Below are 288,358 nucleotides of genomic sequence, written 5' to 3'. Positions count from 1 at the left end.
TCTGTTCTCAGATTCCAGAGAAATAAGGCTAGCAAAGAGATCCACGAAATACAGATGTAACTCTGTGAGGTGAATTAACAGAACACTAAGCAGTATCTCAGAAAGCTTCTTTCCAGATTTCATCTGAGGATATTTCCTTTTTCAACATAGGCCTGTGTGGGCTCCCAAATATCACTTTGCCAATTCCACAAGAACTGTCTTAGCGAAAGGCTTCTTGAGGGGAAAGCTGTAACTCTGTGAGATGATTTCACAGAACACGAAGAAGTTTCTCAGAAAGCTTCTTTCTCTTTGTTATCGGAGGATATTTCCTTTGGCCCTATAGTCTTCAAAGGGATCCGAAATATCTGTTCTCAGATTCCACAGAAATAAGGCTAGCAAAGAGATCCACGAAATACAGATGTAACTCTGTGAGTGGAAGTCACACATAACAGAGCATTTTCTCAGAAAGCTTCTTTCCTGATTTCATCTGCGGATATTTCCTTTTTCACCATAGCCCTCTATGGGCTTCCAAATATCCCTTTGCCAATTCCACAAGAACTGTCTTAGCGAAAGGCTTCTTGAGGGGAAAGCTGTAACTCTGTGAGATGATTTCACAGAACACAAAGAAGTTTCTCAGAAAGCTTCTTTCTCTTTGTTATCGGAGGATATTTCCTTTGGCCCTATAGTCTTCAAAGGGATCCGAAATATCTGTTCTCAGATTGCACAGAAATAAGGCTAGCAAAGAGATACACGAAATACAGATGTAACTCTGTGAGGTGAATTGACAGAACACTAAGAAGTTTCTTCGAAAGCTTCTTTCCAGATTTCATCTGAGGATATTTCCTTTTTCACCATAGGCCTCTATGGGCTCCCAAATATCCCTTTGCCAATTCCACAAGAACCGTCTCAGCGAAAGGCTTCTTGAGTGGAAAGCTGTAACTCTGTGAGATGATTTCACAGAACACAAAGAAGTTTCTCAGAAAGCTTCTTTCTCTTTGTTATCGGAGGACATTTCCTTTGGCCCTATAGTCTTCAAAGGGATCCGAAATATCTGTTCTCGGATTCCACAGAAATAAGGCTAGCAAAGAGATCCACGAAATACAGATGTAACTCTGTGAGATGAATTAACAGAACACTAAGCAGTTTCTCAGAAAGCTTCTTTCCAGATTTCATCTGAGGATATTTCCTTTTTCACCATAGTCCTCTAGGGGCTCCCAAATGTCACTTTGCCAATTCCACAAGAACTGTCTCAGCGAAAGGCTTCTTGAGTGGAAAGCTGTAACTCTGTGAGATGATTTCACAGAACACAAAGAAGTTTCTCAGAAAGCTTCTTTCTCTTTGTTATCGGAGGATATTTCCTTTGGCCCTATAGTCTTCAAAGGGATCCGAAATATCTGTTCTCAGATTCCACAGAAATAAGGCTAGCAAAGAGATCCACGAAATACAGATGTAACTCTGTGAGTGGAAGTCACACATCACAGGGCAGTTTCTCAGAAAGCTTCTTTCCAGATTTCATCTAAGGGTATTTCCTTTTTCACCATAGCCCTCTATGGGCTTCGAAATATCCCTTTGCCAATTCCACAAGAACTGTCTTAGCGAAAGGCTTCTTGAAGGGAAAGCTGTAACTCTGTGAGATGATTTCACAGAACACAAAGAAGTTTCTCAGAAAACTTCTTTCTCTTTGTTATCGGAGGATATTTCCTTTGACCCTATAGTCTTCAAAGGGATCCGAAATATCTGTTCTCAGATTCCACAGCAATAAGGCTAGCAAAGAGATCCACGAAATACAGATGTACCTCGGTGAGTGGAAGTCACACATCACAGAGCAGTTTCTCAGAAAGCTTCTTTCCAGATTTCATCTGAGGATATTTCCTTTTTCACCATAGCCCTCTATGGGCTTCCAAATATCACTTTGCCAATTCCACAAGAACTGTCTAAGGGAAAGGCTTCTTGAAGGGAAAGCTGTAACTCTGTGAGATGATTTCACAGAACACAAAGAAGTTTCTCAGAAAACATCTTTCTCTTTGTTATCGGAGGATATTTCCTTTGGCCCTATAGTCTTCAAAGGGATCCGAAATATCTGTTCTCAGATTCCACAGAAATAAGGCTAGTAAAGAGATCCACGAAATACAGATGTAACTCTGTGAGATGAATTAAGAGAACACTAAGCAGTTTCTCAGAAAGCTTCTTTCCAGATTTCATCTGAGGATATTTCCTTTTTCATCATAGGCCTCTATGGGCTCTGAAATATCCCTTTGCCAATTCCACAAGAACTGTCTTAGCGAAAGGCTTCTTGAGGGGAAAGCTATAACTCTGTGAGATGATTTCACAGAACAGAAAGAAGTTTCTCAGAAAGCTTCTTTCTCTTTGTTATCGGAGGATATTTCCTTTGGCCCTATAGTCTTCAAAGGGATCCGAAATATCTGTTCTCAGAATCCACAGAAATAAGGCTAGCAAAGAGATCCACGAAATACAGATGTAACTCTGTGAGTGGAAGTCAGCATCACAGAGCAGTTTCTCAGAAAGCTTCTTTCCAGATTTCATCTGAGGATATTTCCTTTTTCAACATAGCCCTCTATGGGCTTTCAAATATCACTTTGCCAATTCCACAAGAACTGTCTTAGCGAAAGGCTTCTTGAGTGGAAAGCTGTAACTCTGTGAGATGATTTCACAGAACAGAAAGAAGTTTCTCAGAAAGCTTCTTTCTCATTGTTATCGGAGGATATTTCCTTTGGCCCTATAGTCTTCAAAGGGATCCGAAATATCTGTTCTCAGATTCCACAGAAATAAGGCTAGCAAAGAGATCCACGAAATACAGATGTAACTCTGTGAGATGATTAACAGAACACTAAGCAGTTTCTCAGAAAGCTTCTTTCCAGATTCCATCTGAGGATATTTCCTTTTTCACCATAGGCCTCTATGGGCTCTGAAATATCCCTTTGCCAATTCCACAAGAACTGTCTTAGCGAAAGGCTCCTTGAGGGGAAAGCTGTAACTCTGTGAGATGATTTCACAGAACAGAAAGAAGTTTCTCAGAAAGCTTCTTTCTTTTTGTTATCGGAGGATATTTCCTTTGGCCCTATAGTCTTCAAAGGGATCCGAAATATGTGTTCTCAGAATCCACAGAAATAAGGCTAGCAAAGAGATCCACGAAATACAGATGTAACTCTGTGAGTGGAAGTCACACATCACAAAGCAGTTTCTCAGAAAGCTTCTTTCCAGATTTCATCTGAGGATATTTCCTTTTTCACCATAGCCCTCTATGGGCTTCCAAATATCACTTTGCCAATTCCACAAGAACTGTCTTAGGGAAAGGCTTCTTGAGGGGAAAGCTGTAACTCTGTGAGATGATTTCACAGAACAGAAAGAAGTTTCTCAGAAAGCTTCTTTCTCTTTGTTATCGGAGGATATTTCCTTTGGCCCTATAGTCTTCAAAGGGATCCGAAATATCTGTTCTCAGATTCCACAGAAATAAGGCTAGCAAAGAGATCCACGAAATACTGATGTAACTCTGTGAGGTGAATTAACAGAACACTAAGCAGTTTCTCAGAAAGCTTCTTTCCAGGTTTCATCTGAGGATATTTTCTTTTTCAACATAGGCCTGTGTGGGCTCCCAAATATCACTTTGCCAATTCCACAAGAACTGTCTTAGCGAAAGGCTTCTTGAGGGGAAAGCTGTAGCTCTGTGAGATGATTTCACAGAACACGAAGAAGTTTCTCAGAAAGCTTCTTTCTCTTTGTTATCGGAGGATATTTCCTTTGGCCCTATAGTCTTCAAAGGGATCCGAAATATCTGTTCTCAGATTCCACAGAAATAAGGCTAGCAAAGAGATCCACGAAATACAGATGTAACTCTGTTAGTGGAAGTCACACATAACAGAGCAGTTTCTCAGGAAGCTTCTTTCCTGATTTCATCTGAGGATATTTCCTTTTTCACCATAGCCCTCTATGGGCTTCCAAATATCCCTTTGCCAATTCCACAAGAACTGTCTTAGCGAAAGGCTTCTTGAGGGGAAAGCTGTAACTCTGTGAGATGATTTCACAGAACACAAAGAAGTTTCTCAGAAAGCTTCTTTCTCTTTGTTATCGGAGGATATTTCCTTTGGCCCTATAGTCTTCAAAGGGATCCGAAATATCTGTTCTCAGATTCCACAGCAATAAGGCTAGCAAAGAGATCCACGAAATACAGATGTAATTCTGTGAGATGAATTAACAGAACACTAAGCAGTTTCTCAGAAAGCTTCTTTCGAGATTTCATCTGAGGATATTTCCTTTTTCACCATAGTCCTGTAGGGGCTCCCAAATATCACTTTGCCAATTCCACAAGAACTGTCTCAGCGAAAGGCTTCTTGAGTGGAAAGCTGTAACTCTGTGAGATGATTTCACAGAACACAAAGAAGTTTCTCAGAAAGCTTCTTTCTCTTTGTTATCGGAGGACATTCCCTTTGGCCCTATAGTCTTCAAAGGGATCCGAAATATCTGTTCTCGGATTCCACAGAAATAAGGCTAGCAAAGAGATCCACGAAATACAGATGTAACTCTGTGAGATGAATTAACAGAACACTAAGCAGTTTCTCAGAAAGCTTCTTTCCAGATTTCATCTGAGGATATTTCCTTTTTCACCATAGGCCTCTAGGGCTTCCAAATATCCCTTTGCCAATTCCACAAGAACTGTCTTAACGAACGGCTTTTTGTGTGGAAAGCTGTAACTCTGTGAGATGATTTCACAGAACACAAAGAAGTTTCTCAGAAAGCTTCTTTCTCTTTGTTATCGGAGGATATTTCCTTTGGCCCTATAGTCTTCAAAGGGATCCGAAATATCTGTTCTCAGATTCCACAGAAATAAGGCTAGCAAAGAGATCCACGAAATACAGATGTAACTCTGTGAGTGGAAGTCACACATAACAGAGCAGTTTCTCAGAAAGCTTCTCTCCTGATTTCATCTGAGGATATTTCCTTTTTCACCATAGCCCTCTAGGGGCTTCCAAATATCCCTTTGCCAATTCCACAAGAACTGTCTTAGCGAAAGGCTTCTTGAGGGGAAAGCTGTAACTTTGTGAGATGATTTCACAGAACACAAAGAAGTTTCTCAGAAAGCTTCTTTCTCTTTGTTATCGGAGGATATTTCCTTTGGCCCTATAGTCTTCAAAGGGATCCGAAATATCTGTTCTCAGATTCCACAGAAATAAGGCTAGCAAAGAGATCCACGAAATACAGATGTAACTCTATGAGTGGAAGTCACACATCACAGAGCAGTTTCTCAGAAAGCTTCTTTCCAGATTTCATCTGAGGATATTTCCTTTTTCACCATAGTCCTGTAGGGGCTCCCAAATATCACTTTGCCAATTCCACAAGAACTGTCTCAGAGAAAGGCTTCTTGAGTGGAAAGCTGTAACTCTGTGAGATGATTTCACAGAACACAAAGAAGTTTCTCAGAAAGCTTCTTTCTCTTTGTTATCGGAGGATATTTCCTTTGGCCCTATAGTCTTCAAAGGGATCCGAAATATCTGTTCTCGGATTCCACAGAAATAAGGATAGCAAAGAGATCCACGAAATACAGATGTAACTCTGTGAGATGAATTAACAGAACACTAAGCAGTTTCTCAGAAAGCTTCTTTCCAGATTTCATCTCAGGATATTTCCTTTTTCACCATAGGCCTCTATGGGCTTCCAAATCTCCCTTTGCCAATTCCACAAGAACTGTCTTAACGAAAGGCTTCTTGAGTGGAAAGCTGTAACTCTGTGAGATGATTTCACAGAACACAAAGAAGTTTCTCAGAAAGCTTCTTTCTCTTTGTTATCGGAGGATATTTCCTTTGGCCCTATAGTCTTCAAAGGGATCCGAAATATCTGTTCTCAGATTCCACAGAAATAAGGCTAGCAAAGAGATCCACGAAATACAGATGTAACTCTGTGAGTGGAAGTCACACATCACAGAGCAGTTTCTCAGAAAGCTTCTTTCCAGATTTCATCTGAGGATATTTCCTTTTTCACCATAGCCCTCTATGGGCTTCCAAATATCACTTTGCCAATTCCACAAGAACTGTCTAAGAGAAAGGCTTCTTGAAGGGAAAGCTGTAACTCTGTAAGATGATTTCACAGAACACAAAGAAGTTTCTCAGAAAGCTTCTTTCTCTTTGTTATCGGAGGATATTTCCTTTGGCCCTATAGTCTTCAAAGGGATCCGAAATATCTGTTCTCAGATTCCACAGAAATAAGGCTAGCAAAGAGATCCACGAAATACAGATGTAACTCTGTGAGATGAATTTACAGAACACTAAGAAGTTTCTCAGAAAGCTTCTTTCCAGATTTCATCTGAGGATATTTCCTTTTTCACCATAGCCCTCTATGGGCTTCCAAATATCCCTTTGCCAATTCCACAAGAACTGTCTTAACGAAAGGCTTCTTGAGTGGAAAGCTGTAACTCTGTGAGATGATTTCACAGAACACAAAGAAGTTTCTCAGAAAGCTTCTTTCTCTTTGTTATCGGAGGATATTTCCTTTGGCCCTATAGTCTTCAAAGGGATCCGAAATATCTGTTCTCAGATTCCAGAGAAATAAGGCTAGCAAAGAGATCCACGAAATACAGATGTAACTCTGTGAGTGGAAGTCACACATCACAGGGCCGTTTCTGAGAAAGCTTCTTTCCAGATTTCATCTGAGGATATTTCCTTTTTCACCATAGCCCTCTATGGGCTTCCAAATATCCCTTTGCCAATTCCACAAGAACTGTCTTAGCGAAAGGCTTCTTGAGGGGAAAGCTGTAACTCTGTGAGATGATTTCACAGAACACAAAGAAGTTTCTCAGAAAGCTTCTTTCTCTTTGTTATCGGAGGATATTTCCTTTGGCCCTATAGTCTTCAAAGGGATCCGAAATATCTGTTCTCAGATTCCACAGAAATAAGGCTAGCAAAGAGATCCACGAAATACAGATGTAACTCTGTGAGATGAATTAACAGAACACTAAGCAGTTTCTCAGAAAGCTTCTTTCCGGATTCCATCTGAGGATATTTCCTTTTTCATCATAGGCCTCTATGGGATCTGAAATATCCCTTTGCCAATTCCACAAGAACTGTCTTAGCGAAAGGCTTCTTGAGGGGAAAGCTGTAACTCTGTGAGATGATTTCACAGAACAGAAAGAAGTTTCTCAGAAATCTTCTTTCTCTTTGTTATCGGAGGATATTTCCTTTGGCCCTATAGTCTTCAAAGGGATCCGAAATATCTGTTCTCAGAATCCACAGAAATAAGGCTAGCAAAGAGATCCACGAAATACAGATGTAACTCTGTGAGTGGAAGTCACACATCACAGAGCAGTTTCTCAGAAAGCTTCTTTCCAGATTTCATCTGAGGATATTTCCTTTTTCACCGTAGCCCTCTATGGGCTTCCAAATATCACTTTGCCAATTCCACAAGAACTGTCTTAGGGAAAGGCTTCTTGAGGGGAAAGCTGTAACTCTGTGAGATGATTTCACAGAACAGAAAGAAGTTTCTCAGAAAGCTTCTTTCTCTTTGTTATCGGAGGATATTTCCTTTGGCCCTATAGTCTTCAAGGGATCCGAAATATCTGTTCTCAGATTCCACAGAAATAAGGCTAGCAAAGAGATCCACGAAATACAGATGTAACACTGTGAGATGAATTAACAGAACACTAAGCAGTTTCTCAGAAAGCTTCTTTCCAGATTTCATTTGAGGATATTTCCTTCTTCAACATAGGCCTGTGTGGGCTCCCAAATATCACTTTGCCAATTCCACAAGAACTGTCTTAGCGAAAGTCTTCTTGAGGGGAAAGCTGTAACTCTGTGAGATGATTTCAAAGAACACAAAGAAGTTTCTCAGAAAGCTTCTTTCTCTTTGTTATCGGAGGATATTTCCTTTGGTCCTATTGTCTTCAAAGGGATCCGAAATATCTGTTCTCAGATTCCACAGAAATAAGGCTAGCAAAGAGATCCACGAAATACAGATGTAACTCCGTGAGTGGAAGTCACACATAACAGAGCAGTTTCTCAGAAAGCTTCTTTCCTGATTTCATCTGAGGATATTTCCTTTTTCACCATAGCCCTCTATGGGCTTCCAAATATCCCTTTGCCAATTCCACAAGAACTGTCTTAGCGAAAGGCTTCTTGAGGGGAAAGCTGTAACTCTGTGAGATGATTTCACAGAACACAAAGAAGTTTCTCAGAAAGCTTCTTTCTCTTTGTTATCGGAGGATATTTCCTTTGGCCCTATAGTCTTCAAAGGGATCCGAAATATATGTTCTCAGATTCCACAGAAATAATGCTAGCAAAGAGATCCACGAAATACAGATGTAATTCTGTGAGATGAATTAACAGAACACTAAGCAGTTTCTCAGAAAGCTTCTTTCCAGATTTCATCTGAGGATATTTCCTTTTTCACCATAGTCCTGTAGGAGCTCCCAAATATCACTTTGCCAATTCCACAAGAACTGTCTCAGCGAAAGGCTTCTTGAGTGGAAAGCTGTGACTCTGTGAGATGATTTCACAGAACACAAAGAAGTTTCTCAGAAAGCTTCTTTCTCTTTGTTATCGGAGGATATTTCCTTTGGCCCTATAGTCTTCAAAGGGATCCGAAATATCTGTTCTCAGATTCCACAGAAATAAGGCTAGCAAAGAGATCCACGAAATACAGATGTAACTCTGTGAGTGGAAGTCACACATCACAGGGCAGTTTCTCAGAAAGCTTCTTTCCAGATTTCATCTGAGGATATTTCCTTTTTCACCATAGCCCTCTATGGGCTTCCAAATATCCCTTTGCCAATTCCACAAGAAATGTCTTAGCGAAAGGCGTCTTGAAGGGAAAGCTGTAACTCTGTGAGATGATTTCACAGAACACAAAGAAGTTTCTCAGAAATCTTCTTTCTCTTTGTTATCGGAGGATATTTCCTTTGACCCTATAGTCTTCAAAGGGATCCGAAATATCTGTTCTCAGATTCCACAGAAATAAGGCTAGCAAAGAGATCCACGAAATACAGATGTAACTCTGTGAGTGGAAGTCACACATCACAGAGCAGTTTCTCAGAAAGCTTCTTTCCAGATTTCATCTGAGGATATTCCCTTTTTCACCATAGCCCTCTATGGGCTTCCAAATATCACTGTGCCAATTCCACAAGAACTGTCTAAGAGAAAGGCTTCTTGAAGGGAAAGCTGTAACTCTGTGAGATGATTTCACAGAACACAAAGAAGTTTCTCAGAAAGCTTCTTTCTCTTTGTTATCGGAGGATATTTCCTTTGGCCCTATAGTCTTCAAAGGGATCCGAAATATCTGTTATCAGATTCCACAGAAATAAGGCTAGCAAAGAGATCCACGAAATACAGATGTAACTCTGTGAGATGATTAACAGAACACTAAGCAGTTTCTCAGAAAGCTTCTTTCCAGATTCCATCTGAGTATATTTCCTTTTTCACCATAGGCCTCTATGGGCTCTGAAATATCCCTTTGCCAATTCCACAAGAACTGTCTTAGCGAAAGGCTTCTTGAGGGGAAAGCTGTAACTCTGTGAGATGATTTCACAGAACAGAAAGAAGTTTCTCAGAAAGCTTCTTTCTCCTTGTTATCGGAGGATATTTCCTTTGGCCCTATAGTCTTCAAAGGGATCCGAAATATCTGTTCTCAGAATCCACAGAAATAAGGCTAGCAAAGAGATCCACGAAATACAGATGTAACTCTGTGAGTGGAAGTCACACATCACAAAGCAGTTTCTCAGAAAGCTTCTTTCCAGATTTCATCTGAGGATATTTCCTTTTTCAACATAGGCCTGTGTCGGCTCCCAAAAGCACTTTGCCAATTCCACAAGAACTGTCTTAGCGAAAGGCTTCTTGAGGGGAAAGCTGTAACTCTGTGAGATGATTTCACAGAACACGAAGAAGTTTCTCAGAAAGCTTCTTTCTCTTTGTTATCGGAGGATATTTCCTTTGGCCCTATAGTCTTCAAAGGGATCCGAAATATCTGTTCTCAGATTCCACAGAAATAAGGCTAGCAAAGAGATCCACGAAATACAGATGTTATTTTGTGAGATGAATTAACAGAACACTAAGCAGTTTCTCAGAAAGCTTCTTTCCAGATTTCATCTGAGGATATTTCCTTTTTCACCATAGTCCTGTAGGGGCTCCCAAATATCACTTTGCCAATTCCACAAGAACTGTCTCAGCGAAAGGCTTCTTGAGTGGAAAGCTGTAACTCTGTGAGATGATTTCACAGAACACAAAGAAGTTTCTCAGAAAGCTTCTTTCTCTTTGTTATCGGAGGACATTCCCTTTGGCCCTATAGTCTTCAAAGGGATCCGAAATATCTGTTCTCGGATTCCACAGAAATAAGGCTAGCAAAGAGATCCACGAAATACAGATGTAACTCTGTGAGATGAATTAACAGAACACTAAGCAGTTTCTCAGAAAGCTTCTTTCCAGATTTCATCTGAGGATATTTTCTTTTTCACCATAGGCCTCTAGGGCTTCCAAATATCCCTTTGCCAATTCCACAAGAACTGTCTTAACGAAAGGCTTCTTGAGTGGAAAGCTGTAACTCTGTGAGATGATTTCACAGAACACAAAGAAGTTTCTCAGAAAGCTTCTTTCTCTTTGTTATCGGAGGATATTTCCTTTGGCCCTATAGTCTTCAAAGGGATCCGAAATATCTGTTCTCAGATTCCACAGAAATAAGGCTAGCAAAGAGATCCACGAAGTGCAGATGTAACTCTGTGAGTGGAAGTCACACATAACATAGCAGTTTCTCAGAAAGCTTCTTTCCTGATTTCATCTGAGGATATTTCCTTTTTCACCATAGCCCTCTATGGGCTTCCAAATATCCCTTTGCCAATTCCACAAGAACTGTCTTAGCGAAAGGCTTCTTGAGGGGAAAGCTGTAACTTTGTGAGATGATTTCACAGAACACAAAGAAGTTCCTCAGAAAGCTTCTTTCTCTTCGCTATCGGAGGATATTTCCTTTGGCCCTATAGTCTTCAAAGGGATCCGAAATATCTGTTCTCAGATTGCACAGAAATAAGGCTAGCAAAGAGATCCACGAAATGCAGATGTAACTCTATGAGTGGAAGTCACACATCACAGAGCAGTTTCTCAGAAAGCTTCTTTCCAGATTTCATCTGAGGATATTTCCTTTTTCACCATAGTCCTCTAGGCGCTCCCAAATATCACTTTGCCAATTCCACAAGAACTGTCTCAGCGAAAGGCTTCTTGAGTGGAAAGCTGTAACTCTGTGAGATGATTTCACAGAACACAAAGAAGTTTCTCAGAAAGCTTCTTTCTCTTTGTTATCGGAGGATATTTCCTTTGGCCCTATAGTCTTCAAAGGGATCCGAAATATCTGTTCTCGGATTCCACAGAAATAAGGATAGGAAAGAGATCCACGAAATACAGATGTAACTCTGTGAGATGAATTAACAGAACACTAAGCAGTTTCTCAGAAAGCTTCTTTCCAGATTTCATCTGAGGATATTTCCTTTTTCACCATAGGCCTCTATGGGCTTCCAAATCTCCCTTTGCCAATTCCACAAGAACTGTATTAACGAAAGGCTTCTTGAGTGGCAAGCTGTAACTCTGTGAGATGATTTCACAGAACACAAAGAAGTTTCTCAGAAAGCTTCTTTCTCTTTGTTATCGGAGGATATTTCCTTTGGCCCTATAGTCTTCAAAGGGATCCGAAATATCTGTTCTCAGATTCCACAGAAATAAGGCTAGCAAAGAGATCCACGAAATACAGATGTAACTCTGTGAGTGGAAGTCACACATCACAGGGCAGTTTCTCAGAAAGCTTCTTTCCAGATTTCATCTAAGGGTATTTCCTTTTTCACCATAGCCCTCTATGGGCTTCGAAATATCCCTTTGCCAATTCCACAAGAACTGTCTTAGCGAAAGGCTTCTTGAAGGGAAAGCTGTAACTCTGTGAGATGATTTCACAGAACACAAAGAAGTTTCTCAGAAAACTTCTTTCTCTTTGTTATCGGAGGATATTTCCTTTGACCCTATAGTCTTCAAAGGGATCCGAAATATCTGTTCTCAGATTCCACAGCAATAAGGCTAGCAAAGAGATCCACGAAATACAGATGTAACTCGGTGAGTGGAAGTCACACATCACAGAGCAGTTTCTCAGAAAGCTTCTTTCCAGATTTCATCTGAGGATATTTCCTTTTTCACCATAGCCCTCTATGGGCTTCCAAATATCACTTTGCCAATTCCACAAGAACTGTCTAAGGGAAAGGCTTCTTGAAGGGAAAGCTGTAACTCTGTGAGATGATTTCACAGAACACAAAGAAGTTTCTCAGAAAACTTCTTTCTCTTTGTTATCGGAGGATATTTCCTTTGGCCCTATAGTCTTCAAAGGGATCCGAAATATCTGTTCTCAGATTCCACAGAAATAAGGCTAGTAAAGAGATCCACGAAATACAGATGTAACTCTGTGAGATGAATTAAGAGAACACTAAGCAGTTTCTCAGAAAGCTTCTTTCCAGATTTCATCTGAGGATATTTCCTTTTTCATCATAGGCCTCTATGGGCTCTGAAATATCCCTTTGCCAATTCCACAAGAACTGTCTTAGCGAAAGGCTTCTTGAGGGGAAAGCTATAACTCTGTGAGATGATTTCACAGAACAGAAAGAAGTTTCTCAGAAAGCTTCTTTCTCTTTGTTATCGGAGGATATTTCCTTTGGCCCTATAGTCTTCAAAGGGATCCGAAATATCTGTTCTCAGAATCCACAGAAATAAGGCTAGCAAAGAGATCCACGAAATACAGATGTAACTCTGTGAGTGGAAGTCAGCATCACAGAGCAGTTTCTCAGAAAGCTTCTTTCCAGATTTCATCTGAGGATATTTCCTTTTTCAACATAGCCCTCTATGGGCTTTCAAATATCACTTTGCCAATTCCACAAGAACTGTCTTAGCGAAAGGCTTCTTGAGGGGAAAGCTGTAACTCTGTGAGATGATTTCACAGAACACAAAGAAGTTTCTCAGAAAGCTTCTTTCTCTTTGTTATCGGAGGATATTTCCTTTGGCCCTATAGTCTTCAAAGGGATCCGAAATATCTCTTCTCAGATTCCACAGAAATAAGGCTAGCAAAGAGATCCACGAAATACAGATGTAACTCTGTGAGATGAATTAACAGAACACTAAGCAGTTTCTCAGAAAGCTTCTTTCCAGATTTCATCTGAGGATATTTCCTTTTTCACCATAGCCCTCTATGGGCTTCCAAATATCCCTTTGCCAATTCCACAAGAACTGTCTTAGCGAAAGGCGTCTTGAAGGGAAAGCTGTAACTCTGTGAGATGATTTCACAGAACACAAAGAAGTTTCTCAGAAGGCTTCTTTCTCTTTGTTATCGGAGGATATTTCCTTTGACCCTATAGTCTTCAAAGGGATCCGAAATATCTGTTCTCAGAATCCACAGAAATAAGGCTAGCAAAGAGATCCACGAAATACAGATGTAACTCTGTGAGTGGAAGTCACACATCACAAAGCAGTTTCTCAGAAAGCTTCTTTCCAGATTTCATCTGAGGATATTTCCTTTTTCACCATAGCCCTCTATGGGCTTCCAAATATCACTTTGCCAATTCCACAAGAACTGTCTTAGGGAAAGGCTTCTTGAGGGGAAAGCTGTAACTCTGTGAGATGATTTCACAGAACAGAAAGAAGTTTCTCAGAAAGCTTCTTTCTCTTTGTTATCGGAGGATATTTCCTTTGGCCCTATAGTCTTCAAAGGGATCCGAAATATCTGTTCTCAGATTCCACAGAAATAAGGCTAGCAAAGAGATCCACGAAATACAGATGTAACTCTGTGAGGTGAATTAACAGAACACTAAGCAGTTTCTCAGAAAGCTTCTTTCCAGATTTCATCTGAGGATATTTTCTTTTTCAACATAGGCCTGTGTGGGCTCCCAAATATCACTTTGCCAATTCCACAAGAACTGTCTTAGCGAAAGGCTTCTTGAGGGGAAAGCTGTAACTCTGTGAGATGATTTCACAGAACACGAAGAAGTTTCTCAGAAAGCTTCTTTCTCTTTGTTATCGGAGGATATTTCCTTTGGCCCTATAGTCTTCAAAGGGATCCGAAATATCTGTTCTCAGATTCCACAGAAATAAGGCTAGCAAAGAGATCCACGAAATACAGATGTAACTCTGTTAGTGGAAGTCACACATAACAGAGCAGTTTCTCAGGAAGCTTCTTTCCTGATTTCATCTGAGGATATTTCCTTTTTCACCATAGCCCTCTATGGGCTTCCAAATATCCCTTTGCCAATTCCACAAGAACTGTCTTAGCGAAAGGCTTCTTGAGGGGAAAGCTGTAACTCTGTGAGATGATTTCACAGAACACAAAGAAGTTTCTCAGAAAGCTTCTTTCTCTTTGTTATCGGAGGATATTTCCTTTGGCCCTATAGTCTTCAAAGGGATCCGAAATATCTGTTCTCAGATTCCACAGCAATAAGGCTAGCAAAGAGATCCACGAAATACAGATGTAATTCTGTGAGATGAATTAACAGAACACTAAGCAGTTTCTCAGAAAGCTTCTTTCGAGATTTCATCTGAGGATATTTCCTTTTTCACCATAGTCCTGTAGGGGCTCCCAAATATCACTTTGCCAATTCCACAAGAACTGTCTCAGCGAAAGGCTTCTTGAGTGGAAAGCTGTAACTCTGTGAGATGATTTCACAGAACACAAAGAAGTTTCTCAGAAAGCTTCTTTCTCTTTGTTATCGGAGGACATTCCCTTTGGCCCTATAGTCTTCAAAGGGATCCGAAATATCTGTTCTCGGATTCCACAGAAATAAGGCTAGCAAAGAGATCCACGAAATACAGATGTAACTCTGTGAGATGAATTAACAGAACACTAAGCAGTTTCTCAGAAAGCATCTTTCCAGATTTCATCTGAGGATATTTCCTTTTTCACCATAGGCCTCTAGGGCTTCCAAATATCCCTTTGCCAATTCCACAAGAACTGTCTTAACGAAAGGCTTTTTGTGTGGAAAGCTGTAACTCTGTGAGATGATTTCACAGAACACAAAGAAGTTTCTCAGAAAGCTTCTTTCTCTTTGTTATCGGAGGATATTTCCTTTGGCCCTATAGTCTTCAAAGGGATCCGAAATATCTGTTCTCAGATTCCACAGAAATAAGGCTAGCAAAGAGATCCACGAGATACAGATGTAACTCTGTGAGTGGAAGTCACACATAACAGAGCAGTTTCTCAGAAAGCTTCTCTCCTGATTTCATCTGAGGATATTTCCTTTTTCACCATAGCCCTCTAGGGGCTTCCAAATATCCCTTTGCCAATTCCACAAGAACTGTCTTAGCGAAAGGCTTCTTGAGGGGAAAGCTGTAACTTTGTGAGATGATTTCACAGAACACAAAGAAGTTTCTCAGAAAGCTTCTTTCTCTTTGTTATCGGAGGATATTTCCTTTGGCCCTATAGTCTTCAAAGGGATCCGAAATATCTGTTCTCAGATTCCACAGAAATAAGGCTAGCAAAGAGATCCACGAAATACAGATGTAACTCTATGAGTGGAAGTCACACATCACAGAGCAGTTTCTCAGAAAGCTTCTTTCCAGATTTCATCTGAGGATATTTCCTTTTTCACCATAGTCCTGTAGGGGCTCCCAAATATCACTTTGCCAATTCCACAAGAACTGTCTCAGAGAAAGGCTTCTTGAGTGGAAAGCTGTAACTCTGTGAGATGATTTCACAGAACACAAAGAAGTTTCTCAGAAAGCTTCTTTCTCTTTGTTATCGGAGGATATTTCCTTTGGCCCTATAGTCTTCAAAGGGATCCGAAATATCTGTTCTCGGATTCCACAGAAATAAGGATAGCAAAGAGATCCACGAAATACAGATGTAACTCTGTGAGATGAATTAACAGAACACTAAGCAGTTTCTCAGAAAGCTTCTTTCCAGATTTCATCTCAGGATATTTCCTTTTTCACCATAGGCCTCTATGGGCTTCCAAATCTCCCTTTGCCAATTCCACAAGAACTGTCTTAACGAAAGGCTTCTTGAGTGGAAAGCTGTAACTCTGTGAGATGATTTCACAGAACACAAAGAAGTTTCTCAGAAAGCTTCTTTCTCTTTGTTATCGGAGGATATTTCCTTTGGCCCTATAGTCTTCAAAGGGATCCGAAATATCTGTTCTCAGATTCCAGAGAAATAAGGCTAGCAAAGAGATCCACGAAATACAGATGTAACTCTGTGAGTGGAAGTCACACATCACAGGGCAGTTTCTCAGAAAGCTTCTTTTCAGATTTCATCTGAGGATATTTCCTTTTTCACCATAGCCCTCTATGGGCTTCCAAATATCCCTTTGCCAATTCCACAAGAACTGTCTTAGCGAAAGGCGTCTTGAAGGGAAAGCTGTAACTCTGTGAGATGATTTCACAGAATAAAAAGAAGTTTCTCAGAAAGCTTCTTTCTCTTTGTTATCGGAGGATATTTCCTTTGACCCTATAGTCTTCAAAGGGATCCGAAATATCTGTTCTCAGATTCCACAGAAATAAGGCTAGCAAAGAGATCCACGAAATACAGATGTAACTCTGTGAGTGGAAGTCACACATCACAGAGCAGTTTCTCAGAAAGCTTCTTTCCAGATTTCATCTGAGGATATTTCCTTTTTCACCATAGCCCTCTACGGGCTTCCAAATATCACTTTGCCAATTCCACAAGAACTGTTTAAGAGAAAGGCTTCTTGAAGGGAAAGCTGTAACTCTGTGAGATGATTTCACAGAACACAAAGAAGTTTCTCAGAAAGCTTCTTTCTCTTTGTTATCGGAGGATATTTCCTTTGGCCCTATAGTCTTCAAAGGGATCCGAAATATCTGTTCTCAGATTCCACAGAAATAAGGCTAGCAAAGAGATCCAGGAAATACAGATGTAACTCTGTGAGATGAATTAACAGAACACTAAGAAGTTTCTCAGAAAGCTTCTTTCCAGATTTCATCTGAGGATATTTCCTTTTTCACCATAGGCCTCTATGGGCTCCCAAATATCCCTTTGCCAATTCCACAAGAACTGTCTTAGCGAAAGGCTTCTTGAGTGGAAATCTGTAACTCTGTGAGATGATTTCACAGAACACAAAGAAGTTTCTCAGAAAGCTTCTTTCTCTTTGTTATCGGAGGATATTTCCTTTGGCCCTATAGTCTTCAAAGGGATCCGAAATATCTGTTCTGAGATTCCACAGAAATAAGGCTAGCAAAGAGATCCACGAAATACAGATGTAACTCTGTGAGGTGAATTAACAGAACACTAAGCAGTTTCTCAGAAAGCTTCTTTCCAGATTTCATCAGAGGATATTTCCTTTTTCAACATAGGCCTGTAGGGGCTCCCAAATATCACTTTGCCAATTCCACAAGAACTGTCTCAGCGAAAGGCTTCTTTAGTGGAAAGCTGTAACTCTGTGAGATGATTTCACAGAACACGAAGAAGTTTCTCAGAAAGCTTCTTTCTCTGTGTTATCGGAGGATATTTCCTTTGGCCCTATAGTCTTCAAAGGGATCCGAAATATCTGTTCTCAGATTCCACAGAAATAAGGCTAGCAAAGAGATCCACGAAATACAGATGTAACTCTGTGAGTGGAAGTCACACATCACAGGGCAGTTTCTCAGAAAGCTTCTTTCCAGATTTCATCTAAAGGTATTTCCTTATTCAACATAGCCCTCTATGGGCTTCGAAATATCCCTTTGCCAATTCCACAAGAACTGTCTTAGCGAAAGGCGTCTTGAAGGGAAAGCTGTAACTCTGTGAGATGATTTCACAGAACACAAAGAAGTTTCTCAGAAAGCTTCTTTCTCTTTGTTATCGGAGGATATTTCCTTTGACCCTATAGTCTTCAAAGGGATCCGAAATATCTGTTCTCAGATTCCACAGAAATAAGGCTAGCAAAGAGATCCACGAAATACAGATGTAACTCTGTGAGTGGAAGTCACACATCACAGAGCAGTTTCTCAGAAAGCTTCTTTCCAGATTTCATCTGAGGATATTTCCTTTTTCACCATAGCCCTCTATGGGCTTCCAAATATCACTTTGCCAATTCCACAAGAACTGTCTAAGGGAAAGGCTTCTTGAAGGGAAAGCTGTAACTCTGTGAGATGATTTCACAGAACACAAAGAAGTTTCTCAGAAAACTTCTTTCTCTTTGTTATCGGAGGATATTTCCTTTGGCCCTATAGTCTTCAAAGGGATCCGAAATATCTGTTCTCAGATTCCACAGAAATAAGGCTAGCAAAGAGATCCACGAAATACAGATGTAATTCTGTGGATGAATTAGCAGAACACTAAGCAGTTTCTCAGAAAGCTTCTTTCCAGATTTCATCTGAGGATATTTCCTTTTTCACCATAGTCCTGTAGGGGCTCCCAAATATCACTTTGCCAATTCCACAAGAACTGTATCAGCGAAAGGCTTCTTGAGTGGAAAGCTGTAACTCTGTGAGATGATTTCACAGAACAGAAAGAAGTTTCTCAGAAAGCTTCTTTCTCTTTGTTATCGGAGGACATTTCCTTTGGCCCTATAGTCTTCAAAGAGATCCGAAATATCTGTTCTCGGATTCCACAGAAATAAGGCTAGCAAAGAGATCCACGAAATACAGATGTAACTCTGTGAGATGAATTAACAGAACACTAAGCAGTTTCTCAGAAAGCTTCTTTCCAGGTTTCATCCGAGGATATTTCCTTTTTCACCATAGGCCTCCATGGGCTCCCAAATATCACTTTGCCAATTCCACAAGAACTGTCTCAGCGAAAGGCTTCTTGAGTGGAAAGCTGTAACTCTGTGAGATGATTTCACAGAACACAAAGAAGTTTCTCAGAAAGCTTCTTTCTCTTTGTTATCGGAGGACATTTCCTTTGGCCCTATAGTCTTCAAAGGGATCCGAAATATCTCTTCTCGGATTCCACAGAAATAAGGCTAGCAAAGAGATCCACGAAATACAGATGTAACTCTGTGAGATGAATTAACAGAACACTAAGCAGTTTCTCAGAAAGCTTCTTTCCAGTTTTCATCTGAGGATATTTCCTTTTTCACCATAGTCCTGTAGGGGCTCCCAAATATCACTTTGCCAATTCCACAAGAACTGTCTCAGCCAAAGGCTTCTTGAGTGGAAAGCTGTAACTCTGTGAGATGATTTCACAGAACACAAAGAAGTTTCTCAGAAAGCTTCTTTCTCTTTGTTATCGGAGGATATTTCCTTTGGCCCTATAGTCTTCAAAGGGATCCGAAATATCTGTTCTCAGATTCCACAGCAATAAGGCTAGCAAAGAGATCCACGAAATACAGATGTAACTCTGTGAGTGGAAGTCACACATCACAGGGCAGTTTCTCAGAAAGCTTCTTTCCAGATTTCATCTAAGGGTATTTCCTTTTTCACCGTAGCCCTCTATGGGCTTCGAAATATCCCTTTGCCAATTCCACAAGAACTGTCTTAGCGAAAGGCGTCTTGAAGGGAAAGCTGTAACTCTGTGAGATGATTTCACAGAACACAAAGAAGTTTCTCAGAAAGCTTCTTTCTCTTTGTTATCGGAGGATATTTCCTTTGACCCTATAGTCTTCAAAGGGATCCGAAATATCTGTTCTCAGATTCCACAGAAATAAGGCTAGCAAAGAGATCCACGAAATACAGATGTAACTCTTTGAGTGGAAGTCACATATCACAGAGCAGTTTCTCAGAAAGCTTCTTTCCAGATTTCATCTGAGGATATTTCCTTTTTCACCATAGCCCTCTAAGGGCTTCCAAATATCACTTTGCCAATTCCACAAGAACTGTCTAAGGGAAAGGCTTCTTGAAGGGAAAGCTGTAACTCTGTGAGATGATTTCACAGAACACAAAGAAGTTTCTCAGAGAACTTCTTTCTCTTTGTTATCGGAGGATATTTCCTTTGGCCCTATAGTCTTCAAAGGGATCCGAAATATCTGTTCTCAGATTCCACAGAAATAAGGCTAGCAAAGAGATCCACGAAATACAGATGTAACTCTGTGAGATGAATTAACAGAACACTAAGCAGTTTCTCAGAAAGCTTCTTTCCAGATTCCATCTGAAAGATATTTCCTTTTTCATCATAGGCCTCTATGGGCTCTGAAATATCCCTTTGCAAATTCCACAAGAACTGTCTTAGCGAAAGGCTTCTTGAGGGGAAAGCTATAACTCTGTGAGATGATTTCACAGAACAGAAAGAAGTTTCTCAGAATGCTTCTTTCTCTTTGTTATCGGAGGATATTTCCTTTGGCCCTATAGTCTTCAAAGGGATCCGAAATATCTGTTCTCAGAATCCACAGAAATAAGGCTAGCAAAGAGATCCACGAAATACAGATGTAACTCTGTGAGTGGAAGTCAACATCACAGAGCAGTTTCTAAGAAAGCTTCTTTCCAGATTTCATCTGAGGATATTTCCTTTTTCAACATAGCCCTCTAAGGGCTTTCAAATATCACTTTGCCAATTCCACAAGAACTGTCTTAGCGAAAGGCTTCTTGAAGGGAAAGCTGTAACTCTGTGAGATGATTTCACAGAACACAAAGAAGTTTCTCAGAAAGCTTCTTTCTCTTTGTTATCGGAGGATATTTCCTTTGGCCCTATAATCTTCAAAGGCAGATGTAATTCTGTGGATGAATTAACAGAACACTAAGCAGTTTCTCAGAAAGCTTCTTTCCAGATTTCATCTGAGGATATTTCCTTTTTCACCATAGTCCTGTAGGGGCTCCCAAATATCACTTTGCCAATTCCACAAGAACTGTCTCAGCGAAAGGCTTCTTGAGTGGAAAGCTGTACCTCTGTGAGATTATTTCACAGAACACAAAGAAGTTTCTCAGAAAGCTTCTTTCTCTTTGTTATCGGAGGACATTTCCTTTGGCCCTATAGTCTTCAAAGGGATCCGAAATATCTGTTCTCGGATTCCACAGAAATAAGGCTAGCAAAGAGATCCACGAAATACAGATGTAACTCTGTGAGATGAATTAACAGAACACTAAGCAGTTTCTCAGAAAGCTTCTTTCCAGATTTCATCTGAGGATATTTCCTTTTTCACCATAGTCCTGTAGGGGCTCCCAAATATCACTTTGCCAATTCCACAAGAACTGTCTCAGCGAAAGGCTTCTTGAGTGGAAAGCTGTAACTCTGTGAGATGATTTCACAGAACACAAAGAAGTTTCTCAGAAAGCTTCTTTCTCTTTGTTATCGGAGGATATTTCCTTTGGCCCTATAGTCTTCAAAGGGATCCGAAATATCTGTTCTCAGATTCCACAGAAATAAGGCTAGCAAAGAGATCCACGAAATACAGATGTAACTCTGTGAGTGGAAGTCACACATCACAGGGCAGTTTCTCAGAAAGCTTCTTTCCAGATTTCATCTAAGGGTATTTCCTTTTTCACCATAGCCCTCTATGGGCTTCCAAATATCCCTTTGACAATTCCACAAGAACTGTCTTAGCGAAAGGCGTCTTGAAGGGAAAGGTGTAACTCTGTGAGATGATTTCACAGAACACAAAGAAGTTTCTCAGAAAGCTTCTTTCTCTTTGTTACCGGAGGATATTTCCTTTGGCCCTATAGTCTTCAAAGGGATCCGAAATATCTGTTCTCAGATTCCACAGAAATAAGGCTAGCAAAGAGATCCACGAAATACAGATGTAACTCTGTGAGTGGAAGTCACACATCACAGAGCAGTTTCTCAGAAAGCTTCTTTCCAGATTTCATCTGAGGATATTTCCTTTTTCACCATAGCCCTCTATGGGCTTCCAAATATCACTTTGCCAATTCCACAAGAAATGTCTAAGGGAAAGGCGTCTTGAAGGGAAAGCTGTAACTCTGTGAGATGATTTCACAGAACACAAAGAAGTTTCTCAGAAAACTTCTTTCTCTTTGTTATCGGAGGATATTTCCTTTGGCCCTATAGTCTTCAAAGGGATCCGAAATATCTGTTCTCAGATTCCACAGAAATAAGGCTAGCAAAGAGATCCACGAAATACAGATGTAACTCTGTGATATGAATTAACAGAACACTAAGCAGTTTCTCAGAAAGCCTCTTTCCAGATTCCATCTGAGGATATTTCCTTTTTCATCATAGGCCTCTATGGGCTCTGAAATATCCCTTTGCCAATTCCACAAGAACTGTCTTAGCGAAAGGCTTCTTGAGGGGAAAGCTATAACTCTGTGAGATGATTTCACAGAACAGAAAGAAGTTTCTCAGAAAGCTTCTTTCTCTTTGTTATCGGAGGATATTTCCTTTGGCCCTATAGTCTTCAAAGGGATCCGAAATATCTGTTCTCAGAATCCACAGCAATAAGGCTAGCAAAGAGATCCACGAAATACAGATGTAATTCTGTGAGATGAATTAACAGAACACTAAGCAGTTTCTCAGAAAGCTTCTTTCGAGATTTCATCTGAGGATATTTCCTTTTTCACCATAGTCCTGTAGGGGCTCCCAAATATCACTTTGCCAATTCCACAAGAACTGTCTCAGCGAAAGGCTTCTTGAGTGGAAAGCTGTAACTCTGTGAGATGATTTCACAGAACACAAAGAAGTTTCTCAGAAAGCTTCTTTCTCTTTGTTATCGGAGGACATTCCCTTTGGCCCTATAGTCTTCAAAGGGATCCGAAATATCTGTTCTCGGATTCCACAGAAATAAGGCTAGCAAAGAGATCCACGAAATACAGATGTAACTCTGTGAGATGAATTAACAGAACACTAAGCAGTTTCTCAGAAAGCATCTTTCCAGATTTCATCTGAGGATATTTCCTTTTTCACCATAGGCCTCTAGGGCTTCCAAATATCCCTTTGCCAATTCCACAAGAACTGTCTTAACGAAAGGCTTTTTGTGTGGAAAGCTGTAACTCTGTGAGATGATTTCACAGAACACAAAGAAGTTTCTCAGAAAGCTTCTTTCTCTTTGTTATCGGAGGATATTTCCTTTGGCCCTATAGTCTTCAAAGGGATCCGAAATATCTGTTCTCAGATTCCACAGAAATAAGGCTAGCAAAGAGATCCACGAAATACAGATGTAACTCTGTGAGTGGAAGTCACACATAACAGAGCAGTTTCTCAGAAAGCTTCTCTCCTGATTTCATCTGAGGATATTTCCTTTTTCACCATAGCCCTCTAGGGGCTTCCAAATATCCCTTTGCCAATTCCACAAGAACTGTCTTAGCGAAAGGCTTCTTGAGGGGAAAGCTGTAACTTTGTGAGATGATTTCACAGAACACAAAGAAGTTTCTCAGAAAGCTTCTTTCTCTTTGTTATCGGAGGATATTTCCTTTGGCCCTATAGTCTTCAAAGGGATCCGAAATATCTGTTCTCAGATTCCACAGAAATAAGGCTAGCAAAGAGATCCACGAAATACAGATATAACTCTATGAGTGGAAGTCACACATCACAGAGCAGTTTCTCAGAAAGCTTCTTTCCAGATTTCATCTGAGGATATTTCCTTTTTCACCATAGTCCTGTAGGGGCTCCCAAATATCACTTTGCCAATTCCACAAGAACTGTCTCAGAGAAAGGCTTCTTGAGTGGAAAGCTGTAACTCTGTGAGATGATTTCACAGAACACAAAGAAGTTTCTCAGAAAGCTTCTTTCTCTTTGTTATCGGAGGATATTTCCTTTGGCCCTATAGTCTTCAAAGGGATCCGAAATATCTGTTCTCGGATTCCACAGAAATAAGGATAGCAAAGAGATCCACGAAATACAGATGTAACTCTGTGAGATGAATTAACAGAACACTAAGCAGTTTCTCAGAAAGCTTCTTTCCAGATTTCATCTCAGGATATTTCCTTTTTCACCATAGGCCTCTATGGGCTTCCAAATCTCCCTTTGCCAATTCCACAAGAACTGTCTTAACGAAAGGCTTCTTGAGTGGAAAGCTGTAACTCTGTGAGATGATTTCACAGAACACAAAGAAGTTTCTCAGAAAGCTTCTTTCTCTTTGTTATCGGAGGATATTTCCTTTGGCCCTATAGTCTTCAAAGGGATCCGAAATATCTGTTCTCAGATTCCAGAGAAATAAGGCTAGCAAAGAGATCCACGAAATACAGATGTAACTCTGTGAGTGGAAGTCACACATCACAGGGCAGTTTCTCAGAAAGCTTCTTTTCATATTTCATCTGAGGATATTTCCTTTTTCACCATAGCCCTCTATGGGCTTCCAAATATCCCTTTGCCAATTCCACAAGAACTGTCTTAGCGAAAGGCGTCTTGAAGGGAAAGCTGTAACTCTGTGAGATGATTTCACAGAATAAAAAGAAGTTTCTCAGAAAGCTTCTTTCTCTTTGTTATCGGAGGATATTTCCTTTGACCCTATAGTCTTCAAAGGGATCCGAAATATCTGTTCTCAGATTCCACAGAAATAAGGCTAGCAAAGAGATCCACGAAATACAGATGTAACTCTGTGAGTGGAAGTCACACATCACAGAGCAGTTTCTCAGAAAGCTTCTTTCCAGATTTCATCTGAGGATATTTCCTTTTTCACCATAGCCCTCTACGGGCTTCCAAATATCACTTTGCCAATTCCACAAGAACTGTTTAAAAGAAAGGCTTCTTGAAGGGAAAGCTGTAACTCTGTGAGATGATTTCACAGAACACAAAGAAGTTTCTCAGAAAGCTTCTTTCTCTTTGTTATCGGAGGATATTTCCTTTGGCCCTATAGTCTTCAAAGGGATCCGAAATATCTGTTCTCAGATTCCACAGAAATAAGGCTAGCAAAGAGATCCAGGAAATACAGATGTAACTCTGTGAGATGAATTAACAGAACACTAAGAAGTTTCTCAGAAAGCTTCTTTCCAGATTTCATCTGAGGATATTTCCTTTTTCACCATAGGCCTCTATGGGCTCCCAAATATCCCTTTGCCAATTCCACAAGAACTGTCTTAGCGAAAGGCTTCTTGAGTGGAAATCTGTAACTCTGTGAGATGATTTCACAGAACACAAAGAAGTTTCTCAGAAAGCTTCTTTCTCTTTGTTATCGGAGGATATTTCCTTTGGCCCTATAGTCTTCAAAGGGATCCGAAATATCTGTTCTGAGATTCCACAGAAATAAGGCTAGCAAAGAGATCCACGAAATACAGATGTAACTCTGTGAGGTGAATTAACAGAACACTAAGCAGTTTCTCAGAAAGCTTCTTTCCAGATTTCATCAGAGGATATTTCCTTTTTCAACATAGGCCTGTAGGGGCTCCCAAATATCACTTTGCCAATTCCACAAGAACTGTCTCAGCGAAAGGCTTCTTTAGTGGAAAGCTGTAACTCTGTGAGATGATTTCACAGAACACGAAGAAGTTTCTCAGAAAGCTTCTTTCTCTTTGTTATCGGAGGATATTTCCTTTGGCCCTATAGTCTTCAAAGGGATCCGAAATATCTGTTCTCAGATTCCACAGAAATAAGGCTAGCAAAGAGATCCACGAAATACAGATGTAACTCTGTGAGTGGAAGTCACACATCACAGGGCAGTTTCTCAGAAAGCTTCTTTCCAGATTTCATCTAAAGGTATTTCCTTATTCAACATAGCCCTCTATGGGCTTCGAAATATCCCTTTGCCAATTCCACAAGAACTGTCTTAGCGAAAGGCGTCTTGAAGGGAAAGCTGTAACTCTGTGAGATGATTTCACAGAACACAAAGAAGTTTCTCAGAAAGCTTCTTTCTCTTTGTTATCGGAGGATATTTCCTTTGACCCTATAGTCTTCAAAGGGATCCGAAATATCTGTTCTCAGATTCCACAGAAATAAGGCTAGCAAAGAGATCCACGAAATACAGATGTAACTCTGTGAGTGGAAGTCACACATCACAGAGCAGTTTCTCAGAAAGCTTCTTTCCAGATTTCATCTGAGGATATTTCCTTTTTCACCATAGCCCTCTATGGGCTTCCAAATATCACTTTGCCAATTCCACAAGAACTGTCTAAGGGAAAGGCTTCTTGAAGGGAAAGCTGTAACTCTGTGAGATGATTTCACAGAACACAAAGAAGTTTCTCAGAAAACTTCTTTCTCTTTGTTATCGGAGGATATTTCCTTTGGCCCTATAGTCTTCAAAGGGATCCGAAATATCTGTTCTCAGATTCCACAGAAATAAGGCTAGCAAAGAGATCCACGAAATACAGATGTAATTCTGTGGATGAATTAACAGAACACTAAGCAGTTTCTCAGAAAGCTTCTTTCCAGATTTCATCTGAGGATATTTCCTTTTTCACCATAGTCCTGTAGGGGCTCCCAAATATCACTTTGCCAATTCCACAAGAACTGTATCAGCGAAAGGCTTCTTGAGTGGAAAGCTGTAACTCTGTGAGATGATGTCACAGAACAGAAAGAAGTTTCTCAGAAAGCTTCTTTCTCTTTGTTATCGGAGGACATTTCCTTTGGCCCTATAGTCTTCAAAGGGATCCGAAATATCTGTTCTCGGATTCCACAGAAATAAGGCTAGCAAAGAGATCCACGAAATACAGATGTAACTCTGTGAGATGAATTAACAGAACACTAAGCAGTTTCTCAGAAAGCTTCTTTCCAGGTTTCATCTGAGGATATTTCCTTTTTCACCATAGGCCTCCATGGGCTCCCAAATATCACTTTGCCAATTCCACAAGAACTGTCTCAGCGAAAGGCTTCTTGAGTGGAAAGCTGTAACTCTGTGAGATGATTTCACAGAACACAAAGAAGTTTCTCAGAAAGCTTCTTTCTCTTTGTTATCGGAGGACATTTCCTTTGGCCCTATAGTCTTCAAAGGGATCCGAAATATCTCTTCTCGGATTCCACAGAAATAAGGCTAGCAAAGAGATCCACGAAATACAGATGTAACTCTGTGAGATGAATTAACAGAACACTAAGCAGTTTGTCAGAAAGCTTCTTTCCAGATTTCATCTGAGGATATTTCCTTTTTCACCATAGTCCTGTAGGGGCTCCCAAATATCACTTTGCCAATTCCACAAGAACTGTCTCAGCCAAAGGCTTCTTGAGTGGAAAGCTGTAACTCTGTGAGATGATTTCACAGAACACAAAGAAGTTTCTCAGAAAGCTTCTTTCTCTTTGTTATCGGAGGATATTTCCTTTGGCCCTATAGTCTTCAAAGGGATCCGAAATATCTGTTCTCAGATTCCACAGCAATAAGGCTAGCAAAGAGATCCACGAAATACAGATGTAACTCTGTGAGTGGAAGTCACACATCACAGGGCAGTTTCTCAGAAAGCTTCTTTCCAGATTTCATCTAAGGGTATTTCCTTTTTCACCGTAGCCCTCTATGGGCTTCGAAATATCCCTTTGCCAATTCCACAAGAACTGTCTTAGCGAAAGGCGTCTTGAAGGGAAAGCTGTAACTCTGTGAGATGATTTCACAGAACACAAAGAAGTTTCTCAGAAAGCTTCTTTCTCTTTGTTATCGGAGGATATTTCCTTTGACCCTATAGTCTTCAAAGGGATCCGAAATATCTGTTCTCAGATTCCACAGAAATAAGGCTAGCAAAGAGATCCACGAAATACAGATGTAACTCTTTGAGTGGAAGTCACATATCACAGAGCAGTTTCTCAGAAAGCTTCTTTCCAGATTTCATCTGAGGATATTTCCTTTTTCACCATAGCCCTCTAAGGGCTTCCAAATATCACTTTGCCAATTCCACAAGAACTGTCTAAGGGAAAGGCTTCTTGAAGGGAAAGCTGTAACTCTGTGAGATGATTTCACAGAACACAAAGAAGTTTCTCAGAGAACTTCTTTCTCTTTGTTATCGGAGGATATTTCCTTTGGCCCTATAGTCTTCAAAGGGATCCGAAATATCTGTTCTCGGATTCCACAGAAATAAGGCTAGCAAAGAGATCCACGAAATACAGATGTAACTCTGTGAGATGAATTAACAGAACACTAAGCCGTTTCTCAGAAAGCTTCTTTCCAGATTTCATCTGAGGATATTTCCTTTTTCACCATAGTCCTGTAGGGGCTCCCAAATATCACTTTGCCAATTCCACAAGAACTGTCTCAGCGAAAGGCTTCTTGAGTGGAAAGCTGTAACTCTGTGAGATGATTTCACAGAACACAAAGAAGTTTCTCAGAAAGCTTCTTTCTCTTTGTTATCGGAGGATATTTCCTTTGGCCCTATAGTCTTCAAAGGGATCCGAAATATCTGTTCTCAGAATCCACAGAAATAAGGCTAGCAAAGAGATCCACGAAATACAGATGTAACTCTGTGAGTGGAAGTCAACATCACAGAGCAGTTTCTAAGAAAGCTTCTTTCCAGATTTCATCTGAGGATATTTCCTTTTTCAACATAGCCCTCTAAGGGCTTTCAAATATCACTTTGCCAATTCCACAAGAACTGTCTTAGCGAAAGGCTTCTTGAAGGGAAAGCTGTAACTCTGTGAGATGATTTCACAGAACACAAAGAAGTTTCTCAGAAAGCTTCTTTCTCTTTGTTATCGGAGGATATTTCCTTTGGCCCTATAATCTTCAAAGGCAGATGTAATTCTGTGGATGAATTAACAGAACACTAAGCAGTTTCTCAGAAAGCTTCTTTCCAGATTTCATCTGAGGATATTTCCTTTTTCACCATAGTCCTGTAGGGGCTCCCAAATATCACTTTGCCAATTCCACAAGAACTGTCTCAGCGAAAGGCTTCTTGAGTGGAAAGCTGTAACTCTGTGAGATTATTTCACAGAACACAAAGAAGTTTCTCAGAAAGCTTCTTTCTCTTTGTTATCGGAGGACATTTCCTTTGGCCCTATAGTCTTCAAAGGGATCCGAAATATCTGTTCTCGGATTCCACAGAAATAAGGCTAGCAAAGAGATCCACGAAATACAGATGTAACTCTGTGAGATGAATTAACAGAACACTAAGCAGTTTCTCAGAAAGCTTCTTTCCAGATTTCATCTGAGGATATTTCCTTTTTCACCATAGTCCTGTAGGGGCTCCCAAATATCACTTTGCCAATTCCACAAGAACTGTCTCAGCGAAAGGCTTCTTGAGTGGAAAGCTGTAACTCTGTGAGATGATTTCACAGAACACAAAGAAGTTTCTCAGAAAGCTTCTTTCTCTTTGTTATCGGAGGATATTTCCTTTGGCCCTATAGTCTTCAAAGGGATCCGAAATATCTGTTCTCAGATTCCACAGAAATAAGGCTAGCAAAGAGATCCACGAAATACAGATGTAACTCTGTGAGTGGAAGTCACACATCACAGGGCAGTTTCTCAGAAAGCTTCTTTCCAGATTTCATCTAAGGGTATTTCCTTTTTCACCATAGCCCTCTATGGGCTTCCAAATATCCCTTTGACAATTCCACAAGAACTGTCTTAGCGAAAGGCGTCTTGAAGGGAAAGGTGTAACTCTGTGAGATGATTTCACAGAACACAAAGAAGTTTCTCAGAAAGCTTCTTTCTCTTTGTTACCGGAGGATATTTCCTTTGGCCCTATAGTCTTCAAAGGGATCCGAAATATCTGTTCTCAGATTCCACAGAAATAAGGCTAGCAAAGAGATCCACGAAATACAGATGTAACTCTGTGAGTGGAAGTCACACATCACAGAGCAGTTTCTCAGAAAGCTTCTTTCCAGATTTCATCTGAGGATATTTCCTTTTTCACTATAGCCCTCTATGGGCTTCCAAATATCACTTTGCCAATTCCACAAGAAATGTCTAAGGGAAAGGCTTCTTGAAGGGAAAGCTGTAACTCTGTGAGATGATTTCACAGAACACAAAGAAGTTTCTCAGAAAACTTCTTTCTCTTTGTTATCGGAGGATATTTCCTTTGGCCCTATAGTCTTCAAAGGGATCCGAAATATCTGTTCTCAGATTCCACAGAAATAAGGCTAGCAAAGAGATCCACGAAATACAGATGTAACTCTGTGATATGAATTAACAGAACACTAAGCAGTTTCTCAGAAAGCCTCTTTCCAGATTCCATCTGAGGATATTTCCTTTTTCATCATAGGCCTCTATGGGCTCTGAAATATCCCTTTGCCAATTCCACAAGAACTGTCTTAGCGAAAGGCTTCTTGAGGGGAAAGCTATAACTCTGTGAGATGATTTCACAGAACAGAAAGAAGTTTCTCAGAAAGCTTCTTTCTCTTTGTTATCGGAGGATATTTCCTTTGGCCCTATAGTCTTCAAAGGGATCCGAAATATCTGTTCTCAGAATCCACAGAAATAAGGCTAGCAAAGAGATCCACGAAATACAGATGTAACTCTGTGAGTGGAAGTCAACATCACAGAGCAGTTTCTCAGAAAGCTTCTTTCCAGATTTCATCTGAGGATATTTCCTTTTTCAACATAGCCCTCTATGGGCTTTCAAATATCACTTTGCCAATTCCACAAGAACTGTCTTAGCGAAAGGCTTCTTGAGGGGAAAGCTGTAACTCTGTGAGATGATTTCACAGAACACAAAGAAGTTTCTCAGAAAGCTTCTTTCTCTTTGTTATCGGAGGATATTTCCTTTGGCCCTATAGTCTTCAAAGGCATCCGAAATATCTGTTCTCGGATTCCACAAAAATAAGGCTAGCAAAGAGATCCAAGAAATACAGATGTAACTCTGTGAGATGAATTAACAGAACACTAAGCAGTTTCCCAGAAAGCTTCTTTCCAGATTTCATCTGAGGATATTTCCTTTTTCACCATAGGCCTCTATGGGCTTCCAAATATCCCTTTGCCAATTCCACAAGAACTGTCTTAGCGAAAGGCTTCTTGAGTGGAAAGCTGTAACTCTGTGAGATGATTTCACAGAACACAAAGAAGTTTCTCAGAAAGCTTCTTTCTCATTGTTATCGGAGGATATTTCCTTTGGCCCTATAGTCTTCAAAGGGATCCGAAATAGCTGTTCTCAGATTCCACAGAAATAAGGCTAGCAAAGAGATCCACGAAATACAGATGTAACTCTGTGAGTGGAAGTCACACATCACAGAGAAGTTTCTCAGAAAGCTTCTTTCCAGATTTCATCTGAGGATATTTCCTTTTTCACCATAGCCCTCTATGGGCTTCCAAATATCACTTTGCCAATTCCACAAGAACTGTCTAAGAGAAAGGCTTCTTGAAGGGAAAGCTGTAACTCTGTGAGATGATTTCACAGAACACAAAGAAGTTTCTCAGAAAGCTTCTTTCTCTTTGTTATCGGAGGATATTTCCTTTGGCCCTATAGTCTTCAAAGGGATCCGAAATATCTGTTCTCAGATTCCACAGAAATAAGGCTAGCAAAGAGATCCACGAAATACAGATGTAACTCTGTGAGATGATTAGCAGAACACTAAGCAGTTTCTCAGAAAGCTTCTTTCCAGATTCCATCTGAGGATATTTCCTTTTTCACCATAGGCCTCTATGGGCTCTGAAATATCCCTTTGCCAATTCCACAAGAACTGTCTTAGCGAAAGGCTTCTTGAGGGGAAAGCTGTAACTCTGTGAGATGATTTCACAGAACAGAAAGAAGTTTCTCAGAATGCTTCTTTCTCTTTGTTATCGGAGGATATTTCCTTTGGCCCTATAGTCTTCAAAGGGATCCGAAATATATGTTCTAAGAATCCACAGAAATAAGGCTAGCAAAGAGATCCACAAAATACAGATGTAACTCTGTGAGTGGAAGTCACACATCACAAAGCAGTTTCTCAGAAAGCTTCTTTCCAGATTTCATCTGAGGATATTTCCTTTTTCACCATAGCCCTCTATGGGCTTCCAAATATCACTTTGCCTATTCCACAAGAACTGTCTTAGCGAAAGGCTTCTTGAGGGGAAAGCTGTAACTCTGTGAGATGATTTCACAGAACAGAAAGAAGTTTCTCAGAAAGCTTCTTTCTCTTTGTTATCGGAGGATATTTCCTTTGGCCCTATAGTCTTCAAAGGGATCCGAAATATCTGTTCTCAGATTCCACAGAAATAAGGCTAGCAAAGAGATCCACGAAATACAGATGTAACTCTGTTAGTGGAAGTCACACATAACAGAGTAGTTTCTCAGAAAGCTTCTTTCCTGATTTCATCTGAGGATATTTCCTTTTTCACCATAGCCCTCTATGGGCTTCCTAATATCCCTTTGCCAATTCCACAAGAACTGTCTTAGCGAAAGGCTTCTTGAGGGGAAAGCTGTAACTCTGTGAGATGATTTCACAGAACACAAAGAAGTTTCTCAGAAAGCTTCGTTCTCTTTCTTATCGGAGGATATTTCCTTTGGCCCTATAGTCTTCAAAGGGATCCGAAATATCTGTTCTCAGATTCCACAGCAATAAGGCTAGCAAAGAGATCCACGAAATACAGATGTAATTCTGTGAGATGAATTAACAGTACACTAAGCAGTTTCTCAGAAAGCTTCTTTCCAGATTTCATCTGAGGATATTTCCTTTTTCACCATAGTCCTGTAGGGGCTCCCAAATATCACTTTGCCAATTCCACAAGAACTGTCTCAGCGAAAGGCTTCTTGAGTGGAAAGCTGTAACTCTGTGAGATGATTTCACAGAACACAAAGAAGTTTCTCAGAAGGCTTCTTTCTCTTTGTTATCGGAGGACATTCCCTTTGGCCCTATAGTCTTCAAAGGGATCCGAAATATCTGTTCTCGGATTCCACAGAAATAAGGCTAGCAAAGAGATCCACGAAATACAGATATAACTCTGTGAGATGAATTAACAGAACACTAAGCAGTTTCTCAGAAGGCTTCTTTCCAGATTTCATCTGAGGATATTTCCTTTTTCACCATAGGCCTCTACGGGCTTCCAAATATCCCTTTGCCAATTCCACAAGAACTGTCTTAGCGAAAGGCTTCTTGAGTGGAAAGCTGTAACTCTGTGAGATGATTTCACAGAACACAAAGATGTTTCTCAGAAAGCTTCTTTCTCATTGTTATCGGAGGATATTTCCTTTGGCCCTATAGTCTTCAAAGGGATCCGAAATATCTGTTCTCAGATTCCACAGAAATAAGGCTAGCAAAGAGATCCACGAAATACAGATGTAACTCTGTGAGTGGAAGTCACACATCACAGAGAAGTTTCTCAGAAAGCTTCTTTCCAGATTTCATCTGAGGATATTTCCTTTTTCACCATAGCCCTCTATGGGCTTCCAAATATCACTTTGCCAATTCCACAAGAACTGTCTAAGAGAAAGGCTTCTTGAAGGGAAAGCTGTAACTCTGTGAGATGATTTCACAGAACACAAAGAAGTTTCTCAGAAAGCTTCTTTCTCTTTGTTATCGGAGGATATTTCCTTTGGCCCTATAGTCTTCAAAGGGATCCGAAATATCTGTTCTCAGATTCCACAGAAATAAGGCTAGCAAAGAGATCCACGAAATACAGATGTAACTCTGTGAGATGATTAACAGAACACTAAGCAGTTTCTCAGAAAGCTTCTTTCCAGATTCCATCTGAGGATATTTCCTTTTTCACCATAGGCCTCTATGGGCTCTGAAATATCCCTTTGCCAATTCCACAAGAACTGTCTTAGCGAAAGGCTTCTTGAGGGGAAAGCTGTAACTCTGTGAGATGATTTCACAGAACAGAAAGAAGTTTCTCAGAATGCTTCTTTCTCTTTGTTATCGGAGGATATTTCCTTTGGCCCTATAGTCTTCAAAGGGATCCGAAATATCTGTTCTCAGAATCCACAGAAATAAGGCTAGCAAAGAGATCCACGAAATACAGATGTAACTCTGTGAGTGGAAGTCACACATCACAAAGCAGTTTCTCAGAAAGCTTCTTTCCAGATTTCATCTGAGGATATTTCCTTTTTCACCATAGCCCTCTATGGGCTTCCAAATATCACTTTGCCTATTCCACAAGAACTGTCTTAGCGAAAGGCTTCTAGAGGGGAAAGCTGTAACTCTGTGAGATGATTTCACAGAACAGAAAGAAGTTTCTCAGAAAGCTTCTTTCTCTTTGTTATCGGAGGATATTTCCTTTGGCCCTATAGTCTTCAAAGGGATCCGAAATATCTGTTCTCAGATTCCACAGAAATAAGGCTAGCAAAGAGATCCACGAAATACAGATGTAACTCTGTTAGTGGAAGTCACACATAACAGAGTAGTTTCTCAGAAAGCTTCTTTCCTGATTTCATCTGAGGATATTTCCTTTTTCACCATAGCCCTCTATGGGCTTCCTAATATCCCTTTGCCAATTCCACAAGAACTGTCTTAGCGAAAGGCTTCTTGAGGGGAAAGCTGTAACTCTGTGAGATGATTTCACAGAACACAAAGAAGTTTCTCAGAAAGCTTCGTTCTCTTTGTTATCGGAGGATATTTCCTTTGGCCCTGTAGTCTTCAAAGGGATCCGAAATATCTGTTCTCAGATTCCACAGCAATAAGGCTAGCAAAGAGATCCACGAAATACAGATGTAATTCTGTGAGATGAATTAACAGAACACTAAGCAGTTTCTCAGAAAGCTTCTTTCCAGATTTCATCTGAGGATATTTCCTTTTTCACCATAGTCCTGTAGGGGCTCCCAAATATCACTTTGCCAATTCCACAAGAACTGTCTCAGCGAAAGGCTTCTTGAGTGGAAAGCTGTAACTCTGTGAGATGATTTCACAGAACACAAAGAAGTTTCTCAGAAGGCTTCTTTCTCTTTGTTATCGGAGGACATTCCCTTTGGCCCTATAGTCTTCAAAGGGATCCGAAATATCTGTTCTCGGATTCCACAGAAATAAGGCTAGCAAAGAGATCCACGAAATACAGATGTAACTCTGTGAGATGAATTAACAGAACACTAAGCAGTTTCTCAGAAAGCTTCTTTCCAGATTTCATCTGAGGATATTTCCTTTTTCACCATAGGCTTCTAGGGCTTCCAAATATCCCTTTGCCAATTCCACAAGAACTGTCTTAACGAAAGGCTTCTTGAGTGGAAAGCTGTAACTCTGTGAGATGATTTCACAGAACACAAAGAAGTTTCTCAGAAAGCTTCTTTCTCTTTGTTATCGGAGGATATTTCCTTTGGCCCTATAGTCTTCAAAGGGATCCGAAATATCTGTTCTCAGATTCCACAGAAATAAGGCTAGCAAAGAGATCCACGAAATACAGATGTAACTCTGTGAGTGGAAGTCACACATCACAGAGCAGTTTCTCAGAAAGCTTCTTTCCTGATTTCATCTGAGGATATTTCCTTTTTCACCATAGCCCTCTATGGGCTTCCAAATATCCCTTTGCCAATTCCACAAGAACTGTCTTAGCCAAAGGCTTCTTGAGGGGAAAGCTGTAACTTTGTGAGATGATTTCATAGAACACAAAGAAGTTTCTCAGAAAGCTTCTTTCTCTTTGTTATCGGAGGATATTTCCTTTGGCCCTATAGTCTTCAAAGGGATCCGAAATATCTGTTCTCAGATTGCACAGAAATAAGGCTAGCAAAGAGATCCACGAAATACAGATGTAACTCTATGAGTGGAAGTCACACATCACAGAGGAGTTTCTCAGAAAGCTTCTTTCCAGATTTCATCTGAGGATATTTCCTTTTTCACCGTAGTCCTGTAGGGGCTCCCAAATATCACTTTGCCAATTCCACAAGAACTGTCTCAGCGAAAGGCTTCTTGAGTGGAAAGCTGTAACTCTGTGAGATGATTTCACAGAACACAAAGAAGTTTCTCAGAAAGCTTCTTTCTCTTTGTTATCGGAGGATATTTCCTTTGGCCCTATAGTCTTCAAAGGGATCCGAAATATGTGTTCTCGGATTCCACAGAAATAAGGCTAGCAAGGAGATCCACGAAATACAGATGTAACTCTGTGAGATGAATTAACAGAACACTAAGCAGTTTTTCAGAAAGCGTCTTTCCAGATTTCATCTCAGGATATTTCCTTTTTCACCATAGGCCTCTATGGGCTTCCAAATCTCCCTTTGCCAATTCCACAAGAACTGTCTTAACGAAAGGCTTCTTGAGTGGAAAGCTGTAACTCTGTGAGATGATTTCACAGAACACAAAGAAGTTTCTCAGAAAGCTTCTTTCTCTTTGTTATCGGAGGATATTTCCTTTGACCCTATAGTCTTCAAAGGGATCCGAAATATCTGTTCTCAGATTCCACAGAAATAAGGCTAGCAAAGAGATCCACGAAATACAGATGTAACTCTGTGAGTGGAAGTCACACATCACAGAGCAGTTTCTCAGAAAGCTTCTTTCCAGATTTCATCTGAGGATATTTCCTTTTTCACCATAGGCCTCTATGGGCTCCCAAATATCCCTTTGCCAATTCCACAAGAACTGTCTTAGCGAAAGGCTTCTTGAGTGGAAATCTGTAACTCTGTGAGATGATTTCACAGAACACAAAGAAGTTTCTCAGAAAGCTTCTTTCTCTTTGTTATCGGAGGATATTTCCTTTGGCCCTATAGTCTTCAAAGGGATCCGAAATATCTGTTCTCAGATTCCACAGAAATAAGGCTAGCAAAGAGATCCACGAAATACAGATGTAACTCTGTGAGGTGAATTAACAGAACACTAAGCAGTTTCTCAGAAAGCTTCTTTCCAGATTTCATCTGAGGATATTTCCTTTTTCAACATAGGCCTGTGTGGGCTCCCAAATATCACTTTGCCAATTCCACAAGAACTGTCTTAGCGAAAGGCTTCTTGAGGGGAAAGCTGTAACTCTGTGAGATGATTTCACAGAACACGAAGAAGTTTCTCAGAAAGCTTCTTTCTCTTTGTTATCGGAGGATATTTCCTTTGGCCCTACAGTCTTCAAAGGGATCCGAAATATCTGTTCTCAGATTCCACAGAAATAAGGCTAGCAAAGAGATCCACGAAATACAGATGTAACTCTGTGAGTGGAAGTCACACATAACAGAGCAGTTTCTCAGAAAGCTTCTTTCCTGATTTCATCTGAGGATATTTCCTTTTTCACCATAGCCCTCTATGGGCTTCCAAATATCCCTTTGCCAATTCCACAAGAACTGTCTTAGCGAAAGGCTTCTTGAGGGGAAAGCTGTAACTCTGTGAGATGATTTCACAGAACACAAAGAAGTTTCTCAGAAAGCTTCTTTCTCTTTGTTATCGGAGGATATTTCCTTTGGCCCTATAGTCTTCAAAGGGATCCGAAATATCTGTTCTCAGATTCCACAGAAATAAGGCTAGCAAAGAGATCCACGAAATACAGATGTAATTCTGTGAGATGAATTAACAGAACACTAAGCAGTTTCTCAGAAAGCTTCTTTCCAGATTTCATCTGAGGATATTTCCTTTTTCACCATAGTCCTGTAGGGGCTCCCAAATATCACTTTGCCAATTCCACAAGAACTGTCTCAGCGAAAGGCTTCTTGAGTGGAAAGCTGTAACTCTGTGAGATGATTTCACAGAACACAAAGAAGTTTCTCAGAAAGCTTCTTTCTCTTTGTTATCGGAGGACATTTCCTTTGGCCCTATAGTCTTCAAAGGGATCCGAAATATCTGTTCTCGGATTCCACAGAAATAAGGCTAGCAAAGAGATCCACGAAATACAGATGTAACTCTGTGCGATGAATTAACAGAACACTAAGCAGTTTCTCAGAAAGCTTCTTTCCAGATTTCATCTGTGGATATTTCCTTTTTCACCATAGGCCTCTATGGGCTTCCAAATATCCCTTTGCCAATTCCACAAGAACTGTCTTAACGAAAGGCTTCTAGAGTGGAAAGCTGTAACTCTGCGAGATGATTTCACAGAACACAAAGAAGTTTCTCAGAAAGCTTCTTTCTCTTTGTTATCGGACGATATTTCCTTTGGCCCTATAGTCTTCAAAGGGATCCGAAATATCTGTTCTCAGATTCCACAGAAATAAGGCTAGCAAAGAGATCCACGAAATACAGATGTAACTCTGTGAGTGGAAGTCACACATAACAGAGCAGTTTCTCAGAAAGCTTCTTTCCTGATTTCATCTGAGGATATTTCCTTTTTCACCAGGCCCTCTATGGGCTTCCAAATATCCCTTTGCCAATTCCACAAGAACTGTCTCAGCGAAAGGCTTCTTGAGGGGAAAGCTGTAACTCTGTGAGATGATTTCACAGAACACAAAGAAGTTTCTCAGAAAGCTTCTTTCTCTTTGTTATCGGAGGATATTTCCTTTGGCCCTATAGTCTTCAAAGGGATCCGAAATATCTGTTCTCGGATTCCACAGAAATAAGGCTAGCAAGGAGATCCACGAAATACAGATGTAACTCTGTGAGATGAATTAACAGAACACTAAGCAGTTTTTCAGAAAGCGTCTTTCCAGATTTCATCTCAGGATATTTCCTTTTTCACCATAGGCCTCTATGGGCTTCCAAATCTCCCTTTGCCAATTCCACAAGAACTGTCTTAACGAAAGGCTTCTTGAGTGGAAAGCTGTAACTCTGTGAGATGATTTCACAGAACACAAAGAAGTTTCTCAGAAAGCTTCTTTCTCTTTGTTATCGGAGGATATTTCCTTTGACCCTATAGTCTTCAAAGGGATCCGAAATATCTGTTCTCAGATTCCACAGAAATAAGGCTAGCAAAGAGATCCACGAAATACAGATGTAACTCTGTGAGTGGAAGTCACACATCACAGAGCAGTTTCTCAGAAAGCTTCTTTCCAGATTTCATCTGAGGATATTTCCTTTTTCACCATAGGCCTCTATGGGCTCCCAAATATCCCTTTGCCAATTCCACAAGAACTGTCTTAGCGAAAGGCTTCTTGAGTGGAAATCTGTAACTCTGTGAGATGATTTCACAGAACACAAAGAAGTTTCTCAGAAAGCTTCTTTCTCTTTGTTATCGGAGGATATTTCCTTTGGCCCTATAGTCTTCAAAGGGATCCGAAATATCTGTTCTCAGATTCCACAGAAATAAGGCTAGCAAAGAGATCCACGAAATACAGATGTAACTCTGTGAGGTGAATTAACAGAACACTAAGCAGTTTCTCAGAAAGCTTCTTTCCAGATTTCATCTGAGGATATTTCCTTTTTCAACATAGGCCTGTGTGGGCTCCCAAATATCACTTTGCCAATTCCACAAGAACTGTCTTAGCGAAAGGCTTCTTGAGGGGAAAGCTGTAACTCTGTGAGATGATTTCACAGAACACGAAGAAGTTTCTCAGAAAGCTTCTTTCTCTTTGTTATCGGAGGATATTTCCTTTGGCCCTACAGTCTTCAAAGGGATCCGAAATATCTGTTCTCAGATTCCACAGAAATAAGGCTAGCAAAGAGATCCACGAAATACATATGTAACTCTGTGAGTGGAAGTCACACATAACAGAGCAGTTTCTCAGAAAGCTTCTTTCCTGATTTCATCTGAGGATATTTCCTTTTTCACCATAGCCCTCTATGGGCTTCCAAATATCCCTTTGCCAATTCCACAAGAACTGTCTTAGCGAAAGGCTTCTTGAGGGGAAAGCTGTAACTCTGTGAGATGATTTCACAGAACACAAAGAAGTTTCTCAGAAAGCTTCTTTCTCTTTGTTATCGGAGGATATTTCCTTTGGCCCTATAGTCTTCAAAGGGATCCGAAATATCTGTTCTCAGATTCCACAGAAATAAGGCTAGCAAAGAGATCCACGAAATACAGATGTAATTCTGTGAGATGAATTAACAGAACACTAAGCAGTTTCTCAGAAAGCTTCTTTCCAGATTTCATCTGAGGATATTTCCTTTTTCACCATAGTCCTGTAGGGGCTCCCAAATATCACTTTGCCAATTCCACAAGAACTGTCTCAGCGAAAGGCTTCTTGAGTGGAAAGCTGTAACTCTGTGAGATGATTTCACAGAACACAAAGAAGTTTCTCAGAAAGCTTCTTTCTCTTTGTTATCGGAGGACATTTCCTTTGGCCCTATAGTCTTCAAAGGGATCCGAAATATCTGTTCTCGGATTCCACAGAAATAAGGCTAGCAAAGAGATCCACGAAATACAGATGTAACTCTGTGCGATGAATTAACAGAACACTAAGCAGTTTCTCAGAAAGCTTCTTTCCAGATTTCATCTGTGGATATTTCCTTTTTCACCATAGGCCTCTATGGGCTTCCAAATATCCCTTTGCCAATTCCACAAGAACTGTCTTAACGAAAGGCTTCTAGAGTGGAAAGCTGTAACTCTGCGAGATGATTTCACAGAACACAAAGAAGTTTCTCAGAAAGCTTCTTTCTCTTTGTTATCGGACGATATTTCCTTTGGCCCTATAGTCTTCAAAGGGATCCGAAATATCTGTTCTCAGATTCCACAGAAATAAGGCTAGCAAAGAGATCCACGAAATACAGATGTAACTCTGTGAGTGGAAGTCACACATAACAGAGCAGTTTCTCAGAAAGCTTCTTTCCTGATTTCATCTGAGGATATTTCCTTTTTCACCAGGCCCTCTATGGGCTTCCAAATATCCCTTTGCCAATTCCACAAGAACTGTCTCAGCGAAAGGCTTCTTGAGGGGAAAGCTGTAACTCTGTGAGATGATTTCACAGAACACAAAGAAGTTTCTCAGAAAGCTTCTTTCTCTTTGTTATCGGAGGATATTTCCTTTGGCCCTATAGTCTTCAAAGGGATCCGAAATATCTGTTCTCAGATTCCACAGAAATAAGGCTAGCAAAGAGATCCACGAAATACAGATGTAACTCTATGAGTGGAAGTCACACATCACAGAGCAGTTTCTCAGAAAGCTTCTTTCCAGATTTCATCTGAGGATATTTCCTTTTTCACCATAGTCCTGTAGGGGCTCCCAAATATCCCTTTGCCAATTCCACAAGAACTGTCTTAGCGAAAGGCTTCTTGAGTGGAAAGCTGTAACTCTGTGAGATGATTTCACAGAACACAAAGAAGTTTCTCAGAAAGCTTCTTTCTCTTTGTTATCGGAGGATATTTCCTTTGGCCCTATAGTCTTCAAAGGGATCCGAAATATCTGTTCTCAGATTCCACAGAAATAAGGCTAGCAAAGAGATCCACGAAATACAGATGTAACTCTGTGAGATGAATTAACAGAACACTAAGCAGTTTCTCAGAAAGCTTCTTTCCAGATTTCATCTGAGGATATTTCCTTTTTCACCATAGGCCTCTATGGGCTCTGAAATATCCCTTTGCCAATTCCACAAGAACTGTCTTAGCGAAAGGCTTCTTGAGTGGAAAGCTGTAACCCTGTGAGATGATTTCACAGAACACAAAGAAGTTTCTCAGAAAGCTTCTTTCTCTTTGTTATCGGAGGATATTTCCTTTGGCCCTATAGTCTTCAAAGGGATCCGAAATATCTGTTCTCAGATTCCACAGAAATAAGGCTAGCAAAGAGATCCACGAAATACAGATGTAACTCTGTGAGTGGAAGTCACACATCACAGAGCAGTTTCTCAGAAAGCTTCTTTCCAGATTTCATCTGAGGATATTTCCTTTTTCACCATAGCCCTCTAAGGGCTTCCAAATATCCCTTTGCCAATTCCTCAAGAACTGTCTTAGCGAAATGCTTCTTGAAGGGAAAGCTGTAACTCTGTGAGATGATTTCACAGAACACAAAGAAGTTTCTCAGAAAGCTTCTTTCTCTTTGTTATCGGATGATATTTCCTTTGACCCTATAGTCTTCAAAGGGATCCGAAATATCTGTTCTCAGATTCCACAGAAATAAGGCTAGCAAAGAGATCCACGAAATACAGATGTAACTCTGTGAGGTGGATTAACAGAATACTAAGCACTTTCTGAGAAAGCTTCTTTCCAGATTTCATCTGAGGATATTTCCTTTTTCACCATAGCCCTCTATGGGCTTCCAAATATCACTTTGCCAATTCCACAAGAACTGTCTAAGGGAAAGGCTTCTTGAAGGGAAAGCTGTAACTCTGTGAGATGATTTCACACTACACAAAGATGTTTCTCAGAAAGCTTCTTTCTCTTTGTTATCGGAGGATATTTCCTTTGGTCCTATACTCTTCAAAGGGATCCGAAATATCTCTTCTCAGATTCCACAGAAATAAGGCTAGCAAAGAGATCCACGAAATACAGATGTAACTCTGTGAGATGAATTAACAGAACACTAAGCAGTTTCTCAGAAAGCTTCTTTCCAGATTTCTTCTGAGGATATTTCCTTTTTCACCATAGGCCTCTATGGGCTCTGAAATATCCCTTTCCCAGTTCCACAAGAACTGTCTTAGCGAAAGGCTTCTTGAGGAGAAAGCTGTAACTCTGTGAGATGATTTCACAGAACACAAAGAAGTTTCTCAGAAAGCTTCTTTCTCTTTGTTATCGGAGGATATTTCCTTTGGCCCTATAGTCTTCAAAGGGATCCGAAATATCTGTTCTCAGATTCCACAGAAATAAGGCTAGCAAAGAGATCCACGAAATACAGATGTAACTCTGTGAGTGGAAGTCACACATCACAGAGCAGTTTCTCAGAAAGCTTCTTTCCAGATTTCATCTGAGGATAATTCCTTTTTCACCATAGGCCTCTATGGGCTCTGAAATATCCCTTTCCCAATTCCACAAGAACTGTCTTAGCGAAAGGCTTCTTGAGGGGAAAGCTGTAACTCTGTGAGATGATTTCACAGAAGAGAAAGAAGTTTCTCAGAAAGCTTCTTTCTCTTTGTTATCGGAGGATATTTCCTTTGGCCCTATAGTCTTCAAAGGGATCCGAAATATCTGTTCTCAGATTCCACAGAAATAAGGCTAGCAAAGAGATCCACGAAATACAGATGTAACTCTGTGAGATGAATTAACAGAACACTAAGAAGTTTCTTCGAAAGCTTCTTTCCAGATTTCATCTGAGGATATTTCCTTTTTCACCATAGGCCTCTACGGGCTCCCAAATATCCCTTTGCCAATTCCACAAGAACTGTCTTAGCGAAAGGCTTCTTGAGTGGAAATCTGTAACTCTGTGAGATGATTTCACAGAACACAAAGAAGTTTCTCAGAAAGCTTCTTTCTCTTTGTTATCGGAGGATATTTCCTTTGGCCCTATAGTCTTCAAAGGGATCCGAAATATCTGTTCTCAGATTCCACAGAAATAAGGCTAGCAAAGAGATCCACGAAATACAGATGTAACTCTGTGAGATGAATTAACAGAACACTAAGCAGTTTCTCAGAAAGCTTCTTTCCTGATTTCATCTGAGGATATTTCCTTTTTCACCATAGGCCTCTATGGGCTCTGAAATATCCCTTTGCCAATTCCACAAGAACTGTCTTAGTGAAAGGCTTCTTGAGGGGAAAGCTGTAACTCTGTGAGATGATTTCATAGAACACAAAGAAGTTTCTCAGAAAGCTTCTTTCTCTTTGTTATCGGAGGATATTTCCTTTGGCCCTATAGACTTCAAAGGGATTCGAAATATCTGTTCTCAGATTCCACAGAAATAAGGCTAGCAAAGAGATCCACGAAATACAGATGTAACTCTGTGAGATGAATTAACAGAACAATAAGAAGATTCTCAGAAAGCTTCTTTCCAGATTTCATCGGAGGATATTTCCTTTTTCACCATAGTCCTGTATGGGCTCCCAAATATCACTTTGCCAATTCCACAAGAACTGTCTTAGCGAAAGGCTTCTTGAGTGGAAAGCTGTAACTCTGTGAGATGATTTCACAGAACACAAAGAAGTTTCTCAGAAAGCTTCTTTCTCTTTGTTATCGGAGGATATTTCCTTTGGCCCTATAGTCTTCAAAGGGATCCGAAATATCTGTTCTCAGATTCCACAGAAATAAGGCTAGCAAAGAGATCCACGAAATACAGATGTAACTCTGTGAGTGGAAGTCACACATCACAGAGCAGTTTCTCAGAAAGCTTCTTTCCAGATTTCATCTGAGGATATTTCCTTTTTCACCATAGCCCTCTACGGGCTTCCAAATATCACTTTGCCAATTCCACAAGAACTGTCTAAGGGAAAGGCTTCTTGAGTGGAAAGCTGTAACTCTGTGAGATGATTTCACAGAACACAAAGAAGTTTCTCAGAAAGCTTCTTTCTCTTTGTTATCGGAGGATATTTCCTTTGGCCCTATAGTCTTCAAAGGGATCCGAAATATCTGTTCTCAGATTCCACAGAAATAAGGCTAGCAAAGAGATCCACGAAATACAGATGTAACTCTGTGAGATGAATTAACAGAACACTAAGAAGTTTCTTCGAAAGCTTCTTTCCAGATTTCATCTGAGGATATTTCCTTTTTCACCATAGGCCTCTAAGGGCTCCCAAATATCCCTTTGCCAATTCCACAAAAACTGTCTTAGCGAAAGGCTTCTTGAGTGGAAAGCTGTAACTCTGTGAGATGATTTCACAGAACACAAAGAAGTTTCTCAGAAAGCTTCTTTCTCTTTGTTATCGGAGGATATTTCCTTTGGCCCTATAGTCTTCAAAGGGATCCGAAATATCTGTTCTCAGATTCCACAGAAATAAGGCTAGCAAAGAGATCCACGAAATACAGATGTAACTCTGTGAGATGAATTAACAGAACACTAAGCAGTTTCTCAGAAAGCTTCTTTCCAGATTTCATCTGAGGATATTTCCTTTTTCACCATAGGCCTCTATGGGCTCTGAAATATCCCTTTGCCAATTCCACAAGAACTGTCTTAGCGAAAGGCTTCTTGAGTGGAAAGCTGTAACCCTGTGAGATGATTTCACAGAACACAAAGAAGTTTCTCAGAAAGCTTCTTTCTCTTTGTTATCGGAGGATATTTCCTTTGGCCCTATAGTCTTCAAAGGGATCCGAAATATCTGTTCTCAGATTCCACAGAAATAAGGCTAGCAAAGAGATCCACGAAATACAGATGTAACTCTGTGAGTGGAAGTCACACATCACAGAGCAGTTTCTCAGAAAGCTTCTTTCCAGATTTCATCTGAGGATATTTCCTTTTTCGCCATAGCCCTCTAAGGGCTTCCAAATATCCCTTTGCCAATTCCTCAAGAACTGTCTTAGCGAAATGCTTCTTGAAGGGAAAGCTGTAACTCTGTGAGATGATTTCACAGAACACAAAGAAGTTTCTCAGAAAGCTTCTTTCTCTTTGTTATCGGATGATATTTCCTTTGACCCTATAGTCTTCAAAGGGATCCGAAATATCTGTTCTCAGATTCCACAGAAATAAGGCTAGCAAAGAGATCCACGAAATACAGATGTAACTCTGTGAGGTGGATTAACAGAATACTAAGCACTTTCTGAGAAAGCTTCTTTCCAGATTTCATCTGAGGATATTTCCTTTTTCACCATAGCCCTCTATGGGCTTCCAAATATCACTTTGCCAATTCCACAAGAACTGTCTAAGGGAAAGGCTTCTTGAAGGGAAAGCTGTAACTCTGTGAGATGATTTCACACTACACAAAGATGTTTCTCAGAAAGCTTCTTTCTCTTTGTTATCGGAGGATATTTCCTTTGGTCCTATACTCTTCAAAGGGATCCGAAATATCTCTTCTCAGATTCCACAGAAATAAGGCTAGCAAAGAGATCCACGAAATACAGATGTAACTCTGTGAGATGAATTAACAGAACACTAAGCAGTTTCTCAGAAAGCTTCTTTCCAGATTTCTTCTGAGGATATTTCCTTTTTCACCATAGGCCTCTATGGGCTCTGAAATATCCCTTTCCCAGTTCCACAAGAACTGTCTTAGCGAAAGGCTTCTTGAGGAGAAAGCTGTAACTCTGTGAGATGATTTCACAGAACACAAAGAAGTTTCTCAGAAAGCTTCTTTCTCTTTGTTATCGGAGGATATTTCCTTTGGCCCTATAGTCTTCAAAGGGATCCGAAATATCTGTTCTCAGATTCCACAGAAATAAGGCTAGCAAAGAGATCCACGAAATACAGATGTAACTCTGTGAGTGGAAGTCACACATCACAGAGCAGTTTCTCAGAAAGCTTCTTTCCAGATTTCATCTGAGGATAATTCCTTTTTCACCATAGGCCTCTATGGGCTCTGAAATATCCCTTTCCCAATTCCACAAGAACTGTCTTAGCGAAAGGCTTCTTGAGGGGAAAGCTGTAACTCTGTGAGATGATTTCACAGAAGAGAAAGAAGTTTGTCAGAAAGCTTCTTTCTCTTTGTTATCGGAGGATATTTCCTTTGGCCCTATAGTCTTCAAAGGGATCCGAAATATCTGTTCTCAGATTCCACAGAAATAAGGCTAGCAAAGAGATCCACGAAATACAGATGTAACTCTGTGAGATGAATTAACAGAACACTAAGAAGTTTCTTCGAAAGCTTCTTTCCAGATTTCATCTGAGGATATTTCCTTTTTCACCATAGGCCTCTACGGGCTCCCAAATATCCCTTTGCCAATTCCACAAGAACTGTCTTAGCGAAAGGCTTCTTGAGTGGAAATCTGTAACTCTGTGAGATGATTTCACAGAACACAAAGAAGTTTCTCAGAAAGCTTCTTTCTCTTTGTTATCGGAGGATATTTCCTTTGGCCCTATAGTCTTCAAAGGGATCCGAAATATCTGTTCTCAGATTCCACAGAAATAAGGCTAGCAAAGAGATCCACGAAATACAGATGTAACTCTGTGAGATGAATTAACAGAACACTAAGCAGTTTCTCAGAAAGCTTCTTTCCTGATTTCATCTGAGGATATTTCCTTTTTCACCATAGGCCTCTATGGGCTCTGAAATATCCCTTTGCCAATTCCACAAGAACTGTCTTAGTGAAAGGCTTCTTGAGGGGAAAGCTGTAACTCTGTGAGATGATTTCACAGAACACAAAGAAGTTTCTCAGAAAGCTTCTTTCTCTTTGTTATCGGAGGATATTTCCTTTGGCCCTATAGACTTCAAAGGGATTCGAAATATCTGTTCTCAGATTCCACAGAAATAAGGCTAGCAAAGAGATCCAGGAAATACAGATGTAACTCTGTGAGTGGAAGTCACACATCACAGAGCAGTTTCTCAGAAAGCTTCTTTCCAGATTTCATCTGAGGATATTTCCTTTTTCACCATAGCCCTCTATGGGCTTCCAAATATCACTTTGCCAATTCCACAAGAACTGTCTAAGGGAAAGGCTTCTTGAGTGGAAAGCTGTAACTCTGTGAGATGATTTCACAGAACACAAAGAAGTTTCTCAGAAAGCTTCTTTCTCTTTGTTATCGGAGGATATTTCCTTTGGCCCTATAGTCTTCAAAGGGATCCGAAATATCTGTTCTCAGATTCCACAGAAATAAGGCTAGCAAAGAGATCCACGAAATACAGATGTAACTCTGTGAGATGAATTAACAGAACACTAAGAAGTTTCTTCGAAAGCTTCTTTCCAGATTTCATCTGAGGATATTTCCTTTTTCACCATAGGCCTCTAAGGGCTCCCAAATATCCCTTTGCCAATTCCACAAAAACTGTCTTAGCGAAAGGCTTCTTGAGTGGAAAGCTGTAACTCTGTGAGATGATTTCACAGAACACAAAGAAGTTTCTCAGAAAGCTTCTTTCTCTTTGTTATCGGAGGATATTTCCTTTGGCCCTATAGTCTTCAAAGGGATCCGAATTATCTGTTCTCAGATTCCACAGAAATAAGGCTAGCAAAGAGATCCACGAAATACAGATGTAACTCTGTGAGATGAATTAACAGAACACTAAGCAGTTTCTCAGAAAGCTTCTTTCCAGATTTCATCTGAGGATATTTCCTTTTTCACCATAGGCCTCTATGGGCTCTGAAATATCCCTTTGCCAATTCCACAAGAACTGTCTTAGCGAAAGGCTTCTTGAGTGGAAAGCTGTAACCCTGTGAGATGATTTCACAGAACACAAAGAAGTTTCTCAGAAAGCTTCTTTCTCTTTGTTATCGGAGGATATTTCCTTTGGCCCTATAGTCTTCAAAGGGATCCGAAATATCTGTTCTCAGATTCCACAGAAATAAGGCTAGCAAAGAGATCCACGAAATACAGATGTAACTCTGTGAGTGGAAGTCACACATCACAGAGCAGTTTCTCAGAAAGCTTCTTTCCAGATTTCATCTGAGGATATTTCCTTTTTCACCATAGCCCTCTAAGGGCTTCCAAATATCCCTTTGCCAATTCCTCAAGAACTGTCTTAGCGAAATGCTTCTTGAAGGGAAAGCTGTAACTCTGTGAGATGATTTCACAGAACACAAAGAAGTTTCTCAGAAAGCTTCTTTCTCTTTGTTATCGGAGGATATTTCCTTTGACCCTATAGTCTTCAAAGGGATCCGAAATATCTGTTCTCAGATTCCACAGAAATAAGGCTAGCAAAGAGATCCACGAAATACAGATGTAACTCTGTGAGGTGGATTAACAGAATACTAAGCACTTTCTCAGAAAGCTTCTTTCCAGATTTCATCTGAGGATATTTCCTTTTTCACCATAGCCCTCTATGGGCTTCCAAATATCACTTTGCCAATTCCACAAGAACTGTCTAAGGGAAAGGCTTCTTGAAGGGAAAGCTGTAACTCTGTGAGATGATTTCACACTACACAAAGATGTTTCTCAGAAAGCTTCTTTCTCTTTGTTATCGGAGGATATTTCCTTTGGTCCTATACTCTTCAAAGGGATCCGAAATATCTCTTCTCAGATTCCACAGAAATAAGGCTAGCAAAGAGATCCACGAAATACAGATGTAACTCTGTGAGATGAATTAACAGAACACTAAGCAGTTTCTCAGAAAGCTTCTTTCCAGATTTCTTCTGAGGATATTTCCTTTTTCACCATAGGCCTCTATGGGCTCTGAAATATCCCTTTCCCAGTTCCACAAGAACTGTCTTAGCGAAAGGCTTCTTGAGGAGAAAGCTGTAACTCTGTGAGATGATTTCACAGAACACAAAGAAGTTTCTCAGAAAGCTTCTTTCTCTTTGTTATCGGAGGATATTTCCTTTGGCCCTATAGTCTTCAAAGGGATCCGAAATATCTGTTCTCAGATTCCACAGAAATAAGGCTAGCAAAGAGATCCACGAAATACAGATGTAACTCTGTGAGTGGAAGTCACACATCACAGAGCAGTTTCTCAGAAAGCTTCTTTCCAGATTTCATCTGAGGATATTTCCTTTTTCACCATAGCCCTCTATGGGCTTCCAAATATCCCTTTGCCAATTCCTCAAGAACTGTCTTAGCGAAATGCTTCTTGAAGGGAAAGCTGTAACTCTGCGAGATCATTTCACAGAACACAAAGAAGTTTCTCAGAAAGCTTCTTTCTCTTTGTTATCGGAGGATATTTTCTTTGACCCTATAGTCTTCAAAGGGATCCGAAATATCTGTTCTCAGATTCCACAGAAATAAGGCTAGCAAAGAGATCCACGAAATACAGATGTAACTCTGTGAGTGGAAGTCACACATCACAGAGCAGTTTCTCAGAAAGCTTCTTTCCAGATTTCATCTGAGGATATTTCCTTTTTCACCATAGGCCTCTATGGGCTCTGAAATATCCCTTTCCAAATTCCACAAGAACTGTCTTAGCGAAAGGCTTCTTGAGGGGAAAGCTGTAACTCTGTGAGATGATTTCACAGAAGAGAAAGAAGTTTCTCAGAAAGCTTCTTTCTCTTTGTTATCGGAGGATATTTCCTTTGGCCCTATAGTCTTCAAAGGGATCCGAAATATCTGTTCTCAGATTCCACAGAAATAAGGCTAGCAAAGAGATCCACGAAATACAGATGTACCACTGTGAGATGAATTAACAGAACACTAAGAAGTTTCTCAGAAAGCTTCTTTCCAGATTTCATCTGAGGATATTTCCTTTTTCACCATAGGCCTCAATGGGCTCCCAAATATCCCTTTGCCAATTCCACAATAACTGTCTTAGCGAAAGGCTTCTTGAGGGGAAAGCTGTAACTCTGTGAGATGATTTCACGGAACACAAAGAAGTTTCTCAGAAAGCTTCTTTCTGTTTGTTATCGGATGATATTTCCTTTGACCCTATAGTCTTGAAAGGGATCCGAAATATCTGTTCTCAGATTCCACAGAAATAAGGCTAGCAAAGAGATCCACGAAATACAGATGTAACTCTGTGAGATGAATTAACAAAACACTAAGCAGTTTCTCAGAAAGCTTCTTTCCAGATTTCATCTGAGGATATTTCCTTTTTCACCATAGGCCTCTATGGGCTTCCAAATATCCCTTTGCCAATTCCACAAGAACTGCCTTAGCGAAAGGCTTCTTGAGTGGAAAGCTGTAACTCTGTGAGATGATTTCACAGAACACAAAGAAGTTTCTCAGAAAGCTTCTTTCTCTTTGTTATCGGAGGATATTTCCTTTGGCCCTATAGTCTTCAAAGGGATCCGAAATATCTGTTCTCAGATTCCACAGAAATAAGGCTAGCAAAGAGATCCACGAAATACAGATGTAACTCTGTGAGATGAATTAACAGAACACTAAGCAGTTTCTCAGAAAGCTTCTTTCCTGATTTCATCTGAGGATATTTCCTTTTTCACCATAGCCCTCTATGGGCTTCCAAATATCCCTTTGCCAATTCCACAAGAACTGTCTTAGCGAAAGGCTTCTTGAGGGGAAAGCTGTAACTCTGTGAGATGATTTCACAGAACACAAAAAGTTTCTGAGAAAGCTTCTTTCTCTTTGTTATCGGAGGATATTTCCTTTGGCCCTATAGTCTTCAAAGGGATCCGAAATATCTGTTCTCAGATTCCACAGAAATAAGGCTAGCAAAGAGATCCACGAAATACAGATGTAATTCTGTGAGATGAATAAACAGAACACTAAGCAGTTTCTGAGAAAGCTTCTTTCCTGATTTCATCTGAGGATATTTCCTTTTTCACCATAGTCCTGTATGGGCTCCCAAATATCACTTTGACAATTCCACAAGAACTGTCTCAGCCAAAGGCTTCTTGAGTGGAAAGCTGTAACTCTGTGAGATGATTTCACAGAACACAAAGAAGTTTCTCAGAAAGCTTCTTTCTCTTTGTTATCGGAGGATATTTCCTTTGGCCCTATAGTCTTCAAAGGGATCCGAAATATCTGTTCTCAGATTCCACAGACATAAGGCTTGCAAAGAGATCCACGAAATACAGATGTAACTCTGTGAGATGAATTAACAGAACACTAAGCAGTTTCTCAGAAAGCTTCTTTCCAGATTTCATCTGAGGATATTTCCTTTTTCACCATAGCCCTCTATGGGCTTCCAAATATCCCTTTGCCAATTCCACAAGAACTGCCTTAGCGAAAGGCTTCTTGAGTGGAAAGCTGTAACTCTGTGAGATGATTTCACAGAACACAAAGAAGTTTCTCAGAAAGCTTCTTTCTCTTTGTTATCGGAGGATATTTCCTTTGTCCCTATAGTCTTCAAAGGGATCCGAAATATCTGTTCTCAGATTCCACAGAAATAAGGCTAGCAAAGAGATCCACGAAATACAGATGTAACTCTGTGAGTGGAAGTCACACATCACAGGGCAGTTTCTCAGAAAGCTTCTTTCCAGATTTCATCTGTGGATATTTCCTTTTTCACCATAGCCCTCTATGTGCTTCCAAATATCCCTTTGCCAATTCCACAAGAACTGTCTTAGCGAAAGGCGTCTTGAAGGGAAGGCTGTAACTCTGTGAGATGATTTCACAGAACACAAAGAAGTTTCTCAGAAAGCTTCTTTCTCTTTGTTATCGGAGGATATTTCCTTTGACCCTATAGTCTTCAAAGGGATCCGAAATATCTGTTCTCAGATTCCACAGAAATAAGGCTAGCAAAGAGATCCACGAAATACAGATGTAACTCTGTGAGTGGAAGTCACACATCACAGAGCAGTTTCTCAGAAAGCTTCTTTCCAGATTTCATCTGAGGATATTTCCTTTTTCACCATAGCCCTCTATGGGCTTCCAAATATCACTTTGCCAATTCCACAAGAACTGTCTAAGAGAAAGGCTTCTTGAAGGGAAAGCTGTAACTCTGTGAGATGATTTCACAGAACACAAAGAAGTTTCTCAGAAAGCTTCTTTCTCTTTGTTATCGGAGGATATTTCCTTTGGCCCTATAGTCTTCAAAGGGATCCGGAATATCTGTTCTCAGATTCCACAGAAATAAGGCTAGCAAAGAGATCCACGAAATACAGATGTAACTCTGTGAGTGGAAGTCACACATAACAGAGCAGTTTCTCAGAAAGCTTCTTTCCTGATTTCATCTGAGGATATTTCCTTTTTCACCATAGCCCTCTATGGGCTTCCAAATATCCCTTTGCCAATTCCACAAGAACTGTCTTAGCGAAAGGCTTCTTGAGGGGAAAGCTGTAACTCTGTGAGATGATTTCACAGAACACAAAGAAGTTTCTGAGAAAGCTTCTTTCTCTTTGTTATCGGAGGATATTTCCTTTGGCCCTATAGTCTTCAAAGGGATCCGAAATATCTGTTCTCAGATTCCACAGAAATAAGGCTAGCAAAGAGATCCACGAAATACAGATGTAATTCTGTGAGATGAATAAACAGAACACTAAGCAGTTTCTGAGAAAGCTTCTTTCCTGATTTCATCTGAGGATATTTCCTTTTTCACCATAGTCCTGTATGGGCTCCCAAATATCACTTTGACAATTCCACAAGAACTGTCTCAGCCAAAGGCTTCTTGAGTGGAAAGCTGTAACTCTGTGAGATGATTTCACAGAACACAAAGAAGTTTCTCAGAAAGCTTCTTTCTCTTTGTTATCGGAGGATATTTCCTTTGGCCCTATAGTCTTCAAAGGGATCCGAAATATCTGTTCTCAGATTCCACAGACATAAGGCTTGCAAAGAGATCCACGAAATACAGATGTAACTCTGTGAGATGAATTAACAGAACACTAAGCAGTTTCTCAGAAAGCTTCTTTCCAGATTTCATCTGAGGATATTTCCTTTTTCACCATAGCCCTCTATGGGCTTCCAAATATCCCTTTGCCAATTCCACAAGAACTGCCTTAGCGAAAGGCTTCTTGAGTGGAAAGCTGTAACTCTGTGAGATGATTTCACAGAACACAAAGAAGTTTCTCAGAAAGCTTCTTTCTCTTTGTTATCGGAGGATATTTCCTTTGTCCCTATAGTCTTCAAAGGGATCCGAAATATCTGTTCTCAGATTCCACAGAAATAAGGCTAGCAAAGAGATCCACGAAATACAGATGTAACTCTGTGAGTGGAAGTCACACATCACAGGGCAGTTTCTCAGAAAGCTTCTTTCCAGATTTCATCTGAGGATATTTCCTTTTTCACCATAGCCCTCTATGTGCTTCCAAATATCCCTTTGCCAATTCCACAAGAACTGTCTTAGCGAAAGGCGTCTTGAAGGGAAGGCTGTAACTCTGTGAGATGATTTCACAGAACACAAAGAAGTTTCTCAGAAAGCTTCTTTCTCTTTGTTATCGGAGGATATTTCCTTTGACCCTATAGTCTTCAAAGGGATCCGAAATATCTGTTCTCAGATTCCACAGAAATAAGGCTAGCAAAGAGATCCACGAAATACAGATGTAACTCTGTGAGTGGAAGTCACACATCACAGAGCAGTTTCTCAGAAAGCTTCTTTCCAGATTTCATCTGAGGATATTTCCTTTTTCACCATAGCCCTCTATGGGCTTCCAAATATCACTTTGCCAATTCCACAAGAACTGTCTAAGAGAAAGGCTTCTTGAAGGGAAAGATGTAACTCTGTGAGATGATTTCACAGAACACAAAGAAGTTTCTCAGAAAGCTTCTTTCTCTTTGTTATCGGAGGATATTTCCTTTGGCCCTATAGTCTTCAAAGGGATCCGGAATATCTGTTCTCAGATTCCACAGAAATAAGGCTAGCAAAGAGATCCACGAAATACAGATGTAACTCTGTGAGATGAATTAACAGAACACTAAGAAGTTTCTCAGAAAGCTTCTTTCCAGATTTCATCGGAGGATATTTCCTTTTTCACCGTAGGCTTCTATGGGCTCCCAAATATCCCTTTGCCAATTCCACAAGAACTGTCTTAGCGAAAGCCTTCTTGAGTGGAAAGCTGTAACTCTGTGAGATGATTTCCCAGAACACAAAGAAGTTTCTCAGAAAGCTTCTTTCTCATTGTTATCGGAGGATATTTCCTTGGGCCCTATAGTCTTCAAAGGGATCCGAAATATCTGTTCTCAGATTCCACAGAAATAAGGCTAGCAAAGAGATCCACGAAATACAGATGTAACTCTGTGAGGTGAATTAACAGAATATTAAGCAGTTTCTCAGAAAGCTTCTTTCCAGATTTCATCTGAGGATATTTCCTTTTTCACCATAGCCCTATAAGGGCTTCCAAATATCACTTTGCCAATTCCACAAGAACTGTCTAAGGGAAAGGCTTCTTGAAGGGAAAGCTGTAACTCTGTGAGATGATTTCACAGAACACAAAGAAGTTTCTCAGAAAGCTTCTTTCTCTTTGTTATCGGAGGATATTTCCTTTGGCCCTATAGTCTTCAAAGGGATCCGAAATATCTGTTCTCATTTTCCACAGAAATAAGGCTAGCAAAGAGATCCACGAAATACAGATGTAATTCTGTGAGATGAATTACAGAACACTAAGAAGTTTCTTCGAAAACTTCTTTCCAGATTTCATCTGAGGATATTTCCTTTTTCACCATTGGCCTCTATGGGCTCTGAAATATCCCTTTGCCAATTCCTCAAGAACTGTCTTAGCGAAAGTCTTCTTGAAGGGAAAGCTGTAACTCTGTGAGATGATTTCACAGAACACAAAGAAGTTTCTCAGAAAGCTTCTTTCTCTTTGTTATCAGAGGATATTTCCTTTGACCCTATAGTCTTCAAAGGGATCCGAAATATCTGTTCTCAGATTCCACAGAAATAAGGCTAGCAAAGAGATCCACGAAATACAGATGTAACTCTGTGAGTGGAAGTCACACATAACAGAGCAGTTTCTCAGAAAGCTTCTTTCCTGATTTCATCTGAGGATATTTCCTTTTTCACCATAGCTCTCTATGGGCTTCCAAATATCCCTTTGCCAATTCCACAAGAACTGTCTTAGCGAAAGGCTTCTTGAGGGGAAAGCTGTAACTCTGTGAGATGATTTCACAGAACACAAAGAAGTTTCTCAGAAAGCTTCTTTCTCTTTGTTATCGGAGGATATTTCCTTTGGCCCTATAGTCTTCAAAGGGATCCGAAATATCTGTTCTCAGATTCCACAGAAATAAGGCTAGCAAAGAGATCCACGAAATACAGATGTAATTCTGTGAGATGAATAAACAGAACACTAAGCAGTTTCTGAGAAACCTTCTTTCCTGATTTCATCTGAGGATATTTCCTTTTTCACCATAGTCCTGTATGGGCTCCCAAATATCACTTTGACAATTCCACAAGAACTGTCTCAGCCAAAGGCTTCTTGAGTGGAAAGCTGTAACTCTGTGAGATGATTTCACAGAACACAAAGAAGTTTCTCAGAAAGCTTCTTTCTCTTTGTTATCGGAGGATATTTCCTTTGGCCCTATAGTCTTCAAAGGGATCCGAAATATCTGTTCTCAGATTCCACAGACATAAGGCTTGCAAAGAGATCCACGAAATACAGATATAACTCTGTGAGATGAATTAACAGAACACTAAGCAGTTTCTCAGAAAGCTTCTTTCCAGATTTCATCTGAGGATATTTCCTTTTTCACCATAGCCCTCTATGGGCTTCCAAATATCCCTTTGCCAATTCCACAAGAACTGCCTTAGCGAAAGGCTTCTTGAGTGGAAAGCTGTAACTCTGTGAGATGATTTCACAGAACACAAAGAAGTTTCTCAGAAAGCTTCTTTCTCTTTGTTATCGGAGGATATTTCCTTTGGCCCTATAGTCTTCAAAGGGATCCGAAATATCTGTTCTCAGATTCCACAGAAATAAGGCTAGCAAAGAGATCCACGAAATACAGATGTAACTCTGTTAGTGGAAGTCACACATCACAGAGCAGTTTCTCAGAAAGCTTCTTTCCAGATTTCATCTGAGGATATTTCCTTTTTCACCATAGGCCTCTATGGGCTCTGAAATATCCCTTTCCCAATTCCACAAGAACTGTCTTAGCGAAAGGCTTCTTGAGGGGAAAGCTGTAACTCTGTGTGATGATTTCACAGAATAGAAAGAAGTTTCTCAGAAAGCTTCCTTCTCTTTGTTATCGGAGGATATTTCCTTTGGCCCTATAGTCTTCAAATGGATCCGAAATATCTGTTCTCAGATTCCACAGAAATAAGGCTAGCAAAGAGATCCACGAAATACAGATGTAACTCTGTGAGATGAATTAACAGAACACTGAGAAGTTTCTCCGAAAGCTTCTTTCCAGATTCCATCTGAGGATATTTCCTTTTTCACCATAGGCCTCTATGGGTTCCCAAATATCCCTTTGCCAATTCCACAAGAACGGTCTTAGCGAAAGGCTTCTTGAGTGGAAAGCTGTAACTCTGTGAGATGATTTCACAGAACACAAAGAAGTTTCTCAGAAAGCTTGTTTCTCTTTTTTATCGGAGGATATTTCCTTTGGCCCTATAGTCTTCAAAGGGATCCGAAATATCTGTTCTCAGATTCCACAGAAATAAGGCTAGCAAAGAGATCCACGAAATACAGATGTAACTCTGTGAGTGGAAGTCACACATCACAGAGCAGTTTCTCAGAAAGCTTCTTTCCAGATTTCATCGGAGGATATTTCCTTTTTCACCATAGCCCTCTATGGGCTTCCAAATATCACTTTGCCAATTCCACAAGAACTGTCTAAGAGAAAGGCTTCTTGAAGGGAAAGATGTAACTCTGTGAGATGATTTCACAGAACACAAAGAAGTTTCTCAGAAAGCTTCTTTCTCTTTGTTATCGGAGGATATTTCCTTTGGCCCTATAGTCTTCAAAGGGATCCGGAATATCTTTTCTCAGATTCCACAGAAATAAGGCTAGCAAAGAGATCCACGAAATACAGATGTAACTCTGTGAGATGAATTAACAGAACACTAAGAAGTTTCTCAGAAAGCTTCTTTCCAGATTTCATCGGAGGATATTTCCTTTTTCACCGTAGGCCTCTATGGGCTCCCAAATATCCCTTTGCCAATTCCACAAGAACTGTCTTAGCGAAAGCCTTCTTGAGTGGAAAGCTGTAACTCTGTGAGATGATTTCCCAGAACACAAAGAAGTTTCTCAGAAAGCTTCTTTCTCATTGTTATCGGAGGATATTTCCTTTGGCCCTATAGTCTTCAAAGGGATCCGAAATATCTGTTCTCAGATTCCACAGAAATAAGGCTAGCAAAGAGATCCACGAAATACAGATGTAACTCTGTGAGGTGAATTAACAGAATATTAAGCAGTTTCTCAGAAAGCTTCTTTCCAGATTTCATCTGAGGATATTTCCTTTTTCACCATAGCCCTATAAGGGCTTCCAAATATCACTTTGCCAATTCCACAAGAACTGTCTAAGGGAAAGGCTTCTTGAAGGGAAAGCTGTAACTCTGTGAGATGATTTCACAGAACACAAAGAAGTTTCTCAGAAAGCTTCTTTCTCTTTGTTATCGGAGGATATTTCCTTTGGCCCTATAGTCTTCAAAGGGATCCGAAATATCTGTTCTCATTTTCCACAGAAATAAGGCTAGCAAAGAGATCCACGAAATACAGATGTAATTCTGTGAGATGAATTACAGAACACTAAGAAGTTTCTTCGAAAGCTTCTTTCCAGATTTCATCTGAGGATATTTCCTTTTTCACCATTGGCCTCTATGGGCTCTGAAATATCCCTTTGCCAATTCCTCAGGAACTGTCTTAGCGAAAGTCTTCTTGAGGGGAAAGCTGTAACTCTGTGAGATGATTTCACAGAACACAAAGAAGTTTCTCAGAAAGCTTCTTTCTCTTTGTTATCAGAGGATATTTCCTTTGACCCTATAGTCTTCAAAGGGATCCGAAATATCTGTTCTCAGATTCCACAGAAATAAGGCTAGCAAAGAGATCCACGAAATACAGATGTAACTCTGTGAGGTGGATTAACAGAACACTAAGCACTTCTCAGAAAGCTTCTTTCCAGATTTCATCTGAGGATATTTCCTTTTTCACCATAGCCCTCTATGGGCTTCCAAATATCACTTTGCCAGTTCCACAAGAACTGTCTAAGGGAAAGGCTTCTTGAAGGGAAAGCTGTAACTCTGTGAGATGATTTCACAGTACACAAAGAAGTTTCTCAGAAAGCTTCTTTCTCTTTGTTATCGGAGGATATTTCCTTTGGCCCTATACTCTTCAAAGGGATCCGAAATATCTCTTCTCAGATTCCACAGAAATAAGGCTAGCAAAGAGATCCACGAAATATAGATGTAACTCTGTGAGATGAATTAACAGAACACTAAGCAGTTTCTCAGAAAGCTTCTTTCCAGATTTCATCTGAGGATATTTCCTTTTTCACCATAGGCCTCTATGGGCTCTGAAATATCCCTTTCCCAGTTCCACAAGAACTGTCTTAGCGAAAGGCTTCTTGAGGAGAAAGCTGTAACTCTGTGAGATGATTTCACAGAACACAAAGAAGTTTCTCAGAAAGCTTCTTTCTCTTTGTTATCGGAGGATATTTCCTTTGGCCCTATAGTCTTCAAAGGGATCCGAAATATCTGTTCTCAGATTCCACAGAAATAAGGCTAGCAAAGAGATCCACGAAATACAGATGTAACTCTGTTAGTGGAAGTCACACATCACAGAGCAGTTTCTCAGAAAGCTTCTTTCCAGATTTCATCTGAGGATATTTCCTTTTTCACCATAGGCCTCTATGGGCTCTGAAATATCCCTTTCCCAATTCCACAAGAACTGTCTTAGCGAAAGGCTTCTTGAGGGGAAAGCTGTAACTCTGTGTGATGATTTCACAGAATAGAAAGAAGTTTCTCAGAAAGCTTCCTTCTCTTTGTTATCGGAGGATATTTCCTTTGGCCCTATAGTCTTCAAATGGATCCGAAATATCTGTTCTCAGATTCCACAGAAATAAGGCTAGCAAAGAGATCCACGAAATACAGATGTAACTCTGTGAGATGAATTAACAGAACACTGAGAAGTTTCTCCGAAAGCTTCTTTCCAGATTCCATCTGAGGATATTTCCTTTTTCACCATAGGCCTCTATGGGCTCCCAAATATCCCTTTGCCAATTCCACAAGAACGGTCTTAGCGAAAGGCTTCTTGAGTGGAAAGCTGTAACTCTGTGAGATGATTTCACAGAACACAAAGAAGTTTCTCAGAAAGCTTGTTTCTCTTTTTTATCGGAGGATATTTCCTTTGGCCCTATAGTCTTCAAAGGGATCCGAAATATCTGTTCTCAGATTCCACAGAAATAAGGCTAGCAAAGAGATTCACGAAATACAGATGTAACTCTGTGAGTGGAAGTCACACATCACAGAGCAGTTTCTCAGAAAGCTTCTTTCCAGATTTCATCTGAGGATATTTCCTTTTTCACCATAGCCCTCTATGGGCTTCCAATTATCACTTTGCCAATTCCACAAGAACTGTCTAAGAGAAAGGCTTCTTGAAGGGAAAGCTGTAACTCTGTGAGATGATTTCACAGAACACAAAGAAGTTTCTCAGAAAGCTTCTTTCTCTTTGTATCGGAGGATATTTCCTTTGGCCCTATAGTCTTCAAAGGGATCCGAAATATCTGTTCTCAGATTCCACAGAAATAAGGCTAGCAAAGAGATCCACGAAATACAGATGTAACTCTGTGAGATGAATTAACAGAACACTAAGAAGTTTCTCAGAAAGCTTCTTTCCAGATTTCATCTGAGGATATTTCCTTTTTCACCATAGGCCTCTATGGGCACTGAAATATACCTTTGCCAATTCCACAAGAACTGTCTTAGCGAAAGACTTCTTCAGTGGAAAGCTGTAACTCTGTGAGATGATTTCACAGAACACAAAGAAGTTTCTCAGAAAGCTTCTTTCTCTTTGTTATCGGAGGATATTTCCTTTGGCCCTATAGTCTTCAAAGGGATCTGAAATATCTGTTCTCAGATTCCACAGAAATAAGGCTTGCAAAGAGATCCACGAAATACAGATGTAACTCTGTGAGATGAATAAACAGAACACTAAGCAGTTTCTCAGAAAGCTTCTTTCCTGATTTCATCTGAGGATATTGCCTTTTTCACCATAGTCCTCTATGGGCTCTGAAATATCCCTTTGCCAATTCCACAAGAACTGTTCAGTGAAAGGCTTCTTGAGTGGAAAGCTGTAACTCTGTGAGATGATTTCACAGAACACAAAGAAGTTTCTCAGAAAGCTTCTTTCTCTTTGTTATCGGAGGATATTTCCTTTGGCCCTATAGTCTTCAAAGGGATCCGAAATATCTGTTCTCAGATTCCACAGAAATAAGGCTAGCAAAGAGATCCACGAAACACAGATGTAACTCTGTGAGTGGAAGTCACACATCACAGGGCAGTTTCTCAGAAAGCTTCTTTCCAGATTTCATCTGAGGATATTTCCTTTTTCACCATAGCCCTCTATGGGCTTCCAAATATCCCTTTGCCAATTCCACAAGAACTGTCTTAGCGAAAGGCGTCTTGAAGGGAAAGCTGTAACTCTGTGAGATGATTTCACAGAACACAAAGAAGTTTCTCAGAAAGCTTCTTTCTCTTTGTTTTCGGAGGATATTTCCTTTGGCCCTATAGTCTTCAAAGGGATCCGAAATATCTGTTCTCAGATTCCACAGAAATAAGGCTAGCAAAGAGATCCACGAAATACAGATGTAACTCTGTGAGTGGATGTCACACATCACAGAGCAGTTTCTCAGAAAGCTTCTTTCCAGATTTCATCTGAGGATATTTCCTTTTTCACCATAGCTCTCTATGGGCTTCCAAATATCACTTTGCCAATTCCACAAGAACTGTCTAAGAGAAAGGCTTATTGGAGGGAAAGCTGTAACTCTGTGAGATGATTTCACAGAACACAAAGAAGTTTCTCCTAAACCTTCTTTCTCTTTGTTATCGGAGGATATTTCCTTTGGCCCTATAGTCTTCAAAGGGATCCGAAATATCTGTTCTCAGATTCCACAGAAATAAGGCAATAAAGAGATCCACGAAATACAGATGTAACTCTGTGAGATGAATTAACAAAACACTAAGAAGTTTCTCAGAAAGCTTCCTTCAAGATTTCATCTGAGGATATTTCCTTTTTCACCGTAGGCCTCTATGGGCTCTGAAATATCCCTTTGCCAATTCCACAAGAACTGTCTTAGCGAAAGGCTTCTTGAGGGGAAAGCTGTAACTCTGTGACATGATTTCACAGAACACAAAGAAGTTTCTCAGAAAGCTTCTTTCTCTGTGTTATCGGAGGATATTTCCTTTGGCCCTATAGTCTTCAAAGGGATCCGAAATATCTGTACTCACATTCCACAGAAATAAGGCTAGCAAAGAGATCCACGAAATACAGATGTAACTCTGTGAGATGAATTAACAGAACACTAAGAAGATTCTCAGAAAGCTTCTTTCCAGATTTCATCTGAGGATATTTCCTTTTTCACCATAGGCCTCTATGGGCTCTGAAATATCCCTTTGCCAATTCCACAAGAACTGTCTTAGTGAAAGGCTTCTTGAGTGGAAAGCTGTAACTCTGTGAGATGATTTCACAGAACACAAAGAAGTTTCTCAGAAAGCTTCTTTCTCTTTGTTATCGGAGGATATTTCCTTTGGCCCTATAGTCTTCAAAGGGATCCGAAATATCTGTTCTCAGATTCCACAGAAATAAGGCTAGCAAAGAGATCCACGAAACACAGATGTAACTCTGTGAGTGGAAGTCACACATCACAGGGCAGTTTCTCAGAAAGCTTCTTTCCAGATTTCATCTGTGGATATTTCCTTTTTCACCATAGCCCTCTATGGGCTTCCAAATATCCCTTTGCCAATTCCACAAGAACTGTCTTAGCGAAAGGCGTCTTGAGGGCAAAGCTGTAACTCTGTGAGATGATTTCACAGAACACAAAGAAGTTTCTCAGAAAGCTTCTTTCTCTTTGTTATCGGAGGATATTTCCTTTGACCCTATAGTCTTCAAAGGGATCCGAAATATCTGTTCTCAGATTCCACAGAAATAAGGCTAGCAAAGAGATCCACGAAATACAGATGTAACTCTGTGAGATGAATTAACAGAACACTAAGCAGTTTCTCAGAAAGCTTCTTTCCAGATTTCATCTGAGGATATTTCCTTTTTCACCATAGGCCTCTATGGGCTTCCAAATATCCCTTTGCCAATTCCACAAGAACTGCCTTAGCGAAAGGCTTCTTGAGTGGAAAGCTGTAACTCTGTGAGATGATTTCACAGAACACAAAGAAGTTTCTCAGAAAGCTTCTTTCTCTTTGTTATCGGAGGATATTTCCTTTGGCCCTATAGTCTTCAAAGGGATCCGAAATATCTGTTCTCAGATTCCACAGAAATAAGGCTAGCAAAGAGATCCACGAAATACAGATGTAATCTGTGAGTGGAAGTCACACATAACAGAGCAGTTTCTCAGAAAGCTTCTTTCCTGATTTCATCTGAGGATATTTCCTTTTTCACCATAGCTCTCTATGGGCTTCCAAATATCCCTTTGCCAATTCCACAAGAACTGTCTTAGCGAAAGGCTTCTTGAGGGGAAAGCTGTAACTCTGTGAGATGATTTCACAGAACACAAAGAAGTTTCTCAGAAAGCTTCTTTCTCTTTGTTATCGGAGGATATTTCCTTTGGCCCTATAGTCTTCAAAGGGATCCGAAATATCTGTTCTCAGATTCCACAGAAATAAGGCTAGCAAAGAGATCCACGAAATACAGATGTAATTCTGTGAGATGAATAAACAGAACACTAAGCAGTTTCTGAGAAAGCTTCTTTCCTGATTTCATCTGAGGATATTTCCTTTTTCACCATAGTTCTGTATGGGCTCCCATATATCACTTTGACAATTCCACAAGAACTGTCTCAGCCAAAGGCTTCTTGAGTGGAAAGCTGTAACTCTGTGAGATGATTTCACAGAACACAAAGAAGTTTCTCAGAAAGCTTCTTTCTCTTTGTTATCGGAGGATATTTCCTTTGGCCCTATAGTCTTCAAAGGGATCCGAAATATCTGTTCTCAGATTCCACAGAAATAAGGCTTGCAAAGAGATCCAGGAAATACAGATGTAACTCTGTGAGATGAATTAACAGAACACTAAGCAGTTTCTCAGAAAGCTTCTTTCCAGATTTCATCTGAGGATATTTCCTTTTTCACCATAGCCCTCTATGGGCTTCCAAATATCCCTTTCCCAATTCCACAAGAACTGCCTTAGCGAAAGGCTTCTTGAGTGGAAAGCTGTAACTCTGTGAGATGATTTCACAGAACACAAAGAAGTTTCTCAGAAAGCTTCTTTCTCTTTGTTATCGGAGGATATTTCCTTTGGCCCTATAGTCTTCAAAGGGATCCGAAATATCTGTTCTCAGATTCCACAGAAATAAGGCTAGCAAAGAGATCCACGAAATACAGATGTAACTCTGTGAGTGGAAGTCACACATCACAGGGCAGTTTCTCAGAAAGCTTCTTTCCAGATTTCATCTGAGGATATTTCCTTTTTCACCATAGCCCTCTATGGGCTTCCAAATATCCCTTTGCCAATTCCACAAGAACTGTCTTAGCGAAAGGCGTCTTGAAGGGAAAGCTGTAACTCTGTGAGATGATTTCACAGAACACAAAGAAGTTTCTCAGAAAGCTTCTTTCTCTTTGTTATCGGAGGATATTTCCTTTGACCCTATAGTCTTCAAAGGGATCCGAAATATCTGTTCTCAGATTCCACAGAAATAAGGCGAGCAAAGAGATCCACGAAATACAGATGTAACTCTGTGAGTGGAAGTCACACATCACAGAGCAGTTTCTCAGAAAGCTTCTTTCCAGATTTCATCTGAGGATATTTCCTTTTTCACCATAGCCCTCTATGGGCTTCCAAATATCACTTTGCCAATTCCACAAGAACTGTCTAAGAGAAAGGCTTCTTGAAGGGAAAGATGTAACTCTGTGAGATGATTTCACAGAACACAAAGAAGTTTCTCAGAAAGCTTCTTTCTCTTTGTTATCGGAGGATATTTCCTTTGGCCCTATAGTCTTCAAAGGGATCCGGAATATCTGTTCTCAGATTCCACAGAAATAAGGCTAGCAAAGAGATCCACGAAATACAGATGTAACTCTGTGAGATGAATTAACAGAACACTAAGAAGTTTCTCAGAAAGCTTCTTTCCAGATTTCATCGGAGGATATTTCCTTTTTCACCGTAGGCCTCTATGGGCTCCCAAATATCCCTTTGCCAATTCCACAAGAACTGTCTTAGCGAAAGCCTTCTTGAGTGGAAAGCTGTAACTCTGTGAGATGATTTCCCAGAACACAAAGAAGTTTCTCAGAAAGCTTCTTTCTCATTGTTATCGGAGGATATTTCCTTTGGCCCTATAGTCTTCAAAGGGATCCGAAATATCTGTTCTCAGATTCCACAGAAATAAGGCTAGCAAAGAGATCCACGAAATACAGATGTAACTCTGTGAGGTGAATTAACAGAACACTAAGCAGTTTCTCAGAAAGCTTCTTTCCAGATTTCATCTGAGGATATTTCCTTTTTCACCATAGCCCTATAAGGGCTTCCAAATATCACTTTGCCAATTCCACAAGAACTGTCTAAGGGAAAGGCTTCTTGAAGGGAAAGCTGTAACTCTTTGAGATGATTTCACAGAACACAAAGAAGTTTCTCAGAAAGCTTCTTTCTCTTTGTTATCGGAGGATATTTCCTTTGGCCCTATAGTCTTCAAAGGGATCCGAAATATCTGTTCTCATTTTCCACAGAAATAAGGCTAGCAAAGAGATCCACGAAATACAGATGTAATTCTGTGAGATGAATTACAGAACACTAAGAAGTTTCTTCGAAAGCTTCTTTCCAGATTTCATCTGAGGATATTTCCTTTTTCACCATTGGCCTCTATGGGCTCTGAAATATCCCTTTGCCAATTCCTCAAGAACTGTCTTAGCGAAAGTCTTCTTGAGGGGAAAGCTGTAACTCTGTGAGATGATTTCACAGAACACAAAGAAGTTTCTCAGAAAGCTTCTTTCTCTTTGTTATCAGAGGATATTTCCTTTGGCCTTATAGTCTTCAAAGGGATCCGAAATATCTGTTCTCAGATTCCACAGAAATAAGGCTAGCAAAGAGATCCACGAAATACAGATGTAACTCTGTGAGGTGGATTAACAGAACACTAAGCACTTCTCAGAAAGCTTCTTTCCAGATTTCATCTGAGGATATTTCCTTTTTCACCATAGCCCTCTATGGGCTCTGAAATATCCCTTTCCCAGTTCCACAAGAACTGTCTTAGCGAAAGGCTTCTTGAGGAGAAAGCTGTAACTCTGTGAGATGATTTCACAGAACACAAAGAAGTTTCTCAGAAAGCTTCTTTCTCTTTGTTATCGGAGGATATTTCCTTTGGCCCTATAGTCTTCAAAGGGATCCGAAATATCTGTTCTCAGATTCCACAGAAATAAGGCTAGCAAAGAGATCCACGAAATACAGATGTAACTCTGTGAGTGGAAGTCACACATCACAGGGCAGTTTCTCAGTAAGCTTCTTTCCAGATTTCATCTGAGGATATTTCCTTTTTCACCATAGCCCTCTATGGGCTTCCAAATATCCCTTTGCCAATTCCACAAGAACTGTCTTAGCGAAAGGCGTCTTGAAGGGAAAGCTGTAACTCTGTGAGATGATTTCACAGAACAGAAAGAAGTTTCTCAGAAAGCTTCTTTCTCTTTGTTATCGGAGGATATTTCCTTTGACCCTATAGTCTTCAAAGGGATCCGAAATATCTGTTCTCAGATTCCACAGAAATAAGGCTAGCAAAGAGATCCACGAAACACAGATGTAACTCTGTGAGTGGATGTCACACATCACAGAGCAGTTTCTCAGAAAGCTTCTTTCCAGATTTCATCTGAGGATATTTCCTTTTTCACCATAGCTCTCTATGGGCTTCCAAATATCACTTTGCCAATTCCACAAGAACTGTCTAAGAGAAAGGCTTCTTGGAGGGAAAGCTGTAACTTTGTGAGATAATTTCACAGAACACAAAGAAGTTTCTCAGAAAGCTTCTTTCTCTTTGTTATCGGAGGATATTTCCTTTGGCCCTATAGTCTTCAAAGGGATCCGAAATATCTGTTCTCAGATTCCACAGAAATAAGGCTAGCAAAGAGATCCACGAAATACAGATGTAACTCTGTGAGATGAATTAACAAAACACTAAGAAGTTTCTCAGAAAGCTTCCTTCCAGATTTCATCGGAGGATATTTCCTTTTTCACCATAGGCCTCTATGGGCTCTGAAATATCCCTTTGCCAATTCCACAAGAACTGTCTTAGCGAAAGGCTTCTTGAGGGGAAAGCTGTAACTCTGTGAGATGATTTCACAGAACACAAAGAAGTTTCTCAGAAAGCTTCTTTCTCTTTGTTATCGGAGGATATTTCCTTTGGCCCTATAGTCTTCAAAGGGATCCGAAATATCTGTTCTCACATTCCACAGAAATAAGGCTAGCAAAGAGATCCACGAAATACAGATGTAACTCTGTGAGATGAATTAACAGAACACTAAGCAGTTTCTCAGTAAGCTTCTTTCCTGATTTCATCTGAGGATATTTCCTTTTTCACCATAGGCCTCTATGGGCTCTGAAATATCCCTTTGCCAATTCCACAAGAACTGTCTTAGTGAAAGGCTTCTTGAGTGGAAAGCTGTAACTCTGTGAGATGATTTCACAGAACACAAAGAAGTTTCTCAGAAAGCTTCTTTCTCTTTGTTTTCGGAGGATATTTCCTTTGGCCCTATAGTCTTCAAAGGGATCCGAAATATCTGTTCTCAGATTCCACAGAAATAAGGCTAGCAAAGAGATCCACGAAATAAAGATGTAACTCTGTGAGATGAATTAACAGAACAGTAAGCAGTTTCTCAGAAAGCTTCTTTCCTGATTTCATCTGAGGATATTTCCTTTTTCACCATAGGCCTCTATGGGCTCTGAAATAACCCTTTGCCAATTCCAGAAGAACTGTCTTAGCGAAAGGCTTCTTGAGGGGAAAGCTGTAACTCTGTGAGATGATTTCACAGAACACAAAGAAGTTTCTCAGAAAGCTTCTTTCTCTTTGTTATCGGAGGATATTTCCTTTGGCCCTATAGTCTTCAAAGGGATCCGAAATATCTGTTCTCAGATTCCACAGAAATAAGGCTAGCAAAGAGATCCACGAAATACAGATGTAACTCTATGAGTGGAAGTCACACATCACAGAGCAGTTTCTCAGAAAGCTTCTTTCCAGATTTCATCTGAGGATATTTCCTTTTTCACCATAGTCCTGTAGGGGCTCCAAATATCACTTTGCCAGTTCCACAAGAACTGTCTCAGCGAAAGGCTTCTTGAGTGGAAAGCTGTAACTCTGTGAGATGATTTTACAGAACACAAAGAAGTTTCTCAGAAAGCTTCTTTCTCTTTGTTATCGGAGGATATTTCCTTTGGCCCTATAGTCTTCAAAGGGATCCGAAATATCTGTTCTCGGATTCCACAGAAATAAGGATGGCAAAGAGATCCACGAAATACAGATGTAACTCTGTGAGATGAATTAACAGAACACTAAGCAGTTTCTCAGAAAGCTTCTTTCCAGATTTCATCTGAGGATATTTCCTTTTTCACCATAGGCCTCTATGGGCTTCCAAATCTCCCTTTGCCAATTCCATAAGAACTGTATTAACGAAAGGCTTCTTCAGTGGAAAGCTGTAACTCTGTGAGATGATTTCACAGAACACAAAGAAGTTTCTCAGAAAGCTTCTTTCTCTTTGTTATCGGAGGATATTTCCTTTGGCCCTATAGTCTTCAAAGGGATCCGAAATATCTCTTCTCAGATTCCAGAGAAATAAGGCTAGCAAAGAGATCCACGAAATACAGATGTAACTCTGGGAGTGGAAGTCACACATCACAGAGCAGTTTCTCAGAAAGCTTCTTTCCAGATTTCATCTGAGGATATTTCCTTTTTCACCATAGCCCTCTATGGGCTTCCAAATATCACTTTGCCAATTCCACAAGAACTGTCTAAGAGAAAGGCTTCTTGAAGGGAAAGCTGTAACTCTGTGAGATGATTTCACAGAACACAAAGAAGTTTCTCAGAAAGCTTCTTTCTCTTTGTTATCGGAGGATATTTCCTTTGGCCCTATGGTCTTCAAAGGGATCCGAAATATCTGTTCTCAGATTCCACAGAAATAAGGCTAGCAAAGAGATCCACGAAATACAGATGTAACTCTGTGAGATGAATTAACAGAACACTAAGAAGTTTCTCAGAAATCTTCTTTCCAGATTTCATCTGAGGATATTTCCTTTTTCACCATAGGCCTCTGTGGGCTCCCAAATATCCCTTTGCCAATTCCACAAGAACTGTCTTAGCGACAGGCTTCTTGAGTGGAAATCTGTAACTCTGTGAGATGATTTCACAGAACACAAAGAAGTTTCTCAGAAAGCTTCTTTCTCTTTGTTATCGGAGGATATTTCCTTTGGCCCTATAGTCTTCAAAGGGATCCGAAATATCTGTTCTCAGATTCCACAGAAATAAGGCTAGCAAAGAGATCCACGAAATACAGATGTAACTCTGTGAGATGAATTAACAGAACACTAAGCAGTTTCTCAGAAAGCTTCTTTCCTGATTTCATCTGAGGATATTTCCTTTTTCACCATAGGCCTCTATGGGCTCTGAAATATCCCTTTGCCAATTCCACAAGAACTGTCTTAGTGAAAGGCTTCTTGAGGGGAAAGCTGTAACTCTGTGAGATGATTTCACAGAACACAAAGAAGTTTCTCAGAAAGCTTTTTTCTCTTTGTTATCGGAGGATATTTCCTTTGGCCCTATAGACTTCAAAGGGATTCGAAATATCTGTTCTCAGATTCCACAGAAATAAGGCTAGCAAAGAGATCCAGGAAATACAGATGTAACTCTGTGAGTGGAAGTCACACATCACAGAGCAGTTTCTCAGAAATCTTCTTTCCAGATTTCATCTGAGGATATTTCCTTTTTCACCATTGCCCTCTATGGGCTCCCAAATATCCCTTTGCCAATTCCACAAGAACTGTCTTAGCGAAAGGCTTCTTGAGTGGAAAGCTGTAACTCTGTGAGATGATTTCACAGAACACAAAGAAGTTTCTCAGAAAGCTTCTTTCTCTTTGTTATCGGAGGATATTTCCTTTGGCCCTATAGTCTTCAAAGGGATTCGAAATATCTGTTCTCAGATTCCACAGAAATAAGGGTAGCAAAGAGATCCAGGAAATACAGATGTAACTCTGTGAGTGGAAGTCACACATCACAGAGCAGTTTCTCAGAAAGCTTCTTTCCAGATTTCATTTGAGGATATTTCCTTTTTCACCATAGGCCTCTATGGGCACTGAAATATACCTTTGCCAATTCCACAAGAACTGTCTTAGCGAAAGACTTCTACAGTGGAAAGCTGTAACTCTGTGAGATGATTTCACAGAACACAAAGAAGTTTCTCAGAAAGCTTCTTTCTCTTTGTTATCGGAGGATATTTCCTTTGGCCCTATAGTCTTCAAAGGGATCCGAAATATCTGTTCTCAGATTCCACAGAAATAAGGCTAGCAAAGAGATCCACGAAATACAGATGTAACTCTGTGAGATGAATAAACAGAACACTAAGCAGTTTCTCAGAAAGCTTCTTTCCTGATTTCATCTGAGGATATTTCCTTTTTCACCATAGTCCTCTACGGGCTCTGAAATATCCCTTTGGCAATTCCACAAGAACTGTCTTAGTGAAAGGCTTCTTGAGTGGAAAGCTGTAACTCTGTGAGATGATTTCACAGAACACAAAGAAGTTTCTCAGAAAGCTTCTTTCTCTTTGTTATCGGAGGATATTTCCTTTGGCCCTATAGTCTTCAAAGGGATCCGAAATATCTGTTCTCAGATTCCACAGAAATAAGGCTAGCAAAGAGATCCACGAAACACAGATGTAACTCTGTGAGTGGAAGTCACACATCACAGGGCAGTTTCTCAGAAAGCTTCTTTCCAGATTTCATCTGAGGATATTTCCTTTTTCACCATAGCTCTCTATGGGCTTCCAAATATCACTTTGCCAATTCCACAAGAACTCTCTAAGAGAAAGGCTTCTTGGAGGGACAGATGTAACTCTGTGAGATGATTTCACAGAACACAAAGAAGTTTCTCAGAAAGCTTCTTTCTCTTTGTTATCGGAGGATATTTCCTTTGGCCCTATAGTCTTCAAAGGGATCCGAAATATCTGTTCTCAGATTCCACAGAAATAAGGCTAGCAAAGAGATCCACGAAATACAGATGTAACTCTGTGAGATGAATTAACAGAACACTAAGAAGTTTCTCAGAAAGCTTCCTTCCAGATTTCATCTGTGGATATTTCCTTTTTCACCATAGCCCTCTATGGGCTTCCAAATATCCCTTTGCCAATTCCACAAGAACTGTCTTAGCGAAAGGCGTCTTGAGGGCAAAGCTGTAACTCTGTGAGATGATTTCACAGAACACAAAGAAGTTTCTCAGAAAGCTTCTTTCTCTTTGTTATCGGAGGATATTTCCTTTGACCCTATAGTCTTCAAAGGGATCCGAAATATCTGTTCTCAGATTTCACAGAAATAAGGCTAGCAAAGAGATCCACGAAATACAGATGTAACTCTGTGAGATGAATTAACAGAACACTAAGCAGTTTCTCAGAAAGCTTCTTTCCAGATTTCATCTGAGGATATTTCCTTTTTCACCATAGGCCTCTATGGGCTTCCAAATATCCCTTTGCCAATTCCACAAGAACTGCCTTAGCAAAAGTCTTCTTGAGTGGAAAGCTGTAACTCTGTGAGATGATTTCACAGAACACAAAGAAGTTTCTCAGAAAGCTTCTTTCTCATTGTTATCGGAGGATATTTCCTTTGGCCCTATAGTCTTCAAAGGGATCCGAAATATCTGTTCTCAGATTCCACAGAAATAAGGCTAGCAAAGAGATCCACGAAATACAGATGTAACTCTGTGAGTGGAAGTCACACATAACAGAGCAGTTTCTCAGAAAGCTTCTTTCCTGATTTCATCTGAGGATATTTCCTTTTTCACCATAGCTCTCTATGGGCTTCCAAATATCCCTTTGCCAATTCCACAAGAACTGTCTTAGCGAAAGGCTTCTTGAGGGGAAAGCTGTAACTCTGTGAGATGATTTCACAGAACACAAAGAAGTTTCTCAGAAAGCTTCTTTCTCTTTGTTATCGGAGGATATTTCCTTTGGCCCTATAGTCTTCAAAGGGATCCGAAATATCTGTTCTCAGATTCCACTGAAATAAGGCTAGCAAAGAGATCCACGAAATACAGATGTAACTCTGTGAGGTGAATTAACAGAACACTAAGCAGTTTCTCAGAAAGCTTCTTTCCAGATTTCATCTGAGGATATTTCCTTTTTCACCATAGGCCTCTATGGGCTCTGAAATATCCCTTTGCCAATTCCACAAGAACTGTCTTAGCGAAAGGCTTCTTGAGTGGAAAGCTGTAACTCTGTGAGATGATTTCACAGATCCCCAAGAAGTTTCTCAGAAAGCTTCTTTATCTTTGTTATCGGAGGATATTTCCTTTGGCCCTATAGTCTTCAAAGGGATCCGAAATATCTGTTCTCAGATTCCACAGAAATAAGTTTAGCAAAGAGATCCACGAAATACAGATGTAACTCTGTGAGTGGAAGTCACACATCACAGAGCAGTTTCTCAGAAAGCTTCTTTCCAGATTTCATCAGAGGATATTTCCTTTTTCACCATAGCCCTCTATGGGCTTCCAAATATCCCTTTGCCAATTCCTCAAGAACTGTCTTAGCGAAATGCTTCTTGAAGGGAAAGCTGTAACTCTGTGAGATGATTTCACAGAACACAAAGAAGTTTCTCAGAAAGCTTCTTTCTCTTTGTTATCGGAGGATATTTTCTTTGACCCTATAGTCTTCAAAGGGATCCTAAATATCTGTTCTCAGATTCCACAGAAATAAGGCTAACAAAGAGATCCACGAAATACAGATGTAACTCTGTGAGTGGAAGTCACACATCATAGAGCAGTTTCTCAGAAAGCTTCTTTCCAGATTTCATCTGAGGATACTTCCTTTTTCATCATAGGCCTCTATGGGCTCTGAAATATCCCTTTGCCAATTCCACAAGAACTGTCTTAGCAAAAGGCTTCTTGAGTGGAAAGCTGTAACTCTGTGAGATAATTTCACAGAACACCAAGAAGTTTCTCAGAAAGCTTCTTTATCTTTGTTATCGGAGAATATTTCCTTTGGCCCTATAGTCTTCAAAGGGATCCGAAATATCTGTTCTCAGATTCCACAGAAATAAGTTTAGCAAAGAGATCCACGAAATACAGATGTAACTCTGTGAGTGGAAGTCACACATCACAGAGCAGTTTCTCAGAAAGCTTCTTTCCAGATTTCATCAGAGGATATTTCCTTTTTCACCGTAGCCCTCTATGGGCTTCCTAATATCCCTTTGCCAATTCCACAAGAACTGTCTTAGCGAAAGGCTTCTTGAGGGGAAAGCTGTAACTCTCTGAGATGATTTCACAGAACAGAAAGAAGTTTCTCAGAAAGCTTCTTTCTCTTTGTTATCGGAGGATATTTCCTTTGGCCCTACAGTCTTCAAAGGGATCCGAAATATCTGTTCTCAGATTCCACAGAAATAAGGCTAGCAAAGAGATCCAGGAAATACAGATGTAACTCTGTGAGATGAATTAACAGAACACTAAGCAGTTTCTCAGAAAGCTTCTTTCCAGATTTCATCTGAGGATATTTCCTTTTTCACCCTAGGCCTCTATGGGCTCCCAAATATCCCTTTGCCAATTCCACAAGAACTGTCTTAGCGAAAGGCTTCTTGAGGGGAAAGCTGTAACTCTGTGAGATGATTTCACAGAACACAAAGAAGTTTCTCAGAAAGCTTCTTTCTCTTTGTTATCGGAGGATATTTCCTTTGGCCCTATAGTCTTCAAAGGGATCCGAAATATCTGTTCTCAGATTCCACAGAAATAAGGCTAGCAATGTGATCCACGAAATACAGATATAACTCGGTGAGATGAATTAACAGAACACTAAGAAGTTTCTCAGAAAGCTTCCTTCCAGATTTCATCGGAGGATATTTCCTTTTTCACCATAGTCCTGTATCGGCTCCCAAATATCCCTTTGCCAATTCCACAAGAACTGTCTTAGCGAAAGGCTTCTTGAGTGGAAAGCTGTAACTCTGTGAGATGATTTCACAGAACACAAAGAAGTTTCTCAGAAAGCTTCTATCTCTTTGTTATCGGAGGATATTTCCTTTGGCCCTATAGTCTTCAAAGGGATCCGAAATATCTGTTCTCAGATTCCACTGAAATAAGGCTAGCAAAGAGATCCACGAAATACAGATGTAACTCTGTGAGGTGAATTAACAGAACACTAAGCAGTTTCTCAGAAAGCTTCTTTCCAGATTTCATCTGAGGATATTTCCTTTTTCACCATAGGCCTCTATGGGCTCTGAAATATCCCTTTGCCAATTCCACAAGAACTGTCTTAGCGAAAGGCTTCTTGAGTGGAAAGCTGTAACTCTGTGAGATGATTTCACAGATCCCCAAGAAGTTTCTCAGAAAGCTTCTTTATCTTTGTTATCGGAGGATATTTCCTTTGGCCCTATAGTCTTCAAAGGGATCCGAAATATCTGTTCTCAGATTCCACAGAAATAAGTTTAGCAAAGAGATCCACGAAATACAGATGTAACTCTGTGAGTGGAAGTCACACATCACAGAGCAGTTTCTCAGAAAGCTTCTTTCCAGATTTCATCAGAGGATATTTCCTTTTTCACCATAGCCCTCTATGGGCTTCCAAATATCCCTTTGCCAATTCCTCAAGAACTGTCTTAGCGAAATGCTTCTTGAAGGGAAAGCTGTAACTCTGTGAGATGATTTCACAGAACACAAAGAAGTTTCTCAGAAAGCTTCTTTCTCTTTGTTATCGGAGGATATTTTCTTTGACCCTATAGTCTTCAAAGGGATCCGAAATATCTGTTCTCAGATTCCACAGAAATAAGGCTAGCAAAGAGATCCACGAAATACAGATGTAACTCTGTGAGTGGAAGTCACACATCATAGAGCAGTTTCTCAGAAAGCTTCTTTCCAGATTTCATCTGAGGATACTTCCTTTTTCATCATAGGCCTCTATGGGCTCTGAAATATCCCTTTGCCAATTCCACAAGAACTGTCTTAGCAAAAGGCTTCTTGAGTGGAAAGCTGTAACTCTGTGAGATGATTTCACAGAACACCAAGAAGTTTCTCAGAAAGCTTCTTTATCTTTGTTATCGGAGAATATTTCCTTTGGCCCTATAGTCTTCAAAGGGATCCGAAATATCTGTTCTCAGATTCCACAGAAATAAGTTTAGCAAAGAGATCCACGAAATACAGATGTAACTCTGTGAGTGGAAGTCACACATCACAGAGCAGTTTCTCAGAAAGCTTCTTTCCAGATTTCATCAGAGGATATTTCCTTTTTCACCGTAGCCCTCTATGGGCTTCCAAATATCACTTTGCCAATTCCACAAGAACTGTCTTAGCGAAAGGCTTCTTGAGGGGAAAGCTGTAACTCTCTGAGATGATTTCACAGAACAGAAAGAAGTTTCTCAGAAAGCTTCTTTCTCTTTGTTATCGGAGGATATTTCCTTTGGCCCTACAGTCTTCAAAGGGATCCGAAATATCTGTTCTCAGATTCCACAGAAATAAGGCTAGCAAAGAGATCCAGGAAATACAGATGTAACTCTGTGAGATGAATTAACAGAACACTAAGCAGTTTCTCAGAAAGCTTCTTTCCAGATTTCATCTGAGGATATTTACTTTTTCACCCTAGGCCTCTATGGGCTCCCAAATATCCCTTTGCCAATTCCACAAGAACTGTCTTAGCGAAAGGCTTCTTGAGGGGAAAGCTGTAACTCTGTGAGATGATTTCACAGAACACAAAGAAGTTTCTCAGAAAGCTTCTTTCTCTTTGTTATCGGAGGATATTTCCTTTGGCCCTATAGTCTTCAAAGGGATCCGAAATATCTGTTCTCAGATTCCACAGAAATAAGGCTAGCAATGTGATCCACGAAATACAGATATAACTCGGTGAGATGAATTAACAGAACACTAAGAAGTTTCTCAGAAAGCTTCTTTCCAGATTTCATCGGAGGATATTTCCTTTTTCACCATAGTCCTGTATCGGCTCCCAAATATCACTTTGCCAATTCCACAAGAACTGTCTTAGCGAAAGGCTTCTTGAGTGGAAAGCTGTAACTCTGTGAGATGATTTCACAGAACACAAAGAAGTTTCTCAGAAAGCTTCTATCTCTTTGTTATCGGAGGATATTTCCTTTGGCCCTATAGTCTTCAAAGGGATCCGACATATCTGTTCTCAGATTGCACAGAAATAAGGCTAGCAAAGAGATCCACGAAATACAGATGTAACTCTGTGAGGTGAATTAACAGAACACTAAGAAGTTTCTTCGAAAGCTTCTTTCCAGATTTCATCTGAGGATATTTCCTTTTTCAACATAGGCCTCTATGGGCTCCCAAATATCCCTTTGCCAATTCCACAAGAACTGTCTTAGCGAAAGGCTTCTTGAGGAGATAGCTGTAACTCTGTGAGATGATTTCACAGAACACAAAGAAGTTTCTCAGAAAGCTTCTTTCTCTTTGTTATCGGAGGATATTTCCTTTGGCCCTATAGTCTTCAAAGGGATCCGAAATATCTGTTCTCATATTCCACAGAAATAAGGCTAGCAAAGAGATCCATGAAATACAGATGTAACTCTGTGGGATGAATTAACAGAACATTAAGCAGTTTCTCAGAAAGCTTCTTTCCAGATTTCATCTGAGGATATTTCCTTTCTCACCATAGGCCTCTAGGGGCTCTGAAATATCCCTTTGCCAATTCCACAAGAACTGTCTTAGCGAAAGGCTTCTTGAGGGGAAAGCTGTAACTCTGTGAGATGATTTCACAGAACAGAAAGAAGTTTCTCAGAAAGCTTCTTTCTCTTTGTTTTCGGAGGATATTTCCTTTGGCCCTATAGTCTTCAAAGGGATCCGAAATATCTGTTCTCAGATTCCACAGAAATAAGGCTAGCAAAGAGATCCACGAAATACAGATGTAACTCTGTGAGATGAATTAACAGAACACTAAGCAGTTTCTCAGAAAGCTTCTTTCCTGATTTCATCTGAGGATATTTCCTTTTTCATCATAGGCCTCTATGGGCTCTGAAATATCCCTTTGCCAATTCCACAAGAACTGTCTTAGTGAAAGGCTTCTTGAGTGGAAAGCTGTAACTCTGTGAGATGATTTCACAGAACACAAAGAAGTTTCTCAGAAAGCTTCTTTCTCTTTGTTATCGGAGGATATTTCCTTTGGCCCTATAGTCTTCAAAGGGATCCGAAATATCTGTTCTCAGATTGCACAGAAATAAGGCTAGCAAAGAGATCCACGAAATACAGATGTAACTCTGTGAGGTGAATTAACAGAACACTAAGAAGTTTCTTCGAAAGCTTCTTTCCAGATTTCATCTGAGGATATTTCCTTTTTCAACATAGGCCTCTATGGGCTCCCAAATATCCCTTTGCCAATTCCACAAGAACTGTCTTAGCGAAAGGCTTCTTGAGGAGAAAGCTGTAACTCTGTGAGATGATTTCACAGAACACAAAGAAGTTTCTCAGAAAGCTTCTTTCTCTTTGTTATCGGAGGATATTTCCTTTGGCCCTATAGTCTTCAAAGGGATCCGAAATATCTGTTCTCAGATTCCACAGAAATAAGGCTAGCAAAGAGATCCATGAAATACAGATGTAACTCTGTGGGATGAATTAACAGAACATTAAGCAGTTTCTCAGAAAGCTTCTTTCCAGATTTCATCTGAGGATATTTCCTTTTTCAACATAGGCCTCTATGGGCTCTGAAATATCCCTTTGCCAATTCCACAAGAACTGTCTTAGCGAAAGGCTTCTTGAGTGGAAAGCTGCAACTCTGTGAGATGATTTCACAGAACAGAAAGAAGTTTCTCAGAAAGCTTCTTTCTCTTTGTTATCGGAGGATATTTCCTTTGGCCCTATAGTCTTCAAAGGGATCCGAAATATCTGTTCTCAGATTCCACAGAAATAAGGCTAGCAAAGAGATCGACGAAATACAGATGTAACTCTGTGAGATGAATTAACAGAACACTAAGCAGTTTCTCAGAAAGCTTCTTTCCTGATTTCATCTGAGGATATTTCCTTTTTCATCATAGGCCTCTATGGGCTCTGAAATATCCCTTTGCCAATTACACAAGAACTGTCTTAGTGAAAGGCTTCTTGAGTGGAAAGCTGTAACTCTGTGAGATGATTTCACAGAACACAAAGAAGTTTCTCAGAAAGCTTCTTTCTCTTTGTTATCGGAGGATATTTCCTTTGGCCCTATAGTCTTCATAGGGATCCGAAATATCTGTTCTCAGATTCCACAGAAATAAGGCTAGCAAAGAGATCCACGAAACACAGATGTAACTCTGTGAGTGGAAGTCACACATCACAGGGCAGTTTCTCAGAAAGCTTCTTTCCAGACTTCATCTGAGGATATTTCCTTTTTCACCAGAGCCCTCTATGGGCTTCCAAATATCCCTTTGCCAATTCCACAAGAACTGTCTTAGCGAAAGGCGTCTTGAAGGGAAAGCTGTAACTCTGTGAGATGATTTCACAGAACACAAAGAAGTTTCTCAGAAAGCTTCTTTGTCTTTGTTATCGGAGGATATTTCCTTTGACCCTATAGTCTTCAAAGGGATCCGAAATATCTGTTCTCAGATTCCACAGAAATAAGGCTAGCAAAGAGATCCACGAAATACAGATGTAACTCTGTGAGTGGAAGTCACACATCACAGAGCAGTTTCGCAGAAAGCTTCTTTCAAGATTTCATCAGAGGATATTTCCTTTTTCACCATAGCCCTCTATGGGCTTCCAAATATCCCTTTGCCAATTCCACAAGAACTGTCTAAGAGAAAGGCTTCTTGAAGGGAAAGCTGTAACTCTGTGAGATGATTTCACAGAACACAAAGAAGTTTCTCAGAAAGCTTCTTTCTCTTTGTATCGGAGGATATTTCCTTTGGCCCTATAGTCTTCAAAGGGATCCGAAATATCCGTTCTAAGATTCCACAGAAATAAGGCTAGCAAAGAGATCCACGAAATACAGATGTAACTCTGTGAGATGAATTAACAGAACACTAAGAAGTTTCTCAGAAAGCTTCTTTCCAGATTTCATCTGAGGATATTTCCTTTTTCACCATAGGCCTCTATGGGCACTGAAATATACCTTTGCCAATTCCACAAGAACTGTCTTAGCGAAAGACTTCTACAGTGGAAAGCTGTAACTCTGTGAGATGATTTCACAGAACACAAAGAAGTTTCTCAGAAAGCTTCTTTCTCTTTGTTATCGGAGGATATTTCCTTTGGCCCTATAGTCTTCAAAGGGATCCGAAATATCTGTTCTCAGATTCCACAGAAATAAGGCTAGCAAAGAGATCCACGAAATACAGATGTAACTCTGTGAGATGAATAAACAGAACACTAAGCAGTTTCTCAGAAAGCTTCTTTCCTGATTTCATCTGAGGATATTTCCTTTTTCACCATAGTCCTCTACGGGCTCTGAAATATCCCTTTGGCAATTCCACAAGAACTGTCTTAGTGAAAGGCTTCTTGAGTGGAAAGCTGTAACTCTGTGAGATGATTTCACAGAACACAAAGAAGTTTCTCAGAAAGCTTCTTTCTCTTTGTTATCGGAGGATATTTCCTTTGGCCCTATAGTCTTCAAAGGGATCCGAAATATCTGTTCTCAGATTCCACAGAAATAAGGCTAGCAAAGAGATCCACGAAACACAGATGTAACTCTGTGAGTGGAAGTCACACATCACAGGGCAGTTTCTCAGAAAGCTTCTTTCCAGATTTCATCTGAGGATATTTCCTTTTTCACCATAGCTCTCTATGGGCTTCCAAATATCACTTTGCCAATTCCACAAGAACTCTCTAAGAGAAAGGCTTCTTGGAGGGACAGATGTAACTCTGTGAGATGATTTCACAGAACACAAAGAAGTTTCTCAGAAAGCTTCTTTCTCTTTGTTATCGGAGGATATTTCCTTTGGCCCTATAGTCTTCAAAGGGATCCGAAATATCTGTTCTCAGATTCCACAGAAATAAGGCTAGCAAAGAGATCCACGAAATACAGATGTAACTCTGTGAGATGAATTAACAGAACACTAAGAAGTTTCTCAGAAAGCTTCCTTCCAGATTTCATCTGTGGATATTTCCTTTTTCACCATAGCCCTCTATGGGCTTCCAAATATCCCTTTGCCAATTCCACAAGAACTGTCTTAGCGAAAGGCGTCTTGAGGGCAAAGCTGTAACTCTGTGAGATGATTTCACAGAACACAAAGAAGTTTCTCAGAAAGCTTCTTTCTCTTTGTTATCGGAGGATATTTCCTTTGACCCTATAGTCTTCAAAGGGATCCGAAATATCTGTTCTCAGATTTCACAGAAATAAGGCTAGCAAAGAGATCCACGAAATACAGATGTAACTCTGTGAGATGAATTAACAGAACACTAAGCAGTTTCTCAGAAAGCTTCTTTCCAGATTTCATCTGAGGATATTTCCTTTTTCACCATAGGCCTCTATGGGCTTCCAAATATCCCTTTGCCAATTCCACAAGAACTGCCTTAGCAAAAGTCTTCTTGAGTGGAAAGCTGTAACTCTGTGAGATGATTTCACAGAACACAAAGAAGTTTCTCAGAAAGCTTCTTTCTCATTGTTATCGGAGGATATTTCCTTTGGCCCTATAGTCTTCAAAGGGATCCGAAATATCTGTTCTCAGATTCCACAGAAATAAGGCTAGCAAAAAGATCCACGAAATACAGATGTAACTCTGTGAGTGGAAGTCACACATAACAGAGCAGTTTCTCAGAAAGCTTCTTTCCTGATTTCATCTGAGGATATTTCCTTTTTCACCATAGCTCTCTATGGGCTTCCAAATATCCCTTTGCCAATTCCACAAGAACTGTCTTAGCGAAAGGCTTCTTGAGGGGAAAGCTGTAACTCTGTGAGATGATTTCACAGAACACAAAGAAGTTTCTCAGAAAGCTTCTTTCTCTTTGTTATCGGAGGATATTTCCTTTGGCCCTATAGTCTTCAAAGGGATCCGAAATATCTGTTCTCAGATTCCACTGAAATAAGGCTAGCAAAGAGATCCACGAAATACAGATGTAACTCTGTGAGGTGAATTAACAGAACACTAAGCAGTTTCTCAGAAAGCTTCTTTCCAGATTTCATCTGAGGATATTTCCTTTTTCACCATAGGCCTCTATGGGCTCTGAAATATCCCTTTGCCAATTCCACAAGAACTGTCTTAGCGAAAGGCTTCTTGAGTGGAAAGCTGTAACTCTGTGAGATGATTTCACAGATCCCCAAGAAGTTTCTCAGAAAGCTTCTTTATCTTTGTTATCGGAGGATATTTCCTTTGGCCGTATAGTCTTCAAAGGGATCCGAAATATCTGTTCTCAGATTCCACAGAAATAAGTTTAGCAAAGAGATCCACGAAATACAGATGTAACTCTGTGAGTGGAAGTCACACATCACAGAGCAGTTTCTCAGAAAGCTTCTTTCCAGATTTCATCAGAGGATATTTCCTTTTTCACCATAGCCCTCTATGGGCTTCCAAATATCCCTTTGCCAATTCCTCAAGAACTGTCTTAGCGAAATGCTTCTTGAAGGGAAAGCTGTAACTCTGTGAGATGATTTCACAGAACACAAAGAAGTTTCTCAGAAAGCTTCTTTCTCTTTGTTATCGGAGGATATTTTCTTTGACCCTATAGTCTTCAAAGGGATCCGAAATATCTGTTCTCAGATTCCACAGAAATAAGGCTAACAAAGAGATCCACGAAATACAGATGTAACTCTGTGAGTGGAAGTCACACATCATAGAGCAGTTTCTCAGAAAGCTTCTTTCCAGATTTCATCTGAGGATACTTCCTTTTTCATCATAGGCCTCTATGGGCTCTGAAATATCCCTTTGCCAATTCCACAAGAACTGTCTTAGCAAAAGGCTTCTTGAGTGGAAAGCTGTAACTCTGTGAGATAATTTCACAGAACACCAAGAAGTTTCTCAGAAAGCTTCTTTATCTTTGTTATCGGAGAATATTTCCTTTGGCCCTATAGTCTTCAAAGGGATCCGAAATATCTGTTCTCAGATTCCACAGAAATAAGTTTAGCAAAGAGATCCACGAAATACAGATGTAACTCTATGAGTGGAAGTCACACATCACAGAGCAGTTTCTCAGAAAGCTTCTTTCCAGATTTCATCAGAGGATATTTCCTTTTTCACCGTAGCCCTCTATGGGCTTCCTAATATCCCTTTGCCAATTCCACAAGAACTGTCTTAGCGAAAGGCTTCTTGAGGGGAAAGCTGTAACTCTCTGAGATGATTTCACAGAACAGAAAGAAGTTTCTCAGAAAGCTTCTTTCTCTTTGTTATCGGAGGATATTTCCTTTGGCCCTACAGTCTTCAAAGGGATCCGAAATATCTGTTCTCAGATTCCACAGAAATAAGGCTAGCAAAGAGATCCAGGAAATACAGATGTAACTCTGTGAGATGAATTAACAGAACACTAAGCAGTTTCTCAGAAAGCTTCTTTCCAGATTTCATCTGAGGATATTTCCTTTTTCACCCTAGGCCTCTATGGGCTCCCAAATATCCCTTTGCCAATTCCACAAGAACTGTCTTAGCGAAAGGCTTCTTGAGGGGAAAGCTGTAACTCTGTGAGATGATTTCACAGAACACAAAGAAGTTTCTCAGAAAGCTTCTTTCTCTTTGTTATCGGAGGATATTTCCTTTGGCCCTATAGTCTTCAAAGGGATCCGAAATATCTGTTCTCAGATTCCACAGAAATAAGGCTAGCAATGTGACCCACGAAATACAGATATAACTCGGTGAGATGAATTAACAGAACACTAAGAAGTTTCTCAGAAAGCTTCTTTCCAGATTTCATCGGAGGATATTTCCTTTTTCACCATAGTCCTGTATCGGCTCCCAAATATCACTTTGCCAATTCCACAAGAACTGTCTTAGCGAAAGGCTTCTTGAGTGGAAAGCTGTAACTCTGTGAGATGATTTCACAGAACACAAAGAAGTTTCTCAGAAAGCTTCTATCTCTTTGTTATCGGAGGATATTTCCTTTGGCCCTATAGTCTTCAAAGGGATCCGAAATATCTGTTCTCAGATTCCACTGAAATAAGGCTAGCAAAGAGATCCACGAAATACAGATGTAACTCTGTGAGGTGAATTAACAGAACACTAAGCAGTTTCTCAGAAAGCTTCTTTCCAGATTTCATCTGAGGATATTTCCTTTTTCACCATAGGCCTCTATGGGCTCTGAAATATCCCTTTGCCAATTCCACAAGAACTGTCTTAGCGAAAGGCTTCTTGAGTGGAAAGCTGTAACTCTGTGAGATGATTTCACAGATCCCCAAGAAGTTTCTCAGAAAGCTTCTTTATCTTTGTTATCGGAGGATATTTCCTTTGGCCCTATAGTCTTCAAAGGGATCCGAAATATCTGTTCTCAGATTCCACAGAAATAAGTTTAGCAAAGAGATCCACGAAATACAGATGTAACTCTGTGAGTGGAAGTCACACATCACAGAGCAGTTTCTCAGAAAGCTTCTTTCCAGATTTCATCAGAGGATATTTCCTTTTTCACCATAGCCCTCTATGGGCTTCCAAATATCCCTTTGCCAATTCCTCAAGAACTGTCTTAGCGAAATGCTTCTTGAAGGGAAAGCTGTAACTCTGTGAGATGATTTCACAGAACACAAAGAAGTTTCTCAGAAAGCTTCTTTCTCTTTGTTATCGGAGGATATTTTCTTTGACCCTATAGTCTTCAAAGGGATCCGAAATATCTGTTCTCAGATTCCACAGAAATAAGGCTAGCAAGGAGATCCACGAAATACAGATGTAACTCTGTGAGTGGAAGTCACACATCATAGAGCAGTTTCTCAGAAAGCTTCTTTCCAGATTTCATCTGAGGATACTTCCTTTTTCATCATAGGCCTCTATGGGCTCTGAAATATCCCTTTGCCAATTCCACAAGAACTGTCTTAGCAAAAGGCTTCTTGAGTGGAAAGCTGTAACTCTGTGAGATGATTTCACAGAACACCAAGAAGTTTCTCAGAAAGCTTCTTTATCTTTGTTATCGGAGAATATTTCCTTTGGCCCTATAGTCTTCAAAGGGATCCGAAATATCTGTTCTCAGATTCCACAGAAATAAGTTTAGCAAAGAGATGCACGAAATACAGATGTAACTCTGTGAGTGGAAGTCACACATCACAGAGCAGTTTCTCAGAAAGCTTCTTTCCAGATTTCATCAGAGGATATTTCCTTTTTCACCGTAGCCCTCTATGGGCTTCCTAATATCACTTTGCCAATTCCACAAGAACTGTCTTAGCGAAAGGCTTCTTGAGGGGAAAGCTGTAACTCTCTGAGATGATTTCACAGAACAGAAAGAAGTTTCTCAGAAAGCTTCTTTCTCTTTGTTATCGGAGGATATTTCCTTTGGCCCTACAGTCTTCAAAGGGATCCGAAATATCTGTTCTCAGATTGCACAGAAATAAGGCTAGCAAAGAGATCCACGAAATACAGATGTAACTCTGTGAGGTGAATTAACAGAACACTAAGAAGTTTCTTCGAAAGCTTCTTTCCAGATTTCATCTGAGGATATTTCCTTTTTCAACAAAGGCCTCTATGGGCTCCCAAATATCCCTTTGCCAATTCCACAAGAACTGTCTTAGCGAAAGGCTTCTTGAGGAGAAAGCTGTAACTCTGTGAGATGATTTCACAGAACACAAAGAAGTTTCTCAGAAAGCTTCTTTCTCTTTGTTATCGGAGGATATTTCCTTTGGCCCTATAGTCTTCAAAGGGATCCGAAATATCTGTTCTCAGATTCCACAGAAATAAGGCTAGCAAAGAGATCCATGAAATAAAGATGTAACTCTGTGGGATGAATTAACAGAACATTAAGCAGTTTCTCAGAAAGCTTCTTTCCAGATTTCATCTGAGGATATTTCCTTTTTCACCATAGGCCGCTATGGGCTCTGAAATATCCCTTTGCCAATTCCACAAGAACTGTCTTAGCGAAAGGCTTCTTGAGGGGAAAGCTGTAACTCTGTGAGATGATTTCACAGAACACAAAGAAGTTTCTCAGAAAGCTTCTTTCTCTTTGTTATCGGAGGATATTTCCTTTGGCCCTATAGTCTTCAAAGGGATCCGAAATATCTGTTCTCAGATTCCACAGAAATAAGGCTAGCAAAGAGATCGACGAAATACAGATGTAACTCTGTGAGATGAATTAACAGAACACTAAGCAGTTTCTCAGAAAGCTTCTTTCCTGATTTCATCTGAGGATATTTCCTTTTTCATCATAGGCCTCTATGGGCTCTGAAATATCCCTTTGCCAATTACACAAGAACTGTCTTAGTGAAAGGCTTCTTGAGTGGAAAGCTGTAACTCTGTGAGATGATTTCACAGAACACAAAGAAGTTTCTCAGAAAGCTTCTTTCTCTTTGTTATCGGAGGATATTTCCTTTGGCCCTATAGTCTTCATAGGGATCCGAAATATCTGTTCTCAGATTCCACAGAAATAAGGCTAGCAAAGAGATCCACGAAACACAGATGTAACTCTGTGAGTGGAAGTCACACATCACAGGGCAGTTTCTCAGAAAGCTTCTTTCCAGACTTCATCTGAGGATATTTCCTTTTTCACCAGAGCCCTCTATGGGCTTCCAAATATCCCTTTGCCAATTCCACAAGAACTGTCTTAGCGAAAGGCGTCTTGAAGGGAAAGCTGTAACTCTGTGAGATGATTTCACAGAACACAAAGAAGTTTCTCAGAAAGCTTCTTTGTCTTTGTTATCGGAGGATATTTCCTTTGACCCTATAGTCTTCAAAGGGATCCGAAATATCTGTTCTCAGATTCCACAGAAATAAGGCTAGCAAAGAGATCCACGAAATACAGATGTAACTCTGTGAGTGGAAGTCACACATCACAGAGCAGTTTCTCAGAAAGCTTCTTTCAAGATTTCATCAGAGGATATTTCCTTTTTCACCATAGCCCTCTATGGGCTTCCAAATATCCCTTTGCCAATTCCACAAGAACTGTCTAAGAGAAAGGCTTCTTGAAGGGAAAGCTGTAACTCTGTGAGATGATTTCACAGAACACAAAGAAGTTTCTCAGAAAGCTTCTTTCTCTTTGTATCGGAGGATATTTCCTTTGGCCCTATAGTCTTCAAAGGGATCCGAAATATCCGTTCTAAGATTCCACAGAAATAAGGCTAGCAAAGAGATCCAGGAAATACAGATGTAACTCTGTGAGATGAATTAACAGTACACTAAGAAGTTTCTCAGAAAGCTTCTTTCCAGATTTCATCTGAGGATATTTCCTTTTTCACCATAGGCCTCTATGGGCACTGAAATATACCTTTGCCAATTCCACAAGAACTGTCTTAGCGAAAGACTTCTACAGTGGAAAGCTGTAACTCTGTGAGATGATTTCACAGAACAAAAAGAAGTTTCTCAGAAAGCTTCTTTCTCTTTGTTATCGGAGGATATTTCCTTTGGCCCTATAGTCTTCAAAGGGATCCGAAATATCTGTTCTCAGATTCCACAGAAATAAGGCTAGCAAAGAGATCCACGAAATACAGATGTAACTCTGTGAGATGAATAAACAGAACACTAAGCAGTTTCTCAGAAAGCTTCTTTCCTGATTTCATCTGAGGATATTTCCTTTTTCACCATAGTCCTCTACGGGCTCTGAAATATCCCTTTGGCAATTCCACAAGAACTGTCTTAGTGAAAGGCTTCTTGAGTGGAAAGCTGTAACTCTGTGAGATGATTTCACAGAACACAAAGAAGTTTCTCAGAAAGCTTCTTTCTCTTTGTTATCGGAGGATATTTCCTTTGGCCCTATAGTCTTCAAAGGGATCCGAAATATCTGTTCTCAGATTCCACAGAAATAAGGCTAGCAAAGAGATCCACGAAACACAGATGTAACTCTGTGAGTGGAAGTCACACATCACAGGGCAGTTTCTCAGAAAGCTTCTTTCCAGATTTCATCTGAGGATATTTCCTTTTTCACCATAGCTCTCTATGGGCTTCCAAATATCACTTTGCCAATTCCACAAGAACTCTCTAAGAGAAAGGCTTCTTGGAGGGACAGATGTAACTCTGTGAGATGATTTCACAGAACACAAAGAAGTTTCTCAGAAAGCTTCTTTCTCTTTGTTATCGGAGGATATTTCCTTTGGCCCTATAGTCTTCAAAGGGATCCGAAATATCTGTTCTCAGATTCCACAGAAATAAGGCTAGCAAAGAGATCCACGAAATACAGATGTAACTCTGTGAGATGAATTAACAGAACACTAAGAAGTTTCTCAGAAAGCTTCCTTCCAGATTTCATCTGTGGATATTTCCTTTTTCACCATAGCCCTCTATGGGCTTCCAAATATCCCTTTGCCAATTCCACAAGAACTGTCTTAGCGAAAGGCGTCTTGAGGGCAAAGCTGTAACTCTGTGAGATGATTTCACAGAACACAAAGAAGTTTCTCAGAAAGCTTCTTTCTCTTTGTTATCGGAGGATATTTCCTTTGACCCTATAGTCTTCAAAGGGATCCGAAATATCTGTTCTCAGATTTCACAGAAATAAGGCTAGCAAAGAGATCCACGAAATACAGATGTAACTCTGTGAGATGAATTAACAGAACACTAAGCAGTTTCTCAGAAAGCTTCTTTCCAGATTTCATCTGAGGATATTTCCTTTTTCACCATAGGCCTCTATGGGCTTCCAAATATCCCTTTGCCAATTCCACAAGAACTGCCTTAGCAAAAGTCTTCTTGAGTGGAAAGCTGTAACTCTGTGAGATGATTTCACAGAACACAAAGAAGTTTCTCAGAAAGCTTCTTTCTCATTGTTATCGGAGGATATTTCCTTTGGCCCTATAGTCTTCAAAGGGATCCGAAATATCTGTTCTCAGATTCCACAGAAATAAGGCTAGCAAAGAGATCCACGAAATACAGATGTAACTCTGTGAGTGGAAGTCACACATAACAGAGCAGTTTCTCAGAAAGCTTCTTTCCTGATTTCATCTGAGGATATTTCCTTTTTCACCATAGCTCTCTATGGGCTTCCAAATATCCCTTTGCCAATTCCACAAGAACTGTCTTAGCGAAAGGCTTCTTGAGGGGAAAGCTGTAACTCTGTGAGATGATTTCACAGAACACAAAGAAGTTTCTCAGAAAGCTTCTTTCTCTTTGTTATCGGAGGATATTTCCTTTGGCCCTATAGTCTTCAAAGGGATCCGAAATATCTGTTCTCAGATTCCACAGAAATAAGGCTAGCAAAGAGATCCACGAAATACAGATGTAATTCTGTGAGATGAATAAACAGAACACTAAGCAGTTTCTCAGAAAGCTTCTTTCCTGATTTCATCTGAGGATATTTCCTTTTTCACCATAGTCCTGTATGGGCTCCCAAATATCACTTTGCCAATTCCACAAGAACTGTCTCAGCGAAAGGCTTCTTGAGTGGAAAGCTGTAACTCTGTGAGATGATTTCACAGAACAGAAAGAAGTTTCTCAGAAAGCTTCTTTCTCTTTGTTATCGGAGGATATTTCCTTTGGCCCTATAGTCTTCAAAGGGATCCGAAATATCTGTTCTCAGATTCCACAGAAATAAGGCTAGCAAAGAGATCCACGAAATACAGATGTAACTCTGTGAGATGAATTAACAGAACACTAAGCAGTTTCTCAGAAAGCTTCTTTCCAGATTTCATCTGAGGATATTTCCTTTTTCACCATAGCCCTCTATGGGCTTCCAAATATCCCTTTGAAAATTCCACAAGAACTGCCTTAGCGAAAGGCTTCTTGAGTGGAAAGCTGTAACTCTGTGAGATGATGTCACAGAACACAAAGAAGTTTCTCAGAAAGCTTCTTTCTCTTTGTTATCGGAGGATATTTCCTTTGACCCTATAGTCTTCAAAGGGATCCGAAATATCTGTTCTCAGATTCCACAGAAATAAGGCTAGCAAAGAGATCCACGAAATACAGATGTAACTCTGTGACTGGAAGTCACACATCACAGGGCAGTTTCTCAGAAAGCTTCTTTCCAGATTTCATCTGAGGATATTTCCTTTTTCACCATAGTCCTGTATGGGCTCCCAAATATCACTTTGCCAATTCCACAAGAACTGTCTCAGCGAAAGGCTTCTTGAGTGGAAAGCTGTAACTCTGTGAGATGATTTCACAGAACACAAAGAAGTTTCTCAGATAGCTTCTTTCTCTTTGTTATCGGAGGATATTTCCTTAGGCCCTATAGTCTTCAAAAGGATCCGAAATATCTGTTCTCAGATTCCACAGAAATAAGGCTAGCAAAGAGATCCACGAAATACAGATGTAACTCTGTGAGTGGAAGTCACACATAACAGAGCAGTTTCTCAGAAAGCTTCTTTCCTGATTTCATCTGAGGATATTTCCTTTTTCACCATAGCTCTCTATGGGCTTCCAAATATCCCTTTGCCAATTCCACAAGAACTGTCTTAGCGAAAGGCTTCTTGAGGGGAAAGCTGTAACTCTGTGAGATGATTTCACAGAACACAAAGAAGTTTCTCAGAAAGCTTCTTTCTCTTTGTTATCGGAGGATATTTCCTTTGGCCCTATAGTCTTCAAAGGGATCCGAAATATCTGTTCTCAGATTCCACAGAAATAAGGCTAGCAAAGAGATCCACGAAATACAGATGTAATTCTGTGAGATGAATAAACAGAACACTAAGCAGTTTCTCAGAAAGCTTCTTTCCTGATTTCATCTGAGGATATTTCCTTTTTCACCATAGTCCTGTATGGGCTCCCAAATATCACTTTGCCAATTCCACAAGAACTGTCTCAGCGAAAGGCTTCTTGAGTGGAAAGCTGTAACTCTGTGAGATGATTTCACAGAACAGAAAGAAGTTTCTCAGAAAGCTTCTTTCTCTTTGTTATCGGAGGATATTTCCTTTGGCCCTATAGTCTTCAAAGGGATCCGAAATATCTGTTCTCAGATTCCACAGAAATAAGGCTAGCAAAGAGATCCACGAAATACAGATGTAACTCTGTGAGATGAATTAACAGAACACTAAGCAGTTTCTCAGAAAGCTTCTTTCCAGATTTCATCTGAGGATATTTCCTTTTTCACCATAGCCCTCTATGGGCTTCCAAATATCCCTTTGCCAATTCCACAAGAACTGCCTTAGCGAAAGGCTTCTTGAGTGGAAAGCTGTAACTCTGTGAGATGATGTCACAGAACACAAAGAAGTTTCTCAGAAAGCTTCTTTCTCTTTGTTATCGGAGGATATTTCCTTTGACCCTATAGTCTTCAAAGGGATCCGAAATATCTGTTCTCAGATTCCACAGAAATAAGGCTAGCAAAGAGATCCACGAAATACAGATGTAACTCTGTGAGTGGAAGTCACACATCACAGAGCATTTTCTCAGAAAGCTTCTTTCCAGATTTCATCTGAGGATATTTCCTTTTTCACCATAGCCCTCTACGGGCTTCCAAATATCACTTTGCCAATTCCACAAGAACTGTCTAAGAGAAAGGCTTCTTGAAGGGAAAGCTGTAACTCTGTGAGATGATTTCACAGAACACAAAGAAGTTTCTCAGAAACTTCTTTCTCTTTGTTATCGGAGGATATTTCCTTTGGCCCTATAGTCTTCAAAGGGATCCGAAATATCTGTTCTCAGATTCCACAGAAATAAGGCTAGCAAAGAGATCCACGAAACACAGATGTAACTCTGTGAGTGGAAGTCACACATCACAGGGAAGTTTCTCAGAAAGCTTCTTTCCAGATTTCATCTGAGGATATTTCCTTTTTCACCATAGCCCTCTATGGGCTTCCAAATATCCCTTTGCCAATTCCACAAGAACTGTCTTAGCGAAAGGCGTCTTGAAGGGAAAGCTGTAACTCTGTGAGATGATTTCACAGAACAGAAAGAAGTTTCTCAGAAAGCTTCTTTCTCTTTGTTATCGGAGGATATTTCCTTTGACGCTATAGTCTTCAAAGGGATCCGAAATATCTGTTCTCAGATTCCACAGAAATAAGGCAAGCAAAGAGATCCACGAAATACAGATGTAACTCTGTGAGATGAATTAACAGAACACTAAGCAGTTTCTCAGAAAGCTTCTTTCAAGATTTCATCTGAGGATATTTCCTTTTTCAACATAGGCCTGTGTGGGCTCCCAAATATCACTTTGCCAATTCCACAAGAACTGTCTTAGCGAAAGGCTTCTTGAGGGGAAAGCTGTAACTCTGTGAGATGATTTCACAGAACACAAAGAAGTTTCTCAGAAAGCTTCTTTCTCTTTGTTATCGGAGGATATTTCCTTTGGCCCTATAGTCTTCAAAGGGATCCGAAATATCTGTTCTCAGATTCCACAGAAATAAGGCTAGCAAAGAGATCCACGAAATACAGATGTAACTCTGTGACTGGAAGTCACACATCACAGGGCAGTTTCTCAGAAAGCTTCTTTCCAGATTTCATCTGAGGATATTTCCTTTTTCACCATAGTCCTGTATGGGCTCCCAAATATCACTTTGCCAATTCCACAAGAACTGTCTCAGCGAAAGGCTTCTTGAGTGGAAAGCTGTAACTCTGTGAGATGATTTCACAGAACACAAAGAAGTTTCTCAGATAGCTTCTTTCTCTTTGTTATCGGAGGATATTTCCTTAGGCCCTATAGTCTTCAAAAGGATCCGAAATATCTGTTCTCAGATTCCACAGAAATAAGGCTAGCAAAGAGATCCACGAAATACAGATGTAACTCTGTGAGATGAATTAACAGAACACTAAGCAGTTTCTCAGAAAGCTTCTTTCCAGATTTCATCTGAGGATATTTCCTTTTTCACCATAGGCCTCTATGGGCTTCCAAATATCCCTTTGCCAATTCCACAAGAACTGCCTTAGCGAAAGGCTTCTTGAGTGGAAAGCTGTAACTCTGTGAGATGATTTCACAGATCACAAAGAAGTTTCTCAGAAAGCTTCTTTCTCTTTGTTATCGGAGGATATTTCCTTTGGCCCTATAGTCTTCAAAGGGATCCGAAATATCTGTTCTCAGATTCCACAGAAATAAGGCTAGCAAAGAGATCCACGAAATACAGATGTAACTCTGTGAGATGAATTAACAGAACACTAAGCAGTTTCTCAGAAAGCTTCTTTCCAGATTTCATCTGAGGATATTTCCTTTTTCAACATAGGCCTGTGTGGGCTCCCAAATATCACTTTGCCAATTCCACAAGAACTGTCTTAGCGAAAGGCTTCTTGAGGGGAAAGCTGTAACTCTGTGAGATGATTTCACAGAACACAAAGAAGTTTCTCAGAAAGCTTCTTTCTCTTTGTTATCGGAGGATATTTCCTAAGGCCCTATAGTCTTCCAAGGGATCCGAAATATCTGTTCTCAGATTCCACAGAAATAAGGCTAGCAAAGAGATCCACGAAATACAGATGTAACTCTGTGAGTGGAAGTCACACATAACAGAGCAGTTTCTCAGAAAGCTTTTTCCTGATTTCATCAGAGGATATTTCCTTTTTTTACCATAGCTCTCTATGGGCTTCCAAATATCCCTTTGCCAATTCCACAAGAACTGTCTTCGCGAAAGGCTTCTTGAGGGGAAAGCTGTAACTCTGTGAGATGATTTCACAGAACACAAAGAAGTTTCTCAGAAAGCTTCTTTCTCTTTGTTATCGGAGGATATTTCCTTTGGCCCGATAATCTTCAAAGGGATCCGAAATATCTGTTCTCAGATTCCACAGAAATAAGGCTAGCAAAGAGATCCACGAAATACAGATGTAATTCTGTGAGATGAATTAACAGAACACTAAGCAGTTTCTCAGAAAGCTTCTTTCCTGATTTCATCTGAGGATATTTCCTTTTTCAACATAGGCCTCTATGGGATCTGAAATATCCCTTTTTCCAATTCCAGAAGTACTGTCTTAGTGAAAGGCTTCTTGAATGGAAAGCTGTAACTCTGTGAGATGATTTCACAGAACACAAAGAAGTTTCTCAGAAAGCTTCTTTCTCTTTGTTATCGGAGGATATTTCCTTTGGCCCTATAGTATTCAAAGGGATCCGAAATATCTGTTCTCAGATTCCACAGAAATAAGGCTAGCAAAGAGATCCACGAAACACAGATGTAACTCTGTGAGTGGAAGTCACACATCACAGGGCAGTTTCTCAGAAAGCTTCTTTCCAGATTTCATCTGAGGATATTTCCTTTTTCACCATAGCCCTCTATGGGCTTCCAAATATCCCTTTGCCAATTCCACAAGAACTGTCTTAGCGAAAGGCGTCTTGAAGGGAAAGCTGTAACTCTGTGAGATGATTTCACAGAACACAAAGAAGTTTCTCAGAAAGCTTCTTTCTCTTTGTTATCGGAGGATATTTCCTTTCACCCTATAGTCTTCAAAGGGATCCGAAATATCTGTTCTCAGATTCCACAGAAATAAGGCAAGCAAAGAGATCCACGAAATACAGATGTAACTAGGTGAGATGAATTAACAGAACACTAAGCAGTTTCTCAGCTTCTTTCAAGATTTCATCTGAGGATATTTCCTTTTTCAACATAGGCCTGTGTGGGCTCCCAAATATCACTTTGCCAATTCCACAAGAACTGTCTTAGCGAAAGGCTTCTTGAGGGGAAAGCTGTAACTCTGTGAGATGATTTCACAGAACACAGAGAAGTTTCTCAGAAAGCTTCTTTCTCTTTGTTATCGGAGGATATTTCCTTTGGCCCTATAGTCTTCAAAGGGATCCGAAATATCTGTTCTCAGATTCCACAGAAATAAGGCTAGCAAGGAGATCCACGAAATACAGATGTAACTCTGTGAGTGGAAGTCACACATAACAGAGCAGTTTCTCAGAAAGCTTCTTTCCTGATTTCATCTGAGGATATTTCCTTTTTCACCATAGCTCTCTTTGGGCTTCCAAATATCCCTTTGCCAATTCCACAAGAACTGTCTTAGCGAAAGGCTTCTTGAGGGGAGAGCTGTAACTTTGTGAGATGATTTCACAGAACACAAAGAAGTTTCTCAGAAAGCTTCTTTCTCTTTGTTATTGGAGGATATTTCCTTTGGCCCTATAATCTTCAAAGGGATCCGAAATATCTGTTCTCAGATTCCACACAAATAAGGCTAGCAAAGAGATCCACGAAATACAGATGTAATTCTGTGAGATGAATTAACAGAACACTAAGCAGTTTCTCAGAAAGCTTCTTTCCTGATTTCATCTGAGGATATTTCCTTTTTCACCATAGTCCTGTATGGGCTCCCAAATATCACTTTGCCAATTCCACAAGAACTGTCTCAGCGAAAGGCTTCTTGAGTGGAAAGCTGTAACTCTGTGAGATGATTTCACAGAACACAAAGAAGTTTCTCAGAAAGCTTCTTTCTCTTTGTTATCGGAGGATATTTCCTTTGGCCCTATAGTCTTCAAAGGGATCCGAAATATCTGTTCTCAGATTCCACAGAAATAAGGCTAGCAAAGAGATCCACGAAATACAGATGTAACTCTGTGAGATGAATTAACAGAACACTAAGCAGTTTCTCAGAAAGCTTCTTTCCACATTTCATCTCAGGATATTTCCTTTTTCACCATAGGCCTCTATGGGCTTCCAAATATCCCTTTGCCAATTCCACAAGAACTGCCTTAGCGAAAGGCTTCTTGAGTGGAAAGCTGTAACTCTGTGAGATGATTTCACAGAACACAAAGAAGTTTCTCAGAAAGCTTCTTTCTGTTTGTTATCGGAGGATACTTCCTTTGGCCCTATAGTCTTCAAAGGGATCCGAAATATCTGTTCTCAGATTCCACAGAAATAAGGCTTGCAAAGAGATCCACGACATACAGATGTAACTCTGTGAGTGGAAGTCACACATCACAGGGCAGTTTCTCAGAAAGCTTCTTTCCAGATTTCATCTGAGGATATTTCCTTTTTCACCATAGCCCTCTATGGGCTTCCAAATATCCCTTTGCCAATTCCACAAGAACTGTCTTAGCGAAAGGCGTCTTGAAGGGAAAGCTGTAACTCTGTGAGATGATTTCACAGAACACAAAGAAGTTTCTCAGAAAGCTTCTTTCTCTTTGTTATCGGAGGATATTTCCTTTGACCCTATAGTCTTCAAAGGGATCCGAAATATCTGTTCTCAGATTCCACAGAAATAAGGCTAGCAAAGAGATCCACGAAATACAGATGTAACTCTGTGAATGGAAGTCACACATCACAGAGCAGTTTCTCAGAAAGCTTCTTTCCAGATTTCATCTGAGGATATTTCCTTTTTCACCATAGCCCTCTATGGGCTTCCAAATATCACTTTGCCAATTCCACAAGAACTGTCTAAGAGAAAGGCTTCTTGAAGGGAAAGCTGTAACTCTGTGAGATGATTTCACAGAACACAAAGAAGTTTCTCAGAAAGCTTCTTTCTCTTTGTTATCGGAGGATATTTCCTTTGGCCCTATAGTCTTCAAAGGGATCCGAAATATCTGTTCTCAGATTCCACAGAAATAAGGCTAGCAAAGAGATCCACGAAATACATATGTAACTCTGTGAGATGAATTAACAGAACACTAAGAAGTTTCTCAGAAAGCTTCTTTCCAGATTTCATCGGAGGATATTTCCTTTTTCACCGTAGGCCTCTATGGGCTCCCAAATATCCCTTTGCCAATTCCACAAGAACTGTCTTAGCGAAAGGCTTCTTGAGGGGAAAGCTGTAACTCTGTGAGATGATTTCCCAGAACCCAAAGAAGTTTCTCAGAAAGCTTCTTTCTCATTGTTATCGGAGGATATTTCCTTTGGCCCTATAGTCTTCAAAGGGATCCGAAATATCTGTTCTCAGATTCCACAGAAATAAGGCTAGCAAAGAGATCCACGAAATACAGATGTAACTCTGTGAGATGAATTAACAGAACACTAAGCAGTTTCTCAGAAAGCTTCTTTCCTGATTTCATCTGAGGATATTTCCTTTTTCACAATAGGCCTCTATGGGCTCTGAAATATCCCTTTGCCAATTCCACAAGAACTGTCTTTGTGAAAGGCTTCTTGAGAGGAAAGCTGTAACTCTGTGAGATGATTTCACAGAACACAAAGAAGTTTCTCAGAAAGCTTCTTTCTCTTTGTTATCGGAGGATATTTCCTTTGGCCCTATAGTCTTCAAAGGGATCCGAAATATCTGTTCTCAGATTCCACAGAAATAAGGCCAGCAAAGAGATCCACGAAACACAGATGTAACTCTGTGAGTGGAAGTCACACATCACAGGGCAGTTTCTCAGAAAGCTTCTTTCCAGATTTCATATGAGGATATTTCCTTTTTCACCATAGCCCTCTATGGGCTTCCAAATATCCCTTTGCCAATTCCACAAGAACTGTCTTAGCGAAAGGCGTCTTGAAGGGAAAGCTGTAACTCTGTGAGATGATTTCACAGAACACAAACAAGTTTCTCAGAAAGCTTCTTTCTCTTTGTTATCGGAGGATATTTCCTTTGGCCCTATAGTCTTCAAAGGGATCCGAAATATCTGTTCTCAGATTCCACAGAAATAAGGCTAGCAAAGAGATCCACGAAATACAGATGTAACTCTGTGAGTGGAAGTCACACATCACAGAGCAGTTTCTCAGAAAGCTTCTCTCCAGATTTCATCTGAGGATATTTCCTTTTTCACCGTAGGCCTCTATGGGCTCCCAAATATCCCTTTGCCAATTCCACAAGAACTGTCTTAGCGAAAGGCTTCTTGAGTGGAAAGCTGTAACTCTGTGAGATGATTTCACAGAACACAAAGAAGTTTCTCAGAAAGCTTCTTTCTCATTGTTATCGGAGGATATTTCCTTTGGCCCTATAGTCTTCAAAGGGATCCGAAATATCTGTTCTCAGATTCCACAGAAATAAGGCTAGCAAAGAGATCCACGAAACACAGATGTAACTCTGTGAGTGGAAGTCACACATCACAGGGCAGTTTCTCAGAAAGCTTCTTTCCAGATTTCATCTGAGGATATTTCCTTTTTCACCATAGCCCTCTATGGGCTTCCAAATATCCCTTTGCCAATTCCACAAGAACTGTCTTAGCGAAAGGCGTCTTGAAGGGAAAGCTGTAACTCTGTGAGATGATTTCACAGAACACAAAGAAGTTTCTCAGAAAGCTTCTTTCTCTTTGTTATCGGAGGATATTTCCTTTCACCCTATAGTCTTCAAAGGGATCCGAAATATCTGTTCTCAGATTCCACAGAAATAAGGCAAGCAAAGAGATCCACGAAATACAGATGTAACTAGGTGAGATGAATTAACAGAACACTAAGCAGTTTCTCAGCTTCTTTCAAGATTTCATCTGAGGATATTTCCTTTTTCAACATAGGCCTGTGTGGGCTCCCAAATATCACTTTGCCAATTCCACAAGAACTGTCTTAGCGAAAGGCTTCTTGAGGGGAAAGCTGTAACTCTGTGAGATGATTTCACAGAACACAGAGAAGTTTCTCAGAAAGCTTCTTTCTCTTTGTTATCGGAGGATATTTCCTTTGGCCCTATAGTCTTCAAAGGGATCCGAAATATCTGTTCTCAGATTCCACAGAAATAAGGCTAGCAAAGAGATCCACGAAATACAGATGTAACTCTGTGAGTGGAAGTCACACATAACAGAGCAGTTTCTCAGAAAGCTTCTTTCCTGATTTCATCTGAGGATATTTCCTTTTTCACCATAGCTCTCTATGGGCTTCCAAATATCCCTTTGCCAATTCCACAAGAACTGTCTTAGCGAAAGGCTTCTTGAGGGGAGAGCTGTAACTTTGTGAGATGATTTCACAGAACACAAAGAAGTTTCTCAGAAAGCTTCTTTCTCTTTGTTATTGGAGGATATTTCCTTTGGCCCTATAATCTTCAAAGGGATCCGAAATATCTGTTCTCAGATTCCACACAAATAAGGCTAGCAAAGAGATCCACGAAATACAGATGTAATTCTGTGAGATGAATTAACAGAACACTAAGCAGTTTCTCAGAAAGCTTCTTTCCTGATTTCATCTGAGGATATTTCCTTTTTCACCATAGTCCTGTATGGGCTCCCAAATATCACTTTGCCAATTCCACAAGAACTGTCTCAGCGAAAGGCTTCTTGAGTGGAAAGCTGTAACTCTGTGAGATGATTTCACAGAACACAAAGAAGTTTCTCAGAAAGCTTCTTTCTCTTTGTTATCGGAGGATATTTCCTTTGGCCCTATAGTCTTCAAAGGGATCCGAAATATCTGTTCTCAGATTCCACAGAAATAAGGCTAGCAAAGAGATCCACGAAATACAGATGTAACTCTGTGAGATGAATTAACAGAACACTAAGCAGTTTCTCAGAAAGCTTCTTTCCACATTTCATCTCAGGATATTTCCTTTTTCACCATAGGCCTCTATGGGCTTCCAAATATCCCTTTGCCAATTCCACAAGAACTGCCTTAGCGAAAGGCTTCTTGAGTGGAAAGCTGTAACTCTGTGAGATGATTTCACAGAACACAAAGAAGTTTCTCAGAAAGCTTCTTTCTCTTTGTTATCGGAGGATACTTCCTTTGGCCCTATAGTCTTCAAAGGGATCCGAAATATCTGTTCTCAGATTCCACAGAAATAAGGCTAGCAAAGAGATCCACGACATACAGATGTAACTCTGTGAGTGGAAGTCACACATCACAGGGCAGTTTCTCAGAAAGCTTCTTTCCAGATTTCATCTGAGGATATTTCCTTTTTCACCATAGCCCTCTATGGGCTTCCAAATATCCCTTTGCCAATTCCACAAGAACTGTCTTAGCGAAAGGCGTCTTGAAGGGAAAGCTGTAACTCTGTGAGATGATTTCACAGAACACAAAGAAGTTTCTCAGAAAGCTTCTTTCTCTTTGTTATCGGAGGATATTTCCTTTGACCCTATAGTCTTCAAAGGGATCCGAAATATCTGTTCTCAGATTCCACAGAAATAAGGCTAGCAAAGAGATCCACGAAATACAGATGTAACTCTGTGAATGGAAGTCACACATCACAGAGCAGTTTCTCAGAAAGCTTCTTTCCAGATTTCATCTGAGGATATTTCCTTTTTCACCATAGCCCTCTATGGGCTTCCAAATATCACTTTGTCAATTCCACAAGAACTGTCTAAGAGAAAGGCTTCTTGAAGGGAAAGCTGTAACTCTGTGAGATGATTTCACAGAACACAAAGAAGTTTCTCAGAAAGCTTCTTTCTCTTTGTTATCGGAGGATATTTCCTTTGGCCCTATAGTCTTCAAAGGGATCCGAAATATCTGTTCTCAGATTCCACAGAAATAAGGCTAGCAAAGAGATCCACGAAATACATATGTAACTCTGTGAGATGAATTAACAGAACACTAAGAAGTTTCTCAGAAAGCTTCTTTCCAGATTTCATCGGAGGATATTTCCTTTTTCACCGTAGGCCTCTATGGGCTCCCAAATATCCCTTTGCCAATTCCACAAGAACTGTCTTAGCGAAAGGCTTCTTGAGGGGAAAGCTGTAACTCTGTGAGATGATTTCCCAGAACACAAAGAAGTTTCTCAGAAAGCTTCTTTCTCATTGTTATCGGAGGATATTTCCTTTGGCCCTATAGTCTTCAAAGGGATCCGAAATATCTGTTCTCAGATTCCACAGAAATAAGGCTAGCAAAGAGATCCACGAAATACAGATGTAACTCTGTGAGATGAATTAACAGAACACTAAGCAGTTTCTCAGAAAGCTTCTTTCCTGATTTCATCTGAGGATATTTCCTTTTTCACAATAGGCCTCTATGGGCTCTGAAATATCCCTTTGCCAATTCCACAAGAACTGTCTTTGTGAAAGGCTTCTTGAGTGGAAAGCTGTAACTCTGTGAGATGATTTCACAGAACACAAAGAAGTTTCTCAGAAAGCTTCTTTCTCTTTGTTATCGGAGGATATTTCCTTTGGCCCTATAGTCTTCAAAGGGATCCGAAATATCTGTTCTCAGATTCCACAGAAATAAGGCCAGCAAAGAGATCCACGAAACACAGATGTAACTCTGTGAGTGGAAGTCACACATCACAGGGCAGTTTCTCAGAAAGCTTCTTTCCAGATTTCATATGAGGATATTTCCTTTTTCACCATAGCCCTCTATGGGCTTCCAAATATCCCTTTGCCAATTCCACAAGAACTGTCTTAGCGAAAGGCGTCTTGAAGGGAAAGCTGTAACTCTGTGAGATGATTTCACAGAACACAAACAAGTTTCTCAGAAAGCTTCTTTCTCTTTGTTATCGGAGGATATTTCCTTTGGCCCTATAGTCTTCAAAGGGATCCGAAATATCTGTTCTCAGATTCCACAGAAATAAGGCTAGCAAAGAGATCCACGAAATACAGATGTAACTCTGTGAGTGGAAGTCACACATCACAGAGCAGTTTCTCAGAAAGCTTCTTTCCAGATTTCATCTGAGGATATTTCCTTTTTCACCGTAGGCCTCTATGGGCTCCCAAATATCCCTTTGCCAATTCCACAAGAACTGTCTTAGCGAAAGGCTTCTTGAGTGGAAAGCTGTAACTCTGTGAGATGATTTCCCAGAACACAAAGAAGTTTCTCAGAAAGCTTCTTTCTCATTGTTATCGGAGGATATTTCCTTTGGCCCTATAGTCTTCAAAGGGATCCGAAATATCTGTTCTCAGATTCCACAGAAATAAGGCTAGCAAAGAGATCCACGAAATACAGATGTAACTCTGTGAGATGAATTAACAGAACACTAAGCAGTTTCTCAGAAAGCTTCTTTCCTGATTTCATCTGAGGATATTTCCTTTTTCAACATAGGCCTGTGTGGGCTCCCAAATATCACTTTGCCAATTCCACAAGAACTGTCTTAGCGAAAGGCTTCTTGAGGGGAAAGCTGTAACTCTGTGAGATGATTTCACAGAACACAAATAAGTTTATCAGAAAGCTTCTTTCTCTTTGTTATCGGAGGATATTTCCTTTGGCCCTATAGTCTTCAAAGGGATCCGAAATATCTGTTCTCAGATTCCACAGAAATAAGGCTAGCAAAGAGATCCACGAAATACAGATGTAACTCTGTGAGTGGAAGTCACACATAACAGAGCAGTTTCTCAGAAAGCTTCTTTCCTGATTTCATCTGAGGATATTTCCTTTTTCACCATAGCTCTCTATGGGCTTCCAAATATCCCTTTGCCAATTCCACAAGAACTATCTTAGCGAAAGGCTTCTTGAGGGGAAAGCTGTAACTCTGTGAGATGATTTCACAGAACACAAAGAAGTTTCTCAGAAAGCTTCTTTCTCTTTGTTATCGGAGGATATTTCCTTTGGCCCTATAATCTTCAAAGTAATCCGAAATATCTGTTCTCAGATTCCACAGAAATAAGGCTAGCAAAGAGATCCACGAAATACAGATGTAATTCTGTGAGATGAATTAACAGAACACTAAGCAGTTTCTCAGAAAGCTTCTTTCCTGATTTCATCTGAGGATATTTCCTTTTTCACCATAGTCCTGTATGGGCTCCCAAATATCACTTTGCCAATTCCACAAGAACTGTCTCAGCGAAAGGCTTCTTGAGGGGAAAGCTGTAACTCTGTGAGATGATTTCACAGAACACAAAGAAGTTTCTCAGAAAGCTTCTTTCTCTTTGTTATCGGAGGATATTTCCTTTGGCCCTATAGTCTTCAAAGGGATCCGAAATATCTGTTCTCAGATTCCACAGAAATAAGGCTAGCAAAGAGATCCACGAAATACAGATGTAACTCTGTGAGATGAATTAACAGAACACTAAGCAGTTTCTCAGAAAGCTTCTTTCCAGATTTCATCTGAGGATATTTCCTTTTTCACCATAGGCCTCTATGGGCTTCCAAATATCCCTTTGCCAATTCCACAAGAACTGCCTTAGCGAAAGGTTTCTTGAGTGGAAAGCTGTAACTCTGTGAGATGATTTCACAGAACACAAAGAAGTTTCTCAGAAAGCTTCTTTCTCTTTGTTATCGGAGGATATTTCCTTTGGCCCTATAGTCTTCAAAGGGATCCGAAATATCTGTTCTCAGATTCCACAGAAATAAGGCTAGCAAAGAGATCCACGAAATACAGATGTAACTCTGTGAGTGGAAGTCACACATCACAGAGCAGTTTCTCAGAAAGCTTCTTTCCAGATTTCATCTGAGGATATTTCCTTTTTCACCGTAGGCCTCTATGGGCTCCCAAATATCCCTTTGCCAATTCCACAAGAACTGTCTTAGCGAAAGGCTTCTTGAGTGGAAAGCTGTAACTCTGTGAGATGATTTCCCAGAACACAAAGAAGTTTCTCAGAAAGCTTCTTTCTCGTTGTTATCGGAGGATATTTCCTTTGGCCCTATAGTCTTCAAAGGGATCCGAAATATCTGTTCTCAGATTCCACAGAAATAAGGCTAGCAAAGAGATCCACGAAATACAGATGTAAATCTGTGAGATGAATTAACAGAACACTAAGCAGTTTCTCAGAAAGCTTCTTTCCTGATTTCATCTGAGGATATTTCCTTTTTCAACATAGGCCTGTGTGGGCTCCCAAATATCACTTTGCCAATTCCACAAGAACTGTCTTAGCGAAAGGCTTCTTGAGGGGAAAGCTGTAACTCTGTGAGATGATTTCACAGAACACAAAGAAGTTTATCAGAAAGCTTCTTTCTCTTTGTTATCGGAGGATATTTCCTTTGGCCCTATAGTCTTCAAAGGGATCCGAAATATCTGTTCTCAGATTCCACAGAAATAAGGTTAGCAAAGAGATCCACGAAATACAGATGTAACTCTGTGAGTGGAAGTCACACATAACAGAGAAGTTTCTCAGAAAGCTTCTTTCCTGATTTCATCTGAGGATATTTCCTTTTTCACCATAGCTCTCTATGGGCTTCCAAATATCCCTTTGCCAATTCCACAAGAACTATCTTAGCGAAAGGCTTCTTGAGGGGAAAGCTGTAACTCTGTGAGATGATTTCACAGAACACAAAGAAGTTTCTCAGAAAGCTTCTTTCTCTTTGTTATCGGAGGATATTTCCTTTGGCCCTATAATCTTCAAAGGGATCCGAAATATCTGTTCTCAGATTCCACAGAAATAAGGCTAGCAAAGAGATCCACGAAATACAGATGTAATTCTGTGAGATGAATTAACAGAACACTAAGCAGTTTCTCAGAAAGCTTCTTTCCTGATTTCATCTGAGGATATTTCCTTTTTCACCATAGTCCTGTATGGGCTCCCAAATATCACTTTGCCAATTCCACAAGAACTGTCTCAGCGAAAGGCTTCTTGAGGGGAAAGCTGTAACTCTGTGAGATGATTTCACAGAACAGAAAGAAGTTTCTCAGAAAGCTTCTTTCTCTTTGTTATCGGAGATTATTTCCTTTGGCCCTATAGTCTTCAAAGGGATCCGAAATATCTGTTCTCAGATTCCACAGAAATAAGGCTAGCAAAGAGATCCACGAAATACAGATGTAACTCTGTGAGATGAATTAACAGAACACTAAGCAGTTTCTCAGAAAGCTTCTTTCCAGATTTCATCTGAGGATATTTCCTTTTTCACCATAGGCCTCTATGGGCTTCCAAATATTTCTTTGCCAATTCCACAAGAACTGCCTTAGCGAAAGGCTTCTTGAGTGGAAAGCTGTAACTCTGTGAGATGATTTCACAGAACACAAAGAAGTTTCTCAGAAAGCTTCTTTCTCTTTGTTATCGGAGGATATTTCCTTTGGCCCTATAGTCTTCAAAGGGATCCGAAATATCTGTTCTCAGATTCCACAGAAATAAGGCTAGCAAAGAGATCCACGAAATACAGATGTAACTCTGTGAGTGGAAGTCACACATCACAGAGCAGTTTCTCAGAAAGCTTCTTTCCAGATTTCATCTGAGGATATTTCCTTTTTCACCATAGCCCTCTATGGGCTTCCAAATATCCCTTTGCCAATTCCACATGAACTGTCTTAGCGAAAGGCGTCTTGAAGGGAAAGCTGTAACTCTGTGAGATGATTTCACAGAACACAAAGAAGTTTCTCAGAAAGCTTCTTTCTCTTTGTTATCGGAGGATATTTCCTTTGACCCTATAGTCTTCAAAGGGATCCGAAATATCTGTTCTCAGATTCCACAGAAATAAGGCTAGCAAAGAGATCCACGAAATACAGATGTAACTCTGCGAGTGGAAGTCACACATCACAGAGCAGTTTCTCAGAAAGCTTCTTTCCAGATTTCATCTGAGGATATTTCCTTTTTCACCATAGCCCTCTATGGGCTTCCAAATATCCCTTTGCCAATTCCATAAGAACTGTCTTAGCGAAAGGCGTCTTGAAGGGAAAGCTGTAACTCTGTGAGATGATTTCACAGAACACAAAGAAGTTTCTCAGAAAGCTTCTTTCTCTTTGTTATCGGAGGATATTTCCTTTGACCCTATAGTCTTCAAAGGGATCCGAAATATCTGTTCTCAGATTCCACAGAAATAAGGCTAGCAAAGAGATCCACGAAACACAGATGTAACTCTGTGAGTCAACGTCACACATCACAGGGCAGTTTCTCAGAAAGCTTCTTTCCAGATTTCATCTGAGGATATTTACTTTTTCACCATAGCCCTCTATGGGCTTCCAAATATCCCTTTGCCAATTCCACAAGAACTGTCTTAGCGAAAGGCGTGTTGAAGGGAAAGCTGTAACTCTGTGAGATGATTTCACAGAACACAAAGAAGTTTCTCAGAAACCTTCTTTCTCTCTGTTATCGGAGGATATTTCCTTTGACCCTATAGTCTTCAAAGGGATCCGAAATATCTGTTCTTAGATTCCACAGAAATAAGGCTAGCAAAGAGATCCACGAAATACAGATGTAACTCTGTGAGTGGAAGTCACACATCACAGAGTAGTTTCTCAGAAAGCTTCTTTCCAGATTTCATCTGAGGATATTTCCTTTTTCACAATAGCCCTCTATGAGCTTCCAAATATCACTTTGCCAATTCCACAAGAACTGTCTTAGCGAAAGGCTTCTTGAAGGGAAAACTGTAACTGTGTGAGATGATTTCACAGAACACCAAGAAGTTTCTCAGAAAGCTTCTTTCTCTTTGTTATCGGAGGATATTTCCTTTGGCCCTATAGTCTTCAAAGGGATCCGAAATATCTGTTCTGAGTTTCCACAGAAATAAGGCTAGCAAAGAGATCCACGAAATACAGATGTAACTCTGTGAGATGAATTAACAGAACACTAAGAAGTTTCTCAGAAAGCTTCTTTCCAGATTTCATCTGAGGATATTTCCTTTTTCACCATAGGCCTCTATGGGCTACCAAATATCCCTTTGCCAATTCCACAGGAACTGTCTTAGCGAAAGGCTTCTTGAGTGGAAAGCTGTAACTCTGTGAGATGATTTCACAGAACACAAAGAAGTTTCTCAGAAAGCTTCTTTCTCTTTGTTATCGGAGGATATTTCCTTTGGCCCTATAGTCTTCAAAGGGATCCGAAATATCTGTTCTCAGATTCCACAGAAATAAGGCTAGCAAAGAGATCCACGAAATACAGATGTAACTCTGTGAGTGGAATTCACACATCACAGGGCAGTTTCTCAGAAAGCTTCTTTCCAGATTTCATCTTAGGATATTTCCTTTTTCATCATAGCCCTCTATGGGCTTCCAAATATCCCTTTGCCAATTCCACAAGAACTGTCTTAGCGAAAGGCGGCTTGAAGGGAAAGCTGTAACTCTGTGAGATGATTTCACAGAACACAAAGAAGTTTCTCAGAAAGCTTCTTTCTCTTTGTTATCGGAGGATATTTCCTTTGACCCTATAGTCTTCAAAGGGATCCGAAATATCTGTTCTCAGATTCCACAGAAATAAGGCTAGCAAAGAGATCCACGAAATACAGATGTAACTCTCTGAGTGGAAGTCACACATCACAGAGCAGTTTCTCAGAAAGCTTCTTTCCAGATTTCATCTGAGGATATTTCCTTTTTCACCATAGCCCTCTATGGGCTTCCAAATATCACTTTGCCAATTCCACAAGAACTGTCTAAGAGAAAGGCTTCTTGAAGGGAAAGCTGTAACTCTGTGAGATGATTTCACAGAACACAAAGAAGTTTCTCAGAAAGCTTCTTTCTCTTTGTTATCGGAGGATATTTCCTTTGGCCCTATAGTCTTCAAAGGGATCCGAAATATCTGTTCTCAGATTCCACAGAAATAAGGCTAGCGAAGAGATCCACGAAATACAGATGTAACTCTGTGAGATGAATTAACAGAACACTAAGAAGTTTCTCAGAAAGCTTCTTTCCAGATTTCATCTGAGGATATTTCCTTTTTCACCATAGGCCTCTAGGGGCTCCCAAATATCCCTTTGCCAATTCCACAAGAACTGTCTTAGCGAAAGGCTTCTTGAGTGGAAAGCTGTAACTCTGTGAGATGATTTCACAGAACACAAAGAAGATTCTCAGAAAGCTTCTTTCTCTTTGTTATCGGAGGATATTTCCTTTGGCCCTATAGTATTCAAAGGGATCCGAAATATCTGTTCTCAGATTCCACAGAAAAATGGCTATCAAAGAGATCCACGAAATACAGATGCAACTCTGTGAGATGAATTAACAGAACACTAAGCAGTTTCTCAGAAAGCTTCTTTCCTGATTTCATCTGAGAATATTTCCTTTTTCACCATAGGCCTCTATAGGCTCTGAAATATGCCTTTGCCAATTCCACAAGAACTCTCTTAGTGAAAGGCTTCTTGAGTGGAAAGCTGTAACTCTGTGAGATGATTTCACAGAACACAAAGAAGTTTCTCAGAAAGCTTCTTTCTCTTTGTTATCGGAGGATATTTCCTTTGGCCCTATAGTCTTCAAAGGGATCCGAAATATCTGTTCTCAGATTCCACAGAAATAAGGCTAGCAAAGAGATCCAGGAAATACAGATGTAACTCTGTGAGTGGAAGTCACACATCACAGGGCAGTTTCTCAGAAAGCTTCTTTCCAGATTTCATCTGAGGATATTTCCTTTTTCACCATAGCCCTCTATGGGCTTCCAAATATCACTTTGCCAATTCCACAAGAACTGTCTAAGAGAAAGGCTTCTCGAAGGGAAAGCTGTAACTCTGTGAGATGATTTCACAGAACACAAAGAAGTTTCTCAGAAAGCTTCTTTCTCTTTGTTATCGGAGGATATTTCCTTTGGCCCTATAGTCTTCAAAGGGATCCGAAATATCTGTTCTCAGATTCCACAGAAATAAGGCTAGCAAAGAGATCCACGAAGTACAGATGTAACTCTGTGAGATGAATTAACAGAACACTAAGAAGTTTCTCAGAAAGCTCCTTTCCAGATTTCATCTGAGGATATTTCCTTTTTCAACATAGGCCTCTATGTGCTCCCAAATATCCCTTTGCCAATTCCACAAGAACTGTCTTAGCGAAAGGCTTCTTGAGTGGAAAGCTGTAACTCTGGAGATGATTTCACAGAACACAAAGAAGATTCTCAGAAAGCTTCTTTCTCTTTGTTATCGGAGGATATTTCCTTTGGCCCTATAGTATTCAAAGGGATCCGAAATATCTGTTCTCAGATTCCACAGAAATAAGGCTAGCAAAGAGATCCACGAAATACAGATGCAACTCTGTGAGATGAATTAACAGAACACTAAGCAGTTTCTCAGAAAGCTTCTTTCCTGATTTCATCTGAGGATATTTCCTTTTTCACCATAGGCCTCTATAGGCTCTGAAATATCCCTTTGCCAATTCCACAAGAACTCTCTTAGTGAAAGGCTTCTTGAGTGGAAAGCTGTAACTCTGTGAGATGATTTCACAGAACACAAAGAAGTTTCTCAGAAAGCTTCTTTCTCTTTGTTATCGGAGGATATTTCCTTTGGCCCTATAGTCTTCAAAGGGATCCGAAATATCTGTTCTCAGATTCCACAGAAATAAGGCTAGCAAAGAGATCCACGAAACACAGATGTAACTCTGTGAGTGGAAGTCACACATCACAGGGCAGTTTCTCAGAAAGCTTCTTTCCAGATTTCATCTGAGGATATTTCCTTTTTCACCATAGGCCTCTATGGGCTCTGAAATATCCCTTTGCCGATTCCACAAGAACTGACTTAGTGAAAGGCTTCTTGAGTGGAAAGCTGTAACTCTGTGAGATGATTTCACAGAACACAAAGAAGTTTCTCAGAAAGCTTCTTTCTCTTTGTTATCGGAGGATATTTCCTTTGACCCTATAGTCTTCAAAGGGATCCGAAATATCTGTTCTCAGATTCCACAGAAATAAGGCTAGCAAAGAGATCCACGAAATACAGATGTAACTCTGTGAGTGGAAGTCACACATCACAGAGCAGTTTCTCAGAAAGCTTCTTTCCAGATTTCATCTGAGGATATTTCCTTTTTCACCATAGCCCTCTATGGGCTTCCAAATATCACTTTGCCAATTCCACAAGAACTGTCTAAGAGAAAGGCTTCTTGAAGGGAAAGCTGTAACTCTGTGAGATGATTTCACAGAACACAAAGAAGTTTCTCAGAAAGCTTGTTTCTCTTTGTTATCGGAGGATATTTCCTTTGGCCCTATAGTCTTCAAAGGGATCCGAAATATCTGTTCTCAGATTCCACAGAAATAAGGCTAGCAAAGAGATCCACGAAATACAGATGTAACTCTGTGAGATGAATTAACAGAACACTAAGAAGTTTCTCAGAAAGCTTCCTTCCAGATTTCATCTGAGGATATTTCCTTTTTCACCATAGGCCTCTATGGGCTCTGAAATATCCCTTTGCCAATTCCACAAGAACTGTCTTAGCGAAAGGCTTCTTGAGTGGAAAGCTGTAACTCTGTGAGATGATTTCACAGAACACAAAGAAGTTTCTCAGAAAGCTTCTTTCTCTTTGTTATCGGAGGATATTTCCTTTGGCCCTATAGTCTTCAAAGGGATCCGAAATATCTGTTCTCAGATTCCACAGAAATAAGGCTAGCAAAGAGATCCACGAAATACAGATGTAACTCTGTGAGATAAATTAACAGAACACTAAGAAGTTTCTCAGAAAGCTTCTTTCCAGATTTCATCTGAGGATATTTCCTTTTTCACCATAGCCCTCTATGGGCTTCCAAATATCACTTTGCCAATTCCACAAGAACTGTCTCAGCGAAAGGCGTCTTGAAGGGAAAGCTGTAACTCTGTGAGATGATTTCACAGAACACAAAGAAGGTTCTCATAAAGCTTCTTTCTCTTTGTTATCGGAGGATATTTCCTTTGACCCTATAGTCTTCAAAGGGATCCGAAATATCTGTTCTCAGATTCCACAGAAATAAGGCTAGCAAAGAGATCCACGAAATACAGATGTAACTCTGTGAGTGGAAGTCACACATAACAGAGCAGTTTCTCATAAAGCTTCTTTCCAGATTTCATCTGAGGATGTTTCCTTTTTCACCGTAGCCCTCTCTGGGCTTCCAAATATCCCTTTGCCAATTCCACAAGAACTGTCTTAGCGAAAGGCTTCTTGAGAGGAAAGCTGTAACTCTGTGAGATGATTTCACAGAACACAAAGAAGTTTCTCAGAAAGCTTCTTTCTCTTTGTTATCGGAGGATATTTCCTTTGGCCCTATAGTCTTCAAAGGGATCCGAAATATCTGTTCTCAGATTCCACAGAAATAAGGCTAGCAAAGAGATCCACGAAATACAGATGTAACTCTGTGAGATAAATTAACAGAACACTAAGAAGTTTCTCAGAAAGCTTCTTTCCAGATTTCATCTGAGGATATTTCCTTTTTCACCATAGCCCTCTATGGGCTTCCAAATATCACTTTGCCAATTCCACAAGAACTGTCTCAGCGAAAGGCGTCTTGAAGGGAAGGCTGTAACTCTGTGAGATGATTTCACAGAACACAAAGAAGTTTCTCATAAAGCTTCTTTCTCTTTGTTATCGGAGGATATTTCCTTTGACCCTATAGTGTTCAAAGGGATCCGAAATATCTGTTCTCAGATCCACAGAAAAAAGGCTAGCAAAGAGATCCACGAAATACAGATGTAACTCTGTGAGTGGAAGTCACACATAACAGAGCAGTTTCTCATAAAGCTTCTTTCCAGATTTCATCTGAGGATGTTTCCTTTTTCACCGTAGCCCTCTCTGGGCTTCCAAATATCCCTTTGCCAATTCCACAAGAACTGTCTTAGCGAAAGGCTTCTTGAGGGGAAAGCTGTAACTCTGTGAGATGATTTCACAGAACACAAAGAATTTTCTCAGAAAGCTTCTTTCTCTTTGTTATCGGAGGATATTTCCTTTGGCCCTATAGTCTTCAAAGGGATCCGAAATATCTGTTCTCAGATTCCACAGAAATAAGGCTAGCAAAGAGATCCACGAAATACAGATGTAACTCTGTGAGATGAATTAACAGAACACAAAGAAGTTTCTCAGAAAGCTTCTTTTCAGATTTCATCTGACCATATTTCCTTTTTCACCATAGGCCTCTAAGGGCTCCCAAATATCCCTTTGCCAATTCCACAAGAACTGTCTTAGCGAAAGGCTTCTTGAGTGGAAAGCTGTAACTCTGTGAGATGATTTCACAGAACACAAAGAAGTTTCTCAGAAAGCTTCTTTCTCTTTGTTATCAGAGGATATTTCCTTTGGCCCTATAGTCTTCAAAGGGATCCGAAATATCTGTTCTCAGATTCCACAGAAATAAGGCTAGCAAAGAGATCCACGAAATACAGATGTAACTCTGTGAGATGAATTAACAGAACACAAGCAGTTTCTCAGAAAGCTTCTTTCCTGATTTCATCTGAGGATATTTCCTTTTTCACCATAGGCCTCTATGGGCTCTGAAATATCCCTTTGCCAATTCCACAAGAACTCTCTTAGTGAAAGGCTTCTTGAGTGGAAAGCTGTAACTCTGTTAGATGATTTCACAGAACACAAAGAAGTTTCTCAGAAAGCTTCATTCTCTTTGTTATCGGAGGATATTTCCTTTGGCCCTATAGTCTTCAAAGGGATCCGAAATATCTGTTCTCAGATTCCACAGAAATAAGGCTAGCAAAGAGATCCACGAAACACAGATGTAACTCTGTGAGTCGACGTCACACATCACAGGGCAGTTTCTCAGAAAGCTTCTTTCCAGGTTTCATCTGAGGATATTTCCTTTTACACCATAGAACTCTATGGGCTTCCAAATATCCCTTTGCCAATTCCACAAGAACTGTCTTAGAGAAAGGCGTCTTGAAGGGAAAGCTGTAACTCTGTGAGATGATTTCACAGAACACAAAGAAGTTTCTCAGAAACCTTCTTTCTCTTTGTTATCGGAGGATATTTCCTTTGACCCTATAGTCTTCAAAGGGATCCGAAATATCTGTTCTTAGATTCCACAGAAATAAGGCTAGCAAAGAGATCCACGAAATACCGATGTAACTCTGTGAGTGGAAGTCACACATCACAGAGCATTTTCTCAGAAAGCTTCTTTCCAGATTTCATCTGAGGATATTTCCTTTTTCACCATAGGCCTCTATGGGCTCCCAAATATCCCTTTGCCAATTCCACAAGAACTGTCTAAGAGAAAGGCTTCTTGAAGGGAAAGCTGTAACTCTGTGAGATGATTTCACAGAACACAAAGAAGTTTCTCAGAAAGCTTCATCTCTTTGTTATCGGAGGATATTTCCTTTGGCCCTATAGTCTTCAAAGGGATCCGAAATATCTGTTCTGAGATTGCACAGAAATAAGGCTAGCAAAGAGATCCACGAAATACAGATGTAACTCTGTGAGATGAATTAAGAGAACACTAAGAAGTTTCTCAGAAAGCTTCTTTCCAGATTTCATCTGAGGATATTTCCTTTTTCACCATAGGCCTCTATGGGCTACCAAATATCCCTTTGCCAATTCCACAAGAACTGTCTTAGCGAAAGGCTTCTTGAGTGGAAAGCTGTAACTCTGTGAGATGATTTCACAGAACACAAAGAAGTTTCTCAGAAAGCTTCTTTCTCTTTGTTATCGGAGGATATTTCCTTTGGCCCTATAGTGTTCAAAGGGATCCGAAATATCTGTTCTCAGATTCCACAGAAATAAGGCTAGCAAAGAGATCCACGAAATACAGATGTAACTCTGTGAGATGAATTAACAGAACACTAAGCAGTTTCTCCGAAAGCTTCTTTCCTGATTTCATCTGAGGATATTTCCTTTTTCACCATAGGCCTCTAAGGGCTCTGAAATATCCCTTTGCCAATTCCACAAGAACTGTCTTAGTGAAAGGCTTCTTGAGTGGAAAGCTGTAACTCTGTGAGATGATTTCACAGAACACAAAGAAGTTTCTCAGAAAGCTTCTTTCTCTTTGTTATCGGAGGATATTTCCTTTGGCCCTATAGTGTTCAAAGGGATCCGAAATATCTGTTCTCAGATTCCACAGAAATAAGGCTAGCGAAGAGATCCACGAAACACAGATGTAACTCTGTGAGTGGAAGTCACACATCACAGGGCAGTTTCTCAGAAAGCTTCTTTCCAGATTTCATCAGAGGATATTTCCTTTTTCACCATAGCCCTCTATGGGCTTCCAAATATCCCTTTGCCAATTCCACAAGAACTGTCTTAGTGAAAGGCGTCTTGAAGGGAAAGCTGTAACTCTGTGAGATGATTTCACAGAACACAAAGAAGTTTCTCAGAAAGCTTCTTTCTCCTTGTTATCGGAGGATATTGCCTTTGACCCTATAGTCTTCAAAGGGATCCGAAATATCTGTTCTCAGATTCCACAGAAATAAGACTAGCAAAGAGATCCACGAAATACAGATATAACTCTGTGAGTGGAAGTCACACATCACAGAGCGGCTTCTCAGAAAGCTTCTTTCCAGATTTCATCTGAGGATATTTCCTTTTTCACCATATCCCTCTATGGGCTTCCAAATATCCCTTTGCCAATTCCACAAGAACTGTCTTAGCGAAAGGCGTCTTGTAGGGAAAGCTGTAACTCTGTGAGATGATTTCACAGAACACAAAGAAGTTTCTCAGAAAGCTTCTTTCTCTTTGTTATCGGAGGATATTTCTTTGACCCTATAGTCTTCAAAGGGATCCGAAATATCTGTTCTCAGATTCCACAGAAATAAGGCTAGCAAAGAGATCCACGAAATACAGATGTAACTCTGTGAGTGGAAGTCACACATCACAGAGCAGTTTCTCAGAAAGCTTCTTTCCAGATTTCATCTGAGGATATTTCCTTTTTCACAATGGCCCTCTATGGGCTTCCAAATATCACTTTGCCAATTACACAAGAACTCTCTAAGAGAAAGGCTTCTTGAAGGGAAAGCTGTAACTCTGTGAGATGATTTCACAGAACACAAAGAAGTTTCTCAGAAAGCTTCTTTCTCTTTGTTATCGGAGGATATTTCCTTTGGCCCTATAGTCTTCAAAGGGATCCGAAATATCTGTTCTCTGATTCCACAGAAATAAGGCTAGCAAAGAGATCCACGAAATACAGATATAACTCTGTGAGTGCAAGTCACACATCACAGAGCAGTTTCTCAGAAAGCTTCTTTCCAGATTTCATCTGCGGATATTTCCTTTTTCACCATAGCCCTCTATGAGCTTCCAAATATCACTTTGCCAATTCCACAAGAACTGTCTAAGAGAAGGGCTTCTTGAAGGGAAAGCTGTAACTCTGTGAGATGATTTCACAGAACACAAAGAAGTTTCTCAGAAAGCTTCTTTCTCTTTGTTTTCGGAGGATATTTCCTTTGGCCCTATAGTCTTCAAAGGGATCCGAAATATCTGTTCTGAGATTCCACAGAAATAAGGCTAGCAAAGAGATCCACGAAATACAGATGTAACTCTGTGAGATGAATTAACAGAACACTAAGAAGTTTCTCAGAAAGCTTCTTTCCAGATTTCATCTGAGGATATTTCCTTTTTCACCATAGGCCTCTAAGGGCTCCCAAATATCCCTTTGCCAATTCCACAAGAACTGTCTTAGCGAAAGGCTTCTTGAGTGGAAAGCTGTAACTCTGTGAGATGATTTCACAGAACACAAAGAAGTTTCTCAGAAAGCTTCTTTCTCTTTGTTATCGGAGGATATTTCCTTTGGCCCTATAGTCTTCAAAGGGATCCGAAATATCTGTTCTCAGATTCCACAGAAATAAGGCTAGCAAAGAGATCCACGAAATACAGATGTAACTCTGTGAGATGAATTAACAGAACACTAAGCAGTTTCTCAGAAAGCTTCTTTCCTGATTTCATCTGAGGATATATCCTTTTTCACCATAGGCCTCTATGGGCTCTGAAATATCCCTTTGCCAATTCCACAAGAACTGTCTTAGTGAAAGGCTTCTTGAGTGGAAAGCTGTAACTCTGTGAGATGATTTCACAGAACACAAAGAAGTTTCTCAGAAAGCTTCTTTCTCTTTGTTATCGGAGGATATTTCCTTTGGCCCTATAGTCTTCAAAGGGATCCGAAATATCTGTTCTCAGATTCCACAGAAATAAGGCTAGCAAAGAGATCCACGAAACACAGATGTAACTCTGTGAGTGGAAGTCACACATCACAGGACAGTTTCTCAGAAAGCTTCTTTCCAGATTTCATCTGAGGATATTTCCTTTTTCACCATAGCCCTCTATGGGCTTCCAAATATTTCTTTGCCAATTCCCCAAGAACTGTCTTAGCGAAAGGCCTCTTGAAGGGAAAGCTGTAACTCTGTGAGATGATTTCACAGAACACAAAGAAGTTTCTCAGAAAGCTTCTTTCTCTTTGTTATCGGAGGATATTTCCTTTGACCCTATAGTCTTCAAAGGGATCCGAAATATCTGTTCTCAGATTCCACAGAAATAAGGCTAGCAAAGAGATCCACGAAATACAGATGTAACTCTGTGAGTGGAAGTCACACATCACAGAGAAGTTTCTCAGAAAGCTTCTTTCCAGATTTCATCTGAGGATATTTCCTTTTTCACCATAGCCCTCTATGGGCTTCCAAATATCACTTTGCCAATTCCACAAGAACTGTCTAAGAGAAAGGCTTCTTGAAGGGAAACCTGTAACTCTGTGAGATGATTTCACAGAACACAAAGAAGTTTCTCAGAAAGCTTCTTTCTCTTTGTTATCGGAGGATATTTCCTTTGGCCCTATAGTCTTCAAAGGGATCCTAAATATCTGTTCTCAGTTTCCACAGAAATAAGGCTAGCAAAGAGATCCACGAAATACAGATGTAACTCTGTGAGATGAATTAACAGAACACTAAGCAGTTTCTCAGAAAGCTTCTTTCCTGATTTCATCTGAGGATATTTCCTTTTTCACCATAGGCCTCTATGGGCTCTGAAATATCCCTTTGCCAATTCCACAAGAACTGTCTTAGCGAAAGGCTTCTTGAGGGGAAAGCTGTAACTCTGTGAGATGATTTCACAGAACACAAAGAAGTTTCTCAGAAAGCTTCTTTCTCTTTGTTATCGGAGGATATTTCCTTTGGCCCTATAGTCTTCAAAGGGATTCGAAATATCTGTTCTCAGATTCCACAGAAATAAGGCTAGCAAAGAGATCCAGGAAATACAGATGTAACTCTGTGAGTGGAAGTCACACATCACAGAGCAGTTTCTCAGAAAGCTTCTTTCCAGATTTCATCTGAGGATATTTCCTTTTTCACCCTAGGCCTCTATGGGCTCGCAAATATCCCTTTGCCAATTCCACAAGAACTGTCTTAGCGAAAGGCTTCTTGAGGGGAAAGCTGTAACTCTGTGAGATGATTTCACAGAACACAAAGAAGTTTCTCAGAAAGCTTCTTTCTCTTTGTTATCGGAGGATATTTCCTTTGGCCCTATAGTCTTCAAAGGGTTTCTAAATATCTGTTCTCAGATTCCACAGAAATAAGGCTAGCAAAGAGATCCACGAAATACAGATGTAACTCTGTGAGTGGAAGTCACACATCACAGAGCAGTTTCTCAGAAAGCTTCTTTCCAGATTTTACCTGAGGATAGTTCCTTTATCACCATAGCCCTCTATGGGCTTACAAATATCCCTTTGCCAATTCCACAAGAACTGTCTTAGCGAAAGTTTTCTTGAGGGGAAAGCTGTAACTCTGTGAGATGATTTCACAGAACACAAAGAAGTTTCTCAGAAAGCTTCTTTCTCTTTGTTATCGGAGGATATTTCCTTTGGCCCTATAGTCTTCAAAGGGATCCGAAATATCTGTTCTCAGACACCACAGAAATAAGGCTAGCAAAGAGATCCACGAAATACAGAAGTAACTCTGTGAGTGGAAGTCACACATCACAGAGCAGTTTCTCAGAAAGCTTCTTTCCAGATTTCATCTGAGGATATTTCCTTTTTCACCATAGCCCTCTATGGGCTTCCAAATATCAGTTTGCCAATTCCACAAGAACTGTCTAAGAGGAAGGCTTCTTGAAGGGAAAGCTGTAACTCTGTGAGATGATTTCACAGAACACAAAGAAGGTTCTCAGAAAGCTTCTTCCTCTTTGTTATCGGAGGATATTTCCTTTGGCCCTATAGTCTTCAAAGGGATCCGAAATATCTGTTCTCAGATTCCACAGAAATAAGGCTAGCAAAGAGATCCACGAAATACAGATGTAACTCTGTGAGATGAATTAACAGAACAGTAAGCAGTTTCTCAGAAAGCTTCTTTCCTGATTTCATCTGAGGATATTTCCTTTTTCACCATAGGCCTCTATGGGCTCTGAAATATCCCTTTGCCAATTCCATAAGAACTGTCTTAGTGAAAGGCTTCTTGAGGGGTAAGCTGTAACTCTGTGAGATGATTTCACAGAACACAAAGAAGTTTCTCAGAAAGCTTCTTTCTCTTTGTTATCGGAGGATATTTCCTTTGGCCCTATAATCTTCAAAGGGATCCGAAATATCTGTTCTCAGATTCCACAGAAATAAGGCTAGCAAAGAGATCCACGAAACACAGATGTAACTCTGTGAGTGGAAGTCACACATCACAGGGCAGTTTCTCAGAAAGCTTCTTTCCAGATTTCATCTGAGGATATTTCCTTTTTCACCATAGCCCTCTATGGGCTTCCAAATATCCCTTTGCCAATTCCACAAGAACTGTCTTAGCGAAAGGCGTCTTGAAGGGAAAGATGTAACTCTGTGAGATGATTTCACAGAACACAAAGAAGTTTCTCAGAAAGTTTCTTTCTCTTTGTTATCGGAGGATATTTCCTTTGACCCTATAGTCTTCAAAGGGATCCGAAATATCTGTTCTCAGATTCCACAGAAATAAGGCTAGCAAAGAGATCCACGAAATACAGATGTAACTCTGTGAGTGGAAGTCACACATCACAGAGCAGTTTCTCAGAAAGCTTCTTTCCAGATTTCATCTGAGGATATTTCCTTTTTCACCATAGCCCTCTATGGGCTTCCAAATATCACTTTGCCAATTCCACAAGAACTGTCTAAGAGAAAGGCTTCTTGAAGGGAAAGCTGTAACTCTGTGAGATGATTTCACAGAACAGAAAGAAGTTTCTCAGAAATCTTCTTTCTCTTTGTTATCGGAGGATATTTCCTTTGGCCCTATAGTCTTCAAAGGGATCCGAAATATCTGTTCTCAGTTTCCACAGAAATAAGGCTGGCAAAGAGATCCACGAAAAACAGATGTAACTCTGTGAGATGAATTAACAGAACACTAAGCAGTTTTTCAGAAAGCTTCTTTCCTGATTTCATCTGAGGATATTTCCTTTTTCACCATAGGCCTCTATGGGCTCTGAAATATCCCTTTGCCAATTCCACAAGAACTGTCTTAGTGAAAGGCTTCTGGAGGGGAAAGCTGTAACTCTGTGAGATGATTTCACAGAACACAAAGAAGTTTCTCAGAAAGCTTGTTTCTCTTTGTTATCGGAGGATATTTCCTTTGGCCCTATAGTCATCAAATGGATTCGAAATATCTGTTCTCAGATTCCACAGAAATAAGGCTAGCAAGGAGATCCAGGAATTACAGATGTAACTCTGTGAGTGGAAGTCACACATCACAGAGCAGTTTCTCAGAAAGCTTCTTTCCAGATTTCATCTGAGGATATTTCCTTTTTCACCATAGGCCTCTATGGGCTCCCAAATATCCCTTTGCCAATTCCACAAGAACTGTCTTAGCGAAAGGCTTCTTGAGGGGAAAGCTGTAACTCTGTGAGATGATTTCACAGAACACAAAGAAGTTTCTCAGAAAGCTTCTTTCTCTTTGTTATCGGAGGATATTTCCTTTGGCCCTATAGTCTTCAAAGGGATCCGAAATATCTGTTCTCAGATTCCACAGAAATAAGGCTAGCAAAGAGATCCACGAAATACAGATGTAACTCTGTGAGATGAATTAACAGAACACTAAGCAGTTTCTCAGAAAGCTTCTTTCCAGATTTCATCTGAGGATATTTCCTTTTTCACCATAGACCTCTATGGGTTTCCAAATATCCCTTTGCCAATTCCACAAGAACTGTCTTAGCGAAAGGCTTCTTGAGTGGAAAGCTGTAACTCTGTGAGATGATTTCACAGAACACAAAGAAGTTTCTCAGAAAGCTTCTTTCTCTTTGTTATTGGAGGATATTTCCTTTGGCCCTATAGTCTTCAAAGGGATCCGAAATATCTGTTCTCAGATTCCACAGAAATAAGGCAACCAAAGAGATCCACGAAATACAGATGTAACTCTGTGAGTGGAAGTCACACATCACAGGGCAGTTTTTCAGAAAGCTTCTTTCCAGATTTCATCTGAGGATATTTCCTTTTTCACCATAGCCCTCTACGGGCTTCCAAATATCCCTTTGCCAATTCCACAAGAACTGTCTTAGCGAAAGGCTTCTTGAGTGGAAAGCTGTAACTCTGTGAGATGATTTCACAGAACACAAAGAAGTTTCTCAGAAAGCTTCTTTCTCTTAGTTATCGGAGGATATTTCCTTTGACCCTATAGTCTTCAAAGGGATCCGAAATATCTGTTCTCAGATTCCACAGAAATAAGGCTAGCAAAGAGATTCACGAAATACAGATGTAACTCTGTGAGTGGAAGTCACACATCACAGAGTAGTTTCTCAGAAAGCTTCTTTCCAGATTTCATCTGAGGATATTTCCTTTTTCACCATAGCCCTGTATGGTCTTCCAAATATCAGTTTGCCAATTCCACAAGAACTGTCTAAGAGAAAGGCTTCTTGAAGGGAAAGCTGTAACTCTGTGAGATGATTTCACAGAACACAAAGAAGTTTCTCAGAAAGCTTCTTTCTGTTTGTTATCGGAGGATATTTCCTTTGGCACAATAGACTTCAAAGGGATCCGAAATATCTGTTCTCAGATTCCACAGAAATAAGGCTAGCAAAGAGATTCACGAAATACAGATGTAACTCTGTGAGATGAATTAACAGAACAGTAAGCAGTTTCTCAGAAAGCTTCTTTCCTGATTTCATCTTAGGATATTTCCTTTTTCACCATAGGCCTCTATGGGCTCTGAAATATCCCTTTGCCAATTCCACAAGAACTGTCTTAGTGAAAGGCTTCTTGAGTGGAAAGCTGTAACTCTGTGAGATGATTTCACAGAACACAAAGAAGTTTCTCAGAAAGCTTCTTTCTCTTTGTTATCGGAGGATATTTCCTTTGGCCCTATAGTCTTCAAAGGGATCCGAAATATCTGTTCTCAGATTCCACAGAAATAAGGCTAGCAAAGAGATCCACGAAACACAGATGTAACTCTGTGAGTGGAAGTCACACATCACAGGGCAGTTTCTCAGAAAGCTTCTTTCCAGATTTCATCTGAGGATATTTCCTTTTTCACCATAGCCCTCTATGGGCTTCCAAATATTTCTTTGACAATTCCACAAGAACTGTCTTAGCGAAAGGCCTCTTGAAGGGAAAGCTGTAACTCTGTGAGATGATTTCACAGAACACAAAGAAGTTTCTCAGAAAGCTTCTTTCTCTTTGTTATCGGAGGATATTTCCTTTGACCCTATAGTCTTCAAAGGGATCCGAAATATCTGTTCTCAGATTCCACAGAAATAAGGCTAGCAAAGAGATCCACGAAATACAGATGTAACTCTGTGAGTGGAAGTCACACATCACAGAGAAGTTTCTCAGAAAGCTTCTTTCCAGATTTCATCTGAGGATATTTCCTTTTTCACCATAGCCCTCTATGGGCTTCCAAATATCACTTTGCCAATTCCACAAGAACTGTCTAAGAGAAAGGCTTCTTGAAGGGAAACCTGTATCTCTGTGAGATGATTTCACAGAACACAAAGAAGTTTCTCAGAAAGCTTCTTTCTCTTTGTTATCGGAGGATATTTCCTTTGGCCCTATAGTCTTCAAAGGGATCCTAAATATCTGTTCTCAGTTTCCACAGAAATAAGGCTAGCAAAGAGATCCACGAAATACAGATGTAACTCTGTGAGATGAATTAACAGAACAGTAAGCAGTTTCTCAGAAAGCTTCTTTCCTGATTTCATCTTAGGATATTTCCTTTTTCACCATAGGCCTCTATGGGCTCTGAAATATCCCTTTGCCAATTCCACAAGAACTGTCTTAGCGAAAGGCTTCTTGAGGGGAAAGCTGTAACTCTGTGAGATGATTTCACAGAACACAAAGAAGTTTCTCAGAAAGCTTCTTTCTCTTTGTTATCGGAGGATATTTCCTTTGGCCCTATAGTCTTCAAAGGGATTCGAAATATCTGTTCTCAGATTCCACAGAAATAAGGCTAGCAAAGAGATCCAGGAAATACAGATGTAACTCTGTGAGTGGAAGTCACACATCACAGAGCAGTTTCTCAGAAAGCTTCTTTCCAGATTTCATCTGAGGATATTTCCTTTTTCACCATAGGCCTCTATGGGCTCGCAAATATCCCTTTGCCAATTCCACAAGAACTGTCTTAGCGAAAGGCTTCTTCAGGGGAAAGCTGTAACTCTGTGAGATGATTTCACAGAACACAAAGAAGTTTCTCAGAAAGCTTCTTTCTCTTTGTTATCGGAGGATATTTCCTTTGGCCCTATAGTCTTCAAAGGGTTTCTAAATATCTGTTCTCAGATTCCACAGAAATAAGGCTAGCAAAGAGATCCACGAAATACAGATGTAACTCTGTGAGTGGAAGTCACACATCACAGAGCAGTTTCTCAGAAAGCTTCTTTCCAGATTTTACCTGAGGATAGTTCCTTTATCACCATAGCCCTCTATGGGCTTACAAATATCCCTTTGCCAATTCCACAAGAACTGTCTTAGCGAAAGTTTTCTTGAGGGGAAAGCTGTAACTCTGTGAGATGATTTCACAGAACACAAAGAAGTTTCTCAGAAAGCTTCTTTCTCTTTGTTATCGGAGGATATTTCCTTTGGCCCTATAGTCTTCAAAGGGATCCGAAATATCTGTTCTCAGACACCACAGAAATAAGGCTAGCAAAGAGATCCACGAAATACAGAAGTAACTCTGTGAGTGGAAGTCACACATCACAGAGCAGTTTCTCAGAAAGCTTCTTTCCAGATTTCATCTGAGGATATTTCCTTTTTCACCATAGCCCTCTATGGGCTTCCAAATATCAGTTTGCCAATTCCACAAGAACTGTCTAAGAGGAAGGCTTCTTGAAGGGAAAGCTGTAACTCTGTGAGATGATTTCACAGAACACAAAGAAGGTTCTCAGAAAGCTTCTTCCTCTTTGTTATCGGAGGATATTTCCTTTGGCCCTATAGTCTTCAAAGGGATCCGAAATATCTGTTCTCAGATTCCACAGAAATAAGGCTAGCAAAGAGATCCACGAAATACAGATGTAACTCTGTGAGATGAATTAACAGAACAGTAAGCAGTTTCTCAGAAAGCTTCTTTCCTGATTTCATCTGAGGATATTTCCTTTTTCACCATAGGCCTCTATGGGCTCTGAAATATCCCTTTGCCAATTCCATAAGAACTGTCTTAGTGAAAGGCTTCTTGAGGGGTAAGCTGTAACTCTGTGAGATGATTTCACAGAACACAAAGAAGTTTCTCAGAAAGCTTCTTTCTCTTTGTTATCGGAGGATATTTCCTTTGGCCCTATAATCTTCAAAGGGATCCGAAATATCTGTTCTCAGATTCCACAGAAATAAGGCTAGCAAAGAGATCCACGAAACACAGATGTAACTCTGTGAGTGGAAGTCACACATCACAGGGCAGTTTCTCAGAAAGCTTCTTTCCAGATTTCATCTGAGGATATTTCCTTTTTCACCATAGCCCTCTATGGGCTTCCAAATATCCCTTTGCCAATTCCACAAGAACTGTCTTAGCGAAAGGCGTCTTGAAGGGAAAGATGTAACTCTGTGAGATGATTTCACAGAACACAAAGAAGTTTCTCAGAAAGTTTCTTTCTCTTTGTTATCGGAGGATATTTCCTTTGACCCTATAGTCTTCAAAGGGATCCGAAATATCTGTTCTCAGATTCCACAGAAATAAGGCTAGCAAAGAGATCCACGAAATACAGATGTAACTCTGTGAGTGGAAGTCACACATCACAGAGCAGTTTCTCAGAAAGCTTCTTTCCAGATTTCATCTGAGGATATTTCCTTTTTCACCATAGCCCTCTATGGGCTTCCAAATATCACTTTGCCAATTCCACAAGAACTGTCTAAGAGAAAGGCTTCTTGAAGGGAAAGCTGTAACTCTGTGAGATGATTTCACAGAACAGAAAGAAGTTTCTCAGAAATCTTCTTTCTCTTTGTTATCGGAGGATATTTCCTTTGGCCCTATAGTCTTCAAAGGGATCCGAAATATCTGTTCTCAGTTTCCACAGAAATAAGGCTGGCAAAGAGATCCACGAAAAACAGATGTAACTCTGTGAGATGAATTAACAGAACACTAAGCAGTTTTTCAGAAAGCTTCTTTCCTGATTTCATCTGAGGATATTTCCTTTTTCACCATAGGCCTCTATGGGCTCTGAAATATCCCTTTGCCAATTCCACAAGAACTGTCTTAGTGAAAGGCTTCTGGAGGGGAAAGCTGTAACTCTGTGAGATGATTTCACAGAACACAAAGAAGTTTCTCAGAAAGCTTGTTTCTCTTTGTTATCGGAGGATATTTCCTTTGGCCCTATAGTCATCAAATGGATTCGAAATATCTGTTCTCAGATTCCACAGAAATAAGGCTAGCAAGGAGATCCAGGAAATACAGATGTAACTCTGTGAGTGGAAGTCACACATCACAGAGCAGTTTCTCAGAAAGCTTCTTTCCAGATTTCATCTGAGGATATTTCCTTTTTCACCATAGGCCTCTATGGGCTCCCAAATATCCCTTTGCCAATTCCACAAGAACTGTCTTAGCGAAAGGCTTCTTGAGCGGAAAGCTGTAACTCTGTGAGATGATTTCACAGAACACAAAGAAGTTTCTCAGAAAGCTTCTTTCTCTTTGTTATCGGAGGATATTTCCTTTGGCCCTATAGTCTTCAAAGGGATTCGAAATATCTGTTCTCAGATTCCACAGAAATAAGGCTAGCAAAGAGATCCACGAAATACAGATGTAACTCTGTGAGTGGAAGTCACACATCACAGAGCAGTTTCTCAGAAAGCTTCTTTCCAGATTTCATCTGAGGATAGTTCCTTTTTCACCATAGCCCTCTATGGGCTTCCAAATATCCCTTTGCCAGTTCCACAAGAACTGTCCTAGCGAAAGGTTTCTTGAGGGGAAAGCTGTAACTCTGTGAGATGATTTCACAGAACACAAAGAAGTTTCTCAGAAAGCTTCTTTCTCTTTGTTATCGGAGGATATTTCCTTTGGCCCTATAGTCTTCAAAGGGATCCGAAATATCTGTTCTCAGACTCCACAGAAATAAGGCTAGCAAAGAGATCCACGAAATACAGATGTAACTCTGTGAGTGGAAGTCACACATCACAGAGCAGTTTCTCAGAAAGCTTCTTTCCAGATTTCATCTGAGGATATTTCCTTTTTCACCATAGCCCTCTATGGGCTTCCAAATATCACTTTGCCAATTCCACAAGAACTGTCTTAGCGAAATGCTTCTTGAAGGGAAAGCTGTAACTCTGTGAGATGATTTCACAGAACACAAAGAAGTTTCTCAGAAAGCTTCTTTCTCTTTGTTATCGGAGGATATTTCCTTTGGCCCTATAGTCTTCAAAGGGATCCGAAATATCTGTTCTCAGATTCCACAGAAATAAGGCTAGCAAAGAGATCCACGAAATACAGATATAACTCTGTGAGATGAATTAACAGAACACTAAGAAGATTCTCAGAAAGCTTCTTTCCAGATTTCATCGGAGGATATTTCCTTTTTCACCATAGTCCTGTATGGGCTCCAAAATATCACTTTGCCATTTCCACAAGAACTGTCTTAGCGAAAGGCTTCTTGAGTGGAAAGCTGTAACTCTGTGAGATGATTTCACAGAACACAAAGAAGTTTCTCAGAAAGCTTCTTTCTCTTTGTTATCGGAGGATATTTCCTTTGGCCCTATAGTCTTCAAAGGGATCCGAAATATCTGTTCTCAGATTCCACAGAAATAAGGCTAGCAAAGAGATCCACGAAATACAGATGTAACTCTGTGAGTGGAAGTCACACATCACAGAGCAGTTTCTCAGAAAGCTTCTTTCCAGATTTCATCTGAGGATATTTCCTTTTTCACCATAGCCCTCTATGGGCTTCCAAATATCACTTTGCCAATTCCACAAGAACTGTCTAAGGGAAAGGCTTCTTGAAGGGAAAGCTGTAACTCTGTGAGATGATTTCACAGAACACAAAGAAGTTTCTCAGAAAGCTTCTTTCTCTTTGTTATCGGAGGATATTTCCTTTGGCCCTATAGTCTTCAAAGGGATCCGAAATATCTGTTCTCAGATTTCACAGAAATAAGGCTAGCCAAGAGATCCACGAAATACAGATGTAACACTGTGAGATGAATTAACAGAACACTAAGAAGTTTCTTCGAAAGCTTCTTTCCAGATTTCATCTGAGGATATTTCCTTTTTCACCATAGTCCTCTATGGGCTCCCAAATATCCCTTTGCCAATTCCACAAGAACTGTCTTAGCGAAAGGTTTCTTGAGTGGATAGCTGTAACTCTGTGAGATGATTTCACAGAACACAAAGAAGTTTCTCTGAAAGCTTCTTTCTCTTTGTTATCGGAGGATATTTCCTTTGGCCCTATAGTCTTCAAAGGGATCCGAAATATCTGTTCTCAGATTCCACAGAAATAAGGCTTGCAAAGAGATCCACGAAATACAGATGTAACTCTGTGAGTGGAAGTCACACATGACAGAGCAGTTTCTCAGAAAGATCTTTCCAGATTTCATCTGAGGATATTTCCTTTTTCACCCTAGCCCTCTATGGGCTTCCAAATATCACTTTGCCAATTCCACAAGAACTGTCTTAGCGAAAGGCTTCTTGAGTGGAAAGCTGTAACTCTGTGAGACGATTTCACAGAACACAAAGAAGTTACTCAGAAAGCTTCTTTCTCTTTGTTATCGGAGGATATTTCCTTTGACCCTATAGTCTTCAAAGGGATCCGAAATATCTGTTCTCAGATTCCACCGAAATAAGGCTAGCAAAGAGATCCACGAAATACAGATGTAACTCTGTGAGGTGAATTAACAGAACACTAAGCAGTTTCTCAGAAAGCTTCTTTCCAGATTTCATGTGAGGATATTTCATTTTTCACCACAGCCCTCTATGGGCTTCCAAATATCTCTTTGCCAATTCCACAAGAACTGTCTAAGGGAAAGGCTTCTTGAAGGGAAAGCTGTAACTCTGTGAGATGATTTCACAGAACACAAAGAAGTTTCTCAGAAAGCTTCTTTCTCTTTGTTATCGGAGGATATTTCCTTTGGCCCTATAGTCTTCAAAGGGATCCGAAATATCTGTTCTCAGATTTCACAGAAATAAGGCTAGCAAAGAGATCCACGAAATACAGATGTAACACTGTGATATGAATTAACAGAACACTAAGAAGTTTCTTCGAAAGCTTCTTTCCAGATTTCATCTGAGGATATTTCCTTTTTCACCATAGGCCTCTATGGGCTCCCAAATATCCCTTTGCCAATTCCACAAGAACTGTCTTAGCGAAAGGCTTCTTGAGTGGAAAGCTGTAACTCTGTGAGATGATTTCACAGAACACAAAGAAGTTTCTCTGAAAGCTTCTTTCTCTTTGTTATCGGAGGATATTTCCTTTGGCCCTATAGTCTTCAGAGGGATCCGAAATATCTGTTCTCAGATTCCACAGAAATAAGGCTAGCAAAGAGATCCACGAAATACAGATGTAACTCTGTGAGATGAAGTAACAGAACACTAAGCAGTTTCTCAGAAAGCTTCTTTCCAGATTTCATCTGAGGATATTTCCTTTCTCACCATAGGCCTCTATGGGCTCTGAAATATACCTTTGCCAACTCCACAAGAACTGTCTTAGCGAAAGGCTTCTTGAGGGGAAAGCTGTAACTCTGTGAGATGATTTCACAGAACACAAAGAAGTTTCTCAGAAAGCTTCTTTCTCTTTGTTATCGGAGGATATTTCCTTTGGCCCTATAGTCTTCAAAGGGATCCGAAATATCTGTTTTCAGATTCCACAGAAATAAGGCTAGCAAAGAGATCCATGAAATACAGATGTAACTTTGTGAGTGGAAGTCACACATCACGGAGCAGTTTCTCAGAAAGCTTCTTTCCAGATTTCATCTGAGGATATTTCCTTTTTCACCATAGCCCTCTATGGGCTTCCAAATATCACTTTGCCAATTCCACAAGAACTGTCTTAGCGAAAGGCTTCTTGAGGGGAAAGCTGTAACTCTGTGAGATGATTTCACAGAACAGAAAGAAGTTTCTCAGAAAGCTTCTTTCTCTTTGTTATCGGAGGATATTTCCTTTGGCCCTATAGTCTTCAAAGGGATCCGAAATATCTGTTCTCAGATTCCACAGAAATAAGGCTAGCAAAGTGATCCCCGAAATACAGATGTAACTCTGTGAGATGAATTAACAGAACACTAAGCAGTTTCTCAGAAAGCTTCTTTCCAGATTTCATCTGAGGATATTTCCTTTTTCACCATAGCCCTCTAAGGGCTTCCAAATATCATTTTGCCAATTCCACAAGAACTGTCTTAGCGAAAGGCTTCTTGAGGGGAAAGCTGTAACTCTGTGAGATGATTTCACAGAACACAAGGAAGTTTCTCAGAAAGCTTCTTTCTCTTTGTTATCGGAGGATATTTCCTTTGGCCCTATAGTCTTCAAAGGGATCCGAAATATCTGTTCTCAGATTCCACAGAAATAAGGCTAGCAAAGAGATCCACGAAATACAGATGTAACTCTGTGAGTGGAAGTCACACATCACAGAGCAGTTTCTTAGAAAGCTTCTTTCCAGATTTCATCTGAGGATATTTCCTTTTTCACTATAGCCCTCTATGGGCTTCCAAATATCACTTTGCCAATTCCACAAGAACTGTCTAAGGGAAAGGCTTCTTGAAGGGATGGCTGTAACTCTGTGAGATGATTTCACAGTACCCAAAGAAGTTTCTCAGAAAGCTTCTTTCTCTTTGTTATCGGAGGATATTTCCTTTGGCCCTATACTCTTCAAAGGGATCCGAAATATCTCTTCTCAGATTGCACAGAAATAAGGCTAGCAAAGAGATCCACGAAATACAGATGTAACTCTGTGAGTGGAAGTCACACATCACAGAGCAGTTTCTCAGAAAGCTTCTTTCCAGATTTCATCTGAGGATATTTCCTTTTTCACCATAGGCCTCTATGGGCTCTGAAATATCACTTTGCCAATTCCACAAGAACTGTCTTAGCGAAAGGCTTCTTGAGGGGAAAGCTGTAACTCTGTGAGATGATTTCACAGAACACAAAGAAGTTTCTCAGAAAGCTTCTTTCTCTTTGTTATCGGAGGATATTTCCTTTGGCCCTATAGTCTTCAAAGGGATCCGAAATATCTGTTCTCAGATTCCACAGAAATAAGGCTAGCAAAGAGATCCACGAAATACAGATGTAACTCTGTGAGATGAATTAACAGAACACTAAGCAGTTTCTCAGAAAGCTTCTTTCCAAATTTCATCTGAGGATATTTCCTTTTTCACGATAGGCCTCCATGGACTGCCAAATATCCCTTTGCCTATTCCACAAGAACTGTCTTAGCGAAAGGCTTCTTGAGTGGAAAGCTGTAACTCTGTGAGATGATTTCACAGAACACAAAGAAGTTTCTCAGAAAGCTTCCTTCTCTTTGTTATCGGAGGATATTTCCTTTGGCCCTATAGTCTTCAAAGGGATCCGAAATATCTGTTCTCAGTTTCCACAGAAATAAGGCTAGCAAAGAGATCCACGAAATACAGATGTAACTCTGTGAGATGAATTAACAGAACACTAAGCAGTTTCTCAGAAAGCTTCTTTCCTGATTTCATCTGAGGATATTTCCTTTTTCACCATAGGCCTCTATTGGCTTCCAAATAACACTTTGCCAATTCCACAAGAACTGTCTTAGCGAAAGGCTTCTTGAGGGGAAAGCTGTAACTCTGTGAGATGATTTCACAGAACACAAAGAAGTTTCTCAGAAAGCTTCTTTCTCTTTGTTATCGGAGGATATTTCCTTTGGCCCTATAATCTTCAAAGCGATCCGAAATATCTGTTCTCAGATTCCACAGAAATAAGGCTAGCAAAGAGATCCACGAAATACAGATGTAACTCTGTGAGATGAATTAACAGAACACTAAGAAGTTTCTCAGAAAGCTTCTTTCCAGATTTCATCTGTGGATATTTCCGTTTTCACCATAGGCCTCTATGGGCTCCCAAATATCCCTTTGCTAATTCCACAAGAACTGTCTTAGCGAAAGGCTTCTTGAGTGGAAAGCTGTGACTCTGTGAGATGATTTCACAGAACACAAAGAAGTTTCTCGGAAAGCTTCTTTCTCTTTGTTCTCGGAGGATATTTCCTTTGGCCCTATAGTCTTCAAAGGGATCCGAAATATCTGTTCTCAGATTCCACAGAAATAAGGCTAGCAAAGAGAACCACGAAATACAGATGTAACTCTGTGAGATGAATTAACAGAACACTAAGCAGTTTCTCAGAAAGCTTCTTTCCAGATTTCATCTGAGGATATTTCCTTTTTCACCATAGGCCTCTATGGACTCTCATATATCCCTATGCCAATTCCACATGAACTGTCTTAGCGAAAGGCTTCTTGAGGGGAAAGCTGTAACTCTGTGATATGATTTCACAGAACACAAAGAAGTTTCTCAGAAAGCTTCTTTCTCTTTGTTATCGGAGGATATTTCCTTTGACCCTATAGTCTTCAAAGGGATCCGAAATATCTGTTCTCAGATTCCACAGAAATAAGGCTAGCAAAGAGATCCACGAAATACAGATGTAACTCTGTGAGTGGAAGTCACACATCACAGAGCAGTTTCTCAGAAAGCTTCTTTCCAGATTTCATCTGAGGATATTTCCTTTTTCACCATAGGCCTCTATGGGCTTCCAAATATCACTTTGCCAATTCCACAAGAACTGTCTTAGCGAAAGGCTTCTTGAGTGGAAAGCTGTAACTCTGTGAGATGATTTCAGAGAACACAAAGAAGTTTCCAGAAAGCTTCTTTCTCTTTGTTATCGGAGGATATTTCCTTTGGCCCTATAGTCTTCAAAGGGATCCGAAATATCTGTTCTCAGATTCCACAGAAATAAGGCTAGCAAAGAGATCCACGAAATACAGATGTAACTCTGTGAGATGATTTAACAGAACACTAAGCAGTTTCTCAGAAAGCTTCTTTCCAGATTTCATCTGAGGATATTTCCTTTTTCACCATAGCCCTCTAAGGGCTTCCAAATATCATTTTGCCAATTCCACAAGAACTGTCTTAGCGAAAGGCTTCTTGAGGGGAAAGCTGTAACTCTGTGAGATGATTACACAGAACACAAGGAAGTTTCTCAGAAAGCTTCTTTCTCTTTGTTATCGGAGGATATTTCCTTTGGCCCTATAGTCTTCAAAGGGATCCGAAATATCTGTTCTCAGATTCCACAGAAATAAGGCTAGCAAAGAGATCCACGAAATACTGATGTAACTCTGTGAGTGGAAGTCACCCATCACAGAGCAGTTTCTTAGAAAGCTTCTTTCCAGATTTCATCTGAGGATATTTCCTTTTTCACCATAGCCCTCTATGAGCTTCCAAATATCACTTTGCCAATTCCACAAGAACTGTCTTAGTGAAAGGCTTCTTGAAGGGAAAGCTGTTACTCTGTGAGATGATTTCACGGAACACAAAGAAGTTTCTCAGAAAGCTTCTTTCTCTTTGTTATCGGAGGATATTTCCTTTGACCCTATAGTCTTCAAAGGGATCCGAAATATCTGTTCTCAGATTCCACAGAAATAAGGCTAGCAAAGAGATCCACGAAATACAGATGTAACTCTGTGAGGTGGATTAACAGAACACTAAGCAGTTTCTCAGAAAGCTTCTTTCCAGATTTCATCTGAGGATATTTCCTTTTTCACCATAGCCCTCTATGGGCTTCCAAATATCACTTTGCCAATTCCACAAGAACTGTCTAAGGGAAAGGCTTCTGGAAGGGATGGCTGTAACTCTGTGAGATGATTTCACAGTACACAAAGAAGTTTCTCAGAAAGCTTCTTTCTCTTTGTTATCGGAGGATATTTCCTTTGGCCCTATACTCTTCAAAGGGATCCGAAATATCTCTTCTCAGATTCCACAGAAATAAGGCTAGCAAAGATATCCACGAAATACAGATGTAACTCTGTGAGTGGAAGTCACACATCACAGAGCAGTTTCTCAGAAAGCTTCTTTCCAGATTTCATCTGAGGATATTTCCTTTTTCACCATAGGCCTCTATGGGCTCTGAAATATCACTTTCCCAATTCCACAAGAACTGTCTTAGCGAAAGGCTTCTTGAGGGGAAAGCTGTAACTCTGTGAGATGATTTCACAGAACAGAAAGAAGTTTCTCAGAAAGCTTCTTTCTCTTTGTTATCGGAGGATATTTCCTTTGGCCCTATAGTCTTCAAAGGGATCCGAAATATCTGTTCTCAGATTCCACAGAAATAAGGCTAGCAAAGAGATCCACGAAATACAGATGTAACTCTGTGAGATGAATTAACAGAACACTAAGCAGTTTCTCAGAAAGCTTCTTTCCAGATTTCATCTGAGGATATTTCCTTTTTCACCATTGGCCCCTATGGGCTCTCAAATATCCCATTGCCAATTCCACAAGAACTGTCTTAGCGAAAGGCTTCTTGAGGGGAAAGCTGTAACTCTGTGAGATGATATCACAGAACACAAAGAAGTTTCTCAGAAAGCTTCTTTCTCTTTGTTATCGGAGGATATTTCCTTTGGCCCTATAGTCTTCAAAGGGATCCGAAATATCTGTTCTCAGATTCCACAGAAATAAGGCTAGCAAAGAGATCCAGGAAATACAGTTGTAACTCTGTGAGTGGAAGGCACACATCACAGAGCAGCTTCTCAGAAAGCTTCTTTCCAGATTTCATCTGAGGATATTTCCTTTTTCACCATAGCCCTCTATGGGCTTCCAAATATCACTTTGCAAATTCCACAAGAACTGTCTTAGCGAAAGGCTTCTTGAGGGGAAAGCTGTAACTCTGTGAGATGATTTCACAGAACACAAAGAAGTTTCTCAGAAAGCTTCTTTCTCTTTGTTATCGGAGGATATTTCCTTTGGCCCTATAGTCTTCAAAGGGATCCGAAATATCTGTTCTCAGATTCCACAGAAATAAGGCTAGCAAAGAGATCCACGAAATACAGATGTAACTCTGTGAGATGAATTAACAGAACACTAAGCAGTTTCTCAGAAAGCTTCTTTCCAAATTTCATCTGAGGATATTTCCTTTTTCACGATAGGCCTCCATGGACTGCCAAATATCCCTTTGCCTATTCCACAAGAACTGTCTTAGCGAAAGGCTTCTTGAGTGGAAAGCTGTAACTCTGTGAGATGATTTCACAGAACACAAAGAAGTTTCTCAGAAAGCTTCCTTCTCTTTGTTATCGGAGGATATTTCCTTTGGCGCTATAGTCTTCAAAGGGATCCGAAATATCTGTTCTCAGTTTCCACAGAAATAAGGCTAGCAAAGAGATCCACGAAATACAGATGTAACTCTGTGAGATGAATTAACAGAACACTAAGCAGTTTCTCAGAAAGCTTCTTTCCTGATTTCATCTGAGGATATTTCCTTTTTCACCATAGGCCTCTATGGGCTTCCAAATAACACTTTGCCAATTCCACAAGAACTGTCTTAGCGAAAGGCTTCTTGAGGGGAAAGCTGTAACTCTGTGAGATGATTTCACAGAACACAAAGAAGTTTCTCAGAAAGCTTCTTTCTCTTTGTTATCGGAGGATATTTCCTTTGGCCCTATAATCTTCAAAGCGATCCGAAATATCTGTTCTCAGATTCCACAGAAATAAGGCTAGCAAAGAGATCCACGAAATACAGATGTAACTCTGTGAGATGAATTAACAGAACACTAAGAAGTTTCTCAGAAAGCTTCTTTCCAGATTTCATCTGTGGATATTTCCGTTTTCACCATAGGCCTCTATGGGCTCCCAAATATCCCTTTGCTAATTCCACAAGAACTGTCTTAGCGAAAGGCTTCTTGAGTGGAAAGCTGTGACTCTGTGAGATGATTTCACAGAACACAAAGAAGTTTCTCGGAAAGCTTCTTTCTCTTTGTTATCGGAGGATATTTCCTTTGGCCCTATAGTCTTCAAAGGGATCCGAAATATCTGTTCTCAGATTCCACAGAAATAAGGCTAGCAAAGAGATCCACGAAATACAGATGTAACTCTGTGAGATGAATTAACAGAACACTAAGCAGTTTCTCAGAAAGCTTCTTTCCAGATTTCATCTGAGGATATTTCCTTTTTCACCATAGGCCTCTATGGACTCTCATATATCCCTATGCCAATTCCACATGAACTGTCTTAGCGAAAGGCTTCTTGAGGGGAAAGCTGTAACTCTGTGATATGATTTCACAGAACACAAAGAAGTTTCTCAGAAAGCTTCTTTCTCTTTGTTATCGGAGGATATTTCCTTTGGCCCTATAGTCTTCAAAGGGATCCGAAATATCTGTTCTCAGATTCCACAGAAATAAGGCTAGCAAAGAGATCCACGAAATACAGATGTAACTCTGTGAGTGGAAGTCACTCATCACAGAGCAGTTTCTCAGAAAGCTTCTTTCCAGATTTCATCTGAGGATATTTCCTTTTTCACCATAGGCCTCTATGGGCTTCCAAATATCACTTTGCCAATTCCACAAGAACTGTCTTAGCGAAAGGCTTCTTGAGTGGAAAGCTGTAACTCTGTGAGATGATTTCAGAGAACACAAAGAAGTTTCCAGAAAGCTTCTTTCTCTTTGTTATCGGAGGATATTTCCTTTGGCCCTATAGTCTTCAAAGGGATCCGAAATATCTGTTCTCAGAGTCCACAGAAATAAGGCTAACAAAGAGATCCACGAAATACAGATGTAACTCTGTGAGATGAATTAACAGAACACTAAGCAGTTTCTCAGAAAGCTTCTTTCCAGATTTCATCTGAGGATATTTCCTTTTTCACCATAGGCCTCTATGGGCTCCCAAATATCCCTTTGCCAATTCCACAAGAACTGTCTTAGCGAAAGGCTTCTTGAGCGGAAAGCTGTAACTCTGTGAGATGATTTCACAGAACACAAAGAAGTTTCTCAGAAAGCTTCTTTCTCTTTGTTATCGGAGGATATTTCCCTTGGCCCTATAGTCTTCAAAGGGATCCGAAATATCTGTTCTCAGATTCCACAGAAATAAGGCTAGCAAAGAGATCCAGGAAATACAGATGTAACTCTGTGAGTGGAAGTCACACATCACAGAGCAGTTTCTCAGAAAGCTTCTTTCCAGATTTCATCTGAGGATATTTCCTTTTTCACCATAGGCCTCTATGGGCTCTCAAATATCCCTTTGCCAATTCCACAAGAACTGTCTTAGCGAAAGGCTTCTTGAGGGGAAAGCTGTAACTCTGTGATATGATTTCACAGAACACAAAGAAGTTTCTCAGAAAGCTTCTTTCTCTTTGTTATCGGAGGATATTTCCTTTGGCCCTATAGTCTTCAAAGGGATCCGAAATATCTGTTCTCAGATTCCACAGAAATAAGGCTAGCAAAGAGATCCACGAAATACAGATGTAACTCTGTGAGTGAAAGTCACACATGACAGAGCAGTTTCTCAGAAAGCTTCTTTCCAGATTTCATCTGAGGATATTTCCTTTTTCACCATAGCCCTCTATGGGCTTCCAAATATCACTTTGCCAATTCCACAAGAACTGTCTTAGCGAAAGGCTTCTTGAGTGGAAAGCTGTAACTCTGTGAGATGATTTCACAGAACACAAAGAAGTTTCTCAGAAAGTTTCTTTCTCTTTGTTATCGGAGGATATTTCCTTTGGCCCTATAGTCTTCAAAGGGATCCGAAATATCTGTTCTCAGATTCCACAGAAATAAGGCTAGCAAAGAGATACACGAAATACAGATGTAATTCTGTGAGATGAATTAACAGAACACTAAGCAGTTTCTCAGAAAGCTTCTTTCCAGATTTCATCTGAGGATATTTCCTTTTTCACCATAGTCCTGTATGGGCTCCCAAATATCACTTTGCCAATTCCACAAGAACTGTCTCACCGAAAGGCTTCTTGAGTGGAAAGCTGTAACTCTGTGAGATGATTTCACAGAACACAAAGAAGTTTCTCAGAAAGCTTCTTTCTCTTTGTTATCGGAGGATATTTCCTTTGACCCTATAGTCTTCAAAGGGATCCGAAATATCTGTTCTCAGATTCCACAGAAATAAGGCTAGCAAAGAGATCCACGAAATACAGATGTAACTCTGTGAGTGGAAGTCACACATCACAGAGCAGTTTCTCAGAAAGCTTCTTTCCAGATTTCATCTGAGGATATTTCCTTTTTCACCATAGCCCTCTATGGGCTTCCAAATATCAGTTTGCCAATTCCACAAGAACTGTCTAAGAGAAAGGCTTCTTGAAGGGAAAGCTGTAACTCTGTGAGATGATTTCACAGAACACAAAGAAGTTTCTCAGAAATCTTCTTTCTCTTTGTTATCGGAGGATATTTCCTTTGGCCCTATAGACTTCAAAGGGATACGAAATATCTTTTCTCAGATTCCACAGAAATAAGGCTAGCAAAGAGATCCACGAAATACAGATGTAACTCTGTGAGATGAATTAACAGAACAGTAAGCAGTTTCTCAGAAAGCTTCTTTCCTGATTTCATCTGAGGATATTTCCTTTTTCACCATTGGCCTCTATGGGCTCTGAAATATCCCTTTGCCAATTCCACAAGAACTGTCTTAGTGAAAGGCTTCTTGAGTGGAAAGCTGTAACTCTGTGAGATGATTTCACAGAACACAAAGAAGTTTCTCAGAAAGCTTCTTTCTCTTTGTTATCGGAGGATATTTCCTTTGGCCCTATAGTCTTCAAAGGGATCCGAAATATCTGTTCTCAGATTCCACAGAAATAAGGCTAGCAAAGAGATCCACGAAATACAGATGTAACTCTGTGAGATGAATTAACAGAACACTAAGAAGTTTCTCAGAAAGTTTCTTTCCAGATTTCATCTGAGGATATTTCCTTTTCCACCATAGGCCTCTATGGGCTCCCAAATATCCCTTTGCCAATTCCACAAGAACTGTCTTAGCGAATGGCTTCTTGAGTGGAAAGCTGTAACTCTGTGAGATGATTTCACAGAACACAAAGAAGTTTCTCAGAAAGCTTCTTTCTCTTTGTTATCGGAGGATATTTCCTTTGGCCCTATAGTCTTCAAAGGGATCCGAATATCTGTTCTCAGATTCCAGAGAAATAAGGCTAGCAAAGAGATCCACGAAATACAGATGTAACTCTGTGAGATGAATTAACAGAACACTAAGCAGTTTCTCAGAAAGCTTCTTTCCAGATTTCATCTGAGGATATTTCCTTTTTCACCTTTGGCCCCTATGGGCTCTCAAATATCCCTTTGCCAATTCCACAAGAACTGTCTTATCGAAAGGCTTCTTGAGGGGAAAGCTGTAACTCTGTGAGATGATTTCACAGAACACAAAGAAGTTTCTCAGAAAGCTTCTTTCTCTTTGTTATCGGAGGATATTTCCTTTGGCCCTATAGTCTTCAAAGGGATCCAAAATATCTGTTCTCAGATTCCACAGAAATAAGGCTAGCAAAGAGATCCAGGAAATACAGATGTATCTCTGTGAGTGGAAGTCACACATCACAGAGCAGTTTCTCAGAAAGCTTCTTTCCAGATTTCATCTGAGGATATTTCCTTTTTCACCATAGGCCTCTATGGGCTTCCAAATATCACTTTGCCAATTCCACAAGAATTGTCTTAGCGAAATGCTTCTTGAAGGGAAAGCTGTAACTCTGTGAGATGATTTCACAGAAGACAAAGAAGTTTCTCAGAAAGCTTCTTTCTCTTTGTTATCGGAGGATATTTCCTTTGGCCCTATAGTCTTCAAAGGGATCCGAAATATCTGTTCTCAGATTCCACAGAAATAAGGCTAGCAAAGAGATCCACGAAATACAGATGTAACTCTGTGAGATGAATTAACAGAACACTAAGAAGATTCTCAGAAAGCTTCTTTCCAGATTTCATCGGAGGATATTTCCTTTTTCACCATAGTCCTGTATGGGCTCCCAAATATAACTTTGCCAATTCCACAAGAACTGTCTTAGCGAAAGGCTTCTTCAGTGGAAAGCTGTAACTCTGTGAGATGATTTCACAGAACACAAAGAAGTTTCTCAGAAAGCTTCTTTCTCTTTGTTATCGGAGGATATTTCCTTTGGCCCTATAGTCTTCAAAGGGATCCGAAATATCTGTTCTCAGATTTCACAGAAATAAGGCTAGCAAAGAGATCCACGAAATACAGAGGTAACTTTGTGAGTGGAAGTCACACATCACGGAGGAGTTTCTCAGAAAGCTTCTTTCCAGATTTCATCTGAGGATATTTCCTTTTTCACCATAGGCCTCTATGGGCTTCCAAATATCACTTTGCCAATTCCACAAGAACTGTCTTAGCGAAAGGCTTCTTGAGGGGAAAGCTGTAACTCTGTGAGATGATTTCACAGAACAGAAAGAAGTTTCTCAGAAAGCTTCTTTCTCTTTGTTATCGAGGATATTTCCTTTGGCCCTATAGTCTTCAAAGGGATCCGAAATATCTGTTCTCAGATTCCACAGAAATAAGGCTAGCAAAGAGATCCACGAAATACAGATGTAACTCTGTGAGTGGAAGTCACACATCACAGAGCAGTTTCTCAGAAAGCTTCTTTCCAGATTTCATCTGAGGATATTTCCTTTTTCACCATAGCCCTCTATGGGCTTCCAAATATCAGTTTGCCAATTCCACAAGAACTGTCTAAGAGAAAGGCTTCTTGAAGGGAAAGCTGTAACTCTGTGAGATGATTTCACAGAACACAAAGAAGTTTCTCAGAAATCTTCTTTCTCTTTGTTATCGGAGGATATTTCCTTTGGCCCTATAGACTTCAAAGGGATACGAAATATCTTTTCTCAGATTCCACAGAAATAAGGCTAGCAAAGAGATCCACGAAATACAGATGTAACTCTGTGAGATGAATTAACAGAACAGTAAGCAGTTTCTCAGAAAGCTTCTTTCCTGATTTCATCTGAGGATATTTCCTTTTTCACCATTGGCCTCTATGGGCTCTGAAATATCCCTTTGCCAATTCCACAAGAACTGTCTTAGTGAAAGGCTTCTTGAGTGGAAAGCTGTAACTCTGTGAGATGATTTCACAGAACACAAAGAAGTTTCTCAGAAAGCTTCTTTCTCTTTGTTATCGGAGGATATTTCCTTTGGCCCTATAGTCTTCAAAGGGATCCGAAATATCTGTTCTCAGATTCCACAGAAATAAGGCTAGCAAAGAGATCCACGAAATACAGATGTAACTCTGTGAGATGAATTAACAGAACACTAAGAAGTTTCTCAGAAAGTTTCTTTCCAGATTTCATCTGAGGATATTTCCTTTTCCACCATAGGCCTCTATGGGCTCCCAAATATCCCTTTGCCAATTCCACAAGAACTGTCTTAGCGAATGGCTTCTTGAGTGGAAAGCTGTAACTCTGTGAGATGATTTCACAGAACACAAAGAAGTTTCTCAGAAAGCTTCTTTCTCTTTGTTATCGGAGGATATTTCCTTTGGCCCTATAGTCTTCAAAGGGATCCGAATATCTGTTCTCAGATTCCAGAGAAATAAGGCTAGCAAAGAGATCCACGAAATACAGATGTAACTCTGTGAGATGAATTAACAGAACACTAAGCAGTTTCTCAGAAAGCTTCTTTCCAGATTTCATCTGAGGATATTTCCTTTTTCACCTTTGGCCCCTATGGGCTCTCAAATATCCCTTTGCCAATTCCACAAGAACTGTCTTATCGAAAGGCTTCTTGAGGGGAAAGCTGTAACTCTGTGAGATGATTTCACAGAACACAAAGAAGTTTCTCAGAAAGCTTCTTTCTCTTTGTTATCGGAGGATATTTCCTTTGGCCCTATAGTCTTCAAAGGGATCCAAAATATCTGTTCTCAGATTCCACAGAAATAAGGCTAGCAAAGAGATCCAGGAAATACAGATGTAACTCTGTGAGTGGAAGTCACACATCACAGAGCAGTTTCTCAGAAAGCTTCTTTCCAGATTTCATCTGAGAATATTTCCTTTTTCACCATAGGCCTCTATGGGCTTCCAAATATCACTTTGCCAATTCCACAAGAATTGTCTTAGCGAAATGCTTCTTGAAGGGAAAGCTGTAACTCTGTGAGATGATTTCACAGAAGACAAAGAAGTTTCTCAGAAAGCTTCTTTCTCTTTGTTATCGGAGGATATTTCCTTTGGCCCTATAGTCTTCAAAGGGATCCGAAATATCTGTTCTCAGATTCCACAGAAATAAGGCTAGCAAAGAGATCCACGAAATACAGATGTAACTCTGTGACTGGAAGTCACACATCACAGGGCAGTTTCTCAGAAAGCTTCTTTCCAGATTTCATCTGAGGATATTTCCTTTTTCACCATAGTCCTGTATGGGCTCCCAAATATCACTTTGCCAATTCCACAAGAACTGTCTTAGCGAAAGGCTTCTTGAGTGGAAAGCTGTAACTCTGTGAGATGATTTCACAGAACACAAAGAAGTTTCTCAGAAAGCTTCTTTCTCTTTGTTATCGGAGGATATTTCCTTTGGCCCTATAGTCTTCAAAGGGATCCGAAATATCTGTTCTCAGATTTCACAGAAATAAGGCTAGCAAAGAGATCCACGAAATACAGAGGTAACTTTGTGAGTGGAAGTCACACATCACGGAGGAGTTTCTCAGAAAGCTTCTTTCCAGATTTCATCTGAGGATATTTCCTTTTTCACCATAGGCCTCTATGGGCTTCCAAATATCACTTTGCCAATTCCACAAGAACTGTCTTAGCGAAAGGCTTCTTGAGGGGAAAGCTGTAACTCTGTGAGATGATTTCACAGAACAGAAAGAAGTTTCTCAGAAAGCTTCTTTCTCTTTGTTATCGAGGATATTTCCTTTGGCCCTATAGTCTTCAAAGGGATCCGAAATATCTGTTCTCAGATTCCAAAGAAATAAGGCTAGCAAAGAGATCCACGAAATACAGATGTAACTCTGTGAGTGGAAGTCACACATCACAGAGCAGTTTGTCAGAAAGCTTCTTTCCAGATTTCATCTGAGGATATTTCCTTTTTCACCATAGGCCTCTAAGGGCTCCCAAATATCACTTTCCCAATTCCACAAGAACTGTCTTAGCGAAAGGCTCCTTGAGGGGAAAGCTGCAACTCTGTGAGATGATTTCACAGAACACAAAGAAGTTTCTCAGAAAGCTTCTTTCTCTTTGTTATCGGAGGATATTTCCTTTGGCCCTATAGTCTTCAAAGGGATTCGAAATATCTGTTCTCAGATTCCACAGAAATAAGGCTAGCAAAGAGATCCACGAAATACAGATGTAACTCTGTGAGATGAATTAACAGAACACTAAGAAGTTTCTCAGAAAGCTTCTTTCCAGATTTCATCTGAGGATATTTCCTTTTCCACCATAGGCCTCTATGGGCTCCCAAATATCCCTTTGCCAATTCCACAAGAACTGTCTTAGGGAATGGCTTCTTGAGTGGAAAGCTGTAACTCTGTGAGATGATTTCACAGAACACAAAGAAGTTTCTCAGAAAGCTTCTTTCTCTTTGTTATCGGAGGATATTTCCTTTGGCCCTATAGTCTTCAAAGGGATCCGAATATCTGTTCTCAGATTCCACAGAAATAAGGCTAGCAAAGAGATCCACGAAATACAGATGTAACTCTGTGAGATGAATTAACAGAACACTAAGCAGTTTCTCAGAAAGCTTCTTTCCAGATTTCATCTGAGGATATTTCCTTTTTCACCTTTGGCCCCTATGGGCTCTCAAATATCCCTTTGCCAATTCCACAAGAACTGTCTTAGCGAAAGGCTTCTTGAGGGGAAAGCTGTAACTCTGTGAGATGATTTCACAGAACACAAAGAAGTTTCTCAGAAAGCTTCTTTCTCTTTGTTATCGGAGGATATTTCCTTTGGCCCTATAGTCTTCAAAGGGATCCGAAATATCTGTTCTCAGATTCCACAGAAATAAGGCTAGCAAAGAGATCCAGGAAATACAGATGTAACTCTGTGAGTGGAAGTCACACATCACAGAGCAGTTTCTCAGAAAGCTTCTTTCCAGATTTCATCTGAGGATATTTCCTTTTTCACCATAGCCCTCTATGGGCTTCCAAATATCACTTTGCCAATTCCACAAGAACTGTCTTAGCGAAAGGCTTCTTGAGGGGAAAGCTGTAACTCTGTGAGATGATTTCACAGAACACAAAGAAGTTTCTCAGAAAGCTTCTTTCTCTTTGTTATCGGAGGATATTTCCTTTGGCCCTATAGTCTTCAAAGGGATCCGAAATATCTGTTCTCAGATTCCACAGAAATAAGGCTAGCCAAGAGATCCACGAAATACAGATGTAACTCTGTGAGATGAATTAACGGAACACTAAGCAGTTTCTCAGAAAGCTTCTTTCCAGATTTCATCTGAGGATATTTCCTTTTTCACCATAGGCCTCCATGGGCTCCCAAATATCCCTTTGCCTATTCCACAAGAACTGTCTTAGCGAAAGGCTTCTTGAGTGGAAAGCTGTAACTCTGTGAGATGATTTCACAGAACACACAGAAGTTTCTCAGAAAGCTTCCTTCTCTTTGTTATCGGAGGATATTTCCTTTGGGCCTATAGTCTTCAAAGGGATCCGAAATATCTGTTCTCAGTTTCCACAGAAATAAGGCTAGCAAAGAGATCCACGAAATACAGATGTAACTCTGTGAGATGAATTAACAGAACACTAAGCAGTTTCTCAGAAAGCTTCTTTCCTGATTTCATCTGAGGATATTTCCTTTTTCACCATAGGCCTCTATGGGCTCTGAAATATCCCTTTGCCAACTCCACAAGAACTGTCTTAGCGAAAGGCTTCTTGAGGGGAAAGCTGTAACTCTGTGAGATGATTTCACAGAACACAAAGAAGTTTCTCAGAAAGCTTCTTTCTCTTTGTTATCAGAGGATATTTCCTTTGGCCCTTTAGTCTTCAAAGGGATCCGAAATATCTGTTCTCAGATTCCACAGATATAAGGCTAGCAAAGAGATCCACGAAATACAGATGTAACTATGTGAGTGGAAGTCACACATCACAGAGAAGTTTCTCAGAAAGCTTCTTTCCAGATTTCATCTGAGGATATTTCCTTTTTCACCATAGGCCTCTATGGGCTCCCAAATATCCCTTTGCCAATTCCACAAGAACTGTCTTAGCGAAAGGCTTCTTGAGTGGAAAGCTGTAACTCTGTGAGATGATTTCACAGAACACAAAGAAGTTTCTCAGAAAGCTTCTTTCTCTTTGTTATCGGAGGATATTTCCTTTGGCCCTATAGTCTTCAAAGGGATCCGAAATATCTGTTCTCAGATTCCACAGAAATAAGGCTAGCAAAGAGATCCACGAAATACAGATGTAACTTTGTGAGTGGAAGTCACACATCACGGAGCAGTTTCTCAGAAAGCTTCTTTCCAGATTTCATCTGAGGATATTTCCTTTTTCACCATAGCCCTCTATGGGCTTCCAAATATCACTTTGCCAATTCCACAAGAACTGTCTTAGCGAAAGGCTTCTTGAGGGGAAAGCTGTAACTCTGTGAGATGATTTCACAGAACAGAAAGAAGTTTCTCAGAAAGCTTCTTTCTCTTTGTTATCGGAGGATATTTCCTATGGCCCTATAGTCTTCAAAGGGATCCGAAATATCTGTTCTTAGATTCCACAGAAATAAGTCCACCAAAGAGATCCACGAAATACAGATGTAACTCTGTGAGATGAATTAACAGAACACTAAGCAGTTTCTCAGAAAGCTTCTTTCCAGATTCCATCTGAGGATATTTCCTTTTTCACCATAGCCCTCTATGGGCTTCCAAATATCATTTTGCCAATTCCACAAGAACTGTCTTAGCGAAAGGCTTCTGGAGGGGAAAGCTGTAACTCTGTGAGATGATTTCACAGAACACAAAGAAGTTTCTCAGAAAGCTTCTTTCTCTTTGTTATCGGAGGATATTTCCTTTGGCCCTATAATCTTCAAAGGGATCCGAAATATCTGTTCTCAGATTCCACAGAAATAAGGCAAGCAAAGAGATCCACGAAACACAGATGTAACTCTGTGAGTGGAAGTCACACATCACAGGGCAGTTTCTCAGAAAGCTTCTTTCCAGATTTCATCTGAGGATATTTCCTTTTTCACCATAGCCCTCTATGGGCTTCCAAATATCACTTTGCCAATTCCACAAGAATTGCCTTAGCGAAATGCTTCTTGAAGGGAAAGCTGTAACTCTGTGAGATGATTTCACAGAAGACAAAGAAGTTTCTCAGAAAGCTTCTTTCTCTTTGTTATCGGAGGATATTTCCTTTGGCCCTATAGTCTTCAAAGGGATCCGAAATATCTGTTCTCAGATTCCACAGAAATAAGGCTAGCAAAGAGATCCACGAAATACAGATGTAACTCTGTGAGATGAATTAACAGAACACTAAGAAGATTCTCAGAAAGCTTCTTTCCAGATTTCATCGGAGGATATTTCCTTTTTCACCATAGGCCTCTATGGGCTCTGAAATATCCCTTTCCCAATTCCACAAGAACTGTCTTAGCGAAAGGCTTCTTGAGGGGAAAGCTGTAACTCTGTGAGATGATTTCATAGAACACAAAGAAGTTTCTCAGAAAGCTTCTTTCTCTTTGTTATCGGAGGATATTTCCTTTGGCTCTATAGTCTTCCAAGGGATCCGAAATATCTGTTCTCAGATTCCACAGAAATAAGGCTAGCAAAGAGATCCACGAAATACAGATGTAACTCTGTGAGATGAATTAACAGAACACTAAGAAGTTTCTCAGAAAGCTTCTTTCCAGATTTCATCTGAGGATATTTCCTTTTTCACCATAGGCCTCTATGGGCTTCCAAATATCCCTTTGCCAATTCCACAAGAACTGTCTTAGCGAAAGGCTTCTTGAGTGGAAAGCTGTAACTCTGTGAGATGATTTCACAGAACACAAAGAAGTTTCTCAGAAAGCTTCTTTCTCTTTGTTATCGGAGGATATTTCCTTTGGCCCTATAGTCTTCAAAGGGATCCGAAATATCTGTTCTCAGATTCCACAGAAATAAGGCTAGCAAAGAGATCCACGAAATACAGATGTAACTCTGTGAGATGAATTAACAGAACACTAAGCAGTTTCTCAGAAAGCTTCTTTCCAGATTTCATCTGAGGATATTTCCTTTTTCACCATAGGCCTCTATGGGCTCTGAAATATCCCTTTGCCAACTGCACAAGAACTGTCTTAGCGAAAGGCTTCTTGAGGGGAAAGCTGTATCTCTGTGAGATGATTTCACAGAACACAAAGAAGTTTCTCAGAAAGCTTCTTTCTCTTTGATATCAGAGGATATTTCCTTTGGCCCTATAGTCTTCAAAGGGATCCGAAATATCTGTTCTCAGATTCCACAGATATAAGGCTAGCAAAGAGATCCACGAAATACAGATGTAACTCTGTGAGTGGAAGTCACACATCACAGAGAAGTTTCTCAGAAAGCTTCTTTCCAGATTTCATCTGAGGATATTTCCTTTTTCACCATAGGCCTCTATGGGCTCCCAAATATCCCTTTGCCAATTCCACAAGAACTGTCTTAGCGAAAGGCTTCTTGAGTGGAAAGCTGTAACTCTGTGAGATGATTTCACAGAACACCAAGAAGTTTCTTAGAAAGCTTCTTTCTCTTTGTTATCGGAGGATATTTCCTTTGGCCCTATAGTCTTCAAAGGGATCCGAAATATCTGTTCTCAGATTCCACAGAAATAAGGCTAGCAAAGACATCCACGAGATACAGATGTAACTTTGTGAGTGGAAGTCACACATCACGGAGCAGTTTCTCAGAAAGCTTCTTTCCAGATTTCATCTGAGGATATTTCCTTTTTCACCATAGCCCTCTACGGGCTTCCAAATATCACTTTGCCAATTCCACAAGAACTGTCTTAGCGAAAGGCTTCTTGAGGGGAAAGCTGTACCTCTGTGAGATGATTTCACAGAACAGAAAGAAGTTTCTCAGAAAGCTTCTTTCTCTTTGTTATCGGAGGATATTTCCTATGGCCCTATAGTCTTCAAAGGGATCCGAAATATCTGTTCTCAGATTCCAAAGAAATAAGGCTAGCAAAGAGATCCACGAAATACAGATGTAACTCTGTGAGATGAATTAACAGAACACTAAGCAGTTTCTCAGAAAGCTTCTTTCCAGATTTCATCTGAGGATATTTCCTTTTTCACCGTAGCCCTCTATGGGCTTCCAAATATCATTTTGCCAATTCCACAAGAACTGTCTTAGCGAAAGGCTTCTGGAGGGGAAAGCTGTAACTCTGTGAGATGATTTCACAGAACACAAAGAAGTTTCTCAGAAAGCTTCTTTCTCTTTGTTATCGGAGGATATTTCCTTTGGCCCTATAATCTTCAAAGGGATCCGAAATATCTGTACTCAGATTCCACAGAAATAAGGCTAGCAAAGAGATCCACGAAACACAGATGTACTTCTGTGAGTGGAAGTCACACATCAAAGAGCAGTTTCTCAGAAAGCTTCTTTCCAGATTTCATCTGAGGATATTTCCTTTTTCACCATAGCCCTTTATGGGCTTCCAAATATCCCTTTGCCAATTCCACAAGAACTGTCTTAGCGAAATGCTTCTTGAAGGGAAAGCTGTAACTCTGTGAGATGATTTCACAGAACACAAATAAGTTTCTCAGAAAGTTTCTTTCTCTTTGTTATCGGAGGATATTTCCTTTGACCCTATAGTCTTCAAAGGGATCCGAAATATCTGTTCTCAGATTCCACAGAAATAAGGCTAGCAAAGAGATCCACGAAATACAGACGTAACTCTGAGAGGTGAATTAACAGAACACTAAGCAGTTTCTCAGAAAGCTTCTTTCCAGATTTCATCTGAGGATATTTCCTTTTTCACCATAGCCCTCTATGGGCTTCCAAATATCACTTTGCCAATTCCACAAGAACTGTCTAAGGGAAAGGCTTCTTGAAGGGAAAGCTGTAACTCTGTGAGATGATTTCACAGAACACAAAGAAGTTTCTCAGAAAGCTTCTTTCTCTTTGTTATCGGAGGATATTTCCTTTGGCCCTATACTCTTCAAAGGGATCCGAAATATCTGTTCTCAGATTTCACAGAAATAAGGCTAGCAAAGAGATCCACGAAATACAGATGTAACTCTGTGAGATGAATTAACAGAACACTAAGAAGTTTCTTCGAAAGCTTCTTTCCAGATTTCATCTGAGGATATTTCCTTTTTCACCATAGGCCTCTATGGGCTCCCAAATATCCCTTTGCCATTTCCACAAGAACTGTCTTAGCGAAAGGCTTCTTGAGTGGAAAGCTGTAACTCTGTGAGATGATTTCACAGAATACAAAGAAGTTTCTCAGAAAGCTTCTTTCTCTTTGTTATCGGAGGATATTTCCTTTGGCCCTATAGTCTTCAAAGGGATCCGAAATATCTGTTCTCAGATTCCACAGAAATAAGGCTAGCAAAGAGATCCACGAAATACAGATGTAACTCTGTGAGATGAATTAACAGAACACTAAGCAGTTTCTCAGAAAGCTTCTTTCCAGATTTCATCTGAGGATATTTCCTTTTTCACCATAGGCCTCTATGGGCTCTGAAATCTCCCTTTGCCAACTGCACAAGAACTGTCTTAGCGAAAGGCTTCTTGAGGGGAAAGCTGTATCTCTGTGAGATGATTTCACAGAACACAAAGAAGTTTCTCAGAAAGCTTCTTTCTCTTTGATATCAGAGGATATTTCCTTTGGCCCTATAGTCTTCAAAGGGATCCGAAATATCTGTTCTCAGATTCCACAGATATAAGGCTAGCAAAGAGATCCACGAAATACAGATGTAACTCTGTGAGTGGAAGTCACACATCACAGAGAAGTTTCTCAGAAAGCTTCTTTCCAGATTTCATCTGAGGATATTTCCTTTTTCACCATAGGCCTCTATGGGCTCCCAAATATCCCTTTGCCAATTCCACAAGAACTGTCTTAGCGAAAGGCTTCTTGAGTGGAAAGCTGTAACTCTGTGAGATGATTTCACAGAACACCAAGAAGTTTCTTAGAAAGCTTCTTTCTCTTTGTTATCGGAGGATATTTCCTTTGGCCCTATAGTCTTCAAAGGGATCCGAAATATCTGTTCTCAGATTCCACAGAAATAAGGCTAGCAAAGACATCCACGAGATACAGATGTAACTTTGTGAGTGGAAGTCACACATCACGGAGCAGTTTCTCAGAAAGCTTCTTTCCAGATTTCATCTGAGGATATTTCCTTTTTCACCATAGCCCTCTACGGGCTTCCAAATATCACTTTGCCAATTCCACAAGAACTGTCTTAGCGAAAGGCTTCTTGAGGGGAAAGCTGTACCTCTGTGAGATGATTTCACAGAACAGAAAGAAGTTTCTCAGAAAGCTTCTTTCTCTTTGTTATCGGAGGATATTTCCTATGGCCCTATAGTCTTCAAAGGGATCCGAAATATCTGTTCTCAGATTCCAAAGAAATAAGGCTAGCAAAGAGATCCACGAAATACAGATGTAACTCTGTGAGATGAATTAACAGAACACTAAGCAGTTTCTCAGAAAGCTTCTTTCCAGATTTCATCTGAGGATATTTCCTTTTTCACCGTAGCCCTCTATGGGCTTCCAAATATCATTTTGCCAATTCCACAAGAACTGTCTTAGCGAAAGGCTTCTGGAGGGGAAAGCTGTAACTCTGTGAGATGATTTCACAGAACACAAAGAAGTTTCTCAGAAAGCTTCTTTCTCTTTGTTATCGGAGGATATTTCCTTTGGCCCTATAATCTTCAAAGGGATCCGAAATATCTGTACTCAGATTCCACAGAAATAAGGCTAGCAAAGAGATCCACGAAACACAGATGTACTTCTGTGAGTGGAAGTCACACATCAAAGAGCAGTTTCTCAGAAAGCTTCTTTCCAGATTTCATCTGAGGATATTTCCTTTTTCACCATAGCCCTTTATGGGCTTCCAAATATCCCTTTGCCAATTCCACAAGAACTGTCTTAGCGAAATGCTTCTTGAAGGGAAAGCTGTAACTCTGTGAGATGATTTCACAGAACACAAATAAGTTTCTCAGAAAGTTTCTTTCTCTTTGTTATCGGAGGATATTTCCTTTGACCCTATAGTCTTCAAAGGGATCCGAAATATCTGTTCTCAGATTCCACAGAAATAAGGCTAGCAAAGAGATCCACGAAATACAGACGTAACTCTGAGAGGTGAATTAACAGAACACTAAGCAGTTTCTCAGAAAGCTTCTTTCCAGATTTCATCTGAGGATATTTCCTTTTTCACCATAGCCCTCTATGGGCTTCCAAATATCACTTTGCCAATTCCACAAGAACTGTCTAAGGGAAAGGCTTCTTGAAGGGAAAGCTGTAACTCTGTGAGATGATTTCACAGAACACAAAGAAGTTTCTCAGAAAGCTTCTTTCTCTTTGTTATCGGAGGATATTTCCTTTGGCCCTATACTCTTCAAAGGGATCCGAAATATCTGTTCTCAGATTTCACAGAAATAAGGCTAGCAAAGAGATCCACGAAATACAGATGTAACTCTGTGAGATGAATTAACAGAACACTAAGAAGTTTCTTCGAAAGCTTCTTTCCAGATTTCATCTGAGGATATTTCCTTTTTCACCATAGGCCTCTATGGGCTCCCAAATATCCCTTTGCCATTTCCACAAGAACTGTCTTAGCGAAAGGCTTCTTGAGTGGAAAGCTGTAACTCTGTGAGATGATTTCACAGAATACAAAGAAGTTTCTCTGAAAGCTTCTTTCTCTTTGTTATCGGAGGATATTTCCTTTGGCCCTATAGTCTTCAAAGGGATCCGAAATATCTGTTCTCAGATTCCACAGAAATAAGGCTAGCAAAGAGATCCACGAAATACAGATGTAACTCTGTGAGATGAATTAACAGAACACTAAGCAGTTTCTCAGAAAGCTTCTTTCCAGATTTCATCTGAGGATATTTCCTTTTTCACCATAGGCCTCTATGGGCTCTGAAATATCCCTTTGCGAACTCCACAAGAACTGTCTTAGCGAAAGGCTTCTTGAGGGGAAAGCTGTAACTCTGTGAGATGATTTCACAGAACACAAAGGAGTTTCTCAGAAAGCTTCTTTCTCTTTGTTATCAGAGGATATTTCCTTTGGCCCTATAGTCTTCAAAGGGATCCGAAATATCTGTTCTCAGATTCCACAGATATAAGGCTAGCAAAGAGATCCACGAAATACAGATGTAACTCTGTGAGTGGAAGTCTCACATCACAGAGAAGTTTCTCAGAAAGCTTCTTTCCAGATTTCATCTGAGGATATTTCCTTTTTCACCATAGGCCTCTATGGGCTCCCAAATATCCCTTTGCCAATTCCACAAGAACTGTCTAAGCGAAAGGCTTCTTGAGTGGAAAGCTGTAACTCTGTGAGATGATTTCACAGAACACAAAGAAGTTTCTCAGAAAGCTTCTTTCTCTTTGTTATCGGAGGATATTTCCTTTGGCCCTATAGTCTTCAAAGGGATCCGAAATATCTGTTCTCAGATTCCACAGAAATAAGGCTAGCAAAGAGATCCACGAAATACAGATGTAACTCTGTGAGATGAATTAACAGAACACTAAGCAGTTTCTCAGAAAGCTTCTTTCCAGATTTCATCTGAGGATATTTCCTTTTTCACCGTAGCCCTCTATCGGCTTCCAAATATCATTTTGCCAATTCCACAAGAACTGTCTTAGCGAAAGGCTTCTGGAGGGGAAAGCTGTAACTCTGTGAGATGATTTCACAGAACACAAAGAAGTTTCTCAGAAAGCTTCTTTCTCTTTGTTATCGGAGGATATTTCCTTTGGCCCTATAATCTTCAAAGGGATCCGAAATATCTGTACTCAGATTCCACAGAAATAAGGCTAGCAAAGAGATCCACGAAACACAGATGTAACTCTGTGAGTGGAAGTCACACATCACAGGGCAGTTTCTCAGAAAGCTTCTTTCCAGATTTCATCTGAGGATATTTCCTTTTTCACCATAGCCCTCTATGGGCTTCCAAATATCACTTTGCCAATTCCACAAGAATTGTCTTAGCGAAATGCTTCTTGAAGGGAAAGCTGTAACTCTGTGAGATGATTTCACAGAAGACAAAGAAGTTTCTCAGAAAGCTTCTTTCTCTTTGTTATCTGAGGATATTTCCTTTGGCCCTATAGTCTTCAAAGGGATCCGAAATATCTGTTCTCAGATTCCACAGAAATAAGGCTAGCAAAGAGATCCACGAAATACAGATGTAACTCTGTGAGATGAATTAACAGAACACTAAGAAGAGTCTCAGAAAGCTTCTTTCCAGATTTCATCGGAGGATATTTCCTTTTTCACCATAGTCCTGTATGGGCTCCCAAATATCACTTTGCCAATTCCACAAGAACTGTCTTAGCGAAAGGCTTCTTGAGTGGAAAGCTGTAACTCTGTGAGATGATTTCACAGAACACAAAGAAGTTTCTCAGAAAGCTTCTTTCTCTTTGTTATCGGAGGATATTTCCTTTGGCCCTATAGTCTTCAAAGGGATCCGAAATATCTGTTCTCAGATTCCACAGAAATAAGGCTAACAAAGAGATCCACGAAATACATATGTAACTCTGTGAGATGAATTAACAGAACACTAAGCAGTTTCTCAGAAAGCTTCTTTCCAGATTTCATCTGAGGATATTTCCTTTTTCACCATAGCCCTTTATGGGCTTCCAAATATCCGTTTGCCAATTCCACAAGAACTGTCTTAGCGAAATGCTTCTTGAAGGGAAAGCTGTAACTCTGTGAGATGATTTCACAGAACACAAAGAAGTTTCTCAGAAAGTTTCTTTCTCTTTGTTATCGGAGGATATTTCCTTTGACCCTATAGTCTTCAAAGGGATCCGAAATATCTGTTCTCAGATTCCACAGAAATAAGGCTAGCAAAGAGATCCACGAAATACAGACGTAACTCTGTGAGGTGAATTAAAAGAACACTAAGCAGTTTCTCAGAAAGCTTCTTTCCAGATTTCATCTGAGGATATTTCCTTTTTCACCATAGCCCTCTATGGGCTTCCAAATATCACTTTGCCAATTCCACAAGAACTGTCTAAGGGAAAGGCTTCTTGAAGGGAAAGCTGTAACTCTGTGAGATGATTTCACAGAACACAAAGAAGTTTCTCAGAAAGCTTCTTTCTCTTTGTTATCGGAGGATATTTCCTTTGGCCCTATACTCTTCAAAGGGATCCGAAATATCTGTTCTCAGATTTCACAGAAATAAGGCTAGCAAAGAGATCCACGAAATACAGATGTAACTCTGTGAGATGAATTAACAGAACACTAAGAAGTTTCTTCGAAAGCTTCTTTCCAGATTTCATCTGAGGATATTTCCTTTTTCACCATAGGCCTCTATGGGCTCCCAAATATCCCTTTGCCAATTCCACAAGAACTGTCTTAGCGAAAGGCTTCTTGAGTGGAAAGCTGTAACTCTGTGAGATGATTTCACAGAATACAAAGAAGTTTCTCTGAAAGCTTCTTTCTCTTTGTTATCGGAGGATATTTCCTTTGGCCCTATAGTCTTCAAAGGGATCCGAAATATCTGTTCTCAGATTCCACAGAAATAAGGCTAGCAAAGAGATCCACGAAATACAGATGTAACTCTGTGAGATGAATTAACAGAACACTAAGCAGTTTCTCAGAAAGCTTCTTTCCAGATTTCATCTGAGGATATTTCCTTTTTCACCATAGGCCTCTATGGGCTCTGAAATATCCCTTTGCGAACTCCACAAGAACTGTCTTAGCGAAAGGCTTCTTGAGGGGAAAGCTGTAACTCTGTGAGATGATTTCACAGAACACAAAGGAGTTTCTCAGAAAGCTTCTTTCTCTTTGTTATCAGAGGATATTTCCTTTGGCCCTATAGTCTTCATAGGGATCCGAAATATCTGTTCTCAGATTCCACAGATATAAGGCTAGCAAAGAGATCCACGAAATACAGATGTAACTCTGTGAGTGGAAGTCTCACATCACAGAGAAGTTTCTCAGAAAGCTTCTTTCCAGATTTCATCTGAGGATATTTCCTTTTTCACCATAGGCCTCTATGGGCTCCCAAATATCCCTTTGCCAATTCCACAAGAACTGTCTTAGCGAAAGGCTTCTTGAGTGGAAAGCTGTAACTCTGTGAGATGATTTCACAGAACACACAGAAGTTTCTCAGAAAGCTTCTTTCTCTTTGTAATCGGAGGATATTTCCCATGGCCCTATAGTCTTTAAAGGGATCCGAAATATCTGTTCTCAGATTCCACAGAAATAAGGCTAGCAAAGAGATCCACGAAATACAGATGTAACTTTGTGAGTGGAAGTCACACATCACGGAGCAGTTTCTCAGAAAGCTTCTTTCCAGATTTCATCTGAGGATATTTCCTTTTTCACCGTAGGCCTCTATGGGCTTCCAAATATCACTTTGCCAATTCCACAAGAACTGTCTTAGCGAAAGGCTTCTTGAGGGGAAAGCTGTAACTCTGTGAGATGATTTCACAGAACAGAAAGAAGTTTCTCAGAAAGCTTCTTTCTCTTTGTTATTGGAGGATATTTCCTTTGGCCCTATAGTCTTCAAAGGGATCCGAAATATCTGTTCTCAGATTCCACAGAAATAAGGCTAGCAAAGAGATCCACGAAATACAGATGTAACTCTGTGAGATGAATTAACAGAACACTAAGCAGTTTCTCAGAAAGCTTCTTTCCAGATTTCATCTGAGGATATTTCCTTTTTCACCGTAGCCCTCTATGGGCTTCCAAATATCATTTTGCCAATTCCACAAGAACTGTCTTAGCGAAAGGCTTCTGGAGGGGAAAGCTGTAACTCTGTGAGATGATTTCACAGAACACAAAGAAGTTTCTCAGAAAGCTTCTTTCTCTTTGTTATCGGAGGATATTTCCTTTGGCCCTATAATCTTCAAAGGGATCCGAAATATCTGTACTCAGATTCCACAGAAATAAGGCTAGCAAAGAGATCCACGAAACACAGATGTACTTCTGTGAGTGGAAGTCACACATCAAAGAGCAGTTTCTCAGAAAGCTTCTTTCCAGATTTCATCTGAGGATATTTCCTTTTTCACCATAGCCCTTTATGGGCTTCCAAATATCCCTTTGCCAATTCCACAAGAACTGTCTTAGCGAAATGCTTCTTGAAGGGAAAGCTGTAACTCTGTGAGATGATTTCACAGAACACAAATAAGTTTCTCAGAAAGTTTCTTTCTCTTTGTTATCGGAGGATATTTCCTTTGACCCTATAGTCTTCAAAGGGATCCGAAATATCTGTTCTCAGATTCCACAGAAATAAGGCTAGCAAAGAGATCCACGAAATACAGACGTAACTCTGAGAGGTGAATTAACAGAACACTAAGCAGTTTCTCAGAAAGCTTCTTTCCAGATTTCATCTGAGGATATTTCCTTTTTCACCATAGCCCTCTATGGGCTTCCAAATATCACTTTGCCAATTCCACAAGAACTGTCTAAGGGAAAGGCTTCTTGAAGGGAAAGCTGTAACTCTGTGAGATGATTTCACAGAACACAAAGAAGTTTCTCAGAAAGCTTCTTTCTCTTTGTTATCGGAGGATATTTCCTTTGGCCCTATACTCTTCAAAGGGATCCGAAATATCTGTTCTCAGATTTCACAGAAATAAGGCTAGCAAAGAGATCCACGAAATACAGATGTAACTCTGTGAGATGAATTAACAGAACACTAAGAAGTTTCTTCGAAAGCTTCTTTCCAGATTTCATCTGAGGATATTTCCTTTTTCACCATAGGCCTCTATGGGCTCCCAAATATCCCTTTGCCATTTCCACAAGAACTGTCTTAGCGAAAGGCTTCTTGAGTGGAAAGCTGTAACTCTGTGAGATGATTTCACAGAATACAAAGAAGTTTCTCAGAAAGCTTCTTTCTCTTTGTTATCGGAGGATATTTCCTTTGGCCCTATAGTCTTCAAAGGGATCCGAAATATCTGTTCTCAGATTCCACAGAAATAAGGCTAGCAAAGAGATCCACGAAATACAGATGTAACTCTGTGAGATGAATTAACAGAACACTAAGCAGTTTCTCAGAAAGCTTCTTTCCAGATTTCATCTGAGGATATTTCCTTTTTCACCATAGGCCTCTATGGGCTCTGAAATCTCCCTTTGCCAACTGCACAAGAACTGTCTTAGCGAAAGGCTTCTTGAGGGGAAAGCTGTATCTCTGTGAGATGATTTCACAGAACACAAAGAAGTTTCTCAGAAAGCTTCTTTCTCTTTGATATCAGAGGATATTTCCTTTGGCCCTATAGTCTTCAAAGGGATCCGAAATATCTGTTCTCAGATTCCACAGATATAAGGCTAGCAAAGAGATCCACGAAATACAGATGTAACTCTGTGAGTGGAAGTCACACATCACAGAGAAGTTTCTCAGAAAGCTTCTTTCCAGATTTCATCTGAGGATATTTCCTTTTTCACCATAGGCCTCTATGGGCTCCCAAATATCCCTTTGCCAATTCCACAAGAACTGTCTTAGCGAAAGGCTTCTTGAGTGGAAAGCTGTAACTCTGTGAGATGATTTCACAGAACACCAAGAAGTTTCTTAGAAAGCTTCTTTCTCTTTGTTATCGGAGGATATTTCCTTTGGCCCTATAGTCTTCAAAGGGATCCGAAATATCTGTTCTCAGATTCCACAGAAATAAGGCTAGCAAAGACATCCACGAGATACAGATGTAACTTTGTGAGTGGAAGTCACACATCACGGAGCAGTTTCTCAGAAAGCTTCTTTCCAGATTTCATCTGAGGATATTTCCTTTTTCACCATAGCCCTCTACGGGCTTCCAAATATCACTTTGCCAATTCCACAAGAACTGTCTTAGCGAAAGGCTTCTTGAGGGGAAAGCTGTACCTCTGTGAGATGATTTCACAGAACAGAAAGAAGTTTCTCAGAAAGCTTCTTTCTCTTTGTTATCGGAGGATATTTCCTATGGCCCTATAGTCTTCAAAGGGATCCGAAATATCTGTTCTCAGATTCCAAAGAAATAAGGCTAGCAAAGAGATCCACGAAATACAGATGTAACTCTGTGAGATGAATTAACAGAACACTAAGCAGTTTCTCAGAAAGCTTCTTTCCAGATTTCATCTGAGGATATTTCCTTTTTCACCGTAGCCCTCTATGGGCTTCCAAATATCATTTTGCCAATTCCACAAGAACTGTCTTAGCGAAAGGCTTCTGGAGGGGAAAGCTGTAACTCTGTGAGATGATTTCACAGAACACAAAGAAGTTTCTCAGAAAGCTTCTTTCTCTTTGTTATCGGAGGATATTTCCTTTGGCCCTATAATCTTCAAAGGGATCCGAAATATCTGTACTCAGATTCCACAGAAATAAGGCTAGCAAAGAGATCCACGAAACACAGATGTACTTCTGTGAGTGGAAGTCACACATCAAAGAGCAGTTTCTCAGAAAGCTTCTTTCCAGATTTCATCTGAGGATATTTCCTTTTTCACCATAGCCCTTTATGGGCTTCCAAATATCCCTTTGCCAATTCCACAAGAACTGTCTTAGCGAAATGCTTCTTGAAGGGAAAGCTGTAACTCTGTGAGATGATTTCACAGAACACAAATAAGTTTCTCAGAAAGTTTCTTTCTCTTTGTTATCGGAGGATATTTCCTTTGACCCTATAGTCTTCAAAGGGATCCGAAATATCTGTTCTCAGATTCCACAGAAATAAGGCTAGCAAAGAGATCCACGAAATACAGACGTAACTCTGAGAGGTGAATTAACAGAACACTAAGCAGTTTCTCAGAAAGCTTCTTTCCAGATTTCATCTGAGGATATTTCCTTTTTCACCATAGCCCTCTATGGGCTTCCAAATATCACTTTGCCAATTCCACAAGAACTGTCTAAGGGAAAGGCTTCTTGAAGGGAAAGCTGTAACTCTGTGAGATGATTTCACAGAACACAAAGAAGTTTCTCAGAAAGCTTCTTTCTCTTTGTTATCGGAGGATATTTCCTTTGGCCCTATACTCTTCAAAGGGATCCGAAATATCTGTTCTCAGATTTCACAGAAATAAGGCTAGCAAAGAGATCCACGAAATACAGATGTAACTCTGTGAGATGAATTAACAGAACACTAAGAAGTTTCTTCGAAAGCTTCTTTCCAGATTTCATCTGAGGATATTTCCTTTTTCACCATAGGCCTCTATGGGCTCCCAAATATCCCTTTGCCATTTCCACAAGAACTGTCTTAGCGAAAGGCTTCTTGAGTGGAAAGCTGTAACTCTGTGAGATGATTTCACAGAATACAAAGAAGTTTCTCTGAAAGCTTCTTTCTCTTTGTTATCGGAGGATATTTCCTTTGGCCCTATAGTCTTCAAAGGGATCCGAAATATCTGTTCTCAGATTCCACAGAAATAAGGCTAGCAAAGAGATCCACGAAATACAGATGTAACTCTGTGAGATGAATTAACAGAACACTAAGCAGTTTCTCAGAAAGCTTCTTTCCAGATTTCATCTGAGGATATTTCCTTTTTCACCATAGGCCTCTATGGGCTCTGAAATATCCCTTTGCGAACTCCACAAGAACTGTCTTAGCGAAAGGCTTCTTGAGGGGAAAGCTGTAACTCTGTGAGATGATTTCACAGAACACAAAGGAGTTTCTCAGAAAGCTTCTTTCTCTTTGTTATCAGAGGATATTTCCTTTGGCCCTATAGTCTTCAAAGGGATCCGAAATATCTGTTCTCAGATTCCACAGATATAAGGCTAGCAAAGAGATCCACGAAATACAGATGTAACTCTGTGAGTGGAAGTCTCACATCACAGAGAAGTTTCTCAGAAAGCTTCTTTCCAGATTTCATCTGAGGATATTTCCTTTTTCACCATAGGCCTCTATGGGCTCCCAAATATCCCTTTGCCAATTCCACAAGAACTGTCTAAGCGAAAGGCTTCTTGAGTGGAAAGCTGTAACTCTGTGAGATGATTTCACAGAACACAAAGAAGTTTCTCAGAAAGCTTCTTTCTCTTTGTTATCGGAGGATATTTCCTTTGGCCCTATAGTCTTCAAAGGGATCCGAAATATCTGTTCTCAGATTCCACAGAAATAAGGCTAGCAAAGAGATCCACGAAATACAGATGTAACTCTGTGAGATGAATTAACAGAACACTAAGCAGTTTCTCAGAAAGCTTCTTTCCAGATTTCATCTGAGGATATTTCCTTTTTCACCGTAGCCCTCTATCGGCTTCCAAATATCATTTTGCCAATTCCACAAGAACTGTCTTAGCGAAAGGCTTCTGGAGGGGAAAGCTGTAACTCTGTGAGATGATTTCACAGAACACAAAGAAGTTTCTCAGAAAGCTTCTTTCTCTTTGTTATCGGAGGATATTTCCTTTGGCCCTATAATCTTCAAAGGGATCCGAAATATCTGTACTCAGATTCCACAGAAATAAGGCTAGCAAAGAGATCCACGAAACACAGATGTAACTCTGTGAGTGGAAGTCACACATCACAGGGCAGTTTCTCAGAAAGCTTCTTTCCAGATTTCATCTGAGGATATTTCCTTTTTCACCATAGCCCTCTATGGGCTTCCAAATATCACTTTGCCAATTCCACAAGAATTGTCTTAGCGAAATGCTTCTTGAAGGGAAAGCTGTAACTCTGTGAGATGATTTCACAGAAGACAAAGAAGTTTCTCAGAAAGCTTCTTTCTCTTTGTTATCTGAGGATATTTCCTTTGGCCCTATAGTCTTCAAAGGGATCCGAAATATCTGTTCTCAGATTCCACAGAAATAAGGCTAGCAAAGAGATCCACGAAATACAGATGTAACTCTGTGAGATGAATTAACAGAACACTAAGAAGAGTCTCAGAAAGCTTCTTTCCAGATTTCATCGGAGGATATTTCCTTTTTCACCATAGTCCTGTATGGGCTCCCAAATATCACTTTGCCAATTCCACAAGAACTGTCTTAGCGAAAGGCTTCTTGAGTGGAAAGCTGTAACTCTGTGAGATGATTTTACAGAACACAAAGAAGTTTCTCAGAAAGCTTCTTTCTCTTTGTTATCGGAGGATATTTCCTTTGGCCCTATAGTCTTCAAAGGGATCCGAAATATCTGTTCTCAGATTCCACAGAAATAAGGCTAACAAAGAGATCCACGAAATACATATGTAACTCTGTGAGATGAATTAACAGAACACTAAGCAGTTTCTCAGAAAGCTTCTTTCCAGATTTCATCTGAGGATATTTCCTTTTTCACCATAGCCCTTTATGGGCTTCCAAATATCCGTTTGCCAATTCCACAAGAACTGTCTTAGCGAAATGCTTCTTGAAGGGAAAGCTGTAACTCTGTGAGATGATTTCACAGAACACAAAGAAGTTTCTCAGAAAGTTTCTTTCTCTTTGTTATCGGAGGATATTTCCTTTGACCCTATAGTCTTCAAAGGGATCCGAAATATCTGTTCTCAGATTCCACAGAAATAAGGCTAGCAAAGAGATCCACGAAATACAGACGTAACTCTGTGAGGTGAATTAAAAGAACACTAAGCAGTTTCTCAGAAAGCTTCTTTCCAGATTTCATCTGAGGATATTTCCTTTTTCACCATAGCCCTCTATGGGCTTCCAAATATCACTTTGCCAATTCCACAAGAACTGTCTAAGGGAAAGGCTTCTTGAAGGGAAAGCTGTAACTCTGTGAGATGATTTCACAGAACACAAAGAAGTTTCTCAGAAAGCTTCTTTCTCTTTGTTATCGGAGGATATTTCCTTTGGCCCTATACTCTTCAAAGGGATCCGAAATATCTGTTCTCAGATTTCACAGAAATAAGGCTAGCAAAGAGATCCACGAAATACAGATGTAACTCTGTGAGATGAATTAACAGAACACTAAGAAGTTTCTTCGAAAGCTTCTTTCCAGATTTCATCTGAGGATATTTCCTTTTTCACCATAGGCCTCTATGGGCTCCCAAATATCCCTTTGCCAATTCCACAAGAACTGTCTTAGCGAAAGGCTTCTTGAGTGGAAAGCTGTAACTCTGTGAGATGATTTCACAGAATACAAAGAAGTTTCTCTGAAAGCTTCTTTCTCTTTGTTATCGGAGGATATTTCCTTTGGCCCTATAGTCTTCAAAGGGATCCGAAATATCTGTTCTCAGATTCCACAGAAATAAGGCTAGCAAAGAGATCCACGAAATACAGATGTAACTCTGTGAGATGAATTAACAGAACACTAAGCAGTTTCTCAGAAAGCTTCTTTCCAGATTTCATCTGAGGATATTTCCTTTTTCACCGTAGGCCTCTATGGGCTCTGAAATATCCCTTTGCGAACTCCACAAGAACTGTCTTAGCGAAAGGCTTCTTGAGGGGAAAGCTGTAACTCTGTGAGATGATTTCACAGAACACAAAGGAGTTTCTCAGAAAGCTTCTTTCTCTTTGTTATCAGAGGATATTTCCTTTGGCCCTATAGTCTTCATAGGGATCCGAAATATCTGTTCTCAGATTCCACAGATATAAGGCTAGCAAAGAGATCCACGAAATACAGATGTAACTCTGTGAGTGGAAGTCTCACATCACAGAGAAGTTTCTCAGAAAGCTTCTTTCCAGATTTCATCTGAGGATATTTCCTTTTTCACCATAGGCCTCTATGGGCTCCCAAATATCCCTTTGCCAATTCCACAAGAACTGTCTTAGCGAAAGGCTTCTTGAGTGGAAAGCTGTAACTCTGTGAGATGATTTCACAGAACACACAGAAGTTTCTCAGAAAGCTTCTTTCTCTTTGTAATCGGAGGATATTTCCCATGGCCCTATAGTCTTTAAAGGGATCCGAAATATCTGTTCTCAGATTCCACAGAAATAAGGCTAGCAAAGAGATCCACGAAATACAGATGTAACTTTGTGAGTGGAAGTCACACATCACGGAGCAGTTTCTCAGAAAGCTTCTTTCCAGATTTCATCTGAGGATATTTCCTTTTTCACCGTAGGCCTCTATGGGCTTCCAAATATCACTTTGCCAATTCCACAAGAACTGTCTTAGCGAAAGGCTTCTTGAGGGGAAAGCTGTAACTCTGTGAGATGATTTCACAGAACAGAAAGAAGTTTCTCAGAAAGCTTCTTTCTCTTTGTTATTGGAGGATATTTCCTTTGGCCCTATAGTCTTCAAAGGGATCCGAAATATCTGTTCTCAGATTCCACAGAAATAAGGCTAGCAAAGAGATCCACGAAATACAGATGTAACTCTGTGAGATGAATTAACAGAACACTAAGCAGTTTCTCAGAAAGCTTCTTTCCAGATTTCATCTGAGGATATTTCCTTTTTCACCACAGCCCTCTATGGGCTTCCAAATATCATTTTGCCAATTCCACAAGAACTGTCTTAGCGAAAGGCTTCTTGAGGGGAAAGCTGTAACTCTGTGAGATGATTTCACAGAACATCAAGAAGTTTCTCAGAAAGTTTCTTTCTCTTTGTTATCGGAGGATATTTCCTTTGGCCCTATAGTCTTCAAAGGGATCCGAAATATCTGTTCTCAGATTCCACAGAAATAAGGCTAGCAAAGAGATCCATGAAATACAGATGTAACTCTGTGAGTGGAAGTCACACATCACAGAGCAGTTTCTTAGAAAGCTTCTTTCCAGATTTCATCTGAGGATATTTCCTTTTTCACCATAGCCCTCTATGAGCTTCCAAATATCACTTTGCCAATTCCACAAGAACTGTCTTAGCGAAAGGCTTCTTGAAGGGAAAGCTGTAACTCTGTGAGATGATTTCACGGAACACAAAGAAGTTTCTCAGAAAGCTTCTTTCTCTTTGTTATCGGAGGATATTTCCTATGGCCCTATAGTCTTCAAAGGGATCCGAAATATCTGTTCTCAGATTCCACAGAAATAAGGCTAGCAAAGAGATCCACGAAATACAGATGTAACTCTGTGAGGTGGATTAACAGAACACTAAGCAGTTTCTCAGAAAGCTTCTTTCCAGATTTCATCTGAGGATATTTCCTTTTTCACCGTAGCCCTCTATGGGCTTCCAAATATCACTTTGCCAATTCCACAAGAACTGTCTAAGGGAAAGGCTTCTTGAAGGGATGGCTGTAACTCTGTGAGATGATTTCACAGTACACAAAGAAGTTTCTCAGAAAGCTTCTTTCTCTTTGTTATCGGAGGATATTTCCTTTGGCCCTATACTCTTCAAAGGGATCCGAAATATCTGTTCTCAGATTCCACAGAAATAAGGCTGGCAAAGAGATCCACGAAATACAGATGTAACTCTGTGAGTGGAAGTCACACATCTCAGAGCAGTTTGTCAGAAAGCTTCTTTCCAGATTTCATCTGAGGATATTTCCTTTTTCACCATAGGCCTCTATGGGCTCCCAAATATCCCTTTGCAAATTCCACAAGAACTGTCTTAGCGAATGGCTTCTTGAGTGGAAAGCTGTAACTCTGTGAGATGATTTCACAGAACACAAAGAAGTTTCTCAGAAAGCTTCTTTCTCTTTGTTATCGGAGGATATTTCCTTTGGCCCTATAGTCTTCAAGGACATCCACGAAATACAGATGTAACTCTGTGAGATGAATTAACAGAACACTAAGCAGTTTCTCAGAAAGCTTCTTTCCAGATTTGATCTGAGGATATTTCCTTTTTCACCATTGGCCCCTATGGGCTCTCAAATATCCCTTTGCCAATTCCACAAGAACTGTCTTAGCGAAAGGCTTCTTGAGGGGAAAGCTGTAACACTGTGAGATGATTTCACAGAACACAAAGAAGTTTCTCAGAAAGCTTCTTTCTCTTTGTTATCGGAGGATATTTCCTTTGGCCCTATAGTCTTCAAAGGGATCCGAAATATCTGTTCTCAGATTCCACAGAAATAAGGCTAGCAAAGAGATCCACGAAATACAGATGTAACTCTGTGAGTGGAAGTCACACATCACAGAGCAGTTTCTCAGAAAGCTTCTTTCCAGATTTCATCTGAGGATATTTCCTTTTTCACCATAGCCCTCTATGGGCTTCCAAATATCACTTTGCCAATTCCACAAGAACTGTCTTAGCGAATGGCTTCTTGAGGGGAAAGCTGTAACTCTGTGAGATGATTTCACAGAACACAAAGAAGTTTCTCAGAAAGCTTCTTTCTCTTTGTTATCGGAGGATATTTCCTTTGGCCCTATAGTCTTCAAAGGGATCCGAAATATCTGTTCTCAGATTCCACAGAAATAAGGCTAGCAAAGAGATCCACGAAATACAGATGACTCTGTGAGATGAATTAACAGAACACTAAGCAGTTTCTCAGAAAGCTTCTTTCCAGATTTCATCTGAGGATATTTCCTTTTTCACCATAGGCCTCCATGGGCTCCCAAATATCCCTTTGCCTATTCCACAAGAACTGTCTTAGCGAAAGGCTTCTTGAGTGGAAAGCTGTAACTCTGTGAGATGATTTCACAGAACACAAAGAAGTTTCTCAGAAAGCTTCCTTCTCTTTGTTATCGGAGGATATTTCCTTTGGGCCTATAGTCTTCAAAGGGATCCGAAATATCTGTTCTCAGTTTCCACAGAAATAAGGCTAGCAAAGAGATCCACGAAATACAGATGTAACTCTGTGAGATGAATTAACAGAACACTAAGCAGTTTCTCAGAAAGCTTCTTTCCTGATTTCATCTGAGGATATTTCCTTTTTCACCATAGGCCTCTATGGGCTCTGAAATATCCCTTTCCCAATTCCACAAGAACTGTCTTAGCGAAAGGCTTCTTGAGGGGAAAGCTGTAACTCTGTGAGATGATTTCACAGAACACAAAGAAGTTTCTCAGAAAGCTTCTTTCTCTTTGTTATCAGAGGATATTTCTTTGGCCCTATAGTCTTCAAAGGGATCCGAAATATCTGTTCTCAGATTCCACAGATATAAAGCTAGCAAAGATATCCACGAAATACAGATGTAACTCTGTGAGTGGAAGTCACACATCACAGAGAAGTTTCTCAGAAAGCTTCTTTCCAGATTTCATCTGAGGATATTTCCTTTTTCACCATAGGCCTCTATGGGCTCCCAAATATCCCTTTGCCAATTCCACAAGAACTGTCTTAGCGAAAGGCTTCTTGAGTGGAAAGCTGTAACTCTGTGAGATGATTTCACAGAACACAAAGAAGTTTCTCAGAAAGCTTCTTTCTCTTTGTTATCGGAGGATATTTCCTTTGGCCCTATAGTCTTCAAAGGGATCCGAAATATCTGTTCTCAGATTCCACAGAAATAAGGCTAGCAAGGAGATCCACGAAATACAGATGTAACTTTGTGAGTGGAAGTCACACATCACGGAGCAGTTTCTCAGAAAGCTTCTTTCCAGATTTCATCTGAGGATATTTCCTTTTTCACCATAGCCCTCTATGGGCTTCCAAATATCACTTTGCCAATTCCACAAGAACTGTCTTAGCGAAAGGCTTCTTGAGGGGAAAGCTGTAACTCTGTGAGATGATTTCACAGAACAGAAAGAAGTTTATCAGAAAGCTTCTTTCTCTTTGCTATCGGAGGATATTTCCTATGGCCCTATAGTCTTCAAAGGGATCCGAAATATCTGTTCTCAGATTCCACAGAAATAAGGCTAGCAAAGAGATCCACGAAATACAGATGTAACTCTGTGAGATGAATTAACAGAACACTAAGAAGTTTCTCAGAAAGCTTCTTTCCAGATTTCATCTGAGGATATTTCCTTTTTCACCATAGCCCTCTATGAGCTTCCAAATATCACTTTGCCAATTCCACAAGAACTGTCTTAGCGAAAGGCTTCTTGAAGGGAAAGCTGTAACTCTGTGAGATGATTTCACGGAACACAAAGAAGTTTCTCAGAAAGCTTCTTTCTCTTTGTTATCGGAGGATATTTCCTATGGCCCTATAGTCTTCAAAGGGATCCGAAATATCTGTTCTTAGATTCCACAGAAATAAGGCTAGCAAAGAGATCCACGAAATACAGATGTAACTCTGTGAGGTGGATTAACAGAACACTAAGCAGTTTCTCAGAAAGCTTCTTTCCAGATTTCATCTGAGGATATTTCCTTTTTCACCATAGCCCTCTATGGGCTTCCAAATATCACTTTGCCAATTCCACAAGAACTGTCTAAGGGAAAAGCTTCTTGAAGGGATGGCTGTAACTCTGTGAGATGATTTCACAGTACACAAAGAAGTTTCTCAGAAAGCTTCTTTCTCTTTGTTATCGGAGGATATTTCCTTTGGCCCTATACTCTTCAAAGGGATCCGAAATATCTGTTCTCAGATTCCACAGAAATAAGGCTAGCAAAGAGATCCACGAAATACAGATGTAACTCTGTGAGATGAATTAACAGAACACTAAGAAGTTTCTCAGAAAGCTTCTTTCCATATTTCATCTGAGGATATTTCCTTTTCCACCATAGGCCTCTATGGGCTCCCAAATATCCCTTTGCAAATTCCACAAGAACTGCCTTAGCGAATGGCTTCTTGAGTGGAAAGCTGTAACTCTGTGAGATGATTTCACAGAACACAAAGAAGTTTCTCAGAAAGCTTCTTTCTCTTTGTTATCGGAGGATATTTCCTTTGGCCCTATAGTCTTCAAAGGGATCCGAATATCTGTTCTCAGATTCCACAGAAATAAGGCTAGCCAAGAGATCCACGAAATACAGATGTAACTCTGTGAGATGAAATAACAGAACACTAAGCAGTTTCTCAGAAAGCTTCTTTCCAGATTTCATCTGAGGATATTTCCTTTTTCACCATTGGCCTCTATGGGCTCTCAAATATCCCTTTGCCAATTCCACAAGAACTGTCTTAGCGAAAGGCTTCTTGAGGGGAAAGCTGTAACTCTGTGAGATGATTTCACAGAACACAAAGAAGTTTCTCAGAAAGCTTCTTTCTCTTTGTTATCGGAGGATATTTCCTTTGGCCCTATAGTCTTCAAAGGGATCCGAAATATCTGTTCTCAGATTCCACAGAAATAAGGCTAGCAAAGAGATCCAGGAAATACAGAAGTAACTCTGTGAGTGGAAGTCACACATCACAGAGCAGTTTCTCAGAAAGCTTCTTTCCAGATTACATCTGAGGATATTTCCTTTTTCACCATAGCCCTCTATGGGCTTCCAAATATCACTTTGCCAATTCCACAAGAACTGTCTTAGCGAAAGGCTTCTTGAAGGGAAAGCTGTAACTCTGTGAGATGATTTCACGGAACACAAAGATGTTTCTCAGAAAGCTTCTTTCTCTTTGTTATCGGAGGATATTTCCTATGGCCCTATAGTCTTCAAAGGGATCCGAAATATCTGTTCTCAGATTCCACAGAAATAAGGCTAGCAAAGAGATCAACGAAATACAGATGTAACTCTGTGAGGTGGATTAACAGAACACTAAGCAGTTTCTCAGAAAGCTTCTTTCCAGATTTCATCTGAGGATATTTCCTTTTTCACCATAGCCCTCTATGGGCTTCCAAATATCACTTTGCCAATTCCACAAGAACTGTCTAAGGGAAAGGCTTCTTGAAGGGATGGCTGTAACTCTGTGAGATGATTTCACAGTACACAAAGAAGTTTCTCAGAAAGCTTCTTTCTCTTTGTTATCGGAGGATATTTCCTTTGGCCCTATACTCTTCAAAGGGATCCGAAATATCTGTTCTCAGATTCCACAGAAATAAGGCTAGCAAAGAGATCCACGAAATACAGATGTAACTCTGTGAGTGGAAGTCACACATCTCAGAGCAGTTTGTCAGAAAGCTTCTTTCCAGATTTCATCTGAGGATATTTCCTTTTTCACCATAGGCCTCTATGGGCTCCCAAATATCCCTTTGCAAATTCCACAAGAACTGTCTTAGCGAATGGCTTCTTGAGTGGAAAGCTGTAACTCTGTGAGATGATTTCACAGAACACAAAGAAGTTTCTCAGAAAGCTTCTTTCTCTTTGTTATCGGAGGATATTTCCTTTGGCCCTATAGTCTTCAAGGACATCCACGAAATACAGATGTAACTCTGTGAGATGAATTAACAGAACACTAAGCAGTTTCTCAGAAAGCTTCTTTCCAGATTTCATCTGAGGATATTTCCTTTTTCACCATTGGCCCCTATGGGCTCTCAAATATCCCTTTGCCAATTCCACAAGAACTGTCTTAGCGAAAGGCTTCTTGAGGGGAAAGCTGTAACTCTGTGAGATGATTTCACAGAACACAAAGAAGTTTCTCAGAAAGCTTCTTTCTCTTTGTTATCGGAGGATATTTCCTTTGGCCCTATAGTCTTCAAAGGGATCAGAAATATCTGTTCTCAGATTCCACAGAAATAAGGCTAGCAAAGAGATCCAGGAAATACAGATGTAACTCTGTGAGTGGAAGTCACACATCACAGAGCAGTTTCTCAGAAAGCTTCTTTCCAGATTTCATCTGAGGATATTTCCTTTTTCACCATAGCCCTCTATGGGCTTCCAAATATCACTTTGCCAATTCCACAAGAACTGTCTTAGCGAAAGGCTTCTTGAGGGGAAAGCTGTAACTCTGTGAGATGATTTCACAGAACACAAAGAAGTTTCTCAGAAAGCTTCTTTCTCTTTGTTATCGGAGGATATTTCCTTTGGCCCTATAGTCTTCAAAGGGATCCGAAATATCTGTTCTCAGATTCCACAGAAATAAGGCTAGCAAAGAGATCCACGAAATACAGATGAAACTCTGTGAGATGAATTAACAGAACACTAAGCAGTTTCTCAGAAAGCTTCTTTCCAGATTTCATCTGAGGATATTTCCTTTTTCACCATAGGCCTCCATGGGCTCCCAAATATCCCTTTGCCTATTCCACAAGAACTGTCTTAGCGAAAGGCTTCTTGAGTGGAAAGCTGTAACTCTGTGAGATGATTTCACAGAACACAAAGAAGTTTCTTAGAAAGCTTCCTTCTCTTTGTTATCGGAGGATATTTCCTTTGGGCCTATAGTCTTCAAAGGGATCCGAAATATCTGTTCTCAGTTTCCACAGAAATAAGGCTAGCAAAGAGATCCACGAAATACAGATGTAACTCTGTGAGATGAATTAACAGAACACTAAGCAGTTTCTCAGAAAGCTTCTTTCCTGATTTCATCTGAGGATATTTCCTTTTTCACCATAGGCCTCTATGGGCTCTGAAATATCCCTTTCCCAATTCCACAAGAACTGTCTTAGCGAAAGGCTTCTTGAGGGGAAAGCTGTAACTCTGTGAGATGATTTCACAGAACACAAAGAAGTTTCTCAGAAAGCTTCTTTCTCTTTGTTATCGGAGGATATTTCCTTTGGCCCTATAGTCTTCAAAGGGATCCGAAATATCTGTTCTCAGATTCCACAGAAATAAGGCTAGCAAAGAGATCCACGAAATACAGATGTAGCTCTGTGAGATGAATTAACGGAACACTAAGAAGTTTCTCAGAAAGCTTCCTTCCAGATTTCATCTGAGGATATTTCCTTTTTCACCATAGGCCTCTATGGGCTTCCAAATATCCCTTTGCCAATTCCACAAGAACTGTCTTAGCGAAAGGCTTCTTGAGTGGAAAGCTGTAACTCTGTGAGATGATTTCACAGAACACAAAGAAGTTTCTCAGAAAGCTTCTTTCTCTTTGTTATCGGAGGATATTTCCTTTGGCCCTATAGTCTTCAAAGGGATCCGAAATATCTGTTCTCAGATTCCACAGAAATAAGGCTAGCAAAGAGATCCACGAAATACAGATGTAACTCTGTGAGATGAATTAACAGAACACTAAGCAGTTTCTCAGAAAGCTTCTTTCCAGATTTCATCTGAGGATATTTCCTTTTTCACCATAGGCCTCTATGGGCTCTGAAATATCCCTTTGCCAACTCCACAAGAACTGTCTTAGCGAAAGGCTTCTTGAGGGGAAAGCTGTAACTCTGTGAGATGATTTCACAGAACACAAAGAAGTTTCTCAGAAAGCTTCTTTCTCTTTGTTATAAGAGGATATTTCTTTGGCCCTATAGTCTTCAAAGGGATCCGAAATATCTGTTCTCAGATTCCACAGATATAAAGCTAGCAAAGAGATCCACGAAATACAGATGTAACTCTGTGAGTGGAAGTCACACATCACAGAGAAGTTTCTCAGAAAGCTTCTTTCCAGATTTCATCTGAGGATATTTCCTTTTTCACCATAGGCCTCTATGGGCTCCCAAATATCCCTTTGCCAATTCCACAAGAACTGTCTTAGCGAAAGGCTTCTTGAGTGGAAAGCTGTAACTCTGTGAGATGATTTCACAGAACACAAAGAAGTTTCTCAGAAAGCTTCTTTCTCTTTGTTATCGGAGGATATTTCCTTTGGCCCTATAGTCTTCAAAGGGATCCGAAATATCTGCTCTCAGATTCCACAGAAATAAGGCTAGCAAAGAGATCCACGAAATACAGATGTAACTTTGTGAGTGGAAGTCACACATCACGGAGCAGTTTCTCAGAAAGCTTCTTTCCAGATTTCATCTGAGGATATTTCCTTTTTCACCATAGCCCTCTATGGGCTTCCAAATATCACTTTGCCAATTCCACAAGAACTGTCTTAGCGAAAGGCTTCTTGAGGGGAAAGCTGTAACTCTGTGAGATGATTTCACAGAACAGAAAGAAGTTTCTCAGAAAGCTTCTTTCTCTTTGCTATCGGAGGATATTTCCTATGGCCCTATAGTCTTCAAAGGGATCCGAAATATCTGTTCTCAGATTCCACAGAAATAAGGCTAGCAAAGAGATCCACGAAATACAGATGTAACTCTGTGAGATGAATTAACAGAACACTAAGAAGTTTCTCAGAAAGCTTCTTTCCAGATTTCATCTGAGGATATTTCCTTTTTCACCATAGGCCTCTATGGGCTCCCTAATATCCCTTTGTCAATTCCACAAGAACTGTCTTAGCGAAAGGCTTCTTGAGTGGAAAGCTGTAACTCTGTGAGATGATTTCACAGAACACAAAGAAGTTTCTCAGAAAGCTTCTTTCTCTTTGTTATCGGAGGATATTTCCTTTGGCCCTATAGTCTTCAAAGGGATCCGAAATATCTGTTCTCAGATTCCACAGAAATAAGGCTAGCAAAGAGATCGAGGAAATACAGATGTAACTCTGTGAGTGGAAGTCACACATCACAGAGCAGTTTCTCAGAAAGCTTCTTTCCAGATTTCATATGAGGATATTTCCTTTTTCACCATAGCCGTCTATGGGCTTCCAAATATCACTTTGCCAATTCCACAAGAACTGTCTTAGCGAAAGGCTTCTTGAGTGGAAAGCTGTAACTCTGTGAGATGATTTCACAGAACACAAAGAAGTTTCTGAGAAAGCTTCTTTCTCTTTGTTATCGGAGGATATTTCCTTTGGCCCTATAGTCTTCAAAGGGATCCGAAATATCTGTTCTCAGATTCCACAGAAATAAGGCTAACAAAGAGATCCACGAAATACAGATGTAACTCTGTGAGATGAATTAACAGAACACTAAGCAGTTTCTCAGAAAGCTTCTTTCCAGATTTCATCTGAGGATATTTCCTTTTTCACCATAGGCCTCTATGGGCTCCCAAATATCCCTTTGCCAATTCCACAAGAACTGTCTTAGCGAAAGGCTGCTTGAGTGGAAAGCTGTAACTCTGTGAGATGATTTCACAGAACACAAAGAAGTTTCTCACAAAGCTTCTTTCTCTTTGTTATCGGAGGATATTTCCTTTGGCCCTATAGTCTTCAAAGGGATCCGAAATATCTGTTCTCAGATTCCACAGAAATAAGGCTAGCAAAGAGATCCACGAAATACAGATGTAACTCTGTGAGTGGAAGTCCCACATCACAGGGCAGTTTCTCAGAAAGCTTCTTTCCAGATTTCATCTGAGGATATTTCCTTTTTCACCATAGCCCTCTATGGGCTTCCAAATATCACTTTGCCAATTCCACAAGAACTGTCTCAGAGAAAGGCTTCTTGAGTGGAAAGCTGTAACTCTGTGAGATGATTTCACAGAACACAAAGAAGTTTCTCAGAAAGCTTCTTTCTCTTTGTTATCGGAGGATATTTCCTTTGGCCCTATAGTCTTCAAAGGGATCCGAATATCTGTTCTCAGATTCCACAGAAATAAGGCTAGCAAAGAGATCCACGAAATACAGATGTAACTCTGTGAGATGAATTAACAGAACACTAAGCAGTTTCTCAGAAAGCTTCTTTCCAGATTCCATCTGAGGATATTTCCTTTTTCACCATTGTCTCCTATGGGCTCTCAAATATCCCTTTGCCAATTCCACAAGAACTGTCTTAGCGAAAGGCTTCTTGAGGGGAAAGCTGTAACTCTGTGAGATGATTTCACAGAACACAAAGAAGTTTCTCAGAAAGCTTCTTTCTCTTTGTTATCGGAGGATATTTCCTTTGGCCCTATAGTCTTCAAAGGGATCCGAAATATCTGTTCTCATTCCACAGAAATAAGGCTAGCAAAGAGATCCAGGAAATACAGATGTAACTCTGTGAGTGGAAGTCACACATCACAGAGCAGTTTCTCAGAAAGCTTCTTTCCAGATTTCATCTGAGGATATTTCCTTTTTCACCATAGCCCTCTATGGGCTTCCAAATATCACTTTGCCAATTCCACAAGAACTGTCTTAGCGAAAGGCTTCTTGAGGGGAAAGCTGTAACTCTGTGAGATGATTTCACAGAACACAAAGAAGTTTCTCAGAAAGCTTCTTTCTCTTTGTTATCGGAGGATATTTCCTTTGGCCCTATAGTCTTCAAAGGGATCCGAAATATCTGTTCTCAGATTCCACAGAAATAAGGCTAGCAAAGAGATCCACGAAATACAGATGTAACTCTGTGAGATGAATTAGCAGAACACTAAGCAGTTTCTCAGAAAGCTTCTTTCCAGATTTCATCTGAGGATATTTCCTTTTTCACCATAGGCCTCCATGGGCTCCCAAATATCCCTTTGCCTATTCCACAAGAACTGTCTTAGCGAAAGGCTTCTTGAGTGGAAAGCTGTAACTCTGTGAGATGATTTCACAGAACACAAAGAAGTTTCTCAGAAAGCTTCCTTCTCTTTGTTATTGGAGGATATTTCCTTTGGGCCTATAGTCTTCAAAGGGATCCGAAATATCTGTTCTCAGTTTCCACAGAAATAAGGCTAGCAAAGAGATCCACGAAATACAGATGTAACTCTGTGAGATGAATTACCAGAACACTAAGCAGTTTCTCAGAAAGCTTCTTTCCTGATTTCATCTGAGGATATTTCCTTTTTCACCATAGGCCTCTATGGGCTCTGAAATATCACTTTCCCAATTCCACAAGAACTGTCTTAGCGAAAGGCTTCTTGAGGGGAAAGCTGTAACTCTGTGAGATGATTTCACAGAACACAAAGAAGTTTCTCAGAAAGCTTCTTTCTCTTTGTTATCGGAGGATATTTCCTTTGGCCCTATAGTCTTCAAAGGGATCCGAAATATCTGTTCTCAGATTCCACAGAAATAAGGCTAGCAAAGAGATCCACGAAATACAGATGTAACTCTGTGAGATGAATTAACAGAACACTAAGCAGTTTCTCAGAAAGCTTCTTTCCTGATTTCATCTGAGGATATTTCCTTTTTCACCATAGGCCTCTATGGGCTCTGAAATATCCCTTTGCCAATTCCACAAGAACTGTCTTAGCGAAAGGCTGCTTGAGTGGAAAGCTGTAACTCTGTGAGATGATTTCACAGAACACAAAGAAGTTTCTCACAAAGCTTCTTTCTCTTTGTTATCTGAGGATATTTCCTTTGGCCCTATAGTCTTCAAAGGGATCCGAAATATCTGTTCTCAGATTCCACAGAAATAAGGCTAGCAAAGAGATCCACGAAATACAGATGTAACTCTGTGAGTGGAAGTCCCACATCACAGGGTAGTTTCTCAGAAAGCTTCTTTCCAGATTTCATCTGAGGATATTTCCTTTTTCACCATAGCCCTCTATGGGCTTCCAAATATCACTTTGCCAATTCCACAAGAACTGTCTTAGCGAAAGGCTTCTTGAGGGGAAAGCTGTAACTCTGTGAGATGATTTCACAGAACACAAAGAAGTTTCTCAGAAAGCTTCTTTCTCTTTGTTATCGGAGGATATTTCCTTTGGCCCTATAGTCTTCAAAGGGATCCGAAATATCTGTTCTCAGATTCCACAGAAATAAGGCTAGCAAAGAGATCCACGAAATACAGATGTAACTCTGTGAGATGAATTAACAGAACACTAAGCAGTTTCTCAGAAAGCTTCTTTCCAGATTTCATCTGAGGATATTTCCTTTTTCACCATAGGCCTCCATGGGCTCCCAAATATCCCTTTGCCTATTCCACAAGAACTGTCTTAGCGAAAGGCTTCTTGAGTGGAAAGCTGTAACTCTGTGAGATGATTTCACAGAACACAAAGAAGTTTCTCAGAAAGCTTCCTTCTCTTTGTTATCGGAGGATATTTCCTTTGGGCCTATAGTCTTCAAAGGGATCCGAAATATCTGTTCTCAGTTTCCACAGAAATAAGGCTAGCAAAGAGATCCACGAAATACAGATGTAACTCTGTGAGATGAATTAACAGAACACTAAGCAGTTTCTCAGAAAGCTTCTTTCCTGATTTCATCTGAGGATATTTCCTTTTTCACCATAGGCCTCTATGGGCTCTGAAATATCCCTTTCCCAATTCCACAAGAACTGTCTTAGCGAAAGGCTTCTTGAGGGGAAAGCTGTAACTCTGTGAGATGATTTCACAGAACACAAAGAAGTTTCTCAGAAAGCTTCTTTCTCTTTGTTATCGGAGGATATTTCCTTTGGCCCTATAGTCTTCAAAGGGATCCGAAATATCTGTTCTCAGATTCCACAGAAATAAGGCTAGCAAAGAGATCCACGAAATACAGATGTAACTCTGTGAGTGGAAGTCACACATCACAGAGAAGTTTCTCAGAAAGCTTCTTTCCAGATTTCATCTGAGGATATTTCCTTTTTCACCATAGGCCTCTATGGGCTCCCAAATATCCCTTTGCCAATTCCACAAGAACTGTCTTAGCGAAAGGCTTCTTGAGTGGAAAGCTGTAACTCTGTGAGATGATTTCACAGAACACAAAGAAGTTTCTCAGAAAGCTTCTTTCTCTTTGTTATCGGAGGATATTTCCTTTGGCCCTATAGTCTTCAAAGGGATCCGAAATATCTGTTCTCAGATTCCACAGAAATAAGGCTAGCAAAGAGATCCAGGAAATACAGATGTAACTCTGTGAGTGGAAGTCACACATCACAGAGCAGTTTCTCAGAAAGCTTCTTTCCAGATTTCATATGAGGATATTTCCTTTTTCACCATAGCCGTCTATGGGCTTCCAAATATCACTTTGCCAATTCCACAAGAACTGTCTTAGCGAAAGGCTTCTTGAGTGGAAAGCTGTAACTCTGTGAGATGATTTCGCAGAACACAAAGAAGTTTCTCAGAAAGCTTCTTTCTCTTTGTTATCGGAGGATATTTCCTTTGGCCCTATAGTCTTCAAAGGGATCAGAAATATCTGTTCTCAGATTCCACAGAAATAAGGCTAACAAAGAGATCCACGAAATACAGATGTAACTCTGTGAGATGAATTAACAGAACACTAAGCAGTTTCTCAGAAAGCTTCTTTCCTGATTTCATCTGAGGATATTTCCTTTTTCACCATAGGCCTCTATGGGCTCCCAAATATCCCTTTGCCAATTCCACAAGAACTGTCTTAGCGAAAGGCTGCTTGAGTGGAAAGCTGTAACTCTGTGAGATGATTTCACAGAACACAAAGAAGTTTCTCACAAAGCTTCTTTCTCTTTGTTATCGGAGGATATTTCCTTTGGCCCTATAGTCTTCAAAGGGATCCGAAATATCTGTTCTCAGATTCCACAGAAATAAGGCTAGCAAAGAGATCCACGAAATACAGATGTAACTCTGTGAGTGGAAGTCCCACATCACAGGGCAGTTTCTCAGAAAGCTTCTTTCCAGATTTCATCTGAGGATATTTCCTTTTTCACCATAGCCCTCTATGGGCTTCCAAATATCCCTTTGCCAATTCCAGAAGAACTGTCTTAGCGAAAGGCGTCTTGAAGGGAAAGCTGTAACTCTGTGAGATGATTTCACAGAACACAAAGAAGTTTCTCAGAAATCTTCTTTCTCTTTGTTATCGGAGGATATTTCCTTTGGCCCTATAGTCTTCAAAGGGATCCTAATATCTGTTCTCAGATTCCACAGAAATAAGGCTAGCAAAGAGATCCACGAAATACAGATGTAACTCTGTGAGATGAATTAACAGAACACTAAGCAGTTTCTCAGAAAGCTTCTTTCCAGATTCCATCTGAGGATATTTCCTTTTTCACCATTGGCTCCTATGGGCTCTCAAATATCCCTTTGCCAATTCCACAAGAACTGTCTTAGCGAAAGGCTTCTTGAGGGGAAAGCTGTAACTCTGTGAGATGATTTCACAGAACACAAAGAAGTTTCTCAGAAAGCTTCTTTCTCTTTGTTATCGGAGGATATTTCCTTTGGCCCTATAGTCTTCAAAGGGATCCGAAATATCTGTTCTCAGATTCCACAGAAATAAGGCTAGCAAAGAGATCCAGGAAATACAGATGTAACTCTGTGAGTGGAAGTCACACATCACAGAGCAGTTTCTCAGAAAGCTTCTTTCCAGACTTCATCTGAGGATATTTCCTTTTTCACCATAGCCCTCTATGGGCTTCCAAATATCACTTTGCCAATTCCACAAGAACTGTCTTAGCGAAAGGCTTCTTGAGGGGAAAGCTGTAACTCTGTGAGATGATTTCACAGAACACAAAGAAGTTTCTCAGAAAGCTTCTTTCTCCTTGTTATCGGAGGATATTTCCTTTGGCCCTATAGTCTTCAAAGGGATCCGAAATATCTGTTCTCAGATTCCACAGAAATAAGGCTAGCAAAGAGATCCACGAAATACAGATGTAACTCTGTGAGATGAATTAACAGAACACTAAGCAGTTTCTCAGAAAGCTTCTTTCCAGATTTCATCTGAGGATATTTCCCTTTTCACCATAGGCCTCTATGGGCTCCCAAATATCCCTTTCCCAATTCCACAAGAACTGTCTTAGCGAAAGGCTTCTTGAGGGGAAGCTGTAACTCTGTGAGATGATTTCACAGAACACAAAGAAGTTTCTCAGAAAGCTTCTTTCTCTTTGTTATCGGAGGATATTTCCTTTGGCCCTATAGTCTTCAAAGAGATCCGAAATATCTGTTCTCAGATTCCACAGAAATAAGGCTAGCAAAGAGATCCACGAAACACAGATGTAACTCTGTGAGTGGAAGTGACACATCACAGAGCAGTTTCTCAGAAAGCTTCTTTCCAGATTTCAATTGAGGATATTTCCTTTTTCACCATAGCCCACTATGGGCTTCCAAATATACCTTTGCCAATTCCACAAGAACTGTCTTAGCGAAAGGCGTCTTGAAGGGAAAGCTGTAACTCTGTGAGATGATTTCACAGAACACAGAGAAGTTTCTCAGAAAGCTTCTTTCTCTTTGTTATCGGAGGATATTTCCTTTGACCCCATAGTCTTCAAAAGAATCCGAAATATCTGTTCTCAGATTCCACAGAAATAAGGCTAGCAAAGAGATCCACGAAATACAGATGTAACTCTGTGAGTGGAAGTCACACATCACAGAGCGGTTTCTCAGAAACCTTCTTTCCAGATTTCATCTGAGGATATTTAATTTTTCACCATAGCCCTCTATGGGCTTCCAAATATCACTTTGCCAATTCCACAAGAACTGTCTAAGAGAAAGCCTTCTTGAAGGGAAAGCTGTAACTCTGTGAGATGATTTCACAGAACACAAAGAAGTTTCTCAGAAAGCTTCTTTCTCTTTGTTATCGGAGGATATTTCCTTTGGCCCTATAGTCTTCAAAGGGATCCGAAATATCTGTTCTCAGATTCCACAGAAATAAGGCTAGCAAAGAGATCCACGAAATACAGATGTAACTCTGTGAGTGGAAGTCACACATCATAGAGCAGTTTCTCAGAAAGCTTCTTTCCAGATTTCATCTGAGGATATTTCCTTTTTCACCATAGCCCTCTATGGGCTTCCAAATATCACTTTGCCAATTCCACAAGAACTGTCTTAGCGAAAGGCTTCTTGAGGGGAAAGCTGTAACTCTGTGAGATGATTTCACAGAACACAAAGAAGTTTCTCAGAAAGCTTCTTTCTCTTTGTTATCGGAGGATATTTCCTTTGGCCCTATAGTCTTCAAAGGGATCCGAAATATCTGTTCTCAGATTCCACAGAAATAAGGCTAGCAAAGAGATACACGAAATACAGATGTAACTCTGTGAGATGAATTAACGGAACACTAAGCAGTTTCTCAGAAAGCTTCTTTCCAGATTTCATCTGAGGATATTTCCTTTTTCACCATAGGCCTCTATGGGCTCCCAAATATCCCTTTGCCTATTCCACAAGAACTGTCTTAGGGAAAGACTTCTTGAGTGGAAAGCTGTAACTCTGTGAGATGATTCCACAGAACACAAAGAAGTTTCTCAGAAAGCTTCTTTCTCTTTGTTATCGCAGGATATTTCCTTTGGCCCTATAGTCTTCAAAGGGATCCGAAATATCTGTTCTCAGATTCCACAGAAATAAGGCTAGCAAAGAGATCCACGAAATACAGATGTAACTCTGTGAGATGAATTAACAGAACACTAAGCAGTTTCTCAGAAAGCTTCTTTCCAGATTTCATCTGAGGATATTTCCTTTTTCACCATAGCCCTCTTAGGGCTTCCAAATTTCACGTTGCCAATTCCACAAGAACTGTCTAAGGGAAAGGCTTCTTGAAGGGAAAGCTGTAACTCTGTGGCATGATTTCACAGAACACAAAGAAGTTTCTCAGAAAGCTTCTTTCTCTTTGTTATCGGAGGATATTTCCTTTGGCGCTGTAGTCTTCAAAGGGATCCGAAATATCTGTTCTCAGATTCCACAGAATTAAGGCTAGCAAAGAGATCCACGAAATACAGATGTAACTCTGTGAGATGAATTAACAAAACACTAAGCAGTTTCTCAGAAAGCTTCTTTCCAGATTCCATCTGAGGATATTTCCTTTTTCACCATAGGCCTCTATGGGCTCCCAAATATCCCTTTGCCAATTCCACAAGAACTGTCTTAGCGAAAGGCTTCTTGAGGGGAAAGCTGTAACTCTGTGAGATGATTTCACAGAACACAAAGAAGTTTCTCAGAAAGATTCTGTCTCTTTGTTATCGGAGGATATTTCCTTTGGCCCTATAGTCTTCAAAGGGATCCGAAATATCTGTTCTCAGATTCCACAGAAATAAGGCTAGCAAAGAGATCCACGTAATACAGATGTAACTCTGTGAGTGGAAGTCACACATCACAGAGCAGTTTCTCAGAAAGCTTCTTTCCAGATTCCATCTGAGGATATTTCCTTTTTCACCATAGCCCTCTATGGGCTTCCAAATATCCCTTTGCCAATTCCACAAGAACTGTCTTAGCGAAAGGCTTATTGAGGGGAAAACTGTAACTCTGTGAGATGATTTCACAGAACACAAAGAAGTTTCTCAGAAAGCTTCTTTCTCTTTGTTATCGGAGGATATTTCCTTTGGCCCTATAGTCTTCAAAGGGATCCGAAATATCTGTTCTCAGATTCCACAGAAATAAGGCTAGCAAAGAGATCCACGAAATACAGATGTAACTCTGTGAGATGAATTAACAGAACACTAAGCAGTTTCTCAGAAAGCTTCTTTCCAGATTTCATCTGAGGATATTTCCTTTTTCACCACAGCCCTCTATGGGCTTCCAAATATCATTTTGCCAATTCCACAAGAACTGTCTTAGCGAAAGGCTTCTTGAGGGGAAAGCTGTAACTCTGTGAGATGATTTCACAGAACATCAAGAAGTTTCTCAGAAAGTTTCTTTCTCTTTGTTATCGGAGGATATTTCCTTTGGCCCTATAGTCTTCAAAGGGATCCGAAATATCTGTTCTCAGATTCCACAGAAATAAGGCTAGCAAAGAGATCCATGAAATACAGATGTAACTCTGTGAGTGGAAGTCACACATCACAGAGCAGTTTCTTAGAAAGCTTCTTTCCAGATTTCATCTGAGGATATTTCCTTTTTCACCATAGCCCTCTATGAGCTTCCAAATATCACTTTGCCAATTCCACAAGAACTGTCTTAGCGAAAGGCTTCTTGAAGGGAAAGCTGTAACTCTGTGAGATGATTTCACGGAACACAAAGAAGTTTCTCAGAAAGCTTCTTTCTCTTTGTTATCGGAGGATATTTCCTATGGCCCTATAGTCTTCAAAGGGATCCGAAATATCTGTTCTCAGATTCCACAGAAATAAGGCTAGCAAAGAGATCCACGAAATACAGATGTAACTCTGTGAGGTGGATTAACAGAACACTAAGCAGTTTCTCAGAAAGCTTCTTTCCAGATTTCATCTGAGGATATTTCCTTTTTCACCGTAGCCCTCTATGGGCTTCCAAATATCACTTTGCCAATTCCACAAGAACTGTCTAAGGGAAAGGCTTCTTGAAGGGATGGCTGTAACTCTGTGAGATGATTTCACAGTACACAAAGAAGTTTCTCAGAAAGCTTCTTTCTCTTTGTTATCGGAGGATATTTCCTTTGGCCCTATACTCTTCAAAGGGATCCGAAATATCTGTTCTCAGATTCCACAGAAATAAGGCTAGCAAAGAGATCCACGAAATACAGATGTAACTCTGTGAGTGGAATTCACACATCTCAGAGCAGTTTGTCAGAAAGCTTCTTTCCAGATTTCATCTGAGGATATTTCCTTTTTCACCATAGGCCTCTATGGGCTCCCAAATATCCCTTTGCAAATTCCACAAGAACTGTCTTAGCGAATGGCTTCTTGAGTGGAAAGCTGTAACTCTGTGAGATGATTTCACAGAACACAAAGAAGTTTCTCAGAAAGCTTCTTTCTCTTTGTTATCGGAGGATATTTCCTTTGGCCCTATAGTCTTCAAGGACATCCACGAAATACAGATGTAACTCTGTGAGATGAATTAACAGAACACTAAGCAGTTTCTCAGAAAGCTTCTTTCCAGATTTGATCTGAGGATATTTCCTTTTTCACCATTGGCCCCTATGGGCTCTCAAATATCCCTTTGCCAATTCCACAAGAACTGTCTTAGCGAAAGGCTTCTTGAGGGGAAAGCTGTAACACTGTGAGATGATTTCACAGAACACAAAGAAGTTTCTCAGAAAGCTTCTTTCTCTTTGTTATCGGAGGATATTTCCTTTGGCCCTATAGTCTTCAAAGGGATCCGAAATATCTGTTCTCAGATTCCACAGAAATAAGGCTAGCAAAGAGATCCACGAAATACAGATGTAACTCTGTGAGTGGAAGTCACACATCACAGAGCAGTTTCTCAGAAAGCTTCTTTCCAGATTTCATCTGAGGATATTTCCTTTTTCACCATAGCCCTCTATGGGCTTCCAAATATCACTTTGCCAATTCCACAAGAACTGTCTTAGCGAATGGCTTCTTGAGGGGAAAGCTGTAACTCTGTGAGATGATTTCACAGAACACAAAGAAGTTTCTCAGAAAGCTTCTTTCTCTTTGTTATCGGAGGATATTTCCTTTGGCCCTATAGTCTTCAAAGGGATCCGAAATATCTGTTCTCAGATTCCACAGAAATAAGGCTAGCAAAGAGATCCACGAAATACAGATGACTCTGTGAGATGAATTAACAGAACACTAAGCAGTTTCTCAGAAAGCTTCTTTCCAGATTTCATCTGAGGATATTTCCTTTTTCACCATAGGCCTCCATGGGCTCCCAAATATCCCTTTGCCTATTCCACAAGAACTGTCTTAGCGAAAGGCTTCTTGAGTGGAAAGCTGTAACTCTGTGAGATGATTTCACAGAACACAAAGAAGTTTCTCAGAAAGCTTCCTTCTCTTTGTTATCGGAGGATATTTCCTTTGGGCCTATAGTCTTCAAAGGGATCCGAAATATCTGTTCTCAGTTTCCACAGAAATAAGGCTAGCAAAGAGATCCACGAAATACAGATGTAACTCTGTGAGATGAATTAACAGAACACTAAGCAGTTTCTCAGAAAGCTTCTTTCCTGATTTCATCTGAGGATATTTCCTTTTTCACCATAGGCCTCTATGGGCTCTGAAATATCCCTTTCCCAATTCCACAAGAACTGTCTTAGCGAAAGGCTTCTTGAGGGGAAAGCTGTAACTCTGTGAGATGATTTCACAGAACACAAAGAAGTTTCTCAGAAAGCTTCTTTCTCTTTGTTATCAGAGGATATTTCTTTGGCCCTATAGTCTTCAAAGGGATCCGAAATATCTGTTCTCAGATTCCACAGATATAAAGCTAGCAAAGATATCCACGAAATACAGATGTAACTCTGTGAGTGGAAGTCACACATCACAGAGAAGTTTCTCAGAAAGCTTCTTTCCAGATTTCATCTGAGGATATTTCCTTTTTCACCATAGGCCTCTATGGGCTCCCAAATATCCCTTTGCCAATTCCACAAGAACTGTCTTAGCGAAAGGCTTCTTGAGTGGAAAGCTGTAACTCTGTGAGATGATTTCACAGAACACAAAGAAGTTTCTCAGAAAGCTTCTTTCTCTTTGTTATCGGAGGATATTTCCTTTGGCCCTATAGTCTTCAAAGGGATCCGAAATATCTGTTCTCAGATTCCACAGAAATAAGGCTAGCAAGGAGATCCACGAAATACAGATGTAACTTTGTGAGTGGAAGTCACACATCACGGAGCAGTTTCTCAGAAAGCTTCTTTCCAGATTTCATCTGAGGATATTTCCTTTTTCACCATAGCCCTCTATGGGCTTCCAAATATCACTTTGCCAATTCCACAAGAACTGTCTTAGCGAAAGGCTTCTTGAGGGGAAAGCTGTAACTCTGTGAGATGATTTCACAGAACAGAAAGAAGTTTATCAGAAAGCTTCTTTCTCTTTGCTATCGGAGGATATTTCCTATGGCCCTATAGTCTTCAAAGGGATCCGAAATATCTGTTCTCAGATTCCACAGAAATAAGGCTAGCAAAGAGATCCACGAAATACAGATGTAACTCTGTGAGATGAATTAACAGAACACTAAGAAGTTTCTCAGAAAGCTTCTTTCCAGATTTCATCTGAGGATATTTCCTTTTTCACCATAGCCCTCTATGAGCTTCCAAATATCACTTTGCCAATTCCACAAGAACTGTCTTAGCGAAAGGCTTCTTGAAGGGAAAGCTGTAACTCTGTGAGATGATTTCACGGAACACAAAGAAGTTTCTCAGAAAGCTTCTTTCTCTTTGTTATCGGAGGATATTTCCTATGGCCCTATAGTCTTCAAAGGGATCCGAAATATCTGTTCTTAGATTCCACAGAAATAAGGCTAGCAAAGAGATCCACGAAATACAGATGTAACTCTGTGAGGTGGATTAACAGAACACTAAGCAGTTTCTCAGAAAGCTTCTTTCCAGATTTCATCTGAGGATATTTCCTTTTTCACCATAGCCCTCTATGGGCTTCCAAATATCACTTTGCCAATTCCACAAGAACTGTCTAAGGGAAAAGCTTCTTGAAGGGATGGCTGTAACTCTGTGAGATGATTTCACAGTACACAAAGAAGTTTCTCAGAAAGCTTCTTTCTCTTTGTTATCGGAGGATATTTCCTTTGGCCCTATACTCTTCAAAGGGATCCGAAATATCTGTTCTCAGATTCCACAGAAATAAGGCTAGCAAAGAGATCCACGAAATACAGATGTAACTCTGTGAGATGAATTAACAGAACACTAAGAAGTTTCTCAGAAAGCTTCTTTCCATATTTCATCTGAGGATATTTCCTTTTCCACCATAGGCCTCTATGGGCTCCCAAATATCCCTTTGCAAATTCCACAAGAACTGCCTTAGCGAATGGCTTCTTGAGTGGAAAGCTGTAACTCTGTGAGATGATTTCACAGAACACAAAGAAGTTTCTCAGAAAGCTTCTTTCTCTTTGTTATCGGAGGATATTTCCTTTGGCCCTATAGTCTTCAAAGGGATCCGAATATCTGTTCTCAGATTCCACAGAAATAAGGCTAGCCAAGAGATCCACGAAATACAGATGTAACTCTGTGAGATGAAATAACAGAACACTAAGCAGTTTCTCAGAAAGCTTCTTTCCAGATTTCATCTGAGGATATTTCCTTTTTCACCATTGGCCTCTATGGGCTCTCAAATATCCCTTTGCCAATTCCACAAGAACTGTCTTAGCGAAAGGCTTCTTGAGGGGAAAGCTGTAACTCTGTGAGATGATTTCACAGAACACAAAGAAGTTTCTCAGAAAGCTTCTTTCTCTTTGTTATCGGAGGATATTTCCTTTGGCCCTATAGTCTTCAAAGGGATCCGAAATATCTGTTCTCAGATTCCACAGAAATAAGGCTAGCAAAGAGATCCAGGAAATACAGAAGTAACTCTGTGAGTGGAAGTCACACATCACAGAGCAGTTTCTCAGAAAGCTTCTTTCCAGATTACATCTGAGGATATTTCCTTTTTCACCATAGCCCTCTATGGGCTTCCAAATATCACTTTGCCAATTCCACAAGAACTGTCTTAGCGAAAGGCTTCTTGAAGGGAAAGCTGTAACTCTGTGAGATGATTTCACGGAACACAAAGATGTTTCTCAGAAAGCTTCTTTCTCTTTGTTATCGGAGGATATTTCCTATGGCCCTATAGTCTTCAAAGGGATCCGAAATATCTGTTCTCAGATTCCACAGAAATAAGGCTAGCAAAGAGATCCACGAAATACAGATGTAACTCTGTGAGGTGGATTAACAGAACACTAAGCAGTTTCTCAGAAAGCTTCTTTCCAGATTTCATCTGAGGATATTTCCTTTTTCACCATAGCCCTCTATGGGCTTCCAAATATCACTTTGCCAATTCCACAAGAACTGTCTAAGGGAAAGGCTTCTTGAAGGGATGGCTGTAACTCTGTGAGATGATTTCACAGTACACAAAGAAGTTTCTCAGAAAGCTTCTTTCTCTTTGTTATCGGAGGATATTTCCTTTGGCCCTATACTCTTCAAAGGGATCCGAAATATCTGTTCTCAGATTCCACAGAAATAAGGCTAGCAAAGAGATCCACGAAATACAGATGTAACTCTGTGAGTGGAAGTCACACATCTCAGAGCAGTTTGTCAGAAAGCTTCTTTCCAGATTTCATCTGAGGATATTTCCTTTTTCACCATAGGCCTCTATGGGCTCCCAAATATCCCTTTGCAAATTCCACAAGAACTGTCTTAGCGAATGGCTTCTTGAGTGGAAAGCTGTAACTCTGTGAGATGATTTCACAGAACACAAAGAAGTTTCTCAGAAAGCTTCTTTCTCTTTGTTATCGGAGGATATTTCCTTTGGCCCTATAGTCTTCAAGGACATCCACGAAATACAGATGTAACTCTGTGAGATGAATTAACAGAACACTAAGCAGTTTCTCAGAAAGCTTCTTTCCAGATTTCATCTGAGGATATTTCCTTTTTCACCATTGGCCCCTATGGGCTCTCAAATATCCCTTTGCCAATTCCACAAGAACTGTCTTAGCGAAAGGCTTCTTGAGGGGAAAGCTGTAACTCTGTGAGATGATTTCACAGAACACAAAGAAGTTTCTCAGAAAGCTTCTTTCTCTTTGTTATCGGAGGATATTTCCTTTGGCCCTATAGTCTTCAAAGGGATCAGAAATATCTGTTCTCAGATTCCACAGAAATAAGGCTAGCAAAGAGATCCAGGAAATACAGATGTAACTCTGTGAGTGGAAGTCACACATCACAGAGCAGTTTCTCAGAAAGCTTCTTTCCAGATTTCATCTGAGGATATTTCCTTTTTCACCATAGCCCTCTATGGGCTTCCAAATATCACTTTGCCAATTCCACAAGAACTGTCTTAGCGAAAGGCTTCTTGAGGGGAAAGCTGTAACTCTGTGAGATGATTTCACAGAACACAAAGAAGTTTCTCAGAAAGCTTCTTTCTCTTTGTTATCGGAGGATATTTCCTTTGGCCCTATAGTCTTCAAAGGGATCCGAAATATCTGTTCTCAGATTCCACAGAAATAAGGCTAGCAAAGAGATCCACGAAATACAGATGAAACTCTGTGAGATGAATTAACAGAACACTAAGCAGTTTCTCAGAAAGCTTCTTTCCAGATTTCATCTGAGGATATTTCCTTTTTCACCATAGGCCTCCATGGGCTCCCAAATATCCCTTTGCCTATTCCACAAGAACTGTCTTAGCGAAAGGCTTCTTGAGTGGAAAGCTGTAACTCTGTGAGATGATTTCACAGAACACAAAGAAGTTTCTTAGAAAGCTTCCTTCTCTTTGTTATCGGAGGATATTTCCTTTGGGCCTATAGTCTTCAAAGGGATCCGAAATATCTGTTCTCAGTTTCCACAGAAATAAGGCTAGCAAAGAGATCCACGAAATACAGATGAAACTCTGTGAGATGAATTAACAGAACACTAAGCAGTTTCTCAGAAAGCTTCTTTCCAGATTTCATCTGAGGATATTTCCTTTTTCACCATAGGCCTCCATGGGCTCCCAAATATCCCTTTGCCTATTCCACAAGAACTGTCTTAGCGAAAGGCTTCTTGAGTGGAAAGCTGTAACTCTGTGAGATGATTTCACAGAACACAAAGAAGTTTCTTAGAAAGCTTCCTTCTCTTTGTTATCGGAGGATATTTCCTTTGGGCCTATAGTCTTCAAAGGGATCCGAAATATCTGTTCTCAGTTTCCACAGAAATAAGGCTAGCAAAGAGATCCACGAAATACAGATGTAACTCTGTGAGATGAATTAACAGAACACTAAGCAGTTTCTCAGAAAGCTTCTTTCCTGATTTCATCTGAGGATATTTCCTTTTTCACCATAGGCCTCTATGGGCTCTGAAATATCCCTTTCCCAATTCCACAAGAACTGTCTTAGCGAAAGGCTTCTTGAGGGGAAAGCTGTAACTCTGTGAGATGATTTCACAGAACACAAAGAAGTTTCTCAGAAAGCTTCTTTCTCTTTGTTATCGGAGGATATTTCCTTTGGCCCTATAGTCTTCAAAGGGATCCGAAATATCTGTTCTCAGATTCCACAGAAATAAGGCTAGCAAAGAGATCCACGAAATACAGATGTAGCTCTGTGAGATGAATTAACGGAACACTAAGAAGTTTCTCAGAAAGCTTCCTTCCAGATTTCATCTGAGGATATTTCCTTTTTCACCATAGGCCTCTATGGGCTTCCAAATATCCCTTTGCCAATTCCACAAGAACTGTCTTAGCGAAAGGCTTCTTGAGTGGAAAGCTGTAACTCTGTGAGATGATTTCACAGAACACAAAGAAGTTTCTCAGAAAGCTTCTTTCTCTTTGTTATCGGAGGATATTTCCTTTGGCCCTATAGTCTTCAAAGGGATCCGAAATATCTGTTCTCAGATTCCACAGAAATAAGGCTAGCAAAGAGATCCACGAAATACAGATGTAACTCTGTGAGATGAATTAACAGAACACTAAGCAGTTTCTCAGAAAGCTTCTTTCCAGATTTCATCTGAGGATATTTCCTTTTTCACCATAGGCCTCTATGGGCTCTGAAATATCCCTTTGCCAACTCCACAAGAACTGTCTTAGCGAAAGGCTTCTTGAGGGGAAAGCTGTAACTCTGTGAGATGATTTCACAGAACACAAAGAAGTTTCTCAGAAAGCTTCTTTCTCTTTGTTATAAGAGGATATTTCTTTGGCCCTATAGTCTTCAAAGGGATCCGAAATATCTGTTCTCAGATTCCACAGATATAAAGCTAGCAAAGAGATCCACGAAATACAGATGTAACTCTGTGAGTGGAAGTCACACATCACAGAGAAGTTTCTCAGAAAGCTTCTTTCCAGATTTCATCTGAGGATATTTCCTTTTTCACCATAGGCCTCTATGGGCTCCCAAATATCCCTTTGCCAATTCCACAAGAACTGTCTTAGCGAAAGGCTTCTTGAGTGGAAAGCTGTAACTCTGTGAGATGATTTCACAGAACACAAAGAAGTTTCTCAGAAAGCTTCTTTCTCTTTGTTATCGGAGGATATTTCCTTTGGCCCTATAGTCTTCAAAGGGATCCGAAATATCTGCTCTCAGATTCCACAGAAATAAGGCTAGCAAAGAGATCCACGAAATACAGATGTAACTTTGTGAGTGGAAGTCACACATCACGGAGCAGTTTCTCAGAAAGCTTCTTTCCAGATTTCATCTGAGGATATTTCCTTTTTCACCATAGCCCTCTATGGGCTTCCAAATATCACTTTGCCAATTCCACAAGAACTGTCTTAGCGAAAGGCTTCTTGAGGGGAAAGCTGTAACTCTGTGAGATGATTTCACAGAACAGAAAGAAGTTTCTCAGAAAGCTTCTTTCTCTTTGCTATCGGAGGATATTTCCTATGGCCCTATAGTCTTCAAAGGGATCCGAAATATCTGTTCTCAGATTCCACAGAAATAAGGCTAGCAAAGAGATCCACGAAATACAGATGTAACTCTGTGAGATGAATTAACAGAACACTAAGAAGTTTCTCAGAAAGCTTCTTTCCAGATTTCATCTGAGGATATTTCCTTTTTCACCATAGGCCTCTATGGGCTCCCTAATATCCCTTTGTCAATTCCACAAGAACTGTCTTAGCGAAAGGCTTCTTGAGTGGAAAGCTGTAACTCTGTGAGATGATTTCACAGAACACAAAGAAGTTTCTCAGAAAGCTTCTTTCTCTTTGTTATCGGAGGATATTTCCTTTGGCCCTATAGTCTTCAAAGGGATCCGAAATATCTGTTCTCAGATTCCACAGAAATAAGGCTAGCAAAGAGATCGAGGAAATACAGATGTAACTCTGTGAGTGGAAGTCACACATCACAGAGCAGTTTCTCAGAAAGCTTCTTTCCAGATTTCATATGAGGATATTTCCTTTTTCACCATAGCCGTCTATGGGCTTCCAAATATCACTTTGCCAATTCCACAAGAACTGTCTTAGCGAAAGGCTTCTTGAGTGGAAAGCTGTAACTCTGAGAGATGATTTCACAGAACACAAAGAAGTTTCTCAGAAAGCTTCTTTCTCTTTGTTATCGGAGGATATTTCCTTTGGCCCTATAGTCTTCAAAGGGATCCGAAATATCTGTTCTCAGATTCCACAGAAATAAGGCTAACAAAGAGATCCACGAAATACAGATGTAACTCTGTGAGATGAATTAACAGAACACTAAGCAGTTTCTCAGAAAGCTTCTTTCCAGATTTCATCTGAGGATATTTCCTTTTTCACCATAGGCCTCTATGGGCTCCCAAATATCCCTTTGCCAATTCCACAAGAACTGTCTTAGCGAAAGGCTGCTTGAGTGGAAAGCTGTAACTCTGTGAGATGATTTCACAGAACACAAAGAAGTTTCTCACAAAGCTTCTTTCTCTTTGTTATCGGAGGATATTTCCTTTGGCCCTATAGTCTTCAAAGGGATCCGAAATATCTGTTCTCAGATTCCACAGAAATAAGGCTAGCAAAGAGATCCACGAAATACAGATGTAACTCTGTGAGTGGAAGTCCCACATCACAGGGCAGTTTCTCAGAAAGCTTCTTTCCAGATTTCATCTGAGGATATTTCCTTTTTCACCATAGCCCTCTATGGGCTTCCAAATATCACTTTGCCAATTCCACAAGAACTGTCTCAGAGAAAGGCTTCTTGAGTGGAAAGCTGTAACTCTGTGAGATGATTTCACAGAACACAAAGAAGTTTCTCAGAAAGCTTCTTTCTCTTTGTTATCGGAGGATATTTCCTTTGGCCCTATAGTCTTCAAAGGGATCCGAATATCTGTTCTCAGATTCCACAGAAATAAGGCTAGCAAAGAGATCCACGAAATACAGATGTAACTCTGTGAGATGAATTAACAGAACACTAAGCAGTTTCTCAGAAAGCTTCTTTCCAGATTCCATCTGAGGATATTTCCTTTTTCACCATTGTCTCCTATGGGCTCTCAAATATCCCTTTGCCAATTCCACAAGAACTGTCTTAGCGAAAGGCTTCTTGAGGGGAAAGCTGTAACTCTGTGAGATGATTTCACAGAACACAAAGAAGTTTCTCAGAAAGCTTCTTTCTCTTTGTTATCGGAGGATATTTCCTTTGGCCCTATAGTCTTCAAAGGGATCCGAAATATCTGTTCTCATTCCACAGAAATAAGGCTAGCAAAGAGATCCAGGAAATACAGATGTAACTCTGTGAGTGGAAGTCACACATCACAGAGCAGTTTCTCAGAAAGCTTCTTTCCAGATTTCATCTGAGGATATTTCCTTTTTCACCATAGCCCTCTATGGGCTTCCAAATATCACTTTGCCAATTCCACAAGAACTGTCTTAGCGAAAGGCTTCTTGAGGGGAAAGCTGTAACTCTGTGAGATGATTTCACAGAACACAAAGAAGTTTCTCAGAAAGCTTCTTTCTCTTTGTTATCGGAGGATATTTCCTTTGGCCCTATAGTCTTCAAAGGGATCCGAAATATCTGTTCTCAGATTCCACAGAAATAAGGCTAGCAAAGAGATCCACGAAATACAGATGTAACTCTGTGAGATGAATTAGCAGAACACTAAGCAGTTTCTCAGAAAGCTTCTTTCCAGATTTCATCTGAGGATATTTCCTTTTTCACCATAGGCCTCCATGGGCTCCCAAATATCCCTTTGCCTATTCCACAAGAACTGTCTTAGCGAAAGGCTTCTTGAGTGGAAAGCTGTAACTCTGTGAGATGATTTCACAGAACACAAAGAAGTTTCTCAGAAAGCTTCCTTCTCTTTGTTATTGGAGGATATTTCCTTTGGGCCTATAGTCTTCAAAGGGATCCGAAATATCTGTTCTCAGTTTCCACAGAAATAAGGCTAGCAAAGAGATCCACGAAATACAGATGTAACTCTGTGAGATGAATTAACAGAACACTAAGCAGTTTCTCAGAAAGCTTCTTTCCTGATTTCATCTGAGGATATTTCCTTTTTCACCATAGGCCTCTATGGGCTCTGAAATATCACTTTCCCAATTCCACAAGAACTGTCTTAGCGAAAGGCTTCTTGAGGGGAAAGCTGTAACTCTGTGAGATGATTTCACAGAACACAAAGAAGTTTCTCAGAAAGCTTCTTTCTCTTTGTTATCGGAGGATATTTCCTTTGGCCCTATAGTCTTCAAAGGGATCCGAAATATCTGTTCTCAGATTCCACAGAAATAAGGCTAGCAAAGAGATCCACGAAATACAGATGTAACTCTGTGAGATGAATTAACAGAACACTAAGCAGTTTCTCAGAAAGCTTCTTTCCTGATTTCATCTGAGGATATTTCCTTTTTCACCATAGGCCTCTATGGGCTCTGAAATATCCCTTTGCCAATTCCACAAGAACTGTCTTAGCGAAAGGCTGCTTGAGTGGAAAGCTGTAACTCTGTGAGATGATTTCACAGAACACAAAGAAGTTTCTCACAAAGCTTCTTTCTCTTTGTTATCTGAGGATATTTCCTTTGGCCCTATAGTCTTCAAAGGGATCCGAAATATCTGTTCTCAGATTCCACAGAAATAAGGCTAGCAAAGAGATCCACGAAATACAGATGTAACTCTGTGAGTGGAAGTCCCACATCACAGGGTAGTTTCTCAGAAAGCTTCTTTCCAGATTTCATCTGAGGATATTTCCTTTTTCACCATAGCCCTCTATGGGCTTCCAAATATCACTTTGCCAATTCCACAAGAACTGTGTTAGCGAAAGGCTTCTTGAGGGGAAAGCTGTAACTCTGTGAGATGATTTCACAGAACACAAAGAAGTTTCTCAGAAAGCTTCTTTCTCTTTGTTATCGGAGGATATTTCCTTTGGCCCTATAGTCTTCAAAGGGATCCGAAATATCTGTTCTCAGATTCCACAGAAATAAGGCTAGCAAAGAGATCCACGAAATACAGATGTAACTCTGTGAGATGAATTAACAGAACACTAAGCAGTTTCTCAGAAAGCTTCTTTCCAGATTTCATCTGAGGATATTTCCTTTTTCACCATAGGCCTCCATGGGCTCCCAAATATCCCTTTGCCTATTCCACAAGAACTGTCTTAGCGAAAGGCTTCTTGAGTGGAAAGCTGTAACTCTGTGAGATGATTTCACAGAACACAAAGAAGTTTCTCAGAAAGCTTCCTTCTCTTTGTTATCGGAGGATATTTCCTTTGGGCCTATAGTCTTCAAAGGGATCCGAAATATCTGTTCTCAGTTTCCACAGAAATAAGGCTAGCAAAGAGATCCACGAAATACAGATGTAACTCTGTGAGATGAATTAACAGAACACTAAGCAGTTTCTCAGAAAGCTTCTTTCCTGATTTCATCTGAGGATATTTCCTTTTTCACCATAGGCCTCTATGGGCTCTGAAATATCCCTTTCCCAATTCCACAAGAACTGTCTTAGCGAAAGGCTTCTTGAGGGGAAAGCTGTAACTCTGTGAGATGATTTCACAGAACACAAAGAAGTTTCTCAGAAAGCTTCTTTCTCTTTGTTATCGGAGGATATTTCCTTTGGCCCTATAGTCTTCAAAGGGATCCGAAATATCTGTTCTCAGATTCCACAGAAATAAGGCTAGCAAAGAGATCCACGAAATACAGATGTAACTCTGTGAGTGGAAGTCACACATCACAGAGAAGTTTCTCAGAAAGCTTCTTTCCAGATTTCATCTGAGGATATTTCCTTTTTCACCATAGGCCTCTATGGGCTCCCAAATATCCCTTTGCCAATTCCACAAGAACTGTCTTAGCGAAAGGCTTCTTGAGTGGAAAGCTGTAACTCTGTGAGATGATTTCACAGAACACAAAGAAGTTTCTCAGAAAGCTTCTTTCTCTTTGTTATCGGAGGATATTTCCTTTGGCCCTATAGTCTTCAAAGGGATCCGAAATATCTGTTCTCAGATTCCACAGAAATAAGGCTAGCAAAGAGATCCAGGAAATACAGATGTAACTCTGTGAGTGGAAGTCACACATCACAGAGCAGTTTCTCAGAAAGCTTCTTTCCAGATTTCATATGAGGATATTTCCTTTTTCACCATAGCCGTCTATGGGCTTCCAAATATCACTTTGCCAATTCCACAAGAACTGTCTTAGCGAAAGGCTTCTTGAGTGGAAAGCTGTAACTCTGTGAGATGATTTCGCAGAACACAAAGAAGTTTCTCAGAAAGCTTCTTTCTCTTTGTTATCGGAGGATATTTCCTTTGGCCCTATAGTCTTCAAAGGGATCAGAAATATCTGTTCTCAGATTCCACAGAAATAAGGCTAACAAAGAGATCCACGAAATACAGATGTAACTCTGTGAGATGAATTAACAGAACACTAAGCAGTTTCTCAGAAAGCTTCTTTCCTGATTTCATCTGAGGATATTTCCTTTTTCACCATAGGCCTCTATGGGCTCCCAAATATCCCTTTGCCAATTCCACAAGAACTGTCTTAGCGAAAGGCTGCTTGAGTGGAAAGCTGTAACTCTGTGAGATGATTTCACAGAACACAAAGAAGTTTCTCACAAAGCTTCTTTCTCTTTGTTATCGGAGGATATTTCCTTTGGCCCTATAGTCTTCAAAGGGATCCGAAATATCTGTTCTCAGATTCCACAGAAATAAGGCTAGCAAAGAGATCCACGAAATACAGATGTAACTCTGTGAGTGGAAGTCCCACATCACAGGGCAGTTTCTCAGAAAGCTTCTTTCCAGATTTCATCTGAGGATATTTCCTTTTTCACCATAGCCCTCTATGGGCTTCCAAATATCCCTTTGCCAATTCCAGAAGAACTGTCTTAGCGAAAGGCGTCTTGAAGGGAAAGCTGTAACTCTGTGAGATGATTTCACAGAACACAAAGAAGTTTCTCAGAAATCTTCTTTCTCTTTGTTATCGGAGGATATTTCCTTTGGCCCTATAGTCTTCAAAGGGATCCTAATATCTGTTCTCAGATTCCACAGAAATAAGGCTAGCAAAGAGATCCACGAAATACAGATGTAACTCTGTGAGATGAATTAACAGAACACTAAGCAGTTTCTCAGAAAGCTTCTTTCCAGATTCCATCTGAGGATATTTCCTTTTTCACCATTGGCTCCTATGGGCTCTCAAATATCCCTTTGCCAATTCCACAAGAACTGTCTTAGCGAAAGGCTTCTTGAGGGGAAAGCTGTAACTCTGTGAGATGATTTCACAGAACACAAAGAAGTTTCTCAGAAAGCTTCTTTCTCTTTGTTATCGGAGGATATTTCCTTTGGCCCTATAGTCTTCAAAGGGATCCGAAATATCTGTTCTCAGATTCCACAGAAATAAGGCTAGCAAAGAGATCCAGGAAATACAGATGTAACTCTGTGAGTGGAAGTCACACATCACAGAGCAGTTTCTCAGAAAGCTTCTTTCCAGACTTCATCTGAGGATATTTCCTTTTTCACCATAGCCCTCTATGGGCTTCCAAATATCACTTTGCCAATTCCACAAGAACTGTCTTAGCGAAAGGCTTCTTGAGGGGAAAGCTGTAACTCTGTGAGATGATTTCACAGAACACAAAGAAGTTTCTCAGAAAGCTTCTTTCTCCTTGTTATCGGAGGATATTTCCTTTGGCCCTATAGTCTTCAAAGGGATCCGAAATATCTGTTCTCAGATTCCACAGAAATAAGGCTAGCAAAGAGATCCACGAAATACAGATGTAACTCTGTGAGATGAATTAACAGAACACTAAGCAGTTTCTCAGAAAGCTTCTTTCCAGATTTCATCTGAGGATATTTCCCTTTTCACCATAGGCCTCTATGGGCTCCCAAATATCCCTTTCCCAATTCCACAAGAACTGTCTTAGCGAAAGGCTTCTTGAGGGGAAGCTGTAACTCTGTGAGATGATTTCACAGAACACAAAGAAGTTTCTCAGAAAGCTTCTTTCTCTTTGTTATCGGAGGATATTTCCTTTGGCCCTATAGTCTTCAAAGAGATCCGAAATATCTGTTCTCAGATTCCACAGAAATAAGGCTAGCAAAGAGATCCACGAAACACAGATGTAACTCTGTGAGTGGAAGTGACACATCACAGAGCAGTTTCTCAGAAAGCTTCTTTCCAGATTTCAATTGAGGATATTTCCTTTTTCACCATAGCCCACTATGGGCTTCCAAATATACCTTTGCCAATTCCACAAGAACTGTCTTAGCGAAAGGCGTCTTGAAGGGAAAGCTGTAACTCTGTGAGATGATTTCACAGAACACAGAGAAGTTTCTCAGAAAGCTTCTTTCTCTTTGTTATCGGAGGATATTTCCTTTGACCCCATAGTCTTCAAAAGAATCCGAAATATCTGTTCTCAGATTCCACAGAAATAAGGCTAGCAAAGAGATCCACGAAATACAGATGTAACTCTGTGAGTGGAAGTCACACATCACAGAGCGGTTTCTCAGAAACCTTCTTTCCAGATTTCATCTGAGGATATTTAATTTTTCACCATAGCCCTCTATGGGCTTCCAAATATCACTTTGCCAATTCCACAAGAACTGTCTAAGAGAAAGCCTTCTTGAAGGGAAAGCTGTAACTCTGTGAGATGATTTCACAGAACACAAAGAAGTTTCTCAGAAAGCTTCTTTCTCTTTGTTATCGGAGGATATTTCCTTTGGCCCTATAGTCTTCAAAGGGATCCGAAATATCTGTTCTCAGATTCCACAGAAATAAGGCTAGCAAAGAGATCCAGGAAATACAGATGTAACTCTGTGAGTGGAAGTCACACATCATAGAGCAGTTTCTCAGAAAGCTTCTTTCCAGATTTCATCTGAGGATATTTCCTTTTTCACCATAGCCCTCTATGGGCTTCCAAATATCACTTTGCCAATTCCACAAGAACTGTCTTAGCGAAAGGCTTCTTGAGGGGAAAGCTGTAACTCTGTGAGATGATTTCACAGAACACAAAGAAGTTTCTCAGAAAGCTTCTTTCTCTTTGTTATCGGAGGATATTTCCTTTGGCCCTATAGTCTTCAAAGGGATCCGAAATATCTGTTCTCAGATTCCACAGAAATAAGGCTAGCAAAGAGATACACGAAATACAGATGTAACTCTGTGAGATGAATTAACGGAACACTAAGCAGTTTCTCAGAAAGCTTCTTTCCAGATTTCATCTGAGGATATTTCCTTTTTCACCATAGGCCTCTATGGGCTCCCAAATATCCCTTTGCCTATTCCACAAGAACTGTCTTAGGGAAAGACTTCTTGAGTGGAAAGCTGTAACTCTGTGAGATGATTCCACAGAACACAAAGAAGTTTCTCAGAAAGCTTCTTTCTCTTTGTTATCGCAGGATATTTCCTTTGGCCCTATAGTCTTCAAAGGGATCCGAAATATCTGTTCTCAGATTCCACAGAAATAAGGCTAGCAAAGAGATCCACGAAATACAGATGTAACTCTGTGAGATGAATTAACAGAACACTAAGCAGTTTCTCAGAAAGCTTCTTTCCAGATTTCATCTGAGGATATTTCCTTTTTCACCATAGCCCTCTTAGGGCTTCCAAATTTCACGTTGCCAATTCCACAAGAACTGTCTAAGGGAAAGGCTTCTTGAAGGGAAAGCTGTAACTCTGTGGCATGATTTCACAGAACACAAAGAAGTTTCTCAGAAAGCTTCTTTCTCTTTGTTATCGGAGGATATTTCCTTTGGCGCTGTAGTCTTCAAAGGGATCCGAAATATCTGTTCTCAGATTCCACAGAATTAAGGCTAGCAAAGAGATCCACGAAATACAGATGTAACTCTGTGAGATGAATTAACAAAACACTAAGCAGTTTCTCAGAAAGCTTCTTTCCAGATTCCATCTGAGGATATTTCCTTTTTCACCATAGGCCTCTATGGGCTCCCAAATATCCCTTTGCCAATTCCACAAGAACTGTCTTAGCGAAAGGCTTCTTGAGGGGAAAGCTGTAACTCTGTGAGATGATTTCACAGAACACAAAGAAGTTTCTCAGAAAGATTCTGTCTCTTTGTTATCGGAGGATATTTCCTTTGGCCCTATAGTCTTCAAAGGGATCCGAAATATCTGTTCTCAGATTCCACAGAAATAAGGCTAGCAAAGAGATCCACGTAATACAGATGTAACTCTGTGAGTGGAAGTCACACATCACAGAGCAGTTTCTCAGAAAGCTTCTTTCCAGATTCCATCTGAGGATATTTCCTTTTTCACCATAGCCCTCTATGGGCTTCCAAATATCCCTTTGCCAATTCCACAAGAACTGTCTTAGCGAAAGGCTTATTGAGGGGAAAACTGTAACTCTGTGAGATGATTTCACAGAACACAAAGAAGTTTCTCAGAAAGCTTCTTTCTCTTTGTTATCGGAGGATATTTCCTTTGGCCCTATAGTCTTCAAAGGGATCCGAAATATCTGTTCTCAGATTCCACAGAAATAAGGCTAGCAAAGAGATCCACGAAATACAGATGTAACTCTGTGAGATGAATTAACAGAACACTAAGCAGTTTCTCAGAAAGCTTCTTTCCAGATTTCATCTGAGGATATTTCCTTTTTAACCATAGGCCTCTATGGGCTCCCAAATATCCCTTTGCCAATTCCACAAGAACTGTCTTAGCGAAAGGCTTCTTGAGGGGATAGCTGTAACTCTGTGAGATGATTTCACAGAACACAAAGAAGTTTCTCAGAAAGCTTCTTTCTCTGTGTTATCGGAGGATATTTCCTCTGGCCCTATAGTCTTGAAAGGGATCCGAAATATCTGTTCTCAGATTCCACAGAAATAAGGCTACCAAAGAGATCCAGGAAATACAGATGTAACTCTGTGAGTGGAAGTCACACATCACAGAGCAGTTTCTCAGAAAGCTTCTTTCCAGATTTCATCTGAGGATATTTCCTTTTTCACCATAGCCTTCTATGGGCTTCCAAATATCACTTTGCCAATTCCACAAGAACTGTCTTAGCGAAATGCTTCTTGAAGGGAAAGCTGTAACTCTGTGAGATGATTTCACAGAACACAAAGAAGTTTCTCAGAAAGCTTCTTTCTCTTTGTTATCGTAGGATATTTCCTTTTACCCTATAGTCTTCAAAGGGATACGAAATATCTGTTCTCAGATTCCCCAGAAATAAGGCTAGCAAAGAGATCCACGAAATACAGATGTAACACTGTGAGGTGAATTAACAGAACACTAAGCAGTTTCTCAGAAAGCTTCTTTCCAGATTTCATCTGAGGATACTTCCTTTTTCACCATAACCCTCTAAGGGCTTCCAAATATCACTTTGCCAATTACACAAGAACTGTCTATGGGAAAGGCTTCTTGAAGGGAAAGCTGTAACTCTGTGAGATGATTTCACAGAACACAAAGAAGTTTCTCAGAAAGCTTCTTTCTCTTTGTTATCGGAGGATATTTCCTTTGGCCCTATAGTCTTCAAAGGGATCCGAAATATCTGTTCTCAGATTCCACAGAAATAAGGCTAGCAAAGAGATCCACGAAATACAGATGTAACTCTGTGAGATGAATTAACAGAACACTAAGCAGTTTCTCAGAAAGCTTCTTTCCAGATTTCATCTGAGGATATTTCCTTTTTCACCATAGGCCTCTATGGGCTCCCAAATATCCCTTTGCCAATTCCACAAGAACTGTCTTAGAGAAAAGATTCTTGAGGGGAAGCTGTAACTCTGTGAGATGATTTCACAGAACACAAAGAAGTTTCTCAGAAAGCTTCCTTCTCTTTGTTACCGGAGGATATTTCCTTTGGCCCTATAGTCTTCAAAGGGATCCGAAATATCTGTTCTCAGATTCCACAAAAATAAGGCTAGTAAAGATATCCACGAAATACAGATATAACTCTGTGAGATGAATTAACAGAACACTAAGCAGTTTCTCAGGAACCTTTCCAGATTTCATCTGAGGATATTTCCTTTTTCACCATAGGCCTCTATGGGCTTCCAAATATCCCTTTGCCAATTCCACAAGAACTGTCTTAGCGAAAGGCTTCTTGAGTGGAAAGCTGTAACTCTGTGAGATGATTTCACAGAACACAAAGAAGTTTCTCAGAAAGCTTCTTTCTCTTTGTTATCGGAGGATATTTCCTTTGGCCCTATAGTCTTCAAAGGGATCCGAAATATCTGTTATCAGATTCCACAGAAATAAGGCTAGCAAAGAGATCCACGAAATACAGATGTAACTCTGTGAGTGGAAGTCACACATCACAGGGCAGTTTCTCAGAAAGCTTCTTTGCAGATTTCATCTGAGTATATTTCCTTTTTCACAATAGCCCTCTATGGGCTTCCAAATATCACTTTGCCAATTCCACAAGAACTGTCTAAGGGAAAGGCTTCTTGAAGGGAAAGCTGTAACTCTGTGAGATGATTTCACAGAACACAAAGAAGTTTATCATAAAGCTTCTTTCTCTGTGTTATCGGAGGATATTTCCTTTGGCCCTATAGTCTTCAAAGGGATCCGAAATATCTGTTCTCAGATTCCACAGAAATAAGGCTAGCAAAGAGATCCACGAAATACAGATGTAACTCTGTGAGATGAATTAACAGAACACTAAGAAGTTTCTCAGAAAGCTTCTTTCCATATTTCATCTGAGGATATTTCCTTTTTCACCATATGCCTCTATGGGCTCCGAAATATCCCTTTGCCAATTCCACAAGAACTGTCTTAGCGAAAGGCTTCTTGAGGGGAAAGCTGTAACTCTGTGAGATGATTTCACAGAACACAAAGAAGTTTCTCAGAAAGCTTCTGTCTCTTTGTTATCGGAGGATATTTCTTTTGGCCCTATAGTTTTCAAAGGGATCCGAAATATCTGTTCTCAGATTCCACAGAAATAAGGCTAGCAAAGAGATCCACGAAATACAGATGTAACTCTGTGAGTGGAAGTCACACATCACAGAGCAGTTTCTCAGAAAGCTTCTTTCCAGATTTCATCTGAGGATATTTCCTTTTTCACCGTAGCCCTCTATGGGCTTCCAAATATCACTTTGCCAATTCCACAAGAACTGTCTAAGCGAAAGGCTTCTTGAGGGGAAAGCTGTAACTCTGTGAGATGATTTCACAGAACACAAAGAAGTTTCTCAGAAAGCTTCTTTCTCTTTGTTATCGGAGGATATTTACTTTGGCCCTATAGTCTTCAAAGGGATCCGAAATATCTGTTCTCAGATTCCACAGAAATAAGGCTAGCAAAGAGATCCACGAAATACAGAAGTAACTCTGGGAGTGGAAGTCACACATCACAGAGCAGTTTCTCAGAAAGCTTCTTTCCAGATTTCATCGGAGGATATTTCCTTTTTCACCATAGGCCTCTATGGGCTCCGAAATATCCCTTTGCCAATTCCACAAGAACTGTCTTAGCGAAAGTCTTCTTGAGTGGAAAGCTGTAACTCTGTGAGATGATTTCACAGAACACGAAGAAGTTTCGCAGAAAGCTTCTTTGTCTTTGTTATCGGAGGATATTTCCTTTGGCCCTATAGTCTACAAAGGGATCCGAAATATCTGTTCTCAGATTCCACAGAAATAAGGCTAGCAAAGAGATCCAGGAAATACAGATGTAACTCCGTGAGTGGAAGTCACACATCACAGAGCAGTTTCTCAGAAAGCTTCTTTCCAGATTTCATCTGAGGATATTTCCCTTTTCACCATAGCCCTCTATGGGCTTCCAAATATCCCTTTGCCAATTCCACAAGAACTGTCTTAGCGAAAGGCTTCTTGATGGGAAAGCTGTAACTCTGTGAGATGATTTCACAGAACACAAAGGAGTTTCTCAGAAAGCTTCCTTCTGTTTGTTATCGGAGGATATTTCCTTTGGCCCTATAGTCTTCAAAGGGATCCGAAATATCTGTTCTCAGATTCCACAGAAATAAGGCTAGCAAAGAGATCCACGAAATACAGATGTAACTCTGTGAGTGGAAGTCACACATCACAGAGCAGTTTCTCAGAAAGCTTCTTTCCAGATTTCATCTGAGGATATTTCCTTTTTCACCATAGCCCTCTATGGGCTTCCAAATATTCCTTTGCCAATTCCACAAGAACTGTCTAAGCGAAAGGCTTCTTGAGGGGAAAGCTGTAACTCTGTGAGATGATTTCACAGAACACAAAGAAGTTTCTCAGAAAGCTTCTTTCTCTTTGTTATCGGAGGATATTTACTTTGGCCCTATAGTCTTCAAAGGGATCCGAAATATCTGTTCTCAGATTCCACAGAAATAAGGCTAGCAAAGAGATCCACGAAATACAGATGTAACTCTGTGAGATGAATTAACAGAACATTAAGCAGTTTCTCAGTAAGCTTCTTTCCAGATTTCATCTGAGGATATTTCCTTTTTCACCATTGGCCTGTGTGGGCTCCAAAATGTCACTTTGCCAATTCCACAAGAACTGTCTTAGCGAAAGGCTTCTTGAGTGGAAAGCTGTAACTCTGTGAGATGATTTCACAGAACACAAAGAAGTTTCTCAGAAAGCTTCTTTCTCTTTGTTATCGGAGGATATTTCCTTTGGCCCTATAGTCTTCAAAGGGATCCGAAATATCTGTTCTCAGATTCCACAGAAATAAGCCTAGCAAAGAGATCCACGAAATACAGATGTAACTCTCTGAGATGAATTAACAGAACACTAAGCAGTTTCTCAGAAAGCTTCTTTCCAGATTTCATCTGAGGATATTTCCTTTTTCACCATAGCCTTCTATGGTCTTCAAAATATCACTTTGCCAATTCCACAAGAACTGTCTTAGCGAAAGGCTTCTTGAGGGGAAAGCTGTAACTCTGTGAGATGATTTCACAGAACAGAAAGAAGTTTCTCAGAAAGCTTCTTTCTCTTTGTTATCGGAGGATATTTCCTTTGGCCCTATAGTCTTCAAAGGGATCCGAAATATCTCTTCTCAGATTCCACAGAAATAAGGCTAGCAAAGAGATGCACGATATACAGATGTAACTCTGTGAGTGGAAGTCACACATCACAGAGCAGTTTCTCAGAAAGCTTCATTCCAGATTTCATCTGAGGATATTTCCTTTTTCACCATAGGCCTCTATGGGCTCCCAAATATCCCTTTGCCAATTCCACAAGAAATGTCTTAGCGAAAGGCTTCTTGAGGGGAAAGCTGTAACTCTGTGAGATGATTTCACAGAACACGAAGAAGTTTCTCAGAAAGCTTCTTTCTCTTTGTTATCGGAGGATATTTCCTTTGGCCCTATAGTCTTCAAAGGGATCCGAAATATCTGTTCTCAGATTCCACAGAAATAAGGCTAGCAAAGAGATCCACGAAATACAGATGTAACTTTGTGAGTGGAAGTCACACATCACAGAGCAGTTTCTCAGAAAGCTTCATTCCAGATTTCATCTGAGGATATTTCCTTTTTCACCATAGCCCTCTATGGGCTTCCAAATATCACTTTGCCAATTCCACAAGAACTGTCTTAGCGAAAGGCTTCTTGAGGGGAAAGCTGTAACTCTGTGAGATGATTTCACAGAACACAAAGAAGTTTCTCAGAAAGCTTTTTTCTCTTTGTTATCGGAGGATATTTCCTTTGGCCCTATAGTCTTCAGAGGGATCCGAAATATCTGTTCTCAGATTCCACAGAAATGAGGCTAGCAAAGAGTTCCACGAAATACAGATGTAACTTTGTGAGTGGAAGTCACACATCACAGAGCAGTATCTCAGAAAGCTTCTTTCCAGATTTCATCTGAGGATATTTCCTTTTTCACCATAGGCCTCTATGGGCTTCCAAATATCACTTTGCCAATTCCACAAGAACTGTCTTAGCGAAAGGCTTCTTGAGGGGAAGCTGTAACTCTGTGAGATGATTTCACAGAATACAAAGAAGTTTCTCAGAAAGCTTCTTTCTCTTTGTTATCGGAGGATATTTCCTTTGGCCCTATAGTCTTCAAAGGGATCCGAAATATCTGTTCTCAGATTCCACAGAAATAAGGCTAGTAAAGATATCCACGAAATACAGATATAACTCTGTGATAGGAATCAACAGAACACTAAGCAGTTTCTCAGAAACCTTCTTTCCAGATTTCATCTGAGGATATTTCCTTTTTTAAAATAGTCCTCTATGGGCTCCAAAATATCACTTTGTCAATTCCACAAGAACTGTCTTAGCGAAAGGCTTCTTGAGTGGAAAGCTGTAACTCTGTGAGATGATTTCACAGAACACAAAGAAGTTTCTCAGAAAGCTTCTTTCTCTTTGTTATCGGAGGATATTTCCTTTGGCCCTATAGTCTTCAAAGGGATCCGAAATATCTGTTCTCAGATTACACAGAAATAAGGCTAGCAAAGAGATCCACGAAATACAGATGTAACTCTGTGAGTGGTAGTCACAGATCACAGAGCAGTTTCTCAGAGAGCTTCTTTCCAGATTTCATCTGAGGATATTTCCTTTTTCACCATAGCCCTCTATGGGCTTCCAAATATCACTTTGCCAATTCCACAAGAACTGTCTTAGCAAAAGGCTTCTTGAGGGGAAAGCTGTAACTCTGTGAGATGATTTCACAGAACACAAAGAAGTTTCTCTGAAATCTTCTTTCTCTTTGTTATCGGAGGATATTTCCTTTGGCCCTATAGTCTTCAAAGGGATCCGAAATATCTGTTCTCAGATTCCACAGAAATAAGGCTAGCAAATAGATCCACGAAATACAGATGTAACTCTGTGAGTGGAAGTCACACATCACAGAGCAGTTTCTCAGAAAGCTTCTTTCCAGATTTCATCTGAGGATATTACCTTTTTCACCATAGACCTCTATGGGCTTCCAAATATCCCTTTGCCAATTCCACAAGAACTGTCTTACCGAAAGGCTTCTTGAGGGGAAAGCTGTAACTCTGTGAGATGATTTCACAGAACACGAAGAAGTTTCTCAGAAAGCTTCTTTCTCTTTGTTATCGGAGGATATTTCCTTTGGCCCTATAGTCTTCAAAGAGATCCGAAATATCTGTTCTCAGATTCCACAGAAATAAGGCTAGCAAAGAGATCCACGAAATACAGATGTAATTCTGTGAGATGAATTAACAGAACACTAAGTAGTTTCTCAGAAAGCTTCTTTCCAGATTCCATCTGAGGATATTTCCTTTTTCACCATAGTCCTGTATGGGCTCCCAAATATCACTTTGCCAATCCCACAAGAACTGTCTCAGCGAAAGTCTTCTTGGGTGGAAAGCTGTAACTCTGTGAGATGATTTCACAGAACACAAAGAAGTTTCTCAGAAAGCTTCTTTCTCTTTGTTATCGGAGGATATTTCCTTTGGCCCTATAGTCTTCAAAGGGATCCGAAATATCTGTTCTCAGATTCCACAGAAATAAGGCTAGCAAAGAGATCCACGAAATACAGATGTAACTCTGTGAGATGAATTAACAGAACTCTAAGCAGTTTCTCAGAAAGCTTCTTTCCAGATTTCATCTGAGGATATTTCCTTTTTCACCATAGGCCTCTATGGGCTTCCAAATATCCCTTTGCCAATTCCACAAGAACTGTCTTAGCGAAAGGCTTCTTGAGTGGAAAGCTGTAACTCTGTGAGATGATTTCACAGAACACAAAGAAGTTTCTCAGAAAGCTTCTTTCTCTTTGTTATCGGAGGATATTTCCTTTGACCCTATAGTCTTCAAAGGGATCCGAAATATCTGTTCTCAGATTCCACAGAAATAAGGCTAGCAAAGAGATCCACGAAATACAGATGTAACTCTGTGAGATGAGTTAACAGAACACTAAGCAGTTTCTCAGAAAGCTTCTTTCCAGATTTCATCTGAGGATATTTCCTTTTTCACCATAGGCCTCTATGGGCTCTGAAATATCCCTTTCCCAATTCCACAAGAACTGTCTTAGCGAATGGCTTCTTGAGGGGAAAGCTGTAACTCTGTGAGATGATTTCACAGAACACAAAGAAGTTTCTCAGAAAGCTTCTTTCTCTTTGTTATCGGAGGATATTTCCTTTGGCCCTATAGTCTTCAAAGGGATCCGAAATATCTGTTCTCAGATTCCACAGAAATAAGGCTAGCAAAGAGATCCACGAAATACAGATGTAACTCTGTGAGATGAATTAACAGAACGCTAAGAAGTTTCTCAGAAAGCTTCTTCCAGATTTCATCTGAGGATATTTCCTTTTTCACCATAGGCCTCTATGGGCTCTGAAATATCCCTTTGCCAATTCCACAAGAACTGTCTTAGCGAAAGGCTTCTTGAGGGGAAAGCTGTAACTCCGTGAGATGATTTCACAGAACACAAAGGAGTTTCCCAGAAAGCTTCTTTCTCTTTGTTATCGGAGGATATTTCCTTTGGCCCTATAGTCTTCAAAGGGATCCGAAATATCTGTTCTCAGATTCCACAGAAATAAGGCTAGCAAAGAGATCCAGGAAATACAGATGTAACTCTGTGAGTGGAAGTCACACATCACAGAACAGTTTCTCAGAAAGCTTCTTTCCAGATTTCATCTGAGGATATTTCCTTTTTCACCAGAGCCCTCTATGGGCTTCCAAATATCCCTTTGCCAATTCCACAAGAACTGTCTTAGCGAAAGGCTTCTTGAGGGGAAAGCTGTAACTCTGTGAGATGATTTCACAGAACACAAAGAAGTTTCTCAGAAAGCTTCTTTCTCTTTGTTATCGGAGGATATTTCCTTTGGCCCTATAGTCTTCAAAGGGATCCGAAATATCTGTTCTCAGATTCCACAGAAATAATGCTAGCAAAGAGATCCACGAAATACAGATGTAACTCTGTGAGATGAATTAAAAGAACACTAAGCAGTTTCTCAGAAAGCTTCTTTCCAGATTTCATCTGAGGATATTTCCTTTTTCACCATAGGCCTCTATGGGCTCCCAAATATCCGTTTGCCAATTCCACAAGAACTGTGTTAGCGAAAGGCTTCTTGAGGGGAAAGCTGTAAGTCTGTGAGATGATTTCACAGAACACAAAGAAGTTTCTCAGAAAGCTTCTTTCTCTTTGTTATCGGAGGATATTTCCTTTGGCCCTATAGTCTTCAAAAGGATCCGAAATATCTGTTCTCAGATTCCACAGAAATAAGGCTAGCAAAGAGATCCAGGAAATACAGATGTAACTCTGTGAGTGGAAGTCAGACATCACAGAGCAGTTTCTCAGAAATCTTCTTTCCAGATTTCATCTGAGGATATTTCCTTTTTCACCATAGCCCTCTATGGGCTTCCAAATATCCCTTTGGCAATTCCACAAGAACTGTCTTAGCGAAAGGCTACTTGAGGGGAAAGCTGTAACTCTGTGAGATGATTTCACAGAACACAAAGAAGTTTCTGAGAAAGCTTCTTTCTCTTTGTTATCGGAGGATATTTCCTTTGGCCCTATAGTCTTCAAAGGGATCCGAAATATCTATTCTCAGATTCCACAGAAATAAGGCTAGCAAAGAGATCCACGAAATACAGATGTAACTCTGAGAGGTGAATTAACAGAACACTAAGCAGTTTCTCAGAAAGCTTCTTTCCAGATTTCATCTGAGGATATTTCCTTTTTCACCATAGTCCTCTAGGGGCTCCCAAATATCACGTTGCCTATTCTCACAAGAACTGTCTTAGCGAAAGGCTTCATGAGGGGAAACCTGTAACTCTGTGAGATGATTTCACAGAACACAAAGAAGTTTCTCAGAAAGCTTCTTTCTCTTTGTTATCGGAGGATATTTCCTTTGACCCTATAGTCTTCAAAGGGACCCGAAATATCTGTTCTCAGATTCCACAGAAAGAAGGCTAGCAAAGAGATACACGAAATACAGATGTAACTCTGTGAGGTGAATTAAGAGAACACTAAGCAGATTCTCAGAAAGCTTCTTTCCAGATTTCATCTGAGGATATTTCCTTTTTCACCATGACCCTCTATGGGCTTCCAAATATCACTTTGACAATTCCACAAGAACTGTCTAACGGAAAGGCTTCTTGAAGGGAAAGCGGTAACTCTCTGAGATGATTTCACAGAACACAAAGAAGTTTCTCAGAAAGCTTCTTTCTCTTTGTTATCAGAGGATATTTCCTTTGGCCCTATAGTCTTCAAAGGAATCCGAAATCTCTGTTCTCAGATTCCACAGAAATAAGGCTAGCAAAGAGATCCACGAAATACAGATGTAACTCTGTGAGTGGAAGTCACACATCACAGAGAAGTTTCTCAGAAAGCTTCTTTCCAGATTTCATCTGAGGATATTTCCTTTTTCACCATTGGCCTGTGTGGGCTCCCAAATATCACTTTGCCAATTCCACAAGAACTGTGTTAGCGAAAGGCTTCTTGAGTGGAAAGCTGTAACTCTGTGAGATGATTTCACAGAACACAAAGAAGTTTCTCAGAAAGCTTCTTTCTCTTTGTTATCGGAGGATATTTCCTTTGGCCCTATAGTCTTCAAAGGGATCCGAAATATCTGTTCTCAGATTCCACAGAAATAAGGCTAGCAATGAGATCCACGAAATACAGATGTAACTCTGTGAGATGAATTAACAGAACACTAAGCAGTTTCTCAGAAAGCTTCTTTCCAGATTTCATCTGAGGATATTTCCTTTTTCACCATAGGCCTCTATGGGCTCTCAAATATCCTTTTGCCAATTCCAAAAGAACTGTCTTAGCGAAAGGCTTCTTGAGGGGAAAGCTGTAACTCTTTGAGATGATTTCACAGAACACAAAGAAGTTTCTCAGAAAGCTTCTTTCTCTTTGTTATCGGAGGATATTTCCTTTGGCCCTATAGTCTTCAAAGGGATCCGAAATATCTGTTCTCAGATTCCACAGAAATAAGGCTAGCAAAGAGATCCAGGAAATACAGATGTAATTCTGTGAGTGGAAGTCACACATCACAGAGCAGTATCTCAGAAATCTTCTTTCCAGATTTCATCTGAGGATATTTCCTTTTTCACCATAGCCCTCTATGGGCTTCCAAATATCACTTTGCCAATTCCACAAGAACTGTCTTAGCGAACGGCTTCTTGAGGGGAAAGCTGTAACTCTATGAGATGATTTCACAGAACACAAAGAAGTTTCTCAGAAAGCTTCTTTCTCTTTGTTATCGGAGGATATTTCCTTTGGCCCTATAGTCTTCAAAGGGATCCGAAATATCTGTTCTCAGATTCCACAGAAATAAGGCTAGCAAAGAGATCCACGAAATACAGATGTAACTCTGTGAGATGAATTAACAGAACACTAAGCAGTTTCTCAGAAAGCTTCTTTCCAGATTTCATCTGAGGATATTTCCTTTTTCACCGTAGGCCTCTATGGGCTCCCAAATATCCCTTTGCCTATTCCACAAGAACTGTCTTAGCGAAAGGCTACTTGAGGGGAAAGCTGTAACTCTGTGAGATGATTTCACAGAACACAAAGAAGTTTCTCAGAAAGCTTCTTTCTCTTTGTTATCGGAGGATATTTCCTTTGGCCCTATAGTCTTCAAAGGGATCCGAAATATCTGTTCTCAGATTCCACAGAAATAAGGCTAGCAAAGAGATCCTCGAAATACAGATGTAACTCTGTGAGATGAATTAACAGAACACTAAGCAGTTTCTCAGAAAGTTTCTTTCCATATTTCATCTGAGGATATTTCCTTTTTCACCATAGGCCTATATGGGCTCCCAAATATCCCTTTGCCTATTCCACAAGAACTGTCTTAGCGAAAGGCTTCTTGAGTGGAAAGCTGTAACTCTGTGAGATGATTTCACAGAACACAAAGAAGTTTCTCAGAAAGCTTCTTTCTCTTTGTTATCGGAGGATATTTCCTTTGGCCCTATAGTCTTCAAAGGGATCCGAAATATCTGTTCTCAGATTCCACAGAAATAAGGCTAGCAAAGAGATCCACGAAATACAGATGTAACTTTGTGAGTGGAAGTCACACATCACAGAGCAGTTTCTCAGAAAGCTTCATTCCAGATTTCATCTGAGGATATTTCCTTTTTCACCATAGCCCTCTATGGGCTTCCAAATATCACTTTGCCAATTCCACAAGAACTGTCTTAGCGAAAGGCTTCTTGAGGGGAAAGCTGTAACTCTGTGAGATGATTTCACAGAACACAAAGAAGTTTCTCAGAAAGCTTCTTTCTCTTTGTTATCGGAGGATATTTCCTTTGGCCCTATAGTCTTCAAAGGGATCCGAAATATCTGTTCTCAGATTCCACAGAAATGAGGCTAGCAAAGAGATCCACGAAATACAGATGTAACTTTGTGAGTGGAAGTCACACATCACAGAGCAGTATCTCAGAAAGCTTCTTTCCAGATTTCATCTGAGGATATTTCCTTTTTCACCATAGGCCTCTATGGGCTTCCAAATATCACTTTGCCAATTCCACAAGAACTGTCTTAGCGAAAGGCTTCTTGAGGGGAAGCTGTAACTCTGTGAGATGATTTCACAGAATACAAAGAAGTTTCTCAGAAAGCTTCTTTCTCTTTGTTATCGGAGGATATTTCCTTTGGCCCTATAGTCTTCAAAGGGATCCGAATTATCTGTTCTCAGATTCCACAGAAATAAGGCTAGTAAAGATATCCACGAAATACAGATATAACTCTGTGATAGGAATCAACAGAACACTAAGCAGTTTCTCAGAAACCTTCTTTCCAGATTTCATCTGAGGATATTTCCTTTTTTAAAATAGTCCTCTATGGGCTCCAAAATATCACTTTGTCAATTCCACAAGAACTGTCTTAGCGAAAGGCTTCTTGAGTGGAAAGCTGTAACTCTGTGAGATGATTTCACAGAACACAAAGAAGTTTCTCAGAAAGCTTCTTTCTCTTTGTTATCGGAGGATATTTCCTTTGGCCCTATAGTCTTCAAAGGGATCCGAAATATCTGTTCTCAGATTACACAGAAATAAGGCTAGCAAAGAGATCCACGAAATACAGATGTAACTCTGTGAGTGGTAGTCACAGATCACAGAGCAGTTTCTCAGAAAGCTTCTTTCCAGATTTCATCTGAGGATATTTCCTTTTTCACCATAGCCCTCTATGGGCTTCCAAATATCACTTTGCCAATTCCACAAGAACTGTCTTAGCAAAAGGCTTCTTGAGGGGAAAGCTGTAACTCTGTGAGATGATTTCACAGAACACAAAGAAGTTTCTCTGAAATCTTCTTTCTCTTTGTTATCGGAGGATATTTCCTTTGGCCCTATAGTCTTCAAAGGGATCCGAAATATCTGTTCTCAGATTCCACAGAAATAAGGCTAGCAAAGAGATCCACGAAATACAGATGTAACTCTGTGAGTGGAAGTCACACATCACAGAGCAGTTTCTCAGAAAGCTTCTTTCCAGATTTCATCTGAGGATATTACCTTTTTCACCATAGCCCTCTATGGGCTTCCAAATATCCCTTTGCCAATTCCACAAGAACTGTCTTACCGAAAGGCTTCTTGAGGGGAAAGCTGTAACTCTGTGAGATGATTTCACAGAACACGAAGAAGTTTCTCAGAAAGCTTCTTTCTCTTTGTTATCGGAGGATATTTCCTTTGGCCCTATAGTCTTCAAAGAGATCCGAAATATCTGTTCTCAGATTCCACAGAAATAAGGCTAGCAAAGAGATCCACGAAATACAGATGTAATTCTGTGAGATGAATTAACAGAACACTAAGTAGTTTCTCAGAAAGCTTCTTTCCAGATTCCATCTGAGGATATTTCCTTTTTCACCATAGTCCTGTATGGGCTCCCAAATATCACTTTGCCAATCCCACAAGAACTGTCTCAGCGAAAGTCTTCTTGGGTGGAAAGCTGTAACTCTGTGAGATGATTTCACAGAACACAAAGAAGTTTCTCAGAAAGCTTCTTTCTCTTTGTTATCGGAGGATATTTCCTTTGGCCCTATAGTCTTCAAAGGGATCCGAAATATCTGTTCTCAGATTCCACAGAAATAAGGCTAGCAAAGAGATCCACGAAATACAGATGTAACTCTGTGAGATGAATTAACAGAACTCTAAGCAGTTTCTCAGAAAGCTTCTTTCCAGATTTCATCTGAGGATATTTCCTTTTTCACCATAGGCCTCTATGGGCTTCCAAATATCCCTTTGCCAATTCCACAAGAACTGTCTTAGCGAAAGGCTTCTTGAGTGGAAAGCTGTAACTCTGTGAGATGATTTCACAGAACACAAAGAAGTTTCTCAGAAAGCTTCTTTCTCTTTGTTATCGGAGGATATTTCCTTTGGCCCTATAGTCTTCAAAGGGATCCGAAATATCTGTTCTCAGATTCCACAGAAATAAGGCTAGCAAAGAGATCCACGAAATACAGATGTAACTCTGTGAGATGAATTAACAGAACACTAAGCAGTTTCTCAGAAAGCTTCTTTCCAGATTTCATCTGAGGATATTTCCTTTTTCACCATAGGCCTCTATGGGCTCTGAAATATCCCTTTCCCAATTCCACAAGAACTGTCTTAGCGAATGGCTTCTTGAGGGGAAAGCTGTAACTCTGTGAGATGATTTCACAGAACACAAAGAAGTTTCTCAGAAAGCTTCTTTCTCTTTGTTATCGGAGGATATTTCCTTTGGCCCTATAGTCTTCAAAGGGATCCGAAATATCTGTTCTCAGATTCCACAGAAATAAGGCTAGCAAAGAGATCCACGAAATACAGATGTAACTCTGTGAGATGAATTAACAGAACGCTAAGAAGTTTCTCAGAAAGCTTCTTCCAGATTTCATCTGAGGATATTTCCTTTTTCACCATAGGCCTCTATGGGCTCTGAAATATCCCTTTGCCAATTCCACAAGAACTGTCTTAGCGAAAGGCTTCTTGAGGGGAAAGCTGTAACTCCGTGAGATGATTTCACAGAACACAAAGGAGTTTCCCAGAAAGCTTCTTTCTCTTTGTTATCGGAGGATATTTCCTTTGGCCCTATAGTCTTCAAAGGGATCCGAAATATCTGTTCTCAGATTCCACAGAAATAAGGCTAGCAAAGAGATCCAGGAAATACAGATGTAACTCTGTGAGTGGAAGTCACACATCACAGAACAGTTTCTCAGAAATCTTCTTTCCAGATTTCATCTGAGGATATTTCCTTTTTCACCAGAGCCCTCTATGGGCTTCCAAATATCCCTTTGCCAATTCCACAAGAACTGTCTTAGCGAAAGGCTTCTTGAGGGGAAAGCTGTAACTCTGTGAGATGATTTCACAGAACACAAAGAAGTTTCTCAGAAAGCTTCTTTCTCTTTGTTATCGGAGGATATTTCCTTTGGCCCTATAGTCTTCAAAGGGATCCGAAATATCTGTTCTCAGATTCCACAGAAATAATGCTAGCAAAGAGATCCACGAAATACAGATGTAACTCTGTGAGATGAATTAAAAGAACACTAAGCAGTTTCTCAGAAAGCTTCTTTCCAGATTTCATCTGAGGATATTTCCTTTTTCACCATAGGCCTCTATGGGCTCCCAAATATCCGTTTGCCAATTCCAAAAGAACTGTGTTAGCGAAAGGCTTCTTGAGGGGAAAGCTGTAAGTCTGTGAGATGATTTCACAGAACACAAAGAAGTTTCTCAGAAAGCTTCTTTCTCTTTGTTATCGGAGGATATTTCCTTTGGCCCTATAGTCTTCAAAAGGATCCGAAATATCTGTTCTCAGATTCCACAGAAATAAGGCTAGCAAAGAGATCCAGGAAATACAGATGTAACTCTGTGAGTGGAAGTCAGACATCACAGAGCAGTTTCTCAGAAAGCTTCTTTCCAGATTTCATCTGAGGATATTTCCTTTTTCACCATAGCCCTCTATGGGCTTCCAAATATCCCTTTGGCAATTCCACAAGAACTGTCTTAGCGAAAGGCTACTTGAGGGGAAAGCTGTAACTCTGTGAGATGATTTCACAGAACACAAAGAAGTTTCTGAGAAAGCTTCTTTCTCTTTGTTATCGGAGGATATTTCCTTTGGCCCTATAGTCTTCAAAGGGATCCGAAATATCTATTCTCAGATTCCACAGAAATAAGGCTAGCAAAGAGATCCACGAAATACAGATGTAACTCTGAGAGGTGAATTAACAGAACACTAAGCAGTTTCTCAGAAAGCTTCTTTCCAGATTTCATCTGAGGATATTTCCTTTTTCACCATAGTCCTCTAGGGGCTCCCAAATATCACGTTGCCTATTCTCACAAGAACTGTCTTAGCGAAAGGCTTCATGAGGGGAAACCTGTAACTCTGTGAGATGATTTCACAGAACACAAAGAAGTTTCTCAGAAAGCTTCTTTCTCTTTGTTATCGGAGGATATTTCCTTTGACCCTATAGTCTTCAAAGGGACCCGAAATATCTGTTCTCAGATTCCACAGAAAGAAGGCTAGCAAAGAGATACACGAAATACAGATGTAACTCTGTGAGGTGAATTAAGAGAACACTAAGCAGATTCTCAGAAAGCTTCTTTCCAGATTTCATCTGAGGATATTTCCTTTTTCACCATGACCCTCTATGGGCTTCCAAATATCACTTTGACAATTCCACAAGAACTGTCTAACGGAAAGGCTTCTTGAAGGGAAAGCGGTAACTCTCTGAGATGATTTCACAGAACACAAAGAAGTTTCTCAGAAAGCTTCTTTCTCTTTGTTATCAGAGGATATTTCCTTTGGCCCTATAGTCTTCAAAGGAATCCGAAATCTCTGTTCTCAGATTCCACAGAAATAAGGCTAGCAAAGAGATCCACGAAATACAGATGTAACTCTGTGAGTGGAAGTCACACATCACAGAGAAGTTTCTCAGAAAGCTTCTTTCCAGATTTCATCTGAGGATATTTCCTTTTTCACCATTGGCCTGTGTGGGCTCCCAAATATCACTTTGGCAATTCCACAAGAACTGTGTTAGCGAAAGGCTTCTTGAGTGGAAAGCTGTAACTCTGTGAGATGATTTCACAGAACACAAAGAAGTTTCTCAGAAAGCTTCTTTCTCTTTGTTATCGGAGGATATTTCCTTTGGCCCTATAGTCTTCAAAGGGATCCGAAATATCTGTTCTCAGATTCCACAGAAATAAGGCTAGCAATGAGATCCACGAAATACAGATGTAACTCTGTGAGATGAATTAACAGAACACTAAGCAGTTTCTCAGAAAGCTTCTTTCCAGATTTCATCTGAGGATATTTCCTTTTTCACCATAGGCCTCTATGGGCTCTCAAATATCCTTTTGCCAATTCCAAAAGAACTGTCTTAGCGAAAGGCTTCTTGAGGGGAAAGCTGTAACTCTTTGAGATGATTTCACAGAACACAAAGAAGTTTCTCAGAAAGCTTCTTTCTCTTTGTTATCGGAGGATATTTCCTTTGGCCCTATAGTCTTCAAAGGGATCCGAAATATCTGTTCTCAGATTCCACAGAAATAAGGCTAGCAAAGAGATCCAGGAAATACAGATGTAACTCTGTGAGTGGAAGTCACACATCACAGAGCAGTATCTCAGAAATCTTCTTTCCAGATTTCATCTGAGGATATTTCCTTTTTCACCATAGCCCTCTATGGGCTTCCAAATATCACTTTGCCAATTCCACAAGAACTGTCTTAGCGAACGGCTTCTTGAGGGGAAAGCTGTAACTCTATGAGATGATTTCACAGAACACAAAGAAGTTTCTCAGAAAGCTTCTTTCTCTTTGTTATCGGAGGATATTTCCTTTGGCCCTATAGTCTTCAAAGGGATCCGAAATATCTGTTCTCAGATTCCACAGAAATAAGGCTAGCAAAGAGATCCACGAAATACAGATGTAACTCTGTGAGATGAATTAACAGAACACTAAGCAGTTTCTCAGAAAGCTTCTTTCCAGATTTCATCTGAGGATATTTCCTTTTTCACCGTAGGCCTCTATGGGCTCCCAAATATCCCTTTGCCTATTCCACAAGAACTGTCTTAGCGAAAGGCTACTTGAGGGGAAAGCTGTAACTCTGTGAGATGATTTCACAGAACACAAAGAAGTTTCTCAGAAAGCTTCTTTCTCTTTGTTATCGGAGGATATTTCCTTTGGCCCTATAGTCTTCAAAGGGATCCGAAATATCTGTTCTCAGATTCCACAGAAATAAGGCTAGCAAAGAGATCCACGAAATACAGATGTAACTCTGTGAGATGAATTAACAGAACACTAAGCAGTTTCTCAGAAAGTTTCTTTCCATATTTCATCTGAGGATATTTCCTTTTTCACCATAGGCCTATATGGGCTCCCAAATATCCCTTTGCCTATTCCACAAGAACTGTCTTAGCGAAAGGCTTCTTGAGTGGAAAGCTGTAACTCTGTGAGATGATTTCACAGAACACAAAGAAGTTTCTCAGAAAGCTTCTTTCTCTTTGTTATCGGAGGATATTTCCTTTGGCCCTATAGTCTTCAAAGGGATCCGAAATATCTGTTCTCAGATTCCACAGAAATAAGGCTAGCAAAGAGATCCACGAAATACAGATGTAACTCTGTGAGATGAATTAACAGAACACTAAGCATTTTCTCAGAAAGCTTCTTCCCAGATTTCATGTGAGGATATTTCCTTTTTCACCATAGTCCTGTATGGGCTCCCAAATATCCCTTTGCCAATTCCACAAGAACTGTCTTAGCGAAAGGCTTCTTGAGGGGAAAGCTGTAACTCTGTGAGATGATTTCACAGAACACAAAGAAGTTTCTCAGAAATCTTCTTTCTCTTTGTTATCGGAGGATATTTCCTTTGGCCCTATATTCTTCAAAAGGATCCGAAATATCTGTTCTCAGATTCCACAGAAATAAGGCTAGCAAAGAGATCCAGGAAATACAGATGTAACTCTGTGAGTGGAAGTCACACATCACAGAGCAGTTTCTCAGAAAGCTTCTTTCCAGATTTCATCTGAGGATATTTCCTTTTTCACCATAGCCCTCTATGGGCTTCCAAATATCCCTTTGGCAATTCCACAAGAACTGTCTTAGCGAAAGGCTACTTGAGGGGAAAGCTGTAACTCTGTGAGATGATTTCACAGAACACAAAGAAGTTTCTCAGAAAGCTTCTTTCTCTTTGTTATCGGAGGATATTTCCTTTGGCCCTATAGTCTTCAAAGGGATCCGAAATATCTGTTCTCAGATTCCACAGAAATAAGGCTAGCAAAGAGATCCACGAAATACAGATGTAACTCTGTGAGATGAATTAACAGAACACTAAGCAGTTTCTCAGAAAGCTTCTTTCCAGATTTCATCTGAGGATATTTCCTTTTTCACCATAGTCCTCTAAGGGCTCCCAAATATCACCTTGCCAATTCCACAAGAACTGTCTTAGCGAAAGGCTTCTTGAGTGGAAAGCTGTAACTCTGTGAGATGATTTCACAGAACACAAAGAAGTTTCCCAGAAAGCTTCTTTCTCTTTGTTATCGGAGGATATTTCCTTTGGCCCTATAGTCTTCAAAGGGATCCGAAATATCTGTTCTCAGATTCCACAGAAATAAGGCTAGCAAAGAGATCCACGAAATACAGATGTAACTCTGTGAGATGAATTAACAGAACACTAAGCAGTTTCTCAGAAAGCTTCTTTCCAGATTTCATCTGAGTATATTTCCTTTTTCACCATAGGCCTCTATGGGCTCCCAAATATCCCTTTGCCAATTCCACAAGAACTGTCTTAGCGAAAGGCTTCTTGAAGGGAAAGCTGTAACTCTGTGAGATGATTTCACAGAACACAAAGAAGTTTCTCAGAAAGCTTCTTTCTCTTTGTTATCGGAGGATATTTCCTTTGACCCTATAGTCTTCAAAGGGACCCGAAATATCTGTTCTCAGATTCCACAGAAATAAGGCTAGCAAAGAGATACACGAAATACAGATATAACTCTGTGAGGTGAATTAAGAGAACACTAAGCAGTTTCTCAGAAAGCTTCTTTCCAGATTTCATCTGAGGATATTTCCTTTTTCACCTTGACCCTCTATGGGCTTCCAAATATCACTTTGACAATTCCACAAGAACTGTCTAACGGAAAGGCTTCTTGAAGGGAAAGCGGTAACTCTGTGAGATGATTTCACAGAACATAAAGAAGTTTCTCAGAAAGCTTCTTTCTCTTTGTTATCGGAGGATATTTCCTGTGGCCCTATAGTCTTCAAAGGGATCCGAAATATCTGTTCTCAGATTCCACAGAAAGAAGGCTAGCAAAGAGATCCACGAAATACAGATGTAACTCTGTGAGATGAATTAACAGAACACTAAGCAGTTTCTCAGAAAGCTTCTTTCCAGATGTCATCTGAGGATATTTCCTTTTTCATCATAGCCCTCTTAGGGCTTCCAAATTTCACGTTGCCAATTCCACAAGAACTGTCTAAGGGAAAGGCTTCTTGAAGGGAAATCTGTAACTCTGTGGGATGATTTCACAGAACACAAAGAAGTTTCTCAGAAAGCTTCTTTCTCTTTGTTATCGGAGGATATTTCCTTTGGCCCTATAGTCTTCAAAGGGATCCGAAATATCTGTTCTCAGATTCCACAGAAATAAGGCTAGCAAAGAGATCCACGAAATACAGATGTAACTCTGTGAGTGGAAGTCACACATCATAGAGCAGTTTCTCAGAAAGCTTCTTTCCAGATTCCATCTGAGGATATTTCCTTTTTCACCATAGCTCTCTAGGGGCTCCCAAATATCACTTTGCCAATTCCACAAGAACTGTCTTAGCGAAAGGCTTCTTGAGGGGAAAACTGTAACTCTGTGAGATGATTTCACAGAACACAAAGAAGTTTCTCAGAAAGCTTCTTTCTCTTTGTTATCGGAGGATATTGCCTTTGTCCCTATAGTCTTCAAAGGGATCCGAAATATCTGTTCTCAGATTCCACAGAAATAAGGCTAGCAAAGAGATCCACGAAATACAGATGTAACTCTGTGAGGTGAATTAACAGAACACTAAGCAGTTTCTCAGAAAGCTTCTTTCCAGATTTCATCTGAGGATATTTCCTTTTTCACCATAACCCTCTAAGGGCTTCCAAATATCACTTTGCCAATTCCACAAGAATTGTCTAATGGAAAGGCTTCTTGAAGGGAAAGCTGTAACTCTCTGAGATGATTTCACAGAACACAAAGAAGTTTCTCAGAAAGCTTCTTTCTCTTTGTTATCGGAGGATATTTCCTTTGGCCCTATAGTCTTCAAAGGGATCCGAAATATCTGTTCTCAGATTCCACAGAAATAAGGCTACCAAAGAGATCCACGAAATACAGATGTAACTCTGTGAGATGAATTAACAAAACACTAAGCAGTTTCTCAGAAAGCTTCTTTCCAGATTTCATCTGAGGATATTTCCTTTTTCACCATAGGCCTCTATGGGCTCCCAAATATCCCTTTGCCAATTCCACAAGAACTGTCTTTGCGAAAGGCTTCTTGAAGGGAAAGCTGTAACTCTGTGGGATGATTTCACAGAACACAAAGAAGTTTCTCAGAAAGCTTCTTTCTCTTTGTTATCGGAGGATATTTTCTTTGGCCCTATAGTCTTCAAAGGGATCCGAAATATCTGTTGTCAGATTCCACAGAAATAAGGCTAGCAATGAGATCCACGAAATACAGATGTAACTCTGTGAGATGAATTAACAAAACACTAAGCAGTTTCTCAGAAAGCTTCTTTCCAGATTCCATCTGAGGATATTTCCTTTTTCACCATAGGCCTCTAATGGCTCCCAAATATCCCTTTGCCAATTCCACAAGAACTGTCTTAGCGAAAGGCTTCTTGAGGGGAAAGCTGTAACTCTTTGAGATGATTTCACAGAACACAAGGAAGTTTCTCAGAAAGCTTCTTTCTCTTGGTTATCGGAGGATATTTCCTTTGGCCCTATAGTCTTCAAAGGGATCCGAAATATCTGTTCTCAGATTCCACAGAAATAAGGCTAGCAAAGAGATCCACGAAATACAGATGTAACTCTGTGAGTGGAAGTCACACATCACAGAGCAGTTTCTCAGAAAGCTTCTTTCCAGATTCCATCTGAGGATATTTCCTTTTTCACCATAGCTCTCTAGGGGCTTCCAAATATCACTTTGCCAATTCCACAAGAACTGTCTTAGCGAAAGGCTTCTTGAGGGGAAAACTGTAACTCTGTGAGATGATTTCACAGAACACAAAGAAGTTTCTCAGAAAGCTTCTTGCTCTTTGTTATCGGAGGATATTTCCTTTGGCCCTATAGTCTTCAAAGGGATCCGAAATATCTGTTCTCAGATTCCACAGAAATAAGGCTAGCAAAGGGATCCACGAAATACAGACGTAACTCTGTGAGGTGAATTAACAGAACACTAAGCAGTTTCTCAGAAAGCTTCTTTCCAGATTTCATCTGAGGATATTTCCTTTTTCACCATAACCCTCTAAGGGCTTCCAAATATCACTTTGCCAATTCCACAAGAACTGTCTAAGGGAAAGGCTTCTTGAAGGGAAAGCTGTAACTCTGTGAGATGATTTCACAGAACACAAAGAAGTTTCTCAGAAAGCTTCTTTTTCTTTGTTATCGGAGGATATTTCCTTTGGCCCTATAGTCTTCAAAGGGATCCGAAATATCTGTTCTCAGATTCCACAGAAATAAGGCTAGCAAAGAGATCCACGAAATACAGATGGAACTCTGTGAGATGAATTAACAGAACACTAAGCAGTTTCTCAGAAAGCTTCTTTCCAGATTTCATCTGAGGATATTTCCTTTTTCACCGTAGGCCTCTATGGGCTCCCAAATATCCCTTTGCCAATTCCACAAGAACTGTCTTAGCGAAAGGCTTCTTGAGGGGAAGCTGTAACTCTGTGAGATGATTTCACAGAACACAAAGAAGTTTCTCTGAAAGCTTCTTTCTCTTTGTTATCGGAGGATATTTCCTTTGGCCCTAGAGTCTTCAAAGGGATCCGAAATATCTGTTCTCAGATTCCACAGAAATAAGGCTAGCAAAGAGATCCACGAAATACAGATGTAACTCTGTGAGTGGAAGTCACACATCACAGAGCAGTTTCTCAGAAAGCTTCTTTCCAGATTTCATCTGAGGATATTTCCTTTTTCACCATAGGCTTCTATGGGCTCCCAAATATCACTTTGCCAATTCCACAAGAACTGTCTTAGCGAAAGGCTTCTTGAGGGGAAAGCTGTAACTCTGTGAGATGATTTCACAGAACAAAAAGAAGTTTCTCAGAAAGCTTCTTTCTCTGTGTTATCGGAGGATATTTCCTTTGGCCCTATTGTCTTCAACGGAATCCGAAATATCTGTTCTCAGATTCCACAGAAATAAGGCTGAAAAAGAGATCCACGAAATACAGATGTAACTCTGTGAGTGGAAGTCACACATCACAGAGCAGTTTCTCAGAAAGCTTCTTTCCAGATTTCATCTGAGGATATTTCCTTTTTCACCATAGCCCTCTATGGGCTTCCAAATATCACTTTGCCAATTCCACAAGAACTGTCTTAGCGAAAGGCTTCTTGAAGGGAAAGCTGTAACTCTGTGAGATGATTTCACAGAACACAAAGAAGTTTCTCAGAAAGCTGCTTTCTCTTTGTTATCGGAGGATATGTCCTTTGACCCTATAGTCTTCAAAGGGATCCGAAATATCTGTTCTCAGATTCCACAGAAATAAGGCTAGCAAAGAGATCCACGAAATACAGATGTAACTCTGAGAGGTGAATTAACAGAACACAAAGCAGTTTCTCAGAAAGCTTCTTTCCAGATGTCATCTGAGGATATTTCCTTATTCACCATAGCCCTCTCAGGTCTTCAAAATATCACTTAGCCAATTCCACAAGAACTGTCTAGGGGAAAGGCTCCTTGAAGGGAAAGCTGTAACTCTGTGAGATGATTTCACAGAACACAAAGAAGTTTCTCAGAAAGCTTCTTTCTCTTTGTTATCGCAGGATATTTCCTTTGGCCCTATAGTCTTCAAAGGGATCCGAAATATCTGTTCTCAGATTCCAGTGAAATAAGGCTAGCAAAGAGATCCACGAAATACAGATGTAACTGTGTGAGATGAATTAACAGAACACTAAGCAGTTTCTCAGAAAGCTTTTTTCCAAATTCCATTTGAGGATATTTCCTTTTTCACCATAGGCCTCTATGGGCTCCCAAATATCCCTTTGCCAATTCCACAAGAACTGTCTTAGCGAAAGGCTTCTTGAGGGGAAAGCTGTAACTCTGTGAGATGATTTCACAGAACACAAAGAAGTTTCTCAGAAAGCTTCTTTCTCTTTGTTATCGGAGGATATTTCCTTTGGCTCTATAGTCTTCAAAGGGATCCGAAATATCTGTTCTCAGATTCCACAGAAATAAGGCTAGCAAAGAGATCCACGAAATACAGATGTAACTCTGTGAGATGAATTAACAGAACACTAAGCAGTTTCTCAGAACGCTTCTTTCCAGATTTCATCTGAGGATATTTCCTTTTCACCATAGGCCTCTATGGGCTCCCAAATATCCCTTTGCCAATTCCACAAGAACTGTCTTAGCGAAAGGCTTCTTGAGGGGAAAGCTGTAACTCTGTGAGATGATTTCACAGAACACAAAGAAGTTTCTCAGAAAGCTTCTTTCTCTGTGTTATCGGAGGATATTTCCTTTGGCCCTATAGTCTTCAAAGGGATCCGAAATATCTGTTCTCAGATTCCACAGAAATAAGGCTAGCAAAGAGATCCACGAAATACAGATGTAACTCTGTGAGTGGTAGTCACACATCACACAGCAGTTTCTCAGAAAGCTTCTTTCCAGATTTCATCTGAGGATATTTCCTTTTTCACCATAGACTTCTAAGGGCTTCCAAATATCACTTTGACAATTCCACAAGAATTGTCTTAGCGAAAGGCTTCTTGAGGGGAAAGCTGTAACTCTGTGAGATGATTTCACAGAACCCAAAGAAGTTTCCAAGAAAGCTTCTTTATCTTTGTTAACGGAGGATATTTCCTTTGGCCCTATAGTCTTCAAAGGGATCCGAAATATCTGTTCTCAGATTCCACAGAAATAAGGCTAGCAAAGAGATCCACGAAATACAGATGTAACTCTGTGAGATGAATTAACAGAACACTAAGCAGTTTCTCAGAAAGCTTCTTTCCAGATTTCATCTGAGGATATTTCCTTTTTCACCCTAGTCCTCTATGGGCTCCCAAATATCACTTTGCCAATTCCACAAGAACTGTCTTAGCGAAAGGCTTCTTGAGTGGAAAGCTGTAACTCTGTGAGATGATTTCACAGAACACAAAGAAGTTTCTCAGAAAGCTTCTTTCTCTTTGTTATCGGAGTATATTTCCTTTGGCCCTATAGTCTTCAAAGGGATCCGTAATATCTGTTCTCAGATTCCACAGAAATAAGGCTAGCAAAGAGATCCTCGAAATATAGATGTTACATTGTGAGTGGAAGTCACACAATCCAGAGCAGTTTCTCAGAAAGCTTCTTTCCAGATTTCATCTGAGGATATTTCCTTTTTCACCATAGCCCTCTAAGGGCTTCCAAATATCACTTTTCCAATTCCACAAGAACTGTCTTAGCGAAAGGCTTCTTGAAGCGAAAGCTGTAACTCTGTGAGATGATTTCACAGAACACAAAAAAGTTTCTCAGAAAGCTTCTTTCTCTTTGTTATCGGAGGATATTTCCTTTGGCCCTATAGTCTTCAAAGGGATCCGAAATATCCGTTCTCAGATTCGACAGAAATAAGTCCACCAAAGAGATCCACGAAATACAGATGTATCTCTGTGAGTGAAAGTCACCCATCACAGAGCAGTTTCTCAGAAAGCTTCTTTCCAGATTTCATCTGAGGATATTTCCTTTTTCACCATAGGCCTCTATGGGCTCCCAAATATCCTTTTGCCAATTCCACAAGAACTATCTTAGCGAAAGGTTTCTTGAGGGGAAAGCTCTAACTCTGTGAGATGATTTCACAGAACACAAAGAAGTTTCTCAGAAAGCTTCTTTCTCTTTGTTATCGGAGGATATTTCCTTTGGCCCTATAGTCTTCAAAGGGATCCGAAATATCTGTTCTCAGATTCCACAGAAATAAGGCTAGCAAAGAGATCCACGAAATACAGATGTAACTCTGTGAGTGGAAGTGACACATCACAGAGCAGTTTCTCAGAAAGCTTCTTTCCAGATTTCATCTGAGGATATTTCCTTTTGCACCATAGGTCTCTATGGGCTCCCAAATATCCCTTTGCCAATTCCACAAGAACTGTCTTAGCGAAAGGCTTCTTGAGGGGAAATCTGTAACTCCATGAGATGATTTCACAGAACACAAAGAAGTTTCTCAGAAATCTTCTTTCTCTTTGTTATCGGAGGATATTTCTTTTGGCTCTGTAGTCTTCAAAGGGATCCGAAATATCTGTTCTCAGATTCCACAGAAATAAGTCTAGCCAAGAGATCCACGAAATACAGATGTAACTCTGTGAGATGAATTAACAGAACACTAACCAGTTTCTCAGAAAGCTTCTTTCCAGATTCCATCTGAGGATATTTCCTTTTTCACCATGGGCCTCTATGGGCTTCCAAATATCCTTTTGCCGATTCCACAAGAACTGTCTTAGCGAAAGGCTTCTTGAGGGGAAAGCTGTAACTCTGTGAGATGATTTCACAGAACACAAAGAAGTTTCTCAGAAAGCTTCTTTCTCTTTGTTATCCGAGGATATTTCCTTTGGCCCTATAGTCTTCAAAGGGATCCGAAATATCTGTTCTCAGATTCCACAGAAATAAGGCTAGCAAAGAGATCCAGGAAATACAGATGTAACTGAGTGAGTGGAAGTCACACATCACAGAGCAGTTTCTCAGAAAGCTTCTTTCCAGATTTCATCTGAGGATATTTCCTTTTTCACCATAGCCCTCTATGGGCTTCCAAATATCCCTTTGCCATTTCCACAAGAACTGTCTTAGCGAAAGGCTTCTTGAGGGGAAAGCTGTAACTCTGTGAGATGATTTCACAGAAAACGAAGAAGTTTCTCAGAAAGCTTCTTTCTCTTTGTTATCGGAGGATATTTCCTTTGGCCCTATAGTCTTCAAAGGGATCCGAAATATCTGTTCTCAGATTCCACAGAAATAAGGCTAGCAAAGAGATCCAGGAAATACAGATGTAACTCTGTGAGATGAATTAACAGAACACTAAGCAGTTTCTCAGAAAGCTTCTTTCCATATTCCATTTGAGGATATTTCCTTTTTCACCACAGGCCTCTATGGGCTCCCAAATATCCCTTTGCCAATTCCACAAGAACTGTCTTAGCGAAAGGCTTCTTGAGGGGAAAGCTGTAACTCTGTGAGATGATTTCACAGAACACGAAGAAGTTTCTCAGAAAGCTTCTTTCTCTTTGTTATCGGAGGATATTTCCTTTGGCCCTATAGTCTTCAAAGGGATACGAAATATCTGTTCTCAGATTCCACAGAAATAAGGCTAGCAAAGAGACCCACGAAATACAGATGTAACTCTTTGAGATGAATTAACAGAACACTAAGCAGTTTCTCAGAAAGCTTCTTTCCAGATTTCATCTGAGGATATTTCCTTTTTCACCATAGTGCTCTATGGGCTCCCAAATATCACTTTGCCAATTCCACAAGAACTGTCTTAGCGAATGCCTTCTTGAGGGGAAAGCTGTAACTCTGTGAGATGATTTCACAGAACACAAAGAAGTTTCTCAGAAAGCTTCTTTCTCTTTGTTATCGGAGGATATTTCCTTTGGCCCTATAGTCTTCAAAGGGATCCAAAATATCTGTTCTCAGATTCCACAGAAATAAGGCTAGCAAAGAGATCCACGAAGTACTGATGTAACTGTGTGAGATGAATTAACAGAACACTAAGCAGTTTCTCAGAAAGCTTCTTTCCAGATTCCATCTGAGGATATTTCCTTTTACACCATAGGACTCTATGGGCTCCCAAATATCCCTTTGCCAATTCCACAAGAACTGTCTTAGCGAAAGGCTTCTTGAGGGGAAAGCTGTAACTCTGTGAGATGATTTCACAGAACACAAAGAAGTTTCTCAGAAAGCTTCTTTCTCTTTGTTATCGGAGGATATTTCCTTTGGCCCTATATTCTTCAAAGGGATCCGAAATATCTGTTCTCAGATTCCACAGAAATAAGTCCACCAAAGAGATCCACGAAATACAGATGTAACTCTGTGAGTGGAAGTCACATATCACAGAGCAGTTTCTCAGAAAGCTTCTTTCCAGATTTCATCTGAGGATATTTCCTTTTTCACCATAGCCCTCTATGGGCTTCCAAATATCACTTTGCCAATTCCACAAGAACTGTGTTAGCGAAAGGCTTCTTGAGGGGAAATCTGTAACTCTGTGAGATGATTTCACAGAACACAAAGAAGTTTCTCAGAAAGCTTCTATCTCTTTGTTATCGGAGGATATTTCCTTTGGCCCTATAGTCTTCAAAGGGATCCGAAATATCTGTTCTCAGATTCCACAGAAATAAGGCTAGCAAAGAGATCCACGAAATACAGAGGTAACTCTGTGAGTGGAAGTGACACATCACAGAGCAGTTTCTCAGAAAGCTTCTTTCCAGATTTCATCTGAGGATATTTCCTTTTTCACCATAGGTCTGTATGGGCTCCCAAATATCCCTTTGCCAATTCCAGAAGAACTGTCTTAGCGAAAGGCTTCTTGAGGGGAAAGCTGTAACTCTGTGAGATGATTTCACAGAACACAAAGAAGTTTCTCAGAAAGCTTCTTTCTATTTGTTATCGGAGGATATTTCCTTTGGCCCTATAGTCTTCAAAGGGATCCGAAATATCTGTTCTCAGATTCCACAGAAATAAGGCTAGCAAAGAGATCCACGAAACACAGATGTAACTCTGTGAGATGAATTAACAGAACACTAAGCAGTTTCTCAGAAAGCTTCTTTCCAGATTTCATCTGAGGATATTTCCTTTTTCACCATTGGCCTCTATGGGCTCCCAAATATCCCTTTGCCAATTCCACAAGAACTGTCTTAGCGAAAGGCTTCTTGAGGGGAAAGCTGTAACTCTGTGAGATGATTTCACAGAACCCAAAGAAGTTTCTCAGAAAGCTTCTTTCTCTTTGTTATCGGAGGATATTTCCTTTGGCCCTATAGTCTTCAAAGGGATCCGAAATATCTGTTCTCAGATTCCACAGAAATAAGGCTAGCAAAGAGATCCACGAAATACAGATGTAACTCTGTGAGATGAATTAACAGAACACTAAGCAGTTTCTCAGAAACCTTCTTTCCAGATTTCATCTGAGGATATTTCCTTTTTCACCATAGTCCTCTATGGGCTCCCAAATATCCCTTTGCCAATTCCACAAGAACTGTCTTAGCGAAAGGCTTCTTGAGTGGAAAGCTGTAACTCTGTGATATGATTTCACAGAACACAAAGAAGTTTCTCAGAAAGCTTCTTTCTCTTTGTTATCAGAGGATATTTCCTTTGGCCCTGTAGTCTTCAAAGGGATCCGAAATATCTGTTCTCAGATTCCACAGAAATAAGGCTAGCAAAGAGATCCACGAAATACAGATGTAACTCTGTGAGATGAATAAACAGAACACTAAGCAGTTTCTGAGAAAGCTTCTTTCCAGATTCCATTTGAGGATATTTCCTTTTTCACCATAGGCCTCTATGGGCTCCCAAATATCCCTTTGCCAATTCCACAAGAACTGTCTTAGCGAAAGGCTTCTTGAGGGGAAAGCTGTAACTCTGTGAGATGATTTCACAGAACACAAAGAAGTTTCTCAGAAAGCTTCTTTCTCTTTGTTATCGGAGGATATTTCCTTTGGCCCTATAGTCTTCAAAGGTATCCGAAATATCTGTTCTCAGATTCCACAGAAATAAGGCTAGCAAAGAGATCCACGAAATACAGATGTAACTCTTTGAGATGAATTAAGAGAACACTAAGCAGTTTCTCAGAAAGCTTCTTTCCAGATTTCGTCTGAGGATATTTCCTTTTTCACCATAGGCCTCTATGGGCTCCCAAATATCACTTTGCCAATTCCACAAGAACTGTCTTAGCGAAAGGCTTCTTGAGGGGAAAGCTGTAACTCTGTGAGATGATTTCACAGAACACAAAGAAGTTTCTCAGAATTCTTCTTTCTCTTTGTTATCGGAGGATATTTCATTTGGCCCTGTAGTCTTCAAAAGGATCCGAAATATCTGTTCTCAGATTCGACAGAAATAAGTCCACCAAAGAGATCCAAGAAATACAGATGTAACTCTGTGAGTGGAAGTCACACATCACAGAGCAGTTTCTCAGAAAGCTTCTTTCCAGATTTCATCTGAGGATATTTCCTTTTTCACCATAGCCCTCTACGGGCTTCCAAATATCACTTTGCCAATTCCACAAGAACTGTCTTAGCGAAAGGCTTCTTGAAGGGAAAGCTGTAACTCTGTGAGATGATTTCACAGAACACAAAGAAGTTTCTCAGAAAGCTTCTTTCTCTTTGTTATCGGAGGATATTTCCTTTGCCCCTATAGTCTTCAAAGGGATACGAAATATCTGTTCTCAGATTCCACAGAAATAAGGCTAGCAAAGAGATCCACGAAATACAGATGTAACTCTGTGAGTGGAATTCACCCATCACAGAGCAGTTTCTCAGAAAGCTTCTTTCCAGATTTCATCTGAGGATATTTCCTTTTTCACCATAGGCCTCTATGGGCTCCCAAATATCCTTTTGCCAATTCCACAAGAACTATCGTAGCGAAAGGTTTCTTGAGGGGAAAGCTGTAACTCTGTGAGATGATTTCACAGAACACAAAGAAGTTTCTCAGAAAGCTTCTTTCTCTTTGTTATCGGAGGATATTTCCTTTGGCCCTATAGTCTTCAAAGGGATCCGAAATATCTGTTCTCAGATTCCACAGAAATAAGGCTAGCAAAGAGATCCACGAAATACAGATGTAACTCTGTGAGTGGAAGTGACACATCACAGAGCAGTTTCTCAGAAAGCTTCTTTCCAGATTTCATCTGTGGATATTTCCTTTTTCACCATAGGTCTCTATGGGCTCCCAAATATCCCTTTGCCAATTCCACAAGAACTGTCTTAGGGAAAGGCTTCTTGAGGGGAAATCTGTAACTCCGTGAGATGATTTCACAGAACACAAAGAAGTTTCTCAGAAAGCTTCTTTCTCTTTGTTATCGGAGGATATTTCTTTTGGCCCTGTAGTCTTCAAAGGGATCCGAAATTTCTGTTCTCAGATTCCACAGAAATAAGGCTAGCCAAGAGATCCACGAAATACAGATGTAACTCTGTGAGATGAATTCACAGAACACTAACCAGTTTCTCAGAAAGCTTCTTTCCAGATTCCATCTGAGGATATTTCCTTTTTCACCATGTCCCTCTATGGGCTTCCAAATATCCTTTTGCCGATTCCACAAGAACTGTCTTAGCGAAAGGCTTCTTGAGGGGAAAGCTGTAACTCTGTGAGATGATTTCACAGAACCCAAAGAAGTTTCTCAGAAAGCTTCTTTCTCTTTGTTATCGGAGGATATTTCCTTTGGCCCTATAGTCTTCAAAGGGATCCGAAATATCTGTTCTCAGATTCCACAGAAATAAGGCTAGCAAAGAGATCCACGAAATACAGATGTAACTCTGTGAGATGAATTAACAGAACACTAAGCAGTTTCTCAGAAAGCTTCTTTCCAGATTTCATCTGAGGATATTTCCTTTTTCACCATAGTCCTCTATGGGCTCCCAAATATCCCTTTGCCAATTCCACAAGAACTGTCTTAGCGAAAGGCTTCTTGAGTGGAAAGCTGTAACTCTGTGATATGATTTCACAGAACACAAAGAAGTTTCTCAGAAAGCTTCTTTCTCTTTGTTATCAGAGGATATTTCCTTTGGCCCTGTAGTCTTCAAAGGGATCCGAAATATCTGTTCTCAGATTCCACAGAAATAAGGCTAGCAAAGAGATCCACGAAATACAGATGTAACTCTGTGAGATGAATAAACAGAACACTAAGCAGTTTCTGAGAAAGCTTCTTTCCAGATTCCATTTGAGGATATTTCCTTTTTCACCATAGGCCTCTATGGGCTCCCAAATATCCCTTTGCCAATTCCACAAGAACTGTCTTAGCGAAAGGCTTCTTGAGGGGAAAGCTGTAACTCTGTGAGATGATTTCACAGAACACAAAGAAGTTTCTCAGAAAGCTTCTTTCTCTTTGTTATCGGAGGATATTTCCTTTGGCCCTATAGTCTTCAAAGGTATCCGAAATATCTGTTCTCAGATTCCACAGAAATAAGGCTAGCAAAGAGATCCACGAAATACAGATGTAACTCTTTGAGATGAATTAAGAGAACACTAAGCAGTTTCTCAGAAAGCTTCTTTCCAGATTTCGTCTGAGGATATTTCCTTTTTCACCATAGGCCTCTATGGGCTCCCAAATATCACTTTGCCAATTCCACAAGAACTGTCTTAGCGAAAGGCTTCTTGAGGGGAAAGCTGTAACTCTGTGAGATGATTTCACAGAACACAAAGAAGTTTCTCAGAATTCTTCTTTCTCTTTGTTATCGGAGGATATTTCATTTGGCCCTGTAGTCTTCAAAAGGATCCGAAATATCTGTTCTCAGATTCGACAGAAATAAGTCCACCAAAGAGATCCAAGAAATACAGATGTAACTCTGTGAGTGGAAGTCACACATCACAGAGCAGTTTCTCAGAAAGCTTCTTTCCAGATTTCATCTGAGGATATTTCCTTTTTCACCATAGCCCTCTACGGGCTTCCAAATATCACTTTGCCAATTCCACAAGAACTGTCTTAGCGAAAGGCTTCTTGAAGGGAAAGCTGTAACTCTGTGAGATGATTTCACAGAACACAAAGAAGTTTCTCAGAAAGCTTCTTTCTCTTTGTTATCGGAGGATATTTCCTTTGCCCCTATAGTCTTCAAAGGGATACGAAATATCTGTTCTCAGATTCCACAGAAATAAGGCTAGCAAAGAGATCCACGAAATACAGATGTAACTCTGTGAGTGGAATTCACCCATCACAGAGCAGTTTCTCAGAAAGCTTCTTTCCAGATTTCATCTGAGGATATTTCCTTTTTCACCATAGGCCTCTATGGGCTCCCAAATATCCTTTTGCCAATTCCACAAGAACTATCGTAGCGAAAGGTTTCTTGAGGGGAAAGCTGTAACTCTGTGAGATGATTTCACAGAACACAAAGAAGTTTCTCAGAAAGCTTCTTTCTCTTTGTTATCGGAGGATATTTCCTTTGGCCCTATAGTCTTCAAAGGGATCCGAAATATCTGTTCTCAGATTCCACAGAAATAAGGCTAGCAAAGAGATCCACGAAATACAGATGTAACTCTGTGAGTGGAAGTGACACATCACAGAGCAGTTTCTCAGAAAGCTTCTTTCCAGATTTCATCTGTGGATATTTCCTTTTTCACCATAGGTCTCTATGGGCTCCCAAATATCCCTTTGCCAATTCCACAAGAACTGTCTTAGCGAAAGGCTTCTTGAGGGGAAATCTGTAACTCCGTGAGATGATTTCACAGAACACAAAGAAGTTTCTCAGAAAGCTTCTTTCTCTTTGTTATCGGAGGATATTTCTTTTGGCCCTGTAGTCTTCAACGGGATCCGAAATTTCTGTTCTCAGATTCCACAGAAATAAGGCTAGCCAAGAGATCCACGAAATACAGATGTAACTCTGTGAGATGAATTCACAGAACACTAACCAGTTTCTCAGAAAGCTTCTTTCCAGATTCCATCTGAGGATATTTCCTTTTTCACCATGTCCCTCTATGGGCTTCCAAATATCCTTTTGCCGATTCCACAAGAACTGTCTTAGCGAAAGGCTTCTTGAGGGGAAAGCTGTAACTCTGTGAGATGATTTCACAGAACACAAAGAAGTTTCTCAGAAAGCTTCTTTCTCTTTGTTATCCGAGGATATTTCCTTTGGCCCTATAGTCTTCAAAGGTATCCGAAATATCTGTTCTCAGATTCCACAGAAATAAGGCTAGCAAAGATATCCAGGAAATACAGATGTAACTCTGTGAGTGGAAGTCACACATCACAGAGCAGTTTCTCAGAAAGCTTCTTTCCAGATTTCATCTGAGGATATTTCCTTTTTCACCATAGCCCTCTATGGGCTTCCAAATATCCCTTTGCCATTTCCACAAGAACTGTCTTAACGAAAGGCTTCTTGAGGGGAAAGCTGTAACTCTGTGAGATGATTTCACAGAACACAAAGAAGTTTCTCAGAAAGCTTCTTTCTCTTTGTTATCGGAGGATATTTCCTTTGGCCCTATAGTCTTCAAAGGGATCCGAAATATCTGTTCTCAGATTCCACAGAAATAAGGCTAGCAAAGAGATCCACGAAATACAGATGTAACTCTGTGAGATGAATTAACAGAACACTAAGCAGTTTCTTAGAAAGCTTCTTTCCAGATTCCATTTGAGGATATTTCCTTTTTCACCACAGGCCTCTATGGGCTCCCAAATATCCCTTTGCCAATTCCACAAGAACTGTCTTAGCGAAAGGCTTCTTCAGGGGAAAGCTGTAACTCTGTGAGATGATTTCACAGAACACAAAGAAGTTTCTCAGAAAGCTTCTTTCTCTTTGTTATCGGAGGATATTTCCTTTGGCCCTATAGTCTTCAAAGGGATCCGAAATATCTGTTCTCAGATTCCACAGAAATAAGGCTAGGAAAGAGATCCACGAAATACAGATGTAACTCTGTGAAATGAATTAACAGAACACTAAGTAGTTTCTCAGAAACCTTCTTTCCAGATTTCATCTGAGGATATTTCCTTTTTCACCATAGTCCTCTATGGGCTCCGAAATATCACTTTGCCAATTCCACAAGAACTGTCTTAGCGAAAGGCTTCTTGAGTGGAAAGCTGTAACTCTGTGAGTTGATTTCACAGAACACAAAGAAGTTTCTCAGAAAGCTTCTTTCTCTTTGTTATCGGAGGATATTTCCTTTGGCCCTATAGTCTTCAAAGGGATCCGAAATATCTCTTCTCAGATTCCACAGAAATAAGGCTAGCAAAGAGATCCACGAAATACAGATATAACTCTGAGAGGTGAATTAACAGAACACTAAGCAGTTTCTCAGAAAGCTTCTTTCCAGATGTCATCTGAGGATATTTCCTTTTTCACCATAGCCCTCTATAGGCTTCCAAATATCACTTTGCCAATTCCACAAGAAATGTCTTAGCGAAAGGCTTCTTGAAGGGAAAGCTGTAACTCTGTGAGATGATTTCACAGAACACAAAGAAGTTTCTCAGAAAGCTTCTTTCTCTTTGTTATCGGAGGATATTTCCTTTGGCCCTATAGTCTTCAAAGGGATCCGAAATATCCGTTCTCAGATTCGACAGAAATAAGTCCACCAAAGAGATCCACGAAATACAGATGTATCTCTGTGAGTGAAAGTCACCCATCACAGAGCAGTTTCTCAGAAAGCTTCTTTCCAGATTTCATCTGAGGATATTTCCTTTTTCACCATAGGCCTCTATGGGCTCCCAAATATCCTTTTGCCAATTCCACAAGAACTATCTTAGCGAAAGGTTTCTTGAGGGGAAAGCTCTAACTCTGTGAGATGATTTCACAGAACACAAAGAAGTTTCTCAGAAAGCTTCTTTCTCTTTGTTATCGGAGGATATTTCCTTTGGCCCTATAGTCTTCAAAGGGATCCGAAATATCTGTTCTCAGATTCCACAGAAATAAGGCTAGCAAAGAGATCCACGAAATACAGATGTAACTCTGTGAGTGGAAGTGACACATCACAGAGCAGTTTCTCAGAAAGCTTCTTTCCAGATTTCATCTGAGGATATTTCCTTTTGCACCATAGGTCTCTATGGGCTCCCAAATATCCCTTTGCCAATTCCACAAGAACTGTCTTAGCGAAAGGCTTCTTGAGGGGAAATCTGTAACTCCGTGAGATGATTTCACAGAACACAAAGAAGTTTCTCAGAAATCTTCTTTCTCTTTGTTATCGGAGGATATTTCTTTTGGCTCTGTAGTCTTCAAAGGGATCCGAAATATCTGTTCTCAGATTCCACAGAAATAAGTCTAGCCAAGAGATCCACGAAATACAGATGTAACTCTGTGAGATGAATTAACAGAACACTAACCAGTTTCTCAGAAAGCTTCTTTCCAGATTCCATCTGAGGATATTTCCTTTTTCACCATGGGCCTCTATGGGCTTCCAAATATCCTTTTGCCGATTCCACAAGAACTGTCTTAGCGAAAGGCTTCTTGAGGGGAAAGCTGTAACTCTGTGAGATGATTTCACAGAACACAAAGAAGTTTCTCAGAAAGCTTCTTTCTCTTTGTTATCCGAGGATATTTCCTTTGGCCCTATAGTCTTCAAAGGGATCCGAAATATCTGTTCTCAGATTCCACAGAAATAAGGCTAGCAAAGAGATCCAGGAAATACAGATGTAACTGAGTGAGTGGAAGTCACACATCACAGAGCAGTTTCTCAGAAAGCTTCTTTCCAGATTTCATCTGAGGATATTTCCTTTTTCACCATAGCCCTCTATGGGCTTCCAAATATCCCTTTGCCATTTCCACAAGAACTGTCTTAGCGAAAGGCTTCTTGAGGGGAAAGCTGTAACTCTGTGAGATGATTTCACAGAAAACGAAGAAGTTTCTCAGAAAGCTTCTTTCTCTTTGTTATCGGAGGATATTTCCTTTGGCCCTATAGTCTTCAAAGGGATCCGAAATATCTGTTCTCAGATTCCACAGAAATAAGGCTAGCAAAGAGATCCAGGAAATACAGATGTAACTCTGTGAGATGAATTAACAGAACACTAAGCAGTTTCTCAGAAAGCTTCTTTCCATATTCCATTTGAGGATATTTCCTTTTTCACCACAGGCCTCTATGGGCTCCCAAATATCCCTTTGCCAATTCCACAAGAACTGTCTTAGCGAAAGGCTTCTTGAGGGGAAAGCTGTAACTCTGTGAGATGATTTCACAGAACACGAAGAAGTTTCTCAGAAAGCTTCTTTCTCTTTGTTATCGGAGGATATTTCCTTTGGCCCTATAGTCTTCAAAGGGATACGAAATATCTGTTCTCAGATTCCACAGAAATAAGGCTAGCAAAGAGATCCACGAAATACAGATGTAACTCTTTGAGATGAATTAACAGAACACTAAGCAGTTTCTCAGAAAGCTTCTTTCCAGATTTCATCTGAGGATATTTCCTTTTTCACCATAGTGCTCTATGGGCTCCCAAATATCACTTTGCCAATTCCACAAGAACTGTCTTAGCGAATGCCTTCTTGAGGGGAAAGCTGTAACTCTGTGAGATGATTTCACAGAACACAAAGAAGTTTCTCAGAAAGCTTCTTTCTCTTTGTTATCGGAGGATATTTCCTTTGGCCCTATAGTCTTCAAAGGGATCCAAAATATCTGTTCTCAGATTCCACAGAAATAAGGCTAGCAAAGAGATCCACGAAGTACTGATGTAACTGTGTGAGATGAATTAACAGAACACTAAGCAGTTTCTCAGAAAGCTTCTTTCCAGATTCCATCTGAGGATATTTCCTTTTACACCATAGGACTCTATGGGCTCCCAAATATCCCTTTGCCAATTCCACAAGAACTGTCTTAGCGAAAGGCTTCTTGAGGGGAAAGCTGTAACTCTGTGAGATGATTTCACAGAACACAAAGAAGTTTCTCAGAAAGCTTCTTTCTCTTTGTTATCGGAGGATATTTCCTTTGGCCCTATAGTCTTCAAAGGGATCCGAAATATCTGTTCTCAGATTCCACAGAAATAAGTCCACCAAAGAGATCCACGAAATACAGATGTAACTCTGTGAGTGGAAGTCACATATCACAGAGCAGTTTCTCAGAAAGCTTCTTTCCAGATTTCATCTGAGGATATTTCCTTTTTCACCATAGCCCTCTATGGGCTTCCAAATATCACTTTGCCAATTCCACAAGAACTGTGTTAGCGAAAGGCTTCTTGAGGGGAAATCTGTAACTCTGTGAGATGATTTCACAGAACACAAAGAAGTTTCTCAGAAAGCTTCTATCTCTTTGTTATCGGAGGATATTTCCTTTGGCCCTATAGTCTTCAAAGGGATCCGAAATATCTGTTCTCAGATTCCACAGAAATAAGGCTAGCAAAGAGATCCACGAAATACAGAGGTAACTCTGTGAGTGGAAGTGACACATCACAGAGCAGTTTCTCAGAAAGCTTCTTTCCAGATTTCATCTGAGGATATTTCCTTTTTCACCATAGGTCTGTATGGGCTCCCAAATATCCCTTTGCCAATTCCAGAAGAACTGTCTTAGCGAAAGGCTTCTTGAGGGGAAAGCTGTAACTCTGTGAGATGATTTCACAGAACACAAAGAAGTTTCTCAGAAAGCTTCTTTCTATTTGTTATCGGAGGATATTTCCTTTGGCCCTATAGTCTTCAAAGGGATCCGAAATATCTGTTCTCAGATTCCACAGAAATAAGGCTAGCAAAGAGATCCACGAAACACAGATGTAACTCTGTGAGATGAATTAACAGAACACTAAGCAGTTTCTCAGAAAGCTTCTTTCCAGATTTCATCTGAGGATATTTCCTTTTTCACCATTGGCCTCTATGGGCTCCCAAATATCCCTTTGCCAATTCCACAAGAACTGTCTTAGCGAAAGGCTTCTTGAGGGGAAAGCTGTAACTCTGTGAGATGATTTCACAGAACCCAAAGAAGTTTCTCAGAAAGCTTCTTTCTCTTTGTTATCGAAGGATATTTCCTTTGGCCCTATAGTCTTCAAAGGGATCCGAAATATCTGTTCTCAGATTCCACAGAAATAAGGCTAGCAAAGAGATCCACGAAATACAGATGTAACTCTGTGAGATGAATTAACAGAACACTAAGCAGTTTCTCAGAAACCTTCTTTCCAGATTTCATCTGAGGATATTTCCTTTTTCACCATAGTCCTCTATGGGCTCCCAAATATCCCTTTGCCAATTCCACAAGAACTGTCTTAGCGAAAGGCTTCTTGAGTGGAAAGCTGAAACTCTGTGATATGATTTCACAGAACACAAAGAAGTTTCTCAGAAAGCTTCTTTCTCTTTGTTATCAGAGGATATTTCCTTTGGCCCTGTAGTCTTCAAAGGGATCCGAAATATCTGTTCTCAGATTCCACAGAAATAAGGCTAGCAAAGAGATCCACGAAATACAGATGTAACTCTGTGAGATGAATAAACAGAACACTAAGCAGTTTCTGAGAAAGCTTCTTTCCAGATTCCATTTGAGGATATTTCCTTTTTCACCATAGGCCTCTATGGGCTCCCAAATATCCCTTTGCCAATTCCACAAGAACTGTCTTAGCGAAAGGCTTCTTGAGGGGAAAGCTGTAACTCTGTGAGATGATTTCACAGAACACAAAGAAGTTTCTCAGAAAGCTTCTTTCTCTTTGTTATCGGAGGATATTTCCTTTGGCCCTATAGTCTTCAAAGGTATCCGAAATATCTGTTCTCAGATTCCACAGAAATAAGGCTAGCAAAGAGATCCACGAAATACAGATGTAACTCTTTGAGATGAATTAAGAGAACACTAAGCAGTTTCTCAGAAAGCTTCTTTCCAGATTTCGTCTGAGGATATTTCCTTTTTCACCATAGGCCTCTATGGGCTCCCAAATATCACTTTGCCAATTCCACAAGAACTGTCTTAGCGAAAGGCTTCTTGAGGGGAAAGCTGTAACTCTGTGAGATGATTTCACAGAACACAAAGAAGTTTCTCAGAATTCTTCTTTCTCTTTGTTATCGGAGGATATTTCATTTGGCCCTGTAGTCTTCAAAAGGATCCGAAATATCTGTTCTCAGATTCGACAGAAATAAGTCCACCAAAGAGATCCAAGAAATACAGATGTAACTCTGTGAGTGGAAGTCACACATCACAGAGCAGTTTCTCAGAAAGCTTCTTTCCAGATTTCATCTGAGGATATTTCCTTTTTCACCATAGCCCTCTACGGGCTTCCAAATATCACTTTGCCAATTCCACAAGAACTGTCTTAGCGAAAGGCTTCTTGAAGGGAAAGCTGTAAGTCTGTGAGATGATTTCACAGAACACAAAGAAGTTTCTCAGAAAGCTTCTTTCTCTTTGTTATCGGAGGATATTTCCTTTGCCCCTATAGTCTTCAAAGGGATACGAAATATCTGTTCTCAGATTCCACAGAAATAAGGCTAGCAAAGAGATCCACGAAATACAGATGTAACTCTGTGAGTGGAATTCACCCATCACAGAGCAGTTTCTCAGAAAGCTTCTTTCCAGATTTCATCTGAGGATATTTCCTTTTTCACCATAGGCCTCTATGGGCTCCCAAATATCCTTTTGCCAATTCCACAAGAACTATCGTAGCGAAAGGTTTCTTGAGGGGAAAGCTGTAACTCTGTGAGATGATTTCACAGAACACAAAGAAGTTTCTCAGAAAGCTTCTTTCTCTTTGTTATCGGAGGATATTTCCTTTGGCCCTATAGTCTTCAAAGGGATCCGAAATATCTGTTCTCAGATTCCACAGAAATAAGGCTAGCAAAGAGATCCACGAAATACAGATGTAACTCTGTGAGTGGAAGTGACACATCACAGAGCAGTTTCTCAGAAAGCTTCTTTCCAGATTTCATCTGTGGATATTTCCTTTTTCACCATAGGTCTCTATGGGCTCCCAAATATCCCTTTGCCAATTCCACAAGAACTGTCTTAGCGAAAGGCTTCTTGAGGGGAAATCTGTAACTCCATGAGATGATTTCACAGAACACAAAGAAGTTTCTCAGAAAGCTTCTTTCTCTTTGTTATCGGAGGATATTTCTTTTGGCCCTGTAGTCTTCAAAGGGATCCGAAATTTCTGTTCTCAGATTCCACAGAAATAAGGCTAGCCAAGAGATCCACGAAATACAGATGTAACTCTGTGAGATGAATTCACAGAACACTAACCAGTTTCTCAGAAAGCTTCTTTCCAGATTCCATCTGAGGATATTTCCTTTTTCACCATGTCCCTCTATGGGCTTCCAAATATCCTTTTGCCGATTCCACAAGAACTGTCTTAGCGAAAGGCTTCTTGAGGGGAAAGCTGTAACTCTGTGAGATGATTTCACAGAACACAAAGAAGTTTCTCAGAAAGCTTCTTTCTCTTTGTTATCCGAGGATATTTCCTTTGGCCCTATAGTCTTCAAAGGTATCCGAAATATCTGTTCTCAGATTCCACAGAAATAAGGCTAGCAAAGATATCCAGGAAATACAGATGTAACTCTGTGAGTGGAAGTCACACATCACAGAGCAGTTTCTCAGAAAGCTTCTTTCCAGATTTCATCTGAGGATATTTCCTTTTTCACCATAGCCCTCTATGGGCTTCCAAATATCCCTTTGCCATTTCCACAAGAACTGTCTTAGCGAAAGGCTTCTTGAGGGGAAAGCTGTAACTCTGTGAGATGATTTCACAGAACACAAAGAAGTTTCTCAGAAAGCTTCTTTCTCTTTGTTATCGGAGGATATTTCCTTTGGCCCTATAGTCTTCAAAGGGATCCGAAATATCTGTTCTCAGATTCCACAGAAATAAGGCTAGCAAAGAGATCCACGAAATACAGATGTAACTCTGTGAGATGAATTAACAGAACACTAAGCAGTTTCTTAGAAAGCTTCTTTCCAGATTCCATTTGAGGATATTTCCTTTTTCACCACAGGCCTCTATGGGCTCCCAAATATCCCTTTGCCAATTCCACAAGAACTGTCTTAGCGAAAGGCTTCTTCAGGGGAAAGCTGTAACTCTGTGAGATGATTTCACAGAACACAAAGAAGTTTCTCAGAAAGCTTCTTTCTCTTTGTTATCGGAGGATATTTCCTTTGGCCCTATAGTCTTCAAAGGGATCCGAAATATCTGTTCTCAGATTCCACAGAAATAAGGCTAGGAAAGAGATCCACGAAATACAGATGTAACTCTGTGAAATGAATTAACAGAACACTAAGTAGTTTCTCAGAAACCTTCTTTCCAGATTTCATCTGAGGATATTTCCTTTTTCACCATAGTCCTCTATGGGCTCCGAAATATCACTTTGCCAATTCCACAAGAACTGTCTTAGCGAAAGGCTTCTTGAGTGGAAAGCTGTAACTCTTTGAGTTGATTTCACAGAACACAAAGAAGTTTCTCAGAAAGCTTCTTTCTCTTTGTTATCGGAGGATATTTCCTTTGGCCCTATAGTCTTCAAAGGGATCCGAAATATCTCTTCTCAGATTCCACAGAAATAAGGCTAGCAAAGAGATCCACGAAATACAGATATAACTCTGTGAGGTGAATTAACAGAACACTAAGCAGTTTCTCAGAAAGCTTCTTTCCAGATGTCATCTGAGGATATTTCCTTTTTCACCATAGCCCTCTATAGGCTTCCAAATATCACTTTGCCAATTCCACAAGAACTGTCTTAGCGAAAGGCTTCTTGAGTGGAAAGCTGTAACTCTGTGAGATGATTTCACAGAACACAAAGAAGTTTCTCAGAAAGCTTCTTTCTCTTTGTTATCGGAGGATATTTCCTTTGGCCCTATAGTCTTCAAAGGGATCCGAAATATCTGTTCTCAGATTCCACAGAAATAAGGCTAGCAAAGAGATCCACGAAATACAGATGTAACTCTGTGAGTGGAAGTCACACAATCCAGAGCAGTTTCTCAGAAAGCTTCTTTCCAGATTTCATCTGAGGATATTTCCTTTTTCACCATAGGCCTCTATGGGCTTCCAAATATCACTTTGCCAATTCCACAAGAACTGTCTTAGCGAAAGGCTTCTTAAGTGGAAAGCTGTAACTCTGTGAGATGATTTCACAGAACACAAAGAAGTTTCTCAGAAAGCTTCTTTCTCTTTGTTATCGGAGGATATTTCCTTTGACCCTATAGTCTTCAAAGGGATCCGAAATATCTGTTCTCAGATTCCACAGAAATAAGGCTAGCAAAGAGATCCACGAAATACAGATGTAACACTGTTAGGTGAATTAACAGAACACTAAGCAGTTTCTCAGAAAGCTTCTTTCCAGATTTCATCTGAGGATATTTCCTTTTTCACCATAACCCTCTATGGGCTTCCAAATATCACTTTGCCAATTCCACAAGAACTGTCTAAGGGAAAGGCTTCTTGAAGGGAAAGCTGTAACTCTGTGAGATGATTTCACAGAACACAAAGAAGTTTCTCAGAAAGCTTCTTTCTCTCTGTTATCGGAGGATATTTCCTTTGGCCCTATACTCTTCATAGGGATCCGAAATATCTGTTCTCAGATTCCACAGAAATAAGGCTAGCAAAGAGATCCACGAAACACAGATGTAACTCTGTGAGATGAATTAACAGAACACTAAGCAGTTTCTCAGAAAGCTTCTTTCCAGATTTCATCTGAGGATATTTCCTTTTTCACCATAGGCCTCTATGGGCTCCCAAATATCCCTTTGCCAATTCCACAAGAACTGTCTTAGCGAAAGGCTTCTTGAGGGGAAAGCTGAAACTCTGTGAGATGATTTCACAGAACACAAAGAAGTTTCTCAGAAAGCTTCTTTCTCTTTGTTATCGGAGGATATTTCCTTTGGCCCTATAGTCTTCAAAGGGATCCGAAATATCTGTTCTCAGATTCTACAGAAATAAGGCTAGCAAAGAGATCCACGAAATACTGATGTAACTCTGTGAGATGAATTAACAGAACACTAAGCAGTTTCTCAGAAAGCTTCTTTCCAGATTCAATCTGAGGATATTTCCTTTTTCACCATAGGACTCTATGGGCTCCCAAATATCCCTTTGCCAATTCCACAAGAACTGTCTTAGCGAAAGGCTTCTTGAGGGGAAAGCTGTAACTCTGTGAGATGATTTCACAGAACACAAAGAAGTTTCTCAGAATTCTTCTTTCTCTTTGTTATCGGAGGATATTTCCTTTGGCCCTGTAGTCTTCAAAAGGATCCGAAATATCTGTTCTCAGATTCGACAGAAATAAGTCCACCAAAGAGATCCAAGAAATACAGATGTAACTCTGTGAGTGGAAGTCACACATCACAGAGCAGTTTCTCAGAAAGCTTCTTTCCAGATTTCATCTGAGGATATTTCCTTTTTCACCATAGCCCTCTACGGGCTTCCAAATATCACTTTGCCAATTCCACAAGAACTGTCTTATCGAAAGGCTTCTTGAAGGGAAAGCTGTAACTCTGTGAGATGATTTCACAGAACACAAAGAAGTTTCTCTGAAAGCTTCTTTCTCTTTGTTATCGGAGGATATTTCCTTTGCCCCTATAGTCTTCAAAGGGATACGAAATATCTGTTCTCAGATTCCACAGAAATAAGGCTAGCAAAGAGATCCACGAAATACAGATGTAAGTCTGTGAGTGGAAGTCACCCATCACAGAGCAGTTTCTCAGAAAGCTTCTTTCCAGATTTCATCTGAGGATATTTCCTTTTTCACCATAGGCCTCTATGGGCTCCCAAATATCCTTTTGCCAATTCCACAAGAACTATCGTAGCGAAAGGTTTCTTGAGGGGAAAGCTGTAACTCTGTGAGATGATTTCACAGAACACAAAGAAGTTTCTCAGAAAGCTTCTTTCTCTCTGTTATCGGAGGATATTTCCTTTGGCCCTATACTCTTCATAGGGATCCGAAATATCTGTTCTCAGATTCCACAGAAATAAGGCTAGCAAAGAGATCCACGAAACACAGATGTAACTCTGTGAGATGAATTAACAGAACACTAAGCAGTTTCTCAGAAAGCTTCTTTCCAGATTTCATCTGAGGATATTTCCTTTTTCACCATAGGCCTCTATCGGCTCCCAAATATCCCTTTGCCAATTCCACAAGAACTGTCTTAGCGAAAGGCTTCTTGAGGGGAAAGCTGTAACTCTGTGAGATGATTTCACAGAACACAAAGAAGTTTCTCAGAAAGCTTCTTTCTCTTTGTTATCGGTGGATATTTCCTTTGGCCCTATAGTCTTCAAAGGGATCCGAAATATCTGTTCTCAGATTCCACAGAAATAAGGCTAGCAAAGAGATCCACGAAATACTGATGTAACTCTGTGAGATGAATTAACAGAACACTAAGCAGTTTCTCAGAAAGCTTCTTTCCAGATTCAATCTGAGGATATTTCCTTTTTCACCATAGGACTCTATGGGCTCCCAAATATCCCTTTGCCAATTCCACAAGAACTGTCTTAGCGAAAGGCTTCTTGAGGGGAAAGCTGTAACTCTGTGAGATGATTTCACAGAACACAAAGAAGTTTCTCAGAAAGCTTCTTTCTCTTTGTTATCCGAGGATATTTCCTTTGGCCCTATAGTCTTCAAAGGGATCCGAAATATCTGTTCTCAGATTCCACAGAAATAAGGCTATCAAAGAGATCCAGGAAATACAGATGTAACTCTGTGAGTGGAAGTCACACATCACAGAGCAGTTTCTCAGAAAGCTTCTTTCCAGATTTCATCTGAGGATATTTCCTTTTTCACCATAGGTCTCTAAGGGCTCCCAAATATCCCTTTGCCAATTCCACAAGAACTGTCTTAGCGAAAGGCTTCTTGAGGGGAAATCTGTAACTCCGTGAGATGATTTCACAGAACACAAAGAAGTTTCTCAGAAAGCTTCTTTCTCTTTGTTATCGGAGGATATTTCTTTTGGCCCTGTAGTCTTCAAAGGGATCCGAAATTTCTGTTCTCAGATTCCACAGAAATAAGGCTAGCCAAGAGAGCCACGAAATACAGATGTAACTCTGTGAGATGAATTCACAGAACACTAACCAGTTTCTTAGAAAGCTTCTTTCCAGATTCCATCTGAGGATATTTCCTTTTTCACCATGTCCCTCTATGGGCTTCCAAATATCCTTTTGCCGATTCCACAAGAACTGTCTTAGCGAAAGGCTTCTTGAGGGGAAAGCTGTAACTCTGTGAGGTGATTTCACAGAACACAAAGAAGTTTCTCAGAAAGCTTCTTTCTCTTTGTTATCCGAGGATATTTCCTTTGGCCCTATAGTCTTCAAAGGGATCCGAAATATCTGTTCTCAGATTCCACAGAAATAAGGCTATCAAAGAGATCCAGGAAATACAGATGTAACTCTGTGAGTGGAAGTCACACATCACAGAGCAGTTTCTCAGAAAGCTTTTTTCCAGATTTCATCTGAGGATATTTCCTTTTTCACCATAGCCCTCTAGGGGCTTCCAAATATCCCTTTGCCATTTCCACAAGAACTGTCTTAGCGAAAGGCTTCTTGAGGGGAAAGCTGTAACTCTGTGAGATGATTTCACAGAACCCAAAGAAATTTCTCAGAAAGCTTCTTTCTCTTTGTTATCGGAGGATATTTCCTTTGGCCCTATAGTCTTCAAAGGGATCCGAAATATCTGTTCTCAGATTCCACAGAAATAAGGCTAGCAAAGAGATCCACGAAATACAGATGTAACTCTGTGAGATGAATTAACAGAACACTAAGCAGTTTCTTAGAAAGCTTCTTTCCAGATTCCATTTGAGGATATTTCCTTTTTCACCACAGGCCTCTATGGGCTCCCAAATATCCCTTTGCCAATTCCACAAGAACTGTCTTAGCGAAAGGCTTCTTGAGGGGAAAGCTGTAACTCTGTGAGATGATTTCACAGAACACAAAGAAGTTTCTCAGAAAGCTTCTTTCTCTTTGTTATCGGAGGATATTTCCTTTGGCCCTATAGTCTTCAAAGGAATCCGAAATATCTGTTCTCAGATTCCACAGAAATAAGGCTAGCAAAGAGATCCACGAAACACAGATGTAACTCTGTGAGATGAATTAACAGAACACTAAGTAGTTTCTCAGAAACCTTCTTTCCAGATTTCATCTGAGGATATTTCCTTTTTCACCATAGTCCTCTATGGGCTCCCAAATATCACTTTGCCAATTCCACAAGAACTGTCTTAGCGAAAGGCTTCTTGAGTGCAAAGCTGTAACTCTGTGAGATGATTTCACAGAACACAAAGAAGTTTCTCAGAAAGCTTCTTTCTCTTTGTTATCGGAGGATATTTCCTTTGGCCCTATAGTCTTCAAAGGGATGCGAAATATCTCTTCTCAGATTCCACAGAAATAAGGCTAGCAAAGAGATCCACGAAATACAGATATAACTCTGTGAGGTGAATTAACAGAACACTAAGCAGTTTCTCAGAAAGCTTCTTTCCAGATGTCATCTGAGGATATTTCCTTTTTCACCATAGCCCTCTATAGGCTTCCAAATATCACTTTGCCAATTCCACAAGAACTGTCTTAGCGAAAGGCTTCTTGAGTGGAAAGCTGTAACTCTGTGAGATGATTTCACAGAACACAAAGAAGTTTCTCAGAAAGCTTCTTTCTCTTTGTTATCGGAGGATATTTCCTTTGGCCCTATAGTCTTCAAAGGGATCCGAAATTTCTGTTCTCAGATTCCACAGAAATAAGGCTAGCAAGGAGATCCACGAAATACAGATGTAACTCTGTGAGTGGAAGTCACACAATCCAGAGCAGTTTCTCAGAAAGCTTCTTTCCAGATTTCATCTGAGGATATTTCCTTTTTCACCGTAGGCCTCTATGGGCTTCCAAATATCACTATGCCAATTCCACAAGAACTGTCTTAGCGAAAGGCTTCTTTAGTGGAAAGCTGTAACTCTGTGAGATGATTTCACAGAACACAAAGAAGTTTCTCAGAAAGCTTCTTTCTCTTTGTTATCGGAGGATATTTCCTTTGACCCTATAGTCTTCAAAGGGATCCGAAATATCTGTTCTCAGATTCCACAGAAATAAGGCTAGCAAAGAGATCCACGAAATACAGATGTAACACTGTTAGGTGAATTAACAGAACACTAAGCAGTTTCTCAGAAAGCTTCTTTCCAGATTTCATCTGAGGATATTTCCTTTTTCACCATAACCCTCTATGGGCTTCCAAATATCACTTTGCCAATTCCACAAGAACTGTCTAAGGGAAAGGCTTCTTGAAGGGAAAGCTGTAACTCTGTGAGATGATTTCACAGAACACAAAGAAGTTTCTCAGAAAGCTTCTTTCTCTCTGTTATCGGAGGATATTTCCTTTGGCCCTATACTCTTCATAGGGATCCGAAATATCTGTTCTCAGATTCCACAGAAATAAGGCTAGCAAAGAGATCCACGAAACACAGATGTAACTCTGTGAGATGAATTAACAGAACACTAAGCAGTTTCTCAGAAAGCTTCTTTCCAGATTTCATCTGAGGATATTTCCTTTTTCACCATAGGCCTCTATGGGCTCCCAAATATCCCTTTGCCAATTCCACAAGAACTGTCTTAGCGAAAGGCTTCTTGAGGGGAAAGCTGAAACTCTGTGAGATGATTTCACAGAACACAAAGAAGTTTCTCAGAAAGCTTCTTTCTCTTTGTTATCGGAGGATATTTCCTTTGGCCCTATAGTCTTCAAAGGGATCCGAAATATCTGTTCTCAGATTCTACAGAAATAAGGCTAGCAAAGAGATCCACGAAATACTGATGTAACTCTGTGAGATGAATTAACAGAACACTAAGCAGTTTCTCAGAAAGCTTCTTTCCAGATTCAATCTGAGGATATTTCCTTTTTCACCATAGGACTCTATGGGCTCCCAAATATCCCTTTGCCAATTCCACAAGAACTGTCTTAGCGAAAGGCTTCTTGAGGGGAAAGCTGTAACTCTGTGAGATGATTTCACAGAACACAAAGAAGTTTCTCAGAATTCTTCTTTCTCTTTGTTATCGGAGGATATTTCCTTTGGCCCTGTAGTCTTCAAAAGGATCCGAAATATCTGTTCTCAGATTCGACAGAAATAAGTCCACCAAAGAGATCCAAGAAATACAGATGTAACTCTGTGAGTGGAAGTCACACATCACAGAGCAGTTTCTCAGAAAGCTTCTTTCCAGATTTCATCTGAGGATATTTCCTTTTTCACCATAGCCCTCTACGGGCTTCCAAATATCACTTTGCCAATTCCACAAGAACTGTCTTATCGAAAGGCTTCTTGAAGGGAAAGCTGTAACTCTGTGAGATGATTTCACAGAACACAAAGAAGTTTCTCTGAAAGCTTCTTTGTCTTTGTTATCGGAGGATATTTCCTTTGCCCCTATAGTCTTCAAAGGGATACGAAATATCTGTTCTCAGATTCCACAGAAATAAGGCTAGCAAAGAGATCCACGAAATACAGATGTAAGTCTGTGAGTGGAAGTCACCCATCACAGAGCAGTTTCTCAGAAAGCTTCTTTCCAGATTTCATCTGAGGATATTTCCTTTTTCACCATAGGCCTCTATGGGCTCCCAAATATCCTTTTGCCAATTCCACAAGAACTATCGTAGCGAAAGGTTTCTTGAGGGGAAAGCTGTAACTCTGTGAGATGATTTCACAGAACACAAAGAAGTTTCTCAGAAAGCTTCTTTCTCTCTGTTATCGGAGGATATTTCCTTTGGCCCTATACTCTTCATAGGGATCCGAAATATCTGTTCTCAGATTCCACAGAAATAAGGCTAGCAAAGAGATCCACGAAACACAGATGTAACTCTGTGAGATGAATTAACAGAACACTAAGCAGTTTCTCAGAAAGCTTCTTTCCAGATTTCATCTGAGGATATTTCCTTTTTCACCATAGGCCTCTATCGGCTCCCAAATATCCCTTTGCCAATTCCACAAGAACTGTCTTAGCGAAAGGCTTCTTGAGGGGAAAGCTGTAACTCTGTGAGATGATTTCACAGAACACAAAGAAGTTTCTCAGAAAGCTTCTTTCTCTTTGTTATCGGTGGATATTTCCTTTGGCCCTATAGTCTTCAAAGGGATCCGAAATATCTGTTCTCAGATTCCACAGAAATAAGGCTAGCAAAGAGATCCACGAAATACTGATGTAACTCTGTGAGATGAATTAACAGAACACTAAGCAGTTTCTCAGAAAGCTTCTTTCCAGATTCAATCTGAGGATATTTCCTTTTTCACCATAGGACTCTATGGGCTCCCAAATATCCCTTTGCCAATTCCACAAGAACTGTCTTAGCGAAAGGCTTCTTGAGGGGAAAGCTGTAACTCTGTGAGATGATTTCACAGAACACAAAGAAGTTTCTCAGAAAGCTTCTTTCTCTTTGTTATCCGAGGATATTTCCTTTGGCCCTATAGTCTTCAAAGGGATCCGAAATATCTGTTCTCAGATTCCACAGAAATAAGGCTATCAAAGAGATCCAGGAAATACAGATGTAACTCTGTGAGTGGAAGTCACACATCACAGAGCAGTTTCTCAGAAAGCTTCTTTCCAGATTTCATCTGAGGATATTTCCTTTTTCACCATAGGTCTCTAAGGGCTCCCAAATATCCCTTTGCCAATTCCACAAGAACTGTCTTAGCGAAAGGCTTCTTGAGGGGAAATCTGTAACTCCGTGAGATGATTTCACAGAACACAAAGAAGTTTCTCAGAAAGCTTCTTTCTCTTTGTTATCGGAGGATATTTCTTTTGGCCCTGTAGTCTTCAAAGGGATCCGAAATTTCTGTTCTCAGATTCCACAGAAATAAGGCTAGCCAAGAGATCCACGAAATACAGATGTAACTCTGTGAGATGAATTCACAGAACACTAACCAGTTTCTTAGAAAGCTTCTTTCCAGATTCCATCTGAGGATATTTCCTTTTTCACCATGTCCCTCTATGGGCTTCCAAATATCCTTTTGCCGATTCCACAAGAACTGTCTTAGCGAAAGGCTTCTTGAGGGGAAAGCTGTAACTCTGTGAGGTGATTTCACAGAACACAAAGAAGTTTCTCAGAAAGCTTCTTTCTCTTTGTTATCCGAGGATATTTCCTTTGGCCCTATAGTCTTCAAAGGGATCCGAAATATCTGTTCTCAGATTCCACAGAAATAAGGCTATCAAAGAGATCCAGGAAATACAGATGTAACTCTGTGAGTGGAAGTCACACATCACAGAGCAGTTTCTCAGAAAGCTTTTTTCCAGATTTCATCTGAGGATATTTCCTTTTTCACCATAGCCCTCTAGGGGCTTCCAAATATCCCTTTGCCATTTCCACAAGAACTGTCTTAGCGAAAGGCTTCTTGAGGGGAAAGCTGTAACTCTGTGAGATGATTTCACAGAACCCAAAGAAATTTCTCAGAAAGCTTCTTTCTCTTTGTTATCGGAGGATATTTCCTTTGGCCCTATAGTCTTCAAAGGGATCCGAAATATCTGTTCTCAGATTCCACAGAAATAAGGCTAGCAAAGAGATCCACGAAATACAGATGTAACTCTGTGAGATGAATTAACAGAACACTAAGCAGTTTCTTAGAAAGCTTCTTTCCAGATTCCATTTGAGGATATTTCCTTTTTCACCACAGGCCTCTATGGGCTCCCAAATATCCCTTTGCCAATTCCACAAGAACTGTCTTAGCGAAAGGCTTCTTGAGGGGAAAGCTGTAACTCTGTGAGATGATTTCACAGAACACAAAGAAGTTTCTCAGAAAGCTTCTTTCTCTTTGTTATCGGAGGATATTTCCTTTGGCCCTATAGTCTTCAAAGGAATCCGAAATATCTGTTCTCAGATTCCACAGAAATAAGGCTAGCAAAGAGATCCACGAAACACAGATGTAACTCTGTGAGATGAATTAACAGAACACTAAGTAGTTTCTCAGAAACCTTCTTTCCAGATTTCATCTGAGGATATTTCCTTTTTCACCATAGTCCTCTATGGGCTCCCAAATATCACTTTGCCAATTCCACAAGAACTGTCTTAGCGAAAGGCTTCTTGAGTGCAAAGCTGTAACTCTGTGAGATGATTTCACAGAACACAAAGAAGTTTCTCAGAAAGCTTCTTTCTCTTTGTTATCGGAGGATATTTCCTTTGGCCCTATAGTCTTCAAAGGGATGCGAAATATCTCTTCTCAGATTCCACAGAAATAAGGCTAGCAAAGAGATCCACGAAATACAGATATAACTCTGTGAGGTGAATTAACAGAACACTAAGCAGTTTCTCAGAAAGCTTCTTTCCAGATGTCATCTGAGGATATTTCCTTTTTCACCATAGCCCTCTATAGGCTTCCAAATATCACTTTGCCAATTCCACAAGAACTGTCTTAGCGAAAGGCTTCTTGAGTGGAAAGCTGTAACTCTGTGAGATGATTTCACAGAACACAAAGAAGTTTCTCAGAAAGCTTCTTTCTCTTTGTTATCGGAGGATATTTCCTTTGGCCCTATAGTCTTCAAAGGGATCCGAAATTTCTGTTCTCAGATTCCACAGAAATAAGGCTAGCAAGGAGATCCACGAAATACAGATGTAACTCTGTGAGTGGAAGTCACACAATCCAGAGCAGTTTCTCAGAAAGCTTCTTTCCAGATTTCATCTGAGGATATTTCCTTTTTCACCGTAGGCCTCTATGGGCTTCCAAATATCACTATGCCAATTCCACAAGAACTGTCTTAGCGAAAGGCTTCTTTAGTGGAAAGCTGTAACTCTGTGAGATGATTTCACAGAACACAAAGAAGTTTCTCAGAAAGCTTCTTTCTCTTTGTTATCGGAGGATATTTCCTTTGACCCTATAGTCTTCAAAGGGATCCGAAATATCTGTTCTCAGATTCCACAGAAATAAGGCTAGCAAAGAGATCCACGAAATACAGATGTAACACTGTTAGGTGAATTAACAGAACACTAAGCAGTTTCTCAGAAAGCTTCTTTCCAGATTTCATCTGAGGATATTTCCTTTTTCACCATAACCCTCTATGGGCTTCCAAATATCACTTTGCCAATTCCACAAGAACTGTCTAAGGGAAAGGCTTCTTGAAGGGAAAGCTGTAATTCTGTGAGATGATTTCACAGAACACAAAGAAGTTTCTCAGAAAGCTTCTTTCTCTCTGTTATCGGAGGATATTTCCTTTGGCCCTATACTCTTCATAGGGATCCGAAATATCTGTTCTCAGATTCCACAGAAATAAGGCTAGCAAAGAGATCCACGAAACACAGATGTAACTCTGTGAGATGAATTAACAGAACACTAAGCAGTTTCTCAGAAAGCTTCTTTCCAGATTTCATCTGAGGATATTTCCTTTTTCACCATAGGCCTCTATGGGCTCCCAAATATCCCTTTGCCAATTCCACAAGAACTGTCTTAGCGAAAGGCTTCTTGAGGGGAAAGCTGAAACTCTGTGAGATGATTTCACAGAACACAAAGAAGTTTCTCAGAAAGCTTCTTTCTCTTTGTTATCGGAGGATATTTCCTTTGGCCCTATAGTCTTCAAAGGGATCCGAAATATCTGTTCTCAGATTCCACAGAAATAAGGCTAGCAAAGAGATCCACGAAATACTGATGTAACTCTGTGAGATGAATTAACAGAACACTAAGCAGTTTCTCAGAAAGCTTCTTTCCAGATTCAATCTGAGGATATTTCCTTTTTCACCATAGGACTCTATGGGCTCCCAAATATCCCTTTGCCAATTCCACAAGAACTGTCTTAGCGAAAGGCTTCTTGAGGGGAAAGCTGTAACTCTGTGAGATGATTTCACAGAACACAAAGAAGTTTCTCAGAATTCTTCTTTCTCTTTGTTATCGGAGGATATTTCCTTTGGCCCTGTAGTCTTCAAAAGGATCCGAAATATCTGTTCTCAGATTCGACAGAAATAAGTCCACCAAAGAGATCCAAGAAATACAGATGTAACTCTGTGAGTTGAAGTCACACATCACAGAGCAGTTTCTCAGAAAGCTTCTTTCCAGATTTCATCTGAGGATATTTCCTTTTTCACCATAGCCCTCTACGGGCTTCCAAATATCACTTTGCCAATTCCACAAGAACTGTCTTATCGAAAGGCTTCTTGAAGGGAAAGCTGTAACTCTGTGAGATGATTTCACAGAACACAAAGAAGTTTCTCTGAAAGCTTCTTTGTCTTTGTTATCGGAGGATATTTCCTTTGCCCCTATAGTCTTCAAAGGGATACGAAATATCTGTTCTCAGATTCCACAGAAATAAGGCTAGCAAAGAGATCCACGAAATACAGATGTAAGTCTGTGAGTGGAAGTCACCCATCACAGAGCAGTTTCTCAGAAAGCTTCTTTCCAGATTTCATCTGAGGATATTTCCTTTTTCACCATAGGCCTCTATGGGCTCCCAAATATCCTTTTGCCAATTCCACAAGAACTATCGTAGCGAAAGGTTTCTTGAGGGGAAAGCTGTAACTCTGTGAGATGATTTCACAGAACACAAAGAAGTTTCTCAGAAAGCTTCTTTCTCTCTGTTATCGGAGGATATTTCCTTTGGCCCTATACTCTTCATAGGGATCCGAAATATCTGTTCTCAGATTCCACAGAAATAAGGCTAGCAAAGAGATCCACGAAACACAGATGTAACTCTGTGAGATGAATTAACAGAACACTAAGCAGTTTCTCAGAAAGCTTCTTTCCAGATTTCATCTGAGGATATTTCCTTTTTCACCATAGGCCTCTATCGGCTCCCAAATATCCCTTTGCCAATTCCACAAGAACTGTCTTAGCGAAAGGCTTCTTGAGGGGAAAGCTGTAACTCTGTGAGATGATTTCACAGAACACAAAGAAGTTTCTCAGAAAGCTTCTTTCTCTTTGTTATCGGTGGATATTTCCTTTGGCCCTATAGTCTTCAAAGGGATCCGAAATATCTGTTCTCAGATTCCACAGAAATAAGGCTAGCAAAGAGATCCACGAAATACTGATGTAACTCTGTGAGATGAATTAACAGAACACTAAGCAGTTTCTCAGAAAGCTTCTTTCCAGATTCAATCTGAGGATATTTCCTTTTTCACCATAGGACTCTATGGGCTCCCAAATATCCCTTTGCCAATTCCACAAGAACTGTCTTAGCGAAAGGCTTCTTGAGGGGAAATCTGTAACTCCGTGAGATGATTTCACAGAACACAAAGAAGTTTCTCAGAAAGCTTCTTTCTCTTTGTTATCGGAGGATATTTCTTTTGGCCCTGTAGTCTTCAAAGGGATCCGAAATTTCTGTTCTCAGATTCCACAGAAATAAGGCTAGCCAAGAGAGCCACGAAATACAGATGTAACTCTGTGAGATGAATTCACAGAACACTAACCAGTTTCTTAGAAAGCTTCTTTCCAGATTCCATCTGAGGATATTTCCTTTTTCACCATGTCCCTCTATGGGCTTCCAAATATCCTTTTGCCGATTCCACAAGAACTGTCTTAGCGAAAGGCTTCTTGAGGGGAAAGCTGTAACTCTGTGAGGTGATTTCACAGAACACAAAGAAGTTTCTCAGAAAGCTTCTTTCTCTTTGTTATCCGAGGATATTTCCTTTGGCCCTATAGTCTTCAAAGGGATCCGAAATATCTGTTCTCAGATTCCACAGAAATAAGGCTATCAAAGAGATCCAGGAAATACAGATGTAACTCTGTGAGTGGAAGTCACACATCACAGAGCAGTTTCTCAGAAAGCTTTTTTCCAGATTTCATCTGAGGATATTTCCTTTTTCACCATAGCCCTCTAGGGGCTTCCAAATATCCCTTTGCCATTTCCACAAGAACTGTCTTAGCGAAAGGCTTCTTGAGGGGAAAGCTGTAACTCTGTGAGATGATTTCACAGAACCCAAAGAAATTTCTCAGAAAGCTTCTTTCTCTTTGTTATCGGAGGATATTTCCTTTGGCCCTATAGTCTTCAAAGGGATCCGAAATATCTGTTCTCAGATTCCACAGAAATAAGGCTAGCAAAGAGATCCACGAAATACAGATGTAACTCTGTGAGATGAATTAACAGAACACTAAGCAGTTTCTTAGAAAGCTTCTTTCCAGATTCCATTTGAGGATATTTCCTTTTTCACCACAGGCCTCTATGGGCTCCCAAATATCCCTTTGCCAATTCCACAAGAACTGTCTTAGCGAAAGGCTTCTTGAGGGGAAAGCTGTAACTCTGTGAGATGATTTCACAGAACACAAAGAAGTTTCTCAGAAAGCTTCTTTCTCTTTGTTATCGGAGGATATTTCCTTTGGCCCTATAGTCTTCAAAGGAATCCGAAATATCTGTTCTCAGATTCCACAGAAATAAGGCTAGCAAAGAGATCCACGAAACACAGATGTAACTCTGTGAGATGAATTAACAGAACACTAAGTAGTTTCTCAGAAACCTTCTTTCCAGATTTCATCTGAGGATATTTCCTTTTTCACCATAGTCCTCTATGGGCTCCCAAATATCACTTTGCCAATTCCACAAGAACTGTCTTAGCGAAAGGCTTCTTGAGTGCAAAGCTGTAACTCTGTGAGATGATTTCACAGAACACAAAGAAGTTTCTCAGAAAGCTTCTTTCTCTTTGTTATCGGAGGATATTTCCTTTGGCCCTATAGTCTTCAAAGGGATGCGAAATATCTCTTCTCAGATTCCACAGAAATAAGGCTAGCAAAGAGATCCACGAAATACAGATATAACTCTGTGAGGTGAATTAACAGAACACTAAGCAGTTTCTCAGAAAGCTTCTTTCCAGATGTCATCTGAGGATATTTCCTTTTTCACCATAGCCCTCTATAGGCTTCCAAATATCACTTTGCCAATTCCACAAGAACTGTCTTAGCGAAAGGCTTCTTGAGTGGAAAGCTGTAACTCTGTGAGATGATTTCACAGAACACAAAGAAGTTTCTCAGAAAGCTTCTTTCTCTTTGTTATCGGAGGATATTTCCTTTGGCCCTATAGTCTTCAAAGGGATCCGAAATTTCTGTTCTCAGATTCCACAGAAATAAGGCTAGCAAGGAGATCCACGAAATACAGATGTAACTCTGTGAGTGGAAGTCACACAATCCAGAGCAGTTTCTCAGAAAGCTTCTTTCCAGATTTCATCTGAGGATATTTCCTTTTTCACCGTAGGCCTCTATGGGCTTCCAAATATCACTATGCCAATTCCACAAGAACTGTCTTAGCGAAAGGCTTCTTTAGTGGAAAGCTGTAACTCTGTGAGATGATTTCACAGAACACAAAGAAGTTTCTCAGAAAGCTTCTTTCTCTTTGTTATCGGAGGATATTTCCTTTGACCCTATAGTCTTCAAAGGGATCCGAAATATCTGTTCTCAGATTCCACAGAAATAAGGCTAGCAAAGAGATCCACGAAATACAGATGTAACACTGTTAGGTGAATTAACAGAACACTAAGCAGTTTCTCAGAAAGCTTCTTTCCAGATTTCATCTGAGGATATTTCCTTTTTCACCATAACCCTCTATGGGCTTCCAAATATCACTTTGCCAATTCCACAAGAACTGTCTAAGGGAAAGGCTTCTTGAAGGGAAAGCTGTAACTCTGTGAGATGATTTCACAGAACACAAAGAAGTTTCTCAGAAAGCTTCTTTCTCTCTGTTATCGGAGGATATTTCCTTTGGCCCTATACTCTTCATAGGGATCCGAAATATCTGTTCTCAGATTCCACAGAAATAAGGCTAGCAAAGAGATCCACGAAACACAGATGTAACTCTGTGAGATGAATTAACAGAACACTAAGCAGTTTCTCAGAAAGCTTCTTTCCAGATTTCATCTGAGGATATTTCCTTTTTCACCATAGGCCTCTATGGGCTCCCAAATATCCCTTTGCCAATTCCACAAGAACTGTCTTAGCGAAAGGCTTCTTGAGGGGAAAGCTGAAACTCTGTGAGATGATTTCACAGAACACAAAGAAGTTTCTCAGAAAGCTTCTTTCTCTTTGTTATCGGAGGATATTTCCTTTGGCCCTATAGTCTTCAAAGGGATCCGAAATATCTGTTCTCAGATTCTACAGAAATAAGGCTAGCAAAGAGATCCACGAAATACTGATGTAACTCTGTGAGATGAATTAACAGAACACTAAGCAGTTTCTCAGAAAGCTTCTTTCCAGATTCAATCTGAGGATATTTCCTTTTTCACCATAGGACTCTATGGGCTCCCAAATATCCCTTTGCCAATTCCACAAGAACTGTCTTAGCGAAAGGCTTCTTGAGGGGAAAGCTGTAACTCTGTGAGATGATTTCACAGAACACAAAGAAGTTTCTCAGAATTCTTCTTTCTCTTTGTTATCGGAGGATATTTCCTTTGGCCCTGTAGTCTTCAAAAGGATCCGAAATATCTGTTCTCAGATTCGACAGAAATAAGTCCACCAAAGAGATCCAAGAAATACAGATGTAACTCTGTGAGTGGAAGTCACACATCACAGAGCAGTTTCTCAGAAAGCTTCTTTCCAGATTTCATCTGAGGATATTTCCTTTTTCACCATAGCCCTCTACGGGCTTCCAAATATCACTTTGCCAATTCCACAAGAACTGTCTTATCGAAAGGCTTCTTGAAGGGAAAGCTGTAACTCTGTGAGATGATTTCACAGAACACAAAGAAGTTTCTCTGAAAGCTTCTTTGTCTTTGTTATCGGAGGATATTTCCTTTGCCCCTATAGTCTTCAAAGGGATACGAAATATCTGTTCTCAGATTCCACAGAAATAAGGCTAGCAAAGAGATCCACGAAATACAGATGTAAGTCTGTGAGTGGAAGTCACCCATCACAGAGCAGTTTCTCAGAAAGCTTCTTTCCAGATTTCATCTGAGGATATTTCCTTTTTCACCATAGGCCTCTATGGGCTCCCAAATATCCTTTTGCCAATTCCACAAGAACTATCGTAGCGAAAGGTTTCTTGAGGGGAAAGCTGTAACTCTGTGAGATGATTTCACAGAACACAAAGAAGTTTCTCAGAAAGCTTCTTTCTCTCTGTTATCGGAGGATATTTCCTTTGGCCCTATACTCTTCATAGGGATCCGAAATATCTGTTCTCAGATTCCACAGAAATAAGGCTAGCAAAGAGATCCACGAAACACAGATGTAACTCTGTGAGATGAATTAACAGAACACTAAGCAGTTTCTCAGAAAGCTTCTTTCCAGATTTCATCTGAGGATATTTCCTTTTTCACCATAGGCCTCTATCGGCTCCCAAATATCCCTTTGCCAATTCCACAAGAACTGTCTTAGCGAAAGGCTTCTTGAGGGGAAAGCTGTAACTCTGTGAGATGATTTCACAGAACACAAAGAAGTTTCTCAGAAAGCTTCTTTCTCTTTGTTATCGGTGGATATTTCCTTTGGCCCTATAGTCTTCAAAGGGATCCGAAATATCTGTTCTCAGATTCCACAGAAATAAGGCTAGCAAAGAGATCCACGAAATACTGATGTAACTCTGTGAGATGAATTAACAGAACACTAAGCAGTTTCTCAGAAAGCTTCTTTCCAGATTCAATCTGAGGATATTTCCTTTTTCACCATAGGACTCTATGGGCTCCCAAATATCCCTTTGCCAATTCCACAAGAACTGTCTTAGCGAAAGGCTTCTTGAGGGGAAAGCTGTAACTCTGTGAGATGATTTCACAGAACACAAAGAAGTTTCTCAGAAAGCTTCTTTCTCTTTGTTATCCGAGGATATTTCCTTTGGCCCTATAGTCTTCAAAGGGATCCGAAATATCTGTTCTCAGATTCCACAGAAATAAGGCTATCAAAGAGATCCAGGAAATACAGATGTAACTCTGTGAGTGGAAGTCACACATCACAGAGCAGTTTCTCAGAAAGCTTCTTTCCAGATTTCATCTGAGGATATTTCCTTTTTCACCATAGGTCTCTAAGGGCTCCCAAATATCCCTTTGCCAATTCCACAAGAACTGTCTTAGCGAAAGGCTTCTTGAGGGGAAATCTGTAACTCCGTGAGATGATTTCACAGAACACAAAGAAGTTTCTCAGAAAGCTTCTTTCTCTTTGTTATCGGAGGATATTTCTTTTGGCCCTGTAGTCTTCAAAGGGATCCGAAATTTCTGTTCTCAGATTCCACAGAAATAAGGCTAGCCAAGAGATCCACGAAATACAGATGTAACTCTGTGAGATGAATTCACAGAACACTAACCAGTTTCTTAGAAAGCTTCTTTCCAGATTCCATCTGAGGATATTTCCTTTTTCACCATGTCCCTCTATGGGCTTCCAAATATCCTTTTGCCGATTCCACAAGAACTGTCTTAGCGAAAGGCTTCTTGAGGGGAAAGCTGTAACTCTGTGAGGTGATTTCACAGAACACAAAGAAGTTTCTCAGAAAGCTTCTTTCTCTTTGTTATCCGAGGATATTTCCTTTGGCCCTATAGTCTTCAAAGGGATCCGAAATATCTGTTCTCAGATTCCACAGAAATAAGGCTATCAAAGAGATCCAGGAAATACAGATGTAACTCTGTGAGTGGAAGTCACACATCACAGAGCAGTTTCTCAGAAAGCTTTTTTCCAGATTTCATCTGAGGATATTTCCTTTTTCACCATAGCCCTCTAGGGGCTTCCAAATATCCCTTTGCCATTTCCACAAGAACTGTCTTAGCGAAAGGCTTCTTGAGGGGAAAGCTGTAACTCTGTGAGATGATTTCACAGAACCCAAAGAAATTTCTCACAAAGCTTCTTTCTCTTTGTTATCGGAGGATATTTCCTTTGGCCCTATAGTCTTCAAAGGGATCCGAAATATCTGTTCTCAGATTCCACAGAAATAAGGCTAGCAAAGAGATCCACGAAATACAGATGTAACTCTGTGAGATGAATTAACAGAACACTAAGCAGTTTCTTAGAAAGCTTCTTTCCAGATTCCATTTGAGGATATTTCCTTTTTCACCACAGGCCTCTATGGGCTCCCAAATATCCCTTTGCCAATTCCACAAGAACTGTCTTAGCGAAAGGCTTCTTGAGGGGAAAGCTGTAACTCTGTGAGATGATTTCACAGAACACAAAGAAGTTTCTCAGAAAGCTTCTTTCTCTTTGTTATCGGAGGATATTTCCTTTGGCCCTATAGTCTTCAAAGGAATCCGAAATATCTGTTCTCAGATTCCACAGAAATAAGGCTAGCAAAGAGATCCACGAAACACAGATGTAACTCTGTGAGATGAATTAACAGAACACTAAGTAGTTTCTCAGAAACCTTCTTTCCAGATTTCATCTGAGGATATTTCCTTTTTCACCATAGTCCTCTATGGGCTCCCAAATATCACTTTGCCAATTCCACAAGAACTGTCTTAGCGAAAGGCTTCTTGAGTGCAAAGCTGTAACTCTGTGAGATGATTTCACAGAACACAAAGAAGTTTCTCAGAAAGCTTCTTTCTCTTTGTTATCGGAGGATATTTCCTTTGGCCCTATAGTCTTCAAAGGGATGCGAAATATCTCTTCTCAGATTCCACAGAAATAAGGCTAGCAAAGAGATCCACGAAATACAGATATAACTCTGTGAGGTGAATTAACAGAACACTAAGCAGTTTCTCAGAAAGCTTCTTTCCAGATGTCATCTGAGGATATTTCCTTTTTCACCATAGCCCTCTATAGGCTTCCAAATATCACTTTGCCAATTCCACAAGAACTGTCTTAGCGAAAGGCTTCTTGAGTGGAAAGCTGTAACTCTGTGAGATGATTTCACAGAACACAAAGAAGTTTCTCAGAAAGCTTCTTTCTCTTTGTTATCGGAGGATATTTCCTTTGGCCCTATAGTCTTCAAAGGGATCCGAAATTTCTGTTCTCAGATTCCACAGAAATAAGGCTAGCAAGGAGATCCACGAAATACAGATGTAACTCTGTGAGTGGAAGTCACACAATCCAGAGCAGTTTCTCAGAAAGCTTCTTTCCAGATTTCATCTGAGGATATTTCCTTTTTCACCGTAGGCCTCTATGGGCTTCCAAATATCACTATGCCAATTCCACAAGAACTGTCTTAGCGAAAGGCTTCTTTAGTGGAAAGCTGTAACTCTGTGAGATGATTTCACAGAACACAAAGAAGTTTCTCAGAAAGCTTCTTTCTCTTTGTTATCGGAGGATATTTCCTTTGACCCTATAGTCTTCAAAGGGATCCGAAATATCTGTTCTCAGATTCCACAGAAATAAGGCTAGCAAAGAGATCCACGAAATACAGATGTAACACTGTTAGGTGAATTAACAGAACACTAAGCAGTTTCTCAGAAAGCTTCTTTCCAGATTTCATCTGAGGATATTTCCTTTTTCACCATAACCCTCTATGGGCTTCCAAATATCACTTTGCCAATTCCACAAGAACTGTCTAAGGGAAAGGCTTCTTGAAGGGAAAGCTGTAATTCTGTGAGATGATTTCACAGAACACAAAGAAGTTTCTCAGAAAGCTTCTTTCTCTCTGTTATCGGAGGATATTTCCTTTGGCCCTATACTCTTCATAGGGATCCGAAATATCTGTTCTCAGATTCCACAGAAATAAGGCTAGCAAAGAGATCCACGAAACACAGATGTAACTCTGTGAGATGAATTAACAGAACACTAAGCAGTTTCTCAGAAAGCTTCTTTCCAGATTTCATCTGAGGATATTTCCTTTTTCACCATAGGCCTCTATGGGCTCCCAAATATCCCTTTGCCAATTCCACAAGAACTGTCTTAGCGAAAGGCTTCTTGAGGGGAAAGCTGAAACTCTGTGAGATGATTTCACAGAACACAAAGAAGTTTCTCAGAAAGCTTCTTTCTCTTTGTTATCGGAGGATATTTCCTTTGGCCCTATAGTCTTCAAAGGGATCCGAAATATCTGTTCTCAGATTCCACAGAAATAAGGCTAGCAAAGAGATCCACGAAATACTGATGTAACTCTGTGAGATGAATTAACAGAACACTAAGCAGTTTCTCAGAAAGCTTCTTTCCAGATTCAATCTGAGGATATTTCCTTTTTCACCATAGGACTCTATGGGCTCCCAAATATCCCTTTGCCAATTCCACAAGAACTGTCTTAGCGAAAGGCTTCTTGAGGGGAAAGCTGTAACTCTGTGAGATGATTTCACAGAACACAAAGAAGTTTCTCAGAATTCTTCTTTCTCTTTGTTATCGGAGGATATTTCCTTTGGCCCTGTAGTCTTCAAAAGGATCCGAAATATCTGTTCTCAGATTCGACAGAAATAAGTCCACCAAAGAGATCCAAGAAATACAGATGTAACTCTGTGAGTGGAAGTCACACATCACAGAGCAGTTTCTCAGAAAGCTTCTTTCCAGATTTCATCTGAGGATATTTCCTTTTTCACCATAGCCCTCTACGGGCTTCCAAATATCACTTTGCCAATTCCACAAGAACTGTCTTATCGAAAGGCTTCTTGAAGGGAAAGCTGTAACTCTGTGAGATGATTTCACAGAACACAAAGAAGTTTCTCTGAAAGCTTCTTTGTCTTTGTTATCGGAGGATATTTCCTTTGCCCCTATAGTCTTCAAAGGGATACGAAATATCTGTTCTCAGATTCCACAGAAATAAGGCTAGCAAAGAGATCCACGAAATACAGATGTAAGTCTGTGAGTGGAAGTCACCCATCACAGAGCAGTTTCTCAGAAAGCTTCTTTCCAGATTTCATCTGAGGATATTTCCTTTTTCACCATAGGCCTCTATGGGCTCCCAAATATCCTTTTGCCAATTCCACAAGAACTATCGTAGCGAAAGGTTTCTTGAGGGGAAAGCTGTAACTCTGTGAGATGATTTCACAGAACACAAAGAAGTTTCTCAGAAAGCTTCTTTCTCTCTGTTATCGGAGGATATTTCCTTTGGCCCTATACTCTTCATAGGGATCCGAAATATCTGTTCTCAGATTCCACAGAAATAAGGCTAGCAAAGAGATCCACGAAACACAGATGTAACTCTGTGAGATGAATTAACAGAACACTAAGCAGTTTCTCAGAAAGCTTCTTTCCAGATTTCATCTGAGGATATTTCCTTTTTCACCATAGGCCTCTATCGGCTCCCAAATATCCCTTTGCCAATTCCACAAGAACTGTCTTAGCGAAAGGCTTCTTGAGGGGAAAGCTGTAACTCTGTGAGATGATTTCACAGAACACAAAGAAGTTTCTCAGAAAGCTTCTTTCTCTTTGTTATCGGTGGATATTTCCTTTGGCCCTATAGTCTTCAAAGGGATCCGAAATATCTGTTCTCAGATTCCACAGAAATAAGGCTAGCAAAGAGATCCACGAAATACTGATGTAACTCTGTGAGATGAATTAACAGAACACTAAGCAGTTTCTCAGAAAGCTTCTTTCCAGATTCAATCTGAGGATATTTCCTTTTTCACCATAGGACTCTATGGGCTCCCAAATATCCCTTTGCCAATTCCACAAGAACTGTCTTAGCGAAAGGCTTCTTGAGGGGAAAGCTGTAACTCTGTGAGATGATTTCACAGAACACAAAGAAGTTTCTCAGAAAGCTTCTTTCTCTTTGTTATCCGAGGATATTTCCTTTGGCCCTATAGTCTTCAAAGGGATCCGAAATATCTGTTCTCAGATTCCACAGAAATAAGGCTATCAAAGAGATCCAGGAAATACAGATGTAACTCTGTGAGTGGAAGTCACACATCACAGAGCAGTTTCTCAGAAAGCTTCTTTCCAGATTTCATCTGAGGATATTTCCTTTTTCACCATAGGTCTCTAAGGGCTCCCAAATATCCCTTTGCCAATTCCACAAGAACTGTCTTAGCGAAAGGCTTCTTGAGGGGAAATCTGTAACTCCGTGAGATGATTTCACAGAACACAAAGAAGTTTCTCAGAAAGCTTCTTTCTCTTTGTTATCGGAGGATATTTCTTTTGGCCCTGTAGTCTTCAAAGGGATCCGAAATTTCTGTTCTCAGATTCCACAGAAATAAGGCTAGCCAAGAGATCCACGAAATACAGATGTAACTCTGTGAGATGAATTCACAGAACACTAACCAGTTTCTTAGAAAGCTTCTTTCCAGATTCCATCTGAGGATATTTCCTTTTTCACCATGTCCCTCTATGGGCTTCCAAATATCCTTTTGCCGATTCCACAAGAACTGTCTTAGCGAAAGGCTTCTTGAGGGGAAAGCTGTAACTCTGTGAGGTGATTTCACAGAACACAAAGAAGTTTCTCAGAAAGCTTCTTTCTCTTTGTTATCCGAGGATATTTCCTTTGGCCCTATAGTCTTCAAAGGGATCCGAAATATCTGTTCTCAGATTCCACAGAAATAAGGCTATCAAAGAGATCCAGGAAATACAGATGTAACTCTGTGAGTGGAAGTCACACATCACAGAGCAGTTTCTCAGAAAGCTTTTTTCCAGATTTCATCTGAGGATATTTCCTTTTTCACCATAGCCCTCTAGGGGCTTCCAAATATCCCTTTGCCATTTCCACAAGAACTGTCTTAGCGAAAGGCTTCTTGAGGGGAAAGCTGTAACTCTGTGAGATGATTTCACAGAACCCAAAGAAATTTCTCAGAAAGCTTCTTTCTCTTTGTTATCGGAGGATATTTCCTTTGGCCCTATAGTCTTCAAAGGGATCCGAAATATCTGTTCTCAGATTCCACAGAAATAAGGCTAGCAAAGAGATCCACGAAATACAGATGTAACTCTGTGAGATGAATTAACAGAACACTAAGCAGTTTCTTAGAAAGCTTCTTTCCAGATTCCATTTGAGGATATTTCCTTTTTCACCACAGGCCTCTATGGGCTCCCAAATATCCCTTTGCCAATTCCACAAGAACTGTCTTAGCGAAAGGCTTCTTGAGGGGAAAGCTGTAACTCTGTGAGATGATTTCACAGAACACAAAGAAGTTTCTCAGAAAGCTTCTTTCTCTTTGTTATCGGAGGATATTTCCTTTGGCCCTATAGTCTTCAAAGGAATCCGAAATATCTGTTCTCAGATTCCACAGAAATAAGGCTAGCAAAGAGATCCACGAAACACAGATGTAACTCTGTGAGATGAATTAACAGAACACTAAGTAGTTTCTCAGAAACCTTCTTTCCAGATTTCATCTGAGGATATTTCCTTTTTCACCATAGTCCTCTATGGGCTCCCAAATATCACTTTGCCAATTCCACAAGAACTGTCTTAGCGAAAGGCTTCTTGAGTGCAAAGCTGTAACTCTGTGAGATGATTTCACAGAACACAAAGAAGTTTCTCAGAAAGCTTCTTTCTCTTTGTTATCGGAGGATATTTCCTTTGGCCCTATAGTCTTCAAAGGGATCCGAAATATCTCTTCTCAGATTCCACAGAAATAAGGCTAGCAAAGAGATCCACGAAATACAGATATAACTCTGTGAGGTGAATTAACAGAACACTAAGCAGTTTCTCAGAAAGCTTCTTTCCAGATGTCATCTGAGGATATTTCCTTTTTCACCATAGCCCTCTATAGGCTTCCAAATATCACTTTGCCAATTCCACAAGAACTGTCTTAGCGAAAGGCTTCTTGAGTGGAAAGCTGTAACTCTGTGAGATGATTTCACAGAACACAAAGAAGTTTCTCAGAAAGCTTCTTTCTCTTTGTTATCGGAGGATATTTCCTTTGGCCCTATAGTCTTCAAAGGGATCCGAAATTTCTGTTCTCAGATTCCACAGAAATAAGGCTAGCAAGGAGATCCACGAAATACAGATGTAACTCTGTGAGTGGAAGTCACACATCACAGAGCAGTTTCTCAGAAAGCTTCTTTCCAGATTTCATCTGAGGATATTTCCTTTTTCACCGTAGGCCTCTATGGGCTTCCAAATATCACTATGCCAATTCCACAAGAACTGTCTTAGCGAAAGGCTTCTTGAGTGGAAAGCTGTAACTCTGTGAGATGATTTCACAGAACACAAAGAAGTTTCTCAGAAAGCTTCTTTCTCTTTGTTATCGGAGGATATTTCCTTTGACCCTATAGTCTTCAAAGGGATCCGAAATATCTGTTCTCAGATTCCACAGAAATAAGGCTAGCAAAGAGATCCACGAAATACAGATGTAACACTGTTAGGTGAATTAACAGAACACTAAGCAGTTTCTCAGAAAGCTTCTTTCCAGATTTCATCTGAGGATATTTCCTTTTTCACCATAACCCTCTATGGGCTTCCAAATATCACTTTGCCAATTCCACAAGAACTGTCTAAGGGAAAGGCTTCTTGAAGGGAAAGCTGTAACTCTGTGAGATGATTTCACAGAACACAAAGAAGTTTCTCAGAAAGCTTCTTTCTCTCTGTTATCGGAGGATATTTCCTTTGGCCCTATACTCTTCATAGGGATCCGAAACATCTGTTCTCAGATTCCACAGAAATAAGGCTAGCAAAGAGATCCACGAAACACAGATGTAACTCTGTGAGATGAATTAACAGAACACTAAGCAGTTTCTCAGAAAGCTTCTTTCCAGATTTCATCTGAGGATATTTCCTTTTTCACCATAGGCCTCTATGGGCTCCCAAATATCCCTTTGCCAATTCCACAAGAACTGTCTTAGCGAAAGGCTTCTTGAGGGGAAAGCTGTAACTCTGTGAGATGATTTCACAGAACACAAAGAAGTTTCTCAGAAAGCTTCTTTCTCTTTGTTATCGGAGGATATTTCCTTTGGCCCTATAGTCTTCAATGGGATCCGAAATATCTGTTCTCAGATTCCACAGAAATAAGGCTAGCAAAGAGATCCACGAAATACTGATGTAACTCTGTGAGATGAATTAACAGAACACTAAGCAGTTTCTCAGAAAGCTTCTTTCCAGATTCAGTCTGAGGATATTTCCTTTTTCACCATAGGACTCTATGGGCTCCCAAATATCCCTTTGCCAATTCCACAAGAACTGTCTTAGCGAAAGGCTTCTTGAGGGGAAAGCTGTAACTCTGTGAGATGATTTCACAGAACACAAAGAAGTTTCTCAGAATTCTTCTTTCTCTTTGTTATCGGAGGATATTTCCTTTGGCCCTGTAGTCTTCAAAAGGATCCGAAATATCTGTTCTCAGATTCGACAGAAATACGTCCACCAAAGAGATCCAAGAAATACAGATGTAACTCTGTGAGTGGAAGTCACACATCACAGAGCAGTTTCTCAGAAAGCTTCTTTCCAGATTTCATCTGAGGATATTTCCTTTTTCACCATAGGCCTCTAGGGGCTCCCAAATACCCTTTTGCCAATTCCACAAGAACTATCGTAGCGAAAGGTTTCTTGAAGGGAAAGCTGTAACTCTGTGAGATGATTTCACAGAACACAAAGAAGTTTCTCAGAAAGCTTCTTTCTCTTTGTTATCGGAGGATATTTCCTTTGCCCCTATAGTCTTCAAAGGGATCCGAAATATCTGTTCTCAGATTCCACAGAAATAAGGCTAGCAAAGAGATCCACGAAATACAGATGTAACTCTGTGAGTGGAAGTGACACATCACAGAGCAGTTTCTCAGAAAGCTTCTTTCCAGATTTCATCTGAGGATATTTCCTTTTTCACCATAGGTCTCTATGGGCTCCCAAATATCCCTTTGCCAATTCCACAAGAACTGTCTTAGCGAAACGCTTCTTGAGGGGAAATCTGTAACTCCGTGAGATGATTTCACAGAACACAAAGAAGTTTCTCAGAAAGCTTCTTTCTCTTTGTTATCGGAGGATATTTCTTTTGGCCCTGTAGTCTTCAAAGGGATCCGAAATTTCTGTTCTCAGATTCCACAGAAATAAGGCTAGCCAAGAGATCCACGAAATACAGATGTAACTCTGTGAGATGAATTCACAGAACACTAACCAGTTACTCAGAAAGCTTCTTTCCAGATTCCATCTGAGGATATTTCCTTTTTCACCATGTCCCTCTATGGGCTTCCAAATATCCTTTTGCCGATTCCACAAGAACTGTCTTAGCGAAAGGCTTCTTGAGGGGAAAGCTGTAACTCTGTGAGATGATTTCACAGAACACAAAGAAGTTTCTCAGAAAGCTTCTTTCTCTTTGTTATCCGAGGATATTTCCTTTGGCCCTATAGTCTTCAAAGGGATCCGAAATATCTGTTCTCAGATTCCACAGAAATAAGGCTAGCAAAGAGATCCAGGAAATACAGATGTAACTCTGTGAGTGGAAGTCACACATCACAGAGCAGTTTCTCAGAAAGCTTCTTTCCAGATTTCATCTGAGGATATTTCCTTTTTCACCATAGCCCTCTAGGGGCTTCCAAATATCCCTTTGCCATTTCCACAAGAACTGTCTTAGCGAAAGGCTTCTTGAGGGGAAAGCTGTATCTCTGTGAGATGATTTCACAGAACACAAAGAAGTTTCTCAGAAAGCTTCTTTCTCTTTGTTATCGGAGGATATTTCCTTTGGCCCTATAGTCTTCTAAGGGATCCGAAATATCTGTTCTGAGATTCCACAGAAATAAGGCTAGCAAAGAGATCCACGAAATACAGATGAAACTCTGTGAGATGAATTAACAGAACACTAAGCAGTTTCTTAGAAAGCTTCTTTCCAGATTCCATTTGAGGATATTTCCTTTTTCAGCACAGGCCTCTATGGGCTCCGAAATATCCCTTTGCCAATTCCACAAGAACTGTCTTAGCGAAAGGCTTCTTGAGGGGAAAGCTGTAACTCTGTGAGATGATTTCACAGAACACAAAGAAGTTTCTCAGAAAGCTTCTTTCTCTTTGTTATCGGAGGATATTTCCTTTGGCCCTATAGTCTTCAAAGGAATCCGAAATATCTGTTCTCAGATTCCACAGAAATAAGGCTAGCAAAGAGATCCACGAAACACAGATGTAACTCTGTGAGATGAATTAACAGAACACTAAGTAGTTTCTCAGAAACCTTCTTTCCAGATTTCATCTGAGGATATTTCCTTTTTCACCATAGTCCTCTATGGGCTCCCAAATATCACTTTGCCAATTCCACAAGAACTGTCTTAGCGAAAGGCTTCTTGAGTGCAAAGCTGTAACTCTGTGAGATGATTTCACAGAACACAAAGAAGTTTCTCAGAAAGCTTCTTTCTCTTTGTTATCGGAGGATATTTCCTTTGGCCCTATAGTCTTCAAAGGGATCCGAAATATCTGTTCTCAGATTCCACAGAAATACGTCCACCAAAGAGATCCAAGAAATACAGATGTAACTCTGTGAGTGGAAGTCACACATCACGGAGCAGTTTCTCAGAAAGCTTCTTTCCAGATTTCATCTGAGGATATTTCCTTTTTCACCATAGCCCTCTACGGGCTTCCAAATATCACTTTGCCAATTCCACAAGAACTGTCTTAGCGAAAGGTTTCTTGAAGGGAAAGCTGTAACTCTGTGAGATGATTTCACAGAACACAAAGAAGTTTCTCAGAAAGCTTCTTTCTCTTTGTTATCGGAGGATATTTCCGTTGCCCCTATAGTCTTCAAAGGGATACGAAATATCTGTTCTCAGATTCCACAGAAATAAGGCTAGCAAAGAGATCCACGAAATACAGATGTAACTCTGTGAGTGGAAGTCACCCATCACAGAGCAGTTTCTCAGAAAGCTTCTTTCCAGATTTCATCTGAGGATATTTCCTTTTTCACCATAGGCCTCTATGGGCTCCCAAATATCCTTTTGCCAATTCCACAAGAACTATCGTAGCGAAAGCTTTCTTGCGGGGAAATCTGTAACTCTGTGAGATGATTTCACAGAACACAAAGAAGTTTCTCAGAAAGCTTCTTTCTCTTTGTTATCGGAGGATATTTCCTTTGGCCCTATAGTCTTCAAAGGGATCCGAAATATCTGTTCTCAGATTCCACAGAAATAAGGCTAGCAAAGAGATCCACGAAATACAGATGTAACTCTGTGAGTGGAAGTGACACATCACAGAGCAGTTTCTCAGAAAGCTTCTTTCCAGATTTCATCTGAGGATATTTCCTTTTTCACCATAGGTCTCTATGGGCTCCCAAATATCCCTTTGCCAATTCCACAAGAACTGTCTTAGCGAAAGGCTTCTTGAGGGGAAATCTGTAACTCCGTGAGATGATTTCACAGAACACAAAGAAGTTTCTCAGAAAGCCTCTTTCTCTTTGTTATCGGAGGATATTTCTTTTGGCCCTGTAGTCTTCAAAGGGATCCGAAATTTCTGTTCTCAGATTCCACAGAAATAAGGCTAGCCAAGAGATCCACGAAATACAGATGTAACTCTGTGAGATGAATTCACAGAACACTAACCAGTTTCTCAGAAAGCTTCTTTCCAGATTCCATCTGAGGATATTTCCTTTTTCACCATGCCCCTCTATGGGCTTCCAAATATCCTTTTGCCGATTCCACAAGAACTGTCTTAGCGAAAGGCTTCTTGAGGGGAAAGCTGTAACTCTGTGAGATGATTTCACAGAACACAAAGAAGTTTCTCAGAAAGCTTCTTTCTCTTTGTTATCCGAGGATATTTCCTTTGGCCCTATAGTCTTCAAAGGGATCCGAAATATCTGTTCTCAGATTCCACAGAAATAAGGCTAGCAAAGAGATCCAGGAAATACAGATGTAACTCTGTGAGTGGAAGTCACACATCACAGAGCAGTTTCTCAGAAAGCTTCTTTCCAGATTTCATCTGAGGATATTTCCTTTTTCACCATAGCCCTCTAGGGGCTTCCAAATATCCCTTTGCCATTTCCACAAGAACTGTCTTAGCGAAAGGCTTCTTGAGGGGAAAGCTGTAACTCTGTGAGATGATTTCACAGAACACAAAGAAGTTTCTCAGAAAGCTTCTTTCTCTTTGTTATCGGAGGATATTTCCTTTGGCCCTATAGTCTTCAAAGGGATCCGAAATATCTGTTCTCAGATTCCACAGAAATAAGGCTAGCAAAGAGATCCACGAAATACAGATGTAACTCTGTGAGATGAATTAACAGAACACTAAGCAGTTTCTTAGAAAGCTTCTTTCCAGATTCCATTTGAGGATATTTCCTTTTTCAGCACAGGCCTCTATGGGCTCCCAAATATCCCTTTGCCAATTCCACAAGAACTGTCTTAGCGAAAGGCTTCTTGAGGGGAAAGCTGTAACTCTGTGAGATGATTTCACAGAACACAAAGAAGTTTCTCAGAAAGCTTCTTTCTCTTTGTTATCGGAGGATATTTCCTTTGGCCCTATAGTCTTCAAAGGAATCCGAAATATCTGTTGTCAGATTCCACAGAAATAAGGCTAGCAAAGAGATCCACGAAACACAGATGTAACTCTGTGAGATGAATTAACAGAACACTAAGTAGTTTCTCAGAAACCTTCTTTCCAGATTTCATCTGAGGATATTTCCTTTTTCACCATAGTCCTCTATGGGCTCCCAAATATCACTTTGCCAATTCCACAAGAACTGTCTTAGCGAAAGGCTTCTTGAGTGGAAAGCTGTAACTCTGTGAGATGATTTCACAGAACACAAAGAAGTTTCTCAGAAAGCTTCTTTCTCTTTGTTATCGGAGGATATTTCCTTTGGCCCTATAGTCTTCAAAGGGATCCGAAATATCTGTTCTCAGATTCCACAGAAATAAGGCTAGCAAAGAGATCCACGAAATACAGATATAACTCTGTGAGGTGAATTAACAGAACACTAAGCAGATTCTCAGAAAGCTTCTTTCCAGATGTCATCTGAGGATATTTCCTTTTTCACCATAGCCCTCTATAGGCTTCCAAATATCACTTTGCCAATTCCACAAGAACTGACTTAGCGAAAGGCTTCTTGAGTGGAAAGCTCTAACTCTGTGAGATGATTTCACAGAACACAAAGAAGTTTCTCAGAAAGCTTCTTTCTCTTTGTTATTGGAGGATATTTCCTTTGGCCCTATAGTCTTCAAAGGGATCCGAAATTTCTGTTCTCAGATTCCACAGAAATAAGGCTAGCCAAGAGATCCACGAAATACAGATGTAACTCTGTGAGTGGAAGTCACACAATCCAGAGCAGTTTCTCAGAAAGCTTCTTTCCAGATTTCATCTGAGGATATTTCCTTTTTCACCATAGGCCTCTATGGGCTTCCAAATATCACTTTGCCAATTCCACAAGAACTGTCTTAGCGAAAGGCTTCTTGAGTGGAAAGCTGTAACTCTGTGAGATGATTTCACAGAACACAAAGAAGTTTCTCAGAAAGCTTCTTTCTCTTTGTTATCGGAGGATATTTCCTTTGACCCTATAGTCTTCAAAGGGATCCGAAATATCTGTTCTCAGATTCCACAGAAATAAGGCTAGCAAAGAGATCCACGAAATACAGATGTAACTCTGTGAGATGAATTAACAGAACACTAAGCAGTTTCTCAGAAAGCTTCTTTCCAGATTTCATCTGAGGATATTTCCTTTTTCACCATAACCCTCTATGGGCTTCCCAATATCACTTTGCCAATTCCACAAGAACTGTCTAAGGGAAAGGCTTCTTGAAGGGAAAGCTGTAACTCTGTGAGATGATTTCACAGAACACAAAGAAGTTTCTCAGAAAGCTTCTTTCTCTCTGTTATCGGAGGATATTTCCTTTGGCCCTATAGTCTTCATAGGGATCCGAAATATCTGTTCTCAGATTCCACAGAAATAAGGCTAGCAAAGAGATCCACGAAACACAGATGTAACTCTGTGAGATGAATTAACAGAACACTAAGCAGTTTCTCAGAAAGCTTCTTTCCAGATTTCATCTGAGGATATTTCCTTTTTCACCATAGGCCTCTATGGGCTCCCAAATATCCCTTTGCCAATTCCACAAGAACTGTCTTAGCGAAAGGCTTCTTGAGGCGAAAGCTGTAACTCTGTGAGATGATTTCACAGAACCCAAAGAAGTTTCTCAGAAAGCTTCTTTCTCATTGTTATCGGAGGATATTTCCTTTGGCCCTATAGTCTTCAAAGGGATCCGAAATATCTGTTCTCAGATTCCACAGAAATAAGGCTAGCAAAGAGATCCACGAAATACAGATGTAACTCTGTGAGATGAATTAACAGAACACTAAGCAGTTTCTCAGAAACCTTCTTTCCAGATTTCATCTGAGGATATTTCCTTTTTCACCATAGTCCTCTATGGGCTCCCAAATATCCCTTTGCCAATTCCACAAGAACTGTCTTAGCGAAAGGCTTCTTGAAGGGAAAGCTGTAACTCTGTGAGATGATTTCACAGAACACAAAGAAGTTTCTCAGAAAGCTTCTTTCTCTTTGTTATCAGAGGATATTTCCTTTGGCCCTATAGTCTTCAAAGGGATCCGAAATATCTGTTCTCAGATTCCACAGAAATAAGGCTAGCAAAGAGATCCACGAAATACAGATGTAACTCTGTGAGATGAATAAACAGAACACTAAGCAGTTTCTGAGAAAGCTTCTTTCCAGATTCCATTTGAGGATATTTCCTTTTTCACCATAGGCCTCTATGGGCTCCCAAATATCCCTTTGCCAATTCCACAAGAACTGTCTTAGCGAAAGGCTTCTTGAGGGGAAAGCTGTAACTCTGTGAGATGATTTCACAGAACACAAAGAAGTTTCTCAGAAAGCTTCTTTCTCTTTGTTATCGGAGGATATTTCCTTTGGCCCTATAGTCTTCAAAGGGATCCGAAATATCTGTTCTCAGATTCCACAGAAATAAGGCTAGCAAAGAGATCCACGAAATACAGATGTAACTCTGTGAGTGGAAGTCACACATCACAGAGCAGTTTCTCAGAAAGCTTCTTTCCAGATTTGATCTGAGGATATTTCCTTTTTCACCATAGCCCTCTATGGGCTCTCAAATATCCCTTTGCCAATTCCACAAGAACTGTCTTAGCGAAAGGCTTCTTGAGGGGAAAGCTGTAACTCTGTGAGATGATTTCACAGAACACAAAGAAGTTTCTCAGAAAGCTTCTTTCTCTTTGTTATCGGAGGATATTTCCTTTGGCCCTATAGTCTTCAAAGGGATCCGAAATATCTGTTCTCAGATCCCACAGAAATAAGGCTAGCAAAGAGATCCACGAAATACAGATGTAACTCTTTGAGATGAATTAACAGAACACTAAGCAGTTTCTCAGAAAGCTTCTTTCCAGATTTCGTCTGAGGATATTTCCTTTTTCACCATAGGCCTCTATGGGCTCCCAAATATCACTTTGCCAATTCCACAAGAACTGTCTTAGCGAAAGGCTTCTTGAGGGGAAAGCTGTAACTCTGTGAGATGATTTCACAGAACAGAAAGAAGTTTCTCAGAAAGCTTCTTTCTCTTTGTTATCGGAGGATATTTCCTTTGGCCCTATAGTCTTCAAAGGGATCCGAAATATCTGTTCTCAGATTCCACAGAAATAAGGCTAGCAAAGAGATCCACGAAATACTGATGTAACTCTGTGAGATGAATTAACAGAACACTAAGCAGTTTCTCAGAAAGCTTCTTTCCAGATTCAATCTGAGGATATTTCCTTTTTCACCATAGGACTCTATGGGCTCCGAAATATCCCTTTGCCAATTCCACAAGAACTGTCTTAGCGAAAGGCTTCTTGAGGGGAAAGCTGTAACTCTGTGAGATGATTTCACAGAACACAAAGAAGTTTCTCAGAATTCTTCTTTCTCTTTGTTATCGGAGGATATTTCCTTTGGCCCTGTAGTCTTCAAAAGGATCCGAAATATCTGTTCTCAGATTCGACAGAAATAAGTCCACCAAAGAGATCCAAGAAATACAGATGTAACTCTGTGAGTGAAAGTCACACATCAAAGAGCAGTTTCTCAGAAAGCTTCTTTCCAGATTTCATCTGAGGATATTTCCTTTTTCACCATAGCCCTCTACGGGCTTCCAAGTATCACTTTGCCAATTCCACAAGAACTGTCTTAGCGAAAGGCTTCTTGAAGGGAAAGCTGTAACTCTGTGAGATGATTTCACAGAACACAAAGAAGTTTCTCAGAAAGCTTCTTTCTCTTTGTTATCGGAGGATATTTCCTTTGCCCCTATAGTCTTCAAAGGGATCCGAAATATCTGTTCTCAGATTCCACAGAAATAAGGCTAGCAAAGAGATCCACGAAATACAGATGTAACTCTGTGAGTGGAAGTCACCCATCACAGAGCAGTTTCTCAGAAATCTTCTTTCCAGATTTCATCTGAGGATATTTCCTTTTTCACCATAGGCCTCTATGGGCTCCCAAATATCCTTTTGACAATTCCACAAGAACTATCGTAGCGAAAGGTTTCTTGAGGGGAAAGCTGTAACTCTGTGAGATGATTTCACAGAACACAAAGAAGTTTCTCTGAAAGCTTCTTTCTCTTTGTTATCGGAGGATATTTCCTTTGGCCCTATAGTCTTCAAAGGGATCCGAAATATCTGTTCTCAGATTCCACAGAAATAAGGCTAGCAAAGAGATCCACGAAATACAGATATAACTCTGTGAGTGGAAGTGACACATCACAGAGCAGTTTCTCAGAAAGCTTCTTTCCAGATTTCATCTGAGGATATTTCCTTTTTCACCATAGGTCTCTATGGGCTCCCAAATATCCCTTTGCCAATTCCACAAGAACTGTCTTAGCGAAAGGCTTCTTGATGAGAAATCTGTAAATCCGTGAGATGATTTCACAGAACACAAAGAAGTTTTTCAGAAAGCTTCTTTCTCTTTGTTATCGGAGGATATTTCTTTTGGCCCTGTTGTCTTCAAAGGGAACCGAAATTTCTGTTCTCAGATTCCACAGAAATAAGGCTAGCCAAGAGATCCACGAAATACAGATGTAACTCTGTGAGATGAATTCACAGAACACTAACCAGTTTCTCAGAAAGCTTCTTTCCAGATTCCATCTGAGGATATTTCCTTTTTCTCCATGTCCCTCTATGGGCTTCCAAATATCCTTTTGCCGATTCCACAAGAACTGTCTTAGCGAAAGGCTTCTTGAGGGGAAAGCTGTAACTCTGTGAGATGATTTCACAGAACACAAAGAAATTCTCAGAAAGCTTCTTTTTCTTTGTTATCCGAGGATATTTCCTTTGGCCCTATAGTCTTCAAAGGGATCCGAAATATCTGTTCTCAGATTCCACAGAAATAAGGCTAGCAAAGAGATCCAGGAAATACAGATGTAACTCTGTGAGTGGAAGTCACACATCACAGAGCAGTTTCTCAGAAAGCTTCTTTCCAGATTTCATCTGAGGATATTTCCTTTTTCACCATAGCCCTCTATGGGCTTCCAAATATCCCTTTGCGATTTCCACAAGAACTGTCTTAGCGAAAGGCTTCTTGAGTGGAAAGCTGTAACTCTGTGAGATGATTTCACAGAACACAAAGAAGTTTCTCAGAAAGCTTCTTTCTCTTTGTTATTGGAGGATATTTACTTTGGCCCTATAGTCTTCAAAGGGATCCGAAATATCTGTTCTCAGATTCCACAGAAATAAGGCTAGCAAAGAGATCCACGAAATACAGATGTAACTCTGTGAGATGAATTAACAGAACACTAAGCAGTTTCTTAGAAAGCTTCTTTCCAGATTCCATTTGAGGATATTTCCTTTTTCACCACAGGCCTCTATGGGCTCCCAAATATCCCTTTGCCAATTCCACAAGAACTGTCTTAGCGAAAGGCTTCTTGAGGGGAAAGCTGTAACTCTGTGAGATGATTTCACAGAACACAAAGAAGTTTCTCAGAAAGCTTCTTTCTCTTTGTTATCGGAGGATATTTCCTTTGGCCCTATAGTCTTCAAAGGGATCCGAAATATCTGTTCTCAGATTCCACAGAAATAAGGCTAGCAAAGAGATCCACGAAATACAGATGTAACTCTGTGAGATGAATTAAGAGAACACTAAGTAGTTTCTCAGAAACCTTCTTTCCAGATTTCATCTGAGGATATTTCCTTTTTCACCATAGTCCTCTATGGGCTCCCAAATATCACTTTGCCAATTCCACAAGAACTGTCTTAGCGAAAGGCTTCTTGAGGGGAAAGCTGTAACTCTGTGAGATGATTTCACAGAACACAAAGAAGTTTCTCAGAAAGCTTCTTTCTCTTTGTTATCGTAGGATATTTCCTTTGGCCCTATAGTCTTCAAAGGGATCCGAAATATCTCTTCTCAGATTCCACAGAAATAAGGCTAGCAAAGAGATCCACGAAATACAGATATAACTCTGTGAGGTGAATTAACAGAACAATAAGCAGTTTCTCAGAAAGCTTCTTTCCACATGTCATCTGAGGATATTTCCTTTTTCACCATAGCCCTCTATAGGCTTCCAAATATCACTTTGCCAATTCCACAAGAACTGTCTTAGCGAAAGGCTTCTTGAGTGGAAAGCTGTAACTCTGTGAGATGATTTCACAGAACACAAAGAAGTTTCTCAGAAAGCTTCTTTCTCTTTGTTATCGGAGGATATTTCCTTTGGCCCTATAGTCATCAAAGGGATCCGAAATTTCTGTTCTCAGATTCCACAGAAATAAGGCTAGCAAAGAGATCCACGAAATACAGATGTAACTCTGTGAGTGGAAGTCACACAATCCAGAGCAGTTTCTCAGAAAGCTTCTTTCCAGATTTCATCTGAGGATATTTCCTTTTTCACCATAGGCCTCTATGGGCTTCCAAATATCACTTTGCCAATTCCAAAGGAACTGTCTTAGCGAAAGGCTTCTTGAGTGGAAAGCTGTAACTCTGTGAGATGATTTCACAGAACACAAAGAAGTTTCTCAGAAAGCTTCTTTCTCTTCGTTATCGGAGGATATTTCCTTTGACCCTATAGTCTTCAAAGGGATCCGAAATACCTGTTCTCAGATTCCACAGAAATAAGGCTAGCAAAGAGATCCACGAAATACAGATGTAACACTGTGAGGTGAATTAACTGAACACTAAGCAGTTTCTCAGAAAGCTTCTTTCCAGATTTCATCTGAGGATATTTCCTTTTTCACCATAACCCTCTATGGGCTTCCAAATATCACTTTGCCAATTCCACAAGAACTGTCTAAGGGAAAGGCTTCTTGAAGGGAAAGCTGTAACTCTGTGAGATGATTTCACAGAACACAAAGAAGTTTCTCAGAAAGCTTCTTTCTCTCTGTTATCGGAGGATATTTCCTTTGTCCATATAGTCTTCATAGGGATCCGAAATATCTGTTCTCAGATTCCACAGAAATAAGGCTAGCAAAGAGATCCACGAAACACAGATGTAACTCTGTGAGATGAATTAACAGAACACTAAGCAGTTTCTCAGAAAGCTTCTTTCCAGATTTCATCTGAGGATATTTCCTTTTTCACCATAGGCCTCTATGGGCTCCCAAATATCCCTTTGCCAATTCCACAAGAACTGTCTTAGCGAAAGGCTTCTTGAGGGGAAAGCTGTAACTCTGTGAGATGATTTCACAGAACACAAAGAAGTTTCTCAGAAAGCTTCTTTCTCTTTGTTATCGGAGGATATTTCCTTTGGCCCTATAGTCTTCAAAGGGATCCGAAGTATCTGTTCTCAGATTCCACAGAAATAAGTCCACCAAAGAGATCCACGAAATACAGATGTAACTCTGTGAGTGGAAGTCACACATCACAGAGCAGTTTCTCAGAAAGCTTCTTTCCAGATTTCATCTGAGGATATTTCCTTTTTCACCATAGCCCTCTATGGGCTTCCAAATATGCCTTTGCCAATTCCACAAGAACTGTCTTAGCGAAAGGCTTCTTGAGGGGAAAGCTGTAACTCTGTGAGATGATTTCACAGAACACAAAGAAGTTTCTCAGAAAGCTTCTTTCTCTTTGTTGTCGGAGGATATTTCCTTTGGCCCTATAGTCTTCAAAGGGATCCGAAATATCTGTTCTCAGATTCCACAGAAATAAGGCTAGCAAAGAGATCCACGAAATACAGATGTAACTCTGTGAGGTGAATTAACAGAACACTAAGCAGTTTCTCAGAAATCTTCTTTCCAGATGTCATCTGAGGATATTTCCTTTTCACCATAGCCCTCTATGGGCTTCCAAATATCACTTTGCAAATTCCACAAGAACTGTCTAAGGGAAAGGCTTCTTGAAGGGAAAGCTGTAACTCTGTGAGATGATTTCACAGAACACAAAGAAGTTTGTCAGAAGGCTTCTTTCTCTTTGTTATCGGAGGATATTTCCTTTGGCCCTATAGTCTTCAACGGTTTCCGAAATATCTGTTCTCAGATTCCACAGAAATAAGGCTAGCAAAGAGATCCGCGAAATACAGATGTAACTCTGTGAGATGAATTAACAGAACACTAAGCAGTTCTCAGAAAGCTTCTCTCCAGATTCCATCTGAGGATATTTCCTTTTTCACCATAGGCCTCTATGGGCTCCCAAATATTCCTTTGCCAATTCCACAAGAACTGTCTTAGAGAAAGGCTTCTTGAGGGGAAAGCTGTAACTCTGTGAGATGATTTCACAGAACACAAAGAAGTTTCTCAGAAAGCTTCTTTCTCTTTGTTATCGGAGGATATTTCCTTTGGCCCTATAGTCTTCAAAGGGATCCGAAATATCTGTTCTCAGATTCCACAGAAATAAGGCTAGCAAAGAGATCCACGAAATACAGATGTAACTCTGTGAGTGGAAGTCACACATCACAGCGCAGTTTCTCAGAAAGCTTCTTTCCAGATTTCATCTGAGGATATTTCCTTTTTCAACATAGCCCTCTATGGGCTTCCAAATATCCCTTTGCCAATTCCAGAAGAACTGTCTTAGCGAAAGGCTTCTTGAGGGGAAAGCTGTAACTCTGTGAGATGATTTCACAGAACACAAAGAAGTTTCTCAGAAAGCTTCTTTCTCTTTGTTATCGGAGGATATTTCCTTTGGCCCTATAGTCTTCAAAGGGATCCGAAATATCTGTTCTCAGATTCCACAGAAATAAGGCTAGCAAAGAGATCCACGAAATACAGATGTAACTCTGTGAGATGAATTAACAGAACACTAAGCAGTCTCTCAGAAAGCTTCTTTCCAGATTCCATCTGAGGATATTTCCTTTTTCACCATAGGCCTCTATGGGCTCTCAAATATCCCTTTGCCAATTCCACAAGAACTGTCTTAGCGAAAGGCTTCTTGAGGGGAAAGCTGTAACTCTGTGAGATGATTTCACAGAAGACAAAGAAGTTTCTCAGAAAACTTCTTTCTCTTTGTTATCGGAGGATATTTCCTTTCCCCCTATAGTCTTCAAAGGGATCTGAAATATCTGTTCTCAGATTCCACAGAAATAAGGCTAGCAAAGAGATCCACGAAATACAGATGTAACTCTGTGAGTGGAAGTCACCCAGCACAGAGCAGTTTCTCAGAAAACTTCTTTCCAGATTTCATCTGAGGATATTTCCTTTCTCACCATAGGCCTCTATGGGCTCCCAAATATCCATTTGCCAATTCCACAAGAACTGTCTTAGCGAAAGGCTTCTTGACGGGAAAGCTGTAACTCTGTGAGATGATTTCACAGAACACAAAGAAGTTTCTCAGAAAGCTTCTTTCTCTTTGTTATCGGAGGATATTTCCTTTGGCCCTATAGTCTTCAAAGGGATCCGAGATATCTGTTCTCAGATTCCATAGAAATAAGGCTAGCAAAGAGATCCACGAAATACAGATGTAACTCTGTGAGATGAATTAACAGAACACTAAGCAGTTTCTCAGAAAGCTACTTTCCAGATTTCATCTGAGGATATTTCCTTTTTCACCATAGGCCTCTAAGGGCTCCCAAATATCCCTATGCCAATTCCACAAGAACTGTCTTAGCGAAAGGCTTCTTGAGGGGAAAGCTGTAACTCTGTGAGATGATTTCACAGAACACAAAGTAGTTTCTCAGAAAGCTTCTTTCTCTTTGTTATCGGAGGATATTTCCTTTGGCCCTATAGTCTTCAAAGGGATCCGAAATATCTGTTCTCAGATTCCACAGAAATAAGGGTAGCAAAGAGATCCAGGAAATACAGATGTAACTCTGTGAGTGGAAGTCACACATCGCACAGCAGTTTCTCAGAAAGCTTCTTTCCAGATTTCATCTGAGGATATTTCCTTTTTCACCATAGCCCTCTATGGGCTTCGAAATATGCCTTTGCCAATTCCACAAGAACCGTCTTAGCGAAAGGCTTCTTGAGGGGAAAGCTGTAACTCTGTGAGATGATTACACAGAACACAAAGAAGTTTCTCAGAAAGCTTCTTTCTCTTTGTTATCGGAGGATATTTCCTTTGGCCCTATAGTCTTCAAAGGGATCCGAAATATCTGTTCTCAGATCCCACAGAAATAAGGCTAGCAAAGAGATCCACGAAATAAAGATGTAACTCTTTGAGATGAATTAACAGAACACTAAGCAGTTTCTCAGAAAGCTTCTTTCCAGATTTCATCTGAGGATATTTCCTTTTTCACCATAGTCCTCTAAGGGCTCCCAAATATCCCTTTGCCAATTCCACAAGAACTGTCTTAGCGAAAGGCTTCTTGAGGGGAAAGCTGTAAGTCTGTGAGATGATTTCACAGAACACAAAGAAGTTTCTCAGAAAGCTTCTTTCTCTTTGTTATCGGATTATATTTCCTTTGGCCCTATAGTCTTCAAAGGGATCCGAAATATCTGTTCTCAGATTCCACAGAAATAAGGCTAGCAAAGAGATCCACGAAATACTGATGTAACTCTGTGAGATGAATTAACAGAACACTAAGCAGTTTCTCAGAAAGCTTCTTTTCAGATTCCATCTGAGGATATTTCCTTTTTCACCATAGGACTCTATGGGCTCCCAAATATCCCTTTGCCAATTCCACAAGAACTGTCTTAGCGAAAGGCTTCTTGAGGGGAAAGCTGTAACTCTGTGAGATGATTTCACAGAACACAAAGAAGTTTCTCAGAAAGCTTCTTTCTCTTTGTTATCGGAGGATATTTCCTTTGGCCCTGTAGTCTTCAAAAGGATCCGAAATATCTGTTCTCAGATTCGACAGAAATAAGTCCACCAAAGAGATCCACGAAATACAGATGTAACTCTGTGAGTGGAAGTCACACATCACAGAGCAGTTTCTGAGAAAGCTTCTTTCCAGATTTCATCTGAGGATATTTCCTTTTTCACCATAGCCCTCTACGGGCTTCCATATATCACTTTGCCAATTCCACAAGAACTGTCTTAGCGAAAGGCTTCTTGAGGGGAAAGCTGTAACTCTGTGAGATGATTTCACAGAACACAAAGAAGTTTCTCAGAAAGCTTCTTTCTCTTTGTTATCGGAGGATATTTCCTTTGGCCCTATAGTCTTCAAAGGGATCCGAAATATCTGTTCTCAGATTCCACAGAAATAAGGGTAGCAAAGAGATCCAGGAAATACAGATGTAACTCTGTGAGTGGAAGTCACCCATCACAGAGCCGTTTCTCAGAAAGCTTCTTTCCAGATTTCATCTGAGGATATTTCCTTTTTCACCATAGGCCTCTATGGGCTCCCAAATATCCTTTTGCCAATTCCACAAGAACTATCGTAGCGAAAGGTTTCTTGAGGGGAAAGCTCTAACTCTGTGAGATGATTTCACAGAACACAAAGAAGTTTCTCAGAAAGCTTCTTTCTCTTTGTTATCGGAGGATATTTCCTTTGGCCCTATAGTCTTCAAAGGGATCCGAAATATCTGTTCTCAGATTCCACAGAAATAAGGCTAGCAAAGAGATCCACGAAATACAGATGTAACTCTGTGAGATGAATTAACAGAACACTAAGCAGTCTCTCAGAAAGCTTCTTTCCAGATTCCATCTGAGGATATTTCCTTTTTCACCCTAGGCCTCTATGGGCTCTCAAATATCCCTTTGCCAATTCCACAAGAACTGTCTTAGCGAAAGGCGTCTTGAGGGGAAAGCTGTAACTCTGTGAGATGATTTCACAGAACACAAAGAAGTTTCTCAGAAAACTTCTTTCTCTTTGTTATCGGAGGATATTTCCTTTGGCCCTATAGTCTTCAAAGGGATCCGAAATATCTGTTCTCAGATTCCACAGAAATAAGGCTAGCAAAGAGATCCACGAAATACAGATGTAACTCTGTGATTGGAAGTCACACATCACAGAGCAGTTTCTCAGAAAGCTTCTTTCCAGATTTCATCTGAGGATATTTCCTTTCTCACCATAGGTCTCTATGGGCTCCCAAATATCCATTTGCCAATTCCACAAGAACTGTCTTAGCGAAAGGCTTCTTGACGGGAAAGCTGTAACTCTGTGAAATGATTTCACAGAACACAAAGAAGTTTCTCAGAAAGCTTCTTTCTCTTTGTTATCGGAGGATATTTCCTTTGGCCCTAGAGTCTTCAAAGGGATCTGAGATATCTGTTCTCAGATTCCACAGAAATAAGGCTAGCAAAGAGATCCACGAAATTCAGATGTAACTCTGTGAGATGAATTAACAGAACACTAAGCAGTTTCTCAGAAAGCTTCTTTCCAGATTTCATCTGAGGATATTTCCTTTTTCACCATAGCCCTCTATGGACTTCCATATATCCCTTTGCCAATTCCACAAAAACTGTCTTAGCGAAAGGCTTCTTGAGGGGAAAGCTGTAACTCTGTGAGATGATTTCACAGAACACAAAGAAGTTTCTCAGAAAGCTTCTTTCTCTTTGTTATCGGAGGATATTTCCTTTGGCCCTATAGTCTTCAAAGGGATCCGAAATATCTGTTCTCAGATCCCACAGAAATAAGGCTAGCAAAGAGATCCACGAAATAAAGATGTAACTCTTTGAGATGAATTAACAGAACACTAAGCAGTTTCTCAGAAAGCTTCTTTCCAGATTTCATCTGAGGATATTTCCTTTTTCACCATAGTCCTCTAAGGGCTCCCAAATATCACTTTGCCAATTCCACAAGAACTGTCTTAGCGAAAGGCTTCTTGAGGGGAAAGCTGTAAGTCTGTGAGATGATTTCACAGAACACAAAGAAGTTTCTCAGAAAGCTTCTTTCTCTTTGTTATCGGATTATATTTCCTTTGGCCCTATAGTCTTCAAAGGGATCCGAAATATCTGTTCTCAGATTCCACAGAAATAAGGCTAGCAAAGAGATCCACGAAATACTGATGTAACTCTGTGAGATGAATTAACAGAACACTAAGCAGTTTCTCAGAAAGCTTCTTTTCAGAATCCATCTGAGGATATTTCCTTTTTCACCATAGGACTCTATGGGCTCCCAAATATCCCTTTGCCAATTCCACAAGAACTGTCTTAGCGAAAGGCTTTTTGAGGGGAAAGCTGTAACTCTGTGAGATGATTTCACAGAACACAAAGAAGTTTCTCAGAAAGCTTCTTTCTCTTTGTTATCGGAGGATATTTCCTTTGGCCCTGTAGTCTTCAAAAGGATCCGAACTATCTGTTCTCAGATTCGACAGAAATAAGTCCACCAAAGAGATCCACGAAATACAGATGTAACTCTGTGAGTGGAAGTCACACATCACAGAGCAGTTTCTGAGAAAGCTTCTTTCCAGATTTCATCTGAGGATATTTCCTTTTTCACCATAGCCCTCTACGGGCTTCCATATATCACTTTGCCAATTCCACAAGAACTGTCTTAGCGAAAGGCTTCTTGAGGGGAAAGCTGTAACTCTGTGAGATCATTTCACAGAACACAAAGAAGTTTCTCAGAAAGCTTCTTTCTCTTTGTTATCGGAGGATATTTCCTTTGGCCCTATAGTCTTCAAAGGGATCCGAAATATCTGTTCTCAGATTCCACAGAAATAAGGGTAGCAAAGAGATCCAGGAAATACAGATGTAACTCTGTGAGTGGAAGTCACCCATCACAGAGCCGTTTCTCAGAAAGCTTCTTTCCAGATTTCATCTGAGGATATTTCCTTTTTCACCATAGGCCTCTATGGGCTCCCAAATATCCTTTTGCCTATTCCACAAGAACTATCGTAGCGAAAGGTTTCTTGAGGGGAAAGCTCTAACTCTGTGAGATGATTTCACAGAACACAAAGAAGTTTCTCAGAAAGCTTCTTTCTCTTTGTTATCGGAGGATATTTCCTTTGGCCCTATAGTCTTCAAAGGGATCGGAAATATCTGTTCTCAGATTCCACAGAAATAAGGCTAGCAAAGAGATCCACGAAATACAGATGTAACTCTGTGAGATGAATTAACAGAACACTAAGCAGTCTCTCAGAAAGCTTCTTTCCAGATTCCATCTGAGGATATTTCCTTTTTCACCCTAGGCCTCTATGGGCTCTCAAATATCCCTTTGCCAATTCCACAAGAACTGTCTTAGCGAAAGGCGTCTTGAGGGGAAAGCTGTAACTCTGTGAGATGATTTCACAGAACACAAAGAAGTTTCTCAGAAAACTTCTTTCTCTTTGTTATCGGAGGATATTTCCTTTGGCCCTATAGTCTTCAAAGGGATCCGAAATATCTGTTCTCAGATTCCACAGAAATAAGGCTAGCAAAGAGATCCACGAAATACAGATGTAACTCTGTGAGTGGAAGTCACACATCACAGAGCAGTTTCTCAGAAAGCTTCTTTCCAGATTTCATCTGAGGATATTTCCTTTCTCACCATAGGCCTCTATGGGCTCCCAAATATCCATTTGCCAATTCCACAAGAACTGTCTTAGCGAAAGGCTTCTTGACGGGAAAGCTGTAACTCTGTGAAATGATTTCACAGAACACAAAGAAGTTTCTCAGAAAGCTTCTTTCTCTTTGTTATCGGAGGATATTTCCTTTGGCCCTAGAGTCTTCAAAGGGATCTGAGATATCTGTTCTCAGATTCCACAGAAATAAGGCTAGCAAAGAGATCCACGAAATTCAGATGTAACTCTGTGAGATGAATTAACAGAACACTAAGCAGTTTCTCAGAAAGCTTCTTTCCAGATTTCATCTGAGGATATTTCCTTTTTCACCATAGCCCTCTATGGACTTCCATATATCCCTTTGCCAATTCCACAAAAACTGTCTTAGCGAAAGGTTTCTTGAGGGGAAAGCTGTAACTCTGTGAGATGATTTCACAGAACACAAAGAAGTTTCTCAGAAACTTTCTTTCTCTTTGTTATCGGAAGATATTTCCTTAGGCCCTATAGTCTTCAAAGGGATCCGAAATATCTGTTCTCAGATCCCACAGAAATAAGGCTAGCAAAGAGATCCACGAAATACAGATGTAACTCTTTGAGATGAATTAACAGAACACTAAGCAGTTTCTCAGAAAGCTTCTTTCCAGATTTCATCTGAGGATATTTCCTTTTTCACCATAGTCCTCTAAGGGCTCCCAAATATCACTTTGCCAATTCCACAAGAACTGTCTTAGCGAAAGGCTTCTTGAGGTGAAAGCTGTAACTCTGTGAGATGATTTCACAGAACGCAAAGAAGTTTCTCAGAAAGCTTCTTTCTCTTTGTTATCGGATTATATTTCCTTTGGCCCTATAGTCTTCAAAGGGATCCGAAATATCTGTTCTCAGATTCCACAGAAATAAGGCTAGCAAAGAGATCCACGAAATACTGATGTAACTCTGTGAGATGAATTAACAGAACACTAAGCAGTTTCTCAGAAAGCTTCTTTCCAGATTCCATCTGAGGATATTTCCTTTTTCACCATAGGACTCTATGGGCTCCCAAATATCCCTTTGCCAATTCCACAAGAACTGTCTTAGCGAAAGGCTTCTTGAGGGGAAAGCTGTAACTCTGTGAGACGATTTCACAGAACACAAAGAAGTTTCTCAGAAAGCTTCTTTCTCTTTGTTATCGGAGGATATTTCCTTTGGCCCTGTAGTCTTAAAAAGGATCCGAAATATCTGTTCTCAGATTCGACAGAAATAAGTCCACCAAAGAGATCCACGAAATACAGATGTAACTCTGTGAGTGGAAGTCACACATCACAGAGCAGTTTCTCAGAAGGCTTCTTTCCAGATTTCATCTGAGGATATTTCCTTTTTCACCATAGCCCTCTACGGGCTTCCATATATCACTTTGCCAATTCCACAAGAACTGTCTTAGCGAAAGGCTTCTTGAGGGGAAAGCTGTAACTCTGTGAGATGATTTCACAGAACACAAAGAAGTTTCTCAGAAAGCTTCTTTCTCTTTGTTATCGGAGGATATTTCCTTTGGCCCTGTAGTCTTCAAAAGGATCCGAAATATCTGTTCTCAGATTCGACAGAAATAAGTCCACCAAAGAGATCCACGAAATACAGATGTAACTCTGTGAGTGGAAGTCACACATCACAGAGCAGTTTCTGAGAAAGCTTCTTTCCAGATTTCATCTGAGGATATTTCCTTTTTCACCATAGCCCTCTACGGGCTTCCATATATCACTTTGCCAATTCCACAAGAACTGTCTTAGCGAAAGGCTTCTTGAGGGGAAAGCTGTAACTCTGTGAGATGATTTCACAGAACACAAAGAAGTTTCTCAGAAAGCTTCTTTCTCTTTGTTATCGGAGGATATTTCCTTTGGCCCTATAGTCTTCAAAGGGATCCGAAATATCTGTGCTCAGATGCCACAGAAATAAGGCTAGCAAAGAGATCCACGAAATACTGATGTAACTCTGTGAGATGAATTAACAGAACACTAAGCTGTTTCTCAGAAAGCTTCTTTCCAGATTCCATCTGAGGATATTTCCTTTTTCACCATAGGTCTCTATGGGCTCCCAAATATCCCTTTGCCAAGTCCACAAGAACTGTCTTAGCGAAAGGCTTCTTGAGGAGAAAGCTGTAAGTCTGTGAGATGATTTCACAGAACACAAAGAAGTTTCTCAGAATTCTTCTTTCTCTTTGTTATCGGAGGATAATTCCTTTGGCCCTGTAGTCTTCAAAAGGATCCGAAATATCTGTTCTCAGATTCGACAGAAATAAGTCCACCAAAGAGATCCACGAAATACAGATGTAACTCTGTGAGTGGAAGTCACACATCACAGAGCAGTTTCTCAGAAAGCTTCTTTCCAGATTTCATCTGAGGATATTTCCTTTTTCACCATAGCCCTCTATGGGCTTCCAAATATCACTTTGCCAATTCCACAAGAACTGTCTTAGCGAAAGGCTTCTTGAGGGGAAAGCTGTAACTCTGTGAGATGATTTCAGAGAACACAAAGAAGTTTCTCAGAAAGCTTCTTTCTCTTTGTTATCGGAGGATATTTCCTTTGGCCCTATAGTCTTCAAAGGGATCCGAAATATCTGTTCTCAGATTCCACAGAAATAAGGCTAGCAAAGAGATCCACGAAATACAGATGTAACTCTGTGAGTGGAAGTCACCCATCACAGAGCAGTTTCTCAGAAAGCTTCTTTCCAGATTTCATCTGAGGATATTTCCTTTTTCACCATAGGCCTCTATGGGCTCCCAAATATCCTTTTGCCAATTCCACAAGAACTATCTTAGCGAAAGGTTTCTTGAGGGGAAAGCTGTAACTCTGTGAGATGATTTCACAGAACACAAAGAAGTTTCTCAGAAAGCTTCTTTCTCTTTGTTATCGGAAGATATTTCCTTTGGCCCTATGGTCTTCAAAGGGATCCGAAATATCTGTTCTCAGATTCCACAGAAATAAGGCTAGCAAAGAGATCCACGAAATACACATGTAACTCTGTGAGTGGAAGTGACACATCACAGAGCAGATTCTCAGAAAGCTTCTTTCCAGATTTCATCTGAGGATATTTCCTTTTTCACCATAGGTCTCTATGGGCTCCCAAATATCCCTTTGCCAATTCCCCAAGAACTGTCTTAGCGAAAGGCTTCTTGAGGGGAAAGCTGTAACTCTGTGAGATGATTTCACAGAACACAAAGAATTTTCTCAGAAAGCTTCTTTCTCTTTGTTATCGGAGGATATTTCCTTTGGCCCTATAGTCTTCAAAGGTATCCGAAATATCTGTTCTCAGATTCCACAGAAATAAGGCTAGCAAAGAGATCCACGAAATACAGATGTAACTCTGTGAGTGGAAGTCACACATCACAGAGCAGTTTCTCAGAAAGCTTCTTTCCAGATTTCATCTGATGATATTTCCTTTTTCACCATAGGCCTCTATGGGCTCCCAAATATCCCTTTGCCAATTCCACAAGAACTGTCTTAGCGAAAGGCTTCTTGAGGGGAAAGCTGTAACTCTGTGAGATGATTTCACAGAACACAAAGAAGTTTCTCAGAAAGCTTCTTTCTCTTTGTTATCGGAGGATATTTCCTTTGGCCCTATAGTCTTCAAAGGGATCCGAAATATCTGTACTCAGATTCCACAGAAATAAGGCTAGCAAAGAGATCCACGAAATACAGATGTAACTCTGTGAGTGGAAGTGACACATCACAGAGCAGTTTCTCAGAAAGCTTCTTTCCAGATTTCATCTGAGGATATTTCCTTTTTCACCATAGGTCTCTATGGGCTCCCAAATATCCCTTTGCCAATTCCACAAGAACTGTCTTAGCGAAAGGCTTCTTGAGGGGAAATATGTAACTCCGTGAGATGATTTCACAGAACACAAAGAAGTTTCTCAGAAAGCTTCTTTCTCTTTGTTATCGGAGGATATTTCTTTTGGCCCTGTAGTCTTCAAAGGGATCCGAAATATCTGTTCTCAGATTCCACAGAAATAAGGCTAGCCAAGAGATCCACGAAATACAGATGTAACTCTGTGAGATGAATTAACGGAACACTAACCAGTTTCTCAGAAAGCTTCTTTCCAGATTCCATCTGAGGATATTTCCTTTTTCACCATGGGCCTCTATGGGCTTCCAAATATCCTTTTGCCGATTCCACAAGAACTGTCTTAGCGAAAGGCTTCTTGAGGGGAAAGCTGTAACTCTGTGAGATGATTTCACAGAACACAAAGAAGTTTCTCAGAAAGCTTCTTTCTCTTTGTTATCCGAGGATATTTCCTTTGGCCCTATAGTCTTCAAAGGGATCCGAAATATCTGTTCTCAGATTCCACAGAAATAAGGCTAGCAAAGAGATCCAGGAAATACAGATATAACTCAGTGAGTGGAAGTCACACATCACAGAGCAGTTTCTCAGAAAGCTTCTTTCCAGATTTCATCTGAGGATATTTCCTTTTTCACCATAGCCCTCTATGGGCTTCCAAATATCCCTTTGCCATTTCCACAAGAACTGTCTTAGCGAAAGGCTTCTTGAGGGGAAAGCTGTAACTCTGTGAGATGATTTCACAGAAAACAAAGAAGTTTCTCAGAAAGCTTCTTTCTCTTTGTTATCGGAGGATATTTCCTTTGGCCCTATAGTCTTCAAAGGGATCCGAAATATCTGTTCTCAGATTCCACAGAAATAAGGCTAGCAAAGAGATCCACGAAATACAGATGTAACTCTGTGAGATGAATTAACAGAACACTAAGCAGTTTCTCAGAAAGCTTCTTTCCAGATTCCATTTGAGGATATTTCCTTTTTCACCACAGGCCTCTATGGGCTCCCAAATATCCCTTTGCCAATTCCACAAGAACTGTCTTAGCGAAAGGCTTCTTGAGGGGAAAGCTGTAACTCTGTGAGATGATTTCACAGAACACAAAGAAGTTTCTCAGAAAGCTTCTTTCTCTTTGTTATCGGAGGATATTTCCTTTGGCCCTATAGTCTTCAAAGGGATCCGAAATATCTGTTCTCAGATTCCACAGAAATAAGCCTAGCAAAGAGATCCACGAAATACAGATGTAACTCTGTGAGATGAATTAACAGAACACTAAGTAGTTTCTCAGAAACCTTCTTTCCAGATTTCATCTGAGGATATTTCCTTTTTCACCATAGTCCTCTATGGGCTCCCAAATATCACTTTGCCAATTCCACAAGAACTGTCTTAGCGAAAGGCTTCTTGAGTGGAAAGCTGTAAGTCTGTGAGATGATTTCACGGAACACAAAGAAGTTTCTCAGAAAGCTTCTTTCTCTTTGTTATCGGAGGATATTTCCTTTGGCCCTATAGTCTTCAAAGGGATCCGAAATATCTGTTCTCAGATTCCACAGAAATAAGGCTAGCAAAGAGATCCACGAAATACAGATGTAACTCTGTGAGAGAAGTCACACATCACAGAGCAGTTTTTCAGAAAGCTTCTTTCCAGATTTCATCTGAGGATATTTCCTTTTTCACCATAGGCCTCTATGGGCTCCCAAATATCCCTTTGCCAATTCCACAAGAACTGTCTTAGCGAAAGGCTTCTTGAGGGGAAAGCTGTAACTCTGTGAGATGATTTCACAGAACACAAAGAAGTTTCTCAGAAAGCTTCTTTCTCTTTGTTATCGGAGGATATTTCCTTTGGCCCTATAGTCTTCAAAGGGATCCGAAATATCTGTTCTCAGATTCCACAGAAATAAGGGTAGCAAAGAGATCCAGAAAATACAGATGTAACTCTGTGAGTGGAAGTCACACATCACACAGCAGTTTCTCAGAAAGCTTCTTTCCAGATTTCATCTGAGGATATTTCCTTTTTCACCATAGCCCTCTATGGGCCTCGAAATATGCCTTTGCCAATTCCACAAGAACTGTCTTAGCGAAAGGCTTCTTGAGGGGAAAGCTGTAACTCTGTGAGATGATTTCACAGAACACAAAGAAGTTTCTCAGAAAGCTTCTTTCTCTTTGTTATCGGAGGATATTTCCTTTGGCCCTATAGTCTTCAAAGGGATCCGAAATATCTGTTCTCAGATTCCACAGAAATAAGGCTAGCAAAGAGATCCACGAAATACAGATGTAACTCTGTGAGTGGAAGTCACCCATCACAGAGCAGTTTCTCAGAAAGCTTCTTGCCAGATTTCATCTGAGGATATTTCCTTTTTCACCATAGGCCTCTATGGGCTCCCAAATATCCTTTTGCCAATTCCACAAGAACTATCTTAGCGAAAGGTTTCTAGAGGGGAAAGCTGTAACTCTGTGAGATGATTTCACAGAACACAAAGAAGTTTCTCAGAAAGCTTCTTTCTCTTTGTTATCGGAAGATATTTCGTTTGGCCCTATAGTCTTCAAAGGGATCCGAAATATCTGTTCTCAGATTCCACAGAAATAAGGATAGCAAAGATATCCACGAAATACACATGTAACTCTGTGAGTGGAAGTGACACATCACAGAGCAGATTCTCAGAAAGCTTCTTTCCAGATTTCATCTGAGGATATTTCCTTTTTCACCATAGGTCTCTATGGGCTCCCAAATATCCCTTTGCCAATTCCACAAGAACTGTCTTAGCGAAAGGCGTCTTGAGGGGAAATCTGTAACTCCGTGAGATGATTTCACAGAGCACAAAGAAGTTTCTCAGAAAGCTTCTTTCTCTTTGTTATCGGAGGATATTTCTTTTGGCCCTGTAGTCTTCAAAGGGATCCGAAATTTCTGTTCTCAGATTCCACAGAAATAAGGCTAGCCAAGAGATCCACGAAATACAGATGTAACTCTGTGAGATGAATTCACAGAACACTAACCAGTTTCTCAGAAAGCTTCTTTCCAGATTCCATCTGAGGATATTTCTTTTTTCACCATGTCCCTCTATGGGCTTCCAAATATCCTTTTGCCGATTCCACAAGAACTGTCTTAGCGAAAGGCTTCTTGAGGGGAAAGCTGTAACTCTGTGAGATGATTTCACAGAACACAAAGAAGCTTCTCAGAAAGCTTCTTTCTCTTTGTTATCGTAGGATATTTCCTTTGGCCCTATAGTCTTCAAAGGGATCCGAAATATCTGTTCTCAGATTCCACAGAAATAAGGCTAGCAAAGAGATCCAGGAAATACAGATGTAACTCTGTGAGTGGAAGTCACACATCACAGAGCAGTTTCTCAGAAAGCTTCTTTCCAGATTTCATCTGAGGATATTTCCTTTTTCACCATAGCCCTCTATGGGCTTCCAAATATCCCTTTGCCATTTTCACAAGAACTGTCTTAGCGAAAGGCTTCTTGAGGGGAAAGCTGTAACTCTATGAGATGATTTCACAGAACACAAAGAAGTTTCTCAGAAAGCTTCTTTCTCTTTGTTATCGGAGGATATTTCCTTTGGCCCTATAGTCTTCAAAGGGATCCGAAATATGTGTTCTCAGATTCCACAGAAATAAGGCTAGCAAAGAGATCCACGAAATACAGATGTAACTCTGTGAGATGAATTAACAGATCACTAAGCAGTTTCTTAGAAAGCTTCTTTCCAGATTCCATTTGAGGATATTTCCTTTTTCACCACAGGCCTCTATGGGCTCCCAAATATCCCTTTGCCAATTCCACAAGCACTATCTTAGCGAATGGTTTCTTGAGGGGAAAGCTGTAACTCTGTGAGATGATTTCACAGAACACAAAGAAGTTTCTCCGAAAGCTTCTTTCTCTTTGTTATCGGAGGATATTTCCTTTGGCCCTATAGTCTTCAAAGGGATCCGAAATATCTGTTCTCAGATTCCACAGAAATAAGTCTAGCAAAGACATCCACAAAATACAGATGTAACTCTTTGAGATGAATTAACAGAACACTAAGTAGTTTCTCAGAAATCTTCTTTCCAGATTTCATCTGAGGATATTTCCTTTTTCACCATAGTCCTCTATGGGCTCCCAAATATCACTTTGCCAATTCCACAAGAACTGTCTTAGCGAAAGGCTTCTTGAGTGGAAAGCTGTAACTCTGTGAGATGATTTCACAGAACACAAAGAAGTTTCTCAGAAAGCTTCTTTCTCTTTGTTATCGGAGGATATTTCCTTTGGCCCTATAGTCTTCAAAGGGATCCGAAATATCTGTTCTCAGATTCCACAGAAATAATGCAAGCAAAGAGATCCACGAAATACAGATGTAACTCTGTGAGTGGAAGTCGCACATCACAGAGCAGTTTCTCAGAAAGCTTCTTTCCAGATTTCATCTGAGGATATTTCCTTTTTCACCATAGCCCTCTAAGGGCTTCCAAATATCACTTTGCCAATTCCACAAGAACTGTCTTAGCGAAAGGCTTCTTGAGTTGAAAGCTGTAACTCTGTGAGATGATTTCACAGAACACAAAGAAGTTTCTCAGAATTCTTCTTTCTCTTTGTTATCGGAGGATATTTCCTTTGACCCTATAGTCTTCAAAGGGATCCGAAATATCTGTTCTCAGAATCCACAGAAATAAGGCTAGCAAAGAGATCCAGGAAATACAGATGTAACTCTGTGAGTGGAAGTCACACATCACAGAGCAGTTTCTCAGAAAGCTTCTTTCCAGATTTCATCTGAGGATATTTCCTTTTTCACCATAGCCCTCTAAGGGCTTCCAAATATCCCTTTGCCAATTCCACAAGAACTGTCTTAGCGAAAGGCTACTTGAGGGGAAAGCTGTAACTCTGTGAGATGATTTCACAGAACACAAAGAAGTTTCTCCGAAAGCTTCTTTCTCTTTGTTATCGGAGGATATTTCCTTTGGCCCTATAGTCTTCAAAGGGATCCGAAATATCTCTTCTCAGATTCCACAGAAATAAGGCTAGCAAAGAGATCCACGAAATACAGATATAACTCTGTGAGATGAATTAACAGAATACTAAGCAGTTTCTCAAAAAGCTTCTTTCCAGATTTCATCTGAGGATATTTCCTTTTTCACCATAGCCCTCTATAGGCTTCCAAATATCACTTTGCCAATTCCACAAGAACTGTCTTAGCGAAAGGCTTCTTGAGTGGAAAGCTGTAACTCTGTGAGATGATTTCACAGAACACAAAGAAGTTTCTCAGAAAGCTTCTTTCTCTTTGTTATCGGAGGATATTTCCTTTGGCCCTATAGTCTTCAAAGGGATCCGAAATATCTGTTCTCAGATTCCACAGAAATAAGGCTAGCAAAGAGATCCACGAAATACAGGTGTAACTCTGTGAGTGGAAGTCACACAATCCAGAGCAGTTTCTCAGAAAGCTTCTTTCCAGATTTCATCTGAGGATATTTCCTTTTTCACCATAGGCCTCTATGGGCTTCTAAATATCACTTTGCCAATTCCACAAGAACTGTCTTAGAGAAAGGCTTCTTGAGTGGAAAGCTGTAACTCTGTGAGATGATTTCACAGAACACAAAGAAGTTTCTCAGAAAGCTTCTTTCTCTTTGTTATCGGAGGATATTTCCTTTGGCCCTATAGTCTTCAAAGGGATCCGAAATATCTGTTCTCAGATTCCACAGAAATAAGGCTAGCAAAGAGATCCACGAAATACAGATGTAACACTGTGAGGTGAATGAACAGAACACTAAGCAGTTTCTCAGAAAGCTTCTTTCCAGATTTCATCTGAGGATATTTCCTTTTTCACCCTAGGCCTCTATGGGCTCCCAAATATCCCTTTGCCAATTCCACAAGAACTGTCTTAGCGAAAGGCTTCTTGACAGGAAAGCTGTAACTCTGTGAGATGATTTCACAGAACACAAAGAAGTTTCTCAGAAAGCTTCTTACTCTTTGTAATCGGAGGA

This window comes from Macaca mulatta, chromosome 17 (assembly GCF_049350105.2).
Source record: "Macaca mulatta isolate MMU2019108-1 chromosome 17, T2T-MMU8v2.0, whole genome shotgun sequence".
NCBI classification, from domain to species: Eukaryota; Metazoa; Chordata; class Mammalia; order Primates; family Cercopithecidae; genus Macaca; species Macaca mulatta.
This window is presented reverse-complemented; position numbering follows the sequence as displayed.